Source organism: Peromyscus eremicus, chromosome 19, assembly GCF_949786415.1.
Source record: "Peromyscus eremicus chromosome 19, PerEre_H2_v1, whole genome shotgun sequence".
Taxonomy (NCBI): domain Eukaryota; kingdom Metazoa; phylum Chordata; class Mammalia; order Rodentia; family Cricetidae; genus Peromyscus; species Peromyscus eremicus.
Genome location: NC_081435.1, coordinates 10,946,266 through 11,234,623, shown reverse-complemented (window position 1 = coordinate 11,234,623; position 288,358 = coordinate 10,946,266). Strand labels below are relative to the sequence as shown.

At 43.5% G+C, this 288,358-nt stretch overlaps 1 protein-coding gene and 1 long non-coding RNA gene across 4 annotated transcripts in view; one reads left to right on the top strand and one right to left on the bottom strand.

Annotated features, from left to right (window-relative positions):
• Positions 1-78,953: 78,953 nt before the first annotated feature.
• Garem1 (GRB2 associated regulator of MAPK1 subtype 1) lies at positions 78,954-258,982 on the top strand. 2 transcript variants are annotated; one of them, XM_059245992.1, is made up of 6 exons: positions 78,954-79,452; positions 142,178-142,318; positions 213,870-214,000; positions 234,357-235,529; positions 255,119-255,285; positions 257,074-258,982. In XM_059245992.1, the coding sequence occupies exons 1-6, from the start codon at positions 79,332-79,334 to the stop codon at positions 257,975-257,977; spliced, it is 2,637 nt and encodes an 878-aa protein (XP_059101975.1). In that variant the 5' UTR covers positions 78,954-79,331; the 3' UTR covers positions 257,978-258,982. The 2 variants fall into 2 exon arrangements, with proteins under 2 accessions (XP_059101975.1, XP_059101976.1); XM_059245993.1 differs by having other exon boundaries at positions 78,955-79,452; positions 257,077-258,982.
• Positions 258,983-276,997: 18,015 nt separating this feature from the next.
• Positions 276,998-288,358, bottom strand: part of LOC131895616 (uncharacterized) — a 12,924-nt gene continuing 1,563 nt past the window's right edge. Inside the window, exons 2-4 of one of the 2 annotated variants that reach the window (XR_009375233.1) lie at positions 286,329-286,645; positions 284,069-284,174; positions 276,998-278,327 (exon numbers count right to left, since the gene is read on the bottom strand). This is a non-coding gene — a long non-coding RNA (uncharacterized LOC131895616). Of the gene's footprint in view, positions 278,328-284,068; positions 284,175-285,238; positions 285,375-286,328; positions 286,646-288,358 lie in introns of those variants that run through there. The other variant, XR_009375232.1, reaches the window with a different exon arrangement.

Genomic DNA, 288,358 nt, shown 5'->3' with positions numbered 1-288,358 from the left:
TGTCTTGAGGAGAATGGAAGCTGGATCAGCAGCGGATCCGCAGCACATCTACCTTGTTTTGTATTAGTGACTCTGTTTCCCCATTGTACCCCTTAACAAATTGACATATATGTATAAACCTCAATGGGCTCTCATATCAGAGGATACTTGTCATTCATCTGTCTAAAGCCACAGAATCTACAATCCCAAGACCTTGATATTCACTGTAGACCCTGAGTGATGATGTGTTAGTGTGGGTTTGAGGACTGTACCAAATGGACCAGTCACAGGGGTGGGGAGCATCAGGGGCTGCACAGGCTGGGCAGGCTTATGAAATTTGGCACTTCCCTGTCTATTTTGCCAAAACTACTCCTGGAAGCACAGTCCACTGAATGAAGGAAAGGGTATTATGTACATGGCAGTTTCTATGCTGCGACGGACAAGAAAGTGGCTGGTCCTTACTAAGCATCCCCTTGGCCCTCTCTCTGGGCTGCTAACAGAGCAGTGAAAGAGTTAGGCTTGGTCCTCCTCTTTAGGACTCCTGAAATTGAAATAAAAGGGGAAAAAATGAACTAAGTCATCCAACTAAGTACGTAATTCCACTCTGAAAGCGTGAAGAAGGCACTCCAGTTGGTTGCCAGGAAGCAGCTGTGAAGGGCTCTTCCGGGTTCCTGTGGGCTTTCCCCCTCTAACTTTGGCCCCCTGCTGAGCATATTGGCTCACCTCTTCCACCTCCAATCCTGTTTAAGGAAGGCTTGACCCTTAATAGCAGCGAGCCCATGTGTCTCTACCAGGAGCATGATGTCTCCACCTGACACCATTTGGGCCCAGGCTGCGGCCCTTCAGATCAGCGAGCATGATGGTCCAACCTCCCCAAGCTGCCCTTGCTTTTCTACTCCCACCCCAAGCTAGTGATGCAAAGCACAGAGGACCAGCAGAGCGGCTTACATTTCCCTCTAGTTTTCAATTTTCTGTTGCTTTGTTTTTAACCAGGGTCTCATCTAGCCCAGGCTAGTCTCAAACTCTCTATGCAGTAAGGGTGGTCTTGAACTTCTGACCCTCCTGTCTCCACCTCCCAAGCGGTGGAAGTGCAGGCACACATGACTACACCCAGTTGATGCATGACCACACCCAGTTGACACATGACCACACCCAGTTGATGCATGACCACACCCAGTTGATACATGACCACACCCAGTTGATGCAGTGCTGGGGATTGGACCCAGGGCATGACAGAAGAGGCAAGCATTCTGCCAACTGAGCTACATTTTCAACACGCCCCACCCCTGCTTTTCCCTAACTTGTCTCTTTAACTCAGTGCATCACAGACAAAGTGGATGTATAGAGATATGTACTGTCCCTTGAGAGCCTTTGAGTCAAGCTCAGTAATCATCTTTTAAGAAGAAAGTGTGGGGAATGAACACTTTCATCCCCATCCACTAGGATGCTGGGGCCTTTATGGAGAGTGATATGCAACTGTTCGACCAAGCAAAAGTCATCGTAACCTCTGACTGGGCCACCATGCTTCTGGAGGGCTTCTTTTAGAAACACATAGGACAAAGACACCCAGAAGATTGTCAATTGCTGTGCAATGGAATATAACGTAAAGATACAGCTAACCCAAATGTCCCTCCAGGAACGGTTAAATACATGATGGCCCATCTGCAGACTGAGAAGGAAGTAGAGCTGTAGCCCCCGGATGGAGAGAAGTGTGTAACAAAGACAAGTCACTAGCTGCAGATCATTATCTCTAGAATGCTCTCATTATCTAGAAAGGAAATGTCCACATATGTGTTTACATATGCATTCTCTGAAGTCTAGACAGTTAGACAAGTGACTTACGGAACATTGCCCAGAGGAGTTTAGGGAAAAGGATAATTCGTTCACCGTATGAGATACTTTCAGTAATTTGACCATTAGTTAGTTATAATGAGCAGCTATTGTGTGCATGTGCTCATGGGAAGTATAGGTGTGGACAAGGGCGTGTGCAAGTATGGTGTGTGCACGTGGAGGTTAGAGGTCAGCATCGGTGCACCATTGAAAGTGCACCATTGGCCTTGTGTTTTGAGATAGGGTCTCTCTCTCATTGAATCTGGAGCTCACCAGTTTGGCTAGACTGGCCACAGCAAGCCCCATGGGATCCACCTGCCTCCACATTTCCAGCACTGGAATTATAAGCATGCACCACCATGCCTGATTTTTTTTCCATGGGTCACTGCTTTAGAAGTAAAGAGTGAAATAGAGGAGACCAGAGATGGGGAAAGGAAAGAAGAAAAGCCGCAAAGAGACACTAAAATGGCTTTCAGGGGTGGAGAGGTGCTTGGGGAAGGAGGGGAGTTCTGGGTAGGAGAAAGGTCTGTCTGTGGACACGTCCCTGTGGCTATGCACATGAATTGAAACTCACAGGGAAATGTATGTGTCAAAATGTAGATAAGACGGAAACAAAAGTTGCCTAATTTGCACACGGAGAGGCCACAATGCTGTTAAATTATGCAGTCTCATTTCAACTCTATTTCTATCCAAGTTTGTCCTTTAAACCTTACATGTTGTCTTTAACAATTTAACTTAAGAAAGCGAATGGTTACTGGTTAACTGTGATATAACAAATCACTTAAAGATATACAATATTTTAATCCTTAACCAAAAACTATTCTAATAGGAAGCTTTCTCTATTTGATGGGAAATCCCCCTACTCCTGAAATGTTAAACATTTGCCTAATGTCCTGTAGGTTTCAGGGTATGGATCCAGGATTTCTCCCAATTCTTGGTCTCTGGGCTTCTGCTTTCTATGGCATCATCACAGAGTCCTTCATGAAAACTTCAAGATAAATACTATTATTCCCATTTGGGAGTTGAGAGGGGGGAAAATGGTTAGAAATTTTAAGTACCCTTATTTTTATTACAGTGTAGGGAAAAGAGAACCAAAGGCTGGGAATGTATGTCAGTGGTAGAGTGTCTACCCCACATGCACAAGATCCTGACCCTGAGTTCCTCCTCCAACAAGGAGGTGGGGGTGGGGATAGACTCAGGTGGACATCTGCACTCTTACCTACACAGCAGCTCATCTTGGTAACACTTTTTACCAGACTCATTTCTGAGCAAGGGAGGTCGCTCAGCAAGTAAAGGTGCTTCCCACCAAGCCTGATGACTGGAGTTCAATCCCAGAACCCCGTAGGGTGGCAGGAAGGACCTACAAGCTGTCCTCTGACCACGGCCTGCACACTTCCCATCACACACAAATAAGTAAATGGAATGATTTTTTAAAGAACCTGTTTCTAACAAAATAACAGAGGAACTTTTCTTAGGCATACAAGGTCCAAAAAAGGAATTTTGGAAAAGAAAAAAGGTCCTGGCATGCACAAAGCCTTGGTTTGATTTCCCGCACCCCATAACACCTGTAACCTCAGCAACGAGGAAGCGAAGGCGGGAGGATCAGGAATCATACATAGTGAGCAGGCCAGTGTGAGCTGCCTGGAAATGCTGTCTGAAAAATAAATATAAATAAATAAAAGATTAGAAAGGAAAAGATTAGAAGAGGAATGGAGAAAGGGAGGGAGAAGGGGGAAGGGAAAGAGACACCTACTTCCTAAATTAAGATTGCATTCTCTGGAATCCAGTGTAGAGAATGCACCTCCACATCATGTCACGCAAAGGGTCAACTGTGTTTTGGGGACTTCCATCAGCATGTTGTCTCATTCCTCACAACCATTGATCTAGTGAAACTTGCAACTTCAGGAGAAAAGGAGGCGGGTTCTGAGGTTGTAGAAATAAGGACATTGTGCAATGGACCGTGTGGGTTGTGGGAAGGCAATCAGAGCACTAACACTCTGCATTTTAGGATGAGCTTACTCATCCATGATGTTCCAGGGCAGGGGAAAGCTCTGCCAGATGACAGATGGGCCATCCTTCACAGGTGAGGCCCGAGCCATTGACCCGTCATTGGAGGGCATGACATTGAATTGCCAGGCAGCAAGGGTGATGGATTTGCACTGGTCTCTGCGTGTTCTCTGCTCCTTTGTCCCACCATGAGCGATGGCAAGTATTTGAGGGCATTGGAATTCAAGAGGTGGTATTGTCATGATATACGAGATTAGCAATTGCCTGTGCTACCAGAGAGCAAGGACAAAGAGCAGGATCCTGTGCAAACATTAACCCTGTGAATGTGTGACCCATTTTCTCTCTGGCTTTATACAATTGCGTGAAGAGATAAGAAACTATGTGAAGCTGTTTTCAATGTCAGGAATGGCTCATGTTTCCATAAATAGGACGAAACAGAGAGCTCAAGCGGAGTGCCCTGAGCTTAGTGGGAGACAAGTTCTTTTTATGGTATGTGTTAGATTTATATGCCTCTGACTCTGTGCTTTATAACAAGGCCATCCTGCAAGCATGCCCTTAGAATGGGACAGATGCAATATTTCCTTCTGGTGGGAGACAGGGATACAGGGGGAGGGAGAGGCAGCCTTTTTATGCAAAGAAGCTGTAAGAATGATGCTTCCCTCCCCTTCTCTGAGAGGCCCTTAGAGAGGATGAGTAGTGAAGGAGAGTGTGCCAAATCTCGAAGCCTATTTATCTGATAAAAGCTGATTATAAGCAACAGGTGAGTCAGCATATAAACCACCTTGAAATCATCAGGAAACTCTCGAGAAAGCTGCATCAGATTGCAAATGCTATGACTTCCCTCTAATGATAGATATTAATTATACAAGGAAGATTGCAACAGGACCACAAATGGGTGCTTGCATCTTCATTATTCAGTATTCCACGCCGTGATGAAAAAGCCATAATGACAGAATAGCAAACAAGCTTTTTATTTATGTATTTGCCTCAGTGGAAGCTAGATTTCGAAAGTCAAATCCAAGTTTGGAGGAAGCTGGAAAACGGCACACAGAAACCCTTGCATAGGGTGAGCAGAGATGTCAGGGATGGGAAGAGTAAGAGAGGACAGCCAGGAGACAGTGGGAGGATGTGTGTTTCCTTATGACAAACACACTCTTGATCAAAGGGAAGACAAAAATCTCACCACTAGGTGATGGCAGCATGCTGTTGTTCAACGGTGCCCAGATCCTGTGAAACAGTAGTTCCTTCCCATGACATGGAGGGGACCTCTTGTGTTGTCCACAGAGCAACACCTGTCATTTCAGCATTGCTAAAGCTCTGTGGGCTCAGGAGGCCCTGGTGAAGGGCAGAACCAGGCTGTGGGAGAAGAAGAGTGGGTGGAAAGGCTACCAGACTGAGATCACCTGCCAGCCAAGCCAAGACGCAAGGGCAGGAAACAGTGGGTGGGGAGGCAGCTATGTGATCACACAACACAAACAAACCCGTGACCAGGACGGTGAAGATCTGTATCATAATTTACTAAATGGCTTGTCAAAACTTAAGGCAAATTGAGAGAGGAGAAGCGGGGAGAGAGAGAGCAACTGCCTTGCCTAGAATCCTAAATTTCCCTCTCAGAAGAAGCTGTGCCAAGGGCCCTGGTTGACAAATCACTCCCCCAGCCAGCCCGCCTCCTATCTGCCTTGTTAGTATGTCTCTGTGTTTCAAACTCCACCCAGTTGGATGTTTTCCGAGACTGAGTTTGGAAGTCGTGATTGCTTGTGACTCTTTTTTCCATGGTTTTTGTTCCTCCTAATGGAGACAACAAATACTTTTCTGATTTCAAGGAAAAGTAAAGTGGCCCACTCTGTATTTTTCTTCCAATGCTCTCTCTGGAGACAGAGGCAAAGGGATGGGATTGTGTTTGTATTTTGTCATTTAAGACTCCGGTTTCATTGGGTTGTTGTATCTGTTGATATGAGTGTAGAAAAGCAATCTGGAAAAGAAAGGTGACGGATAAGGAAGGAGAACCCTCTGTGTTCGTCCCACTGGTTCTGAAATAGTGACAACCTTCTGGGGAGGGGTACCTCTAAAAAAATCAGCAGTGAAATTAATAATGCAAAAAGAGTTGATGAGGACTGGAGGGGAAGCTTAGTGTAGAGCACTGCTTTGGATGTATGAGATACTAGGTTCCATTCTCAGCATCACAGATAGGGAAGGGAAAGAAGGAAGGGAGGGAGGGAGGGAGGGAGGAAAGAAGGAAGGAAGAAGTTAGTTCACTGTTCAACTTACCAAACAACACTTCACCTTGCCAGTTAAGAACTGGAAATCTAAGTTTCCAATGGGAAAGTTTTACCCATTTGTCATGAATCACTATGAATTTAACCAGGTTTATCAGGTTAGATCATTTTTTTTCTTAAAACCATACTCCTCTTTTATGTAACATGTATGTTGCTGTGTGCTAAGATTACACGTGTACTTGTTTCTGGAACTCTATCCCAAGGAACAAAGTCACTGTTTCCCTCCCCTTCAGGTGAGAGGACTGTGGCCTGAAAGGCTGAATGAATCACACCCTGAACATCTGTTTTAGAGTCATATGGAGCAGTTTCACAAGAACAGGTGTTGAATTGACTCAGGGTGGTGGTATCGCCTGGATAGGAAGAGCAAGTAACAAGAAGCACGCTTGCTCTATCTTCACATTCAAACATCAAAACCCAAATCTGCTACGTCACTGATGAACTGCTCAGTCTTCTCTATGGGAATTCCCTGGTCACCTAGTGGTGCATCTGGTTGCTAGACAGTTTGTCCAATAGTTACAGGTTCTTCAGACTGAACCCAGATCTGAGTGGTTAAGAAGGGAAACTGAGGCTCTGTCTCTTTTCCCCGATGCATTTTTTTCCATGAAATCTTACTAGGTGTTAGTGCACACAAAGCAATTAGAAAATAAATTATTCATGGGGCTTGGATATAGCTCAGGTGGGAGAGTGTTTGCTTAGCGTGCAACAAAGCTCTGGATTCCATCTGCCAAATGTGTAAAGTGGGCATCGGGGTCTACATCTTTAATCTCAGCATTCTGGAGGTGGAGGTAGGAGGACAAGGTTATCCTCAGCTGTATAGCTGGATTAAGGCCAGCCTGGGCATGTGAGGCCTTGTCTCAAAAAATAACTACAATATGTCTGTCTGTCTTGTTTGTGGAAAAGAAAATTAGATAAGGAGTAAGAAAATTGCTTCTCTAGGCAAAGAGTTGGGAATGGATTTAAGGGTACAGTAGTAATCACTTTCAATGTGAGATGAAAGTGAGTTTTCCAGTCTTGTGGTTTGAATCTGAAAAATCCCTCTTGAGCTCATGTTTTCAATGATCTGGCCCCAGATCATGGCTATTTTGAAGGTTGTGGAGTTGGGAACCAGGTGATAGAAGTCGGTCACTAGGGGTAGGCTTGGAAGGTTATGTCACCCATGGTTCTGGCCTGAGCTCTCTGCTTCTGGGCCCACTGGGATGTGAAGAGGTTCCATCACACACTCCCACTGTCGTGAACTAGGCTGAACATCTCCCACAGCTATATGAGCCTAAGTAAATCTTTACTCCTTTAAGGTTGTTTTTCCTGGAAATTTGGCCACCACGATGCTAAAGTGACTAATACTCACAGGAAGCAGGTGATCCTAGGAGAGGACCTGGCCACTGAGATGACACTTAGGGATTTGGGTGGGAAAGGGGGAAACAGCAGCAGTTTGTTTTGAAAAACAGACGAGGCTATTTATTCAAGAAATACTTGTCAAAATTCTGTAAAGTGCCGCCAGACACAAAGAACCAAGGTAAAACGTGGGATAAAGTCCTTTCTTACCACAGTAGTCCCAGCAGGACAGTGGCTTTGGTGAATCACTTCAGGACTCACTTTATAACTAATGGGTCAAATGATGTACTTTAATAAAATCTTGAGGCAGCTTCCTGAGCCTGAAGTTAGGGTGCTGATGTCATATGTCGTTCACATCAAAAGAGCCTGAGGTTGTGTGACTGTGATGAACAAGCAAACCAGCAAATGTCGTGTACTGGGCTCCATGCCATGGGTAGCTCGATGAGGTAAGCTAAGCAGATGAGGCAAAAATGGCAGGAGAGGGAAGAAGGGTATGGCCACACAGTTATATTGTAAGTGCTGTACACAATAGCCGTGTGCAGACTCTGGGAAGGTGTTCATCAGAAATAGAAGGAACATGAATATTTCTCCACTGCACTTTACACTAAGCACTGTTGGTTCAAGTGGTTTAGTCCTTTACCACCACTTTCTTTCTGCTCCCATCTAGCCTATTATGCAACTCGGTCACTGTGGTGTTAGAATAGCCTCTATAGACTCATATATTTGATGCTCAGGGAGTGGCATTAAGAGGTGTGGCCTTCTGGCCCTGAGGCCATAAGAGCAGGGGAGCTGCCCCAGCCCACCACTAGCCGCAGCACTTGGAAGAACAGGCCCTGCACCTCTAGTGAACAGCACAATAGAGCCAGCTGCATTGGCGCAGGTGTGGGTCAGACAGCCCCAGAGTTGTGGGTATGGGAGAGCTGTACCCATTAAACTCACCTGTCATATGGAGGCGTGGCAGGGGAGAGATGTCCTCCCCCACCACCACCCCTGCCCGATGCCCGTCAATGTCTGAGGCAGTGGGGAGAGCTGGCCCTGAGGTAATAAGATCAGGAGAGCTGTTCCTGCCCCTCATCAGCTGCAGCACTCAGGAGAGTGGCCCCTACACCATACCTGGGCAACACAGTAGAGCCGGCCCTGAAGATGTGAGTGTGGGGGATCTGACCCTGAGGACATGAAAGCAGGAGAACTGGCCCCACCCCTTGCTCTTTGCTACAAGGGGTGAACTCATCAGGCCAGTGCAGGAGAACTCACCCTGGTGGTAAGGACAAGGGAGAGCTGGCAGGCTGACCAACCCTGTAACTACCCAGGCCCAGAACCAGGATTATGTGTTGGCCTATCTCAACATCCACCTCATCTGTGATGTGCTGGAGCACATGAGGGGACCAGTCCTGCAGACCCAAAGCTGCAGGATCTCCACAACACAGGGCAACAGCAGAATAACCAAGAGGAGTTACAGTGAGGGCCCAGCATGAATAGTGTGGCAGAAACCAGAGGCCTCGAACCAGATCAATGACTCCTTGCAATGAACACTTGCAAGTAAAGATATGTTGATAAAAAGGGTTTACTGTGTGACTCACTGTCAGACTACAGCTTCCATGATGAGATGATTTTTCCTTCTTTATTTTTTCTCTTTTTCCTTCTTTTTCTTTTTTTTTTCTCTTAAATTTCATTTTCTTTTATTTTGTGGGGGAGGTCGCAAGAGCAGAAGGTGGGTATGAAGGGATGGGGAAATGAATGTGAAGAAGACATATAATATGAAAGACACAAAGAATAAATAAAAAGTTAAATAAATAAGTAAAAAAGGGTGTTGCCTTATTTGAGTAGGTGTGGCCTTGCTGGAGGAAATGTGTCAGTGGGGCAGGCTTTGGAGTTTCAAAAGTTCAAGCCAGGCCCAGTGGCTGACTCTCACTTCCTGTTGCCTTCGGATCTAGATGTAGAACTCTCAGCTCCTCTCCAGCACCATGTCTGCCTGCCTGCCACCATGTCCCCACCATGACAATAATGGACTAAACCCCTGAAACTGTAAGCCAGCCCCAATTAAATGTTTTCCTTTGTAAGAGTTGCTGTGGTCAGGTTGCCTCTTCACAGCAATAGAAACCCTAACTAAGACAGTCATCTACATGATTAAAATTCTTCAACATTTCTCCACTGCTGTTTAATGGGGTTCACAACACCCTGGTGAACAGCTCCTTTGTAACCCCCTCCTAATCCTCTCTGGTGCTCTTCATTCCAGCCAGCGGGTCTTTCCTCGGGCCCTTATATTCCTCAGACTTTCTCTTGACATAGGCAATGTAAACTTGTAGTTCTCTAAGCCAGTCCCGCCCTGAGACTTCAGGTGACCTCGTGGTAGAACATGCCTGAGTTCCCCGAGGTCACATCTCCCTTGGGAAGGGGTGTCTGGTAGCCCTTTTCACAACTGTGCTCCTGTATCACCACATGCATTGTGTTATCCACAAATTAAACATAGTTTCCACCAGCTCCAAAGACCTGATCTGTTTTTAATCTCACCTCCACTTCCTCTGAGGAAAGTTCTGGTCCATATTACCACTCAGTAAGTATCTGCTTGATCAGTGAGTCATTCCTATGAACTGTTTCTAGATATAAATGCTGGTGGTCGTATTTCTGACTGTAGATCAGCAACAAGATACTTTGGAGGTTATTAAATGATCGTGGATTTTGTGATAAGATCACTGTGTGGTTTAAATATGAAATGTCTCCCGTTGGCTCTGTGTTCGAATACTTGGTCCCCGGCTGAAGATGCTATTTGAGAAGGTTGTAACTTTTAGGAGGTGGAGCCTTGCTGCAGGAAGTAGGTCAACTGGTGTGGGCCTTGAGGTTTGGTAGCCTGGCCCCTCTGCTCTCTACTTCCTGACTATGAATATATAACCAGCTGCCTCACACTCCTATGTCATGCCTTTCCTACCATGGTAGACTAGTCGTTTCCAATTGTAAGCCAAGCGAAATCCTTTCGCCCTTAAGAATCCTGCTTCTTGTGTGGTATTTGGTCACAGCAATGAGAAAGTAGCTAATCAATTCCTAATGGCAGCTAAGCAGTTTCAGTGACAATATCACCAAAGAGAATCTTTAAATGGTAATTCAATAGAGACAGGAATGGGGACAACCTGATTGTCACTGCAGGAGAGATGACAATTAAGAGAGATGCTGGAATGACCAATCCAAGTCAAGGAAAGGCTACTTGAAGAGGAAGGACGAGATATGCATGTTTTGAGGGGTCAAATACCAAGAATGTGATACAAAACTGAAGTAGAAGGAGAAAGCTATAACATTTAGATACAAAAGGAGACAGGAAAAGAAGATTGACGCATAAGGAGAAATTACCCTTGAAAATCTGCAAGAACAGGTTGCTTTAAAATGAATGAGAATGAAACATCTGTGGTCCAAAATTTGTGGTATTTTAGATTCACTATGTATTTTTAAATTCACACAATAATTCCGCCATGTCAGCATAATTAGCTGGGTTTTCCACAAAACAAACTAGACATATGCTGCCATTGAATGATGCCCCAGGCGCCCATGTTTATGGCCTTTCTTCTTCCAGGCAGTCGAATCCATTCTAACTGGATTTCACAGATAAATTATATCTGAACAAAGCACTGGCTCAAGACTGACACAACAAAAATGGCCCCTTTCTAGCTATTTCTCTACTTCAGAGACAAAGGTGTTCATGAAGAGGTGTTTTAGTTGAGAAGAGTCTCTGGAGCACCCCTCAGTAGTCCCACTGGCTCTTGGAACTGACCTCATGGTCTCAGTCACCACAGGTATAACAGACATAAATATAATTACTGTCTTTATTATGACTAGCCACGTGAAATGTTTCCATCTTAACGGACTTTAGTAGATTGTAAAGGCCTTACTTTGGTTCAGCTCTCTATAATTGCTACTTTTATTACTCCTCAAGCAATTGTTTGGATGTTCTGAAGACCCCCTCCCCTTTTCTTGCTTTGAAACAGGATCTCAAATACCCAAGACTAGCCTCCAACTCACTATGCAGCCAAGAATGACCTTGAATTTCTGATCTGTCTGCTTTGACCTGCTGAATGCTAGGTCACCCTGGTGTGTGTGGACAGAACCTAGAGTCAGTCAGAAGCTCAACTGAGATCCATTTGACAACTCACAGGCCATCCAGCCCCTGATATTTCATTCTACCTAATAAATATGGTGGCAGACACCCTAAGAGGGGCCCACACTTTGTCCCTGGGACTCTGAGTATGCTATGGGGGGTTTGACAGCTGGTAAATGAAGGATCTGGAGATGGCTAGATTACCCTAACTTGGCTGGTAGGGACAGAGTAATTTCAAGGATACTTACTAATGAAGTAAGGAACCAGGACAGAGCCAGAGAGGTCTGGAGGTACAAAACCAATGGTTTGACAACTGGAATCAAGTACCATAAGTTATACAGGCAGCCTTGACAGCCTTCAGAAGAGACACAGCCTGCTCACCCCTTGATGAACCCAGTGAGGCATGTTTCAGGGCCTCTGGCCTGCAGAACTGTAAAAATCACAAATTCACGTTGGGATAAGCCAGTACATTTGCAGCGATTTGATCCAACACAGCAGGAAACAAATGCAAACACCTCCAAGTCTTTCCTGTACTGCCATCTTGTTAGGGGCACTGAATGCCACTCAAGATGAACCTTTTACCAGTGACCCCATGTTCTTTACCACATTCTTAGCTAGCAAAGCATGATGGTGGTCAACTACAATCCCAGTACTTGAGAGAAGAAGCAGGAGAATGAGGAATTCAAGGTCATCCTTGTCTACAGAACAAGTTGAAAGTCAGTCTGGGCTACATGAGATCCAGTCTCAAACAGCTAAAAAGGAGGAGCTGGGGACGTGGCCTAGTAGTTAAGAGCATCTGATGCTCTTACAGAGGACTAGAGTTTGGTTTCCAGCATGCATGTGGAAAGGCTCACAACCACTTGGAACTCTAGCACCAGGGGATCCAGTGCCCTTGTCTAGCATCTGCTCGCGCTCTCTCTCTCTCTCTCTCTCTCTCTCTCTCTCTCTCTCTCTCTCTCTCTCTCTCTCTCTCTCTCATACACACACACACACACACACACACACACACACACACCACATAATTAAAAATAAATAAATAAATCTTTAAAAAAGCTAAATAAAACCAAAGCAAAAAAAAAAAAGTTCCCATCAAATTGCTTTAGAATTTGCTTCTCTGCTCTAGTTCTCAAATGTGGATACATCAGACTCACCTTCAGGGCTTGTTAAGACTCAGAGCATTTTATTTTTTACATTCTGACTTCACATTTCAATAGTAGTGTCTTTTTATTTTCAAACTTCTTCTAAGTTTTACAAGGTCAAAGAAAGGAATTAAAGGGATGGCTCAACTTTACAGTTTAGTCAGCATTCCAGACTGAATCCTCCGTATTTTCCAAAATTAGTGGGTGTAAACTATACACATTTTCATACATCTTTGCAGGAGGAAATCAATAGACTAATAAGACAACATGTAGATTTGATAATGTTTCAGAAAAGGTAGAACTAATTGAGCTTTGGGGAAAAGGTGTCCCTCTTACGTCAATCACAAGAACAAACTTGCCATAGAAGGACTAATGTTCTCCATCATGCAATAGGAGGACAATGGCTAGCAATTTTTAAAAGGATGTAGCAGAGAGGATTTTTGAACAATACCAACACACAGCAACAATATGTCTTTGAGATGATGCCATGCCAATTTCCCTGCCATCATCATTATATTGTATGTATGGAAATATTGCACTATGCCCCATAAATACATCCAATTATGTGTCTACCTAAATAAAGAACTGACTCACCTACTTGCCTATCAGTATTCATGCTGATCACAAAACAGTCTCGTTCAGCAACACCATTCTACATGCCTCTTATGGCAATTCTTGGTTTCTCTGCTACATCTGCACAAGACTAGAGAGACTGAAACCCCCACTACTACATTGATGCAGTATAACCATTTGCACTAACTACACGATTTCTTTAAGCAACTGTTCTTAAAGTGAAAGCAATCCACTCATCTTTACCTTTAAGAGAATATCTTTACTTTTACCATCTGTTCTTTCTCAGCACTGCTTCTGAATCATGCTTCCCAAATGTTAGTTTTCAGCTCTATGACCAGATGTTAGTTTCAGGCTCTGTAGCGGATAGTTTTATCTGTCAACTCAATACAGTCTAGATTCAACTGAGAAGAGTCTCAACGATGGGTCATTTGGATCAGGTTGACTGGTGAGCATGTCTGTGGGGCTTGGTCTTCATGACCTTAACTGATGTGGAAAGACTCAGCTTGAAAATGGGCAGAACCATTCCCTGTTTAGGACCCTGGACTGTAAAGAAAGCCAGCTAAGGCCAGCTAAGTGCTTAACTATGCATGTATTCATTCCTCTGTGCTCTTGACTGTGGGTATGATGTGACTAGCCGTCTCAAGCACATGCCACTGTGACACCTCCCACAGCTAAAATAACCTTTTCAATCCTCTAACTTATTTGTTGTGAGGTATTTCATCACAGCAATAGAAATGGAACCAGGACTATCTCCATGGCTTGTTAAAAGCTATTGTTAAACCTAATCCACTGAGGTTTTGTTCTTTGGGGGCAGGGTATAGTTTGGGTTTTGATTTTAGACTTTGTTTTTGTTTGTTTGTTTTGAGACAGTCTTGCTAAGTATCTCAGGCCAACTTGAAATTCTGCAGCTGCAGCCTCCTAAATACTGGGATTACAGGCATGAGCCATCACGCTCAGTCACGTGCAGCGTTCCTGGTGGTGCAGGCTAGAGGTAGGGGAATGATTTGTATTCTCATGAATTCTAAAGTGACGTCGAGGCCAGTGACATGGGGCTGTACTCTGAGAGGTTGTGTTCTAAATCAAGTCCAAGAGACTAATTGATACTGCTCTAGTTGAACATTATAACAACCAATACACTTAAGGTGAGCAGTAAGTAACTGTCCCAGTTTCCTCTCTAGAAAACAGCCTAATCGGACTTTAATCTGCTAACTGATAGCACTTTAATCAGCTCTACTGCCGTTCTCTGCATTCTCTGGACACAAAGAAACCATCCTGGAAATATAAACCTTACAATGGACATCTATGCAAAGAATTGCCTAACAGACAGCAAAACCAGTAGAAGTAGGCCCTGCAGAGCTTGCAAACAATTCAACAATTTTGCTTGTGGAGCCTCTCTAGACTACTTAGTGCATCAAGCAAAAAAGTCATTGTTCAGACTCTCTCTTTCTTTAATAATAATATGGAAATAAGAAGTTAGCTTTGCTTTCCATATTTTATATTCACAACAAATAATTTTTAAAACCCACCTTCCCAAGCCACATTTTAAAAACCAAGGTTAAAAAAAAAATCACACAAAAAGGAAGCAAATTTGTTTTTAACTGATCATCTAATGAAATAGACCTCCTCCAGCAACTAATAAAGCATGTCTTTTAACATTAGTAAATTCGGGAGATGCCTCTTTAATACAATGGAGAAGTGTATATTGGTCCTCAGCTCATTAGTTTTACTATGCCCTATTAAAATATCTTACTTGCATTTTTGTATCTGCCAAGATGTCAGTTCTGACATGACTCTCTTCAGGCGAAATGTGGTTGGCCTTTCCTCGTTTTTCGCTGACACAGAAAATGAACAATTTCCTAACATCATTTAGGATAATGCTATCTGAATCATAGCAAGTTCAAGTATAAATGAGGTGCCCATGCTAAGTCATCTGCAGAAAGGTACAATTTTACAACTGGCTGAATTAGTTCAGGGCATGAAAATTTAGCAGTCAGACTAACCAGTTCTAAGAGTACTTCTGACTGATAAAAAGAAAAGTTTGCAATACATAAAAAAGACCAGGCTTTAGTACTCTCATTTCCATTTGCATATAACATTTGACTTTAATCTAATGTATGTGCAAGTTGTTTCCTGCAGTGTTAAGCATTAACTATAACGCACCCTTATCTAAGTGTATTTGATGATTTGGGTTGGCCATTAAAATATTTAAATTGAGCACTTAAGTACAGTTTAGAAAATTATATTCTCTACATTTGAAATAACCGTAAATAAAACTCTCTTTAAATTATTATGGAAGAATAATGCTAAGTGAAAAAAGCAGAATACAAAATTGAATCTACACTGTAATTGCAACTATATAAAATTGGTTATGCATGCAAACAAGATTGGGGGAAACAGGGAGACGTAAGTGATTTAGGAAGTAGATTGAAGACTTGCTTTTAAAAACCTCATTCTCTTTACAGTTCTTTTTGTACAATTTCCAAAAATATTTAGAGCATTTTAAGGAAGAAGTTGTGTGTCCTCTTAAACTGAACATTTTCCTCTCATTGGTGATAATTTAAGTTATATAATCATAAGATAGTTTGAGGATTAGGTAGTATTTTGCTATCTCATTTCATTCAAAGAACTATATTTTAAAGTTCATGTGAGTACATACATTAATGCATGTTTCCATAAATTACTATTGCCATTCATCACTAACATTACAATCATCAAAAATACTAGCCTTCTACCAGAAGTAATCATAATAAAGACAAATGAACTAAATTACTGATGAAGTTGAAAGTTGCAGTATTCTGATGAAACAGCCAGCAGGAATTGTCAGACTAATTAACTCAGGGTCAGGCTGCTACTGAACCAAATGGCAGAATGATCAAAATCCAATACAGGCTATGCCCCGTTACTCCACTAAGACTACGTATTTGTACTTAAGAGTAATGATCTGATATGTTAAGAAAGTTCAGCTCAGTAAAAATAACTGCTAGTGAGAACTATTTGTGCCAGGGCTGTTGTCAGCAAATCACTCGAGAGTCTTCATAGTCAAGCAGGGTCTTTTCAGCTCTGAAAGTGAGGCATTCCTAACATTGTCCTAGGTAACTCACGCCATGTAGGCCTGAAGAGGATCTGTAGTTTAATATTCATAGTCTCAACCCAATTATTATGTGATGAGAAGTGGGAATGATCTGAGGAATTGGGGGGGGCACAGTTAAACAGAACACACCTTTAAAAACTCAGGATTAAGGGACTAAGGAGAGAACCCGGTTGGCAGAGTGCTGGCCCTACAAGCATGAGGACCTGTAAGGACCTGAGTTTGATCACCCAGAACCCACATAAGAAAAGCCAGGTCCAGTAGTGTGCATCTCTAGTCCCAGCACTAGGGAGGTGGAGGCAGGAGCATCCCTGATGCTCACTGACCAGCCAGCACAGCCAGCTTGGGCAGTTCCAGTCACTGACAGGGTGGAGAAAGTGGATGGAGCCAGCCCAAGGTCATCTTCTGGCCCTCACAGACACATGTGCCTGCATACTCATGCTCACTTGGGAACACACATGCACCCCTTAGGTTTAAGAGACTACTACCGCTAATGATGCTCCCCCCTCCCTTTATCTCTCAGGTAAAAAGATGAGGCTTAAACCAGTCTTGTCTATGTCTTCTTCCTTTCCTGGCTTTCTTAATTGTTTCCATTGTTTACACTAAACTGTAGTTAAGAGCTTTAAGTTAAAAGCTCAAGTTATAAGTTGTCAGCATAACGTCTTAAGCTCTTGAGTGTCTGTGTTAACTACCTTCTCCTCCATTCCCAAAATACTCACAAACAAACAGAGTACATTTATTTGGTTCAACTTAAGTAAAAGGTAAGATTGACTAGGAGTCTCAAAAAAATATAGCCCATGCTAAGTTAGATATAATGAAACAGGGTATGTATTCCCATATTCACTAGTGGTTTCCAACGGGAGCCATGTCATACAGATGCCACAAAGAAGGGGGTGCTACTGGAATCTATGGGTAGATAACAGAGATGCTACTAAAACGCCAATTCACAAAACAACTACTTTAATATATATTCAAGTATCTTGCCCTACGAATCCACACATTGATGGAAGCTTAAAATGATCATGTCTAGCTCTTAATTATCTTGACTCAACGAAACAGCCAGTCATTCATGCACAATGACTATTCTCTTTTAACAGCCTGTCCAGTTTTAAAATAATGAATGGGAAAATTTGGTTGCATAGAACTTGAATAGCTTTATAAAGAGGCCTCCATGGTCCCCGCTCTAATTGTTCTGTGACTTCCAACCACAAGCTTCACAATGAAGACTTTACTCGGTTCTTAAACAAGTCAGGCCTCTTAGTGAGAAAATAAAGCCCAGCATAGCATCGTTACAAGTTATTCTAAGACTGTTTGCAAATCTGCTTCCTCCTTGAAACTTAGGACTATGACCCATTTCCTGGTTACTCCAAGCTTATACAGAAGGTGGGCACTAAAAATGCTGAAGGGGTTGGGGCGGGGTGGTAGAATGTGGACAAATGATAAGAAAGAAAGAAATAGGTCTGTACTACACTTGACAATGAATGATAGGGTTTGTTATTGTTTTCATAATAAGGCATATATATATATATATATATATATATATATATATATATATAGAGAGAGAGAGAGAGAGAGAGAGAGAGAGAGAGAGAGAGAGAGAGAGAAGATTTTTAGTTTCAGACTTGCAAGTTGGCTCAAATAAAGATACCTGCCTCCAAGCCTGATGGCCTAAATTAAATCCCCAGGATGCAAAAGGTAGGAGATAATCAACTCCCACAAGTTGTCCTCTGATATCTCTGTGTGTGTATGTGTGTGTGTGTGTATGTGTGTGTGTGTATGTAAACATTCACACACACAATAATGTATAATTTAAAGTATTTTAATAAGAGTTTCAAAATTTACCTGGGGTTGTAACTGAATCTTGTCCCTCTTCCCCACAAAAGATATGTTAAAATTCTAACCTAGGCACATTATTAGAAGAAATGTCACAGCAAGTGTGATTCTGTCACCCAGGACAGAATAGGGAAATTTGTGCACAGACACTGATACAGTGTCATACTTAGGGTTTTTATTGCTGTGAAGAGACACCATGACCATGGCAACTCTTACAAAGAAAACATTCAATAGGGATGGCTGGCTTACAGTTCAGAGGCAATCTATTATCATAATGGAGAGCATGGCAGCATGCAGGCAGATGTGGTGCTGGAGCTGAGAGTCCTACATCTTGCAGGCAAAAGGAAGTCAACTGAAAACTTCCCTGGAGGGAAGCTTGAGCAAAAGAGACCTCAAGGCCTGCCCCACAGTGACACACTTCCTCCAACAAGGCCACACCCCACTCCCTTTGGGGGCCATTTTCTTTCAAACCACCACATACAGGGATACCAGCATACAAAAAAAACAAAACAAAAACAAAAACAAAAACAAAGCAGAGACTGAGTTGAGTTTCAAAAACCAAGGATGATGAAGATTGCCAGAAACTGCTGTAAGCTAAGGGAGGCAAGGAACCAACCCAGCAGCCATTTTGATTGTAGCCTCCAGCACTGGGGGTCAATGGGACAATTAAGTTTCTCTGTTAAAATTACTCAGCTTTTGGCATTTTGTTACATCAGCCTAGAAATTTAACACAGCTAGGGCATGATGTATTCTCTTTGGGCATGGGTGTAAGCAAGCCAGAGTCCACAAGCTGCCTCTACTTGATGTTGTTCAAACACCAACCATGGGAACTTTTAGTGTTCATACTTGGAGGTTCATTGTCCTCTGACGCTTGACACTTTTCAACACTCCCCAGAGAGTTCCTCACAAATCCAGGGAGGGCTGTGGTGATTGCAACTTGAATTTCTTCTCACTCATAGGAAACCTGAATGAGTATAGTTTCTGCACTTGCTCAGCTCCAGCAATCTTAATTCCCCATTCATTTCAGGCACATGGTCACAACCAGTTATCAGCCCCAGTCACCATGCACACTGTATCAATTCTCTCAGCTCCTTTCTACCTCCCTAAAGGACCAAAGGTCTGAATTACCCTCCTAAGGAAAAAAGAAGAGCATTTTGCTTTGGTGTTTTTCAAAAGCATCTGGAAGAAGAGAGTCAGAGGTGATGAGTAAGGGCCTGGTGCATACACAGGGAATCACTAGCCAGGTCCCATGGTGAGTTGGTATGAACCATATTGAGGAAGGCTTATTCAACTGTTCTTAGGCATAGTTTCAAAAAAGTTTAAGCAGATGGTTCCATCCCCTTTAGCCTTAGACTCTTCCAAATTACCATATTTGGAGAGATGTGTCTTTCTGAGTGTTTCTTGCCCTCCCAGAACCATGCCAGAATTCTTAGGCCACTAACCCAGAACAGCAGAAAGCCATTGGTGGAGGAAGACGTTCCAGGAGGGGAACAACCCAGAGAGGACACTCTACCACATGGAAGTTGTGTCTTTGACCTTGACGGCCTTTGGACTCCAGCTGAGGTAGATTAGCATATGCACCCCCACCCCGGGGTCTGAGTTTGTCATTCCCCCTCTTCCACGTCTCCACTGGACTTACTAACCAGCCTTAAGATCACTGCTTCCATTGAGATGCCTCTCAAGGGAAGAGCAGGGCACAGTGTATGGAAATAGTCCTGCTCGCTTCTTGCCCTTGCCCCTATATTTCTACCCTGGACCACAGGTTGGATTTTCAGTCCCTCTAGTTTCCTCCATGGCTTTCCTCCTTCCACATTACCCATCTAGTCCTCCATTCTCTCTGACATGTCTTCTCATGCTGATCACTCCGGACCCTCTCTCTTCACCACCATTCCCTCCACTTTCCATCAAAAGATAGGAATTCCTTTGTTACTTCAATAGATGTTCAAGCCATCCACCTGATCCCTTGAATCTGGGTTCAGTAACTCCAAAATTCTTTTCTTGGAATACTTGCTTATATATACCATTGTCATCCTTGCCATCATATATATATATATATATATATATATATATATATATATATATATATACATATATATTATATATATATATAATGTCTATTTAGGGTAACTAAGTATCTTCCTCTGCTTTCTAAAGGATATGGGGACACACCCATCCCTACACTGTCCTAACATCAAGGACATACACAATAAATATTTAACTGAATCAATGAAGACATAGTAAGAGAGTTTCAGCATGTGCATACAGGTTCATCACTGGGTACACAGTGACCAAGCATCTACAATGTGCTTGGTATATAAAAGGTAAATTATATTCTTTTATTCTCTGTAGAAGTGCTTTTCTCATGTAAAAATTTTGACCTTTGCAAATATTTAGCACAAGACTATTTTATTGCAGTTAAAATAAAACTTAAAATATTCCCCTACAATCAGCTGTGCATTAGCATGCACTAACCTAATTAAAAAGCAAGAACTGTAACAGAAGAAAGGAGATGGGCCATACATGGATTGCAAAGAAATAAAACGAACTACATCTTAAAATGAAGAGGAGACAGTCTATCCCATAAAGGTCAAATGAACATTGTCAAACTAGCTTTTCCACTTGGGGTTCTACTTAGGAGACTGGCAATGTATCATTTTAAAAACCACATATAAATATATTTTTCTCTTAAGAAAGAAAAATTCCCTTATAAGTAATAAAAAATTAAATTCTTCGTCAGATTGTCACCTTCAAATGGGCCAAGAACAAAGTGTCTTATCCACACGTATCCCTGGTTCTCAGTAGCTAGAATGGGCTCCTCCACACACCTATTCTGAACATTTGGCCATTTTTCTATCTATAAATTATTTCAAAATAAAAGGGGATTTGAACTTGCTTTTTAATTAAACTGAAAAAAAGTGAATATTCGAGAACAAACACATTCCTTTTAAAATATAAAACCGAAGGGCTGGTGATATAACTCAGTTGGTAGAGTGTCTGCCTACCATACATGAAGACCTGCGTTTGATTGCCAGCACCACATAAAACCAGTCGGGGCACCACAAATCAGGTCAAGACACATGATGCCTTCACATGAAAAATGGAAGGAGTGAAACAAAGAAAGTGAGAGGAAGGTGAAGGGGGAGAGGAGGAGAAAGAGCACAAATAAACCCCAGAATTTACCCGGGCTTGAGACTTCACTGGGGGGCTCAAAAATTAAACCAACACTAAACTGAATCTACTCGTGGCTAGAAACATAGCTTTCATAATTATGTTCAGAAACCTAATACAAAATCCAGTGCAAAATAAGAGGTAAGTCCACATGTATGTCACTTTAAAAAATGGGTAATGTGTTCTTTCCAAGTTACTTTTTGACTGACTAGAAACTATCTCTATATTAGGAGAATAGTCTAAGGAAGATTTCAGAAGGCAACAGAGCTTCCATGTTCTATAAATGTTTTTTTGCTCTAGTCCTGAAAACCACAAAAAAAAAACAAACCTATGAATCCACAACTTGTATGACTCTTTGCTAGTATAGGAGTAACTGGCAGAGGGAAGCTGGGTAGGAAAACATTTGTTGTTCTTCCAAGTGAGGATATTTTGGTAAATGATGTCCTGAGAAGTCTTCTCTCCATCCTCCTAAATGAACTCCTGTTCTTTTTCACAGGTGGGCTCAGGCCTTGCTGGTTCACATCACAGGTAGTCACTCATCTCTGTCCTATTGTCCATTTGTCTTCCTGTACTGCTGCATAGGCCTCCTTGGTAGTTACAAAAAACTGCAAAAATATAGTCAATGCCATTGAAGACCTTAAATACTTTATGAAGGTGCACAGAAAAAGCAGAAGTAACATGAATATGAAAAATGAATAATTTCAAACTAGTCTCAGATTTCCCTGTATACTCTAAATATTGTGAGCCCCCCCAGATGTTTTGTTTATATAGATTTTATCTGCTGAGATAAAACAGAAGACCTGAAACAGTAAATTTCAACACACAAGCATACATTTCGTCCATCCTATCATCACATACTAACTTGATCTCTGAAAAGTCAGCAGTGGAAACATCAATGAAGTCTTCAAACTATTATGAAAATTATTTTGACTCCATAAGCTCATTGAAGGGATCATTGGGACGCTCATGGGTCCCCAGACCCTCATTCTGCGAACTTTCAGTGAAAGGATACGAACGTATTCCTCATCAAATAGTGTTCCTAAAGAGCTTCAGAACACAAGGGCATGAATTTCCCCTACCGTGAAAGAAATCATGGGGAGCAGAGATGGAAATCAGAGCATACAGGGAGCTTGCTATTTAGGGTGATGCTTAGCAGGCTTAGTGATCTGTCAATCACTCTCCGGTTTGCACTGCTATGTAACACAGCTTTCCTCCTCAGTTTATATTTGAAATAGTAGTATAAGGGTTCTTGGAATGTATCCCAGAGAAGTGGAATTTTATGACTATACCAAAACCTGTACAGAAATGCTCATGGCAGCTTTCTTGGTTATTTATCAAAAGCAGGAACAACCAAACTGTCCTCTAAAGGATTCAATAAACCATGAAATATTACATAGACATAGCAAAGGAAGAAAATATCAATACATTCAAGTTAACTGGATCTCCAAGTTAAAACAACAACAATATTCAGTCTCAAAGGGTTAATGCTACATGATTGCATTCATGTCATACTCTCAAAACAAGATTATGAACAGAAGAGATGAGCGTTGTGAGCATTCAAGGATCACGGCAAAGGGGGAAGTAGAGAGACAAACGCGATTACAGAGCAGCAGGAGGGATACTGCTCTAGTTTGCTGTCTATCGCTGGGATAAACACCATGGCCCAGGCGACTTGAGGAGGGAAGGGTTTGTTTGCCTTAGGTTTCCAGGTGGAGTCTATCATGGAGGAAGTCTGGGCAGGAACTGAAGCTGGAACAAAGCTAGAGACCACAGAGGAACACTGTTACTACTGACCTGCTCTAGCACTCTGGCTGCTGCTCAGCTGTCTTTTTTAGACAATCTCCTGCCTAGGGATGGTTCCACAGACAGCAGACTAGGCTCCTCTACAATTAGCAATCAAGAAAATGCCCCACAGATGTGACCACGGGCCAATCTGATCAAGGCTGTTCTTCAACTGAGACTCCCTCCTCAGGTTTATCAAACTGACAACACAAACCTACTCAGAACAAGTATCTTCCAAATGGAATCCTTCTGTATCTTGATTGGGGAGATCCATGAATATATTCGTGCTAAGATGAAGTGGGACTAGAAACACAGCTCGCTTGTGTCACCTTCCACATTTTGGTGTTGCACTATGGTTATCCAAGGTGTCACATTCAGATGAAGCTGGCTAAAGGTGCATTTACCATGAGCTGTAATTATTGTAATATTTGAAAGTATGTAATTATGACTACATACACATTCCTTTGTTCTGTCACCTGAAAGTGCATAGAAGCGGTGACATTCTATTAGGAACAAGCACACCTGGCACCCAAATCTTGGGTTCTCTCTATTTTTGCTAAAGATTTTATTTTCTGTATGTGTATGAATGTTTTGCCCACATGTATGTACATATATCACATGTATGCCTGGTGCCTGAGAAGGCTGAAAGAGGCATCAGACCCCCTGGAACTGCCTCTTTGGATGCTGAGAACTGAACCTGGATCCTCTGGAAGAGCAGCCATTGCTCTTAAGGAACTGTGGCTCAGTGGTAGAGCCCTTGTCTAGCACACCAAGTTTTTATAACAGAAAAAAATAATAGAGGTCAGTAAAGAACTATGGCTACGTGGAATCATGGTAAATCTAGGGAAATATACAAGAGTTCTTTGACATTTCTTGTAGTACCTCAAAGCAAAGAGATGCTACACAAAACAAAACAGCTCACAATGAGGGGGTCGGGATGGAGTGGGCACAGGAGCCAACTGAAAGTGCCAGTGGCCAAAGCTGGAAAAATGTGAGCAACAAAGTAATATAGAATCATCCCCAGTGAACAAAATACAAATGCCAGAGTCCAAACCAGCATAAACTGTTGAATCAAGGAACAAATGAGAGGAAAGAAAACAATTCCCTTTGTGAAATGCGAAGTCCACCCTGGAGGAGACAGAGTCTGACTCCCCTTCTTATGGCTAGCTCTGCATGCTGACTTCCAACTTCTGCATCAAGCATGGCTGTGGAGGGATGTCCTTTCACAGGGCAACAGGAATGCGGTGAGGGTGAGATCTTCACAGTAGGGAGGCTGAAGAGGGCACTTATGATCTATGTTTCTCTGCCCAAGATCCATGTTGCAAATCTAATCACGAGAGACACAATCCCAACTGAGAGTTATTCAACAATATGCCAAACAGTATTCCTCAGAACTGTCAAGCCATCAAAAGCAAAGGAACCTTCACAGTCAAGAAGAGACGGGAAGCGTAGGAGCTAATGGAGCATGGGATCCTAAAAGAGAAAAACAAGACAATAGCTTAAAACTAAATAAAAACAATAATAGTAATGCATAAATTGTAATCATCTGTCCTAACCCATGTGTCACTGTAATGTAAGTTCCATAAGGTGAGCTGAGACAGGGACCTGGGAACACTGCACAATGCTTATCACTTTTCTGTAGTTCAGAAACTGTTCTAAAATGAAAGTTTGAGGTTTTTTTTAAAGCCTTTATATGTAGGGTCCTCTAATGTAGGTTTCTTGGAATCACCTCATTATGTATGTACTTGCTAATGAGCCTCAGAGAGGATGCACCCGTACTCAATGGAGACTTACTGATCTGGACCAAGATTCCCTTTCTTAGGTGTTTGACTACAGAAGGATTCATAAATGTGAGTGCCCAGTGCAAAGAGACCAACAACCAGGAAATCATAAGATAGTTGCAGCCATTCATCAGCAGAAGCTGATGGGCAGAGGTGACCTCAGTTCTAATAATGAAGTGGAGACAGACGGGCTGATTCTTAAACACAGCCAGCATTGGGGGCTACAGCAGCATCTCCAGCGCTGTGTTAACCTCTGGGCCTACTGGCATCACGTGGGCTCAGCGGGCTCAGCTGGGTGAGTGCTGAACTCTCTTCTCTTCCCTTCCTACCTGTCCCCTCCCCTTCCTCTTCCCCTCCCTCCTCCTCTCCTTCCCTTCTTCCTCTTTCCCCTCCCTCTCTTTCCTCCTCCTATCCCTCATTTCTCCTTCTTTGTCTCTTTCTCTTTAAATGGTGTTTGTTTTTATTTTTGTAGGAAATACACACCAATTTGTTCAAGTTTCAGAAAAGATAGTGGATTCCATTTAATATCATACCATGATTACAAACCTTCAATAGGATGTGAGTCAAACCAGAAAATATCTTCATGTTGCAAAGGAGAAAATTATGCATTAAAAGCACTTGTGTGTAAAGTGAATTCGTGTGAAAAAGATTAAAATTAGTAGAGCTAACTCACAGAATTTTCCAGTGGCACAGATGAGAGTTATTCAAACAATACTCAGGAAGCAGAGTGGTAAATGCTAGTCTTAGCTTGCTCTCTTCTAACTAACTAGAAGTCCAAGACCCCATCCCGCTGTATGGCACCATCCACAGTTAAGGTGGGTCTGCTTGCATCAGTTAACATAATGAAAATAGTCCCTTTCAGGCACACCCAAAGGCTAACCTAATCTAGACAATTCCACACAGGTAGGCCATGAGTCTTGTCTTCTAGGTGATTCTGGATCCTGTCAAGTTGGCACTACAATTATCCCAACCAGTGAGTTGGCACTTGTTAATATTCTCCATTGTCATGGCTGTCATTGATTTATTGCCATAACATCAGAGCGTCTAAACTTCCTTCACTCTTCTGATGCAGTTAAGTGCTAAGTCACCAGGATGTATAGACCTCAGCAGTAAGTAGTGTTAGACAATAATACTCCTTTAAATTAAACTTTAGCATAAAGTAAAGGAAATAGAGGGTTAATTTTTTCCTTGGGGAAAGGGCAAACGTTTTTGGGAGTATCGGTATTGCGTACGTGACTGTCACCTCGTAGGAGAACGAGACCATTGCTCTCTTTGATGTTCCTTGTTGCATTCACTTGTGAGTTCTGATGATGAAGGCTTTATCTTACATTTACTTTTGCCCATTTTAATAGCTCAGAGCCTGCTCTGACAATGTGACTCAATGCTTTGGTGTTGTTGAGGTTTCTCACGTAGTCATCATGTTCACTGAAAAAATTCAAAGGAGTGAAACCTTGTAAAAGCAGAAACTATACAGTACCTACCATGTGACAAAACACGGGGAGCAGTTAATATGCCTCTGCCCTAAACAGTGGGATCTGAAATTACCAATTAGAGTAATTGCCAACATTTAAGGAAGACTTAGGGTGAACCAGCCATTGTGGTAAGTGCTTTACATTATACAATATTATCTCACTTAATCCTCCTAACAATGCTGTAGATAACTATTATCATTTGTCTCCCCTTTCAGATGGGGAAATAGACTTCACCAAGTTGACTGTGAAACAATTATTTACACTTTATTTGCACATTCTCTCTTGTTATCATGAAGCCTACAAGTTTAACTATAATCTTTCTTTTCTGATAATTCAACATGTCCTAAATTATCTGTATTTGTGTTCTTAAATTACTATTACTCTCTCGAAAAAAACTCTTTAATATTTTATATTAAAATGTGAATTAGGACTGGCAGATGACTCAGTGTGTAAAGGTACTCACTGCCAAACCTGAAAACTTCAACTTGATCTCTGGAATCTACAAGGTAGAAAAAGAGAATTGATTCTCGAACCCTGTCCTAAGATCACCACATGCTTGCTGTGGCACACATGCCCCCCACCATGGATAAATAAATTGGTTGATAAATAAATAGATAAGATGTTTTTAAAAAGTAAATCACCAGTTTTCTTAACAATTCCTGCTGTGGAACAATTCTTTTGTACACTGTGAAGATGTGTTGCTCTCATTAGTTTAATAAAGAGCTAACTGGCCAATAGCTAGGCAGGAAGAGGGTAAGCAGGAGAGCCAGACTAATAGAACACTGGGAAGAAGAAGGGCAGAGTCGCCATCCAGATGCAGAGAAAGCAGAACGTGATGAAGATGAGGTAACAAGCCATGAGTCCTGTGGCAGCATGTAAATTAATAAATGTGGGTTAATTTAAATTGTAAAAATAAGAGGTAGTTAGTAACAAGCCTAAGCTACCAACTGAGCCTTTATAATTAATAATAAACCCTCGTGTTGTTCATTGGGGCGCCAGTGGTCTGACGAAGAACTTCACCTACAAATTCCATCATTTAACATTTTAATATGCATGCAGATTTTAAAAAATTTCTGTGAATGCAGAGGTACAATTAATTTGAAATAAATAAGTATATTTTCTAACTTAAGTTACAGAAGTAGTTACATTACCATATCTTCAACCTATTTACCAACCAAATAGCCTTTACACCCCGAATACTATATTAGAGCACTCTGTGTATGTGGCTTGTATTTGCTCTGACACTCTATTTCTATGTCCAGATTCATAGTTTGGAGACTCAGTACTAATAGTCTGTATTTCACTAGTGTGACTTTGAGATCTCTCCAGGAGATTTACTGTAATGATGGCAAACTCCTGGTGAATGGGTTTATAAGTCATGGACATATCAAAATAGTGGAAGGTACAGGGATTTCCTGGAAAAATGTCTCAGGAGCTCTGAAACTATGACCCAAGTAGAATAAGATATATGGGGGGGGGTGATATTAGGAGCTAAAAGTTGGGAAGTCAGAAAACTAATGGAATCAAAAACAACCTTCAAGAAAACACTCTCCAAGGCTGGACATGGCTGGGGGAGTGCTGAAGACCAGTCCTTGGATCTCTCATTTGAAAGTTATATTTTACAAGGTGAATCCATTTTTTCTGGGGACTTCTTTTAGTTTAAGGCAGTCCGTCCTTGGCTGTGCTTTCTTACATTGCATGAGGGGAGCACATGTTAGCCTTCTGGGTTTGGTTCCCAGGTTCCTGACCTCTGTAAGGTGTTTATTTTGAATCCCCAGACAGGTAAAGCTTCTTTTCCAGACTTGAATCTCGGCTTCTCTGGAAATGCACTTCCCTGCTTCATTACGCCTCCCTGTAATATCCAGAATTAAATGGCACACCTCATTTATTCTGTTCGTGGGTTGCTTTTTTGTTTTTTAATGCAACATTGGAAATGACTTTGAAAGGACTGACCTAAAGTTTTCACCATTTAATTTATTTTATTCTTTTTACTTCTAGATAATTGTGGAAGAGAAAGCTGCTTAACATTAAAAATTCATAAGATCACCCAGAGTGCTGGAGTAGGAAGCATGGTGCAGAGCAAGCATAGCTTTTGTGGGGCAGGAGAACGATGTTTTCTGTCTAGTATTCCAGGTAGAATCCAGTCAGAAAAAGAAATGAACAAAGCCCTGTTTCTACCAGGGCTGTTGTAGACATGATGAGTAATTCCCTCCTGAAAGAATTTTGCTTTGGGGATTCCTAAAATGAACAAGATAGTTTACATAATGAGCTTATGAATCTATATGTGTGTAACATCTGTGAGGTTTGGCTGAAGGCCAGTTAGCGCAAAACAGCAGTATTGCAAACTAAGATTCTGGGAAGAAAAGCCGTACCTGTGCTGACTGATTAGACTTCATAATGATGGCGAGTTGGACTAGCCCAGATCCACAGTCACATGATCCTGGACTACTTTATTCCCTTTGAAAGCCATTAATTGCTACCAGTGATGTCTGACTTAACATCATTGTGACTATCAGAACCCTTAAAGTGTATTATTCAAAGACTGCTAGCTTCCAATGGCACAGAACCCAATAATGTCACCACACACCATCTGAGACATAGAGCGCTGTCTTCACTGCCATGCTGTAACCCATCTGCCTGTGGGCGGGTGTATAACTTTCATTGTTCTGTATCCAATAAAATCTCATGTGGAATCCCTGGTGGAATGTGATACTTAGGGACACCTAAGTTCCTGGGCCATCATCATTTAGCTCCAAATAGATTACTTCTTATTCTTTTTAAGGTCACAACTATCTTCCTGCAGCAACAGTTTGGTGGACCAGAACACAGACAAAAATGGGCCTGGGGGTGGGACTCAGTGGTGGAACAAGGGTTTAGCAAACTTGAGGTCCTTGGTATCAATATCAACACTAAAAAGCAAGCAAGTAGGACAGTGATGATGAATAACCTGTTCAAGTCCTACTCTGCTGCTGGTATGGTTTTTTGGTTGGTGGCTTGAGGGTTTTGACTGTTGCCTGGAAACATGGTCTCACATGTTTCTGCTTTGAATTTGGTAAATCATCAAGGATGACCTTGAATTCCTGACCCTTGTGTTTGTACTGTATTATAGGTATATGCCACCACACCGGCTTGGAGGTGAGTCTCAGGCTGCCCCTCCCCTTCCTCGGCCTTACTTTCCTCACTTATAAAATAAGACTGAAAACAGTATGTTAATTATAAACATTAAGTTCTTTTCTTCTGAGATTAAAAAAATTCCCTTGGGGCAGAGGTTAAAATGGATGGTGGGCTATGATTCAGAGAACTAGTATTCCTTCAGTTATTCATGTGTACATAACATTTTCATTGAAAATGCACAGATCTACAGAGTTGGCCTGTGACTTATTCCCAAGTAATTAATAAATGTTACCCTGGAGTAGATATTCAATAAATACGAACTAAACAAATGAATGAAAATGTCTAATAGTTTAAAGAACAAATGGATACATTTAGAAAGATTGTATCATGATAATCCATTTCATCAAAACTGAAGGAAGGCCTGTGTGATAGTGTTGATCATTAACTTGACAGGATCTGGAGTCAATGTGGAGAAGTGTTCTAGACACACCTGTGAGGGTTGGTTAGATCAGGTTAGCCCTGGCCATGCCTGTGAAGGATTATCTTGATAGTACACCTGTGAGGGTTGTTTAGATCAGGTTAGCCCTGGCCATGCCAGTGCAGAATTATCTTGAGTAGGCTAATGATGTGGCAGACCTACCCTAAAGGAGGACAGTGTTTCCTGGGCTTGGGTCTTGGACTTCATAAAAGGGAGGAAGCTAACAAGAGCAGCATTTCTCGTTATTGCCTTCTTGACTGTGGCTGCAGTATGACAAGCTGCTGCAAGCTCCTGCTGCTTGACTTGGGTGACATGAGGAACTTTCCTCGCAAACTCGGAGTCACAATAAGTCTTTTCCTTAACTCGGCCTTGTCAAGTATTTTGTCATAGCCCAGCAACAGGCAAAACCACTGAGACAAACTTGTTTGTCATGACCAAGACATTCAAAAAGTCCTTAAACTAAGGAAAGATGTCTAATTTCTCTTGGTTTGGTTTCTTTGAAAATAAACAATGGGAGTTAGATAAATGGTTCCATGGTTAAGAGCATTTGCTCTTCTTACAAAGGACATGAGTTTGGTTCCCAGCATCTACATAGGGCAGCTCACAACTGACTGTAACTCCAGCTCCAGGGGATCTAACATCATCTATGGCCTCCAAGGGTCCCTGCGCTCACGCACAGAGACACAGACACATACACACACACACACACACACACACACACACACACACACACACAGAGAGAGAGAGAGAGAGAGAGAAATAGAGAGAGAGTGTGGGGGCAGGAGAGATGGGGGAGAGAGAATAATAAAATAAAAATAAGCACTGGGAATGGCCTTTTATTAAACACTGGTGACAGTCTTTTCAAAGAGAGTGTGTACTTAAGGGACACAAACCATGTACACTTCCCACCACACTGTGTAGGTACAAGAATTTCCATTTAAATGGTAACTAAATAGATTAATATAAAAAGTGAACCCCACACATACCAAAAAAAACCTATAAACTATCAAATCATTATGTAAATATTGGCACAGGTCTAAACTGTGTGGTTTCAACTGTAAATCCATTATTGGAATCCATTCTAACTGGATTATTGCTGTTCTCCAACCCTTCCCATTCACTGATGGATCCCTCATCGCCCTACCCTTATGGCAAAAGAAGTATTTCCTTCCAAGGAAAACGAATCAATTTGACATATCAAATCTCAAATATAGAAATTGCAGTTTCTCCTGCTGAAATCAAAATTCACATCTAATACTACAAAATAAGGGTTTTTTGTTTGTTTGTTTGTTTGTTTTTGTTTGGGTTTTTTGTTTTTTTTGTTTTTTGTTTTTTGTTTTTGGTGTGTGCATGTTGTTAACACCCAAAGACTTTCCCCTGAGCAAAAGTCAGGACAGGAAGGATGTAGCTTAGAAAACATCAAGAAGCAAGTGCTTGGGCTAAGACCTGGGAGTTTTTGTACAAGTCTATCTCACTATTCAGAAAAGTTATAATTGGTTTTTTTTTTTAAGGGAAAAAAAAGAATGGGCCTTTTGAATAAAATTTGAAACAGATTCATCTCATTATGATTTGGACTGAATATTGACAGATTCTACACTCTGTCAAATGTGGATGGAGAATTATTTGGAGATGCAGGGGACCAGTTAGATGGATGGATCAGTGCTGGTGCCTCCTGCTGCAAGGCAGAGTTCAGGGGAACATGGTAGCTGAGACCTCCCACATCAGCCCATAGAGCTCAGAACAGCTGGCAGAGCATAGGGAATGGAGCTTGATTGGGCAAGTGGAGAATTGCAGCTCATTCACACCTGACAGGAGTCTAGAGCATGAGCAGGCCTGACTCCGTCAGACACCTGGAGAGTATCTGAGGGAGACACCACAACAAAGGTGGAAAGTCAGAGGAGGTGGAGGGGTGGGCGAGGCATCTTCATGGAACTGTGTGGGATACGGAGACAGTGACGAGTAGAAGTCAGGTCGTGCAGGGGCTGCCGTGACTTCTCGAAGCTGTCAGTTCCACTGTTGCTGACCCGACTACTAAGAGAAGAAATGGTCTCCTCTGGTTCACAGTTTTGGAGAGTCCAGCCCCTGGCCTTGGGGAGAGCTAGCGACATCATGGCTGAGAGGAAGCAGAGAGAAGACAAGCAGGAAGGTGTCAGGGCAATACATGGCACCCAACAACATGCCCTGTGACCTACTTCTTCCCACCTCCTCCCTGCTGTGGTTCACCACCTCCTAATAATGCAACCATATTACGAATCCATTTATAACTATTATTACTTATTTAATTATTTATTTAATTGTTTATTATTATTATTATTATTATTATTATTATTATTATTATTGAGAAGAATCCATTTATTAGTCTGAGCCCTCATGACTTAACTCTGGAAAACCTTCAGAGTCAAACCCAGAGCATGCTTCACTAATCTCGTAGGTGTTTCTTAATCCAGTCAAAGTGACAACCTTAAGCACTTGTCCAGGCATGGCTAAAACTATCAGCACTGGCCTGAGTTCCCCAATGACCAGAAGAACCTGTTGCCAGTCAAGCCTATGTAAGTGTGTTGGAGGAAGATCATGTTGGAAAAAAAAAAAAAAAACGGCTTCCGAATCTGTTTACCGCTTAAGATGCTGCTGAACCAGGACTGCTAATACAAATCACATGTGTTCCAGAGGACACTCTACCATTCCTAATTATTTTAGGGTAATGTATTTAGTTACACACTAAATTAACGCTAATTGAAGTTGGAAGAGGTTCAGAAGGCAATTAAATATTACTTGGAATAGAGTGGTAGAGTAGGCTATGTCGTTTTCTCAGTACAGAAATTGTGTTGAATGATTGCGCCAAGCTAAATTGACATCGTCCCTACCCACTCCTGAATTCCAGCAAATAATTCAATCTCCTTCAGTTTCCAAATCAAATGGAAAACAAGAGAAGAGATGCAAATGTATTTTCTTGCTTGGATTTATCCTTTTGGGAACGGAGGCTAAAAGCTCTGAAGATCCTATGATAAAGCCTATAAACTCTGACCACATATTGTGTGTTTGTTTTATAACTTTCCTACTGTTGTCCAGAAATAAGAGAAGAATATTCAGAAGCTTGTTCTGTTAGAACATTGGAACAAAAAGTCTAAAAGGAGCTTTTGTGGGCTGGAGAGACAAGCCCTGGTTAAGATGAGATGGTTGCTCTCCCAGAGGATCTGGGTTCCATTCCCAGCATCCACTTGGTTTGCTCCCAGCATCCTTAGCTCCAATTCCAGGAGATCCAACTCCCTCTTCTGGCCTCCACGGTGGTGCACAGACATACACAGGCAAAACACCCACCATACACATAAAATAAAAATCAGAGGTAAAAAGAGCTCTGTATACTTATACCTATCTTTGGTCCCATTTCCCCTAAAAAACACTTAACTGGTGAGCCATCTCTCCAGCCCCATATATGTTATATTTTATACCTTAATTTTTTTTTACAAGTTAAACAGGACACACACACACACACACACACACACACACACACACACACACACACAAAGTAGGTATCTAATTTATGATAGTGGATAGCTACATTATTTGGCCCCAAGTCAACCACTATGTTCTAAGAATGCCTTTTTCCAGAAAACTAGCTTAACTCATAGCAAATATAAATGATATACAAAATTATGCTTAGCTTGATATGTTATAGACGTAAATAAATTAGCCTTTAATTAATTTACTATAAATTAAAGTAAGTTTGTGGCTTACAACACTACCCTGGTAATTACTTACTTGATGTTTCCTCTGCGTTTGGCTGGAATCAGAGGAATAATTAAATGACTTCAGGTCTCTAGTGTGTAATGACAATTTGGAGACTCAGAGGAAGATTTGTTCCCTCTCATGAGGGAGATTTCCTAAAGGGAAAAGAAGTAAGAATTAAAACTCAGAAGAAACAGATGGATCCAAAGAGAGGAGATCTTAATTCAACAAGGAGGAAAACTGAAAAAAAAGGACCAGCTCCTCTGAGGCCCACGGAAGAGAAGGACCACAGATAACTAAGAGGTCCAGACCATTTTATGAAATTAAAGACGTTCATCCAATAGTTACATGACACTTCTTATGTTTTAGTAACAAAAAGAGGTACTTCTGTTCTGAGTATCTACTGAGAAGGGTTGAGTATGCAGTCTTAATACGATGTGCTCAGTTTTTAAATTGAATTTGAACATAATCCCATGGGAAGAAACCAAGTGTCCTGGGAGTGCAGTGCTGAGGTGATACACCCGCGAGTCTTGAAATACAAGAAGTTGCAAAGCAGAGGGAGACAAGGTGAACCATTGCAGTTGGGATGGTTAATTTCAATTGACAATTTGATTGAATTTACAAACACCTGGGTCATTAATGAGACACTGCTGTGGGATATTTGAACACTGTGAAGAGGTATTGATGTGATTGGTGTAATAAAAAGCTGAACAGCCAATAGTTAGGCAAAAGAGTTAGGTGGGACCTCTGGGCAGATAGAGGAAGAGGATAATCGAGGGACATGGGAGATGCCTGGAAACACAGAGAGGAAACAGGTGCAAGAGGAAAGAGAGGTAACGCCATGGGATAGGACATAAATTAATACAAATGGGTTAATTGAAGTTATAAGAACTAGTTAGGAACAAACCTAAGCAAAGGCCAAGCTTTTATAATTCATAAGTCTCTGAGTCATTATTTGCTGACTACAAGACACATCTTTGGGTGTGTCCATAAGGGCTTTACTAGAGAGGACTAACTAACCCACGTTGAGTTTGAGTGGCAATGGAAAGGGGAGCTGGCCACCCAGCACCAGCATTCTCCTTTCTCTGCTTGCTGATCCACAAAGACGGAAGCAAGCTTATCATCTGAGCACCATGAGGCCACCTGGCTCCATGTGACACCATGGACTGTCCCCTCTCAAACTGTGAGCCAAAATAAATCCTTTCTCCCTTAAGTTGCTTCGTCAGGTAGTCACAGCAAGGAGAACAGTTAACTAATGCACACTGAGTCAAGGGGGGACCTGTTCTTCCGGGACAAGGAGACATTCTCATCTGGGGGGAACTACATGTGGTTCAGTGGGGCTGGGAGCTACCAGGTGAGCAGAAGACTAATCCTCCTATAGGCACCATGCCATAGAGTTCACATCATTCTATGGTGGAGGGGGAGGGAAGGAGGGAGGGAGGGAATGTGTGTGTGTGTGTGTGTGTGTGTGTGTGTGTGTGTGTGTGTGTGTTCACACATGTGGAAGTATTCTTGTGGGGAGGCCAGAGGAAAACCCTGGCCTCAGGCACTGCCCAGGTTTTTGTTGTGATTGTTTGTTATTTTGTTTTGCTTGTTTTCAGCCAGAGCTTGGAACTTGCCAATCGAACTAGTCTGGTTGTCCAGCAAACCCCGACTCTCTGTCTCTGTCTCTCCAGTGCTGAGATTACAGCACACACAACCAAGAGCAGCTCTTCTTGCCTTAGTTCTGGAGGTTTAAGAGTCCTCATGCTTGAAAGGAGGACATTTTCCCAACAGCTCTCTGCTCATCCCCACCATTAGGAATTTTAAGAAAATATGGGGCTTTCTACAATTTGCCTCAAAGAAATATACCCTGACTTAATGTGGAGGCTTTGTTTATTTGGGGAGAGTGGCCAGGAAGCAGCTTGGAAGGTGGTGCATAATCTTCATAAAAAGTGTTAATGTGGACTCTTCACCACTCAGCTCCTTGCTCTTAAGGAATGGCTTAAGTCTTCAGCCCTGGGAACACTGGGCTCAGGAAGGCCGTGGGAGATTTTTACAAATTAGACTTGCAATAGCAACCAAGACTATTATTCTGGATAATTAAAGGCAGGTTTGACAAAAGGGATAATAACAAAGTCCTGGGAAGGATGCAGGAACACAGAAGGACAAGCATACCCAGGGTCTAGTGACGGTGAGACTGTCACCATCCTGGGCCTGAAGGAGGACAGGAAGAGCAGTTGCTGGAAACCCAAAGCGGAGCATTAGGATGTGGAAAAAAGACTTCCCGGAGAATAGGGATGACCTCAGGCAAGGGTTACAACCAACCTACCACAAACCACAAGGAGAAAGGTGGAAAGCACATACCTTTCTCTCAGTCTTCTTGTCCTGGGCTCCTCATTGGCCATGGCTGATGAGAATGCAGAAGGCAAGAGGGCGATCTTGTAGGATCCCTACAGAACTGACTCCGAAGTAAAGGAGGGTAGAAAATACAGCAAGTGAACACGGGATCAAATGGAAACTATCTAGCTCCGCGCATTGTCCCTGACCCTCAGCATGTTCTCTCCTCCATCGGGCATTTAAAGCCTGTATGTCTCTACACTGCGGGGCCTTGAAGTCTACTCAGCTACTAAGTCCTAATAGGGTTCCATACAAACCTAAAAATGGCCCCATCAATGGCATTTTTTTCAAAGAAGATAGCAAAGAGAAATGAGAGAAACAACTTCACGGGAGAAAACTGACTGCTCCCAGGGTGGGAGTGGCCAGGGCTGGAAATCCCCAACTTCCTTCTACCAGCCACACCACGCTCCCACTACTCTCTGCCAGCACCTCAATTTCAGATGCTTTGGAAAGGGTGACCCCCAAACCTCCTCTCTCTAGCATGAGTCTTAGTTCTTAGGTCTCATTATTAATTTGTTTCAGCTTTAAGTTGATAAAGACCAATGGAAAATGGCTGCTAAACAAACAGGAGCCTCTCCTAAAAATCCTCTGAATCCCGCGCATAGTCCTCCTTGCTCCATGGTGTAGTAACAACCCAGTCTGCCCCAATTATCAATCAGTCAGTTGTGCAGGCAATACAACAGCTGAGTGGTTTGTCTCCAAGTCAAAATCCAGTGTGTGGTCTCCCAGGCTGAGCAGCAATTAGAAAGAAGGGCTTATCTCCCATGCCTTAGGATGTGGGTAGGTAGTGGTGGAACGTTTCTTTCCTACACCAGATTCAGTGAGCAGACAGTTCACTGTGGTCTCTGGAGGAGGCTGTAATGAAAGGCCCAGGCCTGGTGCCTCCATTTAGAAGCCTCTACTGGAATAGACTTTGGATGCTCAGGTGTTTCCGTGAAGACCTCTTCCTGGGGACTCTGAACTCTTGTCTGCAGTCAGACTATGTGGACTTCTGCTTTCATAACCCCTCTTGTCTTCTCTCTGTTAGCACTAGGAGCTAAAATCCCAGTGTTGTGCCTAGATCGTGACCCCCAGAGAGACCACCAAAGATGAGCATGCCGGAATGCAAAAGCAAGGTTTAATTCTGGATATACAAGCCTAGGCAGGGACTTCGTCTAATACATCCAATGCAGTGAAGGCTGGAAGAAGTGCCCACCTGTCTGCAAGCTCAGTTTTTAAAGAGAAAAATCACAAGGTTACATCATTTAGGGGTGCTAGTATGGGTACAATTCTGATTGGCTCACTTCTAGGGACTTCTGGAAATTACTTCTAAAGGAGTGGGTGCCCGCCACCATTTCTCATTGGCTGCCCTCAGGTGGGGGCATTTTTATGGTCAGTTACCCTGGAAACCAGAGAGAGGACATTCTATAGTCCGGCAGGCATTACCTCTTGTGTGACTATCTTGTGACTCTGTACTTTTATACTTCCTGGTTTCTGGAATCTGAACTGACTTGTTTCAGTAACTAATGGCCTATTCCTAGAAGGAGAAATCTTAGGCCTTAGTTTTTGGGTGAAGGCATTTTGGTCTTATTTCTAAGATGGCTCATTTTGGTCTCACACCAGGAGCCCTTTACCCAGAGTACACAGCCTGAGACAGACCCTGCCTTCATGGATACATGTAAGATAGTCTCCCTCTGCCTGGATATGTCTGCCTGACTTTTACTAGGTCCATTCCACGAGAGAACGGTGTGACTCTGGGAGCAGCTATCTTGTTCATACTGTCAAAGTAAGTGAATGAATAAAAATTCAAATGTTATTTTTAATTTGGCTTACTGTCTTAAGTAACCATTGTAACATATAGTCTCTCTCTCTCTCTCTCTCTCTCTCTCTCTCTCTCTCTCTCTCTCTGATAATAAGCTCCTTCTTTGTATATCCAGGGACAGAAGAAGACAACAAAAATCATGAAGTAACCTCTGCTTCCAGTTTATCCTTCAGCCTCTTCCAAAATAACAATTTTTAAAAAATGCTACTTCCTAGGAAGGTCAGGAAAAGTTAGTTCTGCTGTCCTGCTCTCATTCATTTAACCCATCTGTAACTTGCAAAAACTGGCCAGATCAGATGCCAGTGCACAACCAGGACGTGTCAAAGGACAAACTCTAGTCTCAGTCTCTAGTGTTAAATGAACTGATGAAAGCGTCAATATCCATAAGAAAAGATAAACAGCTGGGTGATGGTGGCGCACGCCTTTAATCCCAGCATTCGGGAGACAGAGCCAGGCGGATCTCTGTGAGTTTGAGGCCAGCCTGGGCTACAGAGCGAGATCCAGGACAGGCACCAAAACTACACAGAGAAACTCCTGTCTTGAGAGAAAAAAAAAAAAAGATAAACAGAAGCTGTTCAGCCTTAACTGGGATAGGCAAGATTTTGTTCATAGTCTTGTCCTACAGTTCTCCTGTCCTTCAATGTAATATGGTCCAGATAAACTTAGAGTGTCTGAGCATTCCAAAGCATGTCACATTGATCCTGTATTGTTGACACCACATATGCTAGGTGGCAGGTGCTCCAAATGATGGGGTATAAGTCCCATTGAAATTTAGAGGATATGGGGCTGGAGAGATAGCTCAGAGGTTAAGAGCACTGACTACTTTTCCAGAGGTCCTGAGTTCAATTCCCAGCAACCACATGGTGGCTCACAACCATCTGTAATGAGATCTGATGCCCTCTTCTGGCCTGCAGTCATATATGCTGTATACATAATAAATAAATAAAACTTAAAAAAAAATAAAATAAATTTAGAGGATATGGCCAGTGAGGTGGCTCAGCAGATGAGGGTGTTTGCTGCTGAGCCTGATGACCTGAGTTCGATCTCTGAGACTCACATTGTGGAGAAGAGAATTCACTCCCCATGTTGTTGCTTTTGTTTGTTTGTTTGGTTGGTTGGTTGGTTTTGGAAACAGTATGTTTCACTTGGAAATACTGTTCCAAAGCATTCACCATGTAACCCAAAAGGCACTATGGAAAGAGACTATAGTACAATCCAGGCTTCAGGATGAATAATTTGGTTTCTGTGCCAAGTGTAAGGCAGACCCCACGGAACTGCAAGGTATATTTATTATTTAATAGACAAACTATCGGGCACATTTGATAAACTCCAATATGAAGTTGAACTGTAGATTTCTATAGTTCTGGATTAAAAAACATTTTTCATCAAGTCCAGGCAGATCTACAGGGTCAAACTAAGCTACACAAAGTGGGCTGCCTACAGCCACATTTAACGCACATACATTGCATACAGAAACTTGCCCTTTTTCATGTGTAGCCTCATGGAAGTTCTCTATGCCCATCTGATGAAGGAAAGAAAATCCAGGGTTGATTAATAGATGAGATTACTCAGTAGTCTGGTATGAGGCAAAAATGAATTATTATTATATTATAGACCCTGGAGGAAGAAGATAAGATATAATAATATAAAGAAATTACCATAGTAGGCACAGCTTTGGAGAAAGAAACAGTCAAAATAAGAATATCTATGGACTCAGCGGTAGTGCCAAACAGGTTGGGTTAGTTGGCCTGAATCCAGACAGAGCTAAATGGAAAAGCTAGTGACAGAAAGTCTCAGCAAGTATGGGAAGAGCTCAGAAGACAAGACAGTGAAGACGCTTATGAGATTTCAGATGAGAAGCAGGACTTTATCGAGGAAGAGACTGGAGGCCATTCATGTCACACTCGAGCGAAGTATCTGTCTTTGCCCTGTAACAGCAGGAAGGATATGTTGACAGTCTTTCAGGAACTGGCCAGTCTTCAGGCATCACAGATTCCAGAGGGTAAAACTGTAAAGTCATTAGAAAGACTCCCCTGAGAATAGAGTGCAGGTATGGTGTCCTATGTAGGGAAATCAAGGTACTTAGCAATGAGTGCTTCAGCTGTAGACCCAAAGAGCCTACCTACCACTTAAGCTGGTGGAGACTGTTGACATCGTTCATGTGGTGCTGATTTTGCAGACATGGAGGATGCAAGAGTTATGGGGTTATGGAAGCTTCCGTCAAGACTTTTTAGGAATCCCAAGTGACTAGGCAATGTGCAGCAGCATCAGATAGCCTGCAGGAAGTCCCTGAGAGGGCAATGCTCTTGTGAAGCCATAGGAGGAAAAGCTAAAGGTATTGTCAACTGCAGCGTGTGGAGTGCGTGCTATGCAAAGTTGCAGGGAATAAGTAGAGCCAGCCCAGGTAAAAGGCCATGTGGGCTGCAAACAGCAAAACCATAGGGGCAGAGATGCTCAAGCTTGTAGTAGCTCTTATCATGACAGTATGCGCCCCAGGTCCCCAGACATGGAGCTACAGGATTTAATGTTCACTCTGCTGAGTCAGTGTTGCTTTGATTTGATCCTTCTTTATCTAGTCTTCTGTTCTTCCATTTTTTGAATGGAAAGTTTCATTCTGTACCATTTAAAGTGCATTTTTAAAAAATATGTACAGAGGCACCTACCTAAGATGTTTTCCTTGAATCTCAGAGGAGACTTTGAACTTTGACTCGTGAGCAGTGATGGAATCATTATGACTATAGAGACTCTTGAAGCTGGACTGGAGGCATCTTTGCACTATGAGGTAACCAGGTTAAGGTTTAGTACTCACAGTACAGTGTTTTATAGTGTTTTATTTGGGTGCCAAGTTGACAAGAGCTTGGCATATGATGGTTAGTCTTCATAGTCAATTTGACTAGATTGTGTGCCTGTGAGAATATTTTTAGAGTTTAACAGAGGGGATTTGGCCCACCCTGAATGTGATAGTGCCATCCCATGGACTGGGAGCCCAAGCAAAAGGGGAAACTTTTTTTAAAAAATGTGAAGACCACCTTTAGTTTCCAAGGAAAACAATCTACAAGAGATGGAGAGCTAGATTTGGCCCATGGACTGAAGTTTGTTAGTCTCTGGTATAAATTAAGCCAAATCCAGGGAGCTCTATGGAACAATACACTGCCTAAGAAGGGGTTGTGCTTAGACCCTGCTGTTCTTCCTAGTCTCCCTCATTCTGCTCTATAATAAGTAACTGAAGAGAAGAAGATGGGGCTCAGAGAGCACATGGAACTGTAGAGCACGTGGAATACAACAAATGAAAGGCATGGATGGCTCTTACAGCCTAATCCACCTCCAGTGGGCTCAGCTTTGACTTGCACATAGGGCTGGACATGCTATACGGCAGGAGGAATGACCAAAGAAATAGATCTATAGATTAGTTATTTTTGTACCACTGTCTCCAAAATACCTGGCAGAAGCAACTTCAGGGAGAAAAGATATATTTTGATCATGATTGAGAGGATCCAGACCATCATAGCAGGTGGAGTGTGGCAGGGGCAGAATGGGCATGTCATGACAAGCCAGGAAACCAAGAAAGGAGAATGCTGGGTCTCACCTTTCAATGGTCAGGAATACACATACACACACATACTAAGGATAATAGAAGACCAGGAGATAACTTAATCAGTAAATTGCTTGCCACACAAGCAATAAAGACCAAGTCTGATTCCTCAGCACCCATGTTAAAAAACTAAGAGTGGTGATGTATGCTTGTAGTACCGATAGGAAGGCAGAGATGGTAGATCCCTGGGACTCAGTGGCTAGCCAGTGTAGCCTAGTCAGGGAGCTTCAGGTCTCAGTAAAAGACCCTGTCTCAAATATCAAAGTGGATGGTTCTGAGAAATGAAATCTCAGATTGACTTCTGACCTCCACAGGCACATGCACATATATACAAAGAAACACACGTGCACATGCACACACACACACACACACACACACACACACACACACACTCACAGATATGCACTCAGACCACACATATTTGCACACAAGAACAATGTTTCAGAATAGATTATCTGAAATTCAAATAAAGTTTTATTGAAACACTTCCCTATTCTCTTTACATTTTTTTACAGCCTCTTCTGTTTTATAGCCACAGACCTGAATAGTTGCAACAGAAACCATAGGGCCTAAACTACTTACTAGCTGGCCCTTGAGGGATAAAATTTTCTGACCCCTTATATATACTATTCCATTTTATAATGGAATGCACTGTGCACATCTAATTTTATGGTTCAGTGGATCAGAAAACACAAGTTTGGCAATTTGGATATCCCATGGTCAAGAATTCAATCTGTCCCAGAACCAGGAGCCAGTCAGGGTCTCCCTTTCTAATGACTTGTCATTGGCAATGTGTGATGCAGTCCCAAACCCCAGGGCCTGCGTTGTGCTGTTTCTGCTGTAGTTTTCCAAGTATTCTTTGTCTACCACTGAAGGGGGCACCATTGGGGTGACACTAAATATTGTCACCTTATGAAGTTACCTATTCAACGAACTGTTACAGCCTACTTATGGCATATGTTGCCTCAACAGCCCAAGGAAGGCTGTAAAGCACTTGGAGAAAAAGACAGGGACAGCCACTTCTCTCCCATGGCAGGAGGGATGTCCTCATACTATAGACTTGTAAATGCTCAGTTTTTTCCTCACTCACCGGAAGCATAGACTGCACCGTGTCCACATTCTTCTCCAAGTCTGCTTCCTTGAGAACTCAGTTTGTGATTCCCTGGAGATTACACATAGTGGCACATAGTTGCCCCAAATATGTTATACAATCTTTTTTTTTTTTTTTGCTTTTCACTTGTGAAAAATTTTAAAGTATTTGAACCCTAATACTAAGTATTTGCTCCAGTACAGATGTCGTACCTAGAGCTAAAACTAGGCTCAGTATCACTCTGTAAGACAAGAATCTCTAAAGACTATGAATATATATAAATGTAATCCATTCATCCATCCACCCATCCATACAAGTCACAATGAATGTGATTCCCAAGTACTCGGGATACATTAAATCCAAAATCTTGGGTAAATGAATTCATGTCTCTTGATCTAGCATTTCTATGTAGTGTATGTTCCCTGGGCTTCTGCTTGTTAGAAAGCTCATGTGATCCATTCAGCATTTCCTCCTTGAAGATGCATTTTTCCCTCTGTACATGTTCTGTTGGATCTGATTCTCATTCTAGGCTTAGAAGGAAGGAGAGAGTGTGGAGAAATGACATTTATTTGTAGACTTCAGAAAGAGCTTAAATATCAACTCAGTTACGGTTTGAACACATTTTTCCTCTGTTGGGAGTTCTATTCCTACCCACTAATGACCTCATATCCATTGTACCCAAGGTTAGTTCGCAACCATATCTACTGGGTAACAATAGGATAGAGAGGTTGTTTTAACCAAACCATGGTGGATCTGGTCCCCCACACATACGCTTAAATGAGCTTTCAAAACTTTCAAGTTCTGTTTTCCATCATGAAGACTTTGTAGGGCCAGGAGAAGCCAAGTGACTCACTACGGTTGCTATAGCAACTGCATACCTCAGCCAGTTCTTTCCTACAGCCCTGTAACTTTCACTGCTCTTCATCCTCGGATACCACCTGTGAAAATTTGAATGTCATAATGGCACCACATGAGATGGCTTAGTCATATCCTGTATTTCTCTGAAAAATGCACTTATTCCTACGTCCTTAAAATATGAGACACAGATCCCAGAATCTTATTTCAAAGGTATCTTTTCTTGTGACAATTACAGAGCCAATCACAGTATCAAAGTCCAAGCCAGAAACAATTGGCACAAAAAAAAAATTCAGAATAATTCTAAGAGAACTGATGTAGGAACTGTTTTTAAAATTGAGGACATGATGAGTAAAGACTACAAGGATAATCACCACAGAATCTAGATGAACTCTAGGCCTGAGGAGAGAGGAGGGTATATGACCTGACACCCTCAAAGAGTCATATAGAGATGTAGTGTCAAGTATTAACTTGACAGACCCAAAGGATGGTACCATAAGGAATAGAGAGAGATAAATCCTCTCTTCCTGAGGATGTTCATTGGTCAACTCAAGTATAGCTAGTAGGAAAAAGGCTCATTGGTGTAGAAACAACATCCTCCAGTGAGTACACATGGCCTCCAAAGGTAAAGAGTAGTATAAAAAAGATGAAAAGTACATTTGGAGAGACAAATAGAAACTATGTACTGAATGACATAGACCAAATACAAGTATTCGGATTGAATGATCAGATCCCTAAGCGTGTCCTCAGGACATAGTAACATGCTCCAGGGCTCTAAAAATCACCTAGCAAAGAAGTAAACTTGTTGCCCAGTTACCCTAAAGTAAACACACATGTAGAAAAGCTTTGCTTACAAAGATGAATTTGTTTCTTAGTTGCCTCAATTGTTAACATGAGAGTACAATAATGAAAGCCTAAAAGGTCAGGGATGGCTCAAGCAATCATTCAATAAATTCAAAACAAACAAATGAAAGGAATAAAAGGCAAGAGAAAAATAGCCATGATGAAAATAATTCAAGATAAAAAAGAGATACTCAGGTGGGGCCCAGATTAGTGTGTTGCCCAGATCTCATCAGAGAAGTTTCTTCTTGCAGTACATGGGAACTAACACAAAGACCAGCACATGGACAATGTGCAGAGAGCAAGCGACTCTGGCACACTCAGTCCCAAATGGCATGTCTTTATCAAATCCCTCCCCTCAGGGAACTTTGTGGGAAAGGCAGAGGAGAGATTGTAAGAGCCAGAAGTGACGGATGGACGCCAAGGAAGTCGTGTCTTCCAGGCACAACAGGACGGACACACGTTTGAACTCACAGACACTGTGACAGCATGCATAGGGCCTACACAAACTCAAGTCAGACACGATCCCAGCATTGAGGAGAGGAATCGAATGCCTGGTCCCACTCCTGATCAAGAAGCTATTAGCAATTGACACCTTCTGGAAAAGAGACAATCAGTTTTCTGTATTTGACTGTCGTTGGATGCATCTGCCACACTCCAGGGCAGGCCCATGGCCAGGAGTATTTGGCCAACACAAAAAAGGGTCCATGCATTTTTGTGTACTTTATTTTTATTATGATTTGGAGGGTTTTGTCTTTTTGTTTTGTTTTATTTTGTTTTCTTGAGTTTTTGTTTTGTTTTGAGAAAGAGAAAGAATATGAAGTTGGATGGGTAGGGAGGTGGGAAGATCTGGGAGGAATTTGGGGAGGGGAAAGAATATGATGAAAATGTACAAAAAGCTTTAAAATGATAAAAAGTATGATAATTTTTAAGAAGAATGTAAGACTGGCAAGACAGCTGAGTGGGCAAAGATGCTGACTGTGCCAGCCTAGTGGCCTTGGGTTCCAGCCTCCAAACCCACGTGAAGGTGGATGGAGAAGATAGACTCCGTAAGGCTGCTCTCTGACCTCCCCACATGCTCCCTGGTATATACATGCATTATACATGACCAATGAGCTTTTAAACTTTTGAGAACATTTAGAGGATTTCAAGACAAACAAGGAGCTTCAAGAAAACAACCTCTAAAATTTACCAATATCCTGAAGGGGAATAAAAGTCATAACCATTTAACAATAAATAGCTATTAACGCACAAAAATAATAGCATTCAAAATAGTCTGGGCGTAATACTGTAAGGTAATAGCAAAGACATGTTCAGATACTAGAACAAAGGAAAATATAGGTAAAAGAAATGAAAATTTTTAAAGAATCTAGAGTACAATGTGTTGGCTTCTATAGAACAAAATATTAGAGGAACTTTAAAGAAGGGAGAAAATTTAACAAGGACTGAAAATCTCAACTCTCTAGAGCTTTGGAACCTCATTTCCAGGGTAATGATTACAGGGGGTGGGGGGGAATCAGAACCAAAGAACATTTTTTTACAAAATCCCAAAATATTAGTTATGCCAAGCAGAGCCTTTCACAGTGTAAAATAAAGCCGCTGAAGCCACAATGGAACTGAACTACTCAATTGCAACATCGGAAGCTAGAAGACCCTGGGTCTTCAAAGCAGACATTAGAGAATCCAGTTCATTTCACACATATCGTCTTTGAAAAATGGATCAACAGAAGATGTATACTTAAACTTGGAGGAGAAACTAGACCAAGCAATAAACCAGGGTTCAGGACAAGGGCATGCATCCCAGGGAAGTAGCAGAGGCCAGTCCCAGGGCAACAGCTGTATAGAGGACACACAGAGTGGTCAGTAGGATCGGAACTGGAGCCTGGTGTTCTCAGTGAGGAAAAGACACAGGATAAAGAGGAAAACACACAGGATAAAGAAGGAGGACCAACAGATAATCTTCTCACCTTCAATAAAAATCAATTATACAGAGAGCTGTCTTGTAAATATGCTGGATAAGGGCTTGGCAGACATCTCTGTCCCCTGTTGCCGCTTGCTGCAGCCAAGTTCATCCCCACTGTATTCTTTGACATTGCGAGCCCTTGGGCCACATCTCCTTCCAACTGTTTGCAAAGTTCCAACGACCTAAGTCTTGTGCTCTGAGTACTGGAGAGAAAGGATTTGGATAGAAGGGTTCCTCTTCTCACACAATTATCCCAGGATTCATATGACAGGGTGGCAACTTCACAGGCCATAATGGCCCTGGCAGCACGTCCATCTATGGGGAGAAATTTAAGGATGAAAACTTTATCGTGAATTATACACATCCTGGCATCTTTTCCCAGGGCAAATGCTGGACAAAACACAAATGGTTCCTGTAGTGGGTAGCCATTCTAGCTTTGGTCTGGAAGTTCCAACCCCCAATGAGGCTTCGGTAACTGTCACGCCTACAAGGCGGGGCCAAGAGAGAACCCTAAAGACCCAAGATCCGGATGGGCCGCTTCTCTTGTTTCCTGGACCTTGGATACTAGAGGTAGACCAAGGAGAGTTCTCCAGAGAACACCACCGGACTGCGCTGCGTCTTTCCCAGAACCCGCAACCGACCTATCCCTTCATTTGTAAGTTACGCCACTAAATAAATCTCCCTTTACCTACGTGAAGTGGCCTTAATAATTTCACCAATAGGTTTCCAGTTTTTCCTTGGCACTGCCAAGACTGAGTCACTGGGTGGCAAACATGTGGTTTGGGGAGAGTGAAAAAAGGCATGAGCATCGTGGAAATCCTAGAGCATTTTTTGGGTCCAAGAACAGCAAAACCAACAAGAAGATCATCATTGCCAACTGCCCTCAACTCTAATTCTTCTGACTTCTCTGCTCTCGCTAAAGTTCTTCAGGGTCCATATTTTCCTTATTCCCCTCCAAGACTAGCTGGATTGCAGAGTTAAGTTTACGATTATGAATAAAAACTAGGTAAGAAATATATATGTATGTAAATTATGTGTAATAAAATGAGTCAATCATCATTTGTGAAAAAAAATAAAAGGTTGCTCATGGAAGGAAATGTTATCATGATACCACATGTGACTCCACTATGAACAGTATTAGCATGGTAGAATAATAACTATTAGTAGATTTATGAATGTGTGGAGAGCTGGGCAGTGGTGGCATATGCCTTTAACCTCAGCACGCAGGAGGCAGAGGCAGGTAGATCTCTGTGAATTTGAGACCAGCCTGGTCTACAAAGTGAGTTCCAGGACAGAGTGGTTATACATCGAAACCCTGTCTCAGGGAAAGAAAAAAAAAAAAGAGTATATGGAGAGTGTAGGGTGGGAGTGATGGCCGTATAAGATAAACACACCCTTGACTAACATCCTAGGGAGTCCACTGGTGATATTTAAAATGATACAAGCAAGAAACAACTGTATAAGTCTACTGTTTATCCCTCCTGAGACTGTCTTCTGTCAACTCAAACCAGATCTAAGCTTGATTGATTTCTTTCTGTCTGGGGAGTAGTGGGTGAGACTTTAGACAGGTTCACATAGCCTATACTAGCCTCAAATTTGTGACCCCTCTGTGTCTACTTCCTGAGCATTGGGACTATAGGCATGTGTCACCAGGCTGAACACCAGGCTAACTTCTTATACTGTTCTAGAGCTGGCCCAGCACAAGGCAGTGCAATGGGATGTCAGAAGGAGGATCTATAGTGTCATGTGAACAGTTAATTAGTTCTCTGAGAGGAAAAAAAAAAGGCACTGGTTAGAAGCATTTGCCCGTTTCCATGGTGTGAATACAATGCCTAATTTCAAACCACTAACTCTGTGCCTCTTCACACAGAACCAGGCAGAGCTGGACACAATGGACCCTCAGGAGATGCCAGGACTCAGTTCCAGCACTCTCCTGCATGGAGTACAGTTCCTCCCTTCTCACCAGACACCTATTTCTCTTCCAGATCCAGGACTGGCTCCAAGAGGGTCTTCATCTAGTCTCTGTCTTTATCCCAAATCCCACTTGACAATAAAAACCTATGAAGAGCCGGGCGGTGGTGGCGCACGCCTTTAATCCCAGCACTCGGGAGGCAGAGCCAGGCAGATCTCTGTGAGTTCGAGGCCAGCCTGGGCTACCAAGTGAGTTCCAGGAAAGGCGCAAAGCTACACAGAGAAACCCTGTCTCAAAAAACCAAAAAAAAAAAAAAAAAAAAAAAAAAAAAAAAAAAAAAAAAAACCTGTGAAGAAACAATTACCCTGCTATAACAGTTGCCATTTCACTACAAAATCTTCAATTATCTTAAAATATGTTTGAATAGATGCTCGTGGAAGAAGCTCCCACGCAAGGGGTAGCTTTCTTTCACAATCTGAGTGAAATTGGAGCAAGGCCTGAATTGAAACAAGCCAAGAGAGAAAGCCAAACGACATCAGAAACCTTGACTGACAATCAGATACATTACTTGTGTGTGTGTGTGGGGAGAGAGAGAGAGAGAGAGAGAGAGAGAGAGAGAGAGAGAGAGAGAGAGAGAATATGCAGGCACCACTTAGAAGTATTATGAAAATGTCTTTATTCAAATTAAAAGTCATAAAAACTTGTTAAGTAAACCATGGCAAGACACAGAATGGTGTGGGTGTGTTGATGATGAAAGTTTTGTAAAATCTGTCAGTGTGGAAGGATACAGGCAGCTTGGACCATGGCATTGTCTTTATGATAGTTATGTAGCACCATCATGATTGATAATTATCTGAGTAGTAACAGAGAGACCCTTCAAAAGGCAAAGGGAAGATCCTAAGGGAAGAGACACTAGCCCACTGGAGCATGGCTCTGGCAGACCTTGCCCTTCTCCCAGTTCCCTCTACCTTGCAAAAAACCATTAAATGACTTCCTGAAGCTAGCCTCCAAGGTATATTCCCTTATTTGGCCAATTCCTCCTCCTGAGGCTGACTACCATGATCCAGCTACCAAAGTATTCAAGTCCAGCAATCAAAATCTCACTTTGGCTCACCTAGTAAACATGCCCAAATAAAATTAAACACCTCATCCTAAGACAGGGTTCCCTGTGTGCTTATAAACCGCCATTTTCCCATGTGCGGTGTCTGTTTCCTCTCTATCCAGAGCCAGTCCTTTGTCCTCTGGGACAAATGCCCCTGCCCCATTTCACTGGTTCTCTTTCCCTTCTCTCTCTTCCTCTATCTCCGTCTTTGTCCCGTATCCCTGGCCTCTGTCCCTCTGGGGCAAATAAATTTCCTTTGTACTGAAAACTTGGTCTTGTGGGTCTTGAGCTGATGGATACTTTTCCTTTCACTAAGCATAAAAAAAAAAAAAGATGTAGCTGTGACACATCCTTTGTCCATAGAAAATGACTTAAGAAAATAATTTCCCTTTTATCCTAAAAAAATTCAAGCACATATGAAGATTGGAGAGAATAGTGTACTGAACCCCTACACATCTATGACTCAACTTATCAAAACTTATCACTTGTGGTCAATCAATCTTATTTCATTTAAACCCACATCTGAAATCTCACTCTAGCTCTGGCTTATTTAAAACCAAGCCGTAGGGGCTAGAGTTATGGCTTAGTGGTTGAGAACACTTATTGTTCTTGCCAAGGACCCGGGTTCAATTCCTAGCACCCACGTAGTGGCTCACAGCCATTTGTAACAGCAGTCCCAGGGCATACAAAGCCCTCTTCTGGCTTCAGTAGACAACAGGCAATACATGAGGTACAAACAACACACACATCGTCACGTCATCAAGAAACATCAAAATCCATAAAAAAATTTTAGAAGAATTAAAAATAAGTCACAGACATTTCATATTATTTGTACAGCCTTAATTCTCTACCTCCAAGAGCTAAGAATTCTCTTTGAACATATCTGCAGCATATTGGCAGTCCTAAAATTAATAATAACTACTTACTGTCAAAATTGATGGGCTAGTATTGTAATTTCCCCAATTATCTCACAATTTCAGTTAAAAATTTTGATTAAATCAGAGTCAAAACAATGACTAAACATAGCTATTGTGTGGTTTGCTTAGAGTCTCTTTTTTCTTTTCTTTTCTTTTTTTTTTTTTTTTTTTTTTTTGATTTTTCGAGACAGGGTTTCTCTGTGTAGCTTTGTGCCTTTCCTGGAACTCACTTGGTAGCCCAGGCTGGCCTCGAACTCACAGAGATCTGCCTGGCTCTGCCTCCCGAGTGCTGGGATTAAAGGTGTGCGCCACCACTGCCCAGCAACTTAGAGTCTCTTTTAATCTTTAGATTTCTCTCTTCTACTTGAACTTTTTTCTTGAACTCTCCCCTCCATTTCTTACAGAAGAAAACTCATCCCAGAGTCTAGGTTGACTTCGTCAGCAGATGGCTGTAGACATGCTCCTTCCTCTGCTCTCTTGAAACTTGGTTGATGGTGTGGAACCTGGGTCAGATTTAGGTTCAGTGATTTTACATAGGCCCTCTAAGATGATGCCAGGTATCTCCATCATGTAACATATGACTTTTATTTGGATGCTCACAAGCATTTGTGATTATTACCTAGATCCATGAATTCAATAGGGCTTGTATAACAACGATGAAAAGTCCACATTCACTGACTAATCAGAATATGGTAACTATGACTAAGGGGTATTTTCATTCCAGCAATTTACTATTCTAACATACGAGTATTGTTTTGTTTTTTAAATAGGCAGGATGTTTGAATTTCTTTCTTTACGTACCAACTTAAATGTTAAAGCTGCTCTTTCATATCTTCCAGTGATGATTAAGAGGTTTGTTCATGAATCTATTTAATTAATTTCAATCCAAGATTAGCTCCTAAAATTGGCATCTTTATTAGTTTTGGATGGCTTCTTTACTTTCCGGTAAGAATATTCTGGCTGAATCGGCGATGGACACAGACAGACTTTTGGGTCTATGGTGGCCACAATCAAGCAGGAGCTGCAACCCCACCCGGGCCTGAACCTGTAGGCCTAGTCTGGGCATGGAAGAGAGCAAAGGCAACAGCTCCATGCCATCCCCTAAGTCTGGGGCAGGCAGTATTCAACCAAGCACCTTCCTGTCACTAGGAGTCCCAGCACTGGGCGGTTGGGCACCATTGTGGTGAGAAAATACAGGGTGGGGAAGTGGAAGAGAGGAAGAGGTGGAATGGCTGTGGGCTGGAGAGAGAGAAGGATCTGAAGAGGTGAGGGTGGTGAGGAACAGGCTGATGTGAATGGCCATCTGTCCACCCAAGTCCTGGGAGATGTCTGGGCCTGGGCTATAACAAGGACCAGTTCTGTCCTGGGTCCTGGAGCAGCTGAGGGGGCCTGTGTTAACATCTGTGGCTCCTGTCATCACTGGCAGTGGTGCAGAGGCCTGTGGTCTAGGGCCATGTTGGTGTCCAAGGGCCACACTGTTTCAGGGGCCATGCCTGTCTGAATGGTCTGTGCTGTCACCCAGGGCCATAGTGTCATCTGGGCCAGGACTGCTGCAGAGGGCTATGTCTAGGTCCGTGGCCTTACAGCAGCCACAGTCTAAGTTGATGTCCAGGGTTCCTGTTGTCACCAAGGGCCATTCAGGTGGCTGGGGTTTGGTCAACCACCTCAGACCATGTCAGTGTTCAAGGACTGAGCCATCCCTAGGGACATGCTGATCTGGGAGGCCAGGGCTGCTACCTGGAGCCATGGAGATCTCCAGGCATGGATCCATGGCTTTGCAGAAGCTGGGGTCTGGGGTGGTGTCCTGGCTTCAGTTACCACCAAGGACTCTGTGGATGCCTGGGGTCTGGCCAGCCACCTGGAACCATGTTAATGACCAGGGGCCATGCTGCAGTCAGGCAGGGCTGCGCTGATCAGAGGGGCCTGTGTCACCACTGGGGCCGTGGTGGCATCCAGGCCCGAGATGCCAAAGGCCTTGTCTGGGTCTATCCTGCTGCAGCTGGGGTCTGTGGTGATGTCCGTGGCCCGTGTTAGCATGGAGGTCATTGGAACCATGCTGTGCTGAGCCAGCTCCGCCCTTCACTGGCCCTGGGATGGCTGGTCTATCCCTCGCTGGGTATTGCAGCGGGTGAGGGGCCCCTGCACTGGGGAAAGATGGCCCAACCCCTCACCATAGGCATGCACTGTGCCTGGACAGCACACTAGAGCGGACCCTGTGATCAGGGACACAGGTGAGCCATCCCTGAGAGCAGGAGAGCAGGAAAGCTGACCCCACCCCCTTCCTTCCTATACCCCCTATAGCAATCTGGAGTGAGGGCCCTGCACCTTGCCTGGGAAAAACTGTAGAGCTGGCCCTGGCAATATGAGTGCAGGGAACCCAGAACTGAGGGCCCAAGAGCAGAACTGGCCCCGCTCCTTGCTGTAGGCTGCATTGAGTGAGCTAGCAAGACTGCTGGAGAGCTCATCAGGGTAGTGACTGTGAGGCAAAGTTTGGGAGCTGACCAAACCCCCTACCACCCAGGCCCAGAACCAGGGCTGTAAGTTGGCCCACCCCAACATCCACCGAATCTGTGAACTGTTGGAACATATAATTGGGACGAACCTACAGATCCAAAACATCAGGATCTCCATGAGGAGCCCCAGTGAGAGCCCATTATCAGTAGTGTAGCAGAAGCCAGAGGCCTCAAGCCAGGCCAAGGAACCCTTGCAAGTAAAGACGAGCAGACTAAAGGGTAAACTGTGTGCCTCAATCGGCCACACTACAGCTTCCACAAGATTCTTTTCTTTTCTTTTCCTTTCTTTCTTCTTTTCTTTCTTTTTTGTTGTTGTTGTTTTGTTTTGTTTGTTTTGTTTGGGGTTTGGTTTTTCTCTTAAATTTGGTTTTGTTTTGGGGGGGTTGCAAGGGCAGAGGGCAGATGTGAGGGGACAGGGAGATAAGTGGGATTGGAATGCATGGTGTGAAATCCACAAAGAATCAATAAAAGTTTTTTTTTAAAAAAAAAAGAATATTATGGGCTAATTTTGCCGGAGTTCTTACATTTAGAAACTCCTATTGATATTTCTCATCAAAACCAAGAGCGTGAAGTTTTCATTTAACCTCTTTCATCTTAATTCTATATATTCCCTTTCCCCATGCCACAAATCCAAATAATACAAGCATCATATTTATTTGATTTATCCCATGATACATGCTAACAAACAAAATAAGAACAAGGATATCAGCATCTCACAGGCACGTTTAAGGAACACCTTGAGGACTGCCAGAAATTATTTTTGAAAAGCTAAATATCCCATGAGAGCAAGAACAGGAAGCAGAAGCGACAAGTTGAATGTGGCACGATTTGTACCCCAAATGTGGTAATCTCCAGATTACGGATCATTATATATTCTGTGGTCCAAGAGGCTGGCTGTGTGCTGTTTCTATGGAGAACAGCAAGCTTTAGTATTCAAGAGCAAAATTAATTTATTAAATAGTACTTATTATAATGTTTCTTCTAATAGATATCATCAAGAATTCAGATGCAACACATTTAATTCAAAAATATTGACATTGGCTTGACTTTTTAAAGTCTTTTTAATTTCATAATTCTCTGCTCTAAAGCTAAGCTAGAGACAAGCTAGTGTAGGGGTAACAGTGGAGGTCAGCTGACCCTGGTCTAAGGAGAGGAATCATGTGCCTCTTTAGAACAGAACCATCAAGGACAACTTTGTCGCAACATGGGTGATCCTCAGGAGAAAAGTCAAGAACACTGCTCAAACAACTAATGGACTTACCATAAAACAAGGCTTAGATTACAGAAGAGAATTTCGTCTACACTGAGCAGCCAGGAAGATCATTTAGAATTAACTCTCACTTTTATCCCAGAATTCAGAGGCACTTTTCTCTCTTCTTGTAAACTTGGATCTCACAAAGTATAACTTGCTTTTTTTTTTCCTTCCTATCATTTAAACAATGAGTGCATTTCATTTCTTTCAGCCCTTGCCCTACAGATCAGAAGGTTCAGAAGTGGTCTGTGAAGGAAAAAGTTCACGGCCGTGTGACTTAAAGGTTAGTCTGAAAGCATTTGTCTTCACTAGTCTTCTTGAAAGGCCTGTATGATGCTCTTCCCTCTCTCTACTCGCTAAATCTGGTCTGAGTCTGTCTTAAGGGCTACATTACGGCTTGCTGACTTCCAGGGAAACTGCTAAGTACCAAGAAAACAAGCACTTAGCTGCTTTTAGTCATGACCAATGGTTTGCTAAGAAGAGCTTAAAAGGATCAGAAGGGGCAGGGGAAGGATGCAGAAAACCTCTAATAGGTCACCATGGGACTTCTGCACCTGTTTATAGAGAGAAGGGCACTTAGATTTCGTTATAGGCCCAGTTTAGTTCAGAGAATCGTGACTGGCAGGGAACGCCCATGATGGATGGCATGGTGATTATGGCTCGCACAGGCTGTGTGTATTTAAGGTGGTGTGTGAAAAACTTCCATTACATCCCACTCTAACGAGCCTATAAATTGCCACACAAGAAATAGAGATGACATTTGAGTTCTCTCTAATCTCTGTCTCAAGCATTTCATCCATGGAGAGGATTTCTCCACCTTTTTGTCTCTGTGTTGGTGTGAGAGTGGCCTGGAGACTAACGGATGGTATCAGCTAGAGATGTTTTAACACATAGAGACAAATATAATTTGCTTATTGTTTGTAGAAACATTGCTTTTCTAGAGTAATAATAGCAATCATGGCTTCCACTTACAAGGTTGAGCCTTGTTCTATTTAACTTGCCACAGAAGATATTTCCATCTGTGTTTTATATCTGAAGGAACTGTGAGAAGAAGTCAAGCAGCCTACCCAAGGCACAGTGCTTGTGGGTAGTTAGAGGACATGTTTAAGTGCAGACACACAGACTGCAAAGATCCCCAGCAGGAAGAATATTCTCCATCTGCAGTAGCATCATCTACTTTAATGTTTGCTATGGACCTTCAATTTGTCTTGTTAGTTCATTAACACCTAGAAGGTGGATCTACACCCTAAGTGTCACATCATGTTCTAAAGCTGGACATGATGGTGCACACCTGAAGTCCCAGCCCTGAGAAGTAGAGGCAGAAGGACCATAGGTTTGACGCCAGTGTGATCTAAATAGTGAGATCATGTCTCCCTGCCTCTTTGCCCCACACACCAGAAATGAAAAAGAGAGAAGGGAAAAAATAAGGAAGGGAGGGAGGGAGATGGTCCAGTGATCACTTAGTGTAATTAGGCATAAACTCTGCTTTCTAGGTATTTGGATCCTAGGAAGAAGATGCTCCCAGTTGAGTGTATACAAGCATCTTGTACATTTTGAGGGAAACAGATTCTACAGCTGCACCAGTGACAATCAGGTAAATCCTGTTTTCTGTAGGATACGTTTCAGAAGTTGGCAATATAGTCAGAATGTGTGTAGCCTTGTTTGCCAGCTTGGTTCAGTCCCAGGAATCAGTTAGAGTAGTGAGGTCAGGTGAGAGGGGTACACAGGTCGGTTTGACCTTCCTCACTTCCTCCAAGCTTGGCCCAGGAGGACTAGTTTAACTTTACTGCCATTGGTGTTATTATATACTAAACAAGACAAGTTATACATCCTTTGGGATTATGATGATAACCCCAAGGAGGAACTTTAAATTTCCTTGCAAAGCTTCTAAACATGATAGATGTTCCATGAGAAATAACTAACTTTCCAAACATCCAGTTTAAGAAAAATTTGTTAGTAAGTAACCTTTCTTGAGATGTCTTCAGAAAAGTTCCAAGATGTATTTAGTGAACAAAATGAGTATGAGAAAGATAAATGGCATTTCTGGTTCTTAACTGTCTATGAAGGGGGAAGGAGGGGAGAACAGGAGGTAAATGCAACTTCAGCCGTTGACGTTCTACGCTTCTGTATTGATTTTACAGCATATGCATGTACTTGAATATTATTTTTATAAAACACCAGGAAAAACACAACAACAACAAAAAGAGAAAGACTTGCTGAACCTTTGCAAGTGCAAAATAGATGTTGAAAGCCGTTAAGGAATGACTTCCTGCAACATCAGCCACTCCTCCTCCACTCCTCCACTCCTCCTCCACTCCTCCACTCCTCCTCCACTCCTCCACTCCTCCTCCACTCCTCCTCCACTCCTCCACTCCTCCACTCCTCCACTCCTCCACTCCTCCACTCCTCCACTCCTCCACTCCTCCTCCACTCCTCCTCCACTCCTCCACTCCTCCACTCCTCCACTCCTCCACTCCTCCTCCACTCCTCCTCCACTCCTCCACTCCTCCACTCCTCCACTCCTCCACTCCTCCACTCCTCCACTCCTCCTCCACTCCTCCACTCCTCCACTCCTCCACTCCTCCACTCCTCCACTCCTCCACTCCTCCTCCACTCCTCCACTCCTCCACTCCTCCTCCACTCCTCCTCCACTCCTCCACTCCTCCACTCCTCCACTCCTCCACTCCTCCACTCCTCCACTCCTCCACTCCTCCACTCCTCCTCCACTCCTCCACTCCTCCACTCCTCCTCCACTCCTCCACTCCTCCACTCCTCCACTCCTCCACTCCTCCACTCCTCCACTCCTCCACTCCTCCTCCACTCCTCCACTCCTCCACTCCTCCACTCCTCCTCCACTCCTCCACTCCTCCACTCCTCCACTCCTCCACTCCTCCACTCCTCCTCCACTCCTCCACTCCTCCACTCCTCCACTCCTCCACTCCTCCACTCCTCCACTCCTCCTCCACTCCTCCACTCCTCCACTCCTCCACTCCTCCACTCCTCCTCCACTCCTCCACTCCTCCACTCCTCCACTCCTCCACTCCTCCACTCCTCCTCCACTCCTCCACTCCTCCACTCCTCCACTCCTCCACTCCTCCACTCCTCCTCCACTCCTCCACTCCTCCACTCCTCCACTCCTCCACTCCTCCACTCCTCCACTCCTCCACTCCTCCACTCCTCCTCCACTCCTCCACTCCTCCACTCCTCCACTCCTCCACTCCTCCACTCCTCCACTCCTCCTCCACTCCTCCACTCCTCCACTCCTCCACTCCTCCACTCCTCCTCCACTCCTCCACTCCTCCACTCCTCCACTCCTCCACTCCTCCACTCCTCCTCCACTCCTCCACTCCTCCACTCCTCCACTCCTCCACTCCTCCACTCCTCCTCCACTCCTCCACTCCTCCACTCCTCCACTCCTCCACTCCTCCACTCCTCCTCCACTCCTCCACTCCTCCACTCCTCCACTCCTCCACTCCTCCACTCCTCCACTCCTCCACTCCTCCACTCCTCCTCCACTCCTCCACTCCTCCACTCCTCCTCCACTCCTCCACTCCTCCACTCCTCCTCCACTCCTCCACTCCTCCACTCCTCCACTCCTCCACTCCTCCACTCCTCCACTCCTCCTCCACTCCTCCACTCCTCCACTCCTCCACTCCTCCACTCCTCCACTCCTCCACTCCTCCACTCCTCCACTCCTCCACTCCTCCTCCACTCCTCCACTCCTCCACTCCTCCACTCCTCCACTCCTCCTCCACTCCTCCACTCCTCCACTCCTCCACTCCTCCACTCCTCCACTCCTCCACTCCTCCTCCACTCCTCCACTCCTCCACTCCTCCTCCACTCCTCCACTCCTCCACTCCTCCTCCACTCCTCCACTCCTCCACTCCTTCACTCCTCCACTCCTCCACTCCTCCACTCCTCCACTCCTCCACTCCTCCACTCCTCCACTCCTCTCTTCTTACAGCTTAGATGTAAGAATGTAGAACATCTGTAGCGAACTTCTTCCCTCCGGGGTTCTCCCATTGTGCTGTAAGCCTGTATTTAAGGTTTCCTCCCTCATTCAATAAACACCATTTGGCATTCTGCTGAGGCAAATGACCCGCTGTCTCTTGTCTCTGTTTTTTGATCCACAGCCCCTCGCTGGGACATGGTGAATGGATGGTGGTAGCGGGCGTTACTGCTACAGAAGTGTCATCAGAGTGCTCAGTACACATGGCATATCTGTATTACTGCTCCCTTCCCACAAGGCTCCCACAAACATCACAGAAGAGAGGGCCAAACGACTGCAAGAGCCAGAAGCAGGGAGGACCAGAGCAAAACAGTGACTTCTGGGCATGGTAAGCCTGCTGCACTCACAAACTCACAGCAGCAGTGGGTGCCTTCAACAGGCCTGCACAGGGCCAAGCCAGTCAACATCCCAGCCTACAGTAGGGAGGGACTCATGAGCCCCCACCCCCAGCTGAGAAGCTATTGACAGGTGATGGGGTCTGGAGAAGGGAAGTCAGTTTTCCTAAGGGACCCGTGGCCCCTGGTTGGTTGACCACACTCCAATGGATGGCTATACCACCCAGGGGTACACAGAAAACACAAATTAGACTTAATGGCTTATTAAAAAGAAAAAAGACGTGGAGTTAAAAAGGGGTGGGGAGATGGAAATGGATCTGGGAGGAGTTATGAGGAGAAGTTGTGAATAGGATCAAAATACACTGTATGGAATTCTCAAGAATTGAAAAAAATATTAATGAAAAGAAACAGCCCATCATAAGGTAGAAGGGGATAGGCATGCCAACAGGCACATGCAACATGATGTAAAAGGTATATGTATTTGTACATACACATTCATACATACATATATATGTATGCAACAATTATAAATAAAAGAGGCTATAACTAGAGAGTGAGGGGCATTGAAGGGATTCAAGAGAGATTATCTGGAGGGGCTGAAGGGAGAGAAATAATTTTATGAATAGGGGGGACAACACACATAAAATGCTTTAATGGGATTGACAAAGTGGAAACACTAAGAAAGGGAAGACTTCCTCCTTCGGCCTGTCAGAATCCGGCGAAAGTGGTAGAGTTACAACTTGGGTTTGCTACAAGGACAGAACCTGGGTGACTATGGAAAGTGTTCAGGGAAGACAAGGTTGAGGAGTAGAGATCTGCATGACATTAGTGATACTTGTTCTTGGTCGTCAACATGGTATGACTGAGAATCACCATGGAAACAAACTTCTAGGAATTTCAGTGAGGAATGATCTAGATTATGCTAAATGATGTAGAAAGAATCACCCTAATTACAGACAGTGCTATTCCAGGTGCTGGGGGCCTGGACTAAATGAAAAAGAGAGAGCAAGCTGAACACCAGCGTGCATCACTCCTGCTTCCTGAGACTGCAGATGCCACGTGACCAGCGGCCTCCTTGACGTCCTGCTGCTATGCTCTCCCCTCCGTGACAGACTGCATCCCCCTGAACTGTAGCCAAATCAAACCCCTCTTCCCTTAATCATCAGTTTCTTGCCAGGCATTGCATTACAGCAATGAGGAAAAGAACTAACGTGACGTCCATCATTATTTATTCAAACATGGAAGAGCCTACTGTGTGCCAGGTACTGTTGTTAACACCCTCTAGGACAGTGGTTCTCAACCTTCCTGATGCTGCCACCCTTTAATACAGTTCCTCATGTTGTGGTGTCCCACCAACCATAAAATCATTTTTGTTGCTACTTCATGACTGTACTTTTACTATTGTTATGAATCATAATGTAAATATTTGTGTTTTCTGATGGTCTTAGGTGACCCCTGTGGAAGTCGTTTGACACATCCCAAAGGTTGTGACCTACAGGTTGAGAACCGCAACTCTAGGGAGACAATATGGTACATTCCTCAGTGTAGTGATTTGTAAGGGTGATACTTATTTTTCAGTGTCAAATTACTTTTTACTTATCGTTTTGAAGTTGTTAATAGTGTAATTGGACTCATTTATAAAAATATTCATTTAAGGCCACCATCAGATCAGAAGTAAAGTAAGAGGAAACCCTGGCATCACTGTCACCCTTCAGAAGTGTTCACATCATGAAGGAAAGTGTCACTTTGCAAATGCACTTTTTCTTTCATAAAATTTAAGACTTCAGGTCAGGCCACTCTGAACCTGCACTGTATAAGCATAAGCAAGACACACCCACCTTCAAAGGCTTTACAACTCAGTGGTGGTGTCTATCTGCATAGATCATGGTAAAATGCCTTCCCAAGAGTTTTCATCCATGAAAACCTAAGGGGAGAAATAATGGAAAGCAAAGTAGAATTTATTAAATTGTTCTTTTATTGTACCTGCACAATCATTTCTGTCCTGATTTCCACAGGCACACAAGAAAACCAAATTAAGTCTTGGATTTATTGCCTGCTTTGGGCATCTTGACATCTACTGCGTAAACCTGAGTCTGTTTCCTTGCAACCGTTGTCAGGGGCATCTTGTATTTCTCACTGAGAAATCATATAACAACGAGACAAAGGAGATTAAAGCAGTCGACAAGTCGGGCGGCATCAGTAGACCCAGCACTCCCCAGCTGTAAGAGAGCTCTCCTGGTTCTCAGATCAGATTGCACTTCTTTCAACTCTAGCAATATATTATTTTTAAGAGACAGTGTTATAACATAATGGTACAGAAATATAAACAGAAAAATAATGGAACAGATGCATTAGGCAAACACCAGCAAAATGAATATAAATATATAAGGCAAATAAGTAAAGAGACGGGTAACGTAAAAGGAACAAGCCATCAAGGAGATGTGACAATCACAAGGGTCTACAAGCCTAACGACAAAATGTATAAACAGAAATAGTAAAGCAGTTGCAAGAAGAAGTGGAGGAGTGAGTCAGAGTCATAGCCAGCAATTTTACCATGTCTACATGAGAAGCAGACATGTAAAGAAAGTGCCAAAACATGAACAGGAAGAGAGGTTTCCATTGTAAACATAATGACAACGGATACGCATGACCCCCTCAGTTGAATAAATAAAAAGTGCCTATCAGGCACTACATTTTCAAGTACCCATGACTCACTCACATAAATTGATCACAAACAGATGACAAAGGAATTCAATACATTTTTAAGAATTAATACATTTCCTGACCACAAAACACCAAAGTTGGAAATTAATAATTGGGGCAAAAATCCAGATACTCAGATGGCTTGAAGTCCACGTCCAATAACTTATCATTTAAAGAACTTCTCACGACAGACTATAGATAGTACTTTAGAACCGAATGATAGCTAGTCTACATCAAAATATTTTTGTGTTGTCAAAAGATACACAATGAAGCCATGTTGCTGTCAGAACCTGGGGATCTACTCTTTAAAAGGAAAAGAGTCAGGTATAGTGGGACACACTTGGAATCCCAGCTCTCCTACCACTCGGGAGGCCAAGGAAGGAGGATCGTGGCAAGTTTGAGGCCACTCTGGCCTACAGTAAGGAGGAGGAAGAAGTGGGGGGAGGAGAGGGGGAAAGAGGAGGCATATGGAGCATTTGGGGGCTGGGAAGATGGCTCAGCTGCTGAGAGCACTGGCTGCTATCCCAGAGGACCCAGGTTTGATTCTGAGAACCCATATGGCAGCTCATAGCCTTCTGAAACTCCAGTCTCATGTCATCAAATGCCCTCTATGCCCTGTTATGGCCTCCATAGGCAGTAGACAAGCATGGGGCACACACACACACACACACACACACACACACACACACATACACACACACACACACACACACACACACACACACACACACACACGCAACAAGCAAAACACCCATACATGGAAAACTCTTTAAGAAAGAATTTTTTAAAACGAACACGGACACTTTGCTGGATTAAATTTGCACGTATATGCATATAAAGCATTATTTACCATGGACACATATTACAGATAACTGAAAGAAGATTAGCTTTGAGTCTCAAAAACTAATAATGTGCTGGCCAGTGTTGGCACAAGGCTTTAATTCTAGCACTTGAGAGGCAGAGGCAGGCCAGTCTCTGTGAATTTGAAGCCAGCCTGGTCTACAGAGCAAGTTCCAGGACAGCCAGGGCCGTTACACAGAGAAACCCTATCTCGAAAAGCAAAACAAAGAAACAAAAAAACCAATAATGAATACTCCTCACTACACAAAAAATCTTATATTCCCAACACTTTCATTTCAGGAAAATAAAGTAAGATTTATTATCAAATGTTGATGGCCCACCCCCAACCTTCTCTTTCATATCTCCCTCAGCCCCATAGGGAAGCCCTGTTTCTCCTTTGCTATCACTGTCCCAGTGGGCACAGCTTAGTCTGGACCCACAGGCTTTCCCCACGGCCCTTGTCCCCTCTGTTCCTTCATGGTCTTCCCCATCCTCTTTCTCACTTGAGGTTTTCTGTCTTAGCTCCTACCCTGTCTTTTCCTTGCTGGTTCACTTTAATGGAAAAATGTAGTAGAGAAGGTATTCTCATCTTTCTGAGATGAATTCATCCCCCACAGATCATTACTGTTTCCTTTCACAGTGTTTCATTTAAACCCTGATCATATAAGTTTAGAAAACACTACTAAGCCCACTAGGATGACTGTACTTTTCTGTGTTTCTCTAGTCCAGAAAAGAGTAGGGTAATGGCTGACTGGGGGCCTCCACACACACACACCCCCAACATCAAAGGCACTAAATCTCACCTACACATCAGTGAGATGCAAGAGTGCTTATTTCAGATAAAAGTAAATTAAGTTTGTCAGTGTATATCTTGGCATCAAAAAGATTTACCGATAAAGAGAACTCTTTCTGGATATTATTTTTACTAATATACAAAAGTTGCATGCCTTATTAAATCCCTGTCACCTTTCCTCCAGATGTGCTATTTTGACATTACACAAACCCAGAGCAGCACTTACTTTAACGAAATTCTGAATGCTCCAAGAGGATTTCATATTTGCATTTTAAGTAAGTGTTCTTGTTATCTGCCTTGAGGTTGCTCACTTGATCTCACCAACTGACACTTTTAGGGAAGGTGTAACATGCTGACATGAATAGGCACTGTATGACTTCCTTAACAGCTGTTTTATGTAATCATGGTAAATACAAGTAACGCCAGATAGTTGTATATTAAAATCAAACTTAAATGTCAATGTATCAACCTGAAAGAGTTTCGAAGTTAGTAATTCTTCTCACTGTTAGAAATATAAAATATTGAATACATTTGATAATGACTTATTATCATATCAAGAATTGAATGCAGTGGTAGGTACATTTCTGAGTTTAACTTGTTCGTTAAGCTTCTTTTCTATACTTAGAATAATTTACCTGGGGACAATTTCTTCAGTATTAACTGGCTAGATAGGGATGCCCGGAGAATTTGCCTCTACCCCCTCAGCTGAGTATCACTGTACTGAGAGAGCAACCTTAAAATGAAAACAAGAAGCAACTGAAACTCCTGTTCTTTCCATACAGCCAAGTGTGAATCACATAACTAAATGACATGGAAGAGACCCCGGGAAGATGCATGCCACCAATATTTCAATTGTCTAGGGGTCATGATAATTTATTCTGCAGAGGAGAAGTTGGTAATGATGTCTTTCCATGGTCTATGAAGTGTTTTATCACACTATGGTAGAACTCCTCAACTTCAAGGAATCTTAAAATTGTATGCTATTATAAATACATTTCTGGGTTTGACATATTTGTGCACAAAACTTCTTTTGTATAGTTAGAATAATTTGCTTAGGATATTCCCTCCAATATTAAATTGCTAGGTAGGCATTTGAAGCATCACTGGAAATAGCCCATTGTAGACACAAAGGTTGGACTTATTTACGCTTTGGACAACACAGTCTGAGAAATCTCACTTCATTGTGCCCTTGACATCATGACTGCTATTAATGTTAAAACAGCAACAACAGCAGTAACAACTTTGCTTAGAGATGATCTACCAAGTCACCAGCACTGAGCAAGAGCTCGTGCATTCATCTTCCCTTCTCCACATGCTTTCAGGGGTGACTTCACCCTGCACCCTGCGGAAGCATCCACATGATCAAGCTCACTTAAATTTTGTGGACTAATTATGGTGTTCTGGGCTCTGTTTTAAACTATAAAAAAAAAAAACCAGAATGGATTAATTCTATAAAGAGTCCTCTAAATGATGTTAAGTGTTACTCCAAATAATTGCTTGAGTGACTATTAACAACTTCCCACCTGAGGCATTCAAAGGGCGCATAAAAACAGAGAAGGCAGGTTGACAATATGGCTAAGAGCATAAAGGTGCTTGCTGCCAAGCCCAACATCTAAGTTCAGTCCCTGGGGTCCACCTGGTAGAAGGAGAGAATTAACTCCCACAAGTTATTCTCTGATCTCCACTTGCAAGACCCCCTCCCCAACAGAGAGAGACAGAGACAGAGACAGAGACAGAGGGAGACAGAGAGACAGAGACAGAGACAGAGAATAAACATTTTTAAAAGCAGAGAAGACATTAAATGTGGACGGTCTCCCTGAATCCCTAGCATTCTGCTCATCTTGTTAGCAGCAGCATTGGCAGCCCTGGACCATCTTTATCAGGCTGTAAACAGAAGGTGGAGACAGGGATTGATGGTCAGAAGAAACTGATGGCAACATGAAGCTTTGCCACCCACAATGCCAAGAGGAGCCCACCATTGTCTCTGGTCCGAGTGTGTCTTGCCTTTTAACAGTCTCCATACAAGTGTTGTAGACTGCTTGTGAGCTAACAGGTGGATAATATCTCTGGTTTTTATAGTGCTTGACAATACCACTGAGTAAGGAGGTTTAAAATTACCCAAAATACTATAAAGAGGATCTAAATCATTTCTGACCAAGAAATAGCTTCATGTATACAGGCAGTTTAAGATGCACCCTGCAGAATTTTCAAGTTAGAGAAGAGAATTTGTGTGGAAAAGGAAGGCGTGAAGATGCCACGGTTTGATTCCTATTTCTCTGATGATTCTTTTCCATTACCCCATGTTTTTCCCTGTGACCCCTAAGTAGTTTGTTCCCCATGTTTTTATCATTTGCCAGAATTCTCTTTGCAATATGTTCTTTCTTGGAAAAATGTATCTATTCTAAGACAGACAAGAGTTTTCACCTGTGGTGGATAACAGGGATTGTCAACTTGACAGGACCTAGAATAGCCCAGGAGACAAACCACTGGATATGTCTGTGAGGGAGTTTTGAGACTGGACTGACTGAGGTTGGGATATTCTCCCCAGCTGTGTCCTGTAGACTGGGGTCCTGGGCGCGATAAAAGGGAAAAGGACACAAAGCTCCAGCATTCCCTCCCTCTCCTTCCTCTCTGCAGAAGCAATGTGACCGGCTGCCCCACACTGCTGCCACCATGACTTCCCTGTGTTGATGGGCTGTACCTTCACATTGTGAGTCAAAATAAACTCTTCCTTCCTCAAGTTGGTTAATTGGTTATTTTTGTCACAGCAATGAAAAATGAGTAATTAGCACAGACAGATGAGGGGCAGCCATCTCTTCCCATGACACTGGCAGGTGCTAATGGTAAGTTCTTAATGGAAGCAATCCTTCTGATGTCTAGTTTCCTATAAATAAGCAAAGATGTTGGGTGATAGGTGATTTGACGCCATGACTGGCAGCTACTAGGCTGTCCCTTACTCTTCTTGCTGCCTTGAGCAAAAAGGGCTGTCAGTCGAACAGGCAGATGGCCCACCCTTTTGCCTGTAGTGACCATTTTGAACACTCCTTAGACAGCTCGATGAAACCACATGATCATCAGAACCTCTTACTCCTGGGAGCATGGACTCGCTTCAGTTTAGGTCTTTCTTGACAACCATTTCCATTTCAGCCCAGAGGGGGCGCACTTCCCCCGGAGAGCCCTGCAGAGGGTCCACTGTGCCTGGTACAAAGGGAACAAGGGCTTGATTGGGAACCCTCATTTGCATGGAAGCTTGTTTGTGACAAAGCAAACCTCCCTTCTCTGGATCCTTAAGAGCAGGCTGTTAGTTCACCTGCCGAGCCTAATAGGAGATATCGCCTGTGTTGCAATGTCAGGTTCATAAATAGCTCTCCAGTGGTTTTTTCTCGCCTCCTGTTAGCAGAGCAGGCTAGGCCGTTGACCTAAGAAAGAGGCAGCAAAGCAGAGACAGCTGAGCAAACGGCTGGCAGGCTGAGTTGTAGAAGCAGCGAGACACTGGCTTGGCAGCTGAATAAAAGGAGGATCCATAGAGATCACCAGGTCTGCAGAAGTTGGGATTCCACAGGAACAACGCCACCTAGACTGTGGCAGCCGTGGGGGACCTGGGGCCACCGGGTTTATGCAAGCCTTGACAACCAAAGATCTGGAGCTAGGGAACTGTCTCAGACCGTGACAACAGAGTGGCAGGTGTGACAGTTGAAGCAGAGGTCACAACATCAACGACGACGACAGCATCAGAAGCAGCAGCAATTGGCTGTAAAGACCAGGGGTCTTAGATAACACAGCTCTAGAAGCTGTAATGTTATCCACTGCTAGGAGCTGAGCAATCCCAGAGCCTGTGCCTGCGAGTCACAGTGACAACTTCCACCAAGGACTGAGGAGGGCTGACTCCCCATGTCTACACAGGAGCTGGAACATTTGTAGAACTAAGATGTTCCAGGATCCCAGTCCTGGGAGAGCTGTAAGACACTAGACGGACCGTGCCACCTACTGCTGCTCCCACCTGCTTGCTGCTGCTCACAGATGCTAAGGAACACAACGACCAGCATAGGAGAGTTTCTCTCATCTATTCGTGATTTCTAACTGGGTGGAGCAAAACCATCCCAGACCTCCAATTGGTAACACTCCAGGGACTCTGGCTATCAAATCTGCACCTCTGTCCTGCATTTTCACTCCCAGCTCTATTCTGTTCTTGCCAGCTGTCTGTCTGATGTAATTCACAGGTGACTCAAATTTAAAACGCTCACGTCCAATCCATTCTCTCTCTTCCCCATCACATATTCATTAGGCTCCTCTTTCCTCCCCGCTGTTAATGGGATCGTCACTACCAGGGCCCCAAACAAGAAATCCATCAAGGATCCTCATTGCTAGTCAGGCATGTCAACAGAACAAAGTCAATTTAATAGTACCAGGCTGAGATAAACAATGTTACTTACTAGATGAGACTCTACCAAGTGATGAGACTGTCAATAAAACCCCCACTTGCCTGGAAGCTGATCTGTCCCTTCATAGTCACTTTGCTTCTCCTCTAGTCTGACTTATCATAGCCTGACATAAAAGTTGGATGTTAATTGTTTTTTTAGTCCTTATATATGCCCCTGTGTACTAATTACATGCCTACAGACATCGGATGTCTTACAGTTGCATGTGCCTTTTGTTCCTACAAAGTCATGATCATTTTTGGAGAATTCCTTTGCCCATGGTGGGAATTAATTAATCAAGTGCTGAGGATTTCAGCTCCCTAATAAGTTAGATCTTAGATCAGTTCCCTTGTTTACACTTCTGGGAATATATTGTCCTAGTTAAACCTTCTGTGATCTGTCACCAGATTTTTCTCCTGCCCTTGACTTGTCCTCCGTCTTTTCAGACTCAACCTCTTCAACACTATTTTGTGTGCTCTCTCCAAAATTCAGACTCCCCTGACATGGTATTCCAGGAGCCCTCCCTTACACAGTAGATTATCTATCACAGGTCTTCTGTGATAAAGCTGATGTCCCTCCGCAGGATGGGCCTGGCCCTTTGTAATCTGAATCCTGTCTATTTCTCTCTCATCTCAGCTACTCCCTATCTCAGATCTCAAGATCCAGCAAAATGGAACTAACTACAGTAGTTCTCCCTGCCATGGGCTGCTCTGGCCTCAGTGGTATTCCATACACTGGCCGCTTCAGATCTTCTTCCCATGCCTTGTCATGGTCTAGAGCCTTGTACTGTAGCAGGATTCTCTAGCAGGCCATCTTCTCCAAAGAGGTTGGATTCTTTCCCTAATTCTTACCAGGCAGGAGACTCCCTTTGCAATTCCCCACTATCACCCTTCTTATCCTTACCTTTGCCTAGGATTGTAATTGTAGTGTTTCTGGCTCTCCCATGAACACATCTTTCTGTCCCCATTGGCTTGGAGGGTGCTTCACATATATGAATGTTATAAATACTTATTGAATAAGTAGGTCGATTGACAGATAGATGGATGAAGAGTGGGTAATGAGCTATGGGCATTTATGTGCAATTTAATCAAAGTATTCTTAAGAAGTTAGTCAAAGGATAGAGGGACACATCATTGTTTCCCTTTTGGAAGAGCATTAGTTCCTGTGATAAACACATCAACAATAGGACACATCTGTCTGTTGTTTAAACAATTTTGATACTTTCATTTTCTCTTATTAAACTCTGTCAAATTAGAAATGTAACTGGTTCCTGTTGGTGGTGGCACACGCTTTTAATCCTAGCACTCGGGAGGCAAAGGCAGACAAATCTCTGAGTTCGAGGCCAGCCTGCTCTATAGAGCAAGTTCCTGGGTGGCCAGAACTACTACACAGAGCAACCTTGTCTCAAAAAAAAAAAAAATGTAACTGATAAATTGGAGCATAGTAAATATTTTCAACTCAGTATATTTACTCTTATTAGGTGATAGGTAAAACACATTTGTGGTATTAGAAAGTAATGTAAAAAAGTGGAATCTCTGTTAATATTTCATAAATTTGTACTGTTTTTAGAGAGTTCATTCTCATTATATCAACTTTTAAAAAGTGTGGCAAATGACTTGAGTCCTTGGGAAAAGGCCAGCAGTGCCAAGTGTAAGCGTGACTCTAAATTATTCAGCAATATAATGAGAAAACATTTAAAAAAGGTAGGAGGAATTTACGTTTCCACTACCACTGAAGTAGAAAGAAAAATATATTTTAAGCATCTAAGGTAGTACTAGATAAATGTATCTCAAAATAGAATTTGGATGGGAGTTTGGATGGTGCCTTATGTGAGTGTCAGACCTTCAACAGGACCCAAGGAGAGTTTGCATAATCACGTTAATGGCACATCTTCCAGTACATTAGCAGAACAGTTAGAGCAAAGTGAAACTCAATGGTCTCTGCCCCCACGACTCCCCAGTGCCCATTTAAATGCCAGGGGACTATGAGCACCGATCAACTTAAGCTAGATACCTCCTCATAGGTTTTATCTTCACATGAGATTTAATGGTAAAGATGCAGGAGGATTAAAGACATACATCTTATTGATAAAGTAAAAAAAGGAAAAATGTCAGAATTCTGGACTATTTTGTGGAGGAAATACAAACATAGGCCTGGACAGAGGTGTGAAAAAAATAACAGGATTCTCACAGCTCTACATAATAAGTATTCCCTATTCTTTCTTGACATCTGATGGTTCTTACTGTGCCCCAGTATGTTACATTTTTATCTTATTTTTCTAGTTATATGTGCTCTTTTCAAATGTAGGAAGAGGGCTGGAGAGATGGTTTGGCTGTTAAGGGCTAGGCTCACGACCAAAAATATAAAACGTGGGCAGAACTTACCCAGACTTACGGTTCTCATTAATTATTCTCTTTATTTACAGGCACAGCAACTTTTTATTATATTGATTTATCTCTTGGTCTCTCTCTCCGTGTGTGGTGTGTGTGTGTGTGTGACAGCACATGTATGGAACTCAGATGACAACTTACAGAAGTCATTTCTCTCTTTCTACCGTATGAGTCTGTAGTAATTTGAATCCTAAAGGTCCCCCATGGTCTTAGGCATTTGAACACATGGTCCCCAGTTGGTAGTGCTGTTTGGGTAGATTTAGGACATGTGGCTTTGCTGTGGTAAGTATGTCACTGGAGGCAGGATTTGAGATTTTAAAGATCCCAGCCATTCCTAGTTCACTCTCTTTGCTTTGGACTTGCAGTTCAAGATGTTGGCTCTCAGCTGCTGCTCCAGCATCATGTCTGCCCCATGGCTGCCTCCAGCCTGCCGTCACAGACTCTAACCCCCGAACCATAAGCCCAAATAAACCTTCCCTCTATAAGCTGCCTTGGTCGTGGTATTTGTGGTTTGTTTTGTTTTGTTTTGTTTTGTTTTGTGTTTCGAGACAGGGTTTCTCTGTGTAGCTTTGCGCCTTTCCTGCATCTTGCTCTGTAGACCAGGCTGGCCTCGAACTCACAGAGATCCGCCTGCCTCTGCCTCCCAAGTGCTGGGATTAAAGGCGTGCACCACCACCGCCCAGCTGGTATTTGTTGTTGTTTGTTTGTTTTTAACTTTTATTGATTCTTTGTGGATTTCACATCTGGATCCCACTTATCTCTCCATCCCCTCCATGCATCTGCTCTCTGCCCATGCAACCTCCTCCCCCTCCAACAAAATAAAATTTAAAAGAAAAACCAAAAACCAAGCCAAACCAAAAACAAACAACAACAAAAAAAAAAAAGAAAAGAAAAGAAAAGAAAAGAAAGAAAGAAAGAAAGAAAGAAAGAAAGAAAGAAAGAAAGAAAGAATCTCATTGTGGAAGCTGTAGTGTGGCCTGTTGAGTCACAAGTTTACCTTTGGTCCATTCATCTTTGCTTGTTAAGTGTTCATTGCTGTGAGTCACTGGCCTGGCTCGAGGCCCCTGGCTTCTGCCACTCTATCAAGAATGGGCTCTCCCTGGGGCTCCTCTTGGTTGTCCTGTTGTTGTCCATTGTTGTGGGGATCCTGCTGTTTTGGATCTGTAGGTCTGTCACCAGTTCATAGATGAGGTGGATGCTGGAGTGGGCTAACGCACAGCCCTGGTTCTGGGCCTGGGTGGTAGGGGGGTTGGTCAGCCCACCAGCTTTCCTCATGGCCACCAGCTGGGTGAGCTCTCCAGCACCGCCTCAGTCTGTCCATCCAATGCAGCCTGCCACAGCGGGCAGGACCAGTTCTCCTGCTCACAGGTCTTCAGACCTGGGCCACCCACACTCACCTCACCAGGTCTAGCTGTATTGTCTTGCCCAGGCATGGTGCAGGGCCCTCTCTCCTGGTGGTAGGGGCATCCTGAGGGGGATAGGGGCAGGGTCAGCTCTCCACATAACAGGGTCAGCTCTAGTGTTCTGCCCAGGTGGGGTGCAGAGCCGGCTCTCTTGTGTGCTGTAGCTGGTGAGGGGCAGGGCCGGTTCTCCCACTCAATCATGGCGTTTTTATCAGTAACCGAAAAGCAACTAGCACAGGGTCTCGGGAACTGAACTCAAGCTGTCGCACGCCTCCATCCACTGAGCCACGCTGGCAATCTTCACTAAGTACTCTTGCCCTTTGTACATCAGTGACTGTACTCAGTTGTTACCACTGGTCACTAGACGCTCATAGTAGCAGCAGGAGAGTTCTGGGACAGGAACACAGGGCCTGAGCACTGAGTATGTGCTAAGTGTGTCACAGAGCACTGAGTGTGCGCTCACTGTGTGACAGAGCACTGAGTGTGCACTCACTGTGTAGAGAGCACTGAGTGTGTACTCACTGTGTCACTGAGCTATATTCCAGCCTGTACTTGTTCAAATATTTTGAGAAATGTCTTCTCTCATTTGGCAAACAATAAAAAATAATGTAAACTCAGTTTCAAGCACCATAAGTAAAACTTTATAAATCAATGGTATAAAAAGCCCTTAAAAACATTTATGCATCCTAATACAGAAATTCACCACTTAAGAACTTGTAGTTAGGGCGCCAAGTCCTGGATGTACCTGAAGATTTGCCTACAGGAAAGTCATGAGGGGATTATTAATAATGTTAACATAATAAATCATTAAAACATCAAATCAGAAAGAGTTGAATAAGTTATGATATGATGAAATACTATACAGTCATTTCAGTGGCACATTTTAAAATATATAATAACACAGGAAATGTCATCATACATTGTTAAATGAGAAAGGTGAACTTCAACTTTTTATTATAGTTTGGCCCAAGTTAAGCAGAGAAACACATTATAGATACATACACACACACACACACACACACACACACACACACACACACACACAAACACACACACACGCACACACAGGTGGTATATATGCCAAGTAAAACAGTGATAGAAAATTAGGGTGATGGAATTGTAGCACACATACATATTTAAATATTTTATAATATAGACTATAAAAAACCACATTGGTCCATTGTCTCACAAAAATTAAACTAAGTTAAAAATGCTCTGATGGAGAAAGTTTTCATTTGCTTCGTAGGTATGAATAAGGCATTTTTTTTTTAAAGACATAGCTTTCAGAATGAGTAGAAAATCCACTAGAAAAGTTAAGTGTGATCTTACGTCATCTAAAGTAAACTAAGGTGACACCCTGGGGTGTCATATCCAACACTGAGAAGGGTTAAGGAGAAAATGTCCAGTTCTCACGAGTGTGTGCAGGTATGTGACAGAGGAGTCCAGCATCACCCAGCCATCTCAAACTGCTCACCACAGATGGAGCAGAAAATGTGTGACTTAGGAATGCTGCTGGGATGGACTTTCTGGGGAGGCGGTTTCAACAGAGCTAAAACTCGCATTATCTTTCTAGGAGAGACTTGACTGGAAGCCATCTGTCACTGCCTCTGACACAAGAACACCTCTGAGACTTGGAGTCAGCAGAGCCACAGACTCACACCATCTAAGAAGATGTTTTGGCACTAATAGTTTAATAATGGAATAATTTTATTTTGGTACTAATTAAAGCAAAACGGAATGTCTTGTGCCTTTACTTTGTGACATTAGATAGGTAAATTCATTGAGGAAAAATCTGAATTATATCACTAACTACTGTAGTCAGATTTTTTTGTGTGTGTGTGACCACCAGCCCACAAATAACAACAGAGAGACTTTACTATTAATTATAAAAGCTCAGCCTTAGCTTAGGCTTGTTCCTAACTAGTTCTTATAATTTAAATTAATCCATATTTTTTAATCTACACTCTTCCACGAGGCTCATTACCTCATCTCCATGCTGCCCATCCAGTTTCCTCGTGTATGGCTGCCAACTCCCTTTTTTCTCCCCAGAATTGTCTCTTTGCCTGGAAGTCTCGTCTATATTCTCCTGCCTAGCTATTGGCCTTTTTTTTTTTTTTTTTGAGCTGAGGATCAAACCCAGGGCCTTGCGCTTGCTAGGCAAGCACTCTACCACTGAGCTAAATCTACATCAATCACAGCAACACATCTTCACACAGTGTACAAATATCTCGCCACAAACTACAGACTCCTCCAAGTGTGAAAAACCTTAGCTTATGTATTTCACTAGAGATACAATAGTTAAATTTTGTCTGACCATTACTTTGAATATATTTAAAAAACAATTTATTGGACTAGGGAGTTTGCCTTGACAAGCACAAGATTCTTAGTTTGACTCCTAGCACTGCAAAAATTAAAAATAACAACAGATCTCTCAAAAAACAATTCATTAATATGCAAAGTGAATAATTAATGATTCAATAATTTAGCTTCATCTTAGAGAGCATTTATTGAAGCTTTAGGACTGTATAGACAACCTCTGCCCACTTAATCACGCCACTGGGAAGTCTTGCATAATTCCCCAAACTATACAGATTCTCCAGCTGGGGTCTTTTGCTTGCTTCAAATAAAAATACCTCCCACAAAGAGCCAACTTCTTCACAAACTAGAACTTATAACCAATGAAGCTATCCATATGCATAATCACACATACATATATATGACGGTTTTGGTAAATTCAACAATTTATTTCTCAACTCAATTTAATTCTTGTCATTTGCCATCTTATTCCTGACTTCTTGAAGTTTCTATAACTTTCAACATAATGCTATCTGTTTTGAGGGGCTGAAAATAGCAAAAAGCACAAGAAAATCTTACCTAAAACCATACATACTTTTAAAGACAGAGAAAAGGCTCAGTGAGTTAAGGCATTTCCCACCAAGCCCAACAACTGAATTCTATCCCCAGGACTCACATGGTGGAAGGAGAGAACCCACTCCTGCAAATTGTCCTTTGGCTTCCACATATATGCACAATGGCTGTAATGTTTCTCTTCATGGTCCTCAAATGACATTGCAACATCTGTGTTAGTCAATGATCTACTTAGGAAAGCCATAGCCTGTATCAAAAGTGAAGAGGAGGGAGATTATAAAAGTAGATTTCTTGGTGTCCATTTGGGATATATATATATATATATATATATATATATATATATATATATATATATATATATATATATATATATATATATTCACTTTAGACATACACAGATGTCATCCATCTCTAGTACCTACTACATATGTTAAGTGTTAGGAAGGCCAACAAAGGAAGTCCTTCAGAGAGACAGTCACAGCAAGGGATACCACAGATAAGTTAACAATAAACATGCTAACCACGCCAATACTTATGACAATTCTAGTCAGTAAACATAATCTCTACTTGGTGATGAGTGGAGATCTCAAGGGCAGTGGCTCCAATTTTCAGAGGAATGGCAGGGAACGTGGCCCATATGGGCTTGGATCTTGAAAATCTTGATACTATCTAGATCTGATGGATTGTTTATGATAAAGAGATGCAGTGACCTCTGAAATAACACAGAATATGCTGACCCAGGCTATCGATTTGGTTGTTTCAACAAACATCACTTTCCCTGCACCAAGTATGGTAATATGAGTTGAAGAAACAGAGACAAATCTAATACATCCGTACCCACAGCTATCTGGCTTCTAGTAGGGAAAGCCAACATGAAAACAGACAGCAATTAGCATAGTAGAAGAGGGTATTGCTGGGTGCAATGATATCATAGAAAAGGGGTTGTCTTTCAAAAAGGAGATAATGTTTGCAGAATATAAGAAGTTGGAGCTAGAAGAGGTGTTCCCCAGGAAGAGAAAGGGAAAAAGACAGTCTAGGCTGAGAGGATACCTATAAAGGCATGCACAGCAAGATGGTTATTGCATCATACGATGTCAGAAGGCAGCCTACAGAAGTGAGGCTGTGGGAGGCAGATCAGCCACATAAGGGAGTATGTGGTATGCACAAAGGGCTTTATACTTTACTCCTTAGACAAAGGGGGCACAGACACTGTACAATAAGTTAGCCAGGGAGTGACTCCTAGGTTATCTCTGGCAATAGCATAGAATTTAACGGAAAGGAAAAAGAGCCTGAAGTTCCAGAGAAGCACCAAGGTCATGAACTTTGCCGTTACATTTGACCGCTAGCTTATTATGTGCTCCAGGACACTGTGATATGGGGAAGCGCAACATGTAATGTTTTTATCTTGCAATGCTGATAATGTGGAGAATGAGCAAGCTATGTATTTGAGAACAGTGGGAACACAGTTAGGAGGCTAGATGAGTCAGTCACAGAGTCCTCAGGTATTTCCTGTCCAGTTCACCCTAGGACTCATCAAGGCCATGGCCAGTTCTGCCAGGCTTGCTGTGGCTCATTCATTCAACAGACTCTAGAGTCAGGGAAGGAAGTCCTATATCAGGTCTCCTTTTTGGGGACGATTCCTCTACTGTGTGCTGTTTATTCTAAATCTAAGTCATCCTTTCAATCTGAATTTGTCTCTTCCTCTGGCCTCTAAAGCAGGCCCCTCCAAGAGTACTTTTAATAACATAAGCTGAACATTTCTAATTTAAAATCCTAAACCAAGAAGGTTCCAAAAGTCACAGGCACTTAGAAAATAACATGTAAAATTACCTTCACAGGACTCCAGGGGAGTGCACATGCTTAGCACATGTGAAACCCTGGATTCAAGCCCTAGCACCTACAATAAAATAAGAAAGTGCCCACCATGCTATTTAGGTATATATGAAATATAAATGGTATATATAAGATATATAAGATAGTATATACTTAAGGTATGTATAAAATGAGTGAATTTCATGTTTTAACTAGGATCTCATTCTTCAAGAAATCTTATTAGGTATATGCAAATATCCTAAAATAAAAGCAAATTTGAAATACTTCTTGTCTCAGGCATTTCAGATAAGGAATATTCAACCTGTAATAGCAAAGTTTTCTCTATGTATCAGACATTATGCCAGTTTCTCAGTATGTATTAAATGATTAGATTCTCACACAAGCCCTCTGAGATGAATACTATTAACTTACATTTTGCAGAAGAGGAAGCCACAGCTTCCCAAGATCCTACATAAGAGCAACACCACTGACTAAACTCAAGGATTGCATATATATAAATTATATAATATATTATATATAAATTATATACAATTTAAATATGTAAATTTGCATAGGTAGGTATGTGGAGGTCAGAAGACAACTGGTGGGAGTCAGTTCTTTCCTTCTACCATGGGAATCCTGGAGACAGAACTCAGATTATCAAGTTGGCAGCAAATGCCTTTATCCATTGAGTCATCTCACTGGCCTTGGAGTTGATAATTTTAATCATCCAAAGAATGTGCTATGAGACTGGAGAGTTGGCTTAGTGGTTAAGAGTATTTACTATGCTTCTAGAAGACCGGAGTTGGGTTCTGAGCACCCATATCAGGAAGTCCACAACTACTTATAACTCTGGCCTCTATGGGCACCTGCACACATGTGGCATCTTTTCTCTCCCTCCCCCATTAACTAGACAAATAAAACATGTTCATAAAGATCCTGCTGTACATTTCGCCAGCTGTGCCAGTCAGCTTTCCTTTACTATAACAGGTACTTCAGATTCATCAGCTTACAATTGGCTCGCAGTTTTAATATTTCTAGTGTGGTCCATGGTGGGCTGGACTCTTTGCTGGGGGGGGGGCGTTTCTATGAGATGGAGCAGATTTTCACCGCATCACATCTGGATACTTTGTTTTTTGAGACAGGGTTTCTCTGTGTAGCCCTGGCTGTCTTGGAACTTATTCTGTAGACCAGGCTGGCCTTGAACTCACAGAGATATGCCTGTCTCTGCCTCCGGAGTGCTGGGATTAAAGGCATGCGCCATCATAGCCCAGCTCATCCCATCACATCCAGGAAGCAAAAGAGAGGAAAAGGAAGAAGCCAGAGTCCCATGGTTTATCCTCTTCAGGGGCACCCCATCCCAGTAACCTAGAGATCTCTCATCAGTCTCCACGTCTTACAGGTTGCACATCTCTAAGCAGCCCCCAGTAGTCCTCTCATCCATGGGCTTCAGGAAAACATTTAAGATCCAAACAATAGCACCCTTGCACCCTGCTTTTGTGCTTTTACATACCCTGTACTGGTTTAATAATCCTCAAAACATATGTGGAATATTGGCAATTCAGTCAATATTTTCTTACAGTCTTACCAGAGGTCCACCTCATACATAATATCCATCTTAGGGATTTCTTCAGGATGTAAAACTTACCAGGAATTGGCTCATTAAAACTTCTTCCCTTCAATACTTAGGATTGAAATGAAATCTTTTCTACCAGGTCAGCAATAACAGCAAATCTAATGTAAGACCTTTATTGATTTAAGAGCAAATCTGATTACATTAATCTTTTTATTTTTTGTCTTGTCTTTAGGCCATAGGTCCCCAATCCTTTTTGTGAAAGAGAACTACTTTTCCTATTCCCCAAAGCTTTTAAGGAAAATAGAATAGAAACAGAAAGTGATGTTTTTAAAAAGTCAGTTCACCATATAAAGATTAAGACCTACTTACTGGACAAATGAAAGAACCCTGGCCTTACCCAACCGTGGATATTTTCTGTTATCTTTCTTCTTTTTGAGTCTAAGCTTTATTTTCCAGAAATGATTAAGGTATTTAGAAAAAATACTTGGTACTTAGCACTGTACCGTTTTGAAACATGAGTTATGGACCTCTGATATATTTTTTTTTCCTCACGACTGAAAAAAAAATTAACATGAATGACACAGAATGCAAAACTTTCGCAGAAGAGTTTAGTAGATAATATAATCAATATTCTGACGTGAGAGGCCTGGGAAGGAAACGGGGAAGAATCTAGTGTTTTTCCTCAAGAGCAAACCACGGGCTTGTTCGTGGGAACAGACTTTTCTCAAGCCAGACTTCTAAGAAGCCGTGGGATCTTTTCAGGGCTCCTGAGTGCCAGTTCTGCCCCTTATAGACTGAGCACCTAATACTGCAAACGTGTTGATAGAGCACGTTCACCTCAGTTGAACACTCCCCTCTCCTAGTTAACTTCATTTAAGAAAAAAAAAAAATCAACACACAAGTCCGGGGTGTGCCTGAAACCAGGAACCTCGCAATCTCTTCTATTATCTGAGCTCCGTCCACAACAAGCAAGCCCTATTTCAAAACTGTAGGCAACATTATTATGGAAAGCAACCTGTGGGTTGAATGCTAGCACCTCCTCCCAAGAGCTGTGCCATTTTGTGACATCCTCTAAAGTTCTAATAACATGTTTAGGAAAGGGGATTTATCCTTGATTCTCAGAAGAGAACCTCTCTGCCCTTTCCTTCTGCGCGTGGGAGGAGGGTGGCCTCCAGGAAGGCGACACTCCTCAGCTTTCTGCGCCTCGGGCTCTTTTGCATCCTGCCTCGCAGCCACACGTGAGCTGAGCACAGAAACTTCCAGCTCGGTCTGTGGAGTTGGGTAGCAAGCACCGCGGAAGGCTAGCTCTACAGGCTCTTTCCCGCCTGGGTCCCTATAGCCAGGAAAACGTGCAGCTGCCAGAGGCAGCTTCAGAGTTCGCCACTGCCGACCACGAAGAGCGCTGCGCCGCGGGCTCCGGGAAGGACGCGCCGGGCGAGGCTGCAGGGCGCGCGAGCGGTCGGACGGGGGAGCGAGAGCCAAAGCTTGCGGAGCGCAGCCGAGCGGGTACCGCAGTCCCGGGAGCCGCCTCGGAGGGAGGCAGAGCTCCCAGCTAGAGAAATGTGCGGGAGGCGGAGCCTGCAGGAGGCGGAGCCAGGGAGGCGGGGCCTGCGGGAGCTGTGGCTAGGGAGGCGGGGCGAGGTGGAGGGAGGAGGAGCTAGATGAAGGCGGGGTTGTATGGGGGCGGGAACGCGTGGAAGGCGGAGCCTACTCGAAAGTGGGCGGGGCTAGTGGTGGAACCCGAGTGCCAGGGAGGTGAAGCCGGCGCTCCAGAGAGGTGGAGCTAATGGCGTGGAGGCGGAACCCGAGTCAAAGAGGCGAGGCCTGAGTTGGGGAGGCGGAGCCTGTGCTCCAGGGAGGCGGAGTCCCCGGTGGGAGGCGGGCACGGAGGCGGTGCCGGGGCGGGCTGCGCAGGCGTCCCTTGCACCTTGTTGATTAGTCAGTGCCGGGAGCGCTGCTATGGCGTTCCTCGGACCCGCGGCTCCTCCTCACGCTGTGCTCGAGGCGGAGGCTAGGAGGGGGCCGAGGAGGAGGAGGCGGGCGGCCGGCCGCCGCAGCTGCAGAGCCGGGGCCAGGGGAGGCGGAGGCGGAGCGGGAGCCTCCGCAGCCAGTCGGGCCGCCTACAGTGCTCCCCTGGCTTGAGGGCGCGGGGCGCCAGCCATGCCTCGGTGTGGCCGCTGAAGCCCGGCGCCGCGTCCCCGCCGCTGTGCCTCGCTGCCCGGGCTGCCCGCGGCGGGAGAGCGAAGCCGCCCGTCAGCCAGCGGTGGAGCGGGCGCGGGAGCGCGGGGCCGGAGGAGGCGGGGAAGATGGACCCGGTGCCCTCGTTGGGCTGCAGCCTCAAGGATGTGAAGTGGAGCCCAGTGGCTGTGCCGCTCGACCTGCTGGTCAGCACCTACCGGCTGCCCCAGATCGCGCGGCTGGACAGCGGTGAGTACCGGCGGGGCGCGCGGGTGCCAGGAAGGGTGGGACGGGGAGGGGGGGAGCAATGCTCGCCCCTAGCCGTCTAGTTGGCCTGCGAGGCTGCCGCAGCCCTGGCGCGTTGCTCTTCACTACCCCCCAGCAGCAGCCGCCGCCGCCGGAGAGGTGCAAATCAGAACCCTTGCAGTGCAGTTAATAAGGGCACCTTAAAAAAACCCAACATCATGGAAACCTGCAGACAGTAACCTTGGACGCGAGGATTACTCAGTCTGGGAACCCTGAAGTTATCTTAGGCAACTTTCTGGCGAAAATAATTGGGCTCTGGGTGGTATCTTGTTTGGGGTGCTTTCTCCAACCGGCCCACCCTATGTCTGCCAAGAAGCTGCAGATTTCAGAGGAAAAGCTCCCGGGTGACCCAATGAAAACGATCACGTTTCTTGGAGATCTTTTATTACAGCTCGTCTATTCTGTTTAACACAACAACGAGTGATTTAGGGTTGTGTGCAGAAAATGTCTTTAGCAGAAGTGATGGTATGCTTACAGTTAATTATTAGCTTAGCGCGCTTCCAGCTTAGAAAAAAGAATATTTTAAGCCACTAAAACATATTGATTTGCAATCTGAGCTCTGAACCAAGAAATGCCTGTATTTCCTGAAACTGACCACAAGAGAACAACCAAGAACACCGCCCCCCCCCACACAAACATACAGATTATTCTGCACTGTGACATCTGCCAACAAATATGTAGATGTGCTACTGTCAGTCATGTGGACACCTTTAGGTTTGAGAGTTGTGACATTGGCGGGGACAGTTTAAATTGTGTCTTTTTTTTTTCACTGTAACTTCACTGGGTCTAGCTTCATGGGGTTTCAGATTGTAGGAAGACGTCTGCTTTGCTGTAGGGCATCAGTCAGGTGCATAGATAGAGCTGTGGCCACATACAAGCCATATCAAAACAGGTCTGAACAGGAGGATGTCATTTCTTCCAGTCATAGGCACTTGCCTTGCTCCTTGCTTTCTACAGTAAAAGAGTGTTTCACATGAGATGTACAAATGCCGCCAAGGAAGTCTCACTCTGTTTCTTAGCTGTGGGGTTAGGTTAGACACTGGAAACACTGAAAAGAGAATCAACATATGAGAAAGTTTAGGAAAACAACATTGGCATGCTTGCTGTCCTTGTCTGGTTGTTGCTGGTGGCTGTGGTGGGCACTGGGAATACACTGGGAGTTTTTAAACTAAGAATGAAGTGTGCGATGGTAATAACTGTTGGATGCAGGGGAGGACAGATGGCACATTGAGGCATTTCTGCTTAGAGCGGGGGTGGCAGAGTGTGTTGTGCGTTAATATGTATCTGCAGGTGTGTGTGTAGTTTCATTTCCTCCTCCACTATGCAAAATTGTGTGTTTTGGCAGGTTGTGAGTCTTTACCTTTCCATTTCCAGACCTTCTCTCATCTCTGCAAACTCTGCCAAAACTTCTTAGCTGGGCGAGGGAGCATTGGTGCATGTGGTGTGCAACTCACTCAGACTTCCTCCAACTCAAAGTGCACAGAGGCTGTGCGTCAGCCTCAGACGTAACTCTTAGTCTTCATATCCACTTTCCTACCCCTGCCATTCATTAAAAGGGTCTGAATCAGCACTGAGCTCACCCCACACTTCTTTTCAAGTTAGGATGTGGGCTGCAAGTCTTAACACTGTGTCCTTTCAAGCCCTGGGATGGATTTTTGATCACCATGTGTAATTCTTGTTCTTTATTGTAAATTCCTCTTGTGATTTACTACTTGAGAATCACTTCAGCACACTAAGGTCATACTTGTAGCCAATTCTACTGCACAGCTGATTCCTTCGTTAACTAGTCCCATCTCCTTTTTGTTAGCATAGATTTTAATAGCTGCATGGTATTCTGTGGGAATGGCGATAACATATATCAATCTGGTTCCCTATTGATGGACATTAAATTGTGTTTATATCTACTCCCTCATTGGTGGACATAAAGTTGCTGCAGCTGCTGCTGCTGCTTTTTCTTCTTCCCCTCCTCCTCCTCCTCCCTTCTTTGATATGTGTTAAGTTCTGAGATAATGAGCATTCCTATACATAGGTTTGTTTTGGGGTGAGAATGTGTTCCTATCTTGCTGAAAGCACATGTGAATCCTTTTAAAACTTGTGATACACTTGCCATTGCTCTAGAGACCAAAGGTTGTATTCATACAAACATAGGCATTGTGGGAATACCGTTGGGCCCACATCCTTACTGCAGTAGGGCTCTTTGTTTACTTCTTAAATCTTTGCTAATCTGATAGGATGGGGGCAAGTTATTTTAACAATTTAATTTGAGGAGACTTTAAAAGATCTAAATCATAGATTTTTTACATGTTTACATGTTTATGCGTTTCACTACAGTATTGAGGACAGGTTAAGGGCATTGCTGGCGTATTTTCAAATGCCACTGGTAAACTCTCAGGTTTCATAGAATCCTAATCCTGTGTGTATCTTAATCTCGTGTGTTTCAATGCTACGGGAACATTTTACACACACACACACACACACCCCTGCTTAGATATGAAAAGTCGCCATTTTCCAAATCACTTTTTTAAAAGAAACCAGCAAGAAATTGGAAAACATGCCACACGTTGACATCATGCCAAGAGGAAGATGGGGGCTGTGTTTACATGTCATGGAAGAGCATTAGAAGTTGAAGTTGGTCGGTGTTCATCATTGGATGCCTGCTGTGTGCAGGTACATTTCCACGTGTTGCACACGTTGTCTCTGCTCCGAGGCAGCTCTACTTTAAGGATTCGGGGAGCCTGAACTTCTCTGAGATTCCGAATGAGTGGCGGCTTTGCAGCAGCTTCCGTGCTGCCCCGTATCGCTGGCTATGCTGCCTCCTCCTGTGGACAGCAGTGGGATGGGGCGGGTCTGACTTCTGCCCTAAATAGCCTCACTGTCTCTGAAAGCTTGAGGACCAGAAAGTCAGTATTTAAAACAGTGTAGACACCAGATTAAGTGCTGGCATCATCCATCGTATGTAGATGACTCTGCTTCCCAAAGGACCGGCTGAAAAGGGGAAGAAGGGAGGTTATAGACGGGAGAGAGAGGGAGAGAGAAGGAAATAAGAGGTGTTTGGGGCTTGCATTCGTATCTGCTCAAATAACTTCGTTGTACATTTACTATTTAAAAAGTATTAATTCTACAGTATGTAAAGAGTTTTCCAGTTCTTTGCACGAGGCAGGCTAGTTAGATGCATTCAACTTGATATGTTCAATGATGGAAATTTTAAATTACATTTATTTTTATTTATTTGTGTGTGTGTGTGTGTGTGTGTGTGTGTGTGTGTGTGTGCGCGCACATGCATGCATGCCACAGTGTACATTGAATGTTAGAAGACAACTCGTGGGAGTCAGTTTCCTCCTCCTGTGTGGGGGATGGAATTCAAGTCATCAGACTTGGCAGCAAGTGCCTTTACCCACTGAACCATCTTGCCAGCTCTCTGGTGAAGAAACGTATCTTTGAGTGGTAAGTACAATTGGTGAGACTTTCTAGGTTTTGCCCCCCGAGTCTTTCCAGGGAACCCCAAGGAAAAGCCTGTAGCTGTTCTCTCTGGGAGAGTTGATGGAATGGCTGTAATCAGCCCAAGCCAGCCCCACTTATTGATCCACTCACTGTCAGCTATTTGAAATGGTTGTAGTCTTGTAAGTTGTTTGTAGGATCAGATTCCACAAATTCATTCAGAACCGGGAAGAGGACAGAGAATGTTTACTCCTGCTCCACTCCAGCAGTCCACACTCAAAACCGGGTCTGAGGGAGCCGCCCATTTGCTACCTCATCTTATAAAAGCCCTAAGACCTAGCTCAGAATTTTCTCTCCCTCCCTCCCTCCCTCCCTCCCTCTTTCTCTTTTTTCCTTAAAGACTATATGAACTCTTGTACCCTAAGCACATTTTTTTTTTTTTTGGTTTTTCGAGACAGGGTTTCTCTGTGTAGCTTTGCGCCTTTCCTGGGACTCACTTGGTAGCCCAGGCTGGCCTCGAACTCACAGAGATCCACCTGGCTCTGCCTCCCGAGTGCTGGGATTAAAGGCGTGCGCCACCACCGCCCGGCAGCCTAAGCACATTTTAAACTTGTTCTTTAAAACTTTTCGTCTTTGCTTTCAGTGCAAAGAATGCTTTGCATATTATAAATATTGACATTTTAAGATACATTGTTCTTTCAAAAGCTCTAGTAGGATCTATATTTGATTCCCAGTATTTCATATTATTTTTAATCACATGTATTTGTTTTGTGTGTGTGTGTGTGTGTGTGTGTGTGTGTGTGTGTGTGTGTGTGCATGCTTATACCATGATGTGAGTGTGGAGGTCAGAGGACAGCTTGCAGGAGCTGCTTCTCTTCTACCTTGTAGGTCCCAGGGATCAAACTCAGGTCATCAGACTTGGCAGCAAGTATCTTTCCCCACAGAGCCATGTCACCAGCCTTCAAAATTTATTGTAAAGATGCATGAATAAGTTCTTCAACCTTTATACAACCTTCTCCTTTTCCTTGTGTCCTTAAATTCATGCTTGTGTCTTTTCCTACCCTGAATAATGTCCTGATTCAGTTTAGCTTAGTATTTGAAATGGCTTCATTGATCACTCTGTCACAAGTTCTGAAATAATCAAACAAAAAGAGTAAACTGAAATACAGAATTTTGTACTTTTTTTTTAAACCATAAGACTTTTAGAATTTGAAGATTTCTAGATTTTTTTAGACGATGACAATATTATTTTGTGATGGGGACATGCATAGTGTGTGTGTAGAGGTCAGAGGACAACTTTATGGTATTGGATCTCTCCTTTCATTCATTTTTATGTCAGTTCTGGGACTTGAACTCGGGTTGTCAGGCTTTTGTGGCAAGCTCCTTTATCCACCAGAGCTTTTAACAAACAAAGAATTAAGGGCTGGGAGTATGGCTTAGTGATAGAGTGCTTACCCAGCATGCAAGAGGCCCTGGGCTCATTCCTGAGACACCCCTCGCAACATACACAGAATTTCTTGAGGTACAAACATTGTCACTCCGATACTGGAGACTTTCACCCTCCACATGCATCAGTACTTTCATTGATTCCTTTGCTTATCCCCTTGAGATCTCTGTATCCCTGCCCAGTGTATTCTAGGAAGATCTGGGAGACAACAACACATTATGTGTCACTTGAATTTACTGGGTAAAGGACCGTTTGAGGGGGGTAGGTGAAGAGCAGCTTCCATCTGTCCCAGGCATGGTCACCACAGAGAGAATCATAGTCATGGCCCAAGTGGAACACTTTTTAAATAATTATCCCTGAAAGTGGGGAATCTGGAAATATATTGTTCTGTAGTTTTGAAGAAACTTGGAAAATGTTGGCTTTGCCTTTGAACATACAGCCCAGTTTGAAGAAGGCTGATACAGGATAGTAAAGATGAGTTTAAGGCTTTGTTTTCCAAAAGGAAAAGGAAGTCCAAGGCTGCAGAACATGATGGGAAAAAAAAGCAGGTGATACAAGTTGGAGGGAGACCGGTCACTAAACAGCTTTAGTCTCCTGCCTCGTTGGATTGTCTTGGTCACTCTTCTCACCTGCGACCCAGTATCAACAAGAGGCAACTGAAGGGAGATGAGGTGGATTTTGGCTCAGACTCTGAGGGGTGCTGTTGGTCACCACGGGAGGAAGGCGTAGTCACAGGGGTGTGTGTTGTGGTCATGGGAGCTTGTGGCAGCTGCTTGCTCACATCTCTGCAGACCAGGAAGCAGAGAGAGAGGACTGGTGACACCCAGATGGCTTTCTTGTTCCCCTTTGTTTTCAGGCTAGATCCCAGCCCCTAGTGTGGTCTTTTGCCTGTCGTTGATTCTTTCTGGAAAATAGCTAACATATTTACCTCAAGTGTATTACCCTCAGTAATAACTTGGGGTTACGATTCTTAATCCAATCAGGCTGACAGTTGGAACTAACTATTGTATTAGTTATAAGGGAAGCCCACTCTGATTCTATGCCCTGGGGTGTTGGATTGTGGGACCTTGGGTTTTGCATTGTGCTGAGGTGTTCTGTGCCCTTATCAGTTACATACCAGGAGACTGTAGAAGCAGAACTATGAACAATCAGACCCCCAAGGGGCTCCAAATGGCTGCTTACAAATGTCAGAGATGCTTCTAAAACCATGTTTTGTCTTTGAAATTCATATAAGTTCTGAAAATGTGCTCTGTGATTGATGTGTGTGTGTGTGTGTGTGTGTGTGTGTGTGTGTGTAGGGGTGTGCACATGTGTGCGTTGTTAAACTAACAACATATAGATATTGCCCCAGGAGATATTTATGCTTATCTTATGGCTTTTGGCAGTCTGTATTTACAACCAGAGGGCACATATATGAGCAGAGGGAAGATAAAAATGATGCTAAATGATGTTGAATTTGGAGTCAAGAACTCTACTGTACAATCTTGATCAGGTCTCTTCAGTTATTTCATTTGTAGTTTTTTTCATGGAAGAAAAATAGACATACCTGCCTCTGAAATGTCTTATACATGGTCCTGCAATATTAACTAATATTCACTAGGCCCATACTATGTAATGCCCTGTTATAGATATTATAATTATAGTAGTGAGAAAAACTTCGGAGCCAGCAGTCCTGTGTATCTGCTTATTTTGGGCATTGATGTAATAGCATGTATGAATTACTTGCATATTGCATAATAGTATATATGCATATTTAAGGTTGACACAGAGATGCTTATATGCTTTCAAAGGGAGGCTTCTGCATGTGCCATTGAGAGTGCAGAAGGAACCAGAATAATAGATTTTATTACACTTGTACAAGTGGAGAAACAGAAATGCTCCAAGTGGCTTAATCTATTTCCTTCTGTGAATTAATAGATGTCATAGACATCTGCAGGTTATAAAAAGGAGTGAAATCTTTATCAGTGAGAAAATGTTATGAACTAACTCAAGATTGGGCCGAGAGAGGCTAGAGCAGGAAGGATGTCAGGAAGGGATTTTTAGCTGAATCCAGAGTCACATGGTACCAAGCAATGAGCTGAGGCATTTAAACATCTGAGTGTATATTTACATGGTTTTTACTATGGGTGGTCTTTTTTAGTGCCTGTAGTTACTTTTGTATGTAAAGTAAGTGGTGAGAAAGTCCATTTAATGTTCTTTCATGCACTGTATACTTCTAGTTTCTCCTAGTTCTCACTTACTCTGATTATTGGCCATGTCTAGAAGTGATGGACTCAAGATGGGAGAGGATGTTGTCTTAGGCAGTGGACTGTACTTAACATATAGATCCATGAGGCAAGGGTGGACATAGCTACTTTAGTTTCTTTGTATTCAAGTACCATGGTTGTTTTGAAAGTCTTACATGAAATGCATTTCCACACTGGCATTGGGAATCTGGGAAAATGCTTCAACGGCTGTGATCCTCTGCATCATCAGTTGAAGAGGGAGTATTTTGGGTCTCTTTCTCTCATTGGCTGCCTTACTAAAATAGCCAGTTCTTGTAGACCAGCTTGTAAACTCATTTATTTTTCTTGGCTATCCCTAAGGGATCTGTCTTTTCACTTACTAAACCACAGCTCGTGGAAGACTCATAAACTCCCCTCTGGTCTCAGCAGGACCCTCAGTCTTTAATACACCAGCTATTGTGTACAAAATGAAAAGGAACTCCCATCTGTGGTTTACAGATTTTTGTCATTCTTGAAGACGATGCAAAATATCTGCTAAAACATTTGAAATTTCTGGAGATTAATCTTTTCATGGAGTATTTCCACGTGAAAAGCCTCTCCCACTTCCCTACCCACTTTTGCTGTGAAACCCACAAGAATCTTTTCTCCAACTTCAGGTTAAAGTTACCTAGAACTATTTTTATTATTTCTCAGCTCCTAGCACGGATCCCATCATATGGGAGACTCTGAGTAAGCATTTAATAAATGAATGAGCAAATCTCAGTGTTAATAACTGTGTGGCCTCAGACATCTGCAGTAATAGCAATTCACCTTGTCCCATTTGAGGCAGATATTATATTATTAAGTTTATAAATCAGAACCAGCCTTCTAGACAAGCAACAAGAAAAATAAGAAACTCATAGACCATCATGATTTATAAGACAGTGGTTTATGGGGCTGTTAGTTATAGTGTTTTAAATAAATCCTTTCTAGAAATTGCAACTTATTTTGAGGCTTTTACTGGATAAATAAACCGTCATGCTAAAATGAAAGTGGCTGTACATGGACATGCCTTTGAATTTTAAAACTCTGATGTCATTATACTGCTCACGCGATTCCCCCTATGTTTACGCTAGAATACTGTAATCTTTGAGACTAACCATCTCTTACCTCAAGAAAGAAAGGCCCAGTGAGGCAGCCGTCTGTTTAGCTGTCCAGGATCTCATCCTGGACAGTAGCAATTTTATTTCTTAGCAAAGCAAACCACTTGGTTCCAATGTGCTGTAAGACTGTAATTGCTAATCTGATGCAGTTGTCTCTTCCTAGAATAGCCACAAGACTGACTGTAGTGTCTTAATCCCAGACAAGGAGTTTCTTTTTATGCCCTGGAAGGAGTATTCTGTCGCAGGAAAGGAAGGAAAAACAACACTCCCAAGCCCCTCTGCAGTACTGTGGATGAATTGCCTTACAATTACAGGGCAAGTCATTTTGATTCTGCTAATTGTTAACCCAGATTGAAGTATTTAAACACCACTTGGGCTTTGATGGCTTAACGGTTGTTTAATAAATACCATGTTATTGAATTTAAAATGCAATATGAATTGCTTAGCACCGTGGAGATATTTGTTATTCTGGGTAATACTGAGCATGCACTGAGGGTTTTGTGATTGGGCCTAGTTATAGCATAGAGGAGAATGTAATTGTTTCTGAGCAGTGCTTATGTATATATCCCTGAAAAGATTTAAGATAGATTGTGTCTGCTGGTTAATTTTCTTAATTCAATAGAGAAAAATTTATTCAGCCAGATACTTTTTTTTCTTTATTAAGGTAATAGTTTCTTTAATACCAGACTTTAAAATGTTGGAAATGAAACTTTGCTATCTGTCTATCAGGGGACTAGATTGACGTATCTGAAAATAACAGACAAGAGTCACTCTCTTTTCGCTGTATTGTTGTTTTCGATCATGTCTGCTGCCATGCAGGCAGCTACAAACACTGGCTATTGTGGAGGCTGCCATCACTCATAAAAAAGTTAAAGAATTCCTGGAGGAAACCTTTCCTAACACATGACCATCTATCTCTGCAGATGCCGTTTCTTCCGTGAGTGATGCTCACTTTAGATTACCTTTTCTTGTAGCCACCATGGACCAGTGAGAATGGTCAGAAAAACAGAACTAACATATATCCACGCCACTGTCGTTTCTGAGCCTTAGTCTCATGCTCTCGGGTCTTTCATTTCAGGCCATTTCAGGGTGTTCACATTTAGAATAATTCAGCATTCATTTTACCTTGGGGCCACCATCCTGCAAAATCAGTCAAGCTCCAGGCCCGAGTTAAAAAAACAACGTAATTAGTTGAGAGAGAAAGGCACATGTGCATGTGTGAGAGAGAAGTGCTCTAGAAGGTTCAGATTACCTACTTAAAAATAACAAGTAACACAGAGCTTTAGTAAGAGGCTGCCCTTATTTTTTTCTGTTTATTTTGGTCCCGTGTTTTGGCCAGTTAAGATGGAGCCAGAGTAGATAGGTTCGGCAGTAATTTCAGAAGCTCATTTATCATGGTTATGCATATCGGTCAAGGTTAATGTCAGTCATGCTTCAAAAGTTGAAAAATACGCGTACACACACACACACACACACACACACACACACACACAACATGGAGGAGGGTATTGGTGTGTTGTCCAGGACTGACATGCCAGGTCCAGAGTTGAAGATTTACACTGTTCTTGTGTCTTTCTGCTCTGCCCCCTTCAAGCTGCTGTCATTGTCAAGGTGGCCTTATGGTTCCCAATGGCCGCTGTCACTCTAGCTATTTTGTCTGCATCTCACATAGCGAGACAGGCCAAGGAGAATGTTCCTTCCAGTTCCTTACCACATCTCATTGGTCAAGACTTTGGCGCTTTGGTGTGGAAGTACCAGAAGGCAGAGTTGAAGTCTGACCTGTGACCTAGGGTTTGTGTGACTGGAGATGGGGGCATTGGATATGAGGGAGCGTCTGTTACTCAGAAGGATTTTAAAGCAACCCTAGCTCCCTGACATCTCCCTTGTATTTAAGAAGCCTGTTTGCTTGTTTGTTTGTTTGTTTGTTGGGGGGGGGTAATTACAGCTTATGCATGTTAGGGAAGTAATCTACCATGAGCTATATCCCCAGCCAAGAAACCCGTTATTAGAGCGGGAAGTGCTGTATCAAACATAGGCCATGAAGAGTTATGTATTTGTAAGGACGGTGTCTGTACAGCGTATCTCACCTTCTTCATGTTTTCTCTCTGACTTGGTACACTTGTGGGCATAGCTATACAATTTTTGAGAGAGGCTTTTCCCCTGGTCTAGTCTATTAGCCAGAAAGATATGATAGTTGCAATTAAAACAGTATTTTCTGTTTTCATCATTACAGGGAATTTGGAAAACATAGAAAAAAAAGAAGGCAGAGTAAATATCAGCTTTAAACTCAGAGCATATTAATTGTTAGTAGGCAGATATGGAGTGCAAGGAAAATCCATGTAGAAGTGGGAACAAACTGTACATGACACAGCTGTGGCCACTGCTGCACTGTACTTCACTATTGCTGGAAGGTAGAACTATTAAGATTAACGGACTTCTGCCTTACCAAGAAATCATCATCATCATCATCATCATCATTTTACCATTTTCCTGTTGTAAGACACTCCTTTTGAGTGTGCTGTTTTTGAGAACATCTTTATACTTTAGTTGGTCAGTTTCTTATCATATCATTATTTGAAGCCCCCAGAAGCAAGTGTTTTAGATTGTTCATAGGTGTTGGTAAATTGCAACCAGGAATATTTAGACCAGTGGTTCTCAACCTTTCTAATGCTGTGACCCTTTAGTACAGTTCCTCATGGTGTGGTGACCACCAACCAATTATTTTTATCGCTACTTCATAACAGTGATTTTGCTGCTGTTATGAATCATAATATAAATATCTGATACGCAGAATATCTGATGTGACCCCACCAAAAAGGGGGTCTTAACTCACAGGTTGAGAACCACTTGTTTAGACCATGATGAGTAAGCCTGTCAGTTTGTATGCCATTGACTGTCATAGTCATTTTTTTTTTAGTCTTGGCTAATTTAGGTGATTTAAAAAAACATACTTTTTCTCATTTGTAGTAGTGTTTCTTTGGTTACTTTTAAATTAACTTTAATAATATATTTTCATGTGAATTTTCTGAGATGTTTGTTCAATTAAAAAATTACAAAGATCTTGTAATCACAATAAAAAATCTTAGTACACTTTATATTGATTTCTATGGGATGTTTATGGATAATCTCAAGTTTATTAGAAGTTAATCACTTTCTAAACTTTCTTTCTGTTATTAAGTAGTCGTTACCTCTGGTTTTGTAACTAAATAGTTATGATTAATTTAAAAATACTGCATACCTTCTTTTTTGCATGTAATCCATAACACGTCCAAGTGATGTTTAGGCCAGTTGGGTGAGCCAGAACATAGCTCCAGAGTATTCAGCCATGAGTCTAAGTGCTGATAATCAAGGATGAATTATAGAAATTCACAGGGCACGTCAAGACATGGCGACGAGCAAATGCAAGAGCCTGAATGTCATTTGTCTTCTGGTGAACATCTGTGCAACTGTTGTCTTCACCATGCTATCTGCGGAGAAGGGAGTCGGAAGAGCCTGGCACAGTTCTCTCGGCCAGTGATTGACAGGAAATATTGTCTCAGTCTGCCACCTTTGCACGGAAGGACTTTATGAGCAGCTTATCTATCAGCATGTAGAGGTGATAGTTGCCGAAAGGGAATCTTTTATTGCCAGAAGAAGAGCCTCCAATTTCTACGTCATGGATGAGGTAGCTCACCCCAGCCTTACTATGTCTCTTCTTTTGTTCTCCCCTCCATCCTCACCCCTGTCTTCCTTAGACTCAGCTGGAAGAGAGTAATCTGAGTAGCTTGTGTATAGTTCAATACTCTAATATCAAAGGTGTTTCAGGCTAAGTGGAACCTGGAGAGTAGTGAGGAAGTGTTGTTTGAATCTTAGATGGTCTTTTAATGAAAACTCAGAGCCAGATGTCAGGGTGAAAGCTGAAAGATCAGAGAAGCAGAACAGCCAGCCACTAGTTCTTACCTCTACGAAATCCTCAGTCTAAAGAGAGTGAATTCCTGTTTCCTCATGCCTTATATACCTTTCTCTGCCCTATTACTTCCTGGGATTAAAGGCTTGTGTGCTTCCCAAGCAAAGGCATGAGATCTCAAGTGCTGGGATTAAAGGTGTGTGCCACCACTGCCTGACCTCTATGTCCAATCTAGTGGCTGGCTCTGTCCTCTCATCCTCAGGCAAGTTTATTAGGGTATACAATATATCACAAGGAAGGACATGTATGCACTAAGTACTAATGTCATGTGTAGTTCACTTAGCTTAATTCATCCTTTACATCCCCTTGGAACCTTGCCTGCCTGCGTGTCTTAGTCACTGTCCTTATTCCTATGAAGAGATACTGTGATCAAGGCAGCTCTTAGAAAAGAAAACACCTAACTGGGGACTTGCTTACAGTTTCAGAGGGTTAATGCATCGTGATCATGGCAGGGAGCATGGTAACAGCCAGGTGTGGTGTTGGTGAAGTAGCTGTGAACTGCGTCCTGATCTACAAGCAGAGAGAGACTCTGGGCTTGGCATGGGTTTTTGAAAGCTCACCCGCCAGTGACACACTTCCTCCAACAAGACCACACCTCCTAATTCTTCTAATCCTTTCAAATAGTACTGCTCCTTGGTGACTAAGCATTCAAATATATCTATGGGGCCATTCTTATTCAAACCACCACAGTGTAATCTACTTAAAATAATCCAGTGTGTGCTCTTCATACTTACTCTGTATTCACCCTGTGTCACAGTTTACCCAAACATGTACAGAATTCTGTTACTGTTTAATAAAAATTGAGTACTAGGATTAAAAGTGTGCACCACCATACCCGGCTTCGTTTTCTTTGTGATTGGCAATCCTGGTAATTAGCTGACCAAACCTCTCTGTATATAGTCATTGGTTTCACTGTTTTCCCAGGATCTTCTAGTTTGTGTCTGTTCCTCTCAACTACCTCTCATATCATTGTCTTCCCGGGTGTTGTAATGTCACAGTCAAACAGTAAAATTTGGGGTTGGGGGAGAAAAGAATGGGTCTTACATCAGATTCAAAGCCTAGTTGATAGAGTGGGTTTTATTTAATGAGGACTGATAAGATGAAGTCCAGAAGGTCCCTCACAATTCTTCTTTCTGTCGCCTTCACAGATGGGAATGCCATTTCCCCAAGTCTGTGTCAACCTTAGTTTAAGATGTCTTTGCCAGCTTAATGGATGTAAGTGAAACAAGGTCTTATTGATACATAAGTTTGCATTTCTCCTCTGTGACTCAAGCGTGTGTGTGTGTGTGTGTGTGTGTGTGTGTGTGTGTGTGTGTGTGTACATGTGGAGGGCAGAGGACGACTTGTAGGAATCTGTACTCTCACTTTACTGTGAGGGTCCTGGGGATTGAACTCAGATCATCAAGCTTGGTAGCAAGCTCCTCCAACCACTAAGTCATCTCACTGCTCCTCTAGATAGTATTTGTATTCTCTGGCGACATTTTTATTTACATTTATTCTATCTACTGACTTTGTATTATTCCGTTTAACAGATTTTAAACTTTTACACAGATAGACAAGTCTCCTTTTCACGTCTTTAATCCTGTTTAAGAAAATCCACCCGGAAACATAGATTATGTGTGTAGTCTTTTAGATTGTTTAGGAAGATTTGAAACTTTCAAATTTGTCTTCAGTCCATCTGGAATTAATTTTTGCATATGATGTAAGATTTCTATTTTCTTACAGGCTGCTGTTATGTGAGCCTAACTATTAAAAAATCTGTTTACCACTGATATGAACTATCTTTGTTGAATTTATTTTGCTTTTTAACAGTAGGAAAACACACTTGAGCCACACCTGTCTTTTAGAGATTACCATGGGCTGTGTTCCAAGAACATAAAAGGTTAATGAAATCTGAAAACAATCTCTTTATTCCCTAAAGGAAAGTCACAGAAGACCTGTCTCTCTAGTATTGACGTATTTTTCTCATTCAGTGGCCATGGGAGACCCAGTATTTGTTTGTGCAAAGAAAAATTAAATTCCTTTTGAAGCAGGGCTGCCCTGGTGAGGTCTGGAAGCGATAGGAACTTGTTAAACGCCGTCTGGAAGCAGAGTCCAGATGCTTTGGCAGTGGGCTTTTTCCAGGGAAGGGTTTGTTTTACACTGATTCTCTACTAAGCTGCTGCTGTGTGTGTGTGTGTGTGTGTGTGTGTGTGTGTGTGAAGAGAAAGGGACGGAGGAGGAATCATAACTTAAGAGTGGGTTTGCAGGTTGTACTCACTTTTAGATTCTATAATTTTTAGTTGTTATTTTTGGCACAAACAAGGGGCACGCTTTTGCACACTATTCTTAATGTGTGTCTACTTCCCTCAGACTCCGCAGTGACCTACCCTTGTCCATTTTGAAAGATATAAATTTCTCTTACATTTTGTTTCTCTCCCCCCAAACCATTGTTAGCATTGTCTTCCTAATTCTTTGCGATCACACTTTGCAGAGGCCAGAAATAGTCGTTTTTAGAAAAGATGTAGAGCAATGTGAGCCTCATACCGCAGGTTCAGAACTCATAGTGTCTGCATAAATAGTGAAAGGGAACTCAGAGCACTCTCTGAAGCTGTGTCCATTGCATGTGTCTTGTGTAAAGTTTCAGCAGAACCTCAATCCCAGATTCCCTGAAGACATTTATAAAGCTGGAATAGTGTGTACTTAAATGTTTTATTTCATTCTAGATTTGTACTTCTAGGCTGAGGGCAGAGATTCTAACTTCTCACCCCATCATAGGTTGCACAGGGAACAGTGTTGATGTCCCACTTGATAGATCAAAATACAGAGGAATGATTCCACCCCAGGTTTGTTGGGGTTATATGATGTGTACAAACTTCTTTCTTCACTTTACAGTCTTCTAGCAGGTTCTGGGCAGGGAAAACATCTCGACTCCAGCACCACTTCCTTCCTACTAGAGCTCAAAGGATCTAGAGACTTTCAAAAGTTTTCCTTGCATGTATGTGTAGTGTGTGTGTGTGTGTGTGTGTGTGTGTATTCCTTGTATGTGGTACTGTGTTACATAAGTCATGTTCATACAAATGTACATTCTAGAGTCTTTCTAAGGCCCTGATTTTTCACTCTCGATTCTCGAAGGCACCTAGTATCTAAGATTATTTTTATGTATTGGCCTAATGGAAAGAAATTGGATAGATGAAGCCAATGAATGTTGAGATTTTGCTAGTGGATCATTGAGATTTATCTAAACTATTTCATCGAAAGGTATTTACATTTTTTCATGTGTTGTGGGAACATATTCCAAAATGGCTATTAATATATTCATTGATTCTAAAGTGCATGTTTTAATTAGAACATGTTTTATAATTAATGGTGTGGCATAGTTTAATCAGTGGTGTTTATTCTGTCTTGGTTGTTGTAAAATGATGATTATCTTGCATCTCAGATGTTGACATCCCAGATGGTATGAATTATGGTCCTTCTATGGAATGTCTTTCAACAAGTCGTTCAGTGTTCAGAGCAAACACGTGAAACAGGTGTGAATGTCCCAGTAGAGGGCAGGATATAATCCAAGCTGAGGTCAAGGAGTAGTCTCCCAGAGTTCCTCTTAAAGGCTTAGTCCTCATCATGGTGCTGTCAGGTGATCATGGGAACTTTAAAAGGTAGGGCCTAATGAAAATGCTTCTGGTCACTGCTGTGCCTTTGAGTGGGATAGAGGGACCTAGTCTCCTTTTGCTCCTTTTTGCTTCCTGGCTTTAGAAGGAGTGATTTTATTCATTGTGCGCTGTGCCGTGATGTGCCGATGCCTTGCCATGGGCCCCAGGGCAACAGGGGAACTGAAAGAATAAACCCTCCAAAATTGTAACAAATAGGGCTTTTTTGTTATAAGCTACTTTCTTTTCGGTTTTTTGAGGCAGGGTTTACCAGTGAAGCTCTGGCTGTCCTAGAACTCACTTTGTAGTCCAGGATGGCTTCAAACTCAGAGATTCACCTGCCTCTGCCTCCTGAATGCTGGAATTAAAGGCATGCGCTACAACTGCCTAAGTTGATTATTTCAAACTCAAGTGTTCAGGCCTGTGCACAAATGCCCCTCCCCTCAGAACTATCTCAGCAACCCAAGGACTCCTTTTGTGGTATAATATATAACACACAAAAACATACTCACAATGTAGTGTGTTAAATAATGCTCATCCCATCCCTTTTTATGTTACCTTACTTGATAATGTCTTTGCAGCTGTGTTTGACAATTCTGAGATTAAAGGACCATCTGATTGGGCTGTAAAACCATAAGAGGCATCCTTCTAAGAGGAGGGAAAAGGAGAGTTGAGAGAGATTTGGAATAGAGTGGGCCATGGGACCATGGAGGCAGAAGTTGGAGAGATGGCTGTATAAGTGAAGATTTGCTTGGTGCCATTAGAAGTGAGATGAGGCAGAAAATGGAAGTAGAAACTTCATAGAGTGTGGTCCTGCTCAGTAATTAATTTTGGATTTGGCCCCTAGAATGGGGAAGGAATCAATTTCTGTTGTTTTGGACTACCCGGTTTAAGTTGATTTACTATAGCACTCACAGAAAACTGCTGTGCCTACATGTACACACAAGCTCATGGACACTCTCACACACAAGTTTTGCTGGCCTATAGTTAAGTAAAATGCTAGGTTTTTAAAAATAGAAGTTATAAATATAGAAGCACATAGAATTTACCCTAACATCCATCAATAGGATGTGTGAGTGGGAGTATGGTATGTGGTTTACACAATGCTATTCATTTACAAACTATGGATCATGAGCTTACTATCTGATACATGCAGTACCAAGAGCTAGGAGCACAAAGATAAATAAATGTAGACCCGATCTTCAAGAGGCTCACAGGCCCACTGGGTAGGTAGATTCTTAGACAGTTAAATGTTAACTTGCGATAGACAGAGATGGAGCCTCATCTCAGAGGTCAGTTAATTTTGCCAAGGACTCTTGAGTAGCTTTTTCAGAACGCATCATTTGACCAGTGAGCTAGTCATTGAAGTATGAATAGAATTTTGCCCTGTTTAGAACAGGCATAATTGTGTTCCTGACAGAGGTTCAGAGCAGCCGAAACCCAGGCATCTGAGAGAGGAACTAGGAAATGAGGCCCCACAGACAAGCTGGAAAGAGATTTTGAAGAGCTGTTGCATGCTGAAGTTTGCACTTCACCTGTGGCTGCACCAGTAGCCCTGGATCCTGGGCTCCCTTCCAAAGCACGTGTGACAGCGGATGCACTGGAGTCTCTAAGTGCGATGAGCTTCAGTGTCAAAACTGCAAATAATACAGTGGTCCAGAGGAAAACTAGGCGAGCCACACAGGTCGGAAACAAATTTCCAAATGCACTTGAAAAACATTAAAGGTCTGCAAGTGTAGAATTTTTTATAGGGATTGTTTTCATCATTTTGGAAGATCATTTAGAACAAAAAGAGGTCAGGGGTGAGAAAGAATAGTTGGAAGCCATAGGACTATATAATCAAGAAAAAAGTGTCTGTTAGCCCAAATCATGTGTGGAGAAATGTGCAGAAGGTGATCGGCACCAACTTGCAGGTGGGTCTTGCAGCATAAGTGATAGGCTGTGTGAGAGAGAAGTGGGAGCTTTAGCTAGACCTAAGGTTCCTGGCTTTGGTGCCAATACTGTATCAAAGGGGGCCACTCACCAAAAAGCAGGGTGCTGGCGAGTGTTAGTGACAGATAACTCCAAAGTGGCAGTTTTCAAACAGAAACGGTTAGGCTGTGGATACAAGTGAAAGGTAAAGCATGTGGTAGCTTGTGCCACTCTGAATTGAGTCCTCAGCACTTCAAATAACTGACTAAAAGTTAAAGGTAAAAAGAGCACAAGTTTGTGTATTCCTCACAAACTGACCACTCCATAGCTGCCTCCTTTCCACCTCTCGCTGTGGGTCCCAGGTTTGGAGTTCACAGACCTGTGTGTCCACATTGTTGAAGCAGGAGAATAAATAGGCATGTCACACTTGGGCCCCTTGAAGCCTCTGCCCAGAAGTGATGTACCTCAGGTCCCTGTTCATGTCACTGTTAGTGAACTGGCCACACTTAACTTGGAAGAGTCATACCATCTTTGCATGTGTCCAGAAGGACCCCAGTGTCTGTGATGCTGAGAGATATGGGAAAACAGCATGATTATCTGCAGACATGCTGAAGTGTTTTAGGGAAGTTGTGTTTAAAGGTGGAGAGTTTGTATCTTGACAGTCCAGGGCAAGAGAATAGTAATAGGAGAATGAATGCAGTAGTTATAAATCAAGAGACCATAATAACAAATAACATTGACCAGGTGAGAATAGAGCCCGCTCAGAGGTGGGACAAGATCAAGGTTAATAAGCTTGTGGATACAAATATTGTAACCCCCAAACCCTGTATGTTTTGTAGCAGCTGGTTATAACTTTCACATTTTTTCTAATGGTTGCCATAGGGTTGAGTGAATCACTTAAACAGAATGTGGCTTTTGTCGACTCCAAAATTGCTGACTGGCGTTTAGTGATTTAAAAGGTGCCTTTTAGATTTTGCAGTAAGATCTCCGCCAGTTTTTTTAACCCAGCAGGAAAGATGATGCCTTGCCAAGGGTAGCTACTGTCAGTTGGAACAGAAGAAGGTCAGTTATATGTTGATTGATACCAAGATCACTGAGTACTCAGAAAATTAGAATGCCTTCCTTTTTTTTTTTTTTCCTGTCTGCCTCAGACAGCAAGATAGGCTTATCCTTGCTGTAATGATGTTCTTTTTATAGCTTCAATTACTGGCAAAGGAAGGTAGTTAATAGCAGTTTTCCCCATTGGCTGGGGTTCAGACATAAGACTTGCATTTCCTATTCTCCAGTCTCTCCAAAGGTTCCTACACAGTTGCCTGCCTGACCTCCATAGGGGGTCTACACTGGAGTATTCACTTTTAAAACTCTTTGTGTGCACATATGTGATTAATTACTCTCACCAAATTAACTCTCCTTTCTTCAAAACTGTGTATTTATCAGAAAAATGAAGAAATAAGCCTGGCCCTGCTGCATGCCACCATTCTTTTTTTCTGAGACAAGTTCTCATATATCATGTAGCCCAAGCTAGCCTGAGACTCACTCACTGTGTAGCCAAGGATGACCTCGAGCTCTTGATCCTGTTTAATGTGATGTCAGGGATTAAATTCAGGCCTTCTGCATGTTAGAAGAACATTCTACCAACTGAGCCTCATCCCGAGCCCATCATTGTCTTTTTAATGGAAAGTTTGAAGCACTGTGGTAGCAGTAACGGTAAAGTGACAGTTCCAGACTTCACAGTTGGAACAGTCAACTGTTTCATTACCTTCTACTTTTTGATAGCAATATGAGTGACCAAAAGACATTGAAGTAGGAAGTTAGCTTTTACCTTTTGTGCCTCTGTGTGTGTGTGTACATCATATGTGTATATATGATGCATCTCATATATATATATATATATTAGTGATATATGTATGTTAGTGATGGACTATACATTCATGGAAAAAGGGACATTCATCAAAGGATTCACATGAACACAAAACAGGAAAATCAGTGTTAAATTCTATATACTGAACTTTATAGTTACCACACTGATCTATCAAGAAGACAAACTAAAAGCAGAATATATATTACAGAAACTACAAAATTAGCTTCAGTCCAGTCTTTAAACTAGATCGACATACCTTGCCAGTGAGGAAGGAATATAATAACACCCACTTCATTAACCATTTATCTCCATTACATGTAATTAAAACTTAATCTCAATGTTAATATTTTCCTTCAATTTAATGGTGATTCCTCATGAATGGGATATACACAAACAATTCACCTTTGATACTTGATGGCAAGTATATCAGTTTGCTCCAGCTTCGAAAGGGAAGAAGAGGATGAGGCCAGGTTCCTAATGTTGTCCTGCCAACATGTAACCTTACATGCTTACTGGTAGAGCTGTTGATAAATTCTCCCTGGCGAACTAGGCACTAATTTCTGTTCTCAGGATTGATCCATAATGACCCTCAGAAATCCTGATACTGACACTGAGATGTTAATTGAGTGCTAATTAATGTGTTTACATTATTAAAAAGCTGCCACTAGCTTAAGAACACAAGCTTCTACCTCTTGACACAAGCACAGAAAACTGTGAAACATGGCAGTTGTGTGTTCTCTAAGTCGGCCAAGGCATAGGTGTTTACACCTCTACAGTAATGACAGTGCACATTCATTAAGGACGATTATGGTGCTGGCAATTGTTCAGTTTATATAGGTGATCTCAGTTACTTAGAAGAGCCCTGACGTGAGGAGTAATTTGCAGGTCATGCAGCTGAAAAGTGAAGTCAGTGGCTGGAGGCACTTTGAGAACCCAAACACAGTTCTAGCCTGCCTCTCCCAGTTCTCATGCTGACCAGCATTCCTCCCTATTCGTGCTGCACTTTGCAAAATGAGACGGTTTGCTGTTGATTGTCTTTATGAAAAACTGAACCTTTCTAGGCAAAAGTACCAAAAATAGGTCCGCTTCAGTAACCGATGGAAGGTACCACAAGGATTCCATAGAACTCTCTTCAGAAGACAGGAACTGAAGTGAACATTGAGGATCCCAGAATTTGGAATATTTGTGTCCTCCCACCTGTCATCCCAACAGCAGGGCTGACGGGTAGCATCTAAGAACAAAATAATAAAGAAGTAGGAGGTGGCACATAACAGTGCTAACAGTTTTCATTTTTCATTCTTGGCCTTTAAAACACACATTCCCAAATTGTATTTGTAATGTCTACACATGAACAACACGTAAGTACAGTAATATCCTTCACTCACCATGAGATGGGACTTGAAGAAATGCTAGCCTTCTTTCCAGTGAGCCCTTCCCTCTCATTCCATGTATCATCTCATACCTGTACTCAGATCCCTTCTCTGACTGGGAACGACATGCTGTACATTACAGAATGAAATAGCAAACACTGTGGAAACCAAGCAGAAACAGGCTGGTCCAGCAGGGGTGACAAAAACAAGCAGGACAAGGTGACAAGAACAATGAGGGGTCATGAACAGGAATGTGATCACGCTTAGGTTTAGTTTCAATAATCAGTAGATTCCTCCTGTCCTAAACACATCAGGAGCAGACCATTTTTACGTTGTTACAACATTAGTGGTGACTCTTGCCCGGCTTTTTAAAGTTGTAAGAAAGCAGGTGGACATCAGAATTCTTCCCATAATGTTAATATGTTCTTAGCTAGACTTACACTCCTGTCTGAAGCCAAGGACTCAGACCCTAGGCTAGAGTGTTCTGACTCTGAGGGATGAGGACACCCCCTCATAATAGGGTAAATTTCCACACAGTAGATGTTACTAAGGATGGAAAGGCTTACATCGCTTATTTCCCCTATATTGTTTTACATTAAAGTCTTTAGTTTATTAGATAGCATCCACAGAATAGTGACTTTGTTGTTACATGTGTGTTGGGTGGTGGGATTAGTAGTGCCCTGTGACAGGAGCGCTACAGAACGCTTCTCAGAATTGGAAATATTTGGAACCAATTCACACCAACCTGAGCTCACTTGGCTGAGGTAGTCCCCTACTAAGGAGCGATGAGTTTGTCGTGAGCCTGAGGTTGGTACCCGGGCGCTCTGGGCTCACTCTGGCCTGCCGATGGTCTAAGCAGACGACGTTTTACTAGAAGACAGTGCACTCGTGCACATACTTTCTAAGTTGCTTTTGCACTACTCTAGCAGATACGAATAGAAATTACACAGCCCAGTGATAGAGCCCACCAAGCCTAAAATCTTTACCATCTGCTCACTTGGAAGAACAAATTGACCACCCCTCATCTTCAGCCACTTGTTCTTAGCTACTTTAGTGTTCATTTATATGGATGGTGGTTACATGTCTGCAGATATTGCAAGGCCGACAGGCTTGTATATGAGTCTCATGCATGCTCATTTAATAGATGATAGGTATGGAACAAAAGAGATCCTAAAGTAAGCCCATTTAGGAATACAGTATTACAATCCCTTATAATCTATGTCACTATTATCTATTTGTGAAATGGCCTAATTTCACAGACCAGGCTTTCACATACCCTCTCATGAGATACCTAGATGAGACCGGAGAGCCAGAGTCACCTCATTTGACACAGCAATTCATGAAATTCCTTGAGTTATCTACATTTCCATTAATGTGACTGAAAACTGTGGAAATAAATTCAGAGCATGTTTGCAGTGGAGAAGGCAGGTGAGAGGAACAAGGAAATATAAAGCCCCTGCCTTCAAGAAATGTTGAAATTTAATACTATACATACACTAGTAGAGTTACATCATTTTTTACAGCTGTTATAGATTTAGAAGATTGAAGGAAATCTGGATCTGTAGCTGTTGTGAAAGGTTGCTTTATCATTTTTCTTTGTTGTAAAACAAATAGGTTAAATTTTATAGATGTCATCAGTCATTGGTGTAAGAAAAAATTGATATGCATTGGGGGGTATGTAGCTCAGTGATAGGCACTCCATTTAGGAGCATGCCTAAGACCATCAGGTTCATTTTACAGCAGGTGTGGGGGGAAGAGAGAGGGAGGGAAGGAGAGAGGGAGGAGAAGGAGGGAGGAAGAAAGGAGAGATGAGGGAGAGAGGAATGAGACAGGGAAGGAGGGAGGAGGGAAGGAGGGAGGGAGGAGAGAGGAAGGATATTTCACAATTCAAAAGGCTTACTTTTCAATAAAGCTAAGGCAATTCTCATGCAATCTGTGGTGAAGGATTGTATACCATAAGGTTACGGATCACACATTCAATGAGTGGCTTTGATTAATAGGCTTTTAAATATACAAAAGGAAAATTCAAAACTTGAGAATTTAGTTGAATGGCTGATGTGGTGCAGAAAACTGATCTTTATTAAAGTTATTGTATTGAATTCCAACCTGAAAGAAATTCTGAAATTTGGTAACAGATACTCTCATTCGGAGTCTTTGGTGAAAGCCACTTCCTAGTGAATGTAAATCAGGCTGTGGTGGTTGCATTGTGGATATTTGTCTAGGAACAGTATATGCAATTAAAATCAGCACAGCTGCCTGTCATTGGTGTTCTTTGTGTGGACAGTGCAGCCGGGACTATTGACAGCGGTGACAGTTGAGCCCTGAAAAGATGAGTCCAGTAAATACCCTTAACAAGACAGTGCTGCCCACTCTGAATGATGCTTGGGAACATCACCGGGGCTAGACTGCTGTGTCTGCACTATAGACACAGTTTCATCATCCCAGTGGCTTGGGAATTTAATCCCCACTTTTATACCTGGAATCATCAGAGGAATTGAAGGAGGTTGGGGGATTGTGTCAGTGGGTACAGTGATCATCAGCTTAGGAAGCCTCATATGAGCCGTGTAGCTGGGCCCACAATGACAGCGGAGTGGGAAGCAGGAAGACTGGTGCTTCGGGCATCAGTTTTCCCGTTTCTGTTTGTTTGGGAAGTTGTTGTTTTGAACCAGTCAGGTGTGGATTTCAACTCTCCTTCTGTCTGGTCACTGTGTGTGAACGTGGAAAGTCAAGAAACTTTTCTAAACTTACCTCCTTTCCTAGAACATTCAGCATCCCATTTTGTCCAGGATTATTCCAGTTTGTACCTCTGGTGCCAGTGGATTTATTTATAGTGCTCCCTTTCCCTCTCCGAAGTGCTCTGGTGGGGCTGGAGAGATGACCCAGCAGATACTGTGTTGGAGTCTGGATCCCTAGAACCCATGCGGAAGCCAGAACAGTGTGTCAGGCCCATGTAATTCCAGCACTCAGGAGGCAGAGACAGGATTCCTGGAGAAAGATGGCTACCTATCTACTCAGAATTGGTGAGCTCCAGGTTCACCAAGAGCCCCTATCTCAGTATAGTAGAGAATGACTGAGGAAGACACCTGACGTCAAAGTCAGGTGTACACAGCACACACAGGCACACATATGCATGTGCATCTGCACAAAACGTGAACATGCATGCCACATGTACACATGCAAGAACTAGTGTCCTGGATTAGGCAATACATAGGCATTCTATTTATAGTGGAGCTAGTACCTCCATCCTCACTCGTCAGGTTGCAGTGATGAAGTTATATAACATAAAAATGAACAACACAACTGTGTTTACGTTTCCTGGTATACACGGCTCTGCTGCTGAAGTAATGTGAGTGTAGATGAATTTAAGTTGTCGTATGGCTTGGTTCTGGCCTTATTATCTATACTAATTAAATGTTTGTGATTTACTAGGTATTTCAAACTTTTTAGACTATGCATATAATTTGTCACTGACAGTAAGATAATTCAGTTTAGAATCCTACAAAACAAGTGAAATTTTACGCACACAATTTTGGCTATTTAATCTGGAAGTCTAACCTACAGCCATTCAGCTTGGTTTCATCTTTTATTAGGTTTCTGGCCTATATTCAAAGACAAGAAATTACTAATTCATGAATTCTAGATATTACCATATGCCATAATTTTGACAAGACTTTCCAATCCATTTCTCCTCTTGGGCTGTCTCTTTTCTGCTGACACAGTGAATGTGCTCTGGAGGAATCCACATCTCTGTTTGCGCAGCTGGCGGCTGCTGCACATTTCCAGTGCACCGTTGTACTCATAGGTCATTGGTTTGCTACTTAATTGCCAGAAGAATGTCTCTTCTGTTCATGAAGAGACTCAGAAAGGTCTAATGGTCTGTGGCCTCTATATGTGTGTGATCCTGAAAGCTATATGCCTTTGATTCATTCCACAGTTCACCCCTTAACTGCAGACTTCCCATCTGCATCCAGTCGCCTTTTACAATGAGCTGCCCTTCTCCCCAAAGAGGAACCCCAGAGCTCTGTGGTGGGCTATAGAGAGATGAAGGGTGAAGTGGGAAGCAGTGAGCTTGACTTGTTGGTGCCAATCCAGGTGGAATGCCTCAAGGTGGCTGGTTTTTCTCTCATCTACCTCTGCCCTTCCATAGGCCCCATTCTGGCATCTCAGACTAGTAACAGATCCATATAGATCCAAGCATGGAATGGAGGCAGGACACACCCCTTCAGGAGGAAGTGTTCACTGTGTTGAGCCTTGACAGTCATGCAGGAGTTAGCCAGCTCAAGAGGGCCTGCTGTTTCTCTCTCTCTCTCTCTCTCTCTCTCTCTCTCAAACCCTCTCTTAATCTTTGAAAGCCAAAGCTTTAGTGTTAGTTCCACAAGAATGTTTGCATTCAGCGGGGCGGTGGTGACGCACGCCTTTAATCCCAGCACTTGGGAGGCAGAGGCAGGCGGATCTTTGTGAGTTCAAGGCCAGCCTGGTCTACAGAGCGAGATGCAGGAAAGGCGCAAAGCTACACAGAGAAACCCTGTCTCCAAAAACCAAAAACCAAAAACCAAAAAAAAAAAAAAAAAAAAAAAAAAAAGAACGTACACATTCAGTATGGAAGTCTTGGAAACAGCTGATCTAGGAGAAGGGAAAATGAGTCTTCCTCTCCAGTGCTGGGTTATGTATGGGGCAGACTGGAAAGGTTGGGATGGTACTGCTGGGGATGGTGTGGTTCCGTGGGCATCAAGTGCTCTAACTTGATTTCCTTGATGATTGTCCTCAGAGAGTGACTACCCAACCCAGAATGGAATGTTAAATTTCTGTCAGTTCCCAAATGTGCAGTGGGGTTGTTGCTGGGTTTTACCATATTGCATGACTTCAGAAAGACCTCTAGAATCAGAAAAGGCCTTGTATGCCAGCGCTCCAGCCAAAGAGATGATACGTAGAAACCTAGGCCAGAGTTCCACTGGCTGAATCAAACACATTGACCAGTTGATGGACATTGGGTTGTTTCTAGTTCATTCATACGGCTGATGTGAGTATTTGTATGCAAGTTATTGTGTGAACATCTGTTTTCATTTCTCTTGGATACACATTTAGGAACTGCTGAGTCATATGGCAATTCTATGATGAGTCATTTAAAGAACTGGCAGAATGTTTTCCACAATGTCTGAACCTTTTTACATTCCTGCCAGTGATGTATGACAATTCCAATTTCTACATTATGCGTATTTGTCCCTTGGTTGTCCCAGCCACCCTGACAGGTGTGCTGTATCTCACAGTGGCTTTGATGCATGTTTCTCTAATTAACCAATGGTGTGAATACCTTTTGTACCCATTGACATTTGTTTATCTTCTTTGGAGAAATGTTTCCTTGAATTGTGTGTTTGCTTTTCAACTGGACTCTTATTTATGCAGAATTGTTAAGGGTTCTGGGTGTGATCTAAGTATAAGGCCTTTGTCAGCTAAGTGTGGTACAAGTGTTTCTTCCCACTGTATGGGTTATCATTTCACTTCCTTGATGATATCTTTTGCTTTGCTTACACTTTGGGTGTCAAATATGAGAAAACATTGGTACATCCAAGGTCACTGGGTATGCTCATGGACTTTCCTTTTAGAGTTTAGAGTTGTAGCTCTTACATTTGGAACTTTATCCGATGAGTTAATTTTCATATAAATTATTACTTAATACTGAATTGTCTGCGTTGTCCAACTGTTTTATCTCTAAATCATTTCTGGTGTTTTAGTCCCCTGAAATGAGATGAGAAGTTTTAAGGAAAACCCTTCACACATCATAACCCTTGTGTTTGATCATTTGAGGGTGGAGGACCCTCTTTCATGACATAGCTATTAATTTCAATTTTTTAAGCTCAGTGCTATTGTGAGATGAAGAATCTACATTTTCTCTTCTACAGTAGCAAGTGCAGCATGCTTCTGAACGCTCTTGCTCTGTTAACCTGAACAGTTGGTCTCTGTTCTAGAACAATCTCTTCATTTTCTGAGAACATTTGTTTGGGACCTTTCATTGAAAGCATCTCTCTTCCCATCAGTTTCTTATCTAACAATGAACAAAGCCACTGAGCAGAGGGCAGAAGCGGAGGACATGCAGGTGACTTGGAAACTCTAGTACTGTCTTTTCTGCAAGAGCCGGAAATTAATATCCATTCCGAAGCTGAGTTTCTGTAACTTCCCAGCCTATGCTCCTCCAATAATTTGACAAGCAGATTTTTAAGAAAGTCACCTATTATCTTTTTCTTATTCTTTGCTATGCTTAGCTCAGCATTCGGTGTGCCACTCTGTATACACAGCACGTCTTACATTTGTGGATGTCAGGATCTGTTAAAGTGTGCTCTGTATCTCAGAAGAGTTCCTTCCTGGCTGAACCACTGCATAGTGACTGAAAGGCCAAGATGGAAGTCTTCTGTTGAAGTTACATGCACTGGTTCCTGTTGATGCGTTATATTCTTTAGCTAGACCTAGCTTTTCAGGTGTTTGAAATTGATTTCGGCCTAAACAATGCAGTTGTATATTTTATAGCACTAAATACAGAAATTGAGAATTATTTGCTACATATGTCACCATAGTGCTATAAAGGGCAGTAGACATTAGTAACCGCAAATTTATATAGTTTACTTGGCGGTGTTAAAAAGAATAACATTTTCGATGTAATTTTTATTTTTACAAGGTCAATAATAGTAATTTGGTCTTGGCAAAGCTGCTCTTAGCAGTTCAGAGAGACTTCAGCAAAAAGAAAAGACAATTTGCACCTTGGATGTGATAGAAGCAGCTTTCACAGCAGGGCTTACATTCTGGGGCTAGTTGTGAACTGCTTCAAGTGCTTGTTGGTGACCTTCCCAGGGACTCCATCAGCTGCACCAGAGACAGGAAGTTTGCTATATTTTGGAATGCAAGCAAAAATATCAGCACATTGTTTCTGCAGATGACTTTACCAGCACTTTTCTTTCTGTGAAGGATGGAGAGGGTGGACTGTGTGGGGGGAGATTGCTGAGTGGGTTGGCTTATGTCCGAAGAAGGGGCCCTTTTATACTGGGCACTGAGGACCGAAGCAAAGCAAGGGAATAAAACCAGAGCAGGCTGGCTTTTGTTTCTGGACACAAGGGAAGGCTTCTGTGTGTTTGAAAGCTGTTGTGTCTGGGTGAGCAGACATTCAACAGAGAGCACAGCCAGGGAGGAAGCTCCAGCGTGAGCTGGAGGACGTGAGCAGCCTTGCTGGGCTGCTGCGTTCATCTTTGCCAAATGCTGTCTTCTCCGCTGTGGGCTGCTAGGATTGGCTCATATTTATTGAGTACCGTCCATCAAGCAAGGTGCTTCTTAAGGGCCGGAGATGGTTGTTGGATTTAACTGACAATTCACATACAACCCATATTCTTCAGTGAATAGCAGAAAAGCAATTCTAAGCCAAACTAGATGCCTTTTCCACATCTTTACAGGCATATTCTCCAAGCACCTCTCTTCAGAACCTCTCAGAAGTCTGCATTAGCTACTGTAACACAGTACCTGGACGAGCTAACCTAATGGAGTAAGGGTGTCACAGAGCACAGTGTGACAGAGTATGAGCACCCTATTTAGTTCATGGGAGATGAGCCATCATGGCAGGGAAGGTGTGTTGGCTGGAATGGACCAATCTGTGGTGCCAAACAGGAAAAAACCCTGACAGAGTCAGAAATAGGACTACGCTATGGCCCTTAAGGCTTTGCTAATGGCCAGCAGCTACTTGCTAGGCCCTGTGTTCTGAGGTTCCATTCCACAAGTTTCCTAAACAGTGCCTCCAGCTAGGCACCAAGTGCTCAGAGACCTGGGGACAGTTCACACTGAAACCATTATAGGGTCTTTTTTTCTTTGAAAAACAAAAAACAAAAACAAAAACAAAAAAACCCACATGAGCTATATAGTCCTACCGTCTTCTAAGTTATAGAGATACACACTGATGGTTTTCAGATGAAGTTCTGAATTTATTATTTTATTCATTTTTATTTTTTAAATTAATTTTATTAAATCTTATTAAGAAAGCACTAATGGTAAGAGATTATATATATGAGATATATATATCTCATATATATATCAAAGAAAAAAGTTGCTAAATGTACCCTAAAGCATGCTTCTCACCTAAAATTCTACTTTATGCTTGTTAAATAGTCTCTTTGAGTTATTTCAGACAAACTTTTACTCTTGGACCGGTGTAAATAAGAATCTGCATTAAAATACAGCATCTCTAAGCATCACTTTTCTGCTCAGCTGTAGATGCCCATGTTTTCCCACACATAGGGTTCTTCCTGCCATCAAGAGCACTGTTGATAAAACATTTCTTAAGGATGCTGATGTTGCCTCCATGACTTTCTTCCCAGTTACTGATAGCCCTTACAACGGGCATCATATGCAATGAAGATACATCACAATGGCCATCTGGCCAGCAGTGACTGTAACATGCATCCCAATTTGAGAGATTCGCTTCATAACTTCATAATGTAATATGAGAAGAAACGAAATCCAAGGCCCAGGTTTCTTAACTTCACCTTTAATAGGGCTTGCCAGTATGCTTCTGGAACGTGCTTGTGCTCATTATTAATAATGATAGCAGAATACAGTGTGACCATCACAGTGTTAAGCAGAGCTTCTTGGTTAGTTCTCTCTTGAGAGTTTGAACTAGGAAACATCAACATCTGTGGGATCAGAAGCCATGATACCATGATGGAGAGAGGTGCCCAAAGCTCTTTGAGCTGGGCGGAAGCCATGTGAGAAGTAAGGTACTTAACTTCTCAGTACTTCAAAAAGTAAGCATGGTAGTTTCCACCTCAGGGATCCTTAAATTTTGTAGTTGATAACTATAGAGCCTTTAAGCTTCTGCTTAATATGCTGGTAAGTGCTCAATCAATTAGTAAATAAGTAATGATGGGTAGCGTCCGGAAGTAGAGAACCAAGTATATGCCAAGGAGGTCTGCCAGCAGAGAGGAGGACCAGACAGAAGCTATGGAAGAGGCCCTCTGCCCGAGGGGCCACACTCAGACTAAGGATGTTCTACACCAGATCCCCTTGGCCTACTGGAGGAGCCTAACCCTGGGACTCTGTGGGCCGCATCTGGCATGCCTTGGTCCTGGTAGGGAGTCTTTGTAGGGAGCAGTCTCGGGCTGCATTGTCCTGGAGGAGGAAACTGTAGTTGCTAGTGTTTGTACACACTGCCAACATTCTCACAGTGACCAGAGGGAGGCTTTACCACTTCCAAGCCCATCCTACTCGATTGCCATTCCCGTGGGTCTGAGGCATTAGGTTCTTGACATGACTGTGCCCATGTCAACAATACACATTCTCTCAGGACTTAACCCACTTTTTACACGTTCCTTAAGGGCTTCCTCTGCTCCCCACAGGGGAATGTCCTACACTAGAGCCTCCTTCCGTACTGGAGGAGTCCAACCATGAAATCCCATGGGGGAATGAAGACTGGAAAGTGGAAGGCAGAACTCATACTTTGTTTATCTAGAACTTTCCCCATATGCGATGTCTGTGTGTATGATATTGGAGCCCGATGGTTGGGAGAGACCACAAGAAGGTAGTTTGGAATGGTAGTTGCTCAGGATCCACCATCCAGCATTGCCCTTCCTTCGCTGTGTCAGCCACCAATCTACTGTTCTTTCTCAGAATACCCTACAGGGGGTTTGTCTCTTGGCTGCTCTCCTGTTTTACAACTCAAGCATTTACCTGCTTCTTCTAAATCTTTGGGTGGAGAAAGGACTCAGGGCAGTCTGCAGGCTGTAAAAACCCACTGACCTCCCAGTTGGAGAGGTTTTATAGGACTAGAGAAACCTCCAGAAGCAATTACCTTATCAGAAGTCAGTTGACCCCAGTAATAATGAGAAGTTTCTCCCTGTATACTTCCTGCTTGGGGCTCTTATCTGAGAGCCAATCACATGTTTACCTGAGTCAGCCTTGCCTGAAACCACTGTTTTGATTCTCATGCAATTCTTGGTTTTTGTGGCTGGTTTTTTGTTTGTTTGTTTTTGTTTTTGTTTTTTGTTTTTTCTCCTCTGTATTCCTTTGGGAAAGAATTTTCTTCACTAATTCTTCTTGTTAAATAACAGAAGTGGTAATGATAAGGCCAAAAAAAAAAAATAGGCTTTAGAATTGCCAGGGCCTGGCAAGCTTTCATATTCTCAGTTTGGGGGCTGTCATGTAGATGGTGAGCTAGAGTGAGGATCTTTTGCCATCATGCTTAATGGTATTTACTTGTAGACATGGGGTAGAGGCAGAAGCTAAGGCCCAGCTGCTTCTCTTTCCACCCTCTCATGTCCAGCCAAGCCTTGCAGCTTTGGCTAGAGGAAATGGCATCTCCAGATTTATCACCTTGAGAGACTGAACCTTTATTCCGTGGACTAGTCCCTTTAAATGTGGATTGGCCATCAATTATATCTTGAAAGACAGTAGAAATTTCACTTTGCAGATAAACTCAGAGTCAGCAGTAAGATACTTGTTCAAAGACAAAAGTAAAAGATAAATTCCTTCCTAAACTTGTGGCTAGCAGAAGCTCCTGGGTTTCAGTGCTGGGATTTATAGGGATGAAGGTTTACCACCTTTTCTCCTGGACACTCCTCCATCCCAGCATTTGGAAAGACCAGAGAGCTGTCATTGCCTCTGACCCAGTATTCTCCACAGCCCTAGGGGTTGGAAGCTCAGCGTTGGAAGGGCCAGTGTGATAGTGGTTCAGCTTCCTCCAAGGCAGAGGGGCCTTGCAGAGGAAGCTTTCTGTCATCTCAGGAGCCAGGCAGGCTGCCAAGGTCAGTGAGGGTGAGACCTGTGGAAGGAAGCTTGCGGACCAAAGCAGCAGTTGATAGGGATTCCAAAGACCACTGAATGCTTGAGAGCTAACCTCATAGCCTCAGGCCAGAGCAGACTGTCTGCCAGAGAGAGCCTTCGGCTTTCATTTACCTCCCTCCCTACCCACCCACCCACCCATGATCCATCTGTTTATCTGTCTGCGTGTCTAGCTTGAGTAGAAATGGCAGCTGAAATAGCTAGGTTTGGGTTATTTTCAACTATTGAATGGATATCATTTGGTTTAATTTAATTTTTTTTCCTTTTTGTCTTTTGGGGTGTTAGTCTATTTTGTTTTGTTTTTTATTTATTTTTATTTTGTGTGTCTGGATATATATATACCTGTGTGTATATATATATATATATATATATATATATATATATATATATATATATATATATATATACATACCTGTATATATGTCTGTGTACCACATGTGTGTGTCCTAATGCCCATGGAGGACAGAAGAGGGATCCCTCAGGACTGGAGTTACAGATGGTTGTGAGCCATCATGGTGTGTGTGTGTGTGTGTGTGTGTGTGTGTGTGTGTGTGTGTAGGGAATTGATCTTCCTCTGGAAGAACAGCCAGTGCTCTTAACCATCCACCCATCTCTGTAGCTTAGGCAGTTAAAGAGATGTCGAAACCAGAGGCCATCAACATTGCTTCGGGGTAAACTTGGGTTGCCTCGCTGAGGAGTGTGAACAGTGTAGAGACCATGATTCAGAACCATTCTTCAGACTGTCCACTGCTGACTTTGCCATTGAAAGTCTCAGAAGGAGCAACAAAGACAGCAGTATCACTCTCTAATGTAGCACCCCTCCATTTTCTTGTGTTTAATACCCATTTCATGTGCCGCCTGTGGGTAAATCTGTCCTCACATTCAGAGGTGGACTCAACCTTCTCCAGACGGTCAGCCTGGCAGCATGGCAGTATTTAGTGTAATGTTTTTCTTGGCTAAAGTTTTTAGTCCCTTGTGCTCTCCCCCACTTCTAGCCCTAAGAAAGCTGGTTGCTGTTAGCTGCCCTGCTTAAGAAGTTGCAGACCCCAGAGCACGTGGGATAACCCTGCCACTGCTTACAGGTTCCCAGGTTGCCTCGTTCCCTTTCCACTTGATTGTAGAACTAATTTCAGTCACAGTTTTATCCCTGGGCTTGGGGAACCTTTGCAGCTGGGGGAACACATTGAGAGGCCCCCATGCCGCCTGACCTATGGCAGGAAGCATCTGCTCAGGCTTGGTCACTGCTAGGTAACTGTAGAAAAGTAGCTAACACAAGTGACCTGCCTCCGTTGGGTGTGTTTCTCATTACAGTACACCAATTGATTGGTTGCCCCCTATCATTTCTGTCATTTTATTGATTACATATCACTATACAATGCTTAAAATCCATATATGAAATGAACAACTACATATTCAAAGGTTGCTCTGTGCGCATACTGGGCTGGGAACTGGCCATGTGATGGTTTGGTTTATTCCACAATAGCCTAAAAAAGTACATTTCTTGTCTGTTCAATGAAAAGGTGAATCCTAGGTATGGCTGTACATCTATAAGTAAGGGAGCTTGTTTTTGTTGTTGTACTTTGTTTTGGTTGATTTGGTTTGTTTTTGGGGTTTTGGTTTGGGGGACAGAACCTCACCCTCTAGCCCAGGCTGTTCTAGAACTCACTGTAAAGCCTTCAGGCTGGCCTCAAGCTTGTGGCAATCTTTCTGACTACAGCCCCCACCCACAAGTGCTGGGATTGTAGGCACAAGCCACCTCCCTGAGCTTTGAAATTGTTTCTGAAAACGTTTGTGCTCATGGGTTGGTAAGGTGGCTATTACCATTGAAGGTGCCTGCTGCCGAGCCTGCCGACCTGAGGTTGATCCCCAGAAATCTACAAGGTGGACGAAGAGAAAGAAATGACTCCTGAGAAAGTTGTCCTGTAACCTCCATGGGTATGCATGCACATTTGTGCAGGAGGAGCACACACTAATAAATGTTCTGTAAGTTTCTGCCCTTTTGATATTCCCTAGCTATAGGTGCATAAAGAATAAATAAGCGTCTCGTGCTTGCGTTGATCAATTTTAAATCTGAAATGTCAAGTTAGAATCAGACATTCTTGTTAAACTGTAATCCTACTTTTTGGCTTTCATTTAAAACCACAATTCAGGAGAAACTGGTGGTGTGGATAGGACCATGCGCTCAAGTACCGCTAAGAAGGAAGCGGGTTAAACTAATGGAAGCCATGTCTGACATGAGCTGCCTCTCCCATTTATGTGTAAGAAAGAACAGGGATCTCTGGCTGTAGCTGGGTGCCTTGTTTTGAAAGCTGCCACCTTTTACACAGAGTTTTAAGTTCCAACTATCCATCTGGTTTCTTATCCTTTTCTCCTTTTCTTTTTTCCCCACAAAAATTAGGGAGTATTAGTTCTCCAACTTAATTCAAGCTGCCAAGACGTTCATTGTAATTGCTTTAAATACAAATCATATCAGGATAAATCATCGTTTTAACTATTACAAGTTACCAATTTTCTCAGTCCATGGACAAGCTATGCCTCGTCACTTTGTTTTTTTCTTTTACTTCTTCCTAGGGTTTTGACATTTTCTGCATGTTTTCCTTGGTGTATACTTAACTATCTTTTAAAGTATTATTAATGCTTTTATTTGAAATTGTTCTGATTGTTAATTGCTAATATATAGAAATATGATTGACTTTTGAGAATTATCTTGGTATTCTTTAGCCTCTATTAATTATTAGTTCTTGGAAAGGTTTTTTTATTTCATAGGATTTTCTATGCAGATGTTCATATTCTCTGCAAATATGAACACTTTCTCTTTCCTCGCCAATCTATAAGATTTTCATTTCTTTTTCTTGTCTTAGTTGAAATGGTTAGAATTTCTGGTATTATGTTGAATAAGAATGATTGTTCATGCTTTATTATTGATCTTGTGGGGAGCCACATGGGTTCTGGGGATGGAACTCAGGTTGCCAGATTGGTGGCAAGTGCCTTTACCCACCAGGCCAGCTTGCAGGCCCGTTAGCTTGTCCTGGTTTTCAGTTTTCCAAGCCCCTTGTCTTAGCAGAACTTCCTTTAGTGTTTCTTCTGGGGCGGATCTGCCGGCCGACAGACTCTCTCTAGTTTCTCTTCCTTTTGGAATGCCTCCATTTCAACTTCATTTCTCAAGTTTGGTTTTGCTCCTATAGACTTTTAGGTGGACAGGTCTGTTTTCACAGCTTGAAAAGTCCTCTCCTTCTCACTAGCCCATATGATTTCTGATGGAAAGTGATTTGAATCATCATTTCCCTGTAGGTAGCATGTCGCCTTAATCGAGTTTCCCTTGGGTGCCTTCCCTCTGTGTGCCGTGTTTAGGATTATGGGGTGTCCTTATCTGGATTTCTTTAAGCCTGCCCTTTCTACTTAGAGCTTTGAATCTGTATGTTTATATTGTTCCCTGGATTGCAGACCTTTTCAGCCAGTGCTTAGTTTTTTGACTACCTCACTATTTCTCCTGTCCTTGGCTGTGATAACACAAATCATACCTTTTGGTATTTTCACACCTGGAGACTTGTTCGTCACTTTTTTCCTTCCATTTTTTTTCTTCCTGTAGTATATTAGAAATTTCCTGTTGGTTTATTTTTAGATCTACTTGCTTTTCCTTCTGTGTGGCTCTGAACTGTGTGTGCTACACTGTAGACAATCTTGGTCCTGGGAAGCAGACTGTCCTCTGATTTAGTTCTTGCAATGTCTTGGAAATTGCTTACGGTGAGACCCATGTATTCTCAGCCTATAGATGAGCCCAGGATTGCATACACTTTATGGGACCAGCTCCCTGATCTCCGATATCCTTATTTTCCAGACTCCCTAGAATTTTCTTTTCAGCTTTCAGGCTAAAAAGTTAAAGATTTTCAATTTCTTCTCTGATACACAGTTCCCACAACTGCGTCTTCATCCACAGCCAAGCAAGAGGATGGGAAGAGGAGCCACAGTAATTTGTCCAGTGGTCTTGGGGCCAAAGTTCCCTCAGGCAGGAGGATTACCTTTCTGAGGAGTTTTGGGAACCTGGTCGGCTCTTACCACCACCACATCCTACCAGCTTGCTTAAAGCCTGATGTGCTGATGTGTCAAGTTCTGCCTGCTGCTGCCCACTCTAGAGCGTCCTTGGAATACCGCCTTCTGCGTTCTGTCCAGGCCTGAAAACTAGATGCAGTAGTACACACAGCAGACTGTGCTGTGTCTGATCCTCACTCGTGATGACTGCTGCGAAGGCCATGGTTCTTCTGAGCATCCCAGACAGACTGAGACCCCCTTAATTTCAGGATATTTACATATTCCATCAACCCTAGTAAACACAGAGTTTCTGAACCTAGTATCCCCGTGAGAACAAACGTAACAATTAGAACACAGCATTTCTGTAGAAGCCTTTCTTGTTACCACTACAGCATCAAGTCAGAAACAACGGACACAGTACTGACATGAGTTCCTTCCATCCCCTTTGGTGTATTTGTGGAAGCCGTGCATTTGTAGGACAAAAATTCAAAGATTGGATTTCGTGTCTTCAGGACACCCCAAAATATCAGCACACCAGTTCTACCTTTGATCTCTTTCTTGAATGCAAAGTTGTACTTCAATGTTAACCATTTCTTCTGTTTACTGACTCTCACTTGGACCCCGCTGAGCAGTAATTATTTTTTGTTCTTATATTTTTACTTTTTTTTAGCCTTTAGTGGCCAAGCCATCTCTCCAGCCCCTGTTTTCTGTTCTTATTGATGTTCTGGACTATTAGCATATAAACAACATTCTTGGTTGTGACTGGTAATGGTATCATGAAATTTGATGCGTCATTTTCTTGGTAAGTAAAAAGGATGAGCCTTTAAAAAAATTCGCGTGATGATTGTGTTTCAGAATTCAAATGAAAACAGCAGAAACCACATTGTCTCCACGTCACAGTCTTTGGTTTAGTGTTATCGGATTGTCTAAGACAAAACCATGATGCCCATTCTTTGTTTCCATTAACTAAGCTTGATATGCAGAGTGCTCAAACATTTGTCTCTTTTTGGTTATTGCTGTCTGCTACCTTATAGGCACAGTGTAGGCCAGGAGCAGTTAAAATAAGAGAATGTCATTCTTCTGTACCAGGAAGGAATGAGCTGGAAGAAAGGCCATTCATTTAGAATAAAGTTCACCTCAGTTGGATCACTGCTTTTCACTGAGAAGTCAAGTGCCCTTGATCACCGTAGTTAAAATACTATCAAAGACCTAAGCCGGAAACATAGCCTATGAACTGAAACCATCTGGTTTTTCTCACTTCCTATCCTCACAGTGTGAATTCACTTTTAGAAGCCAAAGTACCATGCTGTGGGGTTCAAAAATGTCGTGGTAGCACCAGAATTCAGAATGGGCTGCATTGGTGCTTGGAAGTAAAGGGGGCTGCAGTGGGAAAAGGACTTGTTCTGTTGGAAAGGGGTAGGCTTCGTTATTAATGGCATTCTGAGAGATGGGCATCGGTGGTCAGAGTGCTGAAGTTATTTCATGAGCTGTTTACATTGGTCTTCATCATACATAATTCCAAGAGGTAGATCATTGGCTCCAAAATGATGAAAAATTAGCCTATTACTGGGAAATAAGGAGTAAATTTCCAGTAGCCAGTATGAAATGATGTGTTCTTTTACTAAGTGTATTATAATTAATATGAAAGAGATCTGATAGCGAAGCAAGGCTTAAATGTCATTCCTCCTATATGTAGACGGACAGAGTGAAAGTGAGCCTGGACCACAGATTGGAGACTCGAAGTTGGCTAGCTTTCCTTCCTCCCTACACCTACCACCAAGAACAGGAAGGTCTCATTGCTGTCTTCGCCTTAACCTTGTTTTTTCTTCATTCTTTCATTCATTTGTGTGCATGTTTTAGGAGGCATGTATCCCATGGTGCTCTTGTGAAGATCAGGACAACCTATGGGAGTTATTTCTCTCCTTCTATCATGTAGGTCCTGGAAACAGAACCTTTACCTACTGAGTCTTCACCCCAGCCCCCCATCTTGGTTCTAAAGAGTCATTTCTTGATAGGAAGAGGCAGTGTTCAGAGAAGCACAAGATAGATTGTATTCAATGCTTTTTAAGACCCGAACTTTTGCTAGGGCCTGGCAAACTGTGCAAACTTGAGCTGCTTCATCAAAAGGGGAAAATACAGGGCCACCCAGGAATCAAGGGCAAGGGGCAGCAAAGGCGAGTCCGGCCTTTGACATTGCAGCGGATGTTGTTGTCTCTCAAACATAGGTCTGAGAATGAGCAATGGTGTTACTGGAGACAGACAGACAGACAGACAGACAGAGAAGAGGGGGCCGGGGAGAGAGAGAAAGAAGAAAATCTCATAATGTTTTCAGTAAGTTTGCAATTCCGCGTTGGCCTGAGTTCCTGTCTGTCTTTGGCTTCATGCGCCTAGTGGTCAGACACATCTGCAATGGATTGAGAAGACTGAGGATGGTCAGATTTCTCATCTAGGGTCACATGTCCATCCCCGTGCCGTCAGCCGTATCTGGGAAGATGAGGCACCTCTGCTCTAGGTTGTGGCTGGAGTTCCTCCTCTGGCATGAGAAGAAATAGAAAAGTGATGGGATTAATGAGACAGGACTCTCTGAGAGCATTGATCCCCTGTTTAAGTTCACCATCTTATTAGAATTAAAGCTTTTCTTGGTGTGCAGCCTTCTGGAGCCTTACAAAATTCATCAAACTTGTAAGTTCAGCTTTTCAACCATTTTCACTCAGAAGCAGCTACACTGTTTTAATGGTTTCATTTGAGTGGTTGCTCTGTGTCTCAGAGATCACTGCATTTCCAATAGTTTTGTATATGTTTTTAAAGAAACGACTTCATTTCCCACCATAATCCATCATCATCATTCGAACCCTATAACGCCCGTCTCCATATGTAATCATGATTTTGCACACAATTATACTTAAGTTGCACTAGACCTCACCTTTCCTCATTCTTACTGTTGTTTTGGAACTTTTTAGACCTAAAAGACTTTAACTTTCAATTTTAGAAAGCATAGCTTTAATATAACCATAAATGATGTGGCATTTTTTGAAAGGTCGCATTTTTTATGGTTGGAAGGAAAACTGGAAATATTTATGAGTCATTTGAATTGTCTGAGTGAATTTAAGGCCAGCTTTTCTCTCCAAGTTTACATGCTTAAATTTAAATGCAGAGTATCACTTATCTGCATATGTCTGATTTTAATTTGGGGGATGTGACGGAATGTAATAATGCAATCCCTTGTGCCCAGACTGTAGCCACATTTCCACATTTCGGAATTGAGCTCTGGTTGTCTCCATCAAGTCAAATGAAGCAGGTGCTCTGGCTTTCTCCTCAGCTCAGTCACTCATTAACAGGTGGCTTTGGGCTAGTTATTTCACCTCTTGGAACTTGAGTTTCCCTCACATATTAACGTGGAAAAAGAGTTTACACAGCTGTAGGCCTTTGAAAACAAGTTAGCCTCATTCTTGGAAAATAATTGCTGCACAGCACATGGTTGCAACTGTCAGCATTTAGTTCACATGTACGTGTTTCCTTCATAGCCTAACTTCACCAGTGAGAAGCCCTGCCTTGCTTAACCTGCAGTGTCCTCTGAGGCTTCCCAGTGCAACTTTATGTGACTTTCCTATCTCAGTGCTCCCAGAAGCTATCAGGGCAATGAGAATAATAAGAAATTTCGGAGTCCACAGACGAAAGTGGTGGCAGGCTCACTAACAACTCAAGTGATAAACTGGTTGAGTGGATGAAATGATGAACACTTGAAGTAGAATTAAAAGGATATTTGCTATAGAATAAACAATGGTAGTGATATATTTGGAGACATGAAGTAGAGAATGGAAATTGAGAGAATAAATCTATATATAGTAAGGTGAAGCACAGTTTGAATCCAGAATTGCTACCTTGCTGGACATAATTCAGTGGTAGAACACTTGCCTCTAGCATGTGTGTATAGGTTCCTGGTTCGATCCTCAGTACCACCAGAATACAAAAACAGAATTAACTATCTTGTGTTCCTTTTGCCTTAGATCCTAGGATTCGTATTTTAATGATAATAAGAAATAAAATATTTAAGTAATCTTGCTTTGTCTGTTGTTGGCCAGGTCTTTAGTTGAACATTTAACTTTCTCCTTGGACTTCAGAATTAAAAGGGAAAAATAGTAATGGTCCATAAAAGACAATAGAAGCAATCAAAGAATGCTAACTACTAAGGCTCTTAAGGAGCCACAAATCTTTAGTTCAAAGAGAAGTTAAAGAGACTACCCATGAAAAAGAATCCCGAGAAACTGCTGACTACCCATGAAAAAGAATCCCGAGAAACTGCTTGCTTTCTCACTGAGAACTCAGGAGGAACTTCACTGAATGGAATACCTCTTGCAAAAAGAGGGCTGTAGACCACACTGACTGACATCTGTGTTTTTAGGAGATGAGCTGTGCCTCCACTGAATGTTTGCTGGCTTGCACTTGGCCACAAAATTAGCACTTACTTTTATCTTTCATTTCTTTTTCTTTTGTTTCTTATTTTTAATATGGCTCTTCCTAGATAACTCTGGTGGCTCTCCTGGAACTTACAGTATAGTAGGCTGTCCCCAAGCTCACATTAATCCTGTCTTACTCTTGAGTATGGGGATTGCAGTTAAATGCAATTATAGCATGGTTCTTTCACACATGTTAATCTCTGCTTTTCTTTAGTTCCCTTCTTTCTGTTCCAAATTGTAAGGTAGTGAAGAGCAGAAAATGAATTCTGTGGCCATCAAATGAGACATTCTTTGACCTAATAGCTTAGCAGACTATGGAAATAGAGTTTCCCCTCTCTTCATGGATATACTTAGAATCACTGTTTACCTGAAATAATGGCAAATTATGTTTGAAAACAAATACCATCCTTAAGAAGTACGCACAGTTATTAATGGGTAAGTCTCCAATGAATGTAGTCATTGTATTTCCTACCACTTACCATATATGGGGGAAAATACACTTCTTAAACAAGAGCTGTTTATTAGCAAGAGTTTAAAAGCTAACTTCATAGAGAATATACTCAGCAAAATGAGTGAAGATACAACCGAGCAGTAATTAATTAATGTATGCCAACCCACTGGGGTAAAAATAGTGGCACAAGGAGCCAAGCGATCATGGAGATGACCCTTCACTCAATCGCAAACACTAAATTGGGAATGGTACAGAATTTTAAGTGCCTTTTTCTTGGGCCTAGCTGTTGTGATCTTTCTTTAGAACTGTTCTGATATACCCTTCGGAAGGCTGGCCTCTGTGAATGTTGTCTGTGCCAAATTACAGCACAGAACAAGGGCCTGTTCTGTTTAGTTACTGAGAATAGTGCCCAGTCAGTACTATTTGACAACATGCTGAATTAAGAGAATGTTAGAAGGATGTTTGACAAAGGAAAGTGGGCAAACGTCTGATGTTTACGAGTTCTGTTTATGTGTAAGTTGATAGCGTCAGAAAGCTGTGCTTAAAGCTCTCCTCTACAGATTTTACTGAACACATATGGATTTGTGGAGAGTGGATGATTTCATCTGGTTCCAAATATATGCGATCTCTCAGTAGAGTTAATTCTATTTCAGAATTTGATCTTTTTCCTTTCTGGTTTGAAGTGTATCAGACCCTGATAAGTTGCTTTATTTTAATCAAGCTCATGCAGTACTGATTACACCCAGGGACACGCCTCTGATTGTTTCCTTTCTCTCGGCTTTGACTTGTATCCTAGTATCTTATCTGAGTCTAAAAAGAAGTAACTGTGCTCTTCGAGAGGTAGCCCACAAGAAAATTAAATCGCGTTCTTATATTTATGTGTCACTGCATGTCCTGATCTTACAAAGATCAGTGACATTTAATGTTGATGGGGGAGACGAGTGAAACACTTCTGTACTCTATTTCAATGTCACAAGGCAAGCATTTATCTTGCCTTTACTTAATCGTAGCTCTTTAGCATATGAAAAGCCTCCTGTGGGGGTTTGAAAGTTGCTTCTAGTTTTTAGTGGACAATCTACCATCTGTAGTCAGGTACCACATAGGAAACAATCCAGGATGAAGTAGAAAACTACTGTACTTGGGGGTTAGGGGGAGTGCCCTGAATTAGGTGTCTGCCTTACATCTCCTTTGGCTAAAAGATAAGATTTAGATGATCCTTATACTCCTTTTAACTGAAAAGGCTCCGTGCTTTACCAGCACACATTAAGCTTGTCTGAGTCACATTGTGCCTCTAAGTTTATAAGTAGCAGTCATATCACACAGCAGTAATAACTTGTGACTGTATACACTGACAATAGAGACTAGGAAATGTGAATGAATACATACATATTCAGTGCCTGCATACCCACCCTCTCCCCACTGTTAAAGTCTGTTGAGTAAGATAAATGCTGAAGTCAGAAAAAGAGGCAGTCAGGACGGTCATCGACCAGTGGTTGATCTACTGCTGAAGGGCACACAGTGTCTGTCTTCTGTTTCATTTCATCACCAGCCAGCATCTATGTGGCGTTTATGATTCCTTGAACACAATTGCCATCCTTTGTTCCTAATCCTCGGGGCAGATTAAGAAAGAGTACTCTCACATTTTGATTAGGAGACCTCCTTCCTGGGTCTCCTAACTAACTAGGAGCACACAATCAAGGTTGGGCTAGGGCTCACACTCAGCACGAAGACCAGCCCTCATACTCACTTGGACTTTACCTGTAGCTGCAATGATATGACATTGAGATACACAGTTTGAACTGTGTAGGTGCGTGTGTGAGATCCGAACACCTCATTGGTTTTTGAAATAGGCATTTTTGTTGTCAGGGGCTTCAAGTGTGTGCCTAGGAAGCAGGAAGCTAAGAGCTGTTCTTGCTGGTGTCACAAATGAGGAGTTTGTGTACATTTCCTCAGTTATCAAACACTTTGGCTCTAAAATTCTCTGAATCCACATTTAATTGCCACTTTTCCTCTCAAAATTGTTGCTTAAAGGAAAAAAAAAGTCAACACTATATGGTCAGCCTAGATGTTTATGTTTTTTTCTAACTTGTAAGTCAGAAACTCATAACCATTTTGATGTGTAACAACAAAACCCTTTATAATGGCTCCAGGCAAGCCTTTCTCCACCAAATTCTATGCTGTATTATGACAGGAAGCTCTCATCCTGTATTTAAAGGAGGGAAAACAATGCAGAGAGTGAGTTACTCAGGAGTTTATTCCACAGATGTGTAGTGAATGTTGGTACAAGGTACTTAGGCTGCTGAGCCTTAAGTTATAAGGACTCTGGGGAATGACACTTGTCAAGAGAAGGGCCTGGAAGGAGATAAGGAAGAACAGATCCCTGTGGAACTGACAGATGAGACTCTGGAATTTCTTGCTTGGGTGGGTAGAAGGGAAGTGATTTCTCAGGCAGTAGGATGAGCATGAGAAACGCCATTCCTCCTGAGCTAGCAAGGCATTGGGTGGGGGTGGGGACTTCACCAGTCTTTGCCAGTGGCTCTAGCTAGCTTTATACTTTACCCTGGCTGTAGGTGGGTCATGGAGGGGGTCATACTGCACCTCACAGAGTTAGGCTAATTTTTTTCTGAGAATAGAAGAGTCATCAAGGCTTTCCAAGCAGGGTAAGAATAACATGAACCTGCATCCAGAAGAATCCAGGAGCAGTGAAGTGGTTACAAGGTAGGCAGATGTCAAGAGCAGAGAGATGGGCGAGGGAGTGGGAGATGAGAGGTACTAAGAGTAAAGGTAAGTCATTGGCCCCAAACTTGTTGTGCCTTTCTGTATATAAACCCATTTCCTCCTCACAGCAGCCTACTCAGTAGTCCCTTTTATTATGAGCATCTGCATTCTGTAGAAGAATAAACTGAAGTACAGAGCGTGGTGCTTATTACTGAGGTGAGAAGGTTTGACACTGTGTGTAGCTTTAAATACGCTTGCTGATAGAACAGCTAATAGTGTTGTAAACATAGTCCCAGGGATTCTTTCATGAATGATGCCTTCGAATGACTCTGGGTAGAACTGTAGTGCATGCTCTTTGTATTTTTCCTCAGAAGTATTTGTATGAATTTCTCTTAAATGGGCAGATAGAGGGTTGTGGTAGAGCTCAGAATGTTTGCCTATCACACCCAAGACCCTGGGTTCAGTCCCAGCTCTGCAGAAATTACATATATGCAGCAAAATGTCAGGAAGAGAACTGCAGCCTTAGTCTGTGTGGATCGGAGCAGTTTAAGAAGCCCCAAGGTTGTAATACTGCCATGGAGACAGCTGCACAATTTAAGACATTCATGTTATTACTGTTATTAACCAATTAAGTATTGTATAGTTCTCCTGTGTCCAGCTTTGGATTGTACCCTTCACCGCTTAAGTGGAAATGGGGAAGGTATGTATATACATGGATTCCCTCTGTGTGGGTGCATGCACATGTGTGTGTACCTTGGATTTTTTTGCATGTTATATATGTGTGGTGGGGTGTGCACGTATGTGTGTGTAAGCCATTGGCTGAAAGGAGTCTTCCTGAGTCATTCTCTGACTTACTCACTGAAGCAAGGTCTCTTTATAGAACCCAGAACTCATCAACACAGCGCGTCTTGCTGGCCAGCTTGCTCCAGGGATACCCTGTCTCTGTCTCCTGCGTGCTGGAGATACAGACAAGCCTCCATGCCTTTTACATGGGTTCTAAGGATTGGCACTAGGATGAGCCATCTCTCTAGGCCCTACTTAGATTTTAGACAGGCATCTCATCAGCATGGAGCTTGCCCAGTAAGCTGGTCTGGCTGGCCATTGTGTCCTAGGGATCAACCTGTCCCTGTCTCCCTGGTGATGGAATTACAAGCACATGCAACTTTTTACAACTAATAAGTGGATTCCTGGGGTTGACCTCAGCTGCCGGTGCTTACCAAGTCAAGCAATTTACTGAGCCATCTTCCCAACTGCTGCAAATGTTCTTCGTGTTCTTTCCTAAACCAGAAGGTATATGGTTTGGTGATAGATGAATGATGCCTCATGGAGAAATCTGAACCCCTCCCCAAGATTGGGAGGTTTCACCCAGCTAGGGTGGCAGTGAAGAGTCTAGAATGTAGATTCCCAGGAATAGTTAGTTCCTCTAGGTGAGTTAGACACTGGAGACAACCTGGGAGACGGAAGTGTGTGTGTGAGTTGATAGTGTTCATTTCCACCAGTGTCAGTGCCTGGGACTTTCAGGATTGAAAGCATTCTCAGAGCCTAGCACTCCCCGACTCATGATCCCCAGGCACTACTCCTCTGTCTTCCTTCTTCCTGCCTAGGGTTGAAAACTAGTCAAAAGAGCAAAGCAAGGGTGCCTTCCAACCCAAGCATGATGTGTACAGTAATAATTCTAAAGCTATTTACAACTTTCATAATTATGCACACTTAGCTTTTAAAAAGCCAAGTGAAATTGTTGAAAATCACTTCAGATTTTATTCTTAAGCAGAAACTAATTGGTTTTGGCTGCATTCATCTCTCAATTAAATTTATCTGATGTCAGGATTGTGTTTGTCTCCCAGTTGGAGTGAAGTACATCCTCTTGGCCTGGTTGCAATGCTAATGAAGCTGTCACCCTCATTCTGAGCTCTTCCTCTCACCTCAGGCACAGGAGCAATGTTTGCATATCATCATGTCTCAGAGTATTAATTGATTCTGATTGATTTGTATGTATGGAGTCACTTGGAAAATTACCTTGTAAACATAAAGTTGTACCCATAATACTCATTAAATTCTGTAGCTGCCTTGTTTGAACAACTGGCTTTCCTCATGAATTAGCATCCATGATAGGCAGAATTCTGAGATGGTCCCTTGCTTTTAGTCCCTAGGTGTTATCAACACTATGATATATATGTGATATATATCATATATGATATATATATATATATATGGCAAATGAGATTGTATAGATATAATTAGGATCATTCATTAATTTACTTTAAAACAGGTAGTGTCTACTGGCCTTTAAGTTAAGGAGTGTCAGTTTGGGCTGTATAATAAAATACCATAGACTAGGTGGCTTGTGTTAGTGGGAATTTACATCTCATTGCTGGGGATCTGAAATCAGGTGGCCAACATGGCTGGGTTGGGGCAGGGAGGTCTTTTTACTGCAGATTGCTGACCTCTCCTTGTATCCTCAAGTGGTAGGAAAAGAACAAGAGCTTTTGGGGCTCCTTTTATAAAGACCCTCAGCTTATTTTGGAGGACTATGTCCTCCAACCCATCAACCTAGGACCCAGGATCTCCAAGAGAACCCAGACAGCCAGTGCACTTGGAGGGTAGACTGGCCCGGCCTACTCAACATGCCCTTTCCAATCCAGCTGTGCCCTAGCAGTTCACAGAAAGGAAGTCAGAGGCATTGGAGGATGGGAGGGCTCTGGTGGGAGACAGTTACTGTGCTGCTGGGATGAGGTGAGAACCACAGACTAGGCCCTGAGACCAGCCTTTGCTGGGGAGCAGACTCTGATCTGTAGTCAGAAAACAGGGATACCCACCAACCACTGCAACTGAGGCCCCAGATCACATGAGAATGTGGCCGGCCAACGTGGATTTCAGACTGATAGGTTCGTCTGTACTTAACTCTCTGGCTAACTGTCCCTGTGTCAGCTGGTCTCTTAATCAGCTTTTTGTCACTTTGGCAGAATCCCTAAGCAAACAACTTAGAGGAAGAAAGGCTTATTTTGGCTCATGGTTTTGCAGGTTTCAATCGGGTGACAGTAGGGACATATGGTGAAGGAGGCTGTGTACCTCATGGTGGCCAGGAAGCAGAGAGAGAACACAGGAAGAGGCAAAGGGTATGATCGCACCTTCAGACTAGTTTCCACCTCCAGTTAGCCCATTCAGCTATGGGCTCATCAGTAGGTTAATCTAGCATGAAGTTAACACACTCATGATCCGGTCACCTCTCGATAGCACCACCAGCTGGGGACCAAGCCTTCACCTCACAGTGTCATTTTAGAGTAATTATGTAATCATATAATATCCAAGCCATAACACTGTCTCAGTTTTGAGCAAAGTTAAAACACTCTTGATCAAAATAATATAGGAACTCAGGGAATTTTGCTGGGGTGGCATCAGCACATTTATGAGGCCAAAGCCACCTGTCCATAGTTGCCAGTGGTCTGAGAAATCTTTTAAAATATTAGTTAAATTTGGCATATTTAAATTTGGCAAGTAGCAATCTTTATCTACAATTGCTGACATACTTTCAGTCATTCAAGCAGACCTTTTCCAAAAGGCATATTGCACCAGGGTGTGTAATACCCACACAATCTATCTTGCTTCACCTCAAGCCAGATAGTCCAAGTTTCAGACCAGAAATTCAGAAACTAGCCCTTTAGAATTAAGTGTCAAAATTACTTTTTCCTTGGTACCTTTAATCAAAGAAAATTGTATGAATAATTTATAAGCAATAAAATTGGTTAGGAAATATAACTAACTATAGTACCAATTTAATTGGCATTGTTAAGTTATTAATATCTGTAAACTCTTGGAGATTTTTTTTATTGTTGTTGTATGGTGCATGCCACAGCACACGAAAGCCACAGCATGTGACAGGTCAGAGGACAGCTGTGGAGTCTGTCCTCCTTACACCTTGCCATGTGCCCTGGGCTTCAGCCGGGGTTGCCAGGCTTACACAACACATGCCTTTCATACCGTTCCACCAGCAATGGCTCCGGCTTCCTTATGGGTGTCCTTGTTACCTTGTTTTGGTCTTGGATATTTGGAAAGAAATGCTGCTGCTCCTATTTCACTTTCTGGTTATGCTTTGAGAAGAGGCACCTTACCTGGGACACCGTGTCCTTCCTGTCTGCTTTTATTTCCTTCGGACCTTTATCTGTCTATAAAATTTGATTTGATTTTTAAAGTGTTTGCCTACTGCCATCATTTTAATAAATAGTTTAAGCGATAGATAATAGCCCTTTCAATTTGGGCTTGTCAGTTGCCTGTATTTGGAAGCCACGGGGATAGAGTGCTGTGCAGCTGCTGCCTGCAAGAGCAGTTCCCCTGGAGGATGAAACCTTCCACGGCTACTTGGTGCTTACACTGTAATGAAAAGCCGCTATGTGGACAGAGACTGTTTAAATTCAATAGATGTCTACATTGATACTGGAAGTGGTGTTCTCAACATTGACCTATGTTTCTTTAAGTATGTGTGAGGCTTTGTTTATATTTGTCTGGTTTTGTTTTTTAAGGCTGGTTTGTAGTTTTTAGAAATCTGCTTAACGTGAGCAACATTTTAAAGTTATCAAATATGTAACTTAAACATTTTCATAAGACTGTTCCTCTGATGTAAGGTCTAGGTGGTGAACTTTGAGATTCCATTCATTCATGTTTCATGTTATTTGTCATGTAATGAAGGTCAAGAGACATGTAAGCCTAAATTGACACAAAATACCGTTGACCATCTCTCGAATTTGATCTGTGACTCAGTTTGTCCATTTGAAATAAGATTGTTGGGGGAGCCAGGGAGATGGCTCAGCCTGTAAAATGCCTGCCTGGAAAGCATGAGGACAGAGCCTCATCCCCAGCACAAAGGTAAAAACTAGGCACAGGAGCAGTCTATATCCTGGGCGGGGGTGGGGGGGTGGGGTGTGGGGGAGTGTCACTTGGTCCCTGGGGCTTGCTGGCCAGCTAGCTAGTTTAGCCAATCAGTACACTCCAGGTTCAGTAAGTAGAGAGGAATCAAGGAAGACACCCAGTGTCAACATTTGCCCTCCCTACACATACACACACAGACACAGACACACACACTCTAAAATTGTTGGGTTTTACACTGTAAGCAAATCACCTCTTTATTAAAGTGAAAAAAATTGTGGTCCCTGCACCTTAGCAATGATTTCCTCAGCAGACAAGGGATCTACAGGATGTACTGAGCCAGTAATAGACAAGGAACTGGCTGAGAAAGAGGACCAAGCCAGAGTCTTCCTGGAGAGTCTCCTGTCCCTGGGACTAGAGTCTCACTCATTCAACCACCCTGGCCTCCATAGCTCATTCAGAGCACACAAGGAATTGCCTACAGTTGTGTGAACAACAAAGCTACCCTCTAGGGTTGGAGAGATGGCTCAGCAAGGAAAGCAGCCACATGTGAAGACCAGAGCTTGGATTCCCAGAACTCACTTCCACACTGGTCAAGTGTGGTGGCCCACCTGTGAGTGCACCCCAGAGAGGCAAAGACAGGGAACCTCTGGAGCAAACTGGCCATCTCACTAGGAGTGTTGTCGATCCATAGGTTCTGTTGAGAGACCTTGCCTCAGTGAATAATGTGGAGAGCAACAGAGGAAGACTCCCATCATCAGCCTCAGACTTCTACATGCTTGTTCACGTGTGCATGTACACTTGCACTCACGTGAGTTCCCCAGACATGCACACATGTATATACATGCACACTCCCAGACACATACAAAGTAAATAACTGCCATTTAGGCTCAAGCTGTCTGTAAAGTCCCTAGCTATTTCTGAGATGCCTCGCTTTCTCCCACGGACCATGTGGAGTCATCATATTTTCATAAATTATCAGAACCCGAGAGTTGAGGGAGAAATTCTAGGAATGTGCCTGGTGATTTGGCCTTTGATGCCTGGTGGAGCCTTGGGTGACACCTGCCTGCACTTGGTCTCAGTTTTTGTCTACCATTTGTGGTGTGAGCATCTTCTCACACTGTGTTATAGACACACACCACTCAAACTAAAAGGGTGGTCATACTGATGGTCAGTGTCCAGCACTAGGTGGAAGGGGCAACAAGGTGGATCTATCAGGCTTCCTGAAGCAGACCTGACTGCCGTAGCTGGGTGGATTTTCAGTGAATACCTTTCTCCTCTGAATCAGAGCTGCTCCCTGACGTATTCCACAGCGCCTGCTGGGCACTAGGCTGGCTTCTGGATTTGAGTGTCTGAAGAAATGTGAGAACCACAACTGCTTACCTGCTGTCTTCTAAAAATTCCCTTCTGTACAGTTCTTGTCTTTACAATGTTAGCTACAGCTTGCTATTTCAGAGTATAGAGTTTGGGGTTTGACTGAGGCACTGCTATTTCATACAGAAGGAATTAGGTACCGTAACTGATAAATCTGCCATCAGCAAAGGATTCCTTTCTCTGAGGGTTTATTTCAAAAGAGGTAACAGGATATCCCTAATCTTTTTTTCTCCTTTGTTTCATGCATTCCTTTTTGCGTGGATTTCACTAGGAGGTTCTCTGAGCACATTACCAGCTAATCCTTTGACTAAATCTCTTTTTCCTTCTTTTCTTAGAATAAAGAATAAAATGTGAAAGCACAGTGCTTTTACTTGCTTAAAATTCAAGATTATAATCTTTGGGCCTTTAAATAGGTATTCATCTAAAAATAGGACCCTGGGTGATGAGGTTTCTTGGTGTTTATGTAGGTAGGAGAGGTCAATAGAAGATGCTTGAACAAGTTCTCAGTTTTTCTTGAGAGGCTTAAGGGTTGAGTAAGAAGAGAGTGATTAATTTCTCTTTAGATTTATTTTGTGTGAATATTGATGACTTTATACCTAAGATTCTTTCCATTGGAATGCATTTTCTATGTACCCATTGTGTTGTCCAGAAATCGTGGAGAATGCAACAGAGCAGAAACAGATTACGTTGGGCCTACAGATGGGATTGATAATTGTCTAGGTGGGGACCCAAGGGCTCTGCTGTTCCATGTGTATGCACTCAAAGTAAAAATCTGTCTGTGGAGATCTTAGCCTCTATTTGTCTTAACTTCCTAAACACATGATACTTTTAATCAGCAAAGGAACTAGAAATTACTCTTAAGTTAGTCAGCATGCCATGACAGCATGTGCATACTTAATCAGAATGTCCTCCAAGAATAGAAGTATTCCAGGACCAAGGGAAAACCTCCTCTGATTTGGTTAACATATCATCATAGTTTCTACTCCAAAGATTTACATTCTTTTGCTTTAAATTCTTCACATTTTCAGGAAACAGGGCTCTCCCAAGCTTTGCATTAAACCAGAATTTGTGTGCTGCAGGTTCATGGCCAAAGTGAAATGCACAGGAGGTACTGAGCAGAGCCCTGTGTGTTTATTCTTAGTTGCAGTCAAATGGAATGTGAGTATGGAGTGGTCTTACCTTTCCATAGCATTCGCTTTGTGATGTCACCAGGCACCACTGTACATTCTCCTGTAGTGCTCACCTTAGGAAAGATATCTGTATTTTTCATGATGTTTTTGGCAGTTAGTATAAGAAGAGTTTTTCTCTCTGCATTTGGATTATTGAAGATCACCCTTTGCAGAGTTCTGCCTCTTGGTTTCATAAATACATTAGAATTAAACCTTATAAGGCTTATGGATTGAACATTTTACATTTTAAGATCAAAAAACTGCATATACAAGTAGGTACAATGAAAGAATTTTTATTAAATGTGTGACATATTTTTAGTGTCTTTTTAGAATAATCTGGTCTTTACTAAATAAGTGTGAGTTAGTAAGCCTTTATAATCATAAGCTTGTTAGGAAGCATGAAAGAATTTATTACAATCAAAATCATGATGAATGCTTTAAGCTCTGTGTCATTATTTTCAAATAAATAAAAAACCAAAATACCAGTAGATACTAGACAAATTGGGGGTCTCAGGCAGCATTTCCTTAAGTAGGCATCTTTATTAAAATTAGCTTAGAAATAAATTAATAAAAAACCCTAGTGTTCTGAAAGTATGATATATCTGAGTTGAGTTATGCAGGCACCGTGCTCCATAATTTATTTCATTTGATCCTTAGTGTCAGTGTAGGCTTGGGTTCAGCTACAAGCCACAGAAACCCCAAAATAAAAAGTCTGGATAGGAGACATGAGGCTGGTGTGCTGCCCAAGATGCCTGGAACCGGTTTCTTCTCTCTGCTCCAGCTCTGGCTGCAGTCTCTCATCCTGAGTTCTCCTTGGAACCTGAGATGGATGCTCCCAAGGAAGTGATCACATCTAGTAATCATAGCAAATTCTATCTCCCAGGAAGAATAAAGAAGAAAAATGGAGCATAGCCTCCCCAGAGAGTCTGGGTGGCCACTCAGCTTTAGCATTCTGTTAGAGAGTCTAGCTACAGATGCTAAAGAAAAAACATAACATCCAAATTGGAATAACGAAAGTTGAACCACTTCTGTTCATAGATGACCTGTGCTTATGAATGGAAAACCCTGAAGAATACACAACTTTTCCAAGTTGTGCTAGAACTAAGAAGCAAGTTCAGCAAAGTTGCTGAATCTAAGATCAACACACAGAAATTAACTGTGCGTCCTGTATGTTAGTAGCAGGCACTGCAAAATAACTTGTGCTATCAGAAAGAATGCACTTCAAGTGCACATATGTAGCGAAAGCATTACCTGACTTGTACACTGGAAACTATGTTATTAAATAATATACAAACAAATAGAAAGGCATCATATGTTCATAGATTGGAAAGATTAATATTCCTGAAACTATTAATCTCCAAATTGACCTATAGATTAAACACAGCTACCAAAATCACAGCTTTCTTTTTTGCAGAAACTGACTGTCCTAAAATTAGCCTGGATGAAAGGAGCCCAGGAAAACCCAAGCAATCTTGAAAAGGAGTGAAGCTGTCAGACTCAAGTTCCTGTTTTCAAAACTCACAATAAAACCACAGTAACTAAGACAGTGTAATATTAGCATAAAATAGATATGTGAGGGGATGGTGTGGAAAGACTGGAAATCAGCCCCTACGTATATGAACAGCTGGTTTTGCAAACGAGCACAACAATTCAGCGAAGAAAGGGTCACCTTTGCCAAAGTCAGTGGTTGAACCTCTGAATGCCCACATGCACAGCAGGGCATTTGGGCCCCACCTATAACATATAAAAATTAGCATGAGTTGTAGACCTAAATGTAAAGATAAAGCTCTGAAAACATAGGCATGGCTTTTCTTGACCTTATGATAGACAATAGTATTTCATATTTGACCCTAAAAGCACAAATAACAAAAGAATATATATATATATATATATATATATATATATATATATATATATATATATATGACTTCAGTCAAACTAAAAAATTTTGCTCTGCAAAGAATCCTATCAAGAAAGTGAAAGACTCTACACAGTGAAACATTTGTAGCTCATACATCCAATAAGAAACTTGAATCTTGAATACATAAAAACTCAAGGTACTGCAGAAATGGCTCAGCAGTTAAGAGCACACACTGCTCATCCATAGGACCCAGGTTCAATTCCAAGCACCCACATTGTAGCTCACAACTGTCTGTAATTCCAGTTCCAAGGGACCCAACACCAGTGGCAAAACACCATTGCACATAAAATGAAAATAAATAAATAAATAAATAAATAAATAAATAAATACATACTCCGGATAACTCAAGAACTGACTCCTCCAGTGGAATATAAGTCTCTTCAGGGCCCTTTCAAAACCCAGGTTGCACATTAGCACACAGGGAAGATTTCAGAGCCTGCTGGTTCAGGGACTCCATGCCCAACATTCCTGACGTCATTGGCCAGAGGCAGGAACTGACTAGAGTTCCTACAGGTCTCCAAATGATTACAGTAACCATACAGCCTGGGGTCAGAACTGTCTCCCTCTGGGCTGCAGGGTCCTCTCATCACACACAAGGGACAGTTGCCCCTAGGACAATCAGATAGGTGCTCATTTTGGGGAATGATTAGAGCAGGATGTCCACTAAGACCCAAGAGACTATTGTTTACTGTGCCTGTTATCAGTTTTTTTTCCCAGAAGCCATTGTTCACAAAATGACAATGCCAGAAACAGGCCACAGTGTTGAAGGTCAAGATTGATATCTGTGGGTATAGAAATGCAAGTGCTCACATGTCCTTGGAGGATCATTTGGGAGTGCAGAATATTATCCCTGACTTTTATTAGAAGATACTAAAACCATTTACTGTGTTTGCCTAGGCTTAGGATGCTAGTTTGTTTCATTCTGTTATTTTTCCCCACACAGTATCTATAACAAAAGCTTTTTAAAGAAACATCCATTTGGCCCATTTGATGCATTCCCAAGCTCTTATCAAGCAGCTGCAGACAGGTACCTGTGTGTGAGTAATACTGACGTCACTTCTGTCCGTCAGCTCTGTGCACTCTTGCAGTAGCTCAGCCATTAGGCTAAAGTGGTCTCTTCCCTTGTTCTCTGGGCTTTGGTTTGTACAATTCCCATTGATTTCAGACTATTACCTGCGCTCCACTGATTTCCTGTGACCACATCCTTCTCGATTGCTTATGACTTTCCCTCTTGATGCTTGCTTGCCATTAGTTACTTCTTTGCTAATTCCCCTTCCTTTCTGCCGCTTCCTCTTTGAAGCACCTTCCTACCTTTCCAACGCAGACAGCGTCTTAGCGTTGACTTTTGGGATTGCTCTTGGACTCTTCCGGCTCATTTCCTCTGGTGTCACCTCTCCTCCTTCCACACAGGTTTCCTTTCACCATCTGCTGTACAGTCCTCTAGGACAGAAATGCCACAGGTCCATTCTGCAGTTTTCTATCTATCTGGAAGACAGCCTGCTAAGACCGCCTTCACCGAACATATTCAAGGATGCTAGTTAGACCATACTGAATTGTATTCCCCAGTTTAGAGAATGAAATCAGCTGAACGGAGGAGTTGCTTCTAAACTATCTTTTCAAAGTGCAGAGAAGTTTCTGTTATGCAGAACACTTAGAGCAGCTGCTGGGAACAAGCCTTTTGGTTAGTGCAATTGGGAGCCTGCCAGTGTTGAGGGTTATGCTGATCTGCGCTGTGCTTCAGGAAGGCCAACTGTGGTAACAACAAGGGAATACGGCAGCCGCCCCTGATGTAATGGCCCGTAGAAGGCTGTTTCTCAGGCCGTGTGTGTGTGTGTGTGTGTGTGTGTGTGTGTGTGTGTGTGTGGTCAGCCATGCAACAGGTAGTTCGTTCTACCTTGTAGTAATTAAGGAAGCCAGACAGCTGGCACTGCCCTATCTTTGGTTTGTTCCAGGTGCTCTTGGAAATCAATATTTCTCACAGGGCTTGTGAGCCGCCTTTAGGGGTGCGGCCAGGGCAGGAATTAGGCAGTGGCGTTTCTGCTCACACACATTGGCTAGAACTCAGAAATATGACAAGGCTAACTGCCAGGCAGTGAGGTGCCTCGCTCCTTTGTATACCTGGAAAGAAGATCAAATGTATCTGGTGTTTAACCCCTGACATTGAAGGTATTTTTATTTTTAAGATATAAAAACGTATACAGAGATTTAATTTATTCCCTGCTATATGGAAAAGATTATACCATCAAATAAACACACAATTAAAATGTCACAGTGTTCATTAAATAGAGTGAGAAACTCCAAACATAGTGCTGTCACTTAACCAGCTTTCTGTTGGGTGTTGGGAAAAAAAGAGGAAGACTCACAACTATTAAATTAGCTTTGTAATGAGAATGAACATGGACAGTGTAGAAAAAAAATTCATTTACCCATTGTTGATTAATTTAGCCATAGGACCAGTTTATGTCCACAACAAATAAAAATTCCAACTTCAGTGATTGATTCTTATTGCAAAAGCATAATCACATCAGATTATTTCGATTGGTGCTTTATTATCTGTCAATGAGGATATGAGTGTCATCATAGTCAGAGTTCTGGAAAGGTGCTGAGACCAAGTGAAGTCAGCCAGAATAAGAGCAAACTTAGAAAACAATGAATCTGCACATAAGGTTATGTATTTGCTGTGCAAGTTCCGTTATTCTTGGAGTTGGGGGAGTAAAAGCAGTTTCTGTGGAATGACAGCTCCAAGCTCCTGACCCAGCCCTTAGCTCTTCTGTGAAATACAGCGCCAGGAACAAAGAGGACAAATCTGAATTTGTTAATAAACTTTAATTTTATAGTACAGTTTTCACAATTTAGGAAATTTTTAAAATCATGGATTTGGCCTTTTCTTGGTTCTGATGACTTAGGATATGTTCTATATGACAGGAACATGCCAAAAACAAATCCAACATGGACATATGTCAGTCTTTTTCAGTTTTGGCTTTATCCTAACATTAAAAGAAAACTTGCTAGTCATGAGTTGATAGATTTAATATTAAGACACATTTAGTCATCAGAGTCCACTTATACAGAATTTTGCCTTTTCTTTTTCAGATTTTGTGATATTTGTAGATACATCTTAGGACCTAAGTCTGAACATAGAACTCATTTCTATCTTATATACACCTTTGTATTCACAGCCTGAAAGGAACTGTGCAGTATTTCAGTTCACTTATATTTTAACTACAACTCTCATATGAAGTCATGTGTAGAATTTTCCACTCGTGACATCATGGTAGCATTAAAAAAATACTGGATTTTGGAACATTTCAAATTTCAGTATTTTTTTAATTAGAGATGACTTAAAATATTTAATCTGTACCTCATTTTCCTGTTTGTTTGTTTTTTGAAGAAACATTTGACATGCTTGTGTTCTACTGTGGAAAGTGCTATATAACTTTGAACTGATTCAGAACCACCCCAAATAATTCATACATAGTAGAAGATGTCTGTGCTGTAACTCAGATATATTCGGCTGTATTGATGTGCAAAGCTAAAGTAGTTAAAGTACATAATAAGTTTCAAGCCAACACAGAGTGGGGTGTTCCAAGTAAAGACAAGCATATTAGAATATTTACAGGCACAGTGAAACCCGAGGCCACGCGTGTGGCCTCTGTGTTACATTCTGTGGGCTCTAGTGAGATACACTGCCACAAAAATGTTTTTGTTTATAGTCCTGAATATCTTTTCTCTGTAACCCCTAAAACCATGGTTCTTAAACCTGACAAGTGTATGAGCCTTTCCTTTGTATTTAAGACAGCTCTAGCTATGTAGTCCAGGCTGCCCTTAAACTCACTATGTAGCCAAGGCTGACCTGAAAGTTAGAATCCTTCTGCCTGAGGCTTCCAGATGCCAGAAGGAACTGACACCATGGCCCTGGCAAGACAAAACTTTAAATGTCTTTATTATAATTTTATACATTTATGCACATGCATTTAAAAGTTGAGGTGAGAATATAAAGAGATTAATGAAAGTGAAGTCAAGGACCAGTTCCATGAGAGTATAGCAAACATTTGAACAGAAAAGAGCCCTTTGGGAGTGACTGTAGGGCAGGGCCGTAAGGATGTGCTGGTCCAAGGATGAATGGAAACCTTTGAAGATGTGTGGCTAGAGTAGTAGGATACTATACTGTTGACTGGTCTTCACTACAGGAATATTGGAATAAGTGAGAAGAGAAAAAGCACAAGGAAGGACCAGAAGGTTGACTGTTCATTTGGCTTATTCCTGGCTGTGTTGCCAGGACTGGGACCATAGAACATAGTCAATCATCTGCCAGGACCCAGATCATAGAACATAGTCAATCATCTGCCAGTATCTGAATGACGGTGTGATGTATGACACATGGCTAGCAGAGAGGCATCCCCTCAGAAGGTGTGGAAAGTAGCCTTGACTAGCTGATCCACGTAGAAGTAGCAACTGACGCCATGAGCTGGAGAGCTACCTGTAGCTAAGGGAGCCCCTAGAAGGTGCAGGATTGTGAAGGAGAGAGAAAGGAGGAGCAGGCTGAGGCTTCCCTGCCTCTGTAATGGCTGGTGACGGGGGAGACACTGAGAGAAGGTGACAGACAAGGGATTTGGGAGGGTGTTTTGTACCATCAGCCAAAAGGCAGAGGGGCAATTACTTGTTTCTAATATCCAACTCATACATGATGCTTTCAGATTTTGATACTGAGCCTTACTCTAAAGCAGACTTTGAAGTTACCCCTTGTTTAAAAAAATATGGCTGTGGTAACAGGAATATATGGATTACTGTTGCGGGGAGCGAGGTCAAAGCAATGGGGTGTGTCCTGCAGCACGCTAGCTGCAGAGTGACTTCAGGATGTTTGCATAGTTTAGAATGTAACACTCACTTCCTTTAGGCTTCTTATTACTGCAACAGTGAGCTAAATTTCAGTACATTATACATAGTTGTTAAGCACCAGGATAATTATATCACAAGAAGATGTTTGCTTTATGAATTCATTTAATTCCATATCTTTATTAGTGACCTACCCTGGGATATTTTAAGTTATTGTATTGTTTTATTTCCAGACAAGTTTTCATGAAACTTATTTTGCCTAAAGCAGGCACACAGATCAGTTGTTAAAAAAAATAAAATAAGACATAGCTCAAAAATAGGCATTGCTTTCTTCGTACTTTATGGCTCTGGAAGTCATTCTGAGCCTCTTACTAGTGTTTACTACACCAGCAAGCTGCAGGACTGAACATTATGTTTTCATTTTGATTAACTTGACTGCAGTTGTTTTTTGGGTGCCACTTTAGAGCCCACTGTGGAATAAAATTAAAACATTCTTTATGATACAATTCACTTGCTGAAAATGGCGTTTTTCTTCTATCCCTGAGTGGCAGTACGCTCTCCCCCTGAGTTTCCCATGTGGGCCCCAGGGCTCCGTTTGCTCCTTTAGCAATGCATCTTCTGTACTATCTCCAGATTCCTGTTCCCGGAATGCTGGTGCTCATTCCTGGCTCCTGGAAGGCTCCCTCTCCTCCTCTCCAAGCCTGGTTCATTCATCTCAGCAAAGCCCAGTGGCTCTGCTCTCCCCTTAAGGCTTCCTTCATCTCTGCTGATGGTCCAGGTCCAGTCTAGATCACATCTCTCTTTCACACAGCCCAGTTCTTGTGCTCCCTCCCACGCTCCCTCCCACGGAATTACACATGAGCACACTGTGGGCTTCTTAAAGGACAGAACCAAGTCTCTTTATATTCCTACCAACTCCTCCATTGCCTGCTCACAGAAATAGAAAAGCAATACAGATAACGTGGGTGCAGACATCACAGCACATGCGCACCAACATACATCTCTACACACAAAATAAAGTAAATGAAAAATAAAAGTTTGTTGGACAAATGAATGAGGAATATTTTGAAATATATTGAAATTTAAAAAGCATGCAGACTGCCCCCTCAGACTTTTATGATTGCTTTAGTAATTTTTTTTCCATTTTCCATAGCACCTCTCATATAAGTCACTGGTGATAAAAGTATTCACTGTTCTTGGTGGCATTGGCTGCCTCCTCCCTGCTGGATACCGAGGACTTTGTTTTGTTTGCTGATGTATGAGTCCCAAGTGCTCAGGAGCATGCTGGTTGTACTGGCTGAGTAAATGAATGACCCTGGAAGCCCACGGTCAGCTTCTCCCTGTTTCCTGGGTTAGTGCTAGTGGTTTTCCAGGTACAGACCAATGTCCTGGCAGAAGAGCAGGAAGAAATGTCGAGTCTCCAAAACGAGAGTCTCCCACGTACTAGCTGTTCAACCCCAAGCAAACTCCTTGACTGCTCTGAGGGTCATTTCCTTCCCTATTCAAGGACAGCATGAGCTAAAATTACAATGTGAGATTAACACTTAAGCCAAAAAACAAAAGCTAAGGGCTGAAGTCCTCTGATCAGTTAATAGGTCAGATTCGGTTGTGATACCTTCCGATCTCTGTCATGTGTGTTCTCTGAGAAGTAGGGGCCGTGTCACAGTCTTGTCAGTGAGAAGCGGAGATCCTGCCCAAGGCCACAGTGGAGGTGGCGCAGTGCCGTTGGCGAGCAGGTCTGCAGAACATACTCGCTGCATGCTCCCCCTTTCAAGGGGCTGCTGTGGTAGATACTGATTATCTCCTTTGGAGCTGAGCTTCTAGAGTTTTCCTTCCTGCCTTAGTATGCCTAAGGAATGCAAAAGCTGATGAGTGGCCCAGGAGGTGTAATTATGAAATAGCCTAGTCCTCCGGAAGCATGAGGTGCAAGGGAATCTGGGAACCCCACCCCACCCCTGCCATGACCTTCCCATCCTGCATGAACACTACTTCCAGGTCATTCCCACCCTCTAAATAAAGTATTTAAATCTTCGTTTTCTACCCCCAAAGATAAAATCTTCTTCCATTAAAACTGTTTCAAGGATCATCACAGTATTGGTTTAGAAGCCAGTTAGTTTATGGTTGAGACAACCGAGCAGTCATTACTGCCTTCATTAATGATTGGAAAAGTACTGAATCTTTTCATTTTAGAGAGGTCTGCAAATGCCATTTCGAAACATACAATTACATCACTAATAACTCTTAATTATTGTAGTAAAGTTAACATAAAAAAATGAGGAAGGCTGTCTTCCCTATGAAGGAATTAACCTCTCCAGATATTTTCATTGGGCATTTAAAATGACTAACCCAGAGTTAATGGGCTGGATTTTGTCGGCATCTGAAAAACATCTATTACATTTCAAAAAGTGGGTTTCCCTTTTGAAATAGTTTGTCATCATTTCGGAAGGATAAAAAGATACTTCAGAGAGTATTAAAATGTGAAATAATTTCATTTGGATGCTATAAAGCTTCATTACGCTTAATTGATTGGGAGGGTTGGTGGCAGTCCAGAGAGAACTGGTGGGTGAATGCGTGGGACTTAAAAGGAAATATATGCATTTAGTGTCAAGTACTCCTTCAGCAGACTGAAGTTTATTTTTGATAGTTTTATTGTGGTGCTTAAGAGCTAAGCTTTGGCACCCTTCTGGTCTACATTTGAATCCCACTTTTCCACTCATTAAACCTGTGAGTTTAGATACATCACTTCACATTTTGGATCTTCGTTTTCCTCACCTGGGAAGGAGCAATGCTTTCTTAGTAATGTTGTCTTACATGAAATGACATAAATGTCATCTGAACAGTGCTTGCTGTGGGCACTGAATGATGTTTGTCATCAAGCCATTTAGATATGATGACGTATGTGAATACCATTTTGCCAAATAAGTGGAAAAGTCTGTATGGAACCTTGTGTATAATTTTCAACTTGGTAGGGAAACCCTTTTATCTTTATATCTTTCTTTCCTCTTTTTTTTTCCAACTCAAGGAATTTATATTGTGTTATGAATTATCAATTTGTTAATAAGTAAAGTGTGTATTCGTGTGTGTGTGTGTGTGTGTGTGTGTGTGTGTGTGTGTGTGGCTGGAAGAGCAGTTTTTGTTTGTTTGTTTGAGAAATGGGGCCGACTAAACCCTAGATCCTTGTGGTCTAAGCTACCATGGCCTCCAGCTCCAGTGGAACCAGGGGCCTGCTCATTGGCTAGACTGGCTGGTCAGTAAGCACCAAAGATCCTCCTGCCTCTGCCTCCCCAGTGCTGAGGATTGGACTTAGGTCCTCATGCTTATGTGGCAAGTACTTTCCAGACTATGCTGTAGCTGAAGTTTTCCTGGTCCCACCTGGCCCATGGTCAAAACAAATCTCTCTCATCTGCCAGTCCCGCAACTGCTAGGACCCAAGTAAACACACAGAGACTTATATTATTTATGAACTGTATGGCCATTAGCTCAAGCTTACTACTGGTTAGCTCTTACACTTAAATTAACCCATAATTTTTATCTATATTTAGCCTCATGGCTTGGTACCTTTTCTCAGTTCTGCCTTGTCATCTTGCTTCTTCTGTGTCTGGCTGGCAACTCCTGACTCAGCCTTCCTCTTCCCAGAATTCTCCTTTCTGCTTATCCCACATATATTTCCCACCTGGCTACTGGCCAATCAGCATTTTGTTTATCAATCAATCAGAGCAATGTATTCACAGCATACAGAGCGACATCACCCATCATTCCCCCTTTTTTTCTATTTAAAAGGAAGGTTTTAACTTCAACATAGTAAAATTACATATAACAAAACAGTTATTTAGCAAGAATTACAGTTACAATATCTAGTCTATTTGTATTTGGCAAAATTAAAGAAGATATCTTATCTATTCTATATTTGTGAGTCTAAGGTTTTATATCTACCTTATCCCTTATCATAACCAAGGAAAACCATAATTATAACTATCTAGTCTTCAACTACATCAAAGACCCCAGAAGGGTATAATATTACCTAAGTAAACAGGAAATGCATTGTAAGCAGCTTCCAAAAATCTACAATGACAGAGACAGCTGGCTACCTGGACAGTTACCCAAAGTTCTTCTGTAGTGTTGGGACATTCATCTTTAGCCTACAGGCCTAGAGTCTCTCAGTTGCTTTTCTTTGTGTCCTGTAGAGTGTCTGGCAGTTCCTTTTGTGAAGCAGGATCCAGAAGGACCATCTCATCTTGCAAAGTTCAGTGGTCACCTTCCTATGGGTCCTCCATGTCCAGTTTATACAACATTTTGTCAAGCAGTCTAGGCAAGAACAATTTCTTGCCCAAATGGCTGTTTTTGCCAAGAAGAAGATAAACTCCATATAGAATGTCTTCAACGCCCCTCTTTCTCTTTGAAGTAAATTGGTGCTGCCAGGAGCAGACATGTCTCACTGTCCACAAAGTCTAAGTTTTTAAAACATTTTAAATGCCATTTTTTGAAGTGTTTGAAGATTACCTACCTAACTGAATTATATCTATGTATACTTAGAAAACTTAACATGACTATAAGTTTGACTATCATAGAAGACTAATTATTAATCTATATTTCTTAATTATCCGTTACAATTTAAATGAGCTGCACAAACACAATACCTTAAAAAAGAATGGAAATATACACACAGTATAACAAAATTAACTTCAAATTTTTATCAATAAACTAAAATCTATAGCAATTTTAAACAAGTTGCTGCTCTTTAAAAGTAGATTCAATAATCTACCCTTTCATCTTATCATATCTATCTATATCCTACATTTCTATATCATATCCTTTATTTTCTCTTTAAAGACTTTATTTTTTTAAACTTTCTATTTCTTTATATAACTATATTTCTTTTCCTCTCTCTTCCAAGTCTATGTATATTTTTATACACACTGTAAACTGTTTAGGGTTTATCTCATCTGAATCCATCTTATTGTGAATCTATTGCTTTAAACTCCCCAAACCTGTACAAGTTTAAAGAAACTTGGCTGTAGGATGTGGAGTAAGCAGATATGAATTCCAACTTTCTTATATGAAATTGTATTTTCTAGGAGAATGCGTGGAAGGGCTGCGAGAGAATGACTACCTGCTGATCCATTCATGCCGTCAGTGGACCACCATCACTGCTCATAGCCTGGAAGAAGGTCACTATGTCATTGGGCCAAAGATAGAGATCCCCGTACATTATGCAGGTAAGACTTGGCAAGACAAGCAGAGAGAGGAGGGCTTGAAGAGCTGATTTTCTTTTTGTGTTTGCAGCAAGAAATAGGAATATTTCTTATAATATTTCTAGCCTACCAACCCGAGAGCACACTGACTTAAAAGAACTAAACACTTCTGTGTGGTTATTATTTTTTTTAAATCAAGGATAGCTCCATTTTGTCATAGATATTTTTAAGTAATAGAGCTGGGTGTTTATAAGATGAAAATTTTACGTGAAGATCTTCTCTGTGGTCTTGGAATTTTGGAGCACTATGTATAGCCAATCCATGAGCTCCACATCTGTGTGCATCTGAGTAACCAAGCACAACCTGAGCAATGCTTTTGTGAATGACCAGGATGCAGCAACTCCACAAGGTGCCATTTCACAAGTGAGCATAGTACTCTGGTTTTAAAAGTATCTGTTTAGAAGTTCACATACCTGGGCATACCACTCCTCCCAATTAGTCTTTGAGAATATAGCACTGGCATGACCTCATTGCTGTAGTTAAATGTGGATGATGTCCACCTGTCACCGTACTTTAAACTGCATTTAGTTCAGGGATGTCATTGCACTCGGTTTTAGTTGAGTGAATTATGTTGCGAGAATTGAACTTGTGATGTATAAATAAATAAACTTTGCTTAAATAAACTTTCAGTAGGGGTAGCTTATAAATCAGTTTTTAAAAAACAAACGTTACCATTTGCTATCTTCTGGATTTTAAAGTGTCACATAATATTATTAGCTTCTTATCTGTTATTTCACTTCTTAAAAAGTTATAGTAGGAATTTTAACCAATTAACTATAAATTGTGCAGACCTTGACTGCTGTTTTCTCTTTGACAGACTTGTCTACAATGCTAGGCAAGTTATTTGAAAATGGAATCCTACCATATTCTAGAATGTTAGCAAATGGTATTTGTTCAAACTGTATTGAATGAATAAATGCTTTGGTAGCTTTTTTGATTCTTAGGAGTCTTCAGCTTCTCACTAAACTTAAAAAAAAAAAACACCATTCTTTTTCAAAAATATTATAGGAAAAAGAATTTTTGTGGTCTAAAACTTTGTCCGTTAGAATTATATGTAGGCAGAGTTTTTCATCGGGACTACCAGCCAGCTCCCAAATAATCACACAGAGACTTAATATTAATTATAAATGCTCAGCTGATAGTTTAGGCTTGTTACTAGCTAGCTCTTACAACTTAAATTAACCCATATTTTTTATCTACTCTCTACCATGTGGTGGTACCTTTTTTCAGCTCAGCATGTTCATCTTGCTTCTCTCCACATCTCCTTCTTTTTTCCCACACTCTCTTTTTGTCTGCAAGTTCCACCTAACCCCTACCTGCCCGCCTATTGGCCATTCAGCCCTTTATTAGACCAATGAGAGCAACAAATACTCACTGTGTACAAAAAGATTGTTTCACAGCCATTATACTGCTTAGTTATGAGTAGACTTTATGAGAAAAAGTAAGTGGAGCCTGCAGAAGGTGCTGTGTTTGTGAGATTAGGAGCCAGGCAACTGGGGCAGTGTTCATAGGAGTAGAGAATTTGAGAAGCCCTCAGATTGCCCACATTCCCCTCTAAGAGGCTACACCCAAACAAAGTCGACTTTATTTTCAGCAGACTCAACTCTGGTTTCTCTCTTTATGGAAAACTGAAAAGTAAATTCCATCATTGTATGTTTTTACCTGGGCTATGTTCTATCAGTCGACTTGAGTTTTAGGAGTTTTTACAAAACATGGTAGTTGGCTGTGTCAAGTCAGTCTTCCCAGAGGGCTGCTTCTCTCATGGAGACTACCTCCTGCCTTGTCTTAGCCCTGCAGAGTTCTAGCCTGATTTCCCAATCTTTCTACTCTAAAGAGTGGACATTCTGCTGTAGCTGGGTCAGTCACCTCCCTGTTTCCTGACTACTGGACACTGGACACTCTCCCATTTGCCCCATTGCTGGAATCGCCTCCTTCAGTCATTCAGTGTCTCTGTTAGGGAGTGCCTTCTTCTGTCACAGACTAGCTTTGGATCTGCTTACTGCATGTCATATTCATTTGACACATGTCATGGCTCTTCATTCATTTGCCACTTTCCATGCTCACTTATACCTTCACTGACCAGTTGTATTATATATCCCTTAACAAGTAAGATAGATGTTAAAAATTTCTTGAACGTTCTATCAGTCTACAATTGATTAACTTCTTTGTGGAAATGGGTGTTCAGTCCAGGGATTGTGGTGTTGGCTCTACAGTAGAATAAAGTAGAAAGTTCTGAAAAGACTGATTGCTGAGTCCTACCTGCACATATTCTAGTTCAGTTGATCTCAATGGTTGTGTAAAGTGGGCATCAGGATTTTCAAGGTTTCTCCATGGTTAAAAATACAATTAAAGTTGGGGAAGGACATCCAGTACCAAATGATTTTCCTCCCAAATCAACAACAGACACAAGTGTTTAGGGCTTATGCTTTTATACTGATAGTCATCCATCTTTCAGTGGAAGAAAGGTATGGCATGTTCAGATGCTAACTCTCTGTATGAGAAATGATGACGCAGGTAACGGATGGTGCCTGTAAAGCCACATGTTGCAAAGATACAAATTATCTTTAATGAAATAGAACTGCCAATGCTAAATTGAAAAGCAGGGACATTAAGGATATACCACTTTACATTCATGAATAGAAAACAAATTAAAGAAAGAGAAACCTGAAATGAGGCCAAATGCTTTATGAGGTCATTTGCTGTTAGGCAAGAAGGACAGGGTGGCTGGTAATGAGTGTCAGTCCCAGTTTTCTGAGCTGTTTTCCTTGAATTGCTTCAGCAAGAAGTTTGAGTAGAACTTTGGAGGTCCATGTAAGTATTGTTGACCTTTTTTTGGGGGCTCCACATCTTTTGACACATGAAGGCACTTGCATTTCAGAGTTTAAAAGCAAAGGATTGGCTCTCCTGCTTCTTGGCTGTTCCTCAGTGTGTACAGCCTTGACCTTGATCCCTAATACTGCAAAGAAAAAAAAGTTTACAAAAACAAATTGTAGTGATTTTTCTAGATTTTTTCCCTCCAATCTTCTATACTAACAGGTAAACAAGAAGGCAGTTTGTTTTGGTTACATTTTAAAAACAGATTTATTAATTTTAGTGCAATCACTTCAGTGGTTTTGGTGGCATATGTATAAAATGTTTTCTTAATTTTTCAGGCAAAGTTTCACTGTTTCCCAGGCTTATTTCAAACTCCTGAGCGCAGGCCATCCTCCTGCCTCAGCCTATCCCAGTATTTGGGGTTATATGCATGCACCACACTGCTTATCTTACAGTGGCATAGAGTTTGTTTCCAAGAAGAGCTTTGTTAGAAAGCTCAGCCCTTGGAAGAAAGAGCGTTAAAGTGCAGTGTGGGAACAAAGCTGTCACTGTCATTGTTCTTGCTTATTTGAGCTCCGACTGTAATTAGTAGAGAATATACTTACCCAGGCATGTAGTACTGTTGTATTATTAGCTTCAGCGTTTCATCTAAGTTGGGATTCATCTTTCATTCCTGGAGAAAGCTTAATAAGTAGTTCACAAACACCTTCAGCACAGCAGCAGCAGCAAAGCCCACCAGCCTCGTGATAGCCTCCTGTGATTTCTGCCACTTACTCATTCTCTGTATTGTTTGGATAAATCCTAGGGATTTGTACCAGGGGGATAAACTACCTTCCTTCCAAAGAAGCCTGGAGGCTGTGCAAGCGAACACCTTTCAAACCACTTAGCGCCTTCTGAGCACTCCACCTACATTAACCATGCCGATCCCCACAGTGATCCCAACAAAATGCTTCTGAGTTCCTCACTCCTGTCTTGGACTAATCAGAAGATGAACTGCTTGCTTTTCTGGTCATTGAAGCCAGATGAGCACCAATACCCCTCAAAGTTGTTCTGGCTGCTGTATGTATGTGGTTTGGTTTTATTGTTCTCTCTCTCTCTCTCTTTCTCTCTCTCTCTCTCTCTCTCTCTCTCTCTCTCTTTCTCTCTCTCTCTCTCTCTCTCTCTCTCTCTCTCTCTGTGTGTGTGTGTGTGTGTGTGTGTGTGTGTGTGTGTAGTGGTAAGTTTCTCTGGTCCCACCTGGCCCTGTGTTCCTGCAGCTGCTTATAAAATAATCACTCAGAGGTCTTAATATTATTTATAAACTGTATGGCTTATGTCAGGCTTCTTGCTAGCTAGCTCTTTCATCTTAAATTAACCCATTTCTATTAATCTATGTTTTGCCATGTGGTCATGGTGTTACTGGTCTGCTAGCATCTTGCTGCTTCTTCGGCGGCAGCTGGGGTCTCTCCCTCCTCTCTTTTTTTCTCTCCATATCTCTGCTTGGATTTCCTGCCTGCCTCTAAGCTGCCTTGCCATAGGCCAAAACAGCTTTACTTATTAGCCAATGAGAGCAATACATATTCACAGCATATAGAAAGACATCCGACAGCGTGTATGTGTATGTGTGTGTGTCTATCTGTCTGTCTGTGTCTGTGTCTCTGTATCTCTGTGTCTGTGTCTGTGTCTGTGTGTGTTATCTATTTTATTTTGCTTTTTAAAAATAATTTTGTTTGACAGCTTCATACGTGGACCCTGTTTCTACATCATTCCCGCCCCTTCCTTTCCCTCCAGTTCCTCCCATGTGCCCCCTCCCAAATTCATGTTTAGTTATTGTTACGTGTATATGCATATCTGTGTGTATGTACATGCATGTGAATGTTCAACCTACTGAGTCCATTTAGCATTACTCATATGTACATGTGTTTAGAGCTGACCTCTTGAGATTGGACAACCTATGTGGGAGCTTGTTCCTGGAATTCACTGATTCTCCATCTCTCAGCAGCTATTGGCCACCTGTAGCTCTTCATCTAGGGCCGAGGCCATGTGGAATTTCCCCCATCCACATTGGCATGATAGCTAGTATTGTTATTATTGCTGATCTTTTTTGGGCAATCATATTTTGTCAGTTCCTGGATGCAGCTTCTAAACTTTGTCTTGAGGCCTCATCCTTATATCATTTACTCAGTTTGGCCCATTTTGGTCTCATGTTTTCACTTGTTTTTTGTGGTGATATATTGTGTCTCCCCGGTATGTTGTGCATCCTAATAAAGCTTATCTGAGGATCAGAGCAAAAAGCCAGTCACTATAGTAAACATAGAAGTCATCAATGGTAGCACATGCCTTTTATCCTTGCATTTGGGAGGCACAGATCCATCCAGATCTCTGTGAGTTCAAGGCCACACTGAGGAACAGAGCCAGGCATACGCCTTTAATACCAGCACTAACCATAGAGGTCTGGAGGTCTGTACAGACAGACAGGAATTGATGTAGCTGGGCAGAGAGAGGAAATGAGATGCAGAACAGAAAGGCATATAGGCATGGGGTATACAGGAAGTAGGTCTCTTGTCTGAGGATCTCCAAGTGGTAAGAATGTGGCTGGCGCCGGGCGGTGGTGGCGCACGCCTTTAATCCTAGCACTCGGGAGGCAGAGCCAGGCAGATCTCTGTGAGTTCGAGGCCAGCCTGGGCTACCAAGTGAGTTCCAGGAAAGGCGCAAAGCTACACAGAGAAACCCTGTCTCGAAAAACCAAAAAAAAAAAAAAGAATGTGGCTGGCTTCTTTCTGGTTTTGTGATCTCTTGGTTTTAACCCCAATATCTGGCTCTGGGTTTTTTTTTTTTTTTATTAATAAGACCATTTAGCAATTCATCCTACAGTTTTTATCATTCTTCCCATGCCCAAATGTGCATTCAGACATACATACATGTATCTCTACTTTGAATATTTGGGAGTAGACAGCTCACGTGCCCTAATGCTTCACTATGCATTTCTAAGGACAAGGTTATCCTCTGTCAAATACAACTGCCATACAGTTGGCAAGTTCAGGACACTCGATGCTTTCATCTACAGCCTATGTTCCAGTGTGGTCACTAGTCCCACCAGTGTCCTTTATTGCATTTCTTCTGTCCAGGAGAGCATCAGAGCACCTAGTGTATTTCATCATCAAGTCTCTTCAGCTTGCTGTTGTCTGCCACGATTCCTTAGCTGTCTCTGTGCTGTGCGGTGTGGACATGTTTAAGGAGTACAGGCTATCACCTCCTGATCAGATAGATTCCACTTGGACACTCTGTACAGGGTTGCCATGGATGTGACCGTGTCCTCTTCAAGAGCCAATGCAGGAAGCCAATGACCATGTGCCTGTTACTAATCATACCAGTTTGATCATTGGCTTGTCTGATTTCTTTTCTCTATTTATTTATAGGTAGATGATAGACTGACTGACAGACAGACAGACAGTCAGACAGATAGATAGATAGATAGATAGATAGGGCTATTGCTTGGAAATTTGGAAGAGGAAACTTCCAGGACCATCTGACTACACTGTCCGATAGATAGATAGGTCTATTGCTTGGAAATTTGGAAGAGGAAACTTCCAGACCATCTGACTACACTGTCCTCCTCTGCATCTTCCTGCCCCTCCACTTCACCCTGTTTGTGCAGCCACTGACCGTGTCCATCTGATGCAGTGTTTAGTGTGGTGTGTTGGGAACTGGTGCTCTCTCAGTCCTCACCCTGCTGTATGGAAAAGCTGTTGCTACTTGCCCACTTCTTTACATGCCTACGGATTACTGTGCTTATTGATGTTAATGCTCAAATTACTGCCCCGTGTCCGGGCAGCATGCTCTCTGTGTTCGTGTCTAGCGTGCCCTGCTTTCCGGCTTAGGTCACAGGTGTTCCTTCAGTCAGTGTACTGCTTTAATAGGAGGAATGAATGCACAGCTCCTCACTCTGTGGTCTTTGTAAATGGAGTCCCGTGGGTTTGGGCGATGTACAGCCTGGGAAGCCACACATATCCAAGAAAGTGCTAAAAGCTGCTGCTGCTGCTGCTTCTTCTTCTTCTTCTTCTTCTTCTTCTTCTTCTTCTTCTTCTTCTTCTTCTTCTTCTTCTTCTTCTTCTTCCTTCTGGTTTTGTTTTGAGACTGAGTCTGTCTGTGTAGCCCAGGCTGGTCGCTGAGTTTGAGATCCTCCTGCCTCAGCCTGGGATTACAGGTCATGTGCCACCACATCCAGTTCCAAACTCAACATTGCTAAGAAGTCCCAATTCTGAATCCTCCCGTATTCTGTGTCAGAGATTTCCATGAACTTTCTCATGTGAAAATAAACAATTTCCTACAGTATAGAAAGGAGCCGATTGTGTCCTGAAGTCTGCACTCTGGCATGGCAGCCGTAAGACCCTCCTTATGCTGACTTCTGAGATGATTCAATGTGCTTCAGACAAATAAAGACTTCTTTTGGAAACAGAGCTCTTTTGGTACAACAGTCAGTTCCGAGAGAGAATGTGTACAGTCAGCACTGGATGTTTTGTTAACAGTAGAGAAAGAACTGTGTCGTGTTCAGAAAAGAGGCGGCCACTCTCCTACAAGTGCATTCAGAAGGCTTCACAGATGAATTTTATCTTAACTTTCTAACTTCCCATCGCTACCTGATGGGCAAAAGTTTCCTAAGAAACATGCAGCGCAGAACTCAGTTTCTCAGCATTCTGCATCCTCAGAACAACTAACTGGAAATTCAGACCTGCTCAGTCACCCTGGACTGAGTGCCCACCCCTTACTTCTTGCTCCCTGACTTACCCAACTGAACACATCTGTCCTTAAAAGTTTTTAGATGCCTTTCTACAACTTAATTCTAACCAAGGGTTCCTAAGGATGAATGATTTTCGCTTCACAGTTTACACGGCATTTAACAATTGAGTTTTGCCTTCACTGCTCAGACTCATTGGTCCACAGACCCGAATTATTATCTGAAAGGACATCTCATTTGTGTGACCCAGCCCACTCAGAGCCTTAAATCTGACTTAGTATTCAGAGTTTGACATCTGTTTTCTTTAAATGGAATCCGAACTAAGGATCATACAAAGACCTGGCTATGTCATACTGTCTGAAATTGGGTGTATTGTCCCAAGCTCTAAGTCCCCAGGTAATGGAGATTTCCCTGAGACCATGTTGTAGAGATTGTCATAGATCTAAATTTTTTGTTGTTGTTGAGAATGATGTTTTGGTTTTGTTTTTGTTCTTTGAGATAGGGTCTCTCTACATAGCCTTGGTTATCAATGAACTGACTTTGTAGACTAGGCTGGCCTCAGTCTTAGAGAGATCTACCTGCCTCTGCCTCCAAGTGCCGGGATTAAAGGTGTGCTTTTCTCAAGAAAAGCAAAAGAAAACTGTCAACTTGGCATGGTAGCTCATGTTTGTAACTCCAGCATAAGGGAGACTGAGCAGGAAGTTCATGAGTTCAGGGTCAACTTGGTCATATATAACAACTTCCAGGTTATTCTGAACTGCATAGTGAAACCCTGTCTCTAAACACTAACAACAGCCAAAATAGACCAAAAACATAAAAAGACATAGCTTTAAGAAACCAAAGAGCCTGTCTCTGGTGGGCAAGGCCTGTGATCTCAGCTACGCAGTGGGGAAGGCAGAAATCGGAACATCACAAATTCAAGGCCAGCCTGGGTTGCAGACAGAGTTCAGGGCAGCCTGGGCTACTTAGTGAGACCCCATCTCAAGGTACAAAGTAAATAGAAGGCTGAGGATCTAGCTCAGTGGTGGAGTACTTTGTCAGCATGTGTGAGGCCATAGCTTCAATCCCAGTTGTAGACAGGAAGGAGAAGAGCAGCGGGGAGGAAAGGAAAGGGAATGTGAAATGCCTGTGTGCTGTGCGCCACCACCTCGGCAGGTAATGAGTGTGTTCATGAGAATTTAAATCACTCCGTGAACTGCCTGCTATCATCGTGGCTGAACAGATTGCTCATGGGACGTAAGCATCTGAGATAAACTCCAGCCACGTTAGCTTCTATTTTTAAATTTCTACCCTCCTGTGCATCCGGCCAATCTCTAAGAAGCCAGGATGATCTCAGTGCCTTCTCTCTGAGCTGCTCCCTGTGTAGAAAGAAAGGATGTTTGCACACACCTTTGGTAGACTTGCTTATGTAGTCTGCACAGCCCCTACTCAGCAAAGCACCTGGGTTTATGTGGAAGTGCCTGTTTTTAAAGATGTAACATGTCCGGTGTCTATCTCACAACAAAATTATCATAGTGTGCTATCTAATATACCCGTGAATTGTAATGACTGAGCAAAAGGAAATGTTGAAATAATTCATCCTCCTGAGTTACAAGTTTAATTAGCATGAATCATTAGTTTATAAAAGTAACTGCTAGTGTTGAACCACATTTTGGATACTTGCTCTGTTACAAGGGAAAATCTGTGATAAAATATGGAAAATAACAAGCTTTCCTTTGAAAAGTCCTGAGAACTGACATCCTAGGCCAGGGAGCATTTATCCCAGCCAGGCTGGCCATTAATAATTATTAGACATCAAACAAGCAAGCAGCATCCGTGATTGAATTGCTTGGCCACAGTAAACAGTAACTTCAGTTAGTGCTTAGGATTCTCTAGGCTCTCAGCAGCCTCGTATTGCTTCACACGACTTTCACAACAAACCCACCAAGGTCTCTTCTCTCCTTCCTTGCAGTTTGCAAATATGCAAATGTGATCCCGGAATGTGAAGTCTCTGGTGATGTTACATGGCCAATAAATATGGTTTGAAGCTGGGATACATGGCTCCAGGGCTTCTCTCGCTGTAATCTCTTGGGAAGTCTAGAAGGCACTATCTGTGTGGACAGAGTGGTCTATCCATCCTAGACCTGTTAGAACTAGCTAGTATGTTGGCTTCCTTAGGGTTCAACCCATGTTCTGATTCCAGGGGGAAAGTCAGTAGATAGAGTCAGTTTTTACCTTTTCACTGTGCGTAGCAGCAGCAGCAGCAGCAGCAGCAGCAGCAGCAGCAGCAGCAGCAGCGGCAGCAGCAGCAGCCATCTCCTTTTCTCTGAGTGATTACCAAGGAGAGTTTCCAGGACACCAAGGCCTGTGGATGAACTCTTGCTGGGCTTGGAGTCCCAGTCATTGCTGTGTACCAGCTGAGGAAGCAGGTGGTCCTCACCAGGGTATTCTCGAGGACTGAAACTGGGAAAGCTAAATGATAAAGGAGTTAGCAACCGGTGGGCACTGGAGACAGCAAGTGAGGACCAGTGGTTCTCATCAAGACTTTTGTGTTAAAGGGAAATCAGGGGACATAGGAATGAAAGCTTTTACTATTTCATTTTCAAAGAATAATGCAATCTGAACACTCTACTAGGCTGAATGGAGTAATTCAAGAGAGAGAAAGAGAATAAACCAAGTAATGCGATTACCTGGTGTCTGGGAAATTGTCCAGCAGGAAGGGATCTGTTCCTCACACCTCAGAGTCACGCTGACAGGCTTAACAGAAGACAGGTTGACCAAAGGAAAGCTAACAGGTTTTTTTCTCTAGTTTTACACGGCCCCATAGCGTTCAAGCGAAGATGCAAAGGGTGTGAAGACTGTCCAGTTTTGTGTTGGAGTCAGGATGGATGTGACTGTCAGGAAGGGTAGGGACTGAGAGGGAGACCCTGCAAGGTGTGTCTGTTTAAACTCTTGACATTTCTGGGTGGCCTGTCCTCTTCCCAAGAGTAGGGCAGGACTCTTGTTAGGACAAGGGTCGTACAAGCCAGAGTCACACAAGACAGAGGACTATGGCAGCTCCCACACAGAAGCAAGGGCATGGGGAAGCTTGAGTTCCTCCTACGGCTTCTGTGTGGCTTTGGAGAAGGGAGGATTGATGACTCTCCTCAAGAAAGTGCAGTTCTCCATTTCTGAAGGAGACCAAGGTGGAGAGAAAAAAGCGGCAGGCAAGGGTTAGTGAACGCTGCTTCTGCTTCTTCTGTCCCTCTAGTTCAAACAGCAGCACGCCCAAGCCCACCCTGTTGGTAACGCCTCTTCATCTGCTCCCCACCCCATTCTACTTATTTCTGGTCAGAGAGATAGTCACACTCAACTCAAAGCAAGAATGCAAACATTAGGTAAATAGCCACTTCCTGAAAGAACAAATTGAAGATTGCCATCAATCCTCGATACAGCTTCAGCCTGGCTAATCCACTTCTCAGTGCTTCAAATCCTAAGCCAGGGTGCACTGGGGGTGGGCCCTGGCTTCAGTTCCTGCTCCTCAGCAGCACTCACAATGACCCAAGGAAATTGATATCTTCATGTTTTACTGGTTTTGTTAGATGTAACGTTGACGTCCTGATTATGATAGGAATTATCCTCATTTTTTAAGATAGTGTTATTAAAAGATAAATGTAATTTTGATATAGACACACAGACTTGTTTGTTGTTGTTGGGTTTTTTTTTTTTTTTTTTTTTTTGGTTTTTCAAGACAGAGTTTCTCTGTGTAGTTTTGGTGCCTGTCCTGGATCTCACTCTGTAGACCAGAACTCACAGAGATCCGCCTGGCTTTGCCTCCTGAGTGCTGGGATTAAAGGCGTGCGCCACTACCGCCTGGCTAGACACACAGACTTTTTTTTTTTTTTTTTTTTTTTGGTTTTTCGAGACAGGGTTTCTCTGTGTAGCTTTGTGCCTTTTCCTGGATCTCGCTCTGTAGACCAGGCTGGCCTCGAACTCACAAAGATCCACCTGCCTCTGCCTCCCGAGTGCTGGGATTAAAGGCGTGCGCCACCACCGCCTGGCCATACTTTTTGTTTAGAAGATATGGGAAGAGACTATGAGCCAATGCGCTCATAGTTATTTGGCATCATATGATAATATCTTTATCATTAAAATATCTTTAATACAGGGTATAGAATCACTTGGTTGCTGTTTCCCAATTTCAGATTGTTTAATCTTGCACACCCTGTAGGTTGTATACTGTGTCTACAAACAGAAACTCTAGGATCAAAAGAAATTCTAGGCCAAAGCAGAAATGGAATGTGGGATTCAGGACAGGGGTGGCATGTGGGATTCAAGACAGGGGTGACATGTGGGATTCAAGACAGGGGTGACATGTGGGATTCAGGACAGGGGTGGCATGTGGGATTCAGGACAGGGGTGGCATGTGGGATTCAGGACAGGGGTGGCATGTGGGATTCAGGACAGGGGTGGCATGTGGGATTCAGGACAGGGGTGGCATGTGGGATGCAGGACAGAGATGGCATGTGGGTTTTAGGAGAGGGGTGGCATGTGCGGTTGAGGACAGGGGTGGCATGTGCGGTTGAGGACGGGTGACATCCACATGAGGTTCAGAACAGGGATACACGCACATGAGGTTCAGAAGAGGTGTGGCATGTGGGGTTCAGAACAGGGGTACATACACATGGGGTTCAGAACAGGGATGGCATGCACAGGGGGTTCAGAACAGGAGTAGTATGTGGGGCTTAGAACTCCTAGGCTGCTGCTCTCTGACTCTGCTATTGCATCCAGGTATTCAGTGCAAAGTAGGTACTGGAAGAGGCTGAGTCCAGGTCCAGTCGAATGTAGCCTATGAGATAATGTGATCAGTGTGGGCAAAAAGTTTGAAAAGCTGCCTGTGACCACGTTGTTAATGGAGTGTTTATAGCCCGGGTGGGAACATGCGCATCTCACTTCATAATTTGATTTCCATGTTGGATTTGTACCTCAGATATTTTCAAAGGTTCCCTTTTAGCTCCTAGGAACAAATTTGAGCTTTTTCTCTTTGTGAAAAACAGACCTTCCAAACCAATTACACTGCTAGTAAAACTCTCTGAAGTCACTGGGCGCCGTTTCTTGGGATTAGAATCATGACTTTATGACTCACTACCCGGGGAAATGGAGTGCTGGCCTTCTCTGAAGACTGACCCTCTGGTAGTTGTCAATAGACACAGAACAGCAGGGATCTGAGCTTGGCATGCACACTGCTGCCGTGTGAGGGAAAGGAGGGATGATTCAGACACATCCATGTTAGTTCTCAGTAGGTGTGTGTGACGCAATGCCTCCTCCAGCTCGTCAGAGCTGGCTGACAGAACATCCTGGGGTCTGCCCCTCAGAGGGACTCAAGCCAGTGGGTGAGTGTAAGGCACGCGAACCAAACACAGTTTTTGTCTTCGGATGTTAAAAATCGTTGTCAGGAAATGAAACGCAGTAGGACATAGACAGGTGAACTGTTCCAGTCCTCCAGCCGAGAGTGTCCGTCCTTGGTGGCAAGTGTCAATTCTAATAGTCCTTCCCACCATTTCACCGTCTCAGCTTTTCTCTGTTTGTAACCAGACACCTTGTGTGAGAAGTCCAGTCCTGTCTACCCTGGCTTTCCTCTTTGTCCTCAAAGCTCCTGCGGGCCTAGTCTTAGGGTCACTGCCTCAGTCCCAGCACAAGCCACCTGGTTATGTCACCGGCTCTGGAGACCTACCCTCCTTCTTGTTGAGTGTCCTATATGAATGTCAGGTTACTTTTGCTCTGGTTCTCCTACCTGCTGGCCAGACTTTCCCAGTGTCCCACGTGGATACGAACTTCATCTAGCTGACTTTCAGGTCCCCCACAAAGCTGGCGTTGCTCATACAGGTTTTGTCATGTCTTGCTGTCTTCTGGTTTTTTTGTGTGTAGAAGACTCACACATCCCATTTCTTTCCAACTGCAGTCCTCCCTCCAATTCTCTTGTCTCCAGCACCCTCTCCCAGTCTTCCCCACACCAGGGGACCATCTTCTTCCCTCCTCTTCAGAACCCCTACAGCAGTTTGTGCCCAGGAATTCTCCAGCTCTTGCGCCCCTATTTTAGGACTTTTGTTTGTTTGTTTGTTTGTTGTTGTTTTCAAGACAAGATCTCACTATGTGTCCTGGCTGTCTTGGAACTCACTATCTAGACAGAGATCCATCCGTCTGCCTCCCAAATACTGGGATTAAAGGCATGTGCCACTATGCCCAGCTTATTCTCCCACTTCTAAAAGTTCATTGAGTCCACTCCTGTATATATTGCATGATCGTAGAAGTGTCTAGTGCAGGTCTGAGTATTGTAAGGACTCAGTGAATTAGTTGAACTGAATGGAGCCGATTCACCTTTCAGCGACAAGCCCTCTCTCCATCACTTTCCAATGATGCCCTGGAATAGACAGAGAGTACATTCATGGGTTTGGACTCCAGGAATATCAACAGGAGGTGCAGAAACCCTGGCCAGAGATCTGTCAGAATTAGCCTCTTAAGAAGATGGTGGGAACAAGCCCCCATCTCCAGATGAGTGAGACAGGTCGAGAGTGGAATACCAGTTAGGAAGTTGTTGAAATAAACCCAAGGGAAGACAGTGAGGCCCTAGACCAGGTGGTGTGGGGATGGAGGTGAAAGTTGATATCTGGATATAAAGAGTAAGGATATGGGAGAGGGAGATAAACCTAAGAAGATGTTAGCCTACACTTCAAGGAAACCCTTCAGCCTCCCCCCTTTCTTTCTCTTTTCCTCCTACCAAGCACATACACTTGCCTCTGCATAAAGGTCTCAATAATGTCTTTGTCATTTCTGTGTCTCTTAGTTTATGTCTATGTCATTGTCTTTGTTGCTAAAAGCTTTTCGACTTAAAATAAATGTTGCTAGGTCAGCAAGAAGGCTCAGTGAATAAAGCATGTGCTACCAAGCCTGACAAGCTGAGTTTGGTCCCTTGGACCCACATGGTAGAAGGAAAAAACTGACTCCCACAAGTTATCCTCTGACCCCCCCCCACACATGCCATGATGTGTGCACACCCACACATTCACATTCATATATGTGTGTAAATAAATAAATGTAATAATTTTAAAGATATTTTGGCAACAAGATGAAATCTTTCAATAACATTAAATGTGATTAAAATCTTTTAATAGGATTATTCTAGGAATATTAAGCATTTTTAAGTCTTTTAGTCGTACAGTGCGATTTTGTTTAAAAACACTGTGATCTCTGAGATGCCAGAGGCCCTCTGGTCCAAATTTCTCATGATCTCAGACACTGGAGTCTGGACTGGAAAGCACGCACTTATCTTTTCATGCTTGGGTCCTGTGTGTGGCAGCCAAGACTGTTCCATAGCAAAAGTTGCTTTCAGTGAAGGGTCAAATGATAAAGGAGGAAGGGAAGTATAAAAATCTCATGCTCTAAAGATTAATCTACAAAAATTTGATAGGTTTACCTATATTTGGCTCTTACTTCTTAACTGCATCCTATAGGAATTCTTCATTCCACATGTTAAAATCTAGGACAATGACGAATTGCATGAGCTATTATGGTCAGATATTTTTCAATACAAGTTTAAACAAGTTTCTCCATGAGGGAGAATATATAATGTAGGTCAACTTACTACAATCAAAGTTTCTGTCAAGGGGGTCTTAGGAGACAGCACAGTTAGTACAGTACTTGCTCTACAAACACAGGATCTGAATTTGCTGCCCAAGACAAAAAAACAGGTATGATGGTTCATGCTTATAATCTTAGTGCCGAGGAGACAGGGTCTCAAACCCTGAAGCTCGCTCGTCAGCCACTCTAACCTTGACAAGCAGCAGGCCAGTGAGAGAGCCTGTCTCAGCAACCAAGTGTGGATGGCACCTGAGGAATGAGCAGTAGCCAAGGTTTTCCTCTGGCCTCCACAGACACGTACACATGTACACACGCACCTGAACACGCACACACAACAGAATGTGTTAAGGAATTTGTCAGAGTCCTTAATGACACTCCTTATTTAAGGAAAGAATGATTGTTGCCTTTGTTTAACGCAGACCAGCAGTTCTCAAACAAATTTAAAGTTGCATCTATTCCCCACCCTGGGAACATCTGCCAATGTCTGGACACATTTTTGGTTGTCGTCGCTAGAGGAAGACCACTACTATAATCTGGTGGCAGGAGCCAAAAATGCAGCTGAGCATCCTATAGTCCAACCGTGCATGTGGCAGTTGCTGCAGCATAGGATGTCCTGGTCACCAGCACCAACAGTGCCACAGTAAAAACACCCAGATCATCATCATCATCATCATCATCATCATCATCATCCATTTTATATTCTGCTACATATCAAGAATTCTCACTTTTCAGATGTAGGCTGTCAGGCAGACATTGTCTGGAAAATCGATGTCAGAGTTGATTTCTAAAACAACCAGTTGTTGCCCAGACCGGAAAGGAAAAAAAAAAAACCCTAGTTCAACAGATTGTGAATTCATGTTACTTTCCATACACTCTGCCTGAGACTGACAGCAGCCAAGCATGTCATGGCACAAAAATTCAGGGGGCTGCGGTGGAGCAATCCCTTCCGCTGCGAAGCTTTGTTTACTATCCAGCAAATTGTCCTTAACTTTTTCCCCTTCTTCTTCCTTTATTTACCAAAGCGGGGGAGGGAGTGTGCCTGTAAATGCCTATCTTTTAAAAGAATGAAAACATAGCAAACCAGGGCTGCCTGTTTCAGAGTGTAGGAGCCATCTACCTGACACGGGTTTTTAAATGCTGTGAAATGAAGAATTTAGCATAGGAAATTTCAATTGGAGACCCCGCCTGCCCCCGCTCCTGGAACTCCTCCTAAATGTACCTCTTCCTTTTTCCTATTGCCGATTCTTCATCCTTCCCCAGCCACCTCAACAAGTCCTTTATTTTGCTTTTAAGTTCAGGCTACTGCATAGAGAGCCTGATCTAGAAAGGAGAGATAGCATTGAAACAGGATTGCTGTAGGTCTGTAGATCTAGCCAGACAGTCATCAGATGCATCTAGATGCAGTAGGTGTAGGGAGTGGCGCAACAATTGGCTGTGGTGAGAGTTGAGTCCCCTCTTGAGCACCCAGGGAGTATCTACTACATGGTGGCAGGACCATCTTGTTTATTTAATACAGAAGCTGTGTTTTGCTAGGGCTGGAAGCTCAGGTTCTGGTCTTCCAGGGTATGGAGGTAAAGTTGAGGTTCAAACCCAGAGCCAACCAGCTATGGAACCACCACACCCAACTTGCCGAAGCAGCTAAAATCTCAGAGTTCTCATGAACCTTGTGGCTTGGTCTCCATTTTGTAAGGGTGAGCTCATCCTCATGGCGTTGGTTTTGTGCAGCAGGTGAGGACAGCCCTTTGTGACTAGCAAATTGTGCAAGTCAAGTGGAAGTAGCAGAGAATACACTCCTTTGTTCCTTAGCCTCAGGACTTTGGAGAGGCTGCCCCAGTCTCTTGCGCAGGCCGGGTTCTATGAATCATGGAGAGAGTTGACAGGACATTGACTGAGGCTGTGATTCTTCTTTCTGTTTTTCCACCTCGCCTTTACCTTTTACCCTCTTGACGGTGTTCACAGGGAGTGCCCTTCATTGGAGCTCTTCCATCAGGAAAGGCTCACAGATGCTGGGTGTCTGTTCCTCTCAGGTCAGACTGTCCTACAGGAAGGCCTCCCATGTGTTTCTAAGTTGTACAGTGACCCAGGATGGAGCTAGAAGCCGAAGTGTGGCTTCTGGCATCTTCTGCCTCCTGCCTCCTCTGGGGCTCTTCTCCTACCTGCACCGGCATAGAAGAAATAAGGGGCTCTTCTCCGGTGCAAAGAGGAAGGTCAGATGGCACAGTTTATCTACTACAGAAGCCATTCAGAAAGTATCTTTTCTCCTGCGGTTCCAACAAGTTCCCATGTGGTCCCCAGTCTCTCCAGCTTGTTTCTACCAAGAAGTGCTAGACCTCTTGACACCTGCATTGTGGTCTACCAGTTACGCTCAAAAACCTTCAGTGAGCCATACAAGAAGATCACACAGGCACACGCACATACAAGCATACACCAGAAAAACAAAAACCATACACAAACAAACCAACAAACAAACCTCACGCTGGGGCCAGTGAGATGGCTCAGTAAGTAAAGGCACTGCCACCAAGCCTTACAGTCTCAGGAATACACATGATGCAAGGAGATAACCAAACCTCACAAGTTGTCCTCTAGCCTCCACACGTGTGCCTTGATGTGTGTGCACAAGCACACACACAAAGAAATAGAATAAATAAATAATACCCTCATAATGTGTTCAGGAAGATTGCAGTTTTGTATTGGGCTTTATTCATACTCATCTCAGGTTGCATGTGTCCTATGAGCCACAGACTTGGCATGCTTGAGAAAGACACTGACACTCAGGTGCCCTTAAAACTATCTGCACACTTGGCAACTGAATAGTGCCACAGTGGCCAGTAGTGCTAGAGTGTCCCTGACTGGGTTCAGGAGCAGCTCTCCTACTTGTAATGAGACTGGACAGTCAAGAACCATTTGAGAAAGCCAGTCTCTCGGGCTGGCAGCTTGAAAGTGACTCTGGCCAAGATGTCCAGGTGGCAGGAACCACTTGAGTCAGTCCAGTGACTCCTTCCAAAGACCTCAGTGCATTCCTTCCTATGACTTGAAGTAGTCTCATGGTTCTGGTGCCCTTAGAAGCAGGAACAAGAGAAGGGTCCCACTTACATCTTGACCTTCTGTGGCCAACAACTGCTCCTTCTTCCCAGCTACTATAAGAATTCTCTGAAAAGGGCAATGCCAGGAAGCTCCGTAGTCTGCCTCAATAGTTCTTCTAAATGGTGTATAGCCCCTCAGCGCCTCACTTTCATCATTTGTAAAATAAGCATGACAGTGCGGATCTCATCCACTTGTCATAAGGATTAGATGATACTTAGGAGCATAGCTGACTACACTCAGCTCTGTGTGAGTGTTCTCAGCTGCCATTGTGGCCTTTTCAACTTTCATTTGCAATTGTTATGCAGGAATTATACGTAGTTAAGAGATTTCAGTGTGGCATTTCAATGCACACAAATCCCCAGCTCCATTGGGTCTTTCCATGGGCTCCTGTGAGTTAGGGGAATCTCCATGTGTTGCTCATTTAGATTTGATAAAGCTGAGCTCAGGAGTATCTCTCCTGCTCATAATGAGCTTGGTGAGCCAAGAATGACTTGAAAAGGCCAGTCTCTGTGGCTGGCAGCTCTCTGATGGATTTGTGGTCCCTGCAGTTTTTAGTGCTATTCTTTGGGGTGTTCTGGTAGCTGTAGGGAAAATTACTTGATTCTAGTCTTTACCACTGCACTTCACATTTCTAGCTCTACAACTTCAAAAGCATCTTTTCCCCCTAAATCTTTGTTACAATGAAGCTTTGAATGCAAAGTACTTGGAATAGTAAGTGGTGGTAGGAGCTTTGTAAATGACAAAGGACCATTCTTTATAAAGCATTGCTTTTCAGTAGGTATAGATAGATGTCCATGGCTCTGCATGCACTTAACACCTTCTTTTGGAACAGGTGGGTGGGTCTCTTTAGTGCTTAAAACAAGTGGCATTTGATCTTGGTCATCCTGAATGCCCCCAGTCCCCCAACTTGGAAGAATTTACTTCTGAATCACACAGCACTTTATTGGAGCTGTGTCCCTGAATGCCCCTGGTCCCCCGACTTGGAAGAATTTACTTCTGAATCACACAGCACTTTATTGGAGCTGTGTCTGGCATAGTAGATGTAAAATGTCTATACATGTGCCTGCGACTTTCATGGCTGAAAACATGAGCAGTCATTAAATCACCATGCATATTACCCACCAAGCCAAGTTGTCCTCAGAAGCATGTGCTCCTGAGATCAGCTTTTATTTGTATTAGCATTCAAACATTTCCCTCTTACCTTCCATTTGATTCTTTTTCCCTTACCATCTTACTGAGCACGTGTCTCCAGAGTGCTGCATACAGCACATGCCACAGGTCGTCTGCATTGGAGCTGTATTGCTCTGCCTGAATCCAAGAAAGGATCTAGCAGAATCTCGAACACTTGGTTCTTGTCAGTGTGGTGTCAAGTAAGTGTTCAAACACTTAGTTGCCGCTAGGGGCCTGTGTCAACCAGGATAACGTCACCAGCAAGGGCCATAAGGACATCATTCACTGATCCAAGAACACAGACTTAATCTAGGAAACCAGTGTGCAAATTAGAAGAAGTACTCTGATAATTATTCTGAGCAAGAAATGGCGCTGCAAAAATGACGTGATGTGGTGGGGAAAGCTGGCTGCCTGCCCAGAGAAGGCATTTATGACCCCGTGTCCTCACTTTACCTTCACAGATGTCACTCTTGCCTGGGTGTCCCTCATGTCATTAGACTACACGTGAAACATTTGACAGGAAATGTGCAGTGTGAAGGTTGAGTCCATGGTCTTCGTTGGATGCTCAACCACTTCACACCCAAGAACCCAGCAAGTCCTAACTGTTGTTTAGAAAAGCTGCTGAACTTGTACCCCAGGCTTCAAACATCCAGTCAGTGCACTGGAGAAGTGAAATCTGGGTGTGGGATGTCAGCACCGAACACCATGTTGACAGTTTTCTTATATGGAATGCTATGTGTTGTTTTTGCCAGGATTTTTTTTTAAATCAAGTCTTACCATGTAACCCAGGCTAACCTCAAACTTAGAAATCATCTACTTCAGCCTCCCCACTACTAGTGTTTTAAGTGAGCTACCATATCCTGGCTTGCCAGAAATATTACCTATAGATTTATAAGGCCTTAAAGACTGATTTCTGACGAGGTGATAGCACAATCAGTAAAGTCCTTGCCATACAAGCATAAGGACCTGTTGGATCCCCAAAACTCACATAAAAAGCTGGGGGTAGTAGCACCCTCTATAACCTCAGTGCTAAGGAGGCAGAATTGAGTAGAGTCCTGGGGTTTACTGATCCCACCAGCCTAGACAGAGTGACAAGCTTCAGGCCAGTGAAGAGCCCCTATCTTAAAATAGAAGTGACATAGTGAACATCACCAAGGGAGGACACATAAGTTTGATCTCTGGCCTCCATACACATACACATGGGTGTGCATGCATGCACACAAACATACATTCATTCATATAGGAACACACATGCATTCACTCAAGATTGATCTACCAACATGATTGTAAGAGACCCCAAGATTGACACCATTGGCGGGGACAGGGGTGTGGGAGCTTCCTCTATGTCTACAGGCTGAGGAATCTACGTGGCATATAGCAGCAACCTTAGTAGTTCTCTCATGGCAACTGGAGAGTATTGTGTGACAGCTGTTCCATTTAGAATCTTCCAGATCTCTGTTTTCAAGTAGCTTTGCTTGTAAAGGTATCCTTGAAAAAGTGAGAAAGTCACCATTCCACTGTTTTGGACCAGAATCTTGGGAAAATGTGAAGAAGAGAAAATTCCTGTTTTTAAAACTATTTTACTCAGAATAAACAGTAGCCCTAAGTAGGTTATTACCTGAAAAAAAAAAAAAAAACCCGTGTGTTCTATACTGTTCCGCTTAGTCTGTAAGCATGAGTAGGAGGAGTCGTGGCCACCGAGGGAGGTTCTGCTGTGTCTTGGGAAAGACCAGCTGAGCAGGAAACACTCTTCCCCATAAACCTGTCTGTCCATTCCTCCCTGTGTGTCCATCCCTCTAAAAACAACTGGAAAGTTTCACACCTTGTGTTTTCGGAGCCTGGTCTATGGTGTCCAGGGCTTCCATCAGCTGCACGCCATTGTTGTTCCTTAGAGGTTCCCAGTCCATGGGAAGAGAAGAAAGAGAACCAAATGCCACATAGACCTTTCTGTGTCTTGCCATATTACTTCCTGGGGTTAAAGGTGTGTGTCACCACTGTCTGGCCTCTATGTCTAATTTAGTGGCTGGCTCTGTCCTCTGATCCCCAGGTAAGCTTTTTTGGGGCACACGATGTATCACCACATTGACTGGATGGCTTAGAGTCTGGGGTACTGGGAAGTCCTAGAACAGGCAGACTAATGACAGTACAGGTTCACAGATGGCACCTTTGTCCCATGTCTTCACATGGTGGAGAGGTGGCACTCTCTCAGGGGTCTCTTTAAAAGGCACTAGCCCCATTTGCAAGGGCTGCACGCTCATAAACTGATCACCACCCAAAGCACCACCTCCCAACACGTGAAGGATTGGGTTTCAACCTGTCAATGTGTGTGGGGGCGGGGACATGAGCTCTCAGACTAAGTGGTGGACTGCGTTGAGTGCCTCTTCCCACATGGAACCTGGTTCTGCCCATGTATGGCATTTCATTTCATCACATGCCCAAAAAGGACCAAGTTTTTATGTTCTAATCAGGAAGCAATTGCCTTCCGGGTTGATAGAGTAGCTTTCTTAACGTCTTCCTGGTAGGCTTATTTACTCCTTGGCATTTTGCTGTGTAGTTAAAAAACAAAAGCAGATTTATTTGCGGCAGTGGAGGAGTCACAGTCATCTTTTCAGTCTGTGTAGAGCAGAGAGTCTAGTACAGGAAAGCGTCATCCCACCTGCTCCTCTGATAGTGTCTGTGGCGTGGAAATTGGTCCAAGAATGGTGAGACTCGGAGGAAGAGGGGAGAAAAACTATGGCCAAATTGAAGCTGCTTAGGAAACACTAGCACTCAGGAAGTTCACACAAGGAGTTCAAAACCAGCCTGGGCTAGATGAGACCCTGAGTAAACAGGTAAATGAATAACTAGGTACCAGACATGCAGTTTTCTACAACAGCAATCCCTGGTCCAGCTCTCCAAGAGCCACTTTTCTATGGCACAGTTCTAACCTCTTGCCCCATTTCCTGGGAGAGTAAACCCAAGCCAAGTCCAGTGGCCATTCAGCTGACGAGGCCCGTTTAACCAGTCTGTCCCGCTCCTTAGACATTGCGACACTGCTCTGGAGAACCATGTGTGCTGTTGCCTTTGTGACAGTGAGACAGAAGGCAGGTGTGGAAGCTTCACAGGGCGGGACTCCCTCTCCATGACTCACTGGGCGTCACTCCTTTGGGTGTGTGTTAGCTAGCGCTCTCTCTCTCTCTCTCTCTCTCTCTCTCTCTCTCTCTCTCTCTCTCTCTCTCTCTCTCTCTCTCTCAGATGTCTTTTGCCTTCCGGGTGTAGCACCTCGAGCTCCCTCCTAACTTTTGGAAGCACTCCCAGTGGGTAATTGCTTTCTCTTCTGCAACTCAGTGGGACTGGGTGTGTCCTTTTTCTACCTTGTACCTCTCAGTAGTAAGAAACATGCTTGGTTTGTCAAAGGGTCGTATGTGTCCTGTAGAAGGATCAGGTTTTGATTATAAGAAATAGTATTTCCTTTTTGTATGTTTGTGATACTGATAACCTAAAGGGAGATTTAGATATAGAGATATAATTCCCTGTATTAGAGCATGGTGTTCTTGCTCATAGTAAATGCCTTTTGTCTATATTGTATGTGTATGTGCACATAAATCCACACAAAAAAGAACAAAAGATGGCCACCAAAATATTAGGTTGGTTATGTCAAGACAGTTAGTCATCAAGTAATTTAAAAAACACAGTAACCTGAACCCCACCTTTCCCCTGTGCCTCTAACAGCTCTTTGAGCACACATCTCTCCCTTACCTCGCACCTCTCCTTGCCTTCACCAGTCATTGACGTCTAAGATGTTCTCATCCCTTCACTTTCGGAGCTTTCCCTAAGGTGTTCAGTCCACCCTAATGTAAACTGGATTTTCAGTCCCCCTTCTTCCCTTCACTGTTCTCTCTGGACCTTTGTCAGCTTCTGGGCCAGAACATCACCTTCTGCTCCCTCGCCCCCTCCAAGATCCCTCACCATAGAGTCACCACCTTTGTGGCTTGGTGTCACCTTGAATGCCATCTTGGGCTCCTTCCTTTTCCCTCCTGAGCTGTGTCTTAAGGAATGTCCAATGTCAATTCAGTACAGCTCCCTCCAAACTTCCTGCCCACCCTAAACCTGTTCTTCTTCCTGCATCCTGTTTGGTGGCATCACCACCCAGGCCAGAAAGCTAGGAGTCTTCCCACGGCTTCATCCTCCACATCCTGTGATGAAAGGTCCCTGGGATTCTATCTTGTCTGGATATCAAATGTGCCAAAAAAAAAAAAAAAAAAAAAACCAACAACAACCCTGTTTGCTGCCCTCATTCAAACCCTTTGCATTTTCACTCACCACAGCCTTTTAACTGCCTCCAGCTCATTTCCCCAAATTCTACCACCCACAGAGTAGCCAGAGATGGTCAGTATTTAAAACCTTCCTGCCCTACGGCTTCACCTTACGTACTGGCATGGATCTCCAGGCCAAGAGAATGTCTTAGCAGAGTGCTAGGCGCACTAAGCAGTGTGTTCCCCTCTAGGTCCTGCCTGTGTATCTGCAGCTCTGTGCACGTTCCCGATGGGGACTGTGTCCTCATCGCATCCTCCTGTGGTCATCTGCCTTCTCCACCTGGGCTTTCCCAGGAAGCCTTTTCCATGCATCCTTAACATTCATGGTCTCCTTTTGATGGGCCCCTTCCCTAGCAGCTCCTGAGCTCTTTGTGGATGGGTATGTGAGGGCCGGTAAAGAATTCCTCTTGTTCCTCCAGTGTCAGTGAACCTGGCTCTAATGAGACAGTACATATTAAAATCAATACCCTTATTTATGACATTCGCATTGCTGATAAAAATTGAGATATGTTACTGTTGTAAACAGCTTAGGTTTCAAAACACTCTGCAAAGCCAGTTTCTAGCTCTCCTCAAAACTCCAGGGAAAAGATATTTCCCAGGCCAATGTACAGTCATTTGGATTCCCACCTAGATTCTTGGTGTGGAAAGTAGTTCCACAGCTTTGGATGAAGCATTAGAGCTCTGAAATGGGGCTTTGCACATAGAACTGGCCTTCTCTTCTCTCCCTCCTCTCTCTCATCTCTCTCATCTCATGCACTGTTCCAGAAAGTACTCATCTTATCATTGGGAAAGACTAGTGTCCTTGTTTCCTTTCCTGTTGTTGTGACAGAATACCCTTACAGAAATGGCTTAAGTGTCAAAGGGTTGATTCTGTCTCACGGCAGGAAAGTCTACCTGCCTCTGCCTACTGAGGGCTGAGATTAAAGGTGTGCACCACCACCACCCAGTCCAGATTCTTAATCTAAATACAGATCCCATTAAACAGCCACGTTCATATTGTTTGTATGTGAGGAAGTGAAAAGAATAAGAGAAAGAGCAATGCAACTGATGAGTACCCAACCTGACAACCTGCTGGAGAGGTGGCTCAGGTAATAAAGATGCTGGGTACCCAACCCGACAGCTGCTAGATTTCACCCCCTAAACCCACATGGCGGAAGAAGGAAACTGACTCCTGTAAGCTGTCCCTCATCTCCATAGGTATATATACATACACCAATAATAAATAAATTAATAAACAGGAAAACAGAAACTGCTCAAAGGACTGTGTCTTCTGTAAATTGATGGAACTTGAGTTATGCCTAGATGTCTATAACTAAGTGTGTTAGGAGACTATCAAGACTTAGTTTGAATCTTTGGCATTAAGTCCTGTAGTCTTAATGTGTCTGTTACCTGTGAGTTTATAGTAAAGACTATAACAGCTGTGTTGGCTGTTATGACACACACATCCATAATGCAAGTGTGATTAGGGGTGCTCTCACTGTGTAAGCCTGGCTTGCCTGGAACTCATTGCATCATAGACCAGCCTGAAACTTGTGGTGATGCTCTTTCCTCTGCCCGCCAGTCACAAAGGAAGTAGTTCTAAACAACTCGTATATCATGCCTTGCCTTTAAATAACACTTTTCAAATACTGTTTGGAAGCAGTAGTTTGTCAGTTTTATAAGTCAAGAACTTCTTGGGCTTTGCAGAAAATTGAAGGACTGGTAGATATATCTTAGAACATTAAACCATCCCATCTTACTTTGTTAGGGTTTTTGTTTGACTTGAAGCAGTTGGAAAATTAGATTCATAAGATTAAAACCTGAAGCCATGAGTGCTGCTGGGAGGCTCTGGAAGTTGAGAGGGACTGACTTAGTAGAGATTAAACATTTGTATTTGTACCTTGGCCTTGGTCTTGTAGTGTATTATCAATCAGTCTCATTTAAATAACCAAGAAAACTGGCTATCTCAAGTCTTGGTTTTTTTTTTCTCACCAAGCATTCCATGTGAAGTCGTGGCCTTGTTGGTTTATCAACCCTGTGTTTCACCTATTGACAACAAAGACATTGTTAATGAGAACCTGCATTCCACCACTGGTTTTTCTAGAATATTTGTAGCACTTTCTCAACAGCTGTGAGTTTGCCAACCCAGTTTTGGTATGTAGACCTCCCAGCTAGCCGGAAACCAAGGGTAATTTAAAATCACCCCTGTATTGCATAACCATGTATAACTCTGGCACTAAATTATAGTTAATGATTTTAGCCAGAGTTAATCTCATGTTATTATGTGGTGGTCAGATTTTCCTGAAAAGTGCAGGAGGAAAGTGATTTAAAGTGCACTGTTATAGTCTTCTAATCTACCAGCCCATTGGGTTTTCAGTAGCTGGATTTCAGATTACAGGGCAGTCTCTTCGTTGTATGGACGTACCCTGCTGTAAAGCCGGTCTCTTCGACTCCAGGCCCCACTTGTGGTTGTGAGTGCTGTAGAACTAGTTGGTGCAGCACTTGCTGAGTGAGGTCTCTTCGTGGCAAGCCCTTCAGTAGTCTTGCGACACAGGGAAATTCTAAGCCTTCCTGGAAGGAGCTAGCCTTTCCTGAAGGTATAAGCCAACAAGAAGCAGTAGAGAGAAAAGGCACAGTGCTGTGAGAAGCAACCAGGAACTGTGGGGTGATGTTCCTGCCAGCTCCTGGGTTGAATTCTGTGGCCAGGGAAGAAGAAAGGAGAGAGGTTGGAAGAGCAGGGACTTTTCTAAGGGAATAAAATGTATTTGAAACTATACAGTCGGCAATTCCCCTTCCCTGCAGGAGAGGCAGGCACACTTGGACTCCAGAAGGGGTGCACATACCTCTCTACTTGTTTGAGATACAGTCTGGAGAGTCATCTCTTCATGTGCCCGCTGTGTGGCACCCACAGCCATGTGCCATGCATGCCAAGATTGATTTGCCTTGTCAATGCTTCCTTCCACCAGAGTGAAGAGTTAACTTACCCTAGTCCAGGGTCCCCATTGCAAGCTCTGAGGATGATGAGGATGATGATGATGAGGAGGAGGAGGAGGAGGAGTTAACTTATCCTAATCCAGGGTCCCCATTGCAAGCTCTGATGATGATGATGATGATGATGATGATGATGATGATGAGGAGGAGGAGGAGGAGGAGGAGGAGGAGGAGTTAACTTATCCTAATCCAGGGTCCCCATTGCAAGCTCTGATGATGATGATGATGATGACGACGACGACGACGACGACGACGACGACGACGACGACGACTAGTACACAGGGATGTTTTTAGAAAGACACTTTTCTTCCTTTTCCTAGCCCGCCCCTCTGTCCTCCTCACACTCACTGTAAGACGTGGGTGAACTAAGGAATTAAGTCATAGTAATCAGTCCATAACAATTGCTGGCGCCCAAGTTTGAACAGAGAAAGTGGAAAATCCGCAGTTGGATCTGACCCCTCGTGTGGTTTACCTACAGCACTCAGCAGCTTCTGAGGACCTGTTTGTTCTAGATGAAAACAGAGAAGGTATTCCTGTCCAGGGCAGAAGGGGATTTAGGAAACTGCCAAGGAAATGTTACTTATTGCCGTTTCCCTACCCCAAACACTGTGCAGATGGTCATTAATATCTGACTTAACTGTGCAGGCATATAGCGAACTGCAAATCCATACTCATGTTATAAAGAAAGAGTGATGAGGTGACCGAATGCAGCGTCTGCCTTTGGGAAGGAGTGAGGCACAGATTACAACTTTGGCTTGGCAATTATTTTTAATTTCCTTAAAGTAATTAATGTTTTAAAAGTATACTGTATATCTCATTAGTTCCTCCTCCTCCCAAAACAGGTTATTTTTATCACTGAAGAAGCTGTGCTAGACCTGAGTTTCTCAAGAGTAATTCTGCTTTTGTTAAAGCAGGAATCGATTGGACTCGACACTAGTCTTCCCATACAACCTACTGGCAAAACTACTTACCAGCTGCAATTACAGTTTATCTGATTAAGCAAACTTGATGAATGAATACAAACCGGGAAGTATAAGAATTAAATCATTATGTAATTGACATGGTTGTCATAGATTCCTTGGAAGAGAAATCTTAGCTAGCCAGTACAAAATAATCTATTGTAGATGTGAATTTATAGTTTTATAGTGAGGTATGCAAGTATATAAAGAAAGGGATAATACTGTTTTAAAAGTATATGTGTGTCTTATAAACATTCCATTTCCTCATTTATATGCACTCTTGTTTTACTAATTAAAATATTGTGAACTTTACTATTATGAAACAAAAACTGGAAGAGCAGATGAAAGTGTAAATATATGGTTATGTTGTCTTACGTTGTCACCAAGGCCTTGCACAATGTCAGAGATTGTGTCTCAGTAAACACCAGCTTAGTCATTGTTTGGTTAAATCTCTCTATATATATTTGTGTCTTTCATTCATTTCCTCATTGAAGTTTTCGTGGCTCTTGATCACCTGTCTTTTTCTCGTCTATAATTTGCCCTTGCTGATATATAGAAAGCTGAGAAAATCACATTCCAGCTGTCTGTTATATTTATCTATATGACCATTGAAGGAAAATAGAACTTAAGATGTATTGAATTTATAAATTTGGTAGGTTATTAACACACTAAAATTTTCTTTAAAATTCCTTACAAAGACATATAAAACACTTATTCTAGGAAATGATTATTTTCTAGGCTAAGCATGGTAGTCCAGAATTCAGGAGCTGAATGAAGAAGAGCTCAAATTTGCAGCCAGTCTGGGCTCTATAAGAAATTTAAGGCTACCCTGGGATACAGAGTAAGACCCTATCTCAATAGCAACACAACAGTGGAAGGAAGTCAGTTGTTCCAGACAACACACTTAGGCACCTTTGTTTTGTTGACTTTATTGTCACAGTGACCAAATAACTGACATAAACAACTTAAGGGAGGAGGGACCTAAGGTTGCTGAATTGAATAAACTATCATTGCATCTCGATGGCATCTGATGGGGGGAGGGTCACTTTTCATTAAGGACATGAGTATATGGGCAGCACAGACTTGACTTGGTGGGTTATTTAAAAAAAGAAAAGGAAGACACAAAGTTGGAAGGAGGGAAGGTAGGGGAGGTTCTGGAAGGGTCAGGGGGAGGAGTGATTATGAAGAGGTTGGCCATCTTAGTCACCACAGGTGCATGGATGGGAATGGAAAAGGACACTGGTGGAGAGCTGAGTGAATAAGACACTGTCTTGCAGACTCTAGAACAACTGGTGTAGATCTGAAGACCAAGCTACACAGTCAAGTATTGGCATTTTCTGTGTCTGGCCAGTGTTTTTCTGCGCTGCTCTTCATACCAGATCACCGTCATAGTTTCTAGTAGCTTTGAAGGTGGTAAAGGGGTTTGCGAACTTTTACTTTGTGTCATTTTGTGATAATTTTCTATTTTAGGCACTACATGTAGATGATCACTCCTAGAAATGAAGCACTATAGATATAAAAACGCATCAATGTTTTCATTATTAGCTTGGATCTATTCAGCGTAGACCCGATCACTTCACTTCTCCATGTTAGTTTAACCTCTTGGTGTTGATTTTAAATGAAGTAAACAGCACATTTTATAAACTCTTCTAAGAGATGGAAACAGTTTACAGTCTCTCCTAAAATGATTGGCTAGGTTATTGGGAAATTACCAAATACTGATGTAAAATCTGTCTTGTAGTAGTACGTTTTCATCCCACTTCCTGTTAGTTTGCCAGTCCTAAAAATAGTAATTCTGTGGAAGCCCGCTGGTTGGCTTTGGAATGTTTATTGACCTGCCAAAACTCCTTTAGACAGAGGGCATCTTTTCTGGAAAAAACCTAAATAAATAAGACAGTGACTGCCTAAAAAGGATCGATCGATGGTCGTTTGGGTCCCCCACGGAAACAGTAGGCTGTTAGCTCATCATCCTACATCGAAGGTAACCAAACATCAAGTCCCTTTGTGTTCCCAGACCTCTTTAATGCATACTCATGAACAGTGTGAGACCTGTGAGCCAGGTCTGCAGGGCAACTGTAAGAGAAAGCCACACACTAGTGCCACATAGGAAAAACAGCCTGAGAAGCAGCAACATGCAGGAGTGGAGTGGGGCTCCCCAATCCTTGACCACTTTCAGAGACTAGAAGATACTTATTAAACAAAATCAGGATTTCTTGAAGCCATTGAAATATGGAAACACTTTTTAAAAATGAATAGTCAATCGATTGTTTCATTAAACTGCCCCAGAAAGTAAGATTTTCAAAAGGATGTGTATAAAATGGGGGGAGGGGCGGGAATCAAATCTGCACTTGTAATAAGTATTCCAGAGAAGAAAAGGAAAGGTGGGGGACAGAGGAAGCGGGGAGATCACACAGTGTGCTGAACCCTTCTTGAGAGGCTTCTGCACTTCAGGGTAGTAGGAATTATTAGAGTTACTTTTAAAAGGAGCCCTGTGAAAGCAAGGCGGTTGTTCACCCACAGGGATGGGCATCTCACAGGGAGGAGCTATGATTCCTTTGGCTCCATTGGGAATTGTTTAGTGTAAACACCTAGTATTACTCACAGTCCCAAACTGTCTTTGTTACTTGATCTTATCGTCACTGTGACCTGATAGAAACCTGAGAGAGGAAAGATTTGGCTGGGCTCTCTGTCTCAGGGGGTGCTATCCTGTGCATGGTTCTTTGGTCCCTTGTAGAGAACATCACGACTATAGGAGCTTTGGATGGAACTTCCTCACCTTATGATGGACAGGAAGCAGGGTGTGAGGGAAGAACCTCGGGGATCAGGTACAGACTTCAATGGCACGCTTCCTGAGAACTAATTCATGCACTTAGGCCCATCCCGAGGTCCCACAACTGCTCAGCATAGCACCGGCAGCTTGGGACCAGGCAGTCAGCACACGAGCCTTTGGGCACATTTATTCCACTTATTAGTCTGCCTATGGCCCTCAAAGCCTGGTGGCCATTGCTTTCAAACTCCGCCTCACTCACCGTCTCAGGACATGGACATAATAGTGTAGGCCAGTTCTTTGCCACAGTGTAGCGTAGATGGCCTCTGCTCCAAATCCCAATTCTCAGCCCTTATCCGGTTTGAGACCTCATGGGCCTGCCCTTCGCTGTCTGCATCTTTAATAGTGCCTGATCTTCTCCACCCCCACCAAAATCAACCATGAAGCAAGCTCTGCTTGCAATATTCCAGGCTTTCCCTAGCCGGTTTCGCCAAATGCTTCCAAATCCTGCCACCAATCATTTCTACCAGCTTTTGAGACAGATAGGTCTAGTCACAGCAGCATGTTGGTGACAGTTTTCTCTTAGGAAACTTTATATAGCCGTGGCCACAGCCTAAGGGGGAAAATGTTCATTTTGCCCAAGGTTTCATAGGTTTTGGCTTTTTATGGTGCAGATGGTGTGGTAAAGAAGGACTGCTCAACCGGGCAGCCAGGAAGCCCAGCACAAGGAAGGGACCCCAGGACCAGGCATTACCTTCAGTAATGCTCTCCACAGACCCCACTTCCTCCAGTTGGTCCAGCCTCCTAAGTCCCCCACAATCTGCCCACAACACCAGCTGCTGGGGACCAGTTGTCCACACATGAGCCGGTGGAGACCGTTCATAGCCTAACTACAGTACTCATAGAACCGGGCTAAGAGGGGTGAGGGAGGGGAGGACGGCATGAATGAGTACAGGTGGCACCATAAACTAGCCATGTGCAGAAAATCAGTAGTTTTTTATTTTTGTTTTCAGACAGGGTCTCACTATGTGGCCTTGACTGGCCTGGAACTCCGTGTGTAGACCAGGCTGGTCTCACAGAGATCTGCCTGCCTTTGCCCCCTCTCCCCTGAGTTCTGGGATTAGAGGCTTAAGCTATCATGACCAACCTTAGTTTTGTGTGTGTGTGTGTGTGTGTGTGTGTGTGTGTGTGTGAGAGAGAGAGGGGGGGGGGGATTCAGAAGCATGAAGAATCAGGTTGGGACCGGGCTGTGGTGCCACATGCCTTTAATCCCAACACTTGAGAGGCAGAGCCAGGCGGATCTCTGTGAGTTCGAGGCCAGCCTGATCTACAGAGTGAGATCCAGGACAGGCACCAAAACTGCACAGAGAGACCAGACCCTGTCTCGAAACAAACAAAAAAGAATCAGGTTGGGAAGTGTGGAGGTGCTGCTGTTTTTCTTTTTTGAATTATAAGCCTTTAACACCTACAATGTGGATCTTAAATGCCGCCCACAGTCCAAATATTAAAGATGGAATCCCTAGGTGGCATTCTGGGGTGTTGGTGGTACCATTAAGGCGTAGTGCCTAGGATGCGGCCTTTGGGTTATTGGGACATGGACCAGATGGAAAGGATTGCGGAATAGCCTCTTCCTCCCTGACTACAGGGCTGGTTTTTTTTTTTTTTTTTTTTTTTTTTTAATTTTTATTTTGCAATACAATTCAGTTCTACATATCAGCCACAGATTCCCTTGTTCTCCCCCCTCCCGCCCCCCTCACCTTCCCCCCAGCCCGCCCCCCATTCCAATCTCCTCCAGGGCAAAGCCTTCCCCACAGACTGAGATCAACCTGGTGGACTCAGTCCAGGGCTGGGGTTTTACTGCCTCTCTCCCGCCCTCAGGCATTGCCACACCAAGGCCCAGAGCAACGAGATTGGAACCTTCAGATGTGAAAGCGGAAGACAACCTTTTCCCCTCACAAGTTCATTAGCTAAGGTATTTGTTATAGCAACAGAGAACCAACTAGCACAAATGCCATCTGATTATTACAGCTATGAGAATGCTTTGGTATAGCAGAAGGCAATTTTTTGTTTCATTTTAATGAAGTACCACACACGGTTTTGTCACAGCATGTGAGTGTCACAGTAGAGAGGAGGCAAAGTATAGTTTGTAGGTGGTTTGGGGCTATGCTGTTGCTGATTCCAGATTCTCAGTAGTTTATAGACAAAGGGTGGCCATGGGCCTCAGGGCCTGCTGCTAATGGAAACATTGTTAGGAATCTGGCTTGAGATTGCCACTCCTTGCTCTGGCACTGACCTAATGACCTGTTGTTTCTACAGCCAGACGTTGATAAGACCACAGTGATCGGAGTAAACGGACATTCTTCTTGAGGTGATTTGAAAGTAGCACATTGCGGGACACTCAGCAGTTGTTCCTCCAGTATTTCCTATGGGTCAATGAATGCTGTCTTCTTTTAAAGAAGATATTTGGCTTGGAAAGGGTCATTTTCAACTATTAACTGTATGCTAAATGAAATTCTGCTCCGGGAATCGGGGCTCGGGGGGGGGGGGGGGGGAGAGACAGTACATGGAAAACTCAACTTGCAGAACCCTCCCCAGGGAAAGAAGAAGCTAGGTTAGTGTCCAGCCTAGAAGACCAGGCTGTCAAGGCACCTGCCTCCAGAACCAAAAGGCTGCCCCTCAGAGAACCCCAGCCTCCTTTGACTTCCTGTGGTGAGCAGTGCCCACTGCGGGCAGGTTTGATTCCCTGGTGCACACCGTGAGGTGGCCTGGACCAAAAGCACGCAAGCCTGAAGTGCTACTCAGAAAGGGTCTCCCTCCACTGCCTCTTGAACCCTTGGCCTTTCCCGTGCAAGTCTTTACACTCCACAACCAGACTGTCAAAAGGTCTCCACATGGGAAGGGGATGACGTTCCATCTCTGGGGTCAGGGTTCAGTTGAGTGAGTCAGGTGGAGATCTAGGATACTATGACAACTAGAAACAATGGTCAGAAGAAAGGAGGCAGGATTTCTGATGTGGTCAGTTAATTCATTTTAAAGGTAGTTGCCAAAGAGATCCATAAAAATGTTAAAGCATAAATGATAACACAGAAATCATTGCTGTCCACAGAACATTGTGTCTAAATGGTTCTACTCACTTGAAAGCATGTGTTCCACTGTTTCTCTTGTTATTTGTAGCTGTGACTCACTGAAATTACTTAAGGTTGTAGTGTGTAGGGGATAGCTCTGTTTTGTAGTGGGGGATGTGTGACTTAGATGAAGACTTATTTGTTCTCTGAGTTTTGGAGAAAGCCGTTTTATAGAGGATGAAATCTACAACACAGTGCTGTGGAGCACTAGATCAGGCTGATGAGGCAATGCAAGGCTCCTTCTTTCTGTCTGTAATGGCTCTTGATAGCCATTCAGGTCACATGCCCTTCACATTCTCTGAGCAAGACACAGGGATCCAGGGTAGAGCAAGATAACATGGGTCTCTGTCATCCCGAAGCTCACAGTCCAGGCAGTGAGGAATGCGGTTACACATTGAGATAAAGGCTGTAAGTGCAAAGTTCAAGATGTCATGAGGGTCCAGAAGTTGGAGTAAACAAATATTGTGTTCAGGACAGATCTGTTTGTGGGAGTGACTTGTTAGCTGGATGATACATAATGAGGAAAATTGCAAGCGAGGGAATCAAGATGGATTGTAACCACAAACTGAGGCCCAGGCCCCTCCTTAGAATAGAAAGATCAAAGTGGGCTCACACTGGACTGTGCTGCCAGGGCTAAAAGCACCATTAGAAATCTCACCATAAAACTGTCGTATGCTTATAGATGTGTGGGTGTGTTGCTGTGGTTGTAGGTCGTGAAACCAGAAAGAGGAGGGGGATTGAACACTTGTGACGTGAAAGCCCGAAGTGGGCAACTGAGGCAGGAAGGACTCGAGTAGGCCTGAAGATGAGGAAGAGCTAGGGGAAGAGAACCAACAAAACAAAGTGTACTTGATGATACCAAAAGGAAACCTGATGCTTTGTGTGCTAGTTTTAAAAATAATTCAGACTTTTAAAATGTAAACCAATTTCTGTGGTGAGCATAGATGCAAAATTATCATATGTATAGTGGAAAGTTGTTGATAGAACAAAAAGCTCAGATTTAAATGCAAAAAGTAGAAATATTGGATTTTTTTTTATATAAAAATGGTTCTCTTAGGAAGTAGATGTCACAACCTTTTAAGTTCAAATCCTGTGTCTTCTTATTGCTCATTGCGTGACTTGCAACAAAAGCCTTTGATCCAGCACATCCCAATTGGCTTGATAGTACATCTCAGGAGATGAAGGACAGCTAAAACCCTTGTATGGTACCTAATGCTTAGTAAGTTCTCCGTGGGAGGAGTAGATGTTGCCATAGTTACATATTTGAAGACTTTAAGCAGGTATTAGTGGACAGAGGAGAATAATAAGATGATCAGTAAGTAGGAAAAAATAGAAAAATTTGTTCCAAGAACCAGAAGTGTGTGTTTATAAATTATTTTATGATTAAAAAAACTCAAAAACTATAGTTCTAAAACATGGATGATTTCACTTCTTTTATTCTGAGTGTTTTTACTCTGAGGAGCTATAAGTTTGAACGAGCATGAGACTTCAGAAAGCAAACGGGGGTGGGGGGGCATAAGTGTGAGTGGTCATCAAACACAGTCAAAAATTCCCACATATAATTATTAAAAAAAATAGGGGAAAATTGCTAAGCTGACCTGTTTCATGGCAATTCATTCTCTTCCTATTTTGCTTCTTAAAACAAACCAAGAAGCCAGATGTTCGGCTGCCTGAGATGAAAGCTATTTCCTTTGAAATCCTGAATGAAAGAGCAAGTGCCTTTCCAGAATTGCGAGGTCCCCGCAGAAGGTAATCGTGACCCGATTCAGGCATTTGAATGTAGTTACAGGAGTGTTGCTCATGGCAACAAAGAGCACTTGTAGACAGTAATGCCCCCAAATCAGCCTTCTGTAATGAGTGTACATGGAACTTTCCTGTTCTACTGTACCAAATGTTCTTTAGTTCTCACTGATTGTATTGACCTAAATAGTATTCACCTTGGTAGACTTGTAACCTTTAAAGTTACATGTTTGCTTAAAAAAATCTTGCATTTCTTTCATAGAACATTTCCACCCAACATACTCGTTTATGTTCTTTCTGTGGGTTTTAATCATATTTTAAATGTCAAGATAATGGCATCCCTCCTTCGCCCACATTTAGAAATAGCAAGGTGAAATCAGTCCTTCTTACTTACTGTTTCAAAAGATGAAAGTGAAATAAGGAGCTGGGAGTGTAGCTCAGGGGGTCTTGGGGTCAATTCCCTCCTGAGAAAGGAAGAGAAAAGGAAAGCAATTTCTGTTACACTCAGTTAGTTAGTAGTTAGTTTAGTTAGTAGCTAAAATACTGAAAGTGGAGTGCTGAAATGTGCATATAGAGCCAGTGTTTTGAATACTTTATTTTCCATTCTTGACTCCTTGAAATAAAGTTTCTGAGTGATTATCATAAATAAAAATCCACATAAAATAGCCTTACTTACAAAACCTTGTCACAAAAGAAAGCTTCATTTACTTATCCAGAGCTGGGGTTCTGGGTGGGGCTATTTGGTTCCCTAGCCTAGGTCTTGCTTTCTAAGTTGTGATTTTTAAGAGAATTATCGATTTGTAAAATTGTTCATGTACTAAATAAATTAAACACGAGGTCTTCATTATGAATAATGATCACAAGACAGACTTCTGGTAAATGTCTGTCTGTATCTCACACCCAGTTTTTATCATTGTAAAGACAATTTTTCATGTGTAATATTCTAAAACCGTGTTCTTGGCACAGTGATGTCTTAATTGATCATGAGGCAGATGGCCCAGGTGTTTCTGTCACTCTTTCTTTGTTTTGCTTTCTAGTGTCTTTGCTTTTCAGATTTCTCACAAAACATTCAAACACTCACAGACTAACACAGAGTCAGCAAAGAGGAAGACACTGATTTGTGTGTTTACTCTGGAGTGTCTGCAGAGCCCTGGAAGCTAGAAAGGGCCTGTGAGAGGGAGTGGGGAGGGGAGAGGGGTCTTAAAGGGATAGGGGCTAGTACAACATACATGAGATGTTGAAGAGTGAGGGATACTGGGAGTCAGAGGAAGACATGGAGGGATGTCACAAGGACTAGTTACTATTCTGCCTAGTGATGTGGCCATTTGAACCAGCAGGGCAGTGGGTGGTGGGGAGGGGGCAGGCTCTCTGTGCACGCTCTCTCTCCCTCCCTTCCTCTTTCTCCCTCTCTCACGCCTTCTCTCCTACAGCTGCCATATATCCCATTCTATATGATCATGATGCCCATTCCTCCAGGGCTGGAGAGATGGCTCAGCAATTAAGAGCACTTCCTGTTCTCCCAGAGGAGCCATGTGTAGTTTCCAGGAGCTCTTAACTGTCCATAACTCCAGGTCCAGGGGAATCCAGTGTCTTCTGGCCTTCATGGATATCCACACATAGAGCATACACTCACACACATACATATAAATGAAAACAAATCTTTTCTTAGAAACTTCTCTGATTTTGTCTTACAACATTAAATAGTTCCTCTGCCATTCATGTGAGGTTTCAACACAGGCAATAGGAAACAAATGTGGACAGACAGATTACAAACTCTGGTACTAAATCACGGTTTTTCCACTTTTGTCACGACCTTGTACCAAAATGATTTATACATGTTATCTGTGGTGCTTTTGGCATGGCCAGTATTCATAAGTTTAGCTTACCAACGTCAGCCAAGTGGACATCTTTTATTAGTAATCATTTGCTCTAATTAATCAACTCACTCATAAAAGATTTTCAGATATCCTTCCAATGGGTCACTTTGTTTCCTTGACTTTGAGAATTTTAGTCCTTCCTTCTCCTCTCCCGTTCACTGCCTCACTTTCTGTCCCCACTGAAGTGTTTTCCAGCCCTCTATCAATTCCAGGTGGAACAGTCCAGCTTTCCCAACTGGTGACTCCACACACGGAACTGTTCCGTGAGACGCTGTAGCAGGCACTCAGCGTGGACGCTGGGATTCAGTTAGTTCAAGCCCTTCCCCTTCCTGACTCACCCTGTCTCTTCACTCTTGGCCCAGGGTAAACGATTTTACCATTTTCGATGTACTTTTGCAGCTCAGAAGTCCAGCCTGTCCTTAGAGAAAGTCCTAATCAAAGTGAGGCACACAGGCTGTGTGCCTGGGTGGAGGACTTGAAGCCACACACAAGTCTTCTGCCCTTGTACATGGGCTCAGATCAGAGAAGTTGGCTGTGGGGCTGGAGAAACAGCTCCACTGGTGAAATGCTTGCTGTGGGAACACGAGGACCTGAGTTCAGACCCCAGTTTCCATGTGAAAAGCTCAGTGAAGTCGTGCACAGCTGAAATCTCACCGCTGGAGAGGCAGAGATAGGAGGATGCCTGGAGCTCAGTGGCCTGGTTGTCTTCCCAAATCACAGAGCTCCAGGTCCAGTGAGAGAGAGACTCTCTCTGGAAAAGTGAGGTGGGAAGTAATAGCTAACACCTAACCTCCGTCTCTGGTCTCCACCTGAACACCCTTGCATGCTCACACATGAACATGTGCACATGCATGTAGATGCATATACTGCACATATGAACTTGGGCTGCACACTAAGAGGAATAGCTAACACATCAGTAAATGTGATCACAGGGCTGGACACCTCTTTTACACGGAGGACTCTTCACTAAGGATAAGCTTGTGAAGGAGCAGCATGCACACGGCCTGTAGTGAGCCTCAGAAGGTATTTGGTGAAAATACATGTTTCTGGGCACATTGTCATCTGATCAGAACTTTTGGTACATTTCTTACTGTAGGAACATTTAAAGATATTAATGAAACAAGTAGACAAAATGTCAGTGACAAAAGATTGTGCACCCAGGTATTCATTCTCTCATTAAAATATGGACACCTGTCTTTGTAAGAACTCGGTCTTCTGTCATCAAAGAGAAGATGTAAGAAGTGGGGCAGGAAATGAGGAAAATGGGTACAAACCACAAGATATGCCTGTGTGAAATGTCACTGTGAAACATATTAATACGTGTGGTTAATAGGCATTAATAATTATAATGAAAATTCCATTCTCCAGCCATCTAGTTGAGATTGGGATATTTATAGTTGGAAGATGTAGTATGCTCTGGTCCCTCTGTGCTAAAACTGTGATTGTCTCGTTCTAAGTGCCTCCATGTTCTGTTTGGACCACGTACCTGCATCTAAGTAGCAACTGCAGAAGTCAGTGCTGGGAGCTTCTGTGTCCCTGGCCACAGCTAGTATGTCCCTCCCTTTCTGGACCCTGGAGAGGCCTGGACCTCTCTCCTGTGGCACTTCCTCTGTTGACATTCTTGATGGTACTTAGAACCAGATGGGTCCAGTCAGAAGCAGTGTCTGGCTCCTGTTAGTCCTCACCCTCTTTCCCCACATACCTCTTTCTGTCCTGCTTTCAGCTGTGCCTCACCTCTTTATACCCACCCCCCAACAGTGTTCCCAATCAGCTTTTCACTTCTAAATCCCTGTGAAAAGATTCCCTCTTCGGGACACAAGAAGACTTCTTACCCCGACTGGACTTAGCCATGGCGCGGTTCCCAGTGCCCTGTTGTGACTCTTGGTACTATGCATTGTACTTCCAATCAGATTTTTTGTGTTGATCTTGCAACTTAATCCTCAGTTGTAATTCTGTGCCCCTGGGAAAGTGTTAAAGTTTCAAGCAGCTGGCTAAGAAGTGAACTTTTAGCATACCATGCGTCTGGCATGGGTGTCTGCCCACTTCTGATAAGGCTGTGCCCTCCAGCTGCTGAGAGCTTTGTTTGAAATTGGAGGTAGGAGAAAAAGAACTGGAGAATTTGAAATTCTAAAAGCATTTGGGAATCATTTTAATTTATATGACTCTTCCATTTAAGTTTGAGCATAGTAAATTTTTACAGAAAGTACTTATTTCTTATATATAATTCCTTAAATCTACATATCAGCAGCTGTGTACCTCCATGGAGGAAAAAAGATCCTTTCCACAGGCATTTCTTCGTGGCCCGGAACTAATATTTTAATCTGTGTTTCAGAAAATGGACTAAGAGTCTGAGTATAGGGTGACTGGTTAGGTCATGATGAATAAAATGGGATTTTTCATATTTTTTCTAGTGATGTTTTCTGTCCAAGGAGGGGATGAAGGAAAAGGGGAGATGGGGAGACAGACTGTAGAGCCGAGATGCTTATGGTTTCGTTGTTCAGGGTGCTGCTTTGAGTATTTGCAGCGGAGTGGCAGCTGGCTAATGCCCTCCTTCAAGTTCTTTTCTGCATACTTCTCTTGGTTAAACTCGCCTGGATTCTGTGTGTACTCGGAAACTTGGTTGAGCTATGTGACACCCCCATCACGCAGGCCCTTGAAGGCCCTCTTCAGTGCTCTTGGTGGAAAATGTGTTATTTCTGTGTTAAGCAAGACCTAAGGACTTAGAACTGCTATTCTGCTTACATCAGGACTTTTACATCAGCCTTTTCCACTGGTAAATTTGACTCAGATTAATGAGTAATAAATCTAAAGATAACCTTTTAAAACTACTGGGGAGCCAAGAAAGCAAATATATAATTATGACTTAAAAGGACACATGACTAAGACACTCGAACGCATTTCATATGGAACAGTCTTCTTTTCTAGTATAACGCAGTTGGATGAAAATTACTTCCTTGTTCAACATAGCATCATTAATGACATTACTCTTTTAAAAACTGATGTCAGGATGCATATCTGTAGACGTGAAAAAAGGGAAGGATCAGAAATTTAGCCAGAATACTAAAATTAGTTTAGTACAAGCTTCCTACAGAAATTTCTGTGCCCCCTCCATATTTTCCTTTATTTCCAAGTATTAAACATGGCCACATTATTAAAGAAAAACATGACATACTTATCAAAAGGTAGAGACTTGTCTAGTGAGTTGAAATTTTTTTAAAGCATCATTCTTTACATTCCTGATGGGCCATAAAATTTAATGTGGAACAGAAATGCAAAGCGTTGGCCATTTGGATCACATGTATATTTTGAGGCCAGCAGGCTGATACTTGGTTCATTTCTACAGTTTGCACTTTGACATCTCTGTAACTCTATCTTTTTATCACACAAAGTAGAAATGAAAACTTCAATTTATCATCTAAGTAAGGATTCTTTAAAACAATTCACAATCAATTGGAGTTTCACTTGGCGACTTTTTAAACTGCATCTAAATGCATTTTCCATGTACCCCAGGGAGAAAGGGTGTTTTCTTCAGATTCAAATAGTATGAAGTAGCTTGCATGTCCAATGAGAAATACCATGAGTTTAAGTAGAGATGCTTATGCTTAATTGGACCATTTTAATTTCTTACTTTTCTAACTATAAAGTAGTTCTGTTGCTTTTGTAAATAGACTTATTGTGTCTCCGTGTGTTTCTCTGTGTGTGTGTGTGTGTGTGTATGTGTGTGTTTGTGGAGAGAGAGAGAGAGAGAGAGAGAGAGAGAGAGAGAGAGAGAGAGAGACTCTAAATGGCTCACTCAGGTTGGGGAGAGCAGTTTTTAACTTTTCAATTGGTCTTCTTTCCTCCTCTTGTACACACACACACACACACACACACACACACACTTGCAGTATCTGCACATAAGAAGTGCCCCTTCCAAGCGTCTGCTTGTTGCCAAGGTGTAAGTCAGAAAACGCAGGCTTCTTTCTCCCACTTCAAATCAAGCCTCTGTTCTGCCCCAGCCCCTGGAGGCCTGCCAGCCTTGTGGGAATGATGTCAGTTGACCAGGAATGTTCCCATTTCTCCTGCTGCACTCGCTCCACAATCTCTGACTTGAGCAGACGTCCTTTAGAGCTCCCTGAAGGAGGGTTAGATCAGGAGAACACAACTTGTTTGCCCTCCTGCCTGGCCTGTGCTACCTTTCAAAATTAGGAATCCGTTTTTTAAAACAACTTGATACTTTATAAGCCCATGTGACACTTTCTGCATTTGTTGATCAAGAAAATAAAGTTACCAGTTTATTGGGCTTTCAAGCCAGTGAGGCTTTGTTAGTCGACTAATTTTTTTAATTCATTATTCTTTCATTCAGCAAGTATTTACATTATACATCCATACTGATGATAGATTTTCATTGACTGATTTTTTTTTTCACCACAAATAGCAATGCCGTATGCTTACCTGGGAAAGTCATTTCTGTCATAGGATATTATCTACAGTCTCTATAATTCTCACACAAATTACAGCATTTCTTGGTTCTTGCCCAGCTCATTGGAAACCACTAGTTAATTATTTCTAGACAGTTAACAATTTTGATCTATAAGCCATAACTATTTTTTAGACTCAGATAGTTATTGAAAACTGTCTATAGAGATGGCTGCGGTTGGAAGGAGTTGTTGAACTTTCTATCACACCCTACTCTATTCAACAGATGTCTCGTGTATGTTGTAAGACCCATGAGGAGTTGAATCCGTCCAGCATTTAAAGTGTGTATAAACTCAATTTTATGGGCTTTTAGAGAACAAAGCCTTAAGATAAAACCTGGTCTTTTTCACACCTGTTACATCTGAACTAATTATCCCATGTAATTAGAAGCACTGTGTGTGACTCCAGTTCTGACATGACCCTTGTAGAACATGGAGTCTGACTAAAATTTCACAGGTAAGTTTTAGGTCTCTGAGTGATTGTGGATGGTGTAAATGAGTTACACTGAGCTGAATATTACAAATTCTGTGAACTGTGTTAGTCCTCAGAATTCTTTGTAAATGCTCAATAAATATTGTCTGCTTAAACTTGTTAGTTAATGCACATTAATGACCTGATTAACCTTAATATAAAATAAAATGCCAGTATGTACTTATACTGTAAGTATATTTAATTTTTATGTATTCTCATTTGAATAGAAGGAAGAAAAGCAAAATTTTTCTGACGGTTAGGCTTTAAATTGAACCTTGGTTGGCAGAGACTCACTTTGGGTATTGCCTACTTTCCATTTCTCTTAGGATAAGGAGGATTATGAATAGCTTTCTTTTAATCATTAAGTTTTGATTCATTTAAAATAATGGAACTTCTTGAGGCAGAAACTAACCCAGACACTGAGAGACATAATGTCAGTCAGACAGAGCCCTTGCCTTCTGTCCTCTGTTCTCATTGAACAGCATAATGACTTTTGACAAGATTCCAATTCATAAATTTAAACCATTGTGAATTTTATGGTTAATCCTCCTCTTACTGCTCTTGGTAAATGTATCCTTTTGGTAATTTTTAGAGTGTTCTTTTGTGTCTTTTTATAGAAATTTCAAAACAAGTTAAACTAGGCAAATTAAAGTCTACTTGAAGACAGAGATTTGTAAAACTCTATTTTAAGAAATAATTGCAGATCTAGAAGCAGTTTCCAAATTAACAAGGAGGATTTGATCAACATTTCATCCCTGACTGAGAACATCTACCTGCATTATCTAGAATTCCAACTAAGTTTCCAGAGCTAGAAAAGTACCCGAGTTCCAGGAAATGTCAGAAGTCTGGATCCTACCTTCCTGAAGATTTCTTAGGCTGCTGAGGATGGCAGATTCTGTGGGTTGCTTAGAATGCATTCATCTAGTGGAACAACCAGGAAGCTCTAAGTTAGGAACTTGGAGTGAACGGACAGCAGATGTTTCTGCTGCTCTGCATGCTGGTGTGCTGTGGTAGAGACAGTTCTTGTCTTTGCAGGAAGGGCGCTCAAAAACCCTGTTATCCTCTCTTTTCTCACCTTCGTTGAGTGCATAAAACACATAAATGTTTCGCTAATTGACACGGGTTTGGCACTTCTATAATTGATGTTGCTATTATGTACCTTACAACATTTCCTAAAGAAAGATTACATTTCTCTCTGCAGAGGAGTATCCTCATTGACCTGAGTCGTTCTCTCTTGTCCAACTTTAACACAGTTCTCACGGATCACCGTTTTAAAAGACCACTCTTCTGTGTTTGGTTCCAAGTACTGTACCCCAGCTACTTGTTCCCAATATGAGCCCCAGGGTGTGCCTTTGTTCCCAAGCAGCCAAGTAGAATACTTGTTCAACAAGGACATGGGGTTGATTCCCTTGGCTACAGAAGATTGCTTTTCTTCACCAGTAGTTTTCTTTTTCTTCCTTCTTAATGGTCTTGTTACTAAGACATTAATCTTTTATTCTCTAAACTTGTTCCCTTTGTCCTTAACTATCTCAAGAATCTCTTGCTTTTTCTGCCGTTGTGTGTACAGAACTAGCCCTTGAGATCACAGTATGCACATGCACCATAAATCAAGAGCTCTGTGGCAGGTTTATGTTCGGACTTCTAGAGATTCCATTTTCAAACAGAAATGCAGTATGAGCAAAGCAGAGACTGAAGGTTGAATTGAAGTGAGTGGCTTGCCTCTCCCTTTCCCTTAGTGTGCAGATCCACTCTTCCCTTTTGTAGAAAGTTCTTTGTAGACCTGTAGGTTTTAACACTAGACTTGCTGCTTAGGGTTTCTGTTGCTGTTGAAGAAACCATGACCACAGCAACTCTTATAAAGGAAAAACATTTCATTTGGGTGGCTAACATTCAGAGATTTAGTCCATAATCATGGTGTGACATGGTGGCATACAGGCAGACATGGTACTGGAAAAGTAACTGAGAGTCCTACATCTTGACTCACAGGCAACAGAAAGTAGTCTGTCTCACTGGGTATAACTTGAGCATAGGAAACCTCAAAGCTCACCCCCATATTGACACACTTCCTCCAACAAGGCCATATTTCCTAATAATGCAACCTCTTTGGGTGCCATTTTCTTTCAAACTACCACACTTGCTTTTTGAGAAACTTATTAAGAGTTTTAAAATTTCATTCTCTAAAATTCTTCAAAATCCAGAATTCTGCACCCCTTCAATCTTCAGTGTCTTATATATCAAGGAATCATAATTTGCCTCCTTTTTAATTTCCAAAACATTAATGTAACAAAGCCCCAGTTGTTGGACTGTGTTGGAATTTTACATTTACACCTATCCTGAAACAAAAGAACCATTGGACATGGTGCAGAAACATTTTTCACATTATAGTTTACTTTTGATAATCTCTATCAGTTTCTAGGAAAAGTTACTTTCTTTTTTTATTTATTTAACTTTTTATTGATTCTTTGTGTCTTTTACATAAGGCATCTTGATCCCACTCATCTCCCCATTTCTTCTGCTCTTGCAACCTCCCCCACAAGATAAAAAGAATAAAATTTAAAAAGAAAAGAAATTAATAAAAGAAGAGAAAAATCTTGTCTTAGAAGGTGTAGTATGACACAGTGAGTCACATAGTATACACTTTAATCTATACATCTTACTTGCAAGTGTTCATTGCAATAAGTCATTGGTCTGGTTCGAGGCCTCTGGTTTCTGCTATACTATCCATCCTAGGCCCTAACTGAGACTCCTCTTGCATATCTTGTTGTTGTCCTGTGTCATGGAGATCCTGCAACTTTGGGTCTGCAGGGTCAGGCCCCTTCACATGCTCCAGCAGATCATAGATGGGGTGGATGTTGGGGTGAGCCAACTCATAACCCTGGTTTGGGACCTGGGTAGTTGCTGGGTTGGTTAGCTTACCAGCTCTCCCACATGCTCAACATCAGGGTGAGCTCTCCAGCATTGCCCTGGCTAGCTCAGCCTATGCAGTAAGTAGCAAAAGGCAGGGCTAGTAAGTAGCAGGGCAAGGCACCCACTCTCACACCCTCAGGGCTGGCTCTCTCACACCTACACCACTAGGGCCAGCTCTATTGTGTTGCCCAGGAAAGGTGCAGGGGCCACTCCAGTGAGTGCTGCAGCTGATGAGAGGCAGGGCCAGCTTGTTGAGGTGCCCAGCCAAATCACTGGTTCTCATGATCTCAGGGCCAGCTCTCTCACCTGCCATAGGTGGTGAGGGGTGAGGGATGGGAGGAGGGGGGATGGGAAGAGGGGGAGGGTATCTTCCCCTTGCTTACATCACGATATGGCAGATGATGGGTGGGACCAGATCACCAATGCTCCTGTGTACAGAATCACCTTCACTGTACCACCAAGGCGAGGTGCAGGGCCTGCTCTCCCTAGAGAAAATTTACTTTCTGCTAATGAAGCATTTATCAAATGTGTAAGGAAATTTCTATTTGAATTTAAATTATTAAATTCCTATGGTCCAGTTAGGCTCATTTGTATTGGTAGAACTAAACGAATAAAGGTCAATAATATAAAGATGTACTAAAATGTCTGTGTCTACTTATTACATTTAAAATTATCAATTTGTGAAATTAGGGATCTTTTCCAACTATGTCTTTAATTGATCAGTATGATGATGAAAATGATGTTGTCAGCTTTTGATAAACACAGTTATCTGTGGGAACTTGAATGCTTAAGCTCTAGTCAGAGTTAATAAAACCAGCCCAAAGTATAGACTCTGTTCTGGAACAAAGGCACATCTAGTTGTAGACAATGAAAATGATTTAGTACTAGACTGAGGGCCATCTGCATCTGGCTGGCAGGACTCTGTCCTCCCTTCAGTCGTGCTATCACCTTTCAGAACTCAAACTCGGGTCAAGTTGTCCCCTGTGTCATTTTTATCAACACGGTGATGTGATTGTCAGCCAGAAATTCATCACCTTCTTTTCATAGTGAGTCAAATAAACATTCACGTGTTTGGACAGAATTAATCAGGAGCGGTCATCTCCTATGCTTGTTGCTAATATTAATTTCATATGCTGATATTAATAAAATTTACCTCATCAGGACTGTGGCTAGAAGGCCCCTTCAGCTTCCAGTGGGTTCCTGTCTTTCAGTCTACATGAAGGGCTCAGTGCAGTCATAATGGAATTAATTTGTCCTTCTGATTTCTTCTGTGTCATACATTTTATATCCCAGAACAGTATCATTGAATGATATCTCTGGTTATCAGTTCATTTTTTTTTCAAGATTACAGTCTGACTTAGATTTCAGCAATGCAATAGTGATATGCGGTCACATGATAGAGAAAACTTGCCATGCTCAGTGGCAGTCCTGGGTTCCTCACATTGATTTCTTAGTGCATAGCCATCCCCTCCTTTGTAGTCTTCGGTTAATTTGTCCCCTGGATCAAGCAGAACTTAGTGCCCTCTATGAAGACTTGCACTGCTGAGACATTGTGCTTGCCTAGCTTGCTCATAGATTATGGGCTGTTTATCATGAGCTACTCATTAGCTTTCTGACCTGACCCGTCAGTATTAAAATGTGTCTGTCAGTATATGCATATGTTTTATCATTTGGAAGTATTTTGTTTTGAGAAGCTTCTTAAACTAGGAATCTTTAAGCTTAATATTGCTCCCATATGATTTAATTTCCAAAGGATTATTCAAGTAGATAGATAGGCACTTCTAGATCTATCAGATTGCTCTGTACTCAACATGGTGAGCCATTAACGTTGCATGATCGGACATAACCGTTGATGATTTCCTCGTGTATAATGTTATGTTCCTTAAAAATCACTGTATTACCTAGATCTCTGCAAGCCCTGGTTGGCTACACAGGCTCCCAGCAGGTCAATAGATGTTTTTGCCAAGCCAAAGCAGAAGTGGTATAATTGGTCGGCATTAACCCTCGTTTTGAGAAACTTTCAAAGGTGCTGAATTTTAGGGACGAGGCCAATAAGACCTAGTTTTGACAGGAATGCAAACAATTCCATCTAAAAAGATGTCACATCTGAATAAACAGTCTTGAGTGTTGAGGACTAGGGTAGGATGGTGAGGCCGCGCAGGTCTGTGACTGTAATACAGGGGTCATGTCCACAGTGTCCTTCCAGGTTGGGTGTGAACAGGATGCTCGCCAATACCTGGAGATCTGAACCTGGGCAGCAACAAAGGAGGGAGCAACCTTGCGTGCCATTGAGCCCAGCAGGGGACAGGAGACGCTCGCAGTGTGACGAGCACAGGCACAGCCTCGGTACTGAGGCAGGGACAGGAAAGGTGGAGGAAGAGGTGCTCGCAGATACCCCAACTGTGCCCAGAGTGGGCAGCTCATTGTCTCTTATGTGTGCTTGCTGGCTGCTCCGTTGGACCAAAACAGTTCTCAAAATGACGACTGCTGTTTCCCACAAAGTTACTATAAATGCATGCTGGGCAAATGGTAATGTGTTTTATCAAATACTATGATCTGGGACCTATATTGAGGTAAGAAACATGGGGTCTCTTTCTCATTGAACTAGTTGGCTTTGAAAGTACTTTGTAAAGACCCTCAAAAGTGGTGGCTCTTCTCGACCTGGCCTGCCTTCCGTTTGGATCACTTTTTGCTACTTTAGGGCATTTTCTAGATAATGTGCCATCATCACTTGCTATGTCTTTGAGAATAACCCTGAACCTCTGGTCCTTGTACCACCTCCCAATTGTTAGGATTACGGGCTTGCCCCACCACACCCAATTTTATATAGTGCTGTGGACTGAGCCCAGGACTTTGTACATGCTAGGGAAGCATTTTACAACTCAGCTACATCCCCAGCCCCTGATAGTCTATCTTATAAAATTTTTCATAACACATGTATTTCAGAAGAGAAAAGGCAGCAGTAAACAGGGCTTGGGTCATGTGATCTGGGGTATAGACACTGAGGAGGGAAGTTAGCAGTATTTGCACAGACTGACTCAGATTAGGGAGCTAGATACTAAACTTCAGCACGGTATTCCTGCTGCTTCAAGGCTTTGAATAAATACTCCCCTGGTCAAGCTCACGTTATTACATATGTAGGTAATGCTATCTGCCAACTAGTTTAGGACAGAGGAAACATGAGTAAGCCATACCTTGATGGACAAAGTAAACTGCCTTAAGGATGGGCTATGGACCTGCCATGGTAAACAGTAGGGATCCCCCTTTCTCTGCTACAGCAACCTGAGCTTTCATTCACACAGGACTTGCTTCGTTTACCCAGCAGACATTCTGAGTATGTATTATTCAATTATTTATTCTTCACTTCAATTAGTGTGTAGTAAGAGATCGAAAGATCGGGGATTCCAGACAAAGAGACTGCCCTCAGGGAGTCTGCTGCAGAGACAAAGACAATCAGACAAACAGTTCTGCTGGAGCGGGGAGTTTGAATTGTATCCAGAGTTCTGAGGGGCCCAGCAAGGATTCCAGCCAGGGCCATGCTTATAGAAATACGTTATATTTTCGACTTGTTATGTTGGCACCAGTGTTGTGGATGGGTGAAAACAGAGCCAGACTATAATTGAATGGTGTGATGAAAATTGTTTCAGACCAGAACTTAGACAACAGAAGTAGAGCAATGGGAACAGCTTCACAGAGCAGTGAGTATGCAGAGGGCAGAGACAACAAATACCCTGAGTTCGAGCCCAGCCTAGGCTGGGCTACATAGGAAGTTGTCAGCCACTTTGACTCCATAGTGAGACAAAGCTTGGGAGGCCAAGAAGGGAGGCAAGATGGGTTTAGAGTAAGAGCCATTCCTTTCTAGGTCTGTTTTCAGTGACTGCTATGGCTGAGTAAGTCTGGAAACTCCATAGACCGCGTCCTGGATCCTCTAGGTCACCCTGCCTCCGCCCCTGACCTTTAAGACTGCTGTCAGGCATCCTGTCTGCCAGCGTTGAGTCTGTGGTGTGCTTCTTCCAGCTTGTGTGGTTAGTTAGCTAATACATTTTGCATTCAACCAAGGAAATTCAAAATACTGTCTCTGAAAGCCAGCAAAGGTAGAAATGCTGTCCAAGTTACAAGTGGCAGGCTTGCTGAATTCTCAGGGTGATGATTGAACAAACCACCCACTAATTTTAGGCTGGGAGAGCTTAGAGCACAAATTGAGTTTTCCATGGTACATAATGTCCCTCTTGAACATTCTATAGCCTTTGGAGCCAACTTCTGGCTCTCCAGCTCTTGGCCATCTTAAAGGCTCATATCCTCGCTCATTATCATATTAAGTGTGGTCAAGAGTTTAGTTTTGAGTTTTTTTAACTTTCTGCTCTGGATCATCTGGTCCTCAAAGGTCATGCAAGCTTAGCTTGTCTTTTTATGTCCCTAATGGAGCTGGGCAGCAGTAAGACTGGCAGCCTTCTCGCCCTTAAGGGCATAAGCTACGTAATGGCAGACAGGACCACACAAGAACTGTAGTTCCAAACTGTATCTTCATGGCTTCCACTCATATATATACACACTCCAAAAAGGATTAATGTACATCAGGTACTTTCTGATCTACTCCTGCTCTTATGGGTGAAGTTTAAATCTGTTACCAAAGTTCCCTTTGGTCTTTCCCAGGAAATTTACAGTTGGCTTTTTGAGCCCTACTTCTGGCACTTTTTCAAACTTCCTAGAGCTATGACCAAGCCATACATAAAAATATATGTATTTTTTTACAGTGATTGATGTCCCAACACAATACCAACATGCAGTGCATAGTTTTCTTGAGTGTAAGTGTGCTCATTCTTACCTACTACGTTAAAGATTGGCCCTTACTCCTACATTTCTCCATTGATTTCCATAGCAAAACTCAGCATGTAGAAGAACTGATGCTATTACTGTTTTATAAAATAATTGAAAACAGAAAACAGTGCATTCCTCCAGAGAACCCATACTGTGGAATTTTGAACAGTTACAATTTTTAGCTACTTGCTCTGAGTCTGAATTTTGCTAGCTGCTTTATATCTATTTGCTAACATTAATTCATCATAGCCTATGAAATCAATAAAACAAATCTCACTTTATAGATGAAGAAGATATGTTTCCATGCTTTCCACTGGGTCCTGGAGCCCCCCTGGACAAGGCCTGTGATTTGGGCATTTACTTGTATCAGTTATCACCTTGACAGAATCTAGAATTACCTGGTAGACAAGCCTCTGGCCAGACCTGTGATGGATGGTTTCATGACTGTGGTGAGGCCATTTCCTGCCTGTGGTCCTGGGAGATGACCTGTAGCACAGCATTCACAGCTCTGTACTACTTGACTGTAGATGCAGTATGACCAGCTCCTGCTGTGGTAACTGCCCCACCATCAGGGCTGATACCACCAACTATGAGCCAAAGTAAACCCGTTCTCCTTGAAGTGTCCTCTGTCAGCATTTTATCCCAGCAGCAGAGGAGTAACCAGGCAGCAGTCCACAAGTTTCACCGCACTGCATGGCTGACTCCTAGTGTTCAGTTCCAGGACTGATCCATATTCTGCTGTCAGTCCATTGTAACACTGGAATGGAAAACAGGTCATAGCTGATGTGGATTTGACTTGTTGGGATCTATAACCACTATAAATCTACTTTAATAATATGATGGCATAAACCCCTGCACTTGCATTTTATAGCAATTGTGATGTTTCATTGAGAAAGAAAACACAGTTATGAAACTTAAATTTAACAAGTAGTTACAACACAGCGTATTGTGGATACATTCATACGTGCTATTCATTTAGTTTTTGATAATAACATCTCAACAATCCTTAATTATTACTCATTTACAGATAAAGAAACAGTGTCTCAGGCTGGGGAAATGCCTCAGCCCATAAGAGTTTTGCTGCCCAAGCATAAGAACCTGAGTTCAAATCCCCAGAGCCCATGTAAAAAGTCAGACATGGTCACTCATGCATCTTTAACCCTAGCACTGTATGTGGAAAGGAACAGGAGGGTCAGAGGGGCTTGCTGCCTGTCAACCTAGCTGGGTCCAGTGAGAGGCACTGTCTCAAGGAAATAAGGCAGCAAGTGATAGAACAAGATGCCTAACATCTTCTGACCTCAGCACTGGGTACACTCATGTACACATGCGACACCCACATACTCACAAACATTCAGAATCAACCAGTTACTTGAGGAAGAGCACTCATCTGATGGGGAGAGCTGGATCGACACGAAAAGCTTTTAGTCTCCTGGCTGAGGCTATGGCCATGCTGAGTGTCCACTGCCTCTGTGAGTATCTGCCTGCCCCTCAGCCCAGTGCCAGCCCAGCCCACTGCTTGTCATTTACATACTGTACTTGTGAATTTCAGATCACTTAGGCATCAACACAGAAAGCATTTCCTGAGTTGTAACTGGAATTGTCTAGGGGAAGTCATGCATCTAAAGAAGGTATTCTATTATGCAATCATTAGCATCTCATTTAGGAACCTCTGTTTTTCAGAATTAATTTCACAGAGAGCAGCAGAGTTACTTATTATCAGGCGTTTCTGAGAAATAAATACATGAGACGGATACATGTAGTTCAAATCAAGACAGTTCATTACATCTGCTCTGGGTGTTTAAGGAGTCCAGAGGTAATTGGACATAGTAATTGTGTTGTGGTATCTGAAGGTTTTCCCTGATGCTTGTTTGGGGTTGTGTTTTGCCTGAGTCTGTAATTGCAAAAACATTCTGCCATGGTGATTAGTTCCCAGTTTAAAATTGACTGTTTCATTAAAGGTAACTCCATAATGAGTCCAGTGAGGAACCCAAGCTGTGTCCTTTAAAAATTGCACCTCCCTCTTCACTGGACCATGTGCCCACGGAATGGCGTGAGTCACAGCCTTCACCCTCAGTCCTGTCTGAACTGCAGGAGGAGAGGCTCGATTACACTGCCTTGAAGGTTCCTTCCAGAATCAGCATTCGGTGATTCTTTGGAATATTCACCAAATGGAGGTTTGAAAATTGATTCTGCGTTCACACTGAGAGAGAAGAATGCCCACGATTGAATACAAGATTAGAAGCTGTGGAGAGGAAATAGTTGTCTTGAGTGAGTCCTTTTATTGGAAATCAGCCTTGGACTACTGGACAGGAAATTAAGCTCTTGCCTGGGTCATTAATCATTGTGCCAATCTGAAGATTGGCAAGGGAGGGAGGTGGCTATATTTGAGGAGGAAGGAAGGAGTGGGCAGAGAGAGCTCTCCTACAGCTCCTGGGTCTGAGTGGGCTTCCCTGGCAATGATAGGATGGTACCAGACACCAGCTCTGCTCAGATGGCTGTGGTATTTTTGTCCAGCCCTCCCGATAGTTCCCATGCCTCTCCTACCCAAGCCTGTTTCCCACTTTTACCAAGAGGAGAGGCAGATAGAGTCAAGGGATTTTCACTGAGCGGTGGCAGAGAAGTGATAGGCCAATGAGGATCACGTTCCCTCTTCAGCTCCGGAGATGTCCTAGGGAGGAAGACAGTGGGATGAGGATCTCACTCATTTCTATTGAAGTCAGCATCAATGAGAAACCTGACCACTAACAAAAGCAAAGGACCGGGTTGTGGTGCTTCAGAACAGCTGCTCTCCCCAAGCCTCCCCATCTTTTGTCATCTCTTATTGTGTCTTGTCCTCTTCCTGGGTGGAACACTACTTTGGGGAGGATATCCTCTACCATATAAAGTTGGATTTTCCTCAGCATTTCTTCATTGTTCTAGAAAAGTATCCTGGCTCTTGCTCTCCCAGCCTCCCACACCTCCCCTGTGTGGGGCTGTGTCAGAGCTCTGTGCTTCTCTATTTATTTTTTCCTGTAAGGTGAGAAGTCTTGGTAAATAAAAAACTTGACAGCAGATTTTATTTCCACAGAAATGTCGGTTCTGACATCTGCAGATGTCATGTGTCTCAAAGCTGTTCCTGACTCTAAATATACCTCTAAACTTCCTATCGCCCGTCAGACCCACCTGGGAAGTGTGTCCCTCTTGGGCTGTGACTGACTAAGACTTCTATGAGCCCTAGCCTACAGACTTTTCTGATGAGAAGGTGACTAATTGGGGTTGGGAACTGAAGCATTTGGCTTAGTTATACTTGGTGTGGGATTTTGATTCTGCCCCCATCTCTCCAGACACCAGCATCTTTCTACCTGGGATTTCACAGGGGTCTTTCTTGCTCTGCCCAGATGGTTCTCCACATCTCTAATGAGTCCTGCCCTGACACATCCCCTGAGCACGCCCTGGGTGGCCCTGCTGGTAGTGGCTTTCACACTTTGATAGGACCCAAGTAGCTTTTGCTGTTTTCTCTACAGATTCGGCCTGGGCAGTGACCTGAGTCTACCCAGCCATAGCTGCCCCTGTCATGTTATTTACACCAGAGATGAGATCCAAGATAGTTTCCAAGGCTAGGGAGAAAGAAGAGCAGCATCAAAACACAAATGCTGCTGTCACTGTCACTATAGTCTGCACGGGACCACATTAACCATTCCTGCATTCCTTACTGTCGTGACATTTCCAGGAAAGCAAGAGCCCGGGTGGACTTCTGAACTACACCCGGACACTAGGGACTCACAGTAAGACCTCTTGGTAAAGGCTTTATATTTAGTACCCATTGAGAGACTTTGAAAAGGAATTGTCTGAAGAATGTGACTCCCTAGGGAGGGAAATCTGAAAGTACCTGTAACTTTGTTCTTTGGTTTAGTTACTGGATTTGGGGCCCAGGATCCACTTTCTTCTCATTTTGTTGTTTGTCCCTGTCCTAGATTTTCTAATTGTACAGATCTGGATTGATTTATTCTCAGGAGATGAATACGTTCTTACAAAAGCTCTTTATGCAGTATAGTTTGATTAGTTCAAGATTAATCAATAAAATACGTTGTTGGTAAAAACGAGGTGGAAAAGGGCCCTGAGATAATAGGTTCCTTATAGAACCTGCTTTCTTATAGAACCCAGGACCACCAGCCCAAGGATGCCCCACCCACAATGGGCTGAGCCTTCCTCTGTCAATCACTAACTAAGAAAATGCCCCACGGGTTTGCCTACAGTCCAGTCTTAGGGAGGCATTTTCAACTGTGGTCCCCTCCTCTCAGATGACTCTAGGTTGTATCAAGCTGACATAAAACTAGCTACCACCGCTGGCAACAGGAGGGCCCAGGCTTCTACACAGGATCTGAGATCCACTCTCTCCCTCCTCTGTAGACATCTAAAGACTAAAGGGTGGAGAGCTCTAGTATAGGTTGCCCAGTGGGCCAACTCCCTTAGAGAGTTTGCGCTTGGAATCTTGAGACTCCTCTTTTCTCCTCTCTTTTCAGAGTGCTAAGACTTGGTTCCATTTGGCATCCACCTTTGACTCTGCCTAGAGGAGTGAGAATTTTAAGGCTCAGCATAGGCTTTGCCTCTTGGTTTTCAAAGGGTGAAAGAAAGCACCAGGAAGACTTTGCTACACTCAGACCACCTTGGCTCTGAAGCCTTGCACAGTGGCATTCCTTAGTAAATATTTTTTTTTTTTGGAGTGGTTTAAATTTCCCTTTACTGTCTTTTTTTTTTTTAATTTTTATTTTGCAATACAATTAAGTTCTACATATCAGCCACAGATTCCCTTGTTCTCCCCCTTCCCGCCCACCTCACCTTCCCCCTAGCCCGCCCCCCATTCCAATCTCCTCCAGGGCAAACCCTTCCCCACAGACTGAGATCAACCTGGTGGACTCAGTCCAGGTAGGTCCAGTCCCCTCCTCCCAGGCCGAGCCAAGGGACCCTGCATAGGCCCCAGGTTTCAAACAGCCGACTCATGCAATGAGCACAGGACCCGGTGCCACTGCCTGGATGCCTCCCAAACAGATCAGGCCAATCAACTGTCTCACCCACTCAGAGGGCCTGATCCAGTTGGTGACCCCTCAGCCATTGGTTCATATTTCATGTGTTTCCGTTTGTTTGGCTATTTGTCTCTGTGCTTTATCCGACCTTGGTCTCAACAATTCTCTCTCATATAAACCCTCCTCATTCTCGCTAATTGGACTCCCAGAGATCCACCTGGGGCCTAGTCATGGATCTCTGCATCCAGATCCCTCAGTAGTTGGATGAGGTTTCTAGCACGACAATTAGGGTGTTTGGCCATCCCATCACCAGAGTAGGTCAGTTCGGACTGTCTCTCGACCATTGCTAGCAGTCTGTTGTGGGGGTATCTTTGTGGATTTCTGTGGGCCTCTCTAGCACTTTGTTTCTTCCTATTCTCATGTGGTCTTCATTTACCATGGTCTCCTATTCCTTGTTCTCCCTCTCTGTTGTTGATCCAGCTGGGATCTCCCACTCACCCAAGCTCTCTTTCCCTCGACCCTCGCCCTTCACTACCCCCACTCATGTCCAGGCTGTTCATGTAGATCTCATTCCATTTCTCTGTCATTGGGCGATCCCTGTGTCTTTCTTGGGGTCCTGTTTTCCAGGTAGCCTGCCTGGTGTTGTGAGTAGCAGTCCAGTCATCCTTGTTCCACATCTAGTATCCTGTTATGAGTGAGTACATACCATGTTTGTCTTTCTGAGTCTGGGATACCTCACTCAGGATGATTTTTTCTAGATCCATCCATTTGTCTGCAAACCTCATGATGTCATTGTTTTTCTCTGCTGAGTAGTATTCCATTGTGTATATGTACCACATTTTGTTTATCCATTCTTCAGTTGAAGGGCATCTAGGTTGTTTCCATGTTCTGGCTATTACAAACAATGCTGATATGAACATAGCTGAACAAGTGCTCTTGTGGTGTGATTGAGCATTCCTTGGGTATATGCCCAAGAGTGGTATAGCTGGGTCTTGGGGGAGATGGATTCCCAATTTTCTAAGAAAGCGCCATATTGATTCCCAAAGTGGTTGTACAAGCTTGCATTCCCACCAGCAGTGGAGGAGAGTTCCCCTAGCTCCACATCCTCTCCAGCATAAGGTGTCTTCAGTGTTTTTGATCTTAGCCATTCTGACAGGCGTAAGGTGGTATCTCAGAGTTGTTTTGATTTGCATTTCCCTGATGATTAGGGATGTTGAGCAATTCCTTAAATGTCTTTCAGCCATTTGAGTTTCCAAAAGTGCACAATGGAAAAAAGAAAGCATCTTCAACAAATGGTGCTGGCAAAACTGGATATCAACATGTAGAAGGCTGCAAATAGATCCATATCTATCACCGTGCACAAAACTTAAGTCCAAGTGGATCAAGGACCTCAACATAAATCCAGCTACTCTGAACCTGATAGAAGAGAAAGTAGGAAGTAGTCTTGAACACATTGGCATAGGAGACCACTTTCTAAATAGAACACCAGTAGCACAGACACTGAGAGAAACAATCAATCAATGGGACCTCTTGAAACTGAGAAGCTTTTGTAGGGCAAAGGATACGGTCAACAAAGCAAAGCGACAGCCTACAGAATGGGAAAAGATCTTCACCAATCCCACATCTGACAGAGGACTGATATCCAGAATATATAAGGAACTCAAGAAATTAGACATCAAAATGCCCAACAGTCCAATTAAGAAATGGGCTATAGAACTAAACAGAGAATTCTCCTTAGTAAATATTAATGGTGCACAGGTTCACTGGGTAATGCTTGAGATCCAGCCCAGCCCCAGCTCCCATGTACAACCTGGAGAAAAGCTTCGGACAACTGGCTTTACACTTCTATGTCCACGGAAACTATGATAGGTTTTCTGAAGACGTGATAAGCAGATGGCTTCATCATAAGGAACGGTTAGATGTGCTGTCTCCCCAGCTTTCTGTGTGAAGGATTGCAAGCACAGAGTGGCAGCTAGGAGATGTGCATGTCAAATTGACAGGACCATTGGGGCAGCAGTCTGCAGCAGTTTGGTAGATGTAGTCCAGGTCCTCCTTCAGATAGCTCCATCAGCCCTGTAGACAGACCGTCCCTGCTGTTTGTCCTTCCTGCTCATGGGGTTCTGCTTATTCTCATCTCTCCTCCTCCTCCTGTCCCTCCTCCTCCTTTTCCATATGTTTCTATTTTGTTACTTCTTCTTCTTGGCTTTAAGTCATCTAAAGAAAAAAACTCCCCTAAAGTTGACCCTCCACCTTCTCTAGTTCTGCAAAGCCAGAGCACCTCCAGCCTCTCCTGAATTTCTCAATCCCTTCTCCTCCATCGATGCCATTGTGATCTGTCCCTCTTCCAACTGTGGAAGAGGTTTCAAGGATGAACCTGAGTGTGAAGTGTCAGCATCACTTGGTAGGAATGCCCAGTGTCTCCTGCCACCCCACACCTGAGTCAAACTTGGGTGATTGGATGGAGCCCCGGAAGTCCATTTTAATGAGATATCCAAGGATTTGGGTGCAACTTAGTAGCATTTAACAACTGCAAGTTGATGTGACTCCTTTAGAACTTACCGTTACTTTATTTTTCTTGCTTGATATAGGTTGCTCCATGGTGAGTCCATCTACCCACTATGGTTTGGGCCACACTTGTGAGTTTTCATTGCTATCCCGAGCAGTTGTGTGCACATTTGGATCAATTGCTGAACTCCATTTCTATCTTTGTCTTCTTCTCTGAGACTGATAGTTTCACCTTGACCTGCTTAGGTGTTCACAGTATATAAAGAAAGATGTTAGGTTCTTCACAACCCCTGAACCAGGTAAGAAGTCACCACTGAAAGTCAGCAGTAAGTACAGAAAGGGACGTGACTCCAGGCCACCACCCTTCGTGGGCTTCCGAAGGGGCTTTTGAAGAAGAGGGAGGATCAGAATTCTTGTGCTCCAGTGTTTGTTTGGGCTCTGAGGTCTGGGAATCACCCTTTCAGAAGCTGATCCATGGGCCTGTGTGGAGTTTTGAAGGGAACCCTAGCAACAAGCCATAGAGCTGATTCCAAAAAGAGCATTTGGATTTATTCTCAACCCCAATGTTTGACCTATAAGACACTGTGAAGTGTTCCCTTCTGTCCTCTATCCCTTCTCCTTCTGTAGCAGATGCTAAATTTGAAAAAGAGCCTTAATTTTTCTTTCAACAAGTTAAAGCATAGGGAACAGTTTATTTCATTTCGTCTTATTGGGATCACTTACTCCCTTCCCACCACCCCTGTGCAGCCAGTTAAATGTGTTTATTACACCTTGTTTCATTGGGAGTGCTTTTGTAAAGGTTCTGTGATTTCTGTACACACATTTTTAGTCGTGTGCTGTACGTGATATGTGTGTGTGTGTGCACATGTATAGGAGTACACATGCAGAGGCCAGAGGAGGACTTTGGGCATCTTCCCCATCACGTTCTACCTTGTTCTCTGGAGACAGTATCTCTCAATAAACCTGGAGTTCCAGGTTTTTCAACTAGGCTACTGGGCCCACAAGCTCCAGTAATCCTCCTGTCTACACGCAGCCCCCCACCCCACCCACCCCAGTGCTGAGGTAAGGATCTGCCAGTCACACCAAACCATCTCCATGGACGCTAGGATCCAAACTCAGGTCCTTGTCATGTACTCTGATCCACTAAGCAGTCTCCCCAGCCCACAATAAACAAATATCTTTAATTTATGTAAATTGAATAATGTTATAAATCTCATATTTCTTTTCTTTTTTTCATTTAGCAAAATCCAGCCTTGCTTCAAATCCCATTTTTATGGTGTGTTTGCACCCTACAGTCACCCAAGAATTACTAAAATGATGTTGTGCTGAATGTCCCCGTAGGCTCTCCCCTTATGTCCCTGTGTAAATGCCTTTGGCATTACACATATTAGAATTTCTGGGAGTTGGAAATATGGAGTGTTAGCTTGACTAAATGGTACATGGTCATTCCTTGGAGCTGCTACCTCCCTCTATTCTGTCCATCTTTCAACAAGATTCCTTACCTGCAGGACTGGGGATGTAGCTCAGTTGGTAGCTCTTGCCTGAGACCAGCCTGGGCTGCATAAAAGAATCCCTACCTATGTTAGGAAATTACAGCTGTATAATCTTACTAGGTATGAAACAGTTACTCCTTATTAATATTTGTTGGACTACTCAGCTTTGCTTCACATGTCTGTCAGTCATTTGCATAACATCCTTAAGTAAATGCCTGTTGGTTTTCCTTGGACATCATTGTATTGATGGTGGTACCTTCTTGATGACTTTCCCAGTATTCATCTTTACTCAGTTTCGCACTTTCTAAGTTTCGTCTTTTCTACCACCTGCCATTCAGCTTTTCCCACAGTATCTTTCTGCAGACAGAAACCCTTAATTTTGATAAAAAGATTGTTTTGACTTACAGTTGTTTTGGAAGTCCAATTTGGTTTTTCTCTGTAGAATGAGCCAACTTTACCAATACCAAAGACACTTGTAGTTGGTTGTGGCAACAATTTTTATCATATTAAAATTTTTTTATCTTCTTAGCTGTAAATTCATTCATTCCACAAAAAAATTCATGAACACTGAAATGACCAGAAGTCTAGCAATATATGTCCCAGTGATTAGTAAGAATAACATTAAAAAAAAAAGTGTGTGTGTGTGTGTGTGTGTGTGTGTGTGTGTGTGTGTGTGTTTATTACGGGTGCAGGTATCCCAGAGGCCAGAAAGAGGGCACTGGATCCCCTGGAAGTGGAGTGACAGGTGGTTGTTAGCTGTCCAGTGTGGATGCTGAGAGTCATACCATATCCTCTGTAAGAGCAGCAAGTGCTCTTAGCCACCTCTCCAGACCCCTTTGGATATTCTTAATCAACAGTTTTTCTTGATTATGAACTGTTATGGAGTAATAAACTTTGTATATACATTTTTTACTTGTCCTAGTGAACCACTGTATGAATAATGAACATGTGTGAGTACCAAGCACCAGTTACCTGTTGGCCATCTGTCTCATTTAATTGATAGACAGTCAGCCATAATTTCCATTTGTAATCAGATCACTTTCTGCTAATTATCAAACTTTAAGACCATAGTAATCACCATCAAAATAACAAATACTTGAGTTTTGTGACTGTCCCTTTGAGTTCACCCCACAGAGGGTAACTGATACACATTGTGTCACCGTGCATTTTCTATGATCCAGTGTAAACAGAACCATACTTTATATATTAATTTGTACTTGACTTTTCATTATAGCTTTTTTTTTCTTTTTGTTTTTTCAAGACAGGGTTTCTCTGTGTAGTTTTGGTGCCTGTCCTGGATCTTGCTCTGTAGACCAGTCTGGCCTCGAACTCACAGAGATCTGCCTGGCTCTGCCTCCCGAGTGCTGGGATTAAAGGCGTGTGCCACCACTGCCTGACTCATTATAACTTTTTAAATATTATGAATTCTAAAGGTAGCCTTCTGAAATACACCAAACACTTTAAACGTTTTTGATTTTTCTTTTTTAAAAAATAAAATTTTAAAAGCTCAAAATGAAAAAAATATTGATCCCTTTTGATGATATCAGAAATTGCAGTGACCAACTAGGTCATTCTTAACTTTTTTTACATTTTCCCAGTGATTTCTGTGTATTAACAGCCTGATCTTACATTGGAAACAAGATTATTGCTTTTTATCCTCAGGTGTGGTGACACTAACCTGTAGTCCTATATCATTGGGAATGTGTAGATGATATCATTGGGAAGCTGTGGCAGGTGGATCTTAAGTTCCCAGGCCAGCCTGGACCACACAGTGAAACGGGAGGGGAGGGCCTGAACGGACAACGGTGGTTTTGCTTAGACTGCATCTGTTCCTGACAGAGCCAGTCCTCTCTGAAAGCGCTTGTTCTCCTGGGCCTTGTGGATCCCAGCACACATCTTGCCAGCAGCCTTGTTTACATAACTGCCCTCCTTGGACGGAATATTTTACAGAGGCCTGTCCTCCACACCAAGTACAGCCTGTTTAACATGAAACAGGGTCAGAACCTGAAAGGCACCAGAGAGTGCCCAGTGAGCTAATTCTTTGCAGAACAGAAGTGGAGGCATTTGGAGGAAAATGAAGTATTGGAACAAGAGCAGGGGCGGTTCATCAGCAAAGACTAAAGCTAAGAGGAGGGAGCTGCTCTTTGGCGAGGGTGGGAGGGGAAGCCACTTGCTGCTTTGAGAGGAGCAAGGTATGTATTTGCTGCTCAGAAGGGTTAACTAAGCACTTTCAGGAAAATGGAGCTGTAAGCCAGCAGAGCAGCTCCAGGACTGTGCAGGTCTCCGTTTCTTAATGAAAAGAAAACGATTTGGCGAGAATGAAGAGGCCTTCCATAATGTGGGGCCTTTTCATCATAGTGGATTTTAAGTTTCTTTTTCCACAGCTGTGATTGATTCTTATAAGGGTTGGACTCTAGTCCACAGTCATTGGGCTCACAAATATATTTTAAGCATGAGACATTTGGATTGGACTTGCTCTTCTCTAGGTAAGCAGAGGGTTTAGTTGGCACTTGGTGTGGTACGTGCCAGACCTTGTCTTTCTCAGAACCAGTCTCTAATAAGGTAGCAGAGAGCCACCCTAAATACTTCTGAGTTTGTTTCTCTCCACTCTCCACTTTCCATCTAACTTCAAACTGTCATTTCTTTATCTAAGTCAAATTCCTAGAACCTTTTGATGTCTTGTACCCTGCAGGAATTTCTCCCAGATCGCTGTTAAGAGCTAAGAAAGCTTGTATCATGAGAAAGGTTAGAATAACAGCATGGTTACTCCCATTTCCATTGATAACACTTATATCTTCTTCCCACACTTTGACCCCACACTGATGAATGCATTCATTGAGCTCTTATCTTCTGTCACTGTGCGGAGCTCTGTCTATATATCTAGTCAGACTAATAAATCTAACGGCAGTATTTCTGACCTGTATTATGGAACTAGGGAGCAGATGTGTCTAGAAAGTTATGAGTTAACCAAGATCTCACCGTGGGAGAAGAGGCTTTGACTACAGAAGTCCACACGCTAACTGCTGTGCCAAGATGGAGACCCAGTGATAATAGTCAGAAGCCAAGCCTGTGCTGAGCCATGAGAACAGAGCCCTCCCCTAGCTCTGCCCTAGCAAATGAAGCACTTAAAGGACCTGCCTTGCCATGATTTTTTATATAGAGAGCAGTTTTGGGGGAGATTTCCCATAGTCCCCTACCCCAACGTGTACACACCCTCCCCTATTATCAGCATCTCACACCACAACAGAGTATTTGTCGTAGTTGATGAACCTACCTTGGCACATTATTACCCAAAGTCCATCGTTTAGGGTTTCTCTTGACACCCTGTGTACTTGGACACATCATAGTGACCTGAAGCCAATCCTGCAGAGTGCTTCCACTTTCTGGCCTCTGTATTCCCTTCCCCTCCCCTGGAGCCACAGGTCATTATACCCTGTGCACGTTGTGGCCTTTTCAGAATGTCATATGGTTGGAATCGTATACCGCATAGCTCTTCAGATTGGCGTCTCTCACACAGTAATACGGATTTAACTTTCCTCCCTGTCTTTTCAGAGCTAGAGTGCTCTACTATCTCTACCTAAAGAATTTGGTGGAAATGGGTCCTTTCTCTTTCCAGAAACACAGCACAGGGCCTGTACAATATGTTTGTATTTTGTCGTTGCTGTATTGGAGTGGACTGAGCCCATGAGGTGACTGGCGTGCAGTGTGGTTTTGAAACACATCACGTTTCTGTACATGGAGTTTTAATCACTCTAGTTTTGTCAGAGAGTTGAAAAACTAGATCTTCTATAATCAAGGCATTCTCCCCGAATGCGAACCACAGCGTGAGCAGCTTGTCTCGCATCTCTCCTCTGTGGTCCCGCCGGTGTGTGGGAGGTCGCTGTTGGGCTGTGGAAGGAAGGAAGGAAGGAAGGGAGGGAGGGAGGGAGGGAGGAAGAAAGGAAGGAAGGGAGGGAGGGAGGAAGGAAGGAAGGAAGGAAAGGAAGGAAGGAAGGAAGGAAGGAAGGAAGGAAGGAAGGAAGGAAGGAAGGAAGGAAGGAAGGGAGCGAGAAGCCAAGAGTGGGGTGAAGTTTCAGGAGAGGGAAGGCGCTGGGATGCTGAAGTCCTTGTGAGATCCTCCCCACCCTAGCTCTTTCACCATGCCTCCGGCTCTCTGCTTCCTCTTTAAATGTCTCCGAAGGCGTGGAGGGGAAGCACGTACCACACAGACTCCTAGGCTTCCACATAGATTCCACACTCCCGCTCGCTGTCATTTTTGCCTGTCATTATAAAGTGACCATGCAGCTTGGAGGCCTGCCCGGGTGGTACACGCCCACATTTTGTCTGTCTGTGCTTGTGTGTGATGTCCCTTTCCTTCGCCTGGGTAGAAATTGGGTGTATGTGCATACCGTCTTTTTCTTGTCTGTCTTTCTCCCTCCCAACCTCTTCTTTGCTCCTAATTTTCTGCTTACCTTTGTTTTCCCTCCGCTTTCATACAGTTCAACTCCAAATTAAATAAATAAATAAAGTTTTATTTTGGGTACTCTTGGTTTTTATGTAGATAATAGGTCATTTCATTATATTTCTCTTTCTTATGGACTTTCCTCAAATAAAATCAACGTTTATATATTGGAACCTACTTTTTTTAATGTGTGTTGTTGCTCTTTAATAGAAACAGCTGCTTCATCCAGGCTGCACTAGCCACTGTGCCAGACATAAATAGGGGGCTGGATTCTACTTTCAAAGAAAGGAGTCAATCCCACCCAGACACACCGTGGGCTTTCCATGCTTCAGTGGCCCTACAGCATACTTAAATGAAATATGGCCTTATCATTTACCCAATTTCAGGTCACTTTGGAGATTAAATGAGATGATCTGAGTAGACTTTCAAATTTTAGCTAAGACGAATTCACTGACTAAACTAATGTTAACGACTGCTCTGGTTACTACCTTGCTTTCTATTCTTCCAGCAGGAGGTGAGGCACCTCATCCTGCCGCTCTCATCCCCGGGAGCTGCTGGTACATGGAGAACATCACAGCAGCAGCAGATTTGGGTCAGAACACAGCTACAATCCGGATTTACTCCTGACCCGCCCAGACCAAAGCAAATTCTTTAATCTCTACAGGCTCCAGCATCCTTTGCCAGTTCAGTCTCTAATAGTCCCACTCCTATCTGGACCGCTGAAGGGGACAACTGGCTGGGAAACCAGACTGACTGTGAATTAGCGTCCTGAGCTGGCTCTGATCCAGAGGTCAGGCCCTCTGCTTTCCATTTTGTCTTCCCAAAGCTGATGGAGACTCTTAACGAGCTGCTCATGTGGTGTATGATTCTCTAATTCTCTCTGTGTTGGCATTGGGCACACTTCAACCTTCAGAGCAGAGCCAGATCATGGAAGGCAGTTAGAGATTAGAGAGAAATAGCTCCCTAATGGTGTTACTTTTGTCATTTATTGTACAGATGTTCATGGGATGCTCTGGTTATCAAGTGAGATGGATTTAGCTTCGAGTGTGCTTGAAGGTAAAGTGTAGTGACAGATGGGGAAGGGTGGGAATGGATTGAAATCTGAAGCTGTAATACCATTATAAAATGATGTAGATAGCAGAATAGACTCAGTGAGTGCTGAGGACAAAAAGATCCATGAAAAGAACAAGGGAGAGTTAGAGGGAACCCCAATTCAGTAGAAGAGAAATGGAGACAGTGTTGAGATTCCCAGTATGAAGAGTTAGCAGCCACATTCAACTCTAAGATCATATTAGGTCCATCCCTGTAGTAGAACATTTGCCCCAGGAATCTTCTACTAAATCTAAAGAAACAAATGACAAATTAGATACCATGAAAAATATAATTTTTCCTTTTTGAAAAATAAAAATAGGGCAACATTTTCAGAGTATGGACTAGCTAGACTGTTTGAAACGTCTGTCCCAGAATTATGCAGGAATTATGCAGTTTTACATCCAGGTAGATCTAGGTTCATTTAAAGAGGGCATGTCAGGGTGGACAGTGATAGTTGGACTTGTTTTATTAAGGCCCAATGGAAGCATAAGTAGTAATAGCCACAAATTCCTTACAATGCTCCATTTTACATTGTGTCTTTTTGTGGGGTGGTTGTTTTTTGACTGGTGGTTTCTTCCTACGTTGTTTTAATTCCTGTTCTTGGCAGCGGTGAGGGCCTTTGTCTTGAGATTCATTCCTTATCTTTGATTATAAGGAACTCGTTCTTTTATCCCAAACCATAGTTTTAGAAACTAGAGCTGATACAGAGGCTCAGAGTTAAAGTAGGACATGCCACCTTGTAACATTTCAGGCCTGCTTTTATTTTATTTGTGTGTGTTTGCATAGTGCATGCATTTGTACATGTGTGTGCATATGTGCGTGGACATGTGGAGGCCAGAGGTCAACACTGAGTGTCGTCTTCGATCACTCTCTAGCTGATTTTTAAGACAAGGTCTCACAATAACCCTGAGCTCTCTGCTTTGCCTAGACTAGTTGGCCAGTGAGCCCCAAGGACACCCCTGTCTCCTCTTCCACAGCCTGGAGGTTGTAGGCACACAGCTCTACACTGCCCGTTTATGTAGACTCGGGGTGCAGAGCCAGTCCCCATGTTTGTTCATAGCCTGAGCCATCTCCCTAGCCCAGATTGGCACAAATTTCAAAACTGGTAATAAGAAAATGAATTTTTAAAGCCCCAACGTATGAAATAGTAATTAGTTAAAAATAATTGTGTCATCTTTTATAATAAAAATACAATTCAAATCCCAGTGAGAGACTTGATTGACAGTGATTTTTAAAGGTTCCCCAGCAGACCATTAGGCAAAACATGAGGTTGGTGGAAGTGTGAGTGGGCACAAATTTGTACTTTGTTTGGCAGAGTGAAGAATGAAAATATTCTTGCCCTTTGGCCCAGCAAGTTCTCATTTAGGCATTTTCCACCAGTGTGCTTGGATTAAATACTCAGAACCTTCAGTACAAAAACACTGGCATCACCGTGGCTACAAAAGACTGGAATGGGTCTGAACGCCCACCTGGAGGAAGCTGTGTAAATGGGTAGTGGCATATGTGTGGAGTAAGATTCCGTGTGTCGCTCTTACAAAGAACAAGATGGTTTGTACTCCGTGATGCGCTGTCTGCACAGAGTGCTGCTCGTTGTCTGGGGAAGACTGGCGTTAGGCACATAGCTGGGCTGTGTCAGACACCCTTGGACTTGGTGAAGGATGTAAGTAAATGAATTCCCACTGGTGGAAGTAAACACGGGCATGCAAAAGGGTTAGTTGCTGCTCTTGGCAATGACAGGTGTGTATGTTCTCCCTGGCAGTCCTGCTTTTTATTCCAGTCCTAGAGAGGCCCTAACCTGCTTATAGACACAGATTAAAAAGAAGAACACTTTGCTAGTGAGAGCTTGATTATAAGTACAGATTCCTGCCCAGCCTTATTTATTTATTGGAAAGTGGCATTTGGTTTGTTGTTTCATTCACTGGGAACAGCTCATTTCTTTCTTCACCTGTGGAAATGTCCCGATGGTTCAAAGGTTCAGATATTTGAGCCATTTAAAATACATCACTGAGCCAGCTGTAGTTGGACATGTCTGAATCTCAGTCTCAGGGCAGCAGGGACAGGAGGTGCAGGAGACCAAGGTCATCTTCTATATAGCAAGTTGGTGACCAGCCTAGGATGCATGAGATCTTGTCTCAAAAATTAATCAGTTAATTAACCAACTGAAAAACATTTCTGCACAGTGGTCTCAAGCCCGTCCAACTTAACACTTTGAAAGAGGTAAGAGGAGAGTTGGCCTACTCATTCACTCTTCCTAAGGCGCCTGCTCATTCACTCTTCCACAGGCCCCGTCCCTTCATAGCATGTCGACATTCAGAGCTCTTTGCTTACTTAGTCTTGGCTCATGCTAGCTTTCTTGGGCTGTGCTTATATTACAGTCCACTCCTGGTGCTCCTTCATCCTTCTCTGTTTTATCTTCCTGGTGCTTTCTGCTGTGTTTTACTGTTCCCACAGTGGGAGTCGGAGACATCAGTAGGATGCTGTTCACGTGAGTTATGGTTCCCATGATGGATACAGCAAACCTCTGCTCTAACCTCACTCTTTTTTATTTATACACATTAAATGTACCTCTGTACTGACAAGATGGCAAACAGTAAAAGCATTGCTGTAAAAACAAAATATTTACCCCTGGCCATGCTCACTGCCACAGTGATGGGGACCCATGGAGTCAGGTCCTTACTGGGCACAGAATGAATTCCTGCTGATGCTTGCCCCCAGAGCTTCCAGCCCATAGCACATTTTATAGCCTTGCACTCTCCTCCCTCACATTCTCCCTGCTCCAACTCAGCACGGTTCCTCCCTCTCTTTAATCAGCAAGTTTTGTTTCTCCTTTCCATGTCTGACACAACCTTCCCCTGGAAAGAAAGGAACGTTGTTATAGGATAGTTCCTTGGTGTTACGAGGGTGCTAGATTTCAGATGTCAAGGGAAGGACTTGGGGCCTCTCGGCTGAGCTTAATATAGTATGCATTGTGAAGTTCACCCAGTATATCTGCCTTGAGGGAAATTAAAAAATAAAATAAAATAAAAAAAATGACTATTTTCTAAATAGCACTCCTAGTCAACATGTTAATTGTGAAGTGGAGTTTTAGGACTAACACATGGACTAAAGCACGAGTCTTTGTCTTCTAAACATCACCGTAGAGTCATTTAAACTCTCATCAATGAGCATGTCATTGGTGTTGGATTGGCTCCTGGGAATGTCAGGGTACCACAGATGGACCAGATCTCACAATGGAGACGTTTTATGAGATCATCAAAGCTGTTGAAAGACAATGCAGCTTCCTCCGTCTCCAAGAACAGTGCTTGACAGTAACATCTCAGAACAGATGTTTCCACAGCCTCCACATGTTTTTATTTGGTGGCACAAAAGACTGTGTTATTCATGAAATGGTCTGTTAGAAAATTAGTTCCCCTGTGTGGGGGTCGTGGGAATATGTGTTGTATAAATTGATTTTTCTTTTGGCAGGAGACTGGCCCTTAACTCATCCAGTCTGCGAGACTGGGTTCTAACAAGTTCCAATTTTCAGGCCACAGAGTCACAGAGGATGTAGATTAATAACATACCTCAGCATCTCCCTAGAGTGTGTCAGGCTAGTCAGACGCCTTCATATCATTTATAAAGTAGGAGAAGCCATGTAAAAATTACAGAACTCTGGTCTTGTAAAGCACAGGCAGAAGGTGGAGGCATCCTGTGGCTGGCTGTTCACATCGTCATCCCAATACAAGTTCATTTCTGCAGCTCACGGATATTGACTTTAGATACCCATGTAAAGGGAAACTGCCATTCTGAGATACTGGCGGCGTAGAACATGTTTCACGTTCCCCTGAGACCTTGTTGTGACTATTCAGTGATGTAGAATAAGAGAGCTGGTCATTTTCATTCTGATGTCTTATTTTGCGAGTTATCCTGGTCTATCCTTTCTACTCTGTCCAGCAGGACAGACGTCAGCCGACCCAAGGGCCATGTCTGACCTGTCATCTGCTTTTGTAAGTGTGGTCTGTTGGGATCCCAGCTGCTCTCATTGATTGTAAATTTTCTGTGGCTGCTTTTGCACTCTGTCACCAGAGGCCACTTAGCCAGTGAAACCTAAAATATTGACAGAAAAGTGTGCCAACCCCTGCAATAGGAAGTCACATACACACCATGAAGAAGACATTTGATCCTGACACTCGGGTCACTGAGGCAAAGGATCACAGGGCCAGCTTAGGCTATACAGCAAGACCCTGCTTCAAAAATAACACTGAAGAGGAAAAGAAGGCACATGTAAGGTTTGTTGTTGTTGTTGTTTCGAGACAGGGTTTCTCTGTGTATCTTTGTGCCTTTCCTGGAACTTACTATGTAGCCCAGGATGGCCTCGAACTCACAGAGATCCGCTTGGTTCTGCCTCCCGAGTGCTGGGATTAAAGGTGTGTGCCACTGCCGCCGCCACCGCCACCACCACCCAGCACATGTAAGGTTTTAGTAATTTAGATTTTGAAGTTATTTGGAAACGATAAGAACTATAAATAATTGGTGTTAAATAATCTGTCACAGGAGAGTAATTAAAACATACAGAGACAAACATGAAAATCAGAATATTACAAAGTGATCTGAAAAGCATTCTGAAATGAAAATAATCTTTTTCTAATGTATAGTATGTTCAGATGTTAAAGCTGTGCGTTATTTGGCTGCTGCTGTGTTTGTGTCTTCTCTTTCACTTGTGAGTGTTGGGTCTCAGAACTCCACACGTGTGCATTTCTGGCCTTCCTGAACAGTGAGCGGCAAGCACAGGCAAGCCTGTGGTGTTTCAATGTTAAATTACACTTGAGAAGATTAATTGTACAAAATCATAGACACCATAGAAAAATGACTCAAGAGTGCCTGAAGGACAAGGCTATGTTGGGAGAGAAATGAATGGGGGAGTTACATGAGGAAACCAAGAGCTAGGTGTGTGGCTCAGCAGAGCAGCTCATGCCTGGCATGCACACACACCAGATTCTGTTCCCAAAACCGTAAGGAAGGAAAAAAGACCGAGGATTGCCCAGCACACAGGAGGTCCTGGGTTTAATTCCCAGAAACACATACACACAACCATTATACAAAACACAATGTTAGGTACCATGGCAAACAGGGAGAAAAGGGAGGGAGGGAAGGAGGGAGGGAGGAAAGAAGGAAATATTAATTGTAAACCTTCTTATTTCATGAGCAGAAAATAGTCTACTTTGTAAAATATAGAGCACACATTAGATTGAAGAGATTTGGTGCAAACACCAAGGAGACAGCTCAGTTGGGGGAGTGCTTGGAGGACCTGAGCTCAGTCCCAGACCCACAGAAAAAGACTGGATAGAATGGGCCGTACTTGTAACTTCCCAGTGCTGGGAAGCAGAGGCAAGGGCTTTCTGGCCTCCTGGTGAGCCCCATGTCGCAGTGAGAGATCCTATGTCAAACAAGGTGGATAGTACCAGAAGACACCTGAGGTTCTCTTCTGGCGCGTGCGCACACACATACACACACACACACACACACACACACACACACACACACACACAAAGAAGGAAATATTAATTGTAAACAAAAAGAGCAGGAAATAACTTTGTGATGTTTTTATTCAGTCTAGGTCTATTGACTTAAACCAAATCTCTTAAAACTGATTTCCTTTTTTCCCTTTTGCTTTTTGTTAGTGTGGCTACTAGAAAAATATACATAACTCGGTTTGAGCAGCTGCTAGCCACTTACTGAGAGTTTGGGATGCATACAAGTCCCACCTCATTTTGGGAAAAGCTTCCTAAAACGCTGATCACAAATTAAACTCTAATGATAGGCTTGAACAGGTGACATTTACAGATTTTCATGAAACTTTCCTGATAGCTTGAATCACCTTCAGCATCCAAATCTGTAATTCCTTATGCATATAATAAATTACAAAATATAAATCACCATTGTAGGTAGTTGGGAATGTTGGCAGATACCTTAAGTCTTTGTCAGATGTTCCCTAGATCATAGACAAGTGAATATACAGTCTAACTCCCACAGACAACTGCTTTGGTCCCCTCACTCATCCCATAACACAGAGAGACTGTCCATCTCAGCTGGAAAGATGCTTTCATCGGCTAGGCTGGCTCCTGAAAGGTAATTTTTGTGCTTGTCTAAAGTATCCCAGGGATGTGTTTTAAGTAGGCCACTCTCCTTTGTAAGCTTTTGAACTAATTCTCTCCAGAGTCAAAACTTCACCCACGTCAGAGCCATTGATCCCACTGCATCTTCACTGTCTGTCTGCCTTCCCACCTAGAGCTTTGGCATCTTTCCCAACCTCAAGGTCCATGAGCAGCGTCGGCTTCACCCCCTTGCATATATCCTGAGTCCTTCCTCCCGCCTCACTTCTCGTACTCACTGGCAGCTTCATGGCAGTGGCAGAATCTAAATCCGAATCTCTTCCCATTCCGTGCCTGTGTTCCTGACCTTGCTTTGTGCTCTCTGAATTTTCTTTTAATTCTCAGCCAGGAACCTCCAGGGGTGATTTGATGTTGCCGGGCAGTCCCACGGCATCCTAAGTCCTCAGTGGGCACTTGACAGTCTCCTCTCTTTCCAACACCTCCTCTTTCAACCTCGCTCTCAGCTCATTCCTTCTCTCCAGCTCTAGCTGGAAGACTTGACTCAGGAAAGGGAGCTAAGTCCAGCTCACGCTGCTGCCCATGCTGTAGCTGAAGGTGGGCGGAGGTGCCTTGTCTGGGGCAGCGGCTCCTTTTGCTGTCAGATGCTGCCTCGGAGCTACACTCCAGCCCTGATTTTATTCTATTCTAAAGATTAATTTCAAAAGATTAGTTCTACATGGTCCGGGGCCTTAGTTTTAGAAAGTAATCTTAAAACTAAATGACAAGGAAGTTTACTGCTAAAAACAAAATGAGCTGCTGTTGTTTATAGCAGCCTGCATTTTCCCTTGGAGATCTAATGACAGCAAGCATCCATTCACGGTAATTTTAGAGCCCTGATAATAAACCCTGAATCCGAACAGAAAAAATAAAACACGGTTTGTTTTCATTTTCACACTGATTTTCAATATTTACCTAGATTCTAGTTTAACCAAACCTTCGGACGTGATCATCCTTTTTAACGTGATACAGAATAGCAATCTACGGCAGAGAAGAGCTGGCCTAAAGGAAGAGGATGTTGTCGCCACGGTGACAGCTGTCCAGCATAAACATCTTACATCTCTTCTGCTTATTGTGTGTTTTAGGACAATTCAAGCTGCTGGAACAAGACCGGGATATAAAGGAGCCGGTGCAATATTTCAACAGCGTGGAGGAAGTGGCCAAAGCGTTTCCTGAACGTGTGTACGTCATGGAGGAAATTACGTTCAACGTGAAGGTAGCTCTGAAGAACCAGATATTTACCCCTCACTGAGACGCTGTAACGTTCAAGTGTGTAATACACTATGTGTGCACATCTGTGCCTCCTCGGAACATTCCATCCTCTCAGTGGGTGAATGCTAGCACCTGAAACACTACAGAGGGTAGAGATGACCCAACACCTGTCCACACACTGTAGTTATTACCACAGTCTTTTATTAGAACTTAAAACTATTAATTTCAGAAGTAAAAATGCTTGTCTATTTTCCTCATGGCTGAGACAGATATCAACAAAAAGCAGTTTAAAGAAAGAGGGACTTATTTTGGCTCACAGCTTGAGGGGACAGTCCCATCAGAGTGAGGAAGTCAGGGCAGCAGGAAGGAGTTCAGGCAGCAGGCCTCGTTACATCACAGTCAGGATGCAGACAGAGCGATGACTTCCCATGCTCAGCTCACTTTCTTCTTTTTATTCGGTCTGGGATCCCAGCCCGTGGATTAACTGAAGTTAATCCGATGTAGAAACTCCCTCATGGACAAGCCCAGAGTCTTGTCTCCTAGCTGGTTCTTATCCTGTCATATTCATAGTCAATATTAAGCATCACAATTCCTAAGAAAATAAAAGATGTTTTTTACTTGAACCTCATCCTCCAACAGCTGTTTGACCAGAGCCTCTGATAAACTGGATTTTCCGCTCTTGGAAGCAAAAGACCTGTGATGAACCAAATATCAACACTTCAGTTTTTGAAAGGAAACCAAGGGGGGGAGCGGGAGAGCTCACAAGCACACTTCCAGTACCTGCACCAAGACCAGCACACATCCCCTTCATTCTCTGTGGACTGTTTCAGTGTACAGAGAAATCGGATGTTCAGAATCCTGCCCAAGACAGCCTGGTGTTGGCCGTGCTTCCCTCACCCATCGTTCTCAGAAGGATGGTGTGCTTCCACAGACGAGCTAGCTCCTCTGGCCAGACCTGCTGGAACAGCAGAGCCCTCACACATGGGATCCAATTGTACTGTTTGCACACCTGCTGCATTTTGTCATCAACCCCCACAGTCATGCCCAAACACCTTCAAGTGTCCACGCTGAAAGGATTTCCTGTTTACTTCTTTTACACAGGAAGTCAACTAAGTCAGATTCTGTGAGCAGGTCAAAAGTTAGGAGTCAGCATACCTGTTTCTTAGAACAGCAGGCTACATGAGGTGTTGGCCCAAGACAGCGTCTGTGTCTCTGTACGTGAGTCATCCCACCCACACTCTTCAGGAAACACGGGACCGGGGAGCTCCCAACCAAACAAGAGGTTCTGCCCATGACGATGGCAGGGGCATGCCATTCTTCCCCACTTCTAAAGACAGTCACTGTTTTCTGTGGTTTACTATTAGACTTAGTGAGATTTTATGCTATGGGAAATCTTCTACTGAATATGGTTGACTTATATACAAAAAGTCTGGTTTTTGTTTTGGGGTTGTTTTTTGTTTTTCTCAGTTCCTGCAGTGTCTGTGTGTATGAGCCGACAATAGAGCAAACCTTCATCTCCACGTTCATAAGAGCATAGTCTTTGTTTTTAAACTTATTAAGATTCATTCATTCATAAACTATTGAAGCTAGGGGTTTGTGTTGGTTGGTTTTGTTTTTGAAGTTTTGTAGAGTTGGAGATTAAACTGGGGCTCTAAGCACACCAGTTGAATGTTGCCACTGAACTGCCCCAGAAACCTGACCTTGACTTCCTGCATGTTTTAATAAGTCTAAACCTTCCCCTTAAAACTTTTATTTAAAAATAGCTAAATGAAAAAAATAAAAGTCAGGCTAACACTTTTAAATTCTTTTCTAAAAGTAACTTATCTCCTAAGTGGTGACAAGTCAGGTATAAAATCTTTTATGGCTTTTAAGATTAACATTCTATTTTTGGTCACATATTGCTCGTGTAAAATATTGTGAGACATGGTCTCATTGTGTAGTCCTAATTAGTCTAGAACTCACTATGTAGTTCAAGCTGGTCTCGAACTCACAGAGATCCACCTGCCTGGGATTAAAGGCATGCACCACTAGACCCTGCCTCATGTACAGTATTTTTAAAGATATCCCTGTAGAAGCTTTTTTAAAGTTTTTTGTTAAATCATTAAATGCAGGCTGGGGAGGCAGCTAAGTTGATAATATGCTTGCTGTGGTTTAAGGACCTGAGTTTGATCTTCAGTATTCATATAAAAGCTAGACATGGCCGTGCATGCCAGTGATCTGTGCTGGAGAGGCAGACGGGAGGGTTTCTGTCAGCCAGGCCAATGGACGACTTCTGTGTTCAGTGAGAGATCCTGGCTCAAAAAATAAGGTAGAGAGTGATAGAGGAAGATAACCAGCATTGACCTCACACACACACACACACACACTCTTATATAAGCAAACATAAACATACACAACACAAAAAATAATGTGTGTAATGTGTGTGTCATAGAGGTGCCACTTACAAGTTTGAGGGCACAGATTAGTGTAGGAAACGTGAGCTTAGAACATCCAGAGCTGAATGGGCTTTGCTTGAGTTCCAAGCTGTACAAGCATCAATATTTGATATCTTATAGAGTTACGACTTTTAAGAGCCATCACGTCAAGTTTGCGTCAGTCATTAAAATGTTCCCTTCTATTTGAAGAACCATTGGTAGAAAGCTCTTGGAGAATTTGTGTAATGAAACATACAGAACGTTGTGTGCTTAGTAACTGCACCCAAGTAAGTGAATGAACTGAAGATAGTTGTAGGAATGTGGACTGCTACCCGAAAGGAAGTTCAGTGCTGGGAATCACCGTCTTAACTAACAATAGACGTGGTAATGGTGTTATGTGCAGACTGGGGAAGTAAAGAATGCCATGTTTGATTATTGCGTCCCCTGGAGAAAGAACAAAATGAAAAATAGCACTACCTAGGCTCAGATGGAAGCTGTTTTCCAAGAAGCAGATTTAGGGAGGAGGATTGTTTTCCGATAAATTTAAACCTACATAGAGAAATTTCACCCTTTGTCTTCCCATTCACAAATGAAATAGGTACCAGGAAGATGGCTCGGTGGCTAAAGCCCTTGCCAGAGTTCAGATCCCTGGAACCTTCATAAATGCCAGCCAGCCTCAGAAAGCGGAGACAGTGGATCCCCAGCAAGCTGGTCAGCACGACTAGTCATAGCAATGAGCTCTGCTTTTGACTGAGAGTTCCTGGCTCAGTGAACAGGTAGAAGAATGGTCATACAGGATTCTTAACATCAAGCTCAGGCCTCCATATGTATATATGCATTCATGTGTGTGCTTGCATACACATACATGAAAATAGAAAAAGAAAAAGAATGGCATAAACTAGGCCATATAAGATACACTATTGAAATTTTTTGTAGTTATGAATTCATGAGGAACATGCATAAATATTCATTTTTATTGAGTCCAAAATTGAAATATATTGTAATAATTTGAAGTAATACCAAATATCTTAACATAATAGTAACTCAAGGTTGGAAATATATCTCAGTAGTAGAGTCTTGCCTAGCATGTGTTAGGCCCTGAGTTTACTCCTCAACACTGCAAAAATAATAAATCATAAGAACAGCAACCTTACTTCTGTCTTTTGTCTAAGACTATAGTAAACTTTTAATTAAGTACACTGGATTGTATCGTGACTATCTGCACTTACTTAGAAATGAAGTGTCTTTGTTTCATTTTATACTTGATACCGGGTCTTAGGTTGCAGCCCAGGCTGGCCTTGAACTCACAGCAATCCTCCTGCCTTAGCTGCCTGGGACTGAAGTACAAGTGGGCTACCACACTCACCAAGCATTTCTTCTAGCCTAACATTAATAAAGAAAACTTGTCTTTAAAAGATACCTTGATACATTTAACAATGTTGACCTGGTTGCCCCATCATTGGTGAACTGCACAAAATGAGTTCTTATGCAGTATTGAACTGGTTGACTAGCAAATGTATTTTGAACTCCTACTGTCTGTCCAGGACTGTTCTCAATGAGTATGCAGGTGCCCGTCTTCAGGGAGACAGCCTAGTAGGAGAGGAAGACAATAAATAAGCCAATGTGTATCCTAACTCCAAGTAGAAATGTGGTGTGTAGCTGGCAACATGGATTTCGAGTTTGGAGAAAGGTTGAAGTGGGGGTGTACATGTATAGCCCCTCACCTTTGGAGGGTATTTGAAACCCTGGGTCTAGTTGCATTGACCGGCAGCAGCTGCTTTCAGTGGCAGGTGATTTGGTTCCTGGGGCGCATTGGCAGTGTCTGTATGTAACTTTGTCATGATTAGGAGATGGAGGAAGTTCTTGGCACCCAGTGTGTAGAGGCCGGGATGCTCCTGAGCGTTCACTGTGCACGGCAGTGAAGAGTTGTCTGTTCCACAATTAGGACCCAGACTGAGAAATCATAACCTAGAGAGCAGAGAGCAGAGGGCTAGGGCCTGAGCCTGGAGCACCGCAGCATCCGGAAAGCAAATTGAGGAGAAAGAAATGAGCCCTCAGTGGGGTAAATGCCAGAGGGAACTTGTGCTGTCCTCAAAGCCAGGTTTCCAGGACAAACGAGCCACTGAACCATACAGAACCTGACGTGGTTGTGCATGCCTGTCATCTCAGCTCATGAGAAGTGGAGGCAGGAGAATCAGAAGTTCAAGATCATGTTCAGTTACATAGTAAATTCAAGGTCAGCCTGGGCTACCAGAGACCCTGTCTCAAAAACAAAAGAGCTAAAGCATTCCATGTTTTTAGAAAAGCATTCCTCCACCAGCCTTCATCACATTTTTTCCTGTATCTGTCAGCTTTTGGTGTCCGCGATGAAAAATTTTATTATTATTTATGTATGTGTGTGCTCATGTGCCCAGGGAGGCCAGAAGTGGGAGTCAGACCTTCTGGAGCTGGAGTTAGTTACAAGAGGTCATAAGCTGCTGGTGGTGGGTTCTGAGAACCAAATCCAGGTCCTCTGGAAAGCACCAAGGGCTCTAAATGGCTGAGCTGTCTGTCTAGCCTCCTCTGTCTCTTGACATTAAACCAGCCACACTTGGTGCTGGAGAGCTGGCTCAGCAATTACGAGTGCACACTGCTTTTGCAGAGGACCCAAGTTCAGTTCTCACCACCCACATCAGGCAGCTCAGAAGCACCTGGAACCCTAAATCCAGGGATCGAGCACCCTCTTCTGGCCTCTGTGGGCCCCTGCCTTTGCAAGTGCAAACACACACACCCCTAAAAAAATAAAATCTTAAAAAAAAAAAAAAAACAGCCACATGACTGTGTTCACCCTATATGTCTCTCTCTAAATAAAGCCACCATGGTCTGAGGCTGTGAAGTTGCTCAGGTACTGGGTTCAGAGCTGAGCTCAGCCTCACCCACAGACAGTAAGTGTGACCACAGACACGTTGCACAACCCCTGGAGCTCCCAGTATCTTCACCCCCACAATGGAGTGAGACTGCCCACCTTAGACATGGGTTGTAAGAATTAAACGAAGCCAGCCGTGCCGGCCAGTCCTTTGTAAGTATATAGTATGGGAGTTAGTGAGCCATGGGCTATGGACAGGCCCATGTTTCTGTATATGCTTCGTCTGTTTACATGTTGCCTGTTGCTTCCTTCACCTCAGCAGCAGTGCAGCAGAGACCCTGTGGCTCCTAAAGCCCCTAAGGAGAACCCTGCCAGTCCCTGTTGCAGAACATTCAATCATACTAAATTGTCTCTCATTTTAAAAGAATTCTCCCCACACATTACTTCGCTTCTACTTTATTTAATACTTCACAGCCATTGTCTTCATTAAGCACTCCATATAGAGAAGCTAGTTTTTGTCACTGATTCAAAATTACCCCTTTATTCCAATATCTTTAGGAGACATTACACTAATAGCTAGTGAATTATTTGAAATGTCTTCAGCCTTTCAAACTCAGCCCAGTGCTGATGAGAAATTTTCCCACACATGCATACTTGCCATCAAAATAATGACTAACCAATTAGGTTTTAATTCACATTCTGTCCTTATTACTGCATCTGGAGAGGGGTGGGGGAAGAAAGGCAGCTTCGACTTGGCATTGGATCTGAGCTATCTTGTTCTCACTGCTGCCCCCAAAAGCTTTAAAATTACTTCCAAGTCTAAGAGGGTGGTACTTCTCTAACCTGGTTGCTCTCATACTGCTTTTAGTTCCAGCCTGTGAGGTCTGGCTATCGGTTGTCTCAACAGACACTTCCTCAGAAGCAAAATGACAAGTTGGCATTACCTCAAATAAAGTGACCCACTCAGACATGTGAAGTTTTGGTCAGATGTGGACAGTCACCCTCTCTGTTTGCCCAGACCTCATAGAAAGATCTTCTGATTGTTGTGTTTAGGATGTGCTACATCAAAGATATCTTAGTTAGGGTTTCTGTTGCTGTGGTAAAACACCATGATCAAAAACAACTTGAGCTATGCCAGCTGCCAAGCAGAGAAGTAATCAATACTCCTACAAGCTGTAAAGCCTGTGAACCATAACAATGACCAACATGGCAAGATATCCACAATGCTGTAATAGTGACATATATATTTTTAGGGATGACTAACAGTTGTCCAAATGAACTTAAGGTCCACTCAATGGGATGGAGGGAATTTATTGCTTGGTTCTTTAGACTTAGCCAACTACTCATGATGAGAGAGCTCCTAGACCTTTAAGGAGAAACCTACACTACTATTTTCAAAAGTCAGTATAGTTTTTAACTGTATTCTTTACACTTATCCTTATATCCACAGATAAGTATAGCTCTCATCCCTCATCAAAGAAGCCTTTTTTGTTTGTTTGTTTTGGAGCAGACAGAGGCTACTAGAGAGATCCACAATTGATCAGAAAGCAGAGAATAAGTGATCAAGGAATGTCCAGCACCAACTGGTACATCTCCAACACAGTCCCTATACCTAAGGTTCAGGGAACATCTTGGTAGAGGGGGCAGAAGGACTGTAAGAGCTGGGGGGCTAGGATGGTTGCTCTAAGATAGTTGTTTTTTTCAAATGAAGGAAAGGAAAGTGTGTATTTCCTTGTACAACTTGTAGTCTACCATCCAGGGATTCAAGACAAGAACACAAGACAGGAATCTAGAGGCAGGAGCTCTTGCAGAGGCCATGGATGAAGGCTGTTTACTGGCTTGCTCCCCATGGCTTGTTCAACCTGCTTTCTTATATCATCTAGGACTACCAGCTGAGGAGTGGTACTGCCCACAGTAAGCTGGGCCCTCCCACATCAATCTTCAGTCAAGAAAATGTACTACAGACTTGCCAACAGGCATATCTTATGAAGACGTTTTCTCAGTTGAGAGTCCCTCCTTGCCTGTGTTGGGTTGACAAACTTGTCAGGACAGGGATCATTGCCAAACAACAGAGCTGCTATAGTGTGGGGGCAAGGATCTTGGGATTTCTATTTTTTAAAAAGGTAGAAATAATAATTACATCTACTTGTAAGGGGCAGGTGGTGCTAGATGTGGTTGAAGAGTGTGAAGTGATAGGCATATAATGATCAAATCAAGCTGGCTAGCATCCATTACCTCACATTTTAGACCTTCCTCCTGTCCAGCTGGAATGATGAACAGCTCAGCATCCCTAACCCCCACCCTCTGGGAATGTCCCATTCTGTCCCCGGCTACTTGTTTGATTTTGTTTTCCACATAAAAGTGAGAACATGCAATACTTGTCTTTGTGTGTCCAGCTTATTTGACTTTGTGTAGTATCCAGAATTGTCTGTGTTGTCAGAAATGACATTCTTTCCTTTCTTTTTCTCTTAATTCTCTTAATGATAATCTGTCCAGGGGTGCCTTTTTCTAAATAGGTAACTAATCATGTAAGAGCCATAGGAACTAATTGATAATTTCTTGATATTGATAAATGTGCTCAAGAATCAAATATTCAAATACTGTAAACAACCCAACAGCGTGAGGAGTTTGAGTTTTTGTAGCCGTAGATTTTAGATCTGAGGGAGGAAGTGGTCTTTAGATATCACTTAGTCTTCTTCCCTTTAGCAGATATAAAAACTAAGAAGCAAATGCCTTAGTTTGTTGTAGAATATTATTTTAAGGTATGTTACTTTTGCTTATGTTGCATTTGTTACTTTGCCTGTCTAAAACACCTGATGGTCTAATAAAGAGCTGGATGGTCAATAGTGAGGCAGGAGAAAGGATTATAGGGGTGATTGTCTGTGCTTTACCCCTGAAGTACCACACCTAGTACCTACCAAGCCTATACTCCTACACACACGTGTGAATACCATCTTAGTACAGGGACACATGGATACAGACATGAACAGTACACACCAAGCATGCACCCATGCCCATAAATGTACACATACACACAAGCACGGACCGTTCCACAGATAGACCTGCATATTGGCATTAAGGGAACATCAAGAGCCTCAGGGAGAGGCACCCACTAAGGATAGGTGGGGCTGGCAGGCAAAGAGAATAAATAGAAGGAGAAATCTGGGAAGAGAGATCAAGAAAAAAGAGCAGGAGACAAGAAGGAGGAGGACATCAGGGGCCAGCCACACAGTAAGAGTGAAAATAAGATATACAGAAGTAAGAAAAGGTAAAAGCCCAGAGCCAGGAGTTAGATGAGATCAGTTAAGAAAAGCTGCTAAGAAACAAGCCAGGCTAAGGCCAGGCATTTATAATTAAGAATAAGCCTCTGTGTGTGATTTATTTGGAGCTGGGTGACGGGCCCCCCAAAAGAGCAAAGGGCCCTGAATAACCAAAGAGTCAAAAGAGCAAGAGTCGAAAAAACAACCAACAACATTAGTTGACTTCAGTGACTCAAAACAGTCAGCCGTGTCTAGAATGGATTCCAGGTCTCCTAGTCCAACCAGCCACCCTTATGCTCTGCCTCATTCTATCTGTGTGCTTGAGGTGGGACTTGGTTGTAATCTGAGCGTACTTTCCATTGCCCCAGGAGCTTGTGCAGTTGATCCACCTTCTTTTAGGCTGGATGTGGTAGTACACACCTGTAATCCCAGCCAACCTTGGCAGAGACATCAAGCATACCCAGCTGAGGCAGGACGAGTCCAGGTCACCCTCAGCTAACTAGTGAGTTTAAGGGACAGCCTGATTGTCACTTTGTTTTGTTTTGGGAGTATAGTTCAGTGCTACTCACTGTTCCTAATTTAAATAACACTCCAGGTTACTGGCTTGGTAATTCAGAGACCTAATGCCCCTGTGTTTGAAGTGTCTAGTGTTAGTGAGGGCATTCTTCCTGGGATTGTTCAAAATAGGTTAGCACTGATTTGCTCCAGCATTTATCTCCAGAATCTTGAAGGCCGGGTAATCTAGACAACCAGCATTCAGGGTAGCTGTGAATTTTAACAAAGTGCTTTCCAAAATGAATGTGATTCCCTTTCAGTCTCTTAAAGTAACCTTTTCTGTCATTTAAAATTAAGGAAATGTAAATGTACCTTCATCTCCTGCTCTAAAATCTGTTGACACTCTCTTGAAATGTTTGACTTTTGCTTTAGGGAGACCCTCCATCCTGATAACTCAGTATCTTACGGTCCCATCTGAGTCATCTGAGGCGCCCCTGTGTCTGTTGGAACACCTGCCTTAAATACTTACTCCCTTTTCCAGTTTTACTTCCTTTCTCTGATCTGCTGGGCTGGGAATTGGGAGCCACATTGGATAGTTTTGATTGGCACAGAAGACCGCACTGGCTTTTCTACCAAACCTCACAGACTGACGTGGCCTTTCTGGTGGTCACTGCGAGCCTCCTCGGCACACAGCCTCGTTCTCGACTCCACACCACAGAGGTCGGAAAGGATGGACGGCTACGCATTCAATGTAGGCTTTGTCAGGTGGAAAGGGAAGATTCTGAGATAACAAGTACTTTTTAAACATAGCCAAGTTTTGTTTGCTCGTTTTAAAGATCACATGGTTTCCTTAGAATGAGTCAGATGTCATATTGTCAAGACTCGTGTAGGATACAAGCTGGGTACAATTATGGGCTTGATTATTTTAGTGTTTGAAGACCATTCGATGCTTTTGTTGTTGTTTGCTGAGGCTTTGTGAACTCCTCTGAGAGCCTGCCAGTTGGCGAAGCCGTCTGCCATGCCGTCACCACTAAGTCAGGGCCATTGTGCTTGCCATCCCTCTCTAGTTCTTGTTAGACACACATACACCACACACACACACACAATCAATCAATCAATCAATACTTACCTTAACTCTTAAAGCACTAGTTGTTGCCATTTTCCCAGAAGACAGCTGTATTTGTAGTTTTGGATATCAAACATTGTGTATTTAATCTATACATGTTTGTGAGATCAATTATTGCTATTGAGAATCAGAATTTCTTTTTTTTTAATTTTACCACAATGATTACTTTATTGAAGCAAAGAAATAAGCCTAACTTCAAAGGACTCCCCGCCCCCCATTGTCACTCATAACTCAGGTCTTCATTAAGAAACTGCAGGTTAAGTTGACCTTCTGTTGCCGCTGGTTAGCCCTTCTGTTTCATTATTTGGTTATTAGAGACACACTGCCTACTGCCGAGAGAGGGGAGTGGGGAGGGGAGAGGGAGGCAGGGAGGACATGTCTGTGTGTCTGTGTCCGTGTGCACACTTTACATCAGTGATTTAGAGTGACGTGGAGGTATTAATTCTGAGTGGCATTATGAGCAGTAAAAGCCTGATCGTTTCCTGGATTAGACCTATTAGAGTTGTTTAGATAACACACTTTGAATTACTTCCTCTCAGGAAACATTGAAACTGGAAATGTTAACCAGGCTCGCATACCAAAGCACTTAGACACAGCACGTTGTTTCTTTTGCAGTTAAAAAAAAAAATTAAAGGAAAGAAATTAGGAAAATAAATCACATGCATGGAAACCTAAGAAGATGTCAGGCTCCGTGGCTAGAGGAAGAGCATTTCTCTGTGGGATTCCTCCTCTGTCCCAGGCACTGACCACAGGTTGGTTAGTGTCATAACTTATGCTGGACTAATTGCCAGCATTCTTGATGGCACCAGAGTTGGAGGCACAGAACTGTAGCCTGTGCTCACAGGCATTATGCATTTTATATGTGGAAAGAGGGCTGGATTACCAAGCACACAGACACGGTGGAGGCAGAAGTGTTGAGTGTGCCCAGATAGTGACATTTCCTAAGGAAAGCTTTGCTCTGTTGAATCTGTGCACATCCTGTCTGCTCCATGTCTCAGACGCTGGCTGAAATCCTCTTTCAGTGAGTTTCATGGAGGACACTTCTCAACTTGTAATTTTTTTCATTCTAGAAAGTGTGTGTTTATAAAGGTAAGTTAGGAAAAAGTAGAAGGCACAAATTAATTGCATAGGAAGGAACATATGCTTTACAGACAGGGGATGGGGGAGGGGGGGTTTCCATGGTAGAGTGCTTGCCTAGCATGCGCAAAGTACTGGGTTCAGTCCTCAGCACTGCTGTGGGGGAGGGGATGTAGAAAGAGAAAGGTTTTATATTTCTTCAGGTTTGAGAAGCATTACTGATTCCCCGACTACTAACTGAAGATGGTTTGTTACCCAGTGAAAGAGACACAGACGTAGAGAGAGACTCAAATCATGAGCCCCATGTCTTCAGAACCCCCGGGTTTTTCACAAGACTAAGAAGGAAGTGTAGCGATTACGCGGAGAGCTTCGCACACCAGTCTGTTCTAAATCAGGAAACATTCCCTTTGGGATATGTCTGTAATGATACATCAGGCGCTATACTGACATTAAGTTTTATTCCGAGGTAACACATTGGATAACAGCTTGAGCTCTCTTCAGTACACGTGATGCTTAGAGGTAGTGGTTTGGGCTTGAAAACAGCAGTGGATGAACACTTCCCCGTGTGAAAACACAGGGCTGTGAAAGGTGAATGTGACACAGGATAGGTCGAGTGTTCTTGAGAAAAGGGATGGCTATGCTGTCTTGGTTTTCTGAGTACCTCTGCATGCCAGGAACCGTGGGTGGCTGTCCATGTGTGTTCATTTAGCCAGCAGAATAAATACAGGTGAAGAGAGAAGCACTGAGAAGTTAAACACTTTGTCTAACGTCACTTCCTGTTTCAGGCAGGGCTCAGACTCAGCTTGTGGTTTCATGGTTGTGTTAACTAGTAGTATTGTACCAACCAAATTCCAAAGGCCAGGGTCTCCTCCATGATTGGCAAGATTTTGTGGAAAAGAACATGATACGTAGTTTAGAGTTTGTGGATCACGGAGCTGCTTGCACATACTCAAACACTGCCTTTGTCAGGACAAAGCAGCCATGGACGAGATGTAGACAGATTGGTGTGACAATGTCCTCATAAAGTCAGATGGTCGGCTGGATTTCCACCACGGACAGTAATTTGCTGGCCTTTGATCTGCATGCATGGTTGCAAGTTTAACTGGGTGCTAGCTAAAATCAAAAGCCGTAGATATATACATATACATATACATATATACATATACATATACATATATACATATACATATACATATATATATATATATATATATACATATTAAAAGTTCAGATGAATGGTGGAGGATTCCTGAGACCGAAGTCAAGAAAATAAGATGACTAAAGCCCTGAAGCTACAGATCCTGAAGAAAGTTGGGACTAGAAAGGGGGCTCGTGAGTCATGTGTGTGCTGTGTAAGCATGAGGAACTGAATTGATCCCTAATACTGTGTAAAAAGTCAGGCATGATGGCACGTGCTGTACTCCAAGCTCTGGGAAGACAGATACGCAAAGATCCCTGGGGCTGCTGACCAGCCAGCCTCGTCTACTTGGTGAGCCTTGGATACCACAAAAGGGGAGGGTGGCTCCTAGGGAACAACACTTGGGGTTGACCTCTGGTCTCCACACTGTTCCCACACACGCATGTGCACCCGTGGATGTGCACACACGCACCTGTACATGATCACGAGTGTGGCACAATCACATCAGTAGTTAGCAGACTCTTAGTGTTGGGCTCATAGGAACTGTCATATGCAGCTTCTTGGACAGTCAAATTATTTCAAATAAATATTCTTACCCTTACTCCATTGTCGAAGCAAAGAATCCGTTTAGGACAGGTAGGTAAATACTGACTGAAAGAAAACAGAGACTAGTCTTTAAAACATAATAATACTTCTGTGAGTCACCCAAAATGGACTTTAAACCCCTGCATGAAGCACCATTAAAATAAGATTGTGTTGGCATCAGGTATTTACAATGACTCCTCTGGAAAAATCCGATTCACCATGGAAACACCAGAGTTGTTTGTTTTTTATAGTACTAATGTTGATTGACAAATTGCTTATTCTAGCAATTAAAATTACACAGAGATGACTTGTAATGATAAGTTATTTGCAGAGATGTCTCTGCCTAGTTTTTCTAGAGGCACACTGGCATTTGCTACTCGGGAACCAGTGTGAACATCATAGATCACTTCAGGCAGACACTGTTTATTGGCAAAGAAAAAGTTCAGTCTCGAACATTAAGCCTGATACCCAGACCTAATAGAGACAGACTAATAAAACTGTAGGCCATTCTCCTCTGTGACTAAAATCTATAAACCATAAAGCAAACACTATCAGAGGTGCACCATGATCGTGTATAAATTATTTTAAGCATGTAGTCATTTGAGAACTTGGGAATCTACTGCTGGAATCATAAAGTAGTTCACTGAAATTTTAAAAAACCATGACCATAGTACTGGATAGTGAAATAGCAATTGATTTAAAAATTAGTTTGTAGAAACTTAGAAAACCAAAAATTGGAAGGTGAATTGCTCCTGTGGTGACGACTACCTCAGGCCAGTGTGTTTCTCATGGTTGTATACTGAAATGCTGGGCGCAGTCATGTGACACCTCAGCAGCCTAAAACACTCACTCCCCCACCACCGTGTCAGTAGAAAGAACAGGTGAAAACTGAAAAGTTGAAGATCGTTGTTTTCATCACTTACGTAAGATATAATCTCAAACTCCAAGAGAACCGAGTGGAGGGAAACTTAAGATTGGGGCTGGAGAGAAGACTCAGCTGTGGGGAGCTCTTGCTGCTCTTCCATAGCGTCCAGGTTACGAGGGTCCCAGCCCATGGGGGAACTGACAGGCACCTGGAACTCCTGCAACACCCTCTTCTGACCCCTGCAGACACACACATGCACGTATGCATAGATCTACATAAACAAAAACAAAAGTCTTCTAAAATAACTTAATTCTGTTAGTTTCTATGTAGTGAGACACAGAGAATAGCAACAAAATGTATGCCAGCCAACTATGAGTAACTAAATTGTATTCTTATTTCTCTTTATTTCACTTGAAAACAGTCTTTCAGCCTTTCTTTGTCTCTCAGGTGAATGACTGAGGTGTAGTTCAGTGGAAGAGCACTTGCCTGCTAGATACCCGGGTTAGATCCCTGCACAAGGGAGAGAGTGGGGAAGAGAGGCCGAAAGTTTCTCGGTTTGGGTGTGTCTGATAGTTCATGATTAGATTCAGTAATAGCTGGGAATATAAACTCATGAGCTCCTCGGGGTACAGATTTGATCTACATCTCCTGGGTGTTGTTAATTCTGATCTTTCGGTCAAGGCTGGTCCAGTTTCTTCACTGTCTTTTCCACTTTGTCCTCTTTGAAGTTATAATCATCCTAGGGCAGAGGTTCTTAAGCCTCCCAATGCTGTGACCCTTTAATACAGTTTCTCATACTGTGGTGACCCCCCAACCATAAAATTACTTCCATTGCTACTTCATAACTATAATTTGCTAGCATTATGAACTGTAATGTAAATATTTTGGAGATAGATGGTTGCAGTCCACAGGTTGAGCACTACTGTTCCAGAGGAAGATGTTTAAGGCCATACGTAGGCCTGGTTTTTTAATATTTTTATTTGCTCTTTGACAACTTCATGCCTGTATATAATGCATTCTTACTACATTCTCTGCCATTACCCTGCCTTACCTCCTCCCCACACCCTCTTGGACCCCTTCCTAACTTCCTGACAAGTGCCCTCTTACTTTTATATTTGTCTTTTTGCTGATGATCTACTGTGCTTAATTATGATTGCTCGCATGAGCATGGATGTGGGGTTATTTGCTGGCTTGTGGGCAACTTACCAGTGGCTATACCACTGGAGAAAATTCCTCCTCCTCCTCCTCCTCCTCCTCCTCCTCCTCCTCCTCCTCCTCCTCCTCCTCCTCCTCCTCCTTGGGTGAGTTGCTCTTTATTCAAGCCTTTCTAGTTTGTTGCCTATAAATGACTGTGAAGTGGTAAGGGCAAAATCAAGATTCCTCCATTCCCATGATTCCTCCACATTCGCCGGCTTCCCCCATCTGTTTGTGGTTTTGGCTGTCAGTATAAACTTTGTCCTGTTTCCTTCGGTAGATTTATTGTGTTATATAATTTATTATGCTTATTGTGATTCTCAGTTTGTCCCAGATTTTGTCAGTGGGAGCTAAGTCAGGCCAGCTCCTGTTCTCTGGACATACCCTCATCATGTTATAAGCACAATGTTTCCTGGCACAACAGGATGTCCCACGCTCATCCTGCACCCCCAGCTCACCTTAGAGTCGTTATTTCTTCAAAGAGCCCTGGGTCCTGTTGGGTGCTGGGTTTGGGATATAAGAAGAGAGAATGACAGAGAGAGAAACTGTGTGTACCTGTGTGTGTTTGTGTGTCTGTGTGTGTCTGTGTGTGCCTGTGTGTCTGTCTCTATGAGTGTCTGTGTTCTTTTGTCAGAGTGTGTATAGGTATATGTCTTCTGATAGCTCTAATTCTAAACCAGCTTGCAAGGAATTCTTTTTCACTCTTCCTGTTTTTTATGAAGTTATTTCTGCCTCTTCTTCTGTAGTAAAACTGCAGCTTTCTTCTTTAGGCTTTTATTGCATTGTTTGTGTGTGTTGGCACACTCACAACAGGGCCTGTGTGGAGATCAGAAGAAAACATGCAGGAGTCATTTCTCTCCTTCCACCACGTGGGTCGCAGGCCTCAAACTCAGGTTATCAGGCTTCATAGCAAGTGCCTTAACCCACTGAGGCATCTCACCGATCCAAAACTCTGTAACTCCCAAACATCCACACACTTACTGATTTTGTTCTACGATGCACTTGAAGTCAACTCCCTCGGATTCGACTCCACCTCTCTGCTGTGAAGAACAGACTCTCCTAAAGGAACCACAGTATTTGCTAGCTGCTTTGAGTGTGTGGCGTCTGAAGCAAGTCCAGGCTCAGCAAGGCTGTCACAGGTCTTGCTCTCTCCTGCTTCCCTCTACCCTGTTTCTCCCTGTGCCCTCTTGAAAAGTACCTCACTTTATTGTTTTCTGTTTTTTGTCTTTGTTTCTTCTTTGCTAAAAAACAGGAAATAAATGAATAAGCAGAAAATATAAGTACCATTTTCTAAGCAAAAGAGAATATTCTACATAAATCTTTGTGTTTCGTCATTGCTGAGTGCATCCTCTATGTTATTTCATTGAACTTTATTGGACTCGCTACCGATCCGCAGAGGGTTCTGTTGCTCTGTTTGGGGGGACACCACAGGTAGGTAGTGTGCATCTCCCTTGCTGTGAGCCACTCCCTAGTTTAGAATGGCAGCAGATGAGCACTCAGCAGCTAATCCTAGGGACCCTGACAGCCATTCTGCTGCTCAACTTCCAGCCACTACCTAGAGCTTTTCCAGCTGCTGGATCCAGATGTTTTGTACAGCTCTTCTGCCTTAGTAGTGCTCACCTTCCGTAGCCTCTTGCCATGCTGGCTCTTCCCTCAGCTTCGTTTCGGGTCTTTGCAGTCTCTCTTCCCTGTCTGTTGTCTAGGACTCCAGGCTCCAGGAGTTGTCCGTTTTGTCTATCACAAGCTTCGTCTTGTCCACCCATGATAAAGGACCACAGAAGGCAACAGAGCCTCCAAAAGAAATTGTTGTAATCTAGACTGCAACACAAGGCTCATTGGGGGAGGGGGGTGGAGAGGCAGTGTAGAAGAGGGAGGTCTCCTTAACTGACCCCAGGAGATTGAGCAGAGGGCTGGTTATATATCCAGTCACACAAGTACACAGCCTTCTGTTTGCTAACCACAACATTTTTGCATGGTCATGCCAGTCTGTACAGACTCCTCTGCAAGCAGTCATGGGTGTGGGCATCTGGAATAGCTATCACAGTAGAAATAATATCTTCTAGGGTCATTAGTGTGTGGAATAACAACTGAAACAGCCTCCTGGCTTTTCCCTTAGAAAAGAAACAGTGGTTTCTGCAGTGGCCAGAGCAACTGGGTCTGGATTAGATTCTCCTCCAGTAGATTCTTGGCCATGGCTGTATTGAACTTCCCTGAGTAGTCATGGTCCATATTCTTCTTTAATAATTTCATACATATATGTAATATACTTTGATGCTATCTCTCCATTATTCTTTCTTGTCTTCCTTGAGCTGAACTCTTTCTTTGTGACAAGTCCCCGTTCTACTCTGGTGTTTTTTGATCTACTGCATTTAATTAAGGTTGCCTGCTTGAGCACAGGTGATGTTACTTACTTGAGCAAAGGCAACTTGCCAGTGGATTCGCCACTGAGGACCATGACCCCCTTTCTCCCTGCAATCTTTTAACTGCTCCTCAGAGAGGGATAAGCTCATCCCTGGTGGAAGGGTGAAGGGCCCATCCTTGAACAGGTCTTGTGCAGGTAGCCACTGTTGTAAGTTCATGGGTGTTAGAACCAGGTCATGGCCTCCCCACCTTCCAGTTCTTACAGTTTTTCTACCGCACTCTTCTGCAGTGTTCCAAGATGTCGGATGAAGTGACATGGATGCCCCATTGAAGGCTGAGCACTCAACAGTCACTTATTCTCGGCACTTTGACAAGTTAGAAATCGCTACATTAACTGGTGTCCACTGCAAACAGACACTTCCTGACCAAGGCTAGTGGCAAGACTAATCTATGGGTATAAACATAAATATTTACAGAGAAGTTGTACACCCTGTTCATTTAGCAAAACAACAGCAATACACACACACACACACACACACACACACACACACACACACACCACTCCAGGACCACAATTCTTGAAGTAAGGACAGCTCTCTTGATCCAGGAAAGCATGTTAGTTGATTGACGACAGCGTTAGTGGGGATTTTGAGTCAGAAAAACAAAAGATATGTTATCAAAAGTAAACAGTGATTATAAAGATAGAAAAAGTTAAAGAGTATAACTATGGTGGGGCAGATGACTATGATGAATGTCCTCAAAATAAATACATGAACATAAACTTTAAGTATTTGTTTTGTGAATTTTAACACATATTAAAGATGGCACTTCAAATCAACTATGAACGGAATATTATTTAGGAAATATACTAGACACTACATTAACTTTAAAGATAAAGTTAGATCCCTACGTTACATAATCCACCAAAGAGAATTCAGTTAAATAGATTTAATAGTAAATGAAACCATCCACATGCTGGACAGCATTGTTAGTAATTGTACTAGCAACTCCCAACTAAATTGTGATTGAAATTTTCAACTGGGTAGTCTCTTCTGGGGGCAGGGCAACAGGCTGCCCTGTGTATTGTTCGTACTTAGCAGTACCCTGGACTGTGCCCAGAGATATAAAAAGCAGCTCCCCTCGTCATGGCAACAAAAATGTCTCCAGAAATTGCCACCCGTCTCCTGGGAGGGTTGTAAAATCACCCTGGTTTAAAACCATTGGTCTCTGTCTCCTCAGCTAGAAGCATAGCACCCCAGAATAAGTCACAAAAGATAATTCTGGAAATACTGTCTATATTTTTATAAAAAAGAAAAAATCATTTAGAGAAGCTACAAATAAAACTGAGGAACAAGTCAAAAACTATATAGTGTGAAATCCATTTACTTGCATAAAAAAAGAGTCACTAAGAAGAGACCCAAAGAAATGAGTTAATACCCCACACTTCCCAATAGCCAAAGCTCTTAGACAAAACACGAATAAAGAAACGAAGGATGCACACTTTTCTTTCAGGTCAGTGATGTATACATACAGCATGGATGAGAAGCAAAGGTCCTCTGTCCTCTCAGATGTACATAGCAGTGTCCTACAGTTCTGATTCTGTTGCCGCTTCCTGTGGAAATCATTGAACTGTGAAAATTTTCACTGCAGTGCTCTTTATAATTGCCACCCTTTTTCCGAACAAAAAGGAACTGGTCAAAACATAATAAAGCCCATCTCTGTGTAATAAATACATTAGATGATTGTTATTATTATTGAAGTATGCACATGGGAAAATGGAGAGATTGAAGTTGAAAACTCAAATGTATGGCTTTATATCTCTCTGAGATAACTGATACATACCATTTCTTTTTTTCTATTTATATAAGATTTTTGACAGATGATATGAAGTAGGAAAGTAATATAGTTTTGTGTTATTTTTATTTTTATATTTCTTCCAATGAACATGAATACTTTGCATATAATGATTTTTAAATGGAGAAATAAAGCATTTTAGGAATTTGATGTATAACTTGGTGGTAGACCACTTGTCTAGCTTGCTCGAAGCCAGGTTCCATATCTAGCAACACACAAATATTTTTAATCCTTTGTCTCAGTTCCAAATTTTAAAAACTTATTAATTAGGAAATTTTTAACAGGCAAAACTTTAGTAAAATTTTAAATAGCAGAAAGAAAATTCTTTTCTAGTGTTTAATGGAAATATTATTTATAGTGGCAAAAAAATAATGTTAGTATTCCAAAATAATTATCCATCAAGTAGACCTCTTTCTGTCTATAGAAGTAAAACTGTTTCAATGATCTGATGTAAAACCAGAAGTAGTGGTACATGCCTTTAATCCTGGCACTCGGGACCTAGAGGGAGGAGGTGGTCTCAGCTACCTGGTGAGTTTGAGGCCAACTCCAGCTATATGAGGCCATATCTCAAAAAGACCAAGATAAAAAACAATAGTAAACTAAAGTCTAAATTAATATTGTCTTACATCAAGAGTGTTCTTTTAGCTGAGGAGCTATTGGTAGTTAATGACTATTGGGAGAAGGGGAGTCACCTCCCTTCAGGAGTATGGCCACTGATAAATCAAACCATCCGTGATCCAGCAAATAACCCCACACCTGTACACATGCAAGCAAGCCCAGTTAACTCTGTGGCTTATTTAAAAAATTAAAAAGGCAAAGTAGGAAAGAACGTATTGGGAAGGAGAACTGTTCTAGAGAGAGGGACAGGGACTGAGAGAGGAAAACAGAAGTGATTCTGATCAAAATGCATTTAGACATGTCTGAAACTGTCAGAGAATAAATAAAAAGTTATTTTTAAAAAACAAGAAAGCTTTCGGCAGCATTCACTCAAGCTCTTCTCCAAAATAATGTATGTAGTAAGTAGAAAAACGTGGCTGTTGTCAGCTGTGTAAATACAACTGAATCGTCCACATTTAAAGTGAAGCATAGCATTGGCGGGTGTGTGTTTGCCTTCACTAATGTGGGATTCGGTTTATCACGTCGTAGGTTGCGTCGGGTGAATGCAATGAAGACACAGAAGTTTACAACATCACCCTGTGTACTGGGGATGAACTCACCCTCATGGGGCAGGCAGAAATCCTGTATGCGAAGACCTTCAAGGAGAAGTCGCGACTCAACACAATTTTCAAAAAGATTGGGAAGCTCAATTCCATCAGCAAGTTGGGGAAAGGTAAAATGCCCTGCCTCATTTGCATGAATCACCGGACCAATGAAAGCATCAGCCTTCCATTCCAATGCAAGGGCAGGTTTAGCACCCGAAGTCCCCTGGAACTTCAGATGCAGGAAGGGGAGCACACCATCCGAAACATCGTGGAGAAGACGAGGCTCCCCGTGAATGTGACGGTGCCCAGTCCTCCACCCAGAAACCCTTATGACCTCCACTTCATCAGAGAAGGACACCGCTACAAGTTTGTGAACATCCAGACCAAGACGGTAGTGGTGTGCTGTGTTCTCCGTAACAACAAGATCCTCCCCATGCATTTCCCTTTGCACTTGACGGTCCCCAAGTTCAGCCTCCCGGAACACCTGGTGAAGGGAGAGGTGTGGCCGGAAACCCTGGTCCATCACTGGCTTGGTATCTGCCAAGAGCAGTTTGACATTGATGAGTATTCACGGGCTGTTCGTGATGTGAAAACGGACTGGAGTGAAGACTGTAAGAGTCCCAAAAAGAGCCGTTGCTCCGGCCACAACCATTTGCCCAATTCCCTCAGCTATGCCCGTGACGAGCTCACCCAGTCCTTCCACCGGCTCTCAGTCTGTGTGTACGGCAACAATCTTCACGGCAACAGTGAGGTGAACCTCCACGGCTGCCGGGACCTCGGGGGAGAGTGGGCCCCTTTTCCTCATGACATCCTTCCCTATCAAGACTCTGGTGACAGTGGGAGCGACTACCTTTTCCCGGAAGCTAGTGAGGAGTCAGCGGGCATCCCAGGGAAGCCAGAAGTTCCCTATGAAGAGCTATGGCTGGAGGAAGGCAAGCCCACTCACCAGCCTCTCACTCGCTCGCTCAGTGAGAAGAGCAGATGTGACCCCCTGAGAGGCTCCACACGATCCAAATGTGCAACTTCTTCTCTTCCTGCCCCTGCGACCCTGGGAGCCACAATGAAGTCTTCAGAAATTGTCCTACCTCCACCTCCAGTGCCTCCCAAATCTGAAGCCGTAAGTCACTTCTGTGTGAATGGTGTGCCTGTCTTTCTGCCCAGTCGTCAACTCATTTATTGTCTTTAAAAAGTCCCCAATTAAATATCACCAGAGTGAATAAACGTACTTATTTGGAGTGAAACCTGGATGCTAGCCCAGGTACTTCAGTGGGCAGGTGATAGGGTTGTATTATGTTGGCTGAGAATCTCTGAGAGCATCTAATGGGGATCTTTAAACTCGACTTGCTATTGGCTGGAATACAAATTACAGGGAAGAGACAGAGGACACTAGGTGGCCAGGAAAGGGGCAGTCATGACAGGTATAAGTGACATACACTTATACCTGTCGCAGCTGTCATTGGTGGAGGAGGGACAAATGAGGTTCAGAATATGGTTTATAGGTAGACCAGCCATATTCACAGACAAAATGGGTGTGGAAAGAGGAGGGAAGAGTAACCTGGAGACACTGGATCGCTTACTGGGTAGAAACCAGTGTTGTATCTGAAGGGACAGCGCATCCTCTGTGCTTGAGACAGAAGCAGGAGAAACAGGAGACCTCAGTGTCTCCAGTAACTCTCTCTTGCGTCCCTGAGTTATAGTGAGATCAGAATATGGGGTGGTCTCAGGCACACACACACACACACACACACACACACACACACACACACACACACCGCAGAACCAGGTGTCGTTTTCTTGGAGTTTAATTCAGAGCTGGATGAGATGCCTGTCAAGTTTTAGTGTAAAAAGGTTGGTCAGGGGCTGAGGTTGTCACTTCAGTGCTGGAGGCCATGCTTAGCATGCGTGTGGCCCAGGGCTTAGTCTCCAGCATCCCCCAAACCAAAAGTCAGCACACACAGGAGGAAGGACCTTTCTTTTGTCTTTGGCCACCCTCCTTGGTTGAGAGTCACTCAGTACCTTTTCGCTGCTTGAGTTGACCTTTGCATCTCTTCCTGTCCGGAGGAGAAAGCCATAGAGGAGGCAGCACCAGTGATCCCTCTCTCCAGGGATTGTGACATCCGTTATAGTGGTTTTGGTTTTGGTTTTTTGTTTGTTTTTTCCTATATAGCAGAATCCCTTTTTACAGGAGATGCAGAGGTGAAGAGCACTCGCTGCTCTTGCACAGGACCCGAGTTCAGTTCCCAGCACCAATGTCAGGCAGCTCACAACTGTCTGTAACTCTAGTCCAGGGGTTCCAATACCCTTTGGGGCCTACATATGCTCGCGTGCATGCATACACACACACACACACACACACACACACAAATAAAAATAAAATAATCTTTTTTGGCTTTTTTAATAAATGTTTTTTAAAAACAGAAAAATGAAAAGACACCCCTTCCCACATGCTTCCCCCATTAACTGGTCTTTGGACACCTCACTGAGACCCTAGAGCTGTAGAAAATCCACTTTCAAACCTGTGAAGTTACTAAGACAGCTGCTAGAAATACAATCATCAGGAAGCCCAGGACTGTGGACCTGGAACTATTCAGTTTTAGAAGGTAACATATGAAAAAAGATGCTGATGTCCAAGTTAAAAGATGAGGAACAGTTGAAGAGACAGAGAGCATGTGTGGCCATTCAGAGCACAAAGAGAAACTCCTAGTGGGAGATGGATGATAGATGCCTTAGTGGAGATAATGGCATTTTAAATGAGATCAAAGAATATGCATGAACTAGAAAAGCAGAGAAGCCAGGTGGTGGTGGTGGTGGTGGTGGTGGTGGTGGTGGTGGTGGTGGTGGTGGCACACGCCTTTAATCCCAGCACTCAGAAGGCAGAGGCAGGTGGATCTCTGTGAGTTGGAGGCCGGCCTGGTCTACAGAGCAAGTTCCATGATAGCCAAAGTTACACATAGAAACCCTATCTCAAAAAATAAAATAAAATAAAGAAGAGAAGAGAGATTGGGGGGAGGAGCATCCCAGAGAAAGCAAGAGTGAGGATGTGGATCCTGAGATGGCCTAAGCACACAAGTTCTATGGAGTTGCATGGACGGGTTGGGTAGGATGCATGAAGGGCAGTCCAAAGGCTGGAGCCAGGATGTGTACAGCCTGAAAATTGACAATAGATCATCCCAGACATCTGAATGGCTGTCCACAAAGGGTCCTTGCTGCTCTAGAGGTTTCCCAAGAGAGGATTTCCCCCTTTGGCTTCCCAGATATTGCAGGACTGGATTGTGCTATGCTTCTACAGAACCTTCCAGAGACCTTCGGGCACAATGCAGAAAAATACCTGTACTCAATAAGAGATCCTAGAATATTTGCAGAATTCTTGGTGACTTGAGGTCCTCAAATGTTGTGTTCATGTCAAAGGTTCCCTAAGGATATTCAGTAAATAAATAACTAACAAGTACAGGACACCCTTCCTAGCAAGCACTAGACACCTTTAGTGATGTCAGAGCTCAGCGATGGGTTTGATGTTAACTTCATGGTCGACATTGATCTGTATCAGGAACACGACTACCTGAGTTTTTCCTATTGAACTTTGGTCCTGCCTGGCTTGCAGTGGCTCAAATGTTTGTTGACTGACTGGTGTGCTCATCAAGACACTCACACCCAGGGTCACTTATGCAACCAAACCTAGAGGTTGGAAACTAGCATCGCTTGGTTTTTATTTTTGTTGCTGTTTTGTAGCTGGTGACAGATAAACAGGAATGTCAGTATTAAGAAGTCCCATTGTGACTATGACTGGAGCCTTGCCTACTAAGGAAGACTGAGAGCTTTTCAGGAGGAAGGGGGGGGCAGTTAATGTTTTGTTTCATGTTTCAGTGTATCACCCCAAATCCTGTGCTGCTTGTCATCAACTTTGGTTATCTCAGAATTTCTTCATTCCCAATCAACGAGTGCTTTTCATAGGTGTTCATGGAGAGGAGCTTAGAGGTCATTTGACACATCCCTGAGGTGGAGTGGGTTCCTAGGGTCTTTTGACAAGAATATAGGTCGGTTTGCAAGATTACATTGTAACTCTGGTGGGCACCGAGATCGGCTTTCCTCAGAGTTCGATGTAACGTCTCCGACCTGAGGTCACAGGAGTTTGTAAACAGAGTAGCTAACAAGACAGTTTTATTCATGTACGCAAGTTTTAAAGTGCGGTTTTTGTTTCATCAATCTGTATTAAATCATGTGCATAAGATTGGGCAGCATTTTTATAGTGATTTAAACATCTTAATGGTACTTGCAATAATTTAAAAAGAAAAGGAATGTACTTGCTACTCCATCTTGACCTCGGTTCTACAAGAAAAACATCAGACCTAAATTTGAAACTAGAAGCAAATGTCACAGAGAAGGACCTAGGCCTCCAGTCCATGCTATGATTTCTCATGACACAGGAAACTCTTCTCAGCGTGCCCAGTGTTTATAAAACGTGATAAACATAAAGGATTTGTTATAAACACCTGAAAATCATTTACTTTGTAAGGAAAGGCTGGATATTTTAAATGAAGCCATTTTTTATTGGTTCTGTGACCATGAAATGAATTTTCCATTTTTAGTATGTGGGTGGGTGGGGGGACCAGAGACTGTCATGACTGTTAGATGTGGCTTCAGCTTATAACTTTCAAACAGGAGCTTTAATGGGGTATAAACTCAAGTGCTCCCTTAGAGTTACATCCGAGTTCTGCCTTGGGTAGTTCGAGTGCTGGGAGAGAGACGCACGGCCGTGAGTCTCACAGCCACCCCACCCAGTCGCTAAAGTGGCGGTGAGCTCCCAGTGCAGCTGGGTTTCTCACTGCTCTCATCACTTGACAAAATAAACGTGACAGAGGCAGCCTGCGGGAGGGGCTCTGAACTGTGGTTCTGAAGCATGGTGAGAAGACGTGACGACTGATGGGGCTCATCTGTGGCAGGAGAGCAGGCAGCAACTACCATATTGTAGCCAGACAGGAAGCAGAGAGAGAGTGACAGGAAGAAGCCACCTCCAATTATCAACATGTTCCAAGTAAGCCCCACCTCCTGAAGGTTCCATAACGTCCCACATCAGCTCCTCCAGCTGGAGACCAAATGTTCAAACACATGTTCCTGCGGGAGACGTGTTTCACTTAAACCATAGCCAAAGCCAGCAGAACACTTATCTGGGAAGTTGACTGTCCCCACCAGGAACTGCTAGAGCAGTAGAACAGTCAAAGAGTGTGCGTCACAGAAAGGGAGCAGGTTGGCTTGTTAATGCAGCTGTGGTGGGGTCTTGTGTCCGGTGCTGTCCTGTGGTGCCTATCTGCTCATCCTTTCCTTCTCAGGTGTCTACCCACCGCTGCTAAGCTGTGACCTGGTTGTGCTTTTTCTCTAGTAGATTCTGATGGCCTTTGTTTCTTTGTGTGGCCATGAGAGTAAATCTTTCCCCTTCAATAGTCATGGTCACTTAGAATTACACCGTAATCACGTTGCCTCTTTGTCAAGATGGTTCCACAGGGGTTTTTAACAACATGCTACCGCTCACCTCTCTGCAATAGGAGAGCACTCCTCTTGACCGCAGTGTCTGAGGGAAAAGCAAACAGGAACTGGTGTCTACGGAGGAAGGGACTCTGCCACTTTTATCCCTTAGAACTTCGCAGCAGAGCCCAAGTTAAGAAACATGCCAAGCTCACTGGCAGGCCACTGTCACTTTCAGGGTTTGTAAGGAGGGCAGACAAGATGTGCTTGCCACCAAGCCTCACTATTGAGCTCAATAGCTGAGACCCACATAGCAGGAGACAACCAGTACCTGTGAGTTGTCTGGCCCCCACACTTGCGTCATGGCACATGTGTGCACGTACACACACACACACACACACACACACACACACACACACACACGTAATAAATAAATATAATTTTTATGAACTTTGCAAGGATCCCTGCACATGATGACCTGACAATTACTCTTAAGTACATTATCCTTTGATTCATATGTTTATAATAAATACATTCTTCATTTGGGCCTCTATTCATGACTTTAATTCCTGACTACTATCTGATATTTACTTTTTTAATAATTTATTTTATTTCATGTGCATTGGTATTTTGCCTGCATTTATGTCTGTGTGAGGGTGTCAGATCCCCTGGAACAGGAGTTACAGACAGTTATGAGCTGCCATATGTATGATGGGAATTGAACCTGGGTCCTCTGGAAGAATAGCCAGTATTCTTAACTGCTGAACTATGGCTCCAGCCCCCTAATATTTCCAAAATATTTAGCCAGACACTTGATAAGTGACAGTCTTCAAGAACTCCTCTGTCTGTCTCTGTCTGCCTGTGCCCGATTTCTTCGTCTCCCGTCCCCACCTCTAGTGGCATCAGAAGTGCAGAGCCTGGTGTCTACCCGAAGGACTCTAAGTCAGCATCTCAGAGACTTGTTCATCAGTGTTTACAACAGCACTATTGACAGCAGCCAGGTTACAGAAACAGCCCAGGTATCCAACAGCGGAGGATGGAGAAGGGAAGTGTGCTGTCTGTACACTGTGGAAATCTGTACAGCTATGAAGGACAAAGCATGTCATTTGCAGGAAAATTGATATAACTAGAAATGATCTTATTAAGGGAATTAGCCGGTCTCAGTAAGACAAACAGCATGTTTTCTGTCATTTGAGATTCCCAGGTTTTATATAAATACATAAAAGTGTGTGTGTGTGTGTGTGTGTGTGTGTGTGTGTGTGAGAGAGAGAGAGAGAGAGAGAGAGAGAGAGAGAGAGAGAGAGAGAGAGAGAGAGAGAAAGAGAGAGATATGAAAGGAGAAATGGAACTACTTAGGGGAACCCTGAGGACTAGCAAGAGTGGGGAAAGAAGAGATAAGGAGTACATGCTCGATATACAGTACACACTTACATGAAAGTGACCTTATGTAGCACAGTACTAGTTATGGTGAATACACAGGATGAATTTTTTAAAGAAAATAGCAAAATCTCAAGTAGGAAAAAATACCAATAAAGTGCAGGGTATGGCCGGAGGTGTGAAGCTCAGGGTCTGACCGGAGGCATGAAGTTCAGGGTATAGCCAGAGGTGTGAAGCCCAGGGTATGGCCAGAGGTGTGAAGCTCAGAGGCAGAGAACTTATCTAGTGTGCATGAAGCGTCAGTTCAATCCCCAGCACCAAAACAGCCAACAGCATCCCCAGGTCTTCGCCTTCTGATGCCGTTTGGGCAGCAGCGCCCGTCTGGGACGTTCACCCTTAGCTGGTTGTTGGCCTTGCCCAACCTGTAATGCTGGTAAAAGGAAGACTTGGAGTGAGCTCTGGAGTGAAGCCACTGATCTCACCCAGTTTTACTGCAGTCTTTGTGAATTTGTTAACCGTTCTGACGGACAGGATGCTTTTGTAGCTGCTAAGAGGCGGGGTGTGAGGGCTGAGCTATAGGATGAAGAATGAAGTCACTCATCACTAGAAGCTGGGAAGCCCATCATTAATAATGCCTTTCTTTGGTGAAGCACACCACAATGAGACTCAGAGGAGGAGCTGAAAGCTGGGCTGACTGGGCCCCAGTGTAGCAGGCACTTGAAGGGACTGATTTCAGCTGTAAGCCAGTGTCTGAGTGGGCTTCAGCAAGCTGAACATTCAGTGGGAATGGAATATACCTAGATCCTTGGAGTCATTTCCCCTCTGGTGGAACTCAGGAGAGCACTGGTCTCCACACCACAGGATTAGATCGTTAGAAGTGGTCGTGCCTGAGAGCCCCATGTGGACCAGCATCCTCACTTAGCAGCTTCACACTTGGGCAAAATATGGAGCCTTCCTGAGCCGGTTCCCAAGATGATAAGTTCTTCACTGTGTTATTGTGTTGTACAAAGGACTTGGCACGTCTGTATAGCACTTAGTAAACATTCAAAATGAAGAGTAGCAGTAATTGAATGTAGGATGGATTCCAGCTTTCAGCCAAATAGAAAGTGAGGTTGCCCTTTCAGACAGACAGGATGTCCTTGCAGCTCCTGAGAGGCGGGGTGTGAGGGCTGAGCTATAGGATGAAGAATGAAGTCACCCATCATTAGAAGGTGAGAAGCCCATCATTAATAATGCCCTTAAAGAAGCACACCACGATGAGACTCAGAGGATGAGTTGAAAGCTGAGGTCTTATCCACCACATCCCATCCTTCCATGACTAATGAATGGAGAGAAGTAAGACCCCTCCAAAAGGTCAGGAGGTTGGACATGGACATGTGCACCCTCACAGCTAAATCCAGAGAAGCCGTTCAACATTCAGAGGCGCTGCTCTCTGTAGCTGGAAGTTTTCCTGTCCTGCCTGGTCCCGCAGCCATTCAGTCCCAAATATACACGTAGAAGCTTATATTAATTACGAACTGTATGGCCTATTGGTTCAGCCTTCTCGCTAGCTAGCTCTTACAACTTAACTCAGCCCGATTCTATTAATCTATGCATTGCCACATGGCTTCATGTTGCTACCTGTTTTCTCACATCTTGCTTCTTCTGGCAGCGGCTCTCAGGGGCTGCTTGACTCCACCCTTCTTCATCTCCCTCTTCAGTTGAATGTACCGCCTAACCTTATTCTGCCTTGCCACTGGCCAAATAGTTTTATTTATTTATCAATCAATGAGAGCAACATATATTCACAGTGTACAGAAAGGTATCTCACAGCAGCTCTCCCTCATACAAGAACGCATTTGATTTTAAAACTAGAACAGTATTTTAACCTGCCTTTGAAAAATCTTACTTCCCAGGGTAAGTGTCTATCATAGTTACCTGGCAATGGAGGGAGTCATTGTACACTTTGTGATACCATAAACCAAATAGTAAGAAACCTGGTACTCTGAGGATCCCAGTAGGATTTCAAGGGAGTTGAGGGATATGAATTACTTGAGAGTGCTTGTAAAAAGTGTGCCTGTGAACAAGTTTCAAGGAGGTAATATTCCCAGGCCTGCCTGCATTGCTGTCTCAAAGCTGATATGTTATGGTGGATCTCTCCATTCCCCAGGTGCAGCCAAGCCAGGCTGTGGCATCACTGGCTGTTATAACCCTGGATGCCCCCGCCTCCAAATTAGGGTCTTTCATAACTACCCAGGTTAAGAAAGCTCTATAAAAAGGTTTGTCTGAAGCCGGGCGTTGGTGGTGCATGCCTTTAATCCCAGCACTCGGGAGGCAGAGCCAGGCGGATCTCTGTGAGTTCGGGGCCAGCCTGGTCTACAGAGTGAGTTCTAGGAAAAGGCGCAAAGCTACACAGAGAAACCCTGTCTCGAAAACCCCCCCAAAAAAAAAAAAAAGTTTGTCTGTAAATTAAGAGAAGTGATCGTGAGAAACAATTCAACCTCAATTTTTTATTTTATCTTTGCACTTTGTCCCTTTATCAAATATAGGGGCCAATGAGGTGGCTAACAGTGCTTTACATGTAAGGCAGACAACCTGAGTTCATTCCCCGGAACTCATGGTAGAAAAGAGAGAACTGACTCTTCCATAAAGTGTCCTGAGACTTCCACATGAACTCTGTGGCATGCATGCGTCTGCACTCACACACATACATTACACACAAAAGAAGAAACATATTAATATTAGAAAAGGCATTAAAAGGCAGATTTTCCTAAAGACATCAGATGTATTAATATTCATTTAAATACTGAAAGCCATTAAAAAATGAAAGCCGGAGCCTGGGGATTTATATAGCTCAGTATTGAAACGCTTGCTTAGTGTGCATGAGGCCCTGGTTTTCAGTCTCCAGCCAGGGGGAAAAAAAATGTGTGGAAGTGATAATTTGCATCAAGCTACCTCTTCTACAATAGCCTCCATTCAAGATTCCACTAATTAATGAGGTCTCTGAGAACATTTGGCATTTAATTAATTTTAATTACAACTTTTGAGAACTACTTTGTAAGCAAGCCATACCTGGGCTTTCATTCATTAGTAGAAATGACGACTAAATTAGTATGTTGTTTTGCTAATTCTGAAGCTAATTGCCTTCCATTTCAGGTAGGTTGTTTTTAAATAAAACTTTCTAAGCCAAGACTTTTTTCCTCCTCTGTCCATTGGAACTCTCAGTGACTAGTATGCTGATAAAGACAATTAGAGTGCCCTGGTGGGTAAGTCTTGTTTCAGACATGCTCTCAAATGACATCTGTGTAAAGTCACACTGACAGGAAGGCTATATGCTGTGAGTGATAGATGTCATCTATTCTCCTCTTTTCTCAGGAAAGTCTTTATCCTAGACCCCAGTGGCACCCTGGATCTTAAACAAGGGCTTCTTTTCAGAGTTGCTTGCCCTTCTTGCCTCCAGCTGAGCGACTGCTGCTCCCTCTCTTAGTCGCCCTTGCCCGAGGCTTGAATATTGGAGGCCTTCTCCCAAGTAGGGTCTGTCTTAGATCCTTGTTATCAATATACAATGAGATGGAGGAAAATAATAAGACATCACATCCAAGAATGGGGATCTAGACTCTTAAGTTGGCCTTGTGCAATTAATCCAGTGGAGATTCATTCATTGCATTTCGATACGATAAAACTTGTGTTTCTGTTTGGCTGGAAATGCCCACTTATGGCTATGTGACAGGGTTATGAACTCCTTGTATAAAAGCCTCTTTATAAATAAGATTTCTTAAGGCTGTAATGATTTTGTTATCTGGGAGACGGAGTGTGGGAAGAAATGTAAAACACAGGGCAGAGAGCATGCGGGGAAGACGAGGTTACAAAGTTCAAGGCAGCATAGTTACAAAACTCCTTTCTTTGGATTGCCAACACTGTCCTGAATTTGGCTCTTTTAGAGAAGCAAATTCAAAATGAAGGTGAGCCCAATTTTCGATCAAGCTCAGCACTAGCATATCTATTTTCGGAATTGTCAGTGTGGGAACAAAAGATTCAAACCCAGGTGAGGAGTCAGAAGTCTCTTTAGTGACTGCTCATAGTTTCAAGCAGTGGAATCTCTCCAACAGGTTATGGCCCCATCACCCCCACCACTAGTGTGTGCAGTATATTAGACCTGTAAACTATAGAGGGGCGTGGCCTCAGCAGGTGTGTCCACATCTACTCTCTTCTCTTACGGGCTGAGCAGCCACTGCTATGAAATTGAGTTTTTCCTAGAAGGACTTCTGAAGGATGTTAAGCAAAGAATGGGACACAGTGACATGATTTGTTTTCTTTTCTTATGCTGTCGCGTTGGTCAGTTAGTGTATTATTTCCATCCTAGAAGACGAGCAGGGAGTTACAGTGTCCAGAGACAAAGTCTTCCTAAGAAATGTCATCTAATCCAAGTCTCATCCTCCATAGACAGTTGAGGTGACTTTGATTTTTTTGTATTCTTTTAATTCCAGGAAGTATAAAACAAAAATATGGCCGGGCGGTGGTGGCGCACACCTTTAATCCCAGCACTTGGGAGGCAGAGGTAGGCGGATCTCTGTGAGTTCGAGGCCAGCCTGGTCTCCAAAGCGAGTTCCAGGAAAGGCGCAAAGCTACACAGAGAAACCCTGTCTCGAAAACAAACAAACAAACAAACAAAAAAAAAATATGAAGTAGGAGAAAGAAAACTTTCCTTGTATGTATACAATACCATAATTACATGTAAGACTTTGAATTTTTGTTGTGCAAACATCTATATTTTTCCAGCCTGTTTCTGATCATGCAGGAACCCACTATGTACAATTGAACTCTTATAAATTATTCCTAATATGTGGACATTCAAGAAAAAAAAAAAGTTATCCATTTTCCCCAAATGTTTGGTCCTTTACCCTGTGTCTCCAACTAAACAGAGCCACAGCAGGAAAGATTAAATGCCTATTTCTGGGAGACAGGAGATCAAGTTTAACTTCCCAGTCCATCTTCAGAAGGAGCCAAGGAAGTGGTCCCACCCCATAATGCATTTGATTTCAGCCCAGTGACTGGAGTTGTGTTTGACTACTTCCTGAGTTAGATACCTTTTATCCTCACGCTAGCTGATAGGGTAAGTTAGCATACTTTGTTTTTCTAGTGGGATGTGGCCCGCAGTGGCTCCAGGCAGGCAACAGTGAGAGTTTGTGTTCATTCTCCTTCCGTCCTCATCAGCGAGAGCTCAGCATACAGGCCCAGAGGTGCGTGGGACATGCCCAGGCACCTTTCTTAAGGCTCTTTCAATTAAAAAAAAAAAATCATCTTCCTTCCATCCAGAGCTCTTCTAACATGAAGAGCCCTGCTGCTCTTCCCTTCCTGGCCATTACCAGAAGCAAGTGCTGTATCTCACTGCCCCTCCATTCTCCTCTCCCTCCGACTTCCACCCACTGGAATGTGCCTCCTGTGCCTTTGGCACCACTCAGGCCTCATCTGCTAAGCCTGCCAGTGACCCGCTGAGAGCCCGTATGGTGTCCTCTCTCCCACCTTCTCAGGCTTCCTGACACCTTCAAATCCTCACGGGGACACTTCTCCATCTTCACTCTGCAGCTTCTGTCTATAGTCTTCCCTCCCTTGGCTCCCTCATTCCATCATTCCATGATTCTGTGCTGTGGACAGCACAGTACCATCACTTGTCCTTCTCTCCTCCTGTCCTCTGTGGACAGATGCTGTCCTTCTGTCCTGTCCTCTGTGGACAGATGCTGTCCTTCTGTCCTGTCCTCTGTGGACAGATGCTGTCCTTCTCTCCTCCTGTCCTCTGTGGACAGATGCTGTCCTTCTCTTCTTTCCTCTGTGGACAGATGCTGTCCTTCCCTCCTGTCCTCTGTGGACAGATGCTGTCCTTCCCTCCTGTCCTCTGTGGACAGATGCTGTCCTTCTCTTCTGTCCTCTGTGGACAGATGCTGTCCTTCCCTCCTGTCCTCTGTGGACAGATGCTGTCCTTCCCTCCTGTCCTCTGTGGACAGATGCTGTCCTTCTCTCCTCCTGTCCTCTGTGGACAGATGCTGTCCTTCTCTCCTCCTGTCCTCTGTGGACAGATGCTGTCCTTCCCTTGAGGGCTCAGCCTTCTTCACTTCTCATGTGGTGTCTTAGTGCCACCAGAACTTCGGATTCCATCAACTAGTACAAAGTCTAGTCCAAGCATGATTTTCAGCCTTGAATGCCGTGGTTTCTGCCTGCCCTCTTCTTCTGAGTTTCTGTCTCTAATACATATACATGGTACTGTGGTTGTTAGATATTAGATGTGGATGTTAGAGGTATCAGACTCCTAACATCGTGCCCTCTAAGCCTTTCTTACACGCTTAATCCTGCTTCCCCAAGACTTTCCTTCTAAAATATCCTATGAATTTATTCTGCTGCTACCTTGAGTAAATCCATGGTGCTCCCACAAACCTCTGCACATACTTCTGTTAATACACTTACCAGTTTTTATCTTCACTGTATTTGTTTCCCTCCCTAACAGCTAACTCTGGGAGTTAACTTATTTTTGTATACTCAGACCAACCTCATTGATAGACACTCAACATGCACTGGACCGTCTAAGTAGAAAATGAAGTTAACAATGTGTAAGGAAGGAATCATTAGACTCTTAGAAACCATGAGAGTACACAGTGCCTGTGTCCTAGTTGTTGACCCCCAGGACAGATGCCTGTTACAGTTTTCTTCAGATCCTCACTATTAGATGTCTTCCGTGGGTTAAATTGCAGGAACTTGCATGGACCTTTATAAGCCACGTAGGCTTTGTTCACTAGTTCTGCCTTTACCTAAATTAGCTTTGCATTTAGCCCTAGCTGTCATCCATGGAAATACCAAGAACAAATGACCCACAGTAGCAGTGGCATGTATTCAACAAGATTGAAGGCACTGGTGTTTCAGAGGAGGAAGGACTCCTAGGAATCAAGGTGGCAAGGCTCTGGGGAGACAGGGGCCAGCTTTCACACTCTCACCCGGATGCAGATTGTGTCCTCTGGCTTTTGCTTGAACAGTGGGAAGCTGGTGCTGAGAGTGTCTCTGAACACCGAGGCATCACCTAGAGATGGGCAAAGGTCACTTGTGATCCGATGGATGGTCACATCCGCCCCAGAACAGAATGCTGTCCCTCATAGAGCCAAGCTTAGTGTTTGTTCCTGAAAACACAGGCACCTTGTTACCAGCTGAGGATCAGACTGCCCTCATCTACCAGGCACAGAATAGGGTATTACATGCCTGTTTGGGACTAGAAATTATTGGGAGGGTGGGAATGCTGACCATTCAAGCCGTTTCTAGTTGAAGAATTTAGTGACTATTTAGTTTACTCCATTAGTATATCAAATTATGATGGAGAAGCGATGCTGCTCTGTATGCCAGGTGCCACAGACGCTTATACGCAGCCCACATGACTGGACAATGTGAATTTCCACATTAGAATATAAAAGATAAGTACAGTTCAAATTTAAAAGTAGAAGTGCATTGCTGTGGGATGTTCTGTATGGCAAATGTGTTGCTAATTAGTCAATAAATAAAACACTGATTGGCCATTGGCTAGGCAGGAAGTGTAGGTGGGACAAGGAGGAGAATAAAGCTGGGAAGTGGAAGGCTGAGTCAGAGAGACACTGCCAGCTGCCGCCAGGACAAGCAGCATCATGTGAAGATGCTGGTAAGCCACGGGCCACGTGGCAAGGTATAGATTTATAGAGATGGATTAATTTGAGCTGTAGGAACAGTTAGCAAGAAGCCTGCCACGGCCATACAGTTTGTAACCAATATAAGTCTCTGTGTTTACTTGGTCGGGTTTGAGCGCCTGTGGGACTGGCAGGCGAGAGAGACTTGTCCTGACTGTGGGCCAGGCAGGAAAACTCTAGCTACAGTGCATTTTTGTTGTATTATTGTATTCTAAAAAATTAACCTGTTAATTAGATAACTTTCACCTGAGGTTCTGTGTGACATATTCCTTCCAGAGAGGAAGCTCTGTACCCACTGGAGAGTAACAACAATGACATTGGCCCATTCCATTCTGACTCTTGGTGTAATTAAATACACATGGAGGGTGGATAACTGTAACAGCATGTTAGCCTAGTTCAGAAGCAGGGGTCCGTCTTCATGGCTAGACAGGATGTGGGACCTTTAGGACGAGGCAGTAGGAATGATCGATTAAGTGTGATGGGCAGTAAGAAACTAGAACAGAGGAGAGTCAGGAAGACACAGGGTGCTTTAAGTGACCATGGATCTACCAAGCAAACCCATTGTTATGGAGGAAGAGGAGGAGAAATAGCTTGGGTGAGGGACAGAAGGAGCAGAGAGGAAGAGGAGTCTGAGAAATAGCCAGAAAGATGGATCAGCGCTGGTCTGCAGAGGTCTCAGTGGAAGACCAGCCAAGGCTAGCCTTCATCTACTGGGCAAGAACTTGATGAAAGCCATACACAGAGACTTCCAGAAGGAATATGCTGGGCATGTAGCCTGTAAAAGTGAAAATGAGTAGAGAGAAAGCAGAAATAGGCTGTTTGGCGGTCCTGCCCTGTCGGATGCCTTTTATTGTCAGATAAAATTCATTTACAGCGTAGCTGCCCTCTAATATAAGTGTCTTGTGTTGAATCGAGTCAAGAAGGAAAGAAGAGTAGGCTGATAGCAGTGTGAAAGGCAGGAAATAAAATGGCACAACCAACCCTCACTAGTTATAACTTCCGAGAGCCAGGATGTGTACACCCCCACCAAAGCATGTCATCCTTCCCATAATATGCCGTGAAATAAGCTTCATCAGAGAAGCTGTGTCTGCAGCCCACGTTGAAAGTGCCCAGCCACAGAGCATGGGGTTGTGGCTTACCAGCCACCTCGCCACATTGAGGACTGCCCTTCCTGCCTGCCTGGGACAGCACAAGCCCCTCCTTCTGTGCCTGTGAAAGATGCTCAGAACCCATGGTGGGGATTAGTTGTCGCTTTTAATACTACCGTTTTTCCAAAGCACATTTTAAGGAAGCTTGGTCTTTTCGTGTTGAACTGAGTCAGATCCAGACTCCTTGCAGAGTGCTGTGGAAGGTCCCAACATGGCCTGTGTCTCAGATTCCATTTTGAAGTTTAGCTGTAAACACTCCATTAACCACAGCACCCCTCACACCAGGCCCTGACATCCGCAAACGCTTCCTTTCACTGTGCACCTTCACCCTGTCCATGAGAAGCCGTCAGGACTGCCCAGCTATGAAGGTGCTGTCCAAACACCCCAGGTGCCTTTAGTCCTAAGAACAGGAAAAGGGCGGCTGCTGCTTCTTCCTCGCTCCCTCTTTCTTCACGAGGCTGCAGACACCCCTGCTTTCCCTCTCTTTCTCTACCCCTCTTTCTCTTTCTTCTTCCCTCCCCCTTTAATAATAAAACTTTCCACATGGAAAAAAGAGGGGAGACACCCCTCAGGTCACATTCAGCCGCAAGTGGCTGATTCTCAGAGTTCCAAGATTAAGGTCAGCCATATCTTTTCAATTGAAATGCACATTGCAGCGGACATCTCAGCATATTGCAGCGGACATGTGAGGTAAGCTGTCCCTGATGAAGTATCACACCCAGGGACTGATTTGAAACTGTAGACTACTTGGAACTGAATTCATCACCGATCTTTTTTTCTTCACATTCCACTTAATTCCTGATATTGAGAGGAAATCATTTATTTTAAAAAGTAAAACATTAACCAGTTCCTCCTAAGAAAAGAAGACCCCCAGTGTCAGAGCTGAACAGTCCTCCCAGCTCTCCAGACCCCATTGCTTACAGGTTTTCTTCTTGTGGTTGCCCCCGCTACCACCTGTTTTATCTGAGGAGGGTGGTTTAGTTTTGTGAGACAGGGTCTCACCATGTGATCCTAGTTGACCTGGAACTCGTTCTGTAAACCAAACTCACGGAGATCTGCCTGCCTTTGCCTCTGAATCCTGGAATCAAAGATGTGTACCACCACACCTAGCCCACCTTCTATTTTTTTAATTAAATTTTGTTAAAATGTAATTATGGGGAGGAAGAGATGGATCAGAGATGAAGATCACTCGCTGCTCTTTTAGAAGACCTGGGTTCAATCCCAGTACCTCCATGGTGGTTTACAACCATCCATAACTCCAGTCTAGGGGAATCAGTGCCCTGTTCTTACTTTTGTGGGTGCCAAGCACACATGTGGTCCACATACATACATGCAGGCAAAACTTTGACATAAAATAAGATGAAAAATGTAATAAAAGCCAGGCGGTGGTGGCGCACGCCTTTAATCCCAGCACTCGGGAGGCAGAGCCAGGCGGATCTCTGTGAGTTCGAGGCCAGCCTGGGCTACCAGGAGAGGCGCAAAGCTACACAGAGAAACTCTGTCTCGAAAAACCAAAAAAAAAAAAAAAAAAATGTAATAAAAAATAAAAATATAATTGTTTCCTTCCATTCCTTTTCTCCCTCCACCCTTCCCATTCTCTCTCAAATCCATGGCCTCTTTGTTTATAATTGTTATTGTTACAAATACATATACGCACGTAAATATATAACTACAACCTGCTGATCGCTTGCACTCCTGCTTACAGGTAACATGATTTCAGAGCTGACACCTTGATATTGGATAATCAATTAGGGGACTCCTCTCGGGGAATGACTACTCCCACCCTCGGCTTCCTGTAGTTCTTTATATAAGGACAGGGCCCTGTGTTTTCCCTTCCACTTTAGCCTGTCTATGGTGCTGTCCTTGTTCAGAGCTTGCTTAGGCAGCCATATTGTTGAGGTATCCTGTCCTTGTTCAGGTCTTGCTTAGGCAGCCATGTTGTTGATGTAACCTGTCCTTGTTCAGGTCTTGCTTAGGCAGCCATGTTGTTGAGGTATTGTGGTGTAGCTTTCCTGTCATTCCAGGAGACAATCTCACAGCAGATTGTCTGGTCCTCTGGCTCTTATAATCTTTCCGCCCGTCTTCCGAGATATGTCGTGAGCCTTTGGTCAGAGGTTTTGCTGTAGCTGTATCCCTTGGGATGCGCCCTACATGACCAGTTGTTCTCTGCACCGTGACCACGTGACCAGTTGTGGTTTTCTGCAGAGGTCTGTATATGCTACAAAGAGAGCTTTGACAAGGGCTACTTTTCTACCTTTTTTAAAGGCTCCAAAACAGAGAACTTGCTCCAGCCGTTGAGGAGGAGATCTCCTACCCAATATTTTGCTTTAGCTTATAGAGCTGCTTCAATGAAGAGCCCTCTTCTTCCCAACCCAGCCTCAGGGCCGAGGGTTCTGTGGGCAAGAGCAGACACCCCAGGCCGCATGATGAAATACAGTGAATAATGTTCTTTAAATCCCTCCCAATGGGCATGGTAGGGTATACCTGTAACCCCAGCACTTGGGAGGTGCAGCAGATAGATAGATTCAAGGTCATCGTCCACTACATACCAAGTTTAAGGCCAACTGTGCTGCATAATAATTCTGTCTCCAGCTGGAGAGATGGCTCAGTGGTTAAAAACATTGGTGGCTCTTCCAGAGGACCAGGGTTAATTCCCACCACCCACATAGCAGCTCACAACTGTCTGTAACTCCAGTTCTAAGGGATCTGACACCCTCACACACAGACACAGAGATAGACATGCAGATAAAACACCAATCAATGTACATAAAATGAAAATAAACCAAAAATAATTCTGCCTCAAAAGTTAATAAAAAAATAGGATTGCTTCCATCCCACTTAAATTAGGGTTCGAAGCACTCACTCCTCATGATCTCCTGGCTTCTTTTATGGCTGGTTATCTTTAGCAAGTGAGTCAGGCCTGGACTCCAGCTGGAGGCCCGGTGTGTCGTCCACAAAGGAAGTGTATGTGTCACATGAGCCCATTCATTTCATCTTCGGCATCCTCATCACCAAGCGGGTGGGCACTTGCTGCTCCATTGTCCCTAAGGCAAGTTGTTGAAGGAAAAGATGAGAGAAATGCTGGGAATTCAGCCTGAAAGCAAGTGGGGATATCTCGGAGCGTCAGGTTTTCTGAGTCTCAGAGGTGCAGGGTGGATCCGCACAGCCAGGCATCAAGTGCCCCCTGCTGTCTGAAGTGGAGAAGGGCATGCCAAATTCACACTTCATGAATAAGAATAGTGTTGAGAAAAGCTCCAGGGACCTGAAAGCCAGCTTGGGTAAGGACAGTGACTTGCTGAAGCCCCAGGCATGCTGGGTCACCTGGATCATCCCCAGTGTGAAGATGAGTGGAGGTCATCTGACCTCTGACTTGGGTAGCTTTTTATCAGTAAAAGTTCTCCTCTGGAGTTGGAGCACCACCTCGTTGCTCCTTCTGCAACTGTGTGGTCCCTGGACGCATAGCATCACATTGACCCTGGAGCTTGTTGGAAATACAGACCCAGCCAGACACAGTAACTCCTTTCTGCAGTCTCAGCTACCCAGAAGGCTGCAGGAGGCGGATCACAAGTTCCAGGCCAGCATGGCCAAATTAGAAAACTATGCCAGAGAGAGAGAGAGAGAGAGAGAGAGAGAGAGAGAGAGAGAGAGAGAGAGAGAGAGAGAGAGAGAGAGCGCTGAGCAGTGGTGGTGCACACCTTTAATCCCAGCACTCGGGAGGCAGAGGCAGGCAAATCTCTGTGAGTTTGAGACCAGCCTGGGCTCAGAGTGAGATCCAGGAGAGAGAGAGAGAGAGAGAGAGAGAGAGAGAGAGAGCGCTGAGCAGTGGTGGTGCACACCTTTAATCCCAGCACTCGGGAGGCAGAGGCAGGCAAATCTCTGTGAGTTTGAGACCAGCCTGGGCTCAGAGTGAGATCCAGGACAGCCAAGGCCCCACAGAGAAACCCTGTCTTGAAAAACTAAGAAAGGGAAAAGGGAAAAAAAAAAAAAGAAAGGAGGAAGAAGAAAAAATAGTGGGGAGCTTTCTTGGAAGAGAACCTCACTGTGTAGCCCTGGTTCACCTCAGCTCCTGGCAACCGCTGCTATAGCCTTCTGAATGCTAGGATTACAGACATGGAGCACCCTGTCTGGCTTCAGAAATGATTTTTCAAAGGGCTGGTCATCGCTCAGCAGCTAGAACGTTTGTCTAGCATGTACAGTGCCCTGAGTTCAACACCATAAAAAACAGAAAGGAAATGTCAACTCTCAGGCCCCACCCTGGATCTCCTAAATTCAAATCTGCATCTTAACAAGGTCACTGTGAATTCACACACATCAGTATCTGAGAGGCGCCAGTCAGCTGTCAGTGGAGCCTTAACCCTGAAGAGAGCCCACACTGTGGCCCAGAAGGCTCAGTGAGTAATGGCCACCAAGCCTAATGACCTAAATTTGATCTCCAGAGCCTACATGGTTGATGCAAAGAACTGACTCCTATAAATTGTCCTCTGGCCTCCACAAGGTCCCATGGCACAGCTCACACATGCACATCCGTGTGCGTGTGTGTGTGTGTGTGTGTATGTGTGCACAAAAAAAAATCAATGTAAAAAAAAAAATGAAGTCCACATTGCCAAAGGTTTGGGTCAGATTGGGTAGCGTTTGGGAAATAAACAGGACTCAAGCAGAGCCTGATCCTCTCTCATTGTTATGATTGACACCCTCATTGCCTCCCACGTCCATGTCTGCTCCTTGCATCCTTGCATTCCTCAAGCTTGTTGTAGTTCCCATTTCTTGCTACATTTCCTCAGAAGCTGACAGTCACCGCACAGTTTTCTTCCAGATCAGCCTGTTCCCAGCAGTTGTATTTCGTGTGTGTGTGTGTGTGTGTGTGTGTGTGTGTGTGTGTGTGTGTGTGTCCTGCTTACCCACTGCCTTTAGTACTTAAAGTACCCTCCCCAACCCTGCAAGATAGAGCTATGCTCCACAACCCCACCCTCCCCCCCACCCCCATCTCCAGATCCACACATCTTGTTGGTCTGTTGCTAACCTGGAGTGTTCTTTTCCCACACCAGGTCAGGGAAGAATGCCGGCTCCTGAACGCCCCACCTGTTCCGCCCCGAAGTTCAAAGCCTTTGTCCACAAGTCCCTCCATCCCTCCTCGCACAGTCAAGCCAGTTCGGCCACAGACTCGCTCTCCCAGCCCCACCCTGTCCTACTATTCTTCAGGGCTACATAACATGTAAGTCTTCCCGTCAGAACCCACAGCAACCCACCAGCCAGTTCGTGGGACTTGAAATATCACCTAGCAGCCAAGTGGGAGAGGGAATGGTGTTTGCCTTTTCAAAATAAGGTTATAGGAAGAACATAGTTGGGCCCCTGCTGGTTTTGACCTTGGATGGAAGAGCTGGTATCGTGATAAGAAAAGATGCCACAAGGGTCTGGGAGAGGCCAAGGAAAGGTGGGTGGGCTTCTATTGCCCATCAGAAGCCAGCTCGGGTTCTTTTCATCTTGACTTTGATACAAGCAGACAGCACCTTCTACTAGGAAGGTTTGAGAACCCAAAGGCTCCCCTTGGCCTTCTGCTCTGAACTTGAACCCACCAGGAATCCCTTCTTGGCTATGGCTGCAAAGATGCTCCTGTCTGGGTCTCTCCAGAGCTATGAGCTCTTCCGAGACACAGGCTGCTTCACCGCTGGCAAACGGGATTGTTTTGTAAAGAGCTCATCTGTATTCTCAAGTTATAATACATCTGTCTCTAAGTAACTTTCAACTGTAGTTGCCTAGAGAAACAAAGCAGAGCAGCCCCATTTCCCTCAGAAAACTTTTAAGTTCTTCTACAAAACAAAATGCCCATTTCCTCTGCTGTTCCCTCAGACATGACCTCCTGCTCCCCATCAGCCTGCTCACCCACCTTTCAGCACACTCTGGTTCCGCTGTCAATCTTATGATGTGGAAATATGGCCCCCAGGACGAATGTAACCGCAACCAATGTCCTTGAAGTTTGAAGTCTTTCCAGGCGTGTTTTGTTTTGTTTTCTTTTTGTCCTCTGGATATTAAAAGTCTTATGCTATGTATAACTCTATTGTTCAGAAACCAAGGCAAGGATGGGCATTTTATTGAAAGCATTTCTTCCTATCAGACTTTGGGGAGGATTCGGAGTTGTGGACAGTGGTGATGTGGCCACATCATTGTCTCTTGCATGCTTGCCTCTCCTGCTTGCCTACTGCAGACATGCTCAGTCTCTCCCCCCTGTCCACACAGACATGCTCAGTCTCTCCCCCCTGTCCACTGCAGACATGCTCAGTCTCTCCCCCTTGTCCACACAGACATGCTCATTCTCTCCCCCTTGTCCACACAGACATGCTCATTCTCTCCTCCTTGTCCACTGCAGACATGCTCAGTCTCTCCCCCTTGTCCACTGCAGACATGCTCAGTCTCTCCCCCCTGTCCACTGCAGATATGCTCAGTCTCTCCTCCTTGTCTACTGCAGACATGCTCAGTCTCTCCTCCTTGTCTACTGCAGACATGCTCAGTCTCTCCTCCTTGTCTACTGCAGACATTACTCTTCAGTGCTGGACCAAAGTGTGATGTGAAAGTTTTTCTCAGTGTGAAGATGCAGGCACATACAAACAGTACTTTCTTATCAGCTAAAATATACATATTTATGTGTGTGCACATATTTTTATTTCTACTATAACATTTTAAGTCATTATGTACATATCCACAAGTACAAAAAACTTTAAAGATTCTTTTAAAGAAAAAAAAAGTGAGTAATTTATTGAGTTAATAAATCATATAAATATATGTTATATATAATATATTCCTATCTGCCCTTTCACCTTAGAAATAACATCTATGAATAATGATAAAGAAAAGCTTGGGGTTTGGCTGTTTTTTAGACAGGGTCTCACTATGTAGACCAGGCTGGCCCCGAACTCACGGTAATCCACCTATATCTGTCTCCCAAGGGCTAGGGTTAAGTTATTTTTTTACTAATTTCCCTTTCTGTGTGCGTTTGCTTTTTAAGCAGCATCACTAAAAGTGACCCAAGTCCTCCTGACAGTGCTCCCGTCTCCTGCTACCCTTGCAACCGAGTGAAAAGTGACTCTACGGACCCCAAGTCCCCGTTTGGAAGTCCTTCTGCCGAAGCTCTGGCCTCCCGACTCTCATGGCCCAACCATTACTCGGGAGCGTCGGAGAGCCAGACCCGGAGTGACTTTCTGCTCGACCCGAGCAGGAGCTACAGCTACCCCAGACAGAAGACACCTGGCACACCAAAGAGAAACTGCCCGGCCCCTTTTGATTTTGATGGCTGCGAGCTCCTAGGCAGCCCACCCAGCACAGCCTCTGCAGAATTCAGCAGCGGCGGCGGCGTCTCCGGTTGCCCCAAGTCCGCCAGCTACTCTCTGGAGAACTCCGAGGACAACTCCCTTGCAGCTGGCATGACCAAGCAGAGCATCTCCTGCCCTGCCTTACCCCCAAGGGCCCCAAAGCCAGTGGAACAGAAAACCACCCCTGAAACATCTCCTTTGCCTCTGAAAATTGATGGTGCTGAGGAGGACCCCACAGCAGGGTCACTGGACCTCTCAGAGGACCAGTATTTTGTGAGAAAGGGCATGCAGGACATCTTCTCGGTCTCTTACCCTTTTTCATCTCCGCTCCACCTCCAGCTGGCCCCCAGATCCTGTGGGGACGGTTCCCCATGGCAGCCACCTGCTGACCTGTCAGAACTCTCTATAGAGGAAGTGTCCAAGTCTTTACGGTTCATTGGTTTGTCTGAAGACGTCATAGCCTTCTTTGTCACTGAAAAGATCGATGGGAATTTGCTTGTTCAGTTAACGGAAGAAATCCTCTCAGAGGATTTCAAACTAAGCAAACTGCAGGTGAAGAAAATAATGCAATTTATTAATGGCTGGAGGCCCAAGATATAGCCAAATAGTGTGTGACAGAGCTGAGAAACGTGGGCTAGAAGGGGTGGGCTAGGACACAAATCCACGTTTTTGCACTAAAAAAAAAAAAAAGACAAAAACACAAACGCCCTTCTCTGTAAATAGAGATAGAGAAAGTCTTACTATGCAGATTCCGTTTCTGAATGGTGAACAGGCTATTTTGTACATCAGTAAAGATGCTGTACAGAACACTTAGAGGTGTGCCTTGTACGTCACTCAACACTCAACAGCTGCTAAAAGAACTAAAGTCCTATTCAGAGAACTCTTTTTCACCCCGGTAGGTTTTCAAGAAGGCATGGTATTTATTACAAAACAGCCAAAGCTGAAAGACACGAACACTTGTGAGCAGTCCGCTCCCTCGGGGAGGTGACGTCCGACAGTTAATTGTACTCTGCGGCTTGCTTTGCTTCATGCCAACTGTTTAACTCTTGTGCCTGACAATGTTAGTGGTGTGAAATGACACTTTCATGTTCTATGCTTGGTGGAGATCTTTTTATCAAAAGGCATTTTCCAAAAATCATGTTTTGATGGAGGATGTCTTTTATCCTTCGAAATGATACAAATCATGGCCGTTACATTTGATTTGTAACTGCTGCTAGTTTTATTGAGCAGAGGAAAAAAAATAGGTATGTATGTGTGTATATGCAGCACACAGAGATACGTGTAAATGTAATTTTTGAATCTGATGTTTTAAACGCCATCCGTTTACTTTCTAATATCCATTGAGGTGGAGGGGCCTTTAACTGAGTGGATTCTCTTGAGAACAGTTGGCAGAATGACTCCAGAGAGTCTCAGACCCTGAACTCTGAAGCTCCGCCCCATAGGCTCCACCCCTGGGAACTCAGAAGCGATCAGTCAAGAGTCCGTTGAAGAGTTTATGTGATTTTCAAGCCCATGCGAGCGCTGATTCCTGCATACCCATGCTGACGCTTGGGGAGATGACGGCTGCTTTGGAACTATCATCCTGTCCTCCCGCGTGTCCCTCCACACCCACGCCTCTTACGTTAGGAAAGCTCATGACTCCAACAGACCACCTCTCAGTTATATATGCCACATCTCTGCACTGATTCCTACAATATCAACAAGAGTACTTGCTAATTCCACAGACCTTCTACTCCTCTAAATTAATAATAATAATAATAATTACCATACTCTTATTCTGAGAATTCCAGAACATGTCTATGAATTTTGCTAAATGTGATTAAATACTCCAAAATAGAGCATCATATCCTTACTCTTGGCTCTTTGAAGGCATATGACCTCAAAGAGTTCCTTTTTTTATTTTTTTTCCTGAGCAACAAATGTATCCTCCAAACAGTCCCTGAGTCTGTCCCCAGATTCTAACTCACAGAACTCCTGTTAGCAAGATGCCCACCTGAGCCTCTCAGGAGAGACTGTTTGGCCACCAGGAGGCAGTGTATCCTGAAGGGTTGAGCATATTTTAGCATGTCTTCCTAGTCACCAAAAAAGAAGTCCCTGTTAAAGGCAAGAGCTCCCAGCAGCAGCAGCCAGGCTCGCAGTCCTGGGAAGCATGCCACTATTTCTTTCCAGTAGAAAGCTGCTTCATTCCATCTTGTGACTTAGTTGAGATGAATGGACACCTAGTCTAATTCCTCATCTCTCGTCTCATTAAGAGAAGAACAAGCTTTTACCTTTCGTGGTTGTAAATACTACACTGCAAGTAAAAAGAATCCTCTACAACATGGGCAACTGGCGTGCTTCAGGAGTCGTTAATGAATCTGCCCCCCCCCCCCGCCCCCGCTCCCCCCGTACTGCCCTCTCACACCCAAGACTCATGGATGTCTGCTTCAGAAAGCCACCCTCTCAGAGAGGAGTTAAGTCCTTAGAAAGGGGACCTAGCCTGAGAACATTAACTTCCCTTGAGAATAAAGACAGGCAACCTGCCTAAGAGACACAGCTGGTCACACTCGCAAACCCGCCCTTTATCCATCCTTTAGCACCTAGCACGTGACCATGATTCTCAAACTCAGCCTCGAGCCGTGGGGTTGGCTTGCGTTGACTGTGAAGGTTGGCCCACGTAAACACCTGCCTTCGTTCGTCTTTTGCAAGACCCTTAAACAAAATAAGATTGTCCATCTCCTTTGAGTTCATTTGCTTTGGTCCTGGCACACCCATGCCAAGTCTGTATTGACTGGGATCCTGGAGCCCCCCTGAGAGCCAGGATAGGCCTTGGAGTCATGCATTCCTTGGACAGTCACTGGGCACTTTCTGTTTGCCTGACCCAAGGCTTGAGGAAAGACCTAGCCCCTGCCCTCTTGGAACTCATTTCTGTTTCAAAATCACAGTTGTTGACACTGTATGTGTGCATGAGAGACTGAAATGTTCCTGGAAGGTGGATTTATGGAGAGTAACGTGCCCCAGCTTTAAGGAGCTTGCAGGTGGAAGCGCTGACAGCCTCTTCGAACACATACAGTAAACACCCCAAGACACTGACTGACGCTTGGAATCCATCAAAGGAAATGTGCATCTGTCTTTCACTGACTCCTGTTCTCGTTTACTGACGTGGAATTTTTTTAATGATAATCAGTACTTGGCATTTCTGAAAGCCACGAACGAATAAGCATAATTGCCACTTCTGGGCTGAGCACCTGTCTGTGGAGGATGCTGGCTAGACAAGGAATTCATAAGCCGGCTGCACAGAGCAGAAGGTAGAAAGAGCCCTCGCCTTCACATCCCACAGCAGAACCTCTTCCAACCAGCCAGGTTGAACAATACCTCCTTTTGTGGCAGATTCCCGACAGCCCAGTGAGTGACCGTGGGACTGGTGGCGAAGTACTGTCTACACAGGATCTGTGGGGGATCCTTACACTCATGCCTAAAACCTTCCTGCCCCCTCCCCTGTCGGGAAAGAGCATCAGCAATAAACGAAGCCAAGCAGCTGAAATGTAAAATACGAAGTCAATTCAGAGAGAAAACTCAAGCATTCACCCACCAACCCTGTCACAGAGTCTTCTAAACGTCTGCAAGTTGTCTTTAAGTTGAACTGCTCAAGTTTATGAACTGTGAAATGTCCGTGTATCCTCTCTCTCTCTCTCAGCCCACATGCACCATTCAAATTTATGAAGTTGTACCAAACTGCCCATTCAGCTAAATTGCAGTGTTTATTCTTATCTTGCAGACATGCCACAACCTTCTGGGAGGTGGGACAGTCCATTCCAGCTGATCAGATACATGCATAAACAACCTCCACTCACGCTGCCGAGCCGGCTGCCTGGCGTCCATGGGCCTCCTTGAGAAGTTCAGGGGGTGGGGGTAGATGGATGGAGAACCCGTCACTTTCCTAGTGCTTTCCAAATGCCTAACATCTGTAAGTGTGTTCCCTGAACAGCAAACTGGGAAAGAAAATATTCCTCCAAAGACCCCAGTAAATTTGAGTTGCAGTCTACCAAAAAAAAAAAAAAAAAAAACCTCACATCTCTTGGACGCCTAAGACTTTCAGAAACATGTCCACCATGTGAATTTCCATTGCTTTTCTGTAAATCTGAAGCTGCTAAGGCAGGAAGAATCAAAGGTCCAGAGGGCAGATGGAGGAAGTGGGACTTTTATTACACTGTGGGTTTGTAATGTAGGATTCTTGTGGCCGAATCAGGTCAAGTCACATTTCCGAGTTTTCAGGCCTTCCTGTTTTCCAGTTTGCCTCATTGTGAATCTAAGAAACAAGTGAACGTGTCTCCAGCTAGGTGCAAACCTCGTCTCTAGTTGTGCCCTTCCGTCCACCCTCGAAGCTGTGCATTTTGTAGCAGAGCCTGGCGGACAGTGAGTTCCCCTGGTTTACAGTGTCCTGTGGATAGGGCTTAGATAACCCCCTAGCCATAAACCCACTCTCCTGTCTTTATAGTATGTTCCGTTTGGAATATTGTTTCAGCTAAGACTCAAAAAAAAAAATTAAAACTCAAGAACTTGGGGAGTTTTCCTTTGCTTAAATGGAAATTGTATTTTCTAAGAATTTTGCAAGTGTCTGTACAGTTTCTGGGCTGGAGAAACAGTGGGCTGCTAACTACATGTCAGCAGTTAGTTGAGTTGCTTTCCAGAGCATTATCTAATGGGCCCAATGTGTACCTCAAGATAAACGCAGTATGTTATGTCAAAAAAATAAATTCATTGTCTGTTGATTTAAATGGTTCTGAAATGTCTATAAATAAAGAACTTTTCAAGGTTGCTCTTCTTTGTGCTGACTTTTCAAAGGCCTTGTTCTCCAGCCCCATAGCCATAGGGAACTGGAAAGGGATTCTAATACTGCAAACCACATTCTGAATTGAGAGGTGCAGGACCAAAGCTACAGTTCCCAGAACCTGGTAACCAGGCAACCTCGTGATGCTCAAAGGACCCAGTAGTCAAAAGACGAGTGCAGAGATGTCTTTAAATTTGAAAAGAAAGTATACATACATGTTTCAGTGAGAAGGGAGCTAAAGTCCTGGCTTTGGCTTCCGTGGTGTTCAGTTGGTGCAGAGACGACCCAGAGGAGTGAGTGCTCCTGGGTGCTGGAGAAGAGGCAGGTGTGTTCACCCTGCTGTGGCAGGAAGTCTCACAGGGAGCCTGGAGCATGACAGAGTTTGGTTGGAGTTTTTGTTCTCAACTTATCATGAAATCACTTCCCAGCATCCTATTTCTCAATCAGACGAGCCCCAGAGGCATCCATGCCACCATTTCCTAAGCCTTCAGTCCCACTCTCCCAGAGCTGGGCACTAGAAGAACCGTACACATGATAAAAACTTCCAAAGTCGAGGTCCTAAGAACGCCTACCTCAGGTATTCTGGGACACTTCACAAACTGGATATGGCTAAGAAATTTGAAACTAGAAATAAGTTGCATTAGGATCACATGCCCTTTGATCCCCCTGTAACGGGTTAGAGAATATGTTATCTACTGAAAATGTTAAGTACAGGATACAGCCTACTTTTGCCCATTTGGCTTCTGCTTATGATGCCTGCTCACCTTGGCCTCTCCTTGCTTGGGTAATTGATTGGTATGCTTTGGGAATTATTAGGCAGCATCCCCAGGCTGTGTTTGTTATGCTGTTTGTAATAGGAGAGCAACCTGTGTGTATCCACCCCTTGCGAGCTGCCCGTTCCTTGGCCTCCAGAGTCTTCAGAGTCCGAGGATTCTGGAGCAGATGTTGAATGGCAGTGTAAACAGCATGACATTCCTGGTGGTGGCCGGTGACTGTGACATGAAGATCAAGACATCAGTCACGGAATAACGGGATGAAGTTGCCTCAGATGAGGTGCAGGGGATGTACCTCAGTGGGAGAGTCCTCAGTTCAATCTTTAGCCCCCAAAATCAAAGGCAAATGAATGACCTCAGAGGTGCTCACACTGTAAAACAAGAGCAGACTATAAGAAAGGGAGACACACTTGTTCGGTGACCCCAGGTTGAGTTTATGTCATGACCGCTGATAGATGCAAGTATATTTTTCTTACAACTTGAGCCAGTGACTTCCCCTTAGTGATGGATGTAAAAATGAACCAAGAGCTGTAGCTAGAGTTTTCCTGCCTGGCCCACAGTCAGGACAAATCTCTCTCACCTGCCAGTCCCATAGCCGCTCAGACCCAAACAAGTAAACACAGAGACATATTGCTTACAAACTGTATGGCCGTGGCAGGCTTCTTGCTAACTGTTCTTATATCTTAAATTAATCCATTTCTATAAATCTATACCTTGCCACATGGCTCGTGGCTTACCGGCAACTTCACATGCGGCTTGTCATGGCGGCGGCGGCTGGCAGTGTCTCTGACTTAGCCTTCCACTTCCCAGAATTCTCCTCCTTGTCCCACCTATACTTCCTGCCTGACTACTGGCCAATCAGTGTTTTATTTACTAACCAATCAGAGCAACACATTTGCCATACAGAACATCCCACAGCAAAGAGCAGTGTGTTCCACGGGTGGCCACCAATATCAGCTTCAAGAGATACAGGCACAGAATGGCTAAGATCAAAAACACTGAAGACACCTTATGCTGGAGAGGATGTGGAGCTAGGGGAACTCTCCTCCACTGCTGGTGGAATGCAAGCTTGTACAACCACTTTGGAAATCAATATGGCGCTTTCTTAGAAAATTGGGAATCCATCTCCCCCAAGATCCAGCTATACCACTCTTGGGCATATACCCAAGGAATGCTCAACCACACCACAAGAGCACTTGTTTAGCCATGTTCATATCAGCATTGTTTGTAATAGCCAGAACATGGAAACAACCTAGATGCCCCTCAACTGAAGAATGGATAAACAAAATGTGGTACATATACACAATGGAATACTACTCAGCAGAGAAAAACAATGACATCATGAGGTTTGCAGACAAATGGATGGATCTAGAAAAAAATCATCCTGAGTGAGGTAACCCAGACTCAGAAAGACAAACATGGTATGTACTCACTCATAGAAGGATACTAGATGTGGAACAAGGATGACTGGACTGCTACTCACATCACCAGGGAGGCTACCTGGAAAACAGGACCCCACGAAAGACACGGGGATCGCCCAATGACAGAGAAATGGAATGAGATCTATATGAACAGCCTGGACATGAGTGGGGGTAGTGAAGGGCGAGGGTCAAGGGAAAGAGAGCTTGGGGGAGTGGGAGATCCCAGCTGGATCAACAACAGAGAGGGAGAACAAGGAATAAGAGACCATGGTAAATGAAGACCACATGAGAATAGGAAGAAGCAAAGTGCTAGAGAGGCCCACAGAAATCCACAAAGATACCTCCACAACAGACTGCTGGCAATGGTCGAGATACAGCCCGAACTGACCTACTCTGGTGATGGGATGGCCAAACACCCTAATTGTCGTGCTAGAAACCTCATCCAACTACTGAGGGATCTAGATGCAGAGATCCATGGCTAGGCCCCGGGTGGATCTGTGGGAGTCCAATTAGCGAGAATGAGGAGGGTTTATATGAGCGAGAATTGTTGAGACCAAGGATGGATAAAGCACAGGGACAAATAGCCAAATGAATGGAAACACATGAACTATGAACCAATGGCTGAGGGGTCACCAACTGGATCAGGCTCTCTGAATGGGTGAGACAGTTGATTGGCTTGATCTGTTTGGGAGGCATCCAGGCAGTGGGACCGGGTCCTGTGCTCATTGCATGAGTCGGCTGTTTGAAACCTGGGGCCTATGCAGGGTCGCTTGGCTCGGCCTGGGAGGAGGGGACTGGACCTACCTGGACTGAGTCTACCAGGTTGATCTCAGTCTGCGGGGAAGGCTTTGCCCTGGAGGAGATGGGAATGGGGGGTGGGCTGGGAGGAAGGTGAGGGGGGCGGGAAGGGGGAGAACAAGGGAATCCGTGGCTGATATGTAGAACTGAATGGTATTGCAAAATTTAAAAAAAAAATTAAAAAAAATAAAAAATAAACTGTTGCATACATTGAATATAATAAAAAAAAAAGAGAGAGAGATACAGGCAATTGAAAGACAGTGCGTGTGGTGGAGTGTTCAGGTGTTCTCGGGCCAGAGTGGGGGTGGGGGTGGCGGGGTAACAGGTCTGTGTCCTCCAAGACCCAGTGACCCAGGAGACGTGGCACAACAGAGCATTAAACACACGGGACTTTGGAAACCCACTCTTTTAACTTCGTAGAAATAAAGCCCGCACTCTGTTATCCCTCCAGAGCACACGTGGGCTATAATAAAATGAAGGATAGAATTCTCCTTACAGTTGTCTCCAGTTTCCGCAGCTGTTAACTTCCACAAAGGATGGATGGCTTTGAGATGTATGTGTGGCATGCCCTACTCTGACCCCTCTGTCTTCTGTCCAAAGGCTGAAAATCAATCAGAAGGCAGTCCTCAACAGATCCTCCCCAGTTGATGCTAGCTAGAATTGAGACAACCACCTGCTGGGCTTGGTGGGGCACACCTGTAATCCCAGCACTTGAAAGGCTGAGGCAGGAGGATCTCTGTGAGTTCAATACTAGCCTGTACTGCACACCAAGACCCTGTGTCCAAAAAGAAAAGAAAAGAAAAAGAAAAACCTCTGCTTATAAAACAAACTCTGGGCTGAAGAGGTGCCTGAGCAAATAAAAGTCCTTGCTACTGCCCCAGACAACTTGAGTTCAGTTCCCTTCCCAGTACCCACATCGGGCAGCTCATACCACCTATAACTAGCTAGCTCCAGGGCAAGACACATATACACAAGTCTTTTTTTCTTTAAAGAGACACTGAGCACATCTTCTGCTCCTTCATCCAAAGCGATGGCTCAGTAGAGATATTAAATAAGACAGATGAAATGTAAAAATGTAAACGGTTTTCAGATAACTGGTACACACACCTTCATCTGGCTGTGTCCAAGCAATCTACTAAAAACAGCTTATGAAGGAAACCAAGAGAAGCTGTAATACCACGTATGGCCGCTAGGTGGCGGGCTCTTCCACCCATGACTGCCCCGAGATGGCACCAGGCAGTTCCTGGCAGACATTAATGACAGACAAGCCAAGGATCATTTCAAAGCACAAAGCTGGTTTGTCACAGGGCCTTCTTGCTCCAGGGATCTGATGCCCCCTTCTGCCCTCCACCAGCCTGCACTCACATGTGTATACCCACATAAAGCAGACAACTAGAAATAAAAAATAAAATCTTTTTAATAAAAAAATATACAAGTAATAAAAACTGAACAACTCTTACAGAGATGAGTGACTTTTATAAATCTAGTGGACTACCAACCATTTGCTTTTCTTTAGTTTAGATTTCTGTCTTTAAATGGTGTGATTGGTGATTCATGTTTTCTCAGTCACCCTTAGCTAGTTTTTTTTTCCAACTCTGATGATTTGGGAATGAGGGTCATGGAGGAATCTGACTGCTCTGGGAGGAAGAACCACAGCTCACCCTGAGGGCTGCTGAGGTCATGCTCCTTTCTCACGTGACCCCTACTGCCCTAGATAGCTTTCTGTTGCTGTGACGAATGCTGAGCAAGACCAGCTTGGGGAGAGACGCGTGTATTTGGCTTGCAGCTGGCGGTCCATCACAGACGCAGCCCAGGCAGAAGCGTGGAGCAGACACTGAAGTAGAGACGTGGAGGAACACTGTTTGCTGGCTTGCTCCGCTACCTGTCCTGTTTTGTTTTGTTTTTTGTATTTTGTTTTTCAAGATAGGGTTTCTCTTTGTAGACCAGGCTAGCCACAAACTCAGAGATCTGACTGCCTCTGCCTCCCAACTGCTAAGATTAAAGGTGTGTACCACCAGTCAGCAACTACCTTTGTTATACAGTCACAGTGGGCTGGACCTGTGGTGATATTTTATTTGTGCGCCCCAATAAATTTTATCTGGAGATCAGAGAAGCAGAAAGAAGCCAGCCACATTCTTACCGCTAGGAAATCCTCAGCCCAAGAGAGAACTACTTCCTGTATACTCACGCCTATAAACCTTTCTGTGTTCTGCCATCTTACTTCCTCTCTCCACCTAGCTACATCACTTCTTGTCTGTCTGTACAGACCTCCAGACCTCTACGGTTAGAGCCACCACGCCTGGCTCTGTTCCCAGTATGGCCTTGAACTCACAGAGATCTGGATGGATCTCGGCCTCCCAAATGCTAGGATTAAAGGCATGTGCTACCACTGCCTGGCTTCTATGTTTAATATAGTGGCTGGCTCTGTCCTCTGATCTCCAGATAAGCTTTATTGGGGTGCTCAAATAAAATATCACCACACTAGACCTTCCTTAATTTAACAGTTAGACACATCCATAGAGACATGCCCACAGGCAAGTCTGATGGGGGCAGATGGTAGTTCTCCAATGAGGTTCCCTCTTCCCAGGTGTGTCCAGGTTTGTGTCAAGTTAACAAAAGCTAACTGTGACACCGCAGCACTAAGATCCTTTCTGTTCTGTGTTGTGGAATATTACTTTAACCATGCAAAGATGTGTTACGTTTGTTTCTGCTGCATGTGCCTAATAATGTAAAGATGGGTTGCTGTTTCTCCTTGTCTGCCCAAGGCACCTGATTGGTCTAATAAGAAGCTGAATGGCCAATAGCTGGGCAGAAGAGGGATAGGCAGGGCTGGTGGGCAGAGGGAATAAGTTGGAGGAGAAATCTAGGCTCCAGGGAGGGAAGAGAAGAAGGAGGAGAGAATGAGGGAGAAAGAGAGGGACACGCCCAGGGCCAGAAGACAGGCAGCTGCCAGACAGACAGACATGGAGACAGCAGGAAAGTAATATGTACAGAAAGAAAGAAAGGTAAAAAGCCCTGAGGCAAAACATAAATGAAGAGAAACAGGTAAAAATAAGTTTTAAGAGCTAGTGGGATAAGCCTAAAATAAGGCAGAGTGTTCATAACTAATAATAAGTCTCCACGCCATGATATGGGAGCTGGTTGGTGGCCCAAAAGAAGAAGCCTACTGCAGTTCTGTGTGTGAGACTATAGGACTCACCAAGCCTGAAGAGGTTTCCTACTTTCCTTCCTCTGAACTTGAACAAGTTCAGCCATGTGCGTGATTGTCCTACTGAAGCAAATGCATTGTTTTTAGTCTTCATTTATTGTTTTTGTGTATGGTGTGGTATGTGTGTGCACATACACTCTTTGTGAGTCATGAGACCGATCAACTTGAGGCAGGAGCGCTGGGGAACCCTTTTTCTGAAATCTGAGCCCCAGATGGGCTTTCATTCTCACACCTTGAGATCTCTTGCTGTACTTGGCCTCCAGAGCAGCGGGGCCCATCCCTACAGTGGAGAGCCCTCAGCCCTGGCCCCTGCTTCTCACTATTCATGTGGTTTTGTAGTATGTAAGTTGTTAGCACGGTGTTTTCTATGTTCACCTGGCCCTGCCAGGTGGAGATAAACTATGGAGGTCATTCCCTGTCACATTCTTCCTCAGCCCTGGAGACTTCATTTTAAGTCCTCGCTTTCCTTAGGTGAGAACAGCACTTGAGTCCTTGTTCCCATGACTGGGTCTCCCTGGGGCACGTTCAGAAGTAAGATGCCCTTGTATTCACTTCCTAGGTGATGGAAAGATGTGGATGATATTGTTCTGGATGAAGAAAGGCAGTCTGTTGAGATTCCACTGTGGTGGCCACGTGTGATCCACCTGCCATTCAGTTAATCACTGATAACTCATCATTTGGAACAAGGAGACAAGTAATTTCTCTTTCACAGGTGAAATAAGAGGTAGGAAAATGTAGGGCTTCCTGTCACTCCGTTAGCTCTCAGGAATGTCCCCAGAATGAAAGCCTGAGGAACATGCACTCTGAGCAGCCTTGCAGGCTTCCTTGACAGGCATGCGCATTATTTATTATTTATTGCCCCAGCATGTTGATACTCACAGCAGGATAGCTCAGAGGATAAAGGCATTTGTCAGGCAAGCCTGGAACCCCAAATTTGATCCCTAGAATCCAAGTAAAGGTGGAAGGACAGAGCCAATTCCACAAAGTCACCCTGCCTTACAGCAGCATTTATTTCTCGGGACAGTAGTTTAATCCTATCTGAGTCCTGAATTTGAACCGGGACTTTACTCCTTATTATACATGTGACTATGGTGTTGCATTCTTGTCCATAAAATGGGGGTGACAACCACCATTTCTAACAGCTACATTAGCTGCTTTTCTTCTTGCTGTGACCAAACACCTGACCAGAAGCAACTTAAGCAGAGAGAGGGTTCTTTATTTACATTTGACAGGAGGCAGCCAGCCATGGAGGGGAGGCATGCCCTCTAGCAGCTCCATGGTGGAAGGACTGTAGTGCTACGGAAATAATCAACAGGAAACAAGCAATGGACAGGAAGTGGAGCAAAGCTACTAAACCTCAAGGTCCAGCCCCCAGTGACACACTTCCTCCAGGAGCCTCCACTTCCTAACACTTCTACAGCGTTCCAAAACAGAGCCCCCAGCTGGACCAAGAGTTCAGACATGGGAGCCTGCAGGTGCCAGTTCACATTTACTCCATGGCAGAGTAGTTATGGAAGTTAAAAGGGATCACATTGGTGACACTCCTAACATACCACTTAGTTCAATAAGACTTTATTCTGTTTTGAAATAAAATTAAACCCACTTAGAAACAAAGGAGGTAGTGGCCATAGATAACAAATATTCCTTCTGTTAGGATTCTGTCTATGCGCAGCTCGGGGTCTTGTCTGGCGCCTTACGTCATCAGCAGGCAACTACGTACCACCTTAAAAAGCCGAACACCAACCCCCACGCGCTCTCTCTCTGCTTGTCTTCCTGTGTTTCCTCTCTCTGTTCCTGCTCTGTTCCCTCCGCCAGGCCTGGCTCCCCCTCCTTCCCTCCAACATTTCCCTCCAATAAAGCTCTAAAAACTAATACTGGGTTCTGCCGTGGCCTGTGACTCTTCCGCCGACCAACCAATGCTGTTCATCCTTTCACCTTCTGTCTATCCTTCAGTCAATACTGAGAATATATCGAATGTCCAGCCCAGAGCCAGGTACCAAAGCTGCTGCAGTTACTAAGGCATTCGCTGTATACTAGAGGCTTGCAGACCTTTGGGACAATAGTATGAAAAGCAATTTATTATATGCTCTTTCGTTCACCAAAACATAGAAAGTCACTTGCATTATCTCTTTTAATTTACAGCAAAATAATAAGTAGCTGCTTGTGTTACTTTGTTCTTCCATTTTTATAGACAAAGAAACTACATCTGTGAAGGGTGATTGGCCAGGCAAGGTGGTGCACACCTTTAGTACTAGCACTTAGGAGGCTGAGGCAGGAGTGAGGTCAAGGCCAGCCTGGTCTACATAGTGATCTCCAGGACACCCAGAATTACTTGATGAGACCCTGTCTCAAAAGCAAAGAACAAAAATTCAAACCCCCGTGGATGCCCACAAAGGTTTCCTAGTGAGATCTGAGCTTGCTTTACCCAGCAGAGCTGCATTAGAGGATTGCGTGAGACGTGTGTGGTTACCAGGTGTTTGGAAGGGTCTGCACTTGGATGTGCATTATGCTTTGATCTAGCAAGGGGAGATCTTTAGCCCTGCCCCTTGGCAGTCCTTTAAAAAGCCCTTTAGAAGAGACAGAGGGGCTGGTGGATAAGGATCCAGGCCCTCCCAAGGCTATCCTGTGTTTCTGTCTTTCTCTCTCCCCTCTGTATTTCTATCTAAATCTCTCATCCCTCACTCCTCAAGAGTGCCTTGGGGAAAAAAGGTGGGAGCAGATTCCCCACACCTCCTGAAAAGGGTGGGGTGTAACTGATCCAAGATCCTATAAGAAAGAAATGGCCAGTCCTACATTGAAAGCCAGTCTTTGTGACCTCACATCCCACATCTATGCTTTTATGAGGGTGTGTGTGTAAGGCTCTTGGAGAACTCAGAGGTAAAAAACTTCACAGTGTCTTGGGGCTCAGAGAATGTCTCTTGGAAGAAGTAGCTTCTAAGCCTATGTGATAAGTAGGAATTAGGGAGACAAGGGAAGGAGGAGAAGGTTCAAGGAATAACACAGGATTCCCAAAGTCCTAGAGACAGAAGAGAGCAGAGCTGTGCTGTGGGATGGTCTGTATGTCAAATGTGTTGCTGATTGGTCAATAAATAAATCACTGATTGGGCCAGTGGCCAGGCAGGAAGTATAGGCGGGACTAACAGAGAGGAGAATTGAGAGAACAGGAAGCTGGGTGAGGGAGACACTGCCAGCCACCATGATGACACACAGCATGTGAAGATGCCGGTAAGCCACGAGCCATGTGGCAAGGTATAGATTAATAGAAATGGATTAATTTAAGCTGTAAGAACAGTTAGCAAGAAGCCTGCCACGGCCATACAGTTTGTAACCAATATAAGTCTCTGTGTTTACTTGGTCGGGTCTGAGCAGCTGTGGGACTGGCAGGTGAGAGAGATTTGTCCTGACTGTGGGCCAGGCAGGAAAACTCTAGCTACAGAGCTGAGTTTCATAACCCATCCAGCAGGAGTAGAGTGTAAAGGTAAAGAACACTGAAAAATGAACCAGTTGGTGGAGCCCTTCCACAATGGTCCCTGCATAACGCACATGAATGTGGAGGGTCTCCACAGATGGACAGTGGAAAGTGAGCTGAACATAGGCTTTGCTAACCCTGGATGCTGAGGAGCCAAGTAAGAGGAAGTAATTCGTGCAAAAAGTGATAGAAACTGTATGAAATGCCACTAGGGCGATGCAGAGGAATGGACCAGCTCTGGTACAGCTGGGGAAGCAATGCTTGGACTGGGCTGACCCACTATAGCAGCTGATGTTTGAAACATGTGGGATCCTCCCCTGACCCCACATACCGGCGAGTCTCACAAGCTTTAACCCCCTTCTCCGGATATAACACGGAGGAGTAAAAATTCAACTTCATGACAGCATTCCCATGGTTCCTAGGTATAAAAATATGTGAATTAGGTGATAAATTATAGTGCACCCTTATGTTAGCCCCCCCCACTGTCACTGTTACCCCTGCTCATATGTCCAAACTTGATCCCCAATATCATAATAATTAGCAGAGGGGCTTTGGGGAAGTGTTAAGTCATAAGGATGGAACCTCTGTAAATAGGATTAGTGTACTTATAGAAAGACATCCTGGGCTGGAGAGATGGCTCATCGGTTAAGAGACCATACTTTTCTTCCAGAGGACCAAAGCTCAGTTTCTACAACGCACACCAGGCTGCTTACAACTTCATGTAACTCCAGCTCATGAAGAGCCAATGCCTTCTTCTGGCTTCCACTAACTGTGGTGCTATTCTGTGTACGCTCTAACAAATAAAGCTTGCCCAAGGATCAGAGGGCAAAGCCAGCCACTAGTTAGCCATGGAGGCCAGGCAGTGGTGGCACACACCCTTAATCCCAGCATTTCAGATCTCATGCCTTTGCTCCCAGTACTTGGGAGGCACACATGCCTTTAATCCCAGCACTAGGGAGGTGGAGACAGGAAGTGATATGGCTGAGCAAAGAGAGGAATATAAGACGGGAAGAGAAAGGACCTCAGGCTCTTTCAGGCTGAGGATTCAGTAGTAGTAAGAACTCCAGTGGCTGGCTGCTCTGCTTCTCTGATCTTTCAGGATTTACCCCAGTATCTGGCTCTGGGTTTTTATTAAGACCAGTTAGGATTTGTGCTACATCTAACACCTGCACTCACATGCATCACTCCCCTAACCCATCCCACTCCCACACAATTGAAAATAAAATCTTTTTTAAAAAGAAAAAGAGAGCTAACTAGCCTCATTCTCCATGTGAAGACGTGATAAGAAGGCAGTGTCTGTGAGAACACAGGCCTTCACCAGACAACTGTCTTCTGTTTGTGGACTCCTAGCTTCCAAGACCATCATAAATAATCCAGTCTATGGCATTTTGTTATAGCTACCCAAATAGACTTTCCTCAGGCCAGAATCCCTGCAAGACCCTGAACTTCTAAGTACAGGGATGAAATGGGACCTTTATCAACATACACTCCATAAGGGTCTCTCAGGAGTGGTCTCTGAGCAGGATGTATGTACCAGATGGTTTACATCAGAGGTAATGAGGTAATGAAAGGGTAAATTAGCCTCACTTTGCTCTCATAGTGGGTAGGGAAAGAATTTTAAATGATTCTTTTAGAAGAATGATCAAAATATCTTAGAGAAGAGAATCATGTTTATTGCTTTATATGTGCTGAACATACAGTTCTGATCTGATCCACAGTAAGTGCCCAGTTGCCTGACTGAAATTTGACAAGATGTCCCCAAAGATTAGTGAAAGCTTCCAAAGGTCACTTAGCCACCTGCCATGTGTCCTGGAGAACACCAGGACCTGAGTTTATAGCTCCCGCCAATCCCTTCAGGAAATTTACTTGGGATTCTGGGATTTAAACCCATGCCCACAACTAGGAGATAATTTGTGACAACAAAGGACTCAATATCCATTACTTTAACACCTCTGTAACAATACTGCCAGGAACAACTTGAAGGAAGAAAGGTTTGTTGGGGCTCACACTTTCAGAAGGTTTCAGTCCATCATGGTTGAGAAGGCACAGCTGAGCAGTTCAGTTAATGGTGGCCAAAGTGTGTGGCAAAGACTGTACACACACACACACACACACACACACACACACACACACACACCCCTTCCTCTTTCCACCACGAGCAGCATGAAACTCTCACCTGAAATTCTTCTGTACACTGCAAAGATGTGTTTCTCTCATTGTTAATAAAAAGCTGATTGGCCAATAGCTAGGCAGGATTTTGGAGGCAGAGAGAATTCTGGGAAGAAGAAGGGTAGAGTCTGAGGAGTCTCGAGCCAGACACAGAAGAAGCAATGTGGGAAGTTCATAGATGAGGTAAACAAGCCTCAGAGCAGCACATAGATTAATAGAAATTAATGGTTTCATTTAAGTTGTAAGAGCTGGGTGGAGACAAGCCTAAGCTATTGGCCAATCATTTATAATTAATATTAAGTCTCTGTATAGCTATTTGGGAGTGACTACTGGGACACAGAAACTCCGCCTACAAGAAACCAAAAAGATTCTGCAGCCATGCTCTTGGATACTTCAGTCTGAGAATCATGAACCAAAATAAACTTCTGTTCTTTATATGTTACTCCCTGGTATTGTGTTACAACAACAAAAAAACAGATGAAAATACATACTTTCCCACAAGACCAACTCAGAGGCAAATATAACAAAGCCAATTTCTTTACCCATAGTTCTAGGGATATGGCATGCAGTCTTATATTTCCTTTCCCTGTTCTGTCACTTTCAGCATAAACTATACTTTTACTGCTGACCCTTATTGCCTGTGCTGGGTGGCTTTGTGTTTGTGGTTGGTTGGTTGGTTGGTTGGCTGGTTGGTTGGCTGTCTGGCTGGTTGGTTGGTTGGCTGGTTGGTTGGTTGGTTGGTTGGTTGGCTGGCTGGATGGTTGGTTGGTTGGCTGGTTGGTTGGTTGGCTGGCTGGATGGTTGGTTGGTTGGCTGGTTGGTTGGTTGGTTGGTAGGTTGGTTGGTAGGTTGGTTGGTAGGTTGGTTGGTTGGTTGGTTGGTTAGTTGGTTTTCTGTCAACTTGACACAAACTAGAGTCATCTGGGAAGGGGGGACCTCAGTTGAGGAATTGCCTCCATAAGATTGGTCTGTGGGGCTGTGCGGTGGTGGCTCACATCTTTAATCCCAGCACTCAGGAGACAGAGGGAGACAGACCTCTGTGAGTTCGAGGGCAGCCTGGGCTACAGAGTGAATTTCAGGAAAGGAGCAAAGCTACAGAGAAACCCTGTCTCGAAAAAACAAAACCAAACAAAAAACAAAACAAAACTAAAAGATTGGCCCGTGGGAATGTCTGTAGGGAGAATATCCTTGATTAATGGCATACGTTAAGAGCCCAGCCCATTGTTGGTGCCACCCCTGGACAAGTGGTCCTGACTTGTATGAGAAAGCAGGCTGAGTGAGACAGTGAGCAGCCCCCACATGGTCTCTGCTTCGGTGCCTGCCTCCAGGTTCCTGCCCTACTGAGTTCCTGCCGTGGCTTCCATCAGTGATGGACTGTGTCCTGGTTAGGTTTTGTTTTTTTTCAAATGGTGCATGCCTGGTTCATCAGGGAAGTGGGAACTCCAATAGAGAAAAAATCCCTCCACTAGATTGCCTGGTAACAAGCTCATAGGACATTTTTTTTTTTTTTGATTAATGACAGCCCACTGTAGGCCATGCCACCCCTGGGTTGAACAGGAAAGCAGACTGGGCAACACTCCTCCTGCAAGGTCTCTATTTCAGTGCCTTCCTCCCGGTTCCTGCCCTGCTTGAGTTCCTGCCTTGACTTCCCTCAGTAATGGACTGTGGTCCAGAGGTATAAGCCAAATAAACCCTCTCCTGCCTTTTGGTCAGAATGTTTCATCACAGTAGAAAATAAAATAAGACATCCCTACAGCCCATGAATGGAACACAAGATATCACAGACCTTTTTTGTTTAAAAAAAAAAATGGAAAAACTCCACAAAAGACCTCTCAGCCTAGAATAATTTATTCTCCTTTTCCCTAACTTGGACAAGCTTACAGTCTTAGGAGCAGTAAGGAAGGAATAAAATAGACTTTCAAAAATGAAAGCAAGACTTCATTTTCTTGAAAAGGGAAATGGAATCTCAAAGGAAAAATAAAAGCAAAGAAAGCTTACAAGCCAGCAGAGGGAGGGGAGGGTTCTCTGTCCTAATGAGACATCAGCATTGACCTTTTCCCTGACAAGAGTGAGCTGGCCTTTAGGTTCTCTTTCTCAGGTCAGGAATTGGTCTAACTGGTCTTCGTGCTCCTCCACAGCTAATGTCTCACTCAGTCCATGGCGGACACTTTAACAGCTTTGGTTGTTTGGTGGGCAAGCTGCTACGCGGGTGCATGACTGTGGTGGTTGGTTTTAAAACATACTCACCTTACATTTTAAATTGCGTGTGTGGGGCCAATATGTACATGTGAGCGCGAGCACAGAGGCATTGGACCCCCTGGAATTGGAGTTACCGGAAGGTTGTGAACCATCTGACGGGATTCTGGGAACCAAACTCAGGTCCTCTAGGAGAGGAGCAAGTGTTCTTAACCACTGAGCAATCTGTCCAGCCCTGGTGGATTTAAATGTAGCAAGTGAGTTCTTTTTTTCTTCTCACCCTTCCATCAGCCTTTTCCTCCCCGGCATGGCAGGCTGCCTTGCCAGGTAACCCCATCAGCATCACCCTCATCAGTACCACAGGGCCATGCCCTTCCGTAACAGTAAATTTAAGTATCTCATCAACCACAAGATGGTAAGTCATGTTTCCATCTTGCTGGTGTCCCAGAATTGGCCCAGTCTGTCCCCCTGGAAACAGTCAGCAAAGTTTTTGTCTTTGAATTGGTAGATTTAAGCATATTTTAAATTCTGCTTATGAAAGTAAATTATTCTTTTAGTGGTTTTTTTTTTTTTTTTTGGTAAGGAAGATTAACATTTATTAAATCCTAAGTCTGTTGAAATACCTGTATTTACTTACTTTAAAATTTCTTTTTGTGCCCAAAATTGAAGCCTACAATTAGTTTTCAATCCAATGAAATAACGTCAGCTTTCAAAGGACACAGACAGCTACTTCTAGCTTTTTTTTTCATTTTTATTTGTCTTTTCTCATTCAAAATGATACAAAAAAGTTTTCAGCTTCATGAATATCTAATTCTCTCTAAATTATAAGGTGATTTACTTCTTGCAGCTTGAAAGGTTCGCCTCTGTTGGGTTTTCTTCTTTCCCTGTGTGAAGAAGCAGATGCATTCTGCTGGACCTGCCTCTAGGCAGAAGGAACATCGCAGTCATTTGATGCATCTGTAATTCCCAAAGGCCATTTCAGAGAGTTTCCCTTTCCAGCTTTTTTTCTTTGAAAACTTTTAAGAGAATCCAAATCTAAAAACAATACACTGTGGAATGTTCTGCTCAAGATTGAGGGGAGACAGGCAAAGGTCAACAAAAACACAAAGGAAAAAAATTAACTCATTCTGTTTTATGGAAGGCAATTCCAAGTAGCTTATCTGTTATGAAGATAACGTCATCCATGCATTTATTTAATAGTTAATTAGAAGCATCTCTTAAAAGATTTCTCCAGCCATAATCTTGGCTAATATTATCAAACCGATGAGCAAAGACATCATACCTACGTGTTCAGCTGATGATGTGGCAAAGATCATGAAATTCTGCAAAACTCAATCTAAAGAGAGTTGTAAATCGCACAAATACCAGCTAATGGATAATGAGATTCTATTCTAATGTTGATAATGTGCAATGTAAGTGTTTCCTGTTTCTTAAATAGGATATCTTTGACCATTTAAGCAAGTCTTTAGCACCAAGCATCCACAGACATGAGTATATTAAAAAAGCCATTTTGTGTATGCCGCTTGGAGGTAACGAGAAAGTGCTTCTCAATGGGACACGCTTAAGAGGAGACATCAATGTCTTATTAATAGGTAAGAGCACGCTGAGTTAATAGTGCATTGATAACTTATTTTTATTGTCCCCACCTCACCATGCCTGTGTGGTTCGGTGATGTAATATTAGCAGAAAAACAAAAGGCCAAAGTAGCATAATTACTGTGTCATCGTTTTCTAGTATAAAGATGTGCTTGCTTTCTATTGGAGATGTCTTTTATTGGTGAGGACATCATTTGACCTTTTGCACAAACATTATGTCCTATACATCAGCTAGGTACCCCTAATTCCCCCACTTGGCCCCTTGCTCCCGACATTTTCTTGCACCAAATCTGACAATTGATCTACTGAAAATTCTAACAGCCTGAAATTGTAGTCAGAATCTTTTTCCAGCTGGGTTGATTACCAGTCTTCCAAGCCACCCTTGAGCTGAGGTTCCTAAGCCGAGCAGAGCTTCATCATCAAAGCCTTGTGGCACTTTCCTCGAAGAACTTGTGACTGTCGAATCTCTACCTGCCGTAACTCAGTCCTCAAAGATGGGCACTCTGGTGGGCTGCAGGACAAACACAAAAGCCCACGTGATTAATTCTGGTTAGTTGTGGAAACAAATCAGATATATTCACTGAACTGTAGCAGCAATCTTAAAACGTTCTTATTAATAAAATCAAACTTGAGCCAGGTATTGGGGTGAAGCTGGAAGATCAGAGAGACAGAACAAGCCACAGCTAACCTCACCTGGCCAACTTCTCAGCTGATCTTGTTTCCTCAGCCTGGAAGCCTCTGTGTCCTCATATCCGAATGGCTCTCAGCTGAACTGTGCTGCTCAAAACCTAAAAGCTTAACCAGCCAAATGCTTAACCAGCCAAATGCTTCTAGTTCCTGGTCCTCATGCCTTATATACCATCACTCCCTGGGATTAAAGGCTCACTTTCTGGGATTAAAGGCGTGAGTCATCACGCTTGGCTGTATCCTTGAACAGATGGATTTCTGCCTCTGGAATGCTAGGATTAAAGGCCTGTGCTACCACTGCCTATCCTCATGTTTAATATTGTGGCTATTCTGTCTCTGACCCCAGATAAGTTTATTAGGGTGCACAATATTTTGGGGAACACAATACCACCACACTGAACATGCAATAATGAAGTACTTACTGCATGCCAGGTACTCACAAAACAGGAAGCCAGAGACATTGTGGACTGAGGTTACCGAGTGAGGGGCACAACTGCATTAAGCATTCTACAAGCTGATTGACAGATTAAAACCTGTGACTGTAGACAGCTGGGTTGTTAGAGGTTGGGAACCAAATTTTTTTCCAGCTCTCTGCTGCACCCTAATATCCAATCATCACCCACCTCCGTGTGTGACCATCCTTGTGGCTATTAGGTAGATTGGACTTTACAAACACCCCCTAGCTTGCTAAGGATGTCATCTTCTGGCATGGGAGACCTACAGCAGAGATCGCCACGCCTCGCTGTAACCCACTCACCTGCCTGATGTTTTTGCCAATGTACTTGAAAACTCATCTTGACTTATGGCTTCCTTCATTCTGTTCCCATAAACACTTCGTGAAACTGTCACCAGGTTGGAATATGGAACTGGAGACCTGAATCTGTGTTCAAGGCCATGGTTACTCCAGGATAAACCGTCTCTTCTTCTCCTTGAGGTGATGGCTGTGTTTTGTTCTGTTTTGTTTTTTTTGTTGTTGTTTTTTGGGTTTTTTTTGGATTTTTCGAGACAGGGTTTCTCCGTGTAGCTTTGCGCCTATCCTGGAACTCACTTGGTAGCTCAGGCTGGCCTCGAACTCACAGAGATCCGCCTGGCTCTGCCTCCCGAGTGCTGGGATTAAAGGCGTGTGCCACCACCGCCCGGCTTTTGTTTGTTTTTTTAAATCATCCTCCAGCTTGTCCTCTAGGAGCTTGAGGAAGAGAAAAGGGATAAACAGGCACAGAAGTCAGTGCACCGGAATGAGTCACATGTCGACAGAAGGATAAGCAGAAGCTAGTGGAAGGCACTCACAGAAAGTTCCAGGAAGGAAGAAGTCCCCTTTCCATGCTGTTGGATTGTTTTTACTGAGAAGTTCTCTGTGTGTCTGGAGTTACGGGGTATGGATGGAGGTGCACGTAGAGGACCACTTGTGGGAGTTGGTTCATCCATTCCTGCAGGCGGGTCCCAAGAGTAAACTCAGGTCATCAGGGTTGACAGCAGACACCTTCACCCACCGAGTCATCTCACCAGCCCTTCCTTTGAATATTGTTTCAGCCAACAACCTGATCATCATATTTAAGAATTCTAATGAGATACTTTCTCTGCTTTAATTATTCTTTCTGAAAAGTCATTCTTTGCCATGTGCTTTTTATTTTTACTGTGCCATCTGTTGTGTACCAATCAGTTGGGTGCTGTAAACACAGGCCACCCCAGGCACTTGGGGTACCCGGCAGTGTGGGAAGAGGGGTGGAGGGGTCATGGATATTAGGAGTGTAAACATGAATAAAAAAACCTTCAAAAATACTAAAACCTAGCATCTTTCTGTGTGTTCTTGAATGGTTATCTAAAAAACAAAAAAAAAAAAAAAAAAAAAAAAACCTTATTTAACTTGGTTTTTTTTTGTTTATTTTGGCTTCTTGGCTTTGTGAGTCAGAGCCTTGCTATGTATCACGCACAGCACCAAGTCAGGTACCGTGCTCTTTTGTGCTGGACTGAATGAGAATGGCCCCCAGGGGCTCATAGATTTGAATGCTTGATCACTATTTTAAAGAATTAAGAGGTGTGGCCTTGTTGAAGTGTGACACTGGGAATGGGCTTTGAGGTTTCAAAAATTGTCCCTCTCTCTTCCTGCTGCCTGAAGATCCGGATATAGAACTCTCAGCTACTCCTCCAGCAACATGTCTGCCGTGTGCAGCCATGCTTCCTGTTATGATGATAATGGACTAAACCTCTAAACTGTAAGCCAGCCCCAATTAAATGCTTTCTTTTATAAGAGTTGCTGTGGTCATGGTGTCTCTTTGCAATAATAGAACACTGACCAAGACACTTTTTAGAGCCCAGTCTGGTGTCAAACTTTTAGCAATCCTCCTGCCTCGTCTTTGCCAAGTGCTGGTATTACAGGCATACACACATCATGCCGGGCTTCCTACTTTTGTGTTAAGGTGCTGGGGATAAGAGCCAGGGCCTTGTACATGCGAGCCGAGTGCTCTACATGGAGCCATGGCCCTGCCTTAGGATACATAAAGGCAGAGTGTTCCTCTTCACTGTGTGTTTCCCAATAGTCAAAGTGGAACTGAGATCAGAGGAGCTGCATTTGGGTTCAGAGCCACTGGCCACGGTTGCTGCCCATGGAACCCTATGTAACCCCGTCTCCCCCTCAGGCTGCCCCAGCTGGGCCGATCCCTGCTTCCTTCTCTGTGGTGATCACCTGCTGCTCGGAGCCCCCAAACAGGAGCAGCATCCTCTGCTACTGCTAGAGATAAATCCACAGAAAGATAGAATTAAAAATAACTAGCCATCAGGCTGCATGGAAGCCAGAGGAGTGGCCAGCCATTTCACTCTTAGGCTAGCCTTCCATGCAGCTGATTAGAGAGAACAGATGAGTGAGTGACAGGGACTAATAAGCCAGGAGAGGTGTAAAGTGAGCTGCACAGAATGCAAAGCAGATGGACACTTGGCTTGGAACAGAAGGAAGAGACAGAAGTTTTAGGCAGAGTTTCATTTCTAAAGATACCAGTGACCTTTATTTTTCTGAAGAATATCAAAGTCCTTTCTGTTGGTTTTTTACACTTATTCATTCATTTCTCTCTCTCTCTCTCTCTCTCTCTCTCTCTCTCTCTCTCTCTCTCGGCATGTGTGTGTGTGTGTGTGTGTGTGTGTGTGTGTGTGTGTGTGTGCATATGTGCACACGCGCACGTGTGGAGGTCAGAGGACAACTTCCAGGAGTCAGTTCTCTCCTCCCACCATGTGGGTCCTGGGCAAGTCTTGGTGGCCATTGTTCCACCCACTGAGCCATGTCACTGGCCTTGAGTTTATTGCTTTAAAAACAGAGATTAGGATTCTGATAAAATGATAGGAATGCCCAGGGAAGGGCTGGGGAGATTACTCGGTTGGTGAAATGCTTACCATGCAAGCATAAAGACCATACGGCATAAAGTTCACTCCAAAGCACCGACAATAAAAGCAAACAAATGACCCCAGTGCTGGGGGGGCAGAGACAGGGTGCCTGGGGTCTGCTGGCCCGTCAGCCTAGCCTAGGTGAGCCTCAGATCCCAGTGAGAACCTGTCTCAAAAACACAGGGTGACCTACACAAGATACCCTCCCAACAATCCATCATGGATGGGGGAAAGGTTTGTCAGGGCCCCCCACTTACTAAGGGCAGCAGGCCGCTGCTGGCGGGTGGGCTCACTTTCTCCAATGGCATAGCCACTGGTAAGTTACCCACAAGCCAGTAAATAACCTCCTGTCCATGCTCATGTGAGCAACACTAGTTAAACTAATTAAACACACACACACACACACATACACACACACACGAGACATGAACATAGCAGGAAGACTGGTGGAGAAGAGGATAATGGGGAGGGAACAGACATGCAAGAAAGTGTCAAATATTACATTAAAAAAAAAACTGGGTGGCTCACTTGGCCACATTCCACTTCATCTACCTGAGACTCACAAATTTAAAAGAAATAGAAAATAAGAAATTATCACTTTGAGGGAGAGGATGGGGCTCAGTTTTTAATGTGTTTGCCTGATACGTGCACAGTCCAATCTCCAGCACCACATAAATCGGGTGTGGTGGCGCACACGGCAGGTAGAGGCATTAGGATCATGAGTTCAGGGTCATCAGGTTAGAGCATACAACCTAGACCTCAACCGTGGGCTACGGAGATGGCTCAGGAGGGAAAGGATTTGCTACACAAGCATGAGTTTGGATCCCCAGAACCCAAGTAAATCAGTAGTGTTCACCTGTGATCACAGAGATCTTAGAGTGAGATGGGAAGCAGAGACAGTGGATCCCCGGGAGCTAAGAGAGGGAGAGGTGAGGAGACCCACAGCTAGCCTGGTGTGTGCGCCTGAAAACAAGTGACCCTGCTGCAAACAAGATGAGAGGCAAGATCCAACACTGATGGTGTGTCCTCTGATCTCTCCACACACTCCGTGGCACGTGCATGTGTATGTGTGTGCGTGCCTGAGCAGGCACACACACGGGAGGAGGGGGCGGTGATTTTAAAGACCTAGACTTTCAGGAGGGAGTTACAATCCCTTCTGCCCCTATATGAGCCAAGCCTGCACCCAAATCCTGAGCTAATGCCACTTTTAGGCCAATGTGTTATGAAACAATTTCACCTTAGATGTGTGTACAGGGGACAAAGACACCTGGCACACACACCTGAGTACACAGCACCCAAGTCTGTGGAAAAGTTCAGACCCAGATGCAGAGGCCACCAGAGCCACCCCACGGCCATCACCTCCCTCCCCAGGTGTCTCTTACTCATCCAGAACATGTGAGCAAGGAGCAGACTCCCCAACCAATCCACCTTCTTTTAACTCAGCGTGGAAGTGTATTGGTCTCTTTCCTTCCTAAAATAGTTCAGTTATGACAGAGAGAAATTTAACGTAAACACATATGTATTTATGATTTCATACCTGGTGCTTGAGTCCCTGAGTGACTATCAATTGTCAAGTTCCACTTTGTGTTAGGTTCTGAGTCAATTGATAAGTCATCAGTGGTGTGTGAATCTATCGTATAGTTAGCTGACAATTGCTGTCTTCTTTATTCAAAATTCTCAGCAGACGAGGGCATCTGCTTCCCTATTCATTCTCTCCCTCCCTCCTATTTTTCATGTGTTTTATGAGCTTCTTTAAAATTGCATCTTCTGACTTAACTCTCAACAATTCAATATTGGCACAAAACAAAAAAAAAGGCTCACTATTCTTCCATATTTTGGCACTATGGTAGTCACATATATAAGTAATGATAAATCTCACAGATTCACTTCAGGTTTATAATTAGAAACTATTGCATCTGGTAATTTTTATACATTCCTTTGAATTTCCAAAGGGTAAAATTGTAAAACCCACAAAAAGTGAAATATAGATTCTTTGACTCCACCGATAACTATGTTTCTTCTCAACAACCATGAGAATCCTTAAATCCTTAAAAAGAGAAAACCCAAGTTTTCTCTTCAACTGTCTCTACTGCTAAGTCAAGCCATATTTCTCGATTTCCATAAATTTTAATATGTGCTGTCTTAAGAGCCCTGCACAGTCGCCACCTCTGAGTCATTAGCTGTTTTCTCTACCTGATGTCTTCAGGAAGAGTGGTCACCAGGACATGGTGTCGGGGTTCACGGCGTCCAGGGGAAGAACAGGTGGCAGAAAAGTCACCTTCCATTCCCACGCTGGTGCCTGTGGTGTCGACAAAAAGAAGATGAAAAGCTTAGTGAGGTGCCGTGGCAGGTTAAGAATGGACTCTCGCCAGGCGGTGGTGGCGCACGCCTTTAATCCCAGCACTCAGGAGGCAGAGGCCGGCGGATCTCTGTGAGTTCGAGGCCAGCCTGGGCTACCAAGTGAGTTCCAGGAAAGGCGCAAAGCTACACAGAAAAACCCTGTCTCGAAAAACCAAAAAAAAAAAAAAAAAAAGAATGGACTCTCTTGTAGCATAGCAGTGTGAAAAAAAATCATTTTTATTTGTGTGTGTGCATATATGTGTGTGTGTGCGCACAGGTGTAGGTGTGTATACAGGTGGGAGCGCACAGGTATGAATGTGTGTGCAGGTGGGATCCTGCTGGTGACAGTGTGTGTGCACGCACATATGTGGGGGCCAGAGGTCAAACTTGGGGTCATTCCTCGGTTGCCATCCATGTTGCTTTGTGGTCAGGGTCTCTTGCTGGCCCAGGGCTCGCCAATTAAGCGAGGCTGGCTGGCCAGTGAGCACCAGAGATCTGCCAGCCTACATTTTCCTAGGACTGCAAGTACACTGCACCCAGGTTTGTTTGTTTAGGATTTATTTTATTTTTATTTATGTGCATATGTCTGTGTACATGAATATGTGTGCAGGGGTCCTTGGAGGCCAGCTGGAGTTACAGGCGTTTGTAAGCTGCTGGACTGGGTGCTGGGAACCGAACTCAGGTCCTCTGGAAGAGCAGCAAGAGTTCTTAACTGCTGAGCCATCTCTGCAACTTCTTGTTGTTTTTTTAATGTACTCGAGATAGGGATCCAACTCAGACCCTTGCACATTAGCAACCAGCATTTTATTGGCTGAGGTAGCCCCTAAAATATCATTTAAAAACCACTCCAAGATCAGTTATTTACAGCCTACAAAACAGTATTTCCTCTGTGATTTTTCCAAGGGCATTGTCTCCATTCCCCTTCTTGGCCACTAGGGTATGTATGTGAGCCAACTGTACCACTTAATCCCACACCCCTTTTCACAAGTGCACATAACCTAAGCCAAGACAAGCAAATCTTACCCTACGCAGTTTCAACCAGGAGCTGGGAAGAAGAACCAGGTCCTATTTATGGCAGAGCTGTTGGGACCTCAGTGTGGTCCCACCAGCAGCCACAGCCCTGCCTCTGAGATGGAGCTGCTTTGATAGAGAGAGAGAGAGCAAGAGGACAGGACCCAGGATGACCTGATGGCTTGGCTATTTGTGCTGCCTATCAGCACGGGTGGACCTCAGCCTTCCCAAAGTTCAGATTTGCGGTTCATAAAGTGTCCGCCTATTTATGCAAACTTGTAAAGTCTTCATCTAAGATCCAAAGGTTTCTGAATTTTACAACCCAGAGTTCCGTTTGAATTGCATTGTTCCGCATTCTCTTCTCGCTTTTCTGGGTTCTATCAGAATGCCTGTGGCTACCCAGAAGTGCTCACACACAGAAATGCTTCCTTAAAGTCAGCTACAACTTCTCTCTCAGCTCTCACGGCTCTGCCAGGCGACAGTGGTTAAATGAATAGACTGAGTCTAAAATCCCGTCAAATCCCAGTGCCCGCTGTCACTAGCTGGGAGATAAAAGCCTCCTCTAACACCTGCAGAAAGTGGCCTGTGCGGGTGAACCCTGTAGAGCCATGTGCCTTTCTCTTGTGGGCTGTGAGCAGGTTGGCATGTCACAGTTTATAAATGTCACCCATCAAGGGATTCGAAGAGTGTTCACTCATGAAAGCATCCGGCTGCCAGGGCCCCTGGTCCTTACTGTGCCCTTCCTTCCCCATACCTGCTTATACAAAATGATCCGAGAAGTTAAAACCCAAGGAGAGAATAACATGGAGGCAGGAGCAAGCAAAAGAAGCCACTCAGAGGGAGATGAAGAGGAGAAAAGAGTCCCAGTGTCAGTGGTACGTGCTTGCCTAGCAGGCTTCGGAAAGCCCCAGTTCAGTCTCCAGGAAAGGCGTGGCCCGCTAGGGGGAAATCGAGGGCTGCAGTGTCCACGCGAGTCCATAAACTCAGCACTCAGGAAGGTTAGCTGGGGGAATCCAAGTGCAGGGCTCGCACACGACAGAGCAAGTCCTTGTCTAGGAAGAGAGGAGAGGGAGAGTTTAAAGCCTGACACAGTGGCACGCACCTGTAATGGCAGCACTTGAGAGGCTGAGGCAGCGGGATTCCTGTTAGGCAGAGGCTAGCCTGTGCAAGTCTCCAAACAGCAACAATTAGAAAATACCAGAGCTCCTTGGAGTGGTGGAGTGTCTAGTTGAGAAGGTAATTCCTCTTCTCTGATATTAAGCATCCGATTCCTGTTTGCTCCAGTCCTGGCCTGGAAGCTTTCAGAGGTGATCATCAATCATGACTCTACCGAGCTGCAGAGGCTGCCTTTCTTGGCGACACCACGGTCCACGTGGTTCCTGGTAATGACCCTGTCCGTTGCTCTTGAGTTTCCCAGGACTGTTGAGAATGAAAAACGTCTCAATCCCAGGTTCTCTGGGACTTACCAAGTCACAGTGGTTCAGGCTGAGGACCCCTGAGTCACTTTCAGGGAGGGTCACTCCAGTGGGACCTGGAGTGAGTTTTATTTTGTTTGATAATTATCAGAAAGGGGTCAGATGTTAAATCTTCTTATATAATCAACAGAGTAAACCCCAGAAGAGCACATCATACTAGAAATACCAGAAAAAGAAAACACCTGTTTTAAGCCAGCAGCTACCTGTGGTGGCAACACTTGTAACACCAGCACTTGGGAGGCAGAGACAGGAAGATGGTGAATTTGGGGCTAGCCTGGGCTATGTATCAAGACCCTTTTTAAAACAAACAAACCAGGTAGCTAGCTAGCTAACTCTGCATGTTATCTCATCTGTACATACTTGAACTATAGATTTGGTAAAGGATATCCAGAAAAGCTTTCTTTACAATAACTCCTCAGCATAGCTATTGGAAATGCGTAACAAATTTAGTTATGTGAAACATCTACAAAGAACAAATGGACAGGTAAAATATTGCCCCTTCCTTGCTCTTTCTCCTCTGCCCGTAAGGGAATCTGGAGTTCCTAAGCCCTCCAAGTGCTGTGTGCACACACGTATGAGTGGTTAGGTAGTAGGAAAGACCTCAGGATATCCTTGTGGGAACCGCCATCAGAATGGGCACAGAAGCTTTTATAGCATTAATGTTCAACTTAGATCTTAAGGAAATCAAAGACTCTTATGAGGACTATTTCCCTGCGGAAGCAAAAGCAAATTTATACCCCTTCTTTATAGGGCACCAACGACCAACCAAAGTCCAAAGTCTACCAAATTCTGGCTGGAAAACGGAGGAGTTTATTAGGCTTACTTACAGAGTATGAAAAGGGGTTTATTTACAAGCCCATGGGAGACCCTGTAGTGTCCACACCACTGGTAGGTCTCAGCCCAGTACTCATGACCACCTCCTCATAGCCGGAGTCCTCCACTTCAGCTAACCTTCCACAGCCAATGTACCCCAGCACCTCCCGAGACCACAAGGCCGTATGGAAATAAAGAAAGATTATATGCAAATCGTTGGCAGGTAAAGGAAAGAACTTCTGAGTCACAGGTAAAGGTCCAATGACCCTCTCCACCCACTTCTTCTATGAGGGACCGTCTACAGCCAGCCAGCCCCAGTCCTGGAGGTGTCTGTGAGCAGGCACTGCTATTATGACGAAGGTGATGGATGCTGTGCTCACAGGTGACATTCCACAGTAGCAGTTAGAAGCAGAAACAAGGAAGGCCCCAGGTCAAAGGACTAGTCTCCTAATTGGCAGTTCAAGTAAGCCCCTTAGCAAAGCAAATGACAGTCGGAGGCCGTCCTCGGTCTCCACCAGACAGACAGCAGGTGCTTCACCTCTCTTCGACGTGGAGATCACACCATCCCTTCCCGTTATCCTGGCTTGACTCTGCTCAACAATTGGCGATCACAAACACCTTCGTATAAGTTCCGTACAAGTTGTACTGAAAGGGCCAGACAAGGAGTCCATCTGCCACTCCTCAGACATGGCTGGCCCTCAGTGGGGTGCCCTGCCCTGCCTGGGACACTACACACACCATGGGTGAAAGTTAAGACAAGCTATGACCTACCACAAAAAAATCAAGGAAGATTAAATAACACCTAGGGTTCCTCAAACAGAGCCTAGACTTGAGCACAGTGTGC

Bases quoted from the DNA above. Each gene is read 5' to 3' on its own strand.
- Garem1 (XM_059245992.1), top strand. From the start codon at position 79,332: ATGGACCCGGTGCCCTCGTTGGGCTGCAGCCTCAAGGATGTGAAGTGG. The intron at 142,319-213,869 runs GTAAGACTTGGC...TGTGTGTTTTAG, and splicing joins GATCCCCGTACATTATGCAG to GACAATTCAAGCTGCTGGAA. The intron at 235,530-255,118 runs GTAAGTCACTTC...TTCCCACACCAG, and splicing joins TGCCTCCCAAATCTGAAGCC to GTCAGGGAAGAATGCCGGCT.